Source organism: Pteronotus mesoamericanus, unplaced genomic scaffold (genome assembly GCF_021234165.1).
Source record: "Pteronotus mesoamericanus isolate MK-2021 breed Mesoamerican mustached bat unplaced genomic scaffold, CSHL_Meso_final contig_73, whole genome shotgun sequence".
Taxonomy (NCBI): domain Eukaryota; kingdom Metazoa; phylum Chordata; class Mammalia; order Chiroptera; family Mormoopidae; genus Pteronotus; species Pteronotus mesoamericanus.
Window position 1 is genome coordinate 21,919,694 of NW_026555245.1, and position 288,358 is coordinate 22,208,051.

General features: G+C 37.3%; 4 protein-coding genes across 17 annotated transcripts; 2 read left to right on the forward strand and 2 right to left on the reverse strand.

Annotated features, from left to right (window-relative positions):
• The first annotated feature begins 1,567 nt into the window (after positions 1 to 1,567).
• On the forward strand, positions 1,568 to 13,479 carry MLANA (melan-A). Its single transcript, XM_054583279.1, has 4 exons — positions 1,568 to 1,800; positions 5,833 to 5,929; positions 12,069 to 12,182; positions 13,411 to 13,479. The coding sequence occupies exons 1-4, from the start codon at positions 1,724 to 1,726 to the stop codon at positions 13,477 to 13,479; spliced, it is 357 nt and encodes a 118-aa protein (XP_054439254.1). The 5' UTR covers positions 1,568 to 1,723.
• A 6,712-nt stretch (positions 13,480 to 20,191) lies between these two features.
• BRD10 (bromodomain containing 10) lies at positions 20,192 to 130,217 on the reverse strand. Of its 5 annotated transcripts, XM_054583107.1 has the most exons (8): positions 129,405 to 130,216; positions 106,958 to 107,158; positions 79,387 to 80,804; positions 65,649 to 65,728; positions 57,044 to 57,133; positions 37,575 to 37,690; positions 25,663 to 25,850; positions 20,192 to 24,545 (listed from the first exon to the last, which is right to left on the reverse strand). In XM_054583107.1, the coding sequence occupies exons 1-8, from the start codon at positions 129,965 to 129,967 to the stop codon at positions 20,920 to 20,922; spliced, it is 6,282 nt and encodes a 2,093-aa protein (XP_054439082.1). In that variant the 5' UTR covers positions 129,968 to 130,216; the 3' UTR covers positions 20,192 to 20,919. The 5 variants fall into 5 exon arrangements, with proteins under 5 accessions (XP_054439082.1, XP_054439084.1, XP_054439083.1 ...); XM_054583109.1 differs by lacking the exon at positions 106,958 to 107,158 and having other exon boundaries at positions 129,405 to 130,217; XM_054583108.1 differs by lacking the exon at positions 57,044 to 57,133.
• A 3,044-nt stretch (positions 130,218 to 133,261) lies between these two features.
• On the reverse strand, positions 133,262 to 137,840 carry RANBP6 (RAN binding protein 6). 5 transcript variants are annotated; one of them, XR_008529951.1, is made up of 3 exons: positions 137,684 to 137,840; positions 136,436 to 136,568; positions 135,825 to 135,865 (listed from the first exon to the last, which is right to left on the reverse strand). XR_008529951.1 is itself a non-coding variant. In XM_054583115.1 (2 exons), exons 1-2 carry the CDS (start codon positions 137,817 to 137,819, stop codon positions 134,502 to 134,504), a joined length of 2,262 nt encoding a protein of 753 aa, XP_054439090.1. In that variant the 5' UTR covers positions 137,820 to 137,840; the 3' UTR covers positions 133,262 to 134,501. The 5 variants fall into 5 exon arrangements, 4 of the variants coding, with proteins under 4 accessions (XP_054439090.1, XP_054439089.1, XP_054439088.1 ...); XM_054583115.1 differs by having other exon boundaries at positions 133,262 to 136,568; positions 137,625 to 137,840; XM_054583114.1 differs by having other exon boundaries at positions 133,262 to 135,865; positions 136,436 to 137,840.
• Positions 137,841 to 224,380: 86,540 nt separating this feature from the next.
• On the forward strand, positions 224,381 to 279,361 carry IL33 (interleukin 33). Of its 6 annotated transcripts, none has more exons than XM_054583118.1 (8): positions 224,381 to 224,428; positions 266,504 to 266,611; positions 272,347 to 272,472; positions 273,209 to 273,391; positions 274,645 to 274,752; positions 275,534 to 275,578; positions 276,437 to 276,534; positions 277,950 to 279,361. In XM_054583118.1, the coding sequence occupies exons 2-8, from the start codon at positions 266,527 to 266,529 to the stop codon at positions 278,151 to 278,153; spliced, it is 849 nt and encodes a 282-aa protein (XP_054439093.1). In that variant the 5' UTR covers positions 224,381 to 224,428; positions 266,504 to 266,526; the 3' UTR covers positions 278,154 to 279,361. The 6 variants fall into 6 exon arrangements, with proteins under 6 accessions (XP_054439093.1, XP_054439097.1, XP_054439096.1 ...); XM_054583117.1 differs by lacking the exon at positions 224,381 to 224,428 and adding an exon at positions 264,772 to 264,954; XM_054583119.1 differs by lacking the exon at positions 224,381 to 224,428 and adding an exon at positions 264,772 to 264,954 and having other exon boundaries at positions 273,209 to 273,334.
• Positions 279,362 to 288,358: the final 8,997 nt, after the last annotated feature.

Genomic DNA, 288,358 nt, shown 5'->3' on the forward strand with positions numbered 1-288,358 from the left:
TTCTTAGGATGAAACCCTGGGTTTGGGGAAAACAGAGGCCATTGTGAGCTGCAGTTTTTGAGGGGAGGAATGAAGCTGGTTTCATTCATGCCAGTTAAGCAATTGCACATGACCCTATCAGAAATCCAAACTTGTGACTAACATGGGACTCAAGACCAGGAGAAAAGAAAAGAAAGAAAGATTAAGAGAGTAGAAGCAATCTTCACACACAAGGCCAGCTGCTGGCGTGGGCGGAAGACAATCCCATCCAGAAAGGTAAGAGCATTCATTGCCTTCTCAGGCATAGTTGCGGTCCCATTGTGTCAGAGCAAGGTTTGGGAGACTCTGGTGGACTCCTCCACCCTCCTCCATTGCCTCCCTGATGCTGGGCCACTAGCAGAATTTCTCCTCAATGCTTGTAATTCTCCAACTTCTGTAGGTTCACAAAGTCTCCTAGATGCTCTCTCTAGACTGCAAAGCAGTGGAGCAGAGAACCGGGAGAAGCCCACTTGTGAGCAGCATCATTCTGTCACTTGAAGGGCTGCTGCCCCTGGTTCAGGTGCAGGAGGAGGCATTTGCTGACCCTACACCATTTGCCAAGGCTCTGAACTGGAGTCACAGCTTTAGAAAAAACAATCTAACACAGTTTTGTGTGTGTGATTTTGAACATAGGGTTCACCTTGCATTATTCACCTGAGTTGATCAGTGCATTCAACTGTAATGTCTTTTTTTACCACTGGGAAGGGCAAATTACATATGAAATGCCCCAACAGAAAGGATTCCTGTAGTGAATTCCCTACTCTGTTCTCCCACTTCTCTCCTGCTGTTTTAAACAGGACTCATTAGTATAATTCTATGGGGATCAGACCTTTGAAATTCATGAGAATAAGAGGGAAGAAAAATAGCTAATAGCAAGGAGAGAAGATAAATCACTGTTCTCTTTAATGGGCACACTTTAATCATGACCACTGTAGTTCATGAGCTTTTTGTCTGTCTATTTGGATTATAGTTTAAATTTTTGTATTATAATTATATATATATAAAATGCACACCCAAACATTATATATATATTTTTTAATCCCAGACATGAGACATGAACAAGGGAGAAGAAAAAATTGATTTCAGTGGGAGGATCAACAAATTGCTATAAAAGTCAAGTTGTGGATTTCTTAGCTTATTTTGGTGGGGTGGAAGTGGACTAGACCTGTATGGGGTGGTTTCCTTCACTGGAAAGTGGGCTGGGAGGACGCTGTGCTTGGCCACATACACTTTGTTATCATAGCCTTCTGTTTGTCCAAGAATTGATATCAAATAATACCTTTGGAAAGAAATAACTCCTTTTATTAACCACAGCCCTGGGCCAAGGAAAGCACTAATAAAATTGCTTTTTGTTTGCTTGTTTCTTTACAGTTTATGTGATAGACTCCAACTGAGGGCAAAAGAAGAACATTTTCCGCCAAATAACTCAAGTTCAAAGCATTTGCTTTTGTTTTTAGTTTCTTCTTTGAACTTAATTCTCAATTGGTGGAAAAGGGTTAGAAAACTGAGCAATTTCCATTCAGTATCAATGAAAGAAGCAGGTATACAATCTCTCACAAAGAGAGAACGGAGGCCCCAGCCATCATGCATGGTCACCCGGTGGCACTGTCTTTGTGGGTCTTCATGAGATGACGAGTGAGGATGCTCTGGGTCATTAAATGAAGCCCATGTGTCTCTGCTCTTAGGTGGCCTGTGATCCCACAAGATGCCAAGTGAAGAGGCTCACTACGTCTATGGGTACCCAAAGAGAGGGCGCGGCCACTCCTATATCACAGCTCAAGGGTAAGTTCAAAACTTTTGCTACCCCAGCCTCTGAATTCCACCCACACATTGGCTCTCCATAGACCTCCCCAGTGTTTGTTTCTACAGGGAGTTAAAACTGGCAATGAGGTGAGGAGACTGTGGTCCCGCTGGGGCTCACACACGCTTCTCTGAGGCTGAAGAAGCAAGGTGATAGGAATGGTCGTAAGTTGGATCTGGCCATTTTTGTCTGCAGTCTTGGCTATTAGGCCTTTGCTGTAGGTTCCCAGGCTGAAAGCCATATGTCTGAGAGCAAGTTGCCTCTTTCTTCAAGCCATGTCCTGTCTACTCCTCTCAGGCTCCTGAAGGTGGTCTGCAGACACAACAAAGGTGAGTTGACAAAGAGCAAGCGAAGATGAAGGGCAGGTGTGATTCCGCTTGTGACTGACCCCAAGGCGAAGATGGTAGTCAGAGCCTTTGCATCATAACTTTATCCCATGGAAAGGTGTTTGTTATTATGAATCAATTAAAAATAAGTATTTATATGATTAAGCATTTCTAAGGCTAAACTGTATAACCCTCCTGAGACGCTCGTCTTTCCTTTGAAAAAAAATCTTAGGATGTAGCAGGAGATTTAGGCATGAAAATAATTTCAGCAAGAGTTAAGTGCTGCAATGGGAACACAGGCTGTAGGGACACAGTTCTGCATGTAAGGGTGTGGTGGGCCGGGGCTGGGGGCGGGGAGGGGGAGCTCCACCCTCTCAGTGGGGACTCCAACAGGACAAACAAGGAACTGGGTTTTTATTCGGACTGTCTCTTAAGTGGTCTGTTGACAACTTCCTGCAAAGCTACTCTCCTCTCCCTTGGGGAAGGACTGTTGACAACTCTTTACTAACGTGAAATAGCAGGGAGGGACAAGCAAGTTTTAGAGCCCAGCCACAGCACTGAGGGAGCATTCAGGCTGGCAGCATTTTCTCAAAGAGCCTGTGGGATTTTCCAATGTTCCTGTGTGATCAGTTGAGGGTGGAAGTAGGCAGATGTTCTGAAAAAAATGTCCCAAGAGCAAAAGTACACTCTTTGAGAGGTACACTGCACCTGGTCTTAAGTAAGATAATTGTTTCAGCTTCTGCATGATGACTCAACAGATTCTATTGCTGTGAAACCACAGTAGAGACAGGTTCTCTCAGTTGAGAGAGAGTAATTCACCCATGGAGCTTGAAGAAATGCATTTCCCTAGGTGCTGCCACCCAAGAAGCTCATCCGATGAGACTGGGGGTGGGGGCCCAGCATCTGCACTTTAACACACATCTCAGGTGACTCCACTGTAGGAGGTACTTGGGTAACACTCTGAGGCCCCAGGCCAGCTGAGTAATGGGTTCTTCTGGTGTGTCTGGCATATGCTGGTGTTTTCTCTTCTCAGTCGGAGCCCCTGGGCATGGGAGTGCAATGTGACTGTGTGTACAGAGCTGGAACAGAGCTCTGTCTGTGTCATGATGGCCAAGGGGATAACTGCAGACCTGGTGGGTTAATCAGAGCACAGGCATGCTGGGAATTGAATCAGCTGCCTTTAGTCACGAGAGCCCACCAAACGCTCCATGTGACCATTTCATTTCAGGAAAGAGCAACAAGGCAGGAAAAGCACTGAGCCAGTCTCTGTGAAAGCTGGTTCTGCCACTTAATCTGTTGTGCAACCTTAGACACTTTACCAGCCTAAAGTCTTGGGATGTCAGCTGTGAAATGAACTTCATACCTACCTCAGAGGATTGTCATAAGGATGGAATAAAAGCCTATATGTGTGGGGCTTGGTACAAATTGGGGCTCAATGAATGGTAGAGTAGCCCCTAAGGTAGTGGTGATGCTGAAGAATCACGATAGGTGTCAGCTTCATGATCTATAAGGTGGGTGGAGTGGCCTGCATAATTAGGTTAGGGTTTTACCCAGCACTGTCATCCCATGCTTCTCTCTATCCCATTGGGAGATGGACCCTTGGTCCTCAGGGGTCTTGAGATGAGGGGGGTTCGGTAGGTGGTATTGGGCCAAAGTCTCTCCAGGAGAAGCCTCGGTTAGACCTTGTTTTGCCTGCAGCTGCTCAATCTCTTATAAATCACCCAGCTCTGCAGAGCTGTTCTTTAGCAAGTCACAGATAAAAGATTGCACTCTCCATTTTGTTGATGTTATTCATGCTGTGAAGTGGAAAATCAGGCAGATGTCAGCTAGTTGACAATGTTATGCAGGGAAAGCAGAGCCCCACGGCCTGGAAATAAGGTAAGTAAGGCTTCCCATGGGCCACTGGAAACAGGGCCCGAAAGGCTGGCTTGGACTCCTGCTTTGCATTCTGCTGCTGACGAGCAGGCCATTCTCAGGGGTGCTGCCACTTTGCTCCAGGTGCAGCTAGTTCTTTCAGTAATCCTTGTCTGGCCAGCTGAGAGGTACTTAGGAAATATATGAAATATCTACAGAGTGCCTGACTCCAAATGTCATCTGGCCTCTCTGACGTGGCAGCCAGACCGGCTGGAGAGGTCAGGCCTCTTATCTCAGCCACCCTAGGGCTCCCTTCTGAGATGCCTCTTCCGGGTCACCCAGGTAAGACCAGAGTAAGCAAACACTAACCCACCTGATCCGGTCCTTGGTGACCTGCACTACATTCCTGGAGTAAGTGGAGGCTAGACAGCGGCTTGCCTCCCTGAGCATAAACATAGGACATGTGTCCTAGCTGGGCTGGGCTCTGGCATCCCTACGAGATAGTTACAGTGTCGGAGATCTCTAAATGCTGCAAGTCCTACTTCCGTTCCTTCAGTCAGAATGTACCGGCTCTAAACCCTCGGTGGCCCATTTCCAAGCTCTCTCCTCTTTATTATCTGTTTCCATTCCCAACCCAAACTTGCCCTGTGGTAAATCTCTCATCCCTTTATTCTTACTAGAGTGTTAATGACTCACAAGAGGTTCAAGTTACATTTTGCCACATATCTGCACATTTCTAAATAGTTATTTTAAGAAGACATTAAATTGTTCATTTATTTTTCAGAGAGACTGGTATTATGGGGGAGAGGATGTGAATTTGTAATAAGCCATAATTCATTTCTTCATTTTTTTTATTCGTTTGTTTGGCCATCCATACAACTGTCTATCCATTCATCCATCCACTCATCTTCAATAAATATTTCTTGAAACACCCACATGCCTGACCCTTTCTAGGCATGGAGGATACAAATTTTAAAAAAACAACAACCCCTCCCCCAAAGGAAATTCCTCTAGGAGCTCTTTTTCCATTTCTAGAAGAAACAGATAAGCACAGTGCTGGTTACCACCACAAAGATACCTATGAGAGAAGGCAGGATGTGTTGTCATCCTACTGAGAGGAATGATGCTGTGTCAAGGAATGTGAGTATATTAGGGTAGGAATGGAGAGAGGAGATGGGCAAGGAGTGAGGTGGGCAGGAGGGAATTCAGAGGTGAGGACACAAACACAATCAAGGGAGAGTCCAGTTCAAATCCTAGCTCTGACTTATGCTCCCTTTGTATGACTATCAGCAAGACACTTAATCTCTGCATTTATTTTATCACCTTTGAAATAAGGATAAGTGGTGCCTACCTTACAGGGTTGTTGTGAGAATTAAATAAGCTAATGTATCTAGAATGTTAAGCATGGCACCTGGCTTATAGCAGATGTTAAGTTAATGCTAGTTTCCATTTTCTTTTCGTGGACTGATAGTTGGGGAAAATGATTTTAATCAGCCCCAGTGAAAAGATAATTCAGCCTCAATAAACATATTGTCTGCATCAGGGTCAGTTGCTACTGCACCTCTTGCACCAGGACTTGGGTGTTTGGGCCCATGCCAGTTAGCACAGCTCCTCCTGCCACATACCTGAAGGGGTCCCAGCAGAGGTGCTGTCCCTGGATACAAGTTCTGGAGGTCTGATGGGTGACCGGTGTGCCATGCGGTGGGAAATTACTTGGGGGCTGGGTGATGCTGTTCTGGGCTGGCAAAGTCCCTGTGAAGAGAGAAGACTGTTTGATTACAATGTGGAACATGGCTTCTGTACCAAGGTGAATTTGTCTGTCTCTTGGGCCAGGTTCGCAGGGATTGGCATCCTAACAGTGATCCTGGGAATTTTGCTGCTCCTCGGCTGCTGGTATTGTAGAAGACGAAGTGGATACAGGAGCCTGAAGGTTGGTAAAGTTCCCACTGCTGGGATCCTTCCAGACCCAGGACCCGCTTCCCCTTCTTTCTCTGTGTTTCTGGGCAGTGGGGTAACATTCCCATGGCTGCCTCCAGCTCTGACTCCTGGTTCTGATGAATCTTTCTTTATATTGTATTTCTTGCAACTCTTCCTTGGCCTCTGCCCAGGCATCAGCCCCAACTGGGAACTTGGCTACTCTTTGGTTCCACTCAGAGCAAACTTGAGTGTAGCTGAGCACTGATTGTCTGTGAGGCACAGGGGCAGGGCTCACGGTCATCTTCTACAGTCAACAGCAGCATAAGGGACACTCCAGGTCCCACCAACCCTTCTGGGGATTCTCACTGCTTCTGTCACTTCACTTAGTGGCCGTTCCTCTCACCTTCCCTCTTCACCCCTTTCCTCTCAGGTTGCCTAGGAATTCTTCTAACTCTGCAATACCAAGCAACCCAGTATACTTAGGGCCCATGTAGCATCAGTACAAGAGGTAACCATTCACTCCTCAGCAACACAAAGAACCGCCAGGTTTTTAACAGGCTCCATCTTCCTTTGATGGCCAAGGGGTTTTAATAGGATTATTTTCTTTACCATATAATCAGGAAGCTTACAGAGTCCAGTCTAGGGGCAGCAGGGTCTTTCACAAATGGGAGTCTCATTTGAGTCTCTAAACTCTAAAATCTACAGGTTTCAGAATCCTCACTTTAAAGCCAGGTTACACTGTAGCATCTAAGCATCTGAAGGCATTCTCCATAGTGAGCAATGGAATAAAAGGAGAGTTGCATTTCCCTCTCTCCCTCTCCCTTCTCCCTCTTTCTCTCTCCTCTCCCCTCTTTCTTGTTACTAAGTATCTGAAAGCTTCCGAGGTTGATACGTAAGTGAAAGAATTTATCCGTACAAAAGATGTTGGGAAGTCCCCTTCCTCATTCAGAAGCACTTCATTCCGAGGAGAAGGCTGTGTGACTGAGGGCAGGATCAGGGTGCAGGGGAGGCCATAACTTGGCAGACCGAGGAGGAGAAGGGGAGGGTGACAGCTGTAGCTTCAAATCCTTCTCCTCCTTACCAGGAGGCTTGGGCATTCTCGTGTGTCCCTTTCCTAATACCCATCTTGCCACTGTTTCAAATACAAATCATCAAGCCAGGATGAGTTTGGGGGCTGACATACCCATTGAGCAGCAGCCCTCCAGGGTGCTGACATTTCGTGGGGAGAAGTAGTTGCTGAGTCTGAGTAAGATTCCAAATCAAGTACTGCAGGAAAGCCCTGGGTTAGGAGGTTAAGGATGGCACTCCTGCTCATATGACACTTCTCTGTGGCCATCCCCAACATGTTTGGGGGAGCAGTGGTGAGGGAGCCTTTGCTCTCTGACGCAGAACTCCTTTTGTACCTCTAGCATAGGGTTATGACATTGCCTTGTAATTGGCTATTTAATTTTTGCCTCTTCCAACTCTTCTCTTTCTTCCATTTATGAACAGGAATAGAGAAAATTTCTTACTCCTCTCTGTACCTCCAGTGTCCAGCACAGTGCCTGGCACATAGCAGTCACCCAATTGTAAGGCATCATACAATTTTGTTATTATTGTCTGCCATTGATCTGCTTGGTGAGCTTAGATTTTAATTCCTCTAAGCCTCAATTGCTCTGTTCTGTACCTAGATACATGCTATCAGTTTTTATTTTTTATGTATTTCCTTTTTATATATTTTATTGATTATGCTATAACAGTTGTCCCATTTTTTCTCCCCTTTATTCCCCTCCACCCTGCACCCCCCCACCCACCAGCACCCACCCCCCCACCCCGACTTAGTTCATGTCCATGGGTCTTAAATATGTTCTTTGGCTTCCCCATTTCCTATGCTATTCTTAACCTCCCCCTGCCTATTTTGTACCTACTATTTATGCTGTTTATTCCCTGTACCTTTTCCCCCATTCTTCCCCCTCCCTCTTGCCTCTGTTTTACTGTTCATAGTTTTTGACCTTCTTTTTCTTAGATAAGTTCCTTTATCATTTCATATAATAAGGGCTTAGTGATGATGAGCTCCTTTAACTTGACTTTATCTGGGCAGCACTTTGTCTGCCCTTCCATCCTAAATGATAACTTTACTAGATAGAGTAATCTTGGATGTAGGTCCTTGTTTTTCATGACTTTGAAAACTTGCCAGCCCCTTCTTGCCTGCAACGTTTCTTTTGAGAAATCAGCTGATAGTCTCATGGGAACTCCTTTGTAGGTAACTGTCTCATTTTCTCTTGCTGCTTTTAAGATTCTCTCCTTATTGTTAATCTTGGGTAATATAACTATGATGTGCCTTGGTGGTGCTTCCTTGGGTCTAACTTCTTTGGGACTGTCCGAGCTTCTGGGATCTCCTGGAAGTCTATTTCCTTGGCCAGATTGGAGAAGTTTTCTTTCATTATTTTTTCAAATAAGTTTTCAATTTCTTGCTCTTCCTCTTCTCCTTCTGGCACTCCTATGATTCAGATGTTGGATCGTTTAAAGTTGTCTCAGAGGTTCCTGAGCTTCTCCTCATTTTTCTGAATTCTTGTCTCTTCATTCTGTTCTGGGTGAATGTTTACCTCTTCCTTCTAGAAGCTCCCAATAGTTGGTTTGAGTCCCGGGTTCCTTCTCTTTACTGTTGGTTCCCTGTATATTTTTCATTATTTCACTTCGCATAGCCTTCACTTTTTCCTCCATTTTGCGACCATACTCAACCAATTCAGTGAGCATCCAGAGTACCAGTGTTTTGAACTTTGCATCTGATAGGTTGGCTATCTTAGTTCTATTTTTGGAGCTTTGACTTGTTCTTTCATTTGGGCCATATTTCTTTGTCTCAGTGCTCCTGTTATGTTGGAAAGGGAGAAGCCTTAGGTATTTGCCAGGGCGGGTGATCCAGGTCTCTTCATTGTGATGCTGTATGTGGGGAAGGGGTCTGAGAAGGAACGATGCTACTTGCTCGCCTCTCCACCAGCTTTCAGTCACTTCCCCACTACCCACAAGAAAATTAGGCCCTTCTAGTGCTGATTCCCAGGTGAGTGGGTTTGTTTACATTCTGGGACCCTGTGAGTCTCTCAGATGGACTCTCCTGTGAGGCTCGGAGTTTCTCCTACTGCCACAACCCCCACAAGTTTTTACCTCCAGAGGTTTTGAGGCTTTCTTTTCCTGCACTAGAACCCTGGATTGCATGGTCTTGCTCCCTTGCTGTTCCTCTTGGTTTATCCACACACAAATGTCAGACTGTCAGGTCCACCAGCTGCCACCTTGCCACATTGCCTCTCTGCCCCAGCTGCCTGTCTCTGCCCCTCCTACCCGTCTGGATGAATGTTTCTTCTTTAGCTCCTGGGTTGTTGGACTTCCATACAGTTCGATTTTCTGGCAGTTCTGGTTATTTTTTTGTTTTTTAAATTTATATATAGTTTTTATTCATTCTGTTTTTACATTTAAAAAATCACAATGGTTTAGCTTTTCAGGAGTAGAAGTTCTACAAACTCATTATGTTGGTACCCTTCTCCTAACTGTCCACAATTGTTAGCTAGATGATACTGAGCAAAAGGACATTTTTTCTTTCCTTTTCTGCTTCAACACTGTCATCTTGAACTCATTTAGGAGTCATAGAGTCAACATTGTGGGCTCAGACTCTGTGAACATTTTGCTTAGTAAGGTTCAAGTTCAACTCACTGTGCCTCCAGTACTCTAGGTCTAGATCAGTGATTTTCAGTTTCTGGAATTTTTATGTGTATATACTCCCTGATTTCTTACTGTCTAAAAATGCTGTCATTTATTTTTTTTAATTAATATTAAAATCTTGTTGTGAAACTTTCATATCTCCTGAAATGCCAGGTTTGGAATTAGCAGTCTAAGAAATGTAGGTAAAACTATGTAAAATAGTGCATTAAGTACTGCATTTAATTACATAATTATCTCCCTCTCTTCGGTGATTCTATTTTCATTTTAAAACAGAAGTACATAAATGACAATAGATACAAGCTCAGGGTATCTCAGTTATGTCGCCTTTAACAACCCCCATTGAGCTTTAAAATACCTCCTTTTTCATTTTTCCCCGAACACTGAATGGTAGCAGGGTTGGTTGGAATTAAGATCTCCTAAAATTTCTCCCTTGGCTAACAATTCCCCTTATACCTGGAAAACATCTTTTGAAAAGATAGACTGCTTTTTGCAGCAATGTTTTCTCAGGAAAATGATTTGTAAGGCACTTGCAGTTGGTTTTTGTATTTACGAATTTTACTCTCACTTGGAAGTTAGAACACAATACTTTTAACTCTTGGAGAACATTTTGAGGCCCCTGCTGACAGTTCAGCTTACGCTCATGTCCCGATTTGTTCTGTTTCTCGGTGCAGGCCAGGGGTTCCTGCATACCTGGTCTCCTAGGTATGCAGATTCTAGGACCAGCTCTGGTGGTGAGAACCAGGAACCTGCATTTTAACGTGTACACTATGGCAGGGGAGAGAGTTAAATAACAAAGAAAAAGGAATAAAAGTGATTGATGACTAAAGGGAGACAACTCATTAAATACCTTTTATGAGGTGTATCTCTGGGAGTTGGGGAGGGGAGCAGAACCTCCCAATGTCCTCATGTCAAGATTAGGATCCTTTTGCATATATCCTTCTAGGAGGTGGACCAGAGTTCAGGAAAACTACTTCTTTACAGTCTGCAGACTGTGTAGGTATCAGCCCAATCCATGTCTGGTCTCATCTAACTGATGTTCCAAATACGTCTCCTCCCTTGGAAACCTGCCTTGATGCCCTTCTCATGCAACCTAATAGATAGGCCCCAATGATCAGCCACGGGCCACAGGCAAGGCTGGAGAGCCGCTGATCACCTGCACGTCAGCTGGATTTGGTTTACAGTTATGTTTGGGCCTGTATTTTTAAAAATTGAGTTAGATGCTAACATTTAAAACAATACAAAATAAAAATCTTGATTTCTAATTGCTTCTTGGCCTTTTGACTAAGATCAAGTGTAAAATCTTGATTTCTAGTTTCTTTTAAAAAAAAAATCAGTTCTGGGAAAAACTGGCAGTTATGCAGCCCCTTTAGATGGGATATACATTCCATTCTTCCCTCTGGCTGGCTCTCACCTGACCCCCTTGATCCCTTTGCATTACCTGCCTGGTCCCCCTAAGTATTTGAGTATAGCTGAGTTGCCCCAGGTACAGAAAAGAAGGTGTGTTGTCTGTACAGCAGTGGATCTCGGTGTGGTTCTGGACCAGCAATACCACCTGGGAATTTGTCAGGAATGCAAATCTATAGGCCTCACCCTGGAAGCACTGTCATAAGTTCTGGGTATGGGCCCAGCAATGTGTTTAACAGGCCCCCCCAGATGATGCTAATGCATGCTCAAGTTTGAGAACCACTGTAGTGGAGAATTTAACAATAATAATAGCAACTAAAAGTCTTTTTTTTTATTATGAAATGCCAGCAATTTTAAACAATGTCAGTCAGTGATGAACTACTCCGCCTCACCAGGGTGAACCGCTCCTGCAGTCTCCACTTTGGTTTATGTCTGTCTTGTACAAACTGTTGTTATTCCGTTCTAAGAATGAGGAGCATCACCCTCTAATCCTATGCAAAGCACTAAGCTTTTACCTACCCTCCCCCCAATAACTCAGGGTACATAACTTAGCCTTAGACTGACTTGTCATTATTGTTGCAACTTGACTCAGGGCTGCTACTATAGAATTTCTATCACAGTATATGCATTAATAGTGTTTGAGATATTTTGCTATCCTTATGGGAAAGACAGAGTATTGAATCCCTGGTGCGACATTGTCATGTGCCTGTCCCCACTGTGCTATCAGCTCCTGACTCACTAGCTCTTATCTACTCCACTTGCAATCATTCTGAGGTTCATTTTTTCATTTCACTCTTTTCCTCCTTCTCTTTAAAAATATTGACTAATGGGTGTCAGGCACTGCACTAGGCGTTTTACCTTTAGTTAATTCTTCCAACAACTCTGAGGTAGGTGATTTTTTTTTTCATATCACAGATACAAAAAACAGAATTCAGAGGGGACACAGAGTATATGACACAACCGATTTAAAACCCATTCTAAAAACGTCACCTTCTCATTTCTTTAATTGAATCAATTATTTCTTACCCACTGACTTTCACTAATTCGTATTTCAGGACAAAAGCTTTTACGTTGGTACTCAAAGCACCTTAACAGGAAGGTGTCCTTGCGAGGGACTTGCTCCTCAGAACAGCAAACTGCCTTTTCAGGGGAACAATGATGAACCTACGGTAGGTTGATATCCTGTGAGGACAATGTGAATGTATTTAATGCTACTGAACCGTACACCTAAAAATGGTTAAAATGGCAAATTTTATGTTATGTCTATTTTACCATAATAAAAAATAATAAAGGTAAAAAACAAGGGAAGCACAGAGATTGTGTGTTCTCATATCCAGATTTTCCAGGGTCAATAACGAGAGCTTTACAGGTAGGATCCAAAGGAAGAACTTGGTTCTGGATACAATATCCATTTTCTTATGTTTTTAGTATATTTATCTATGTCCTGAACAAAGATATATCAAAGGGAGAAAACAAAAGACCTATTAATTGTATAGAGCTGTGCTGTCAAATAGGACAGCCACTAGCCACATGTGGCTATTGAGCACTTAAAACATAGTTTGAATTGAGATGTGTACTACCTACCAGATCTCAAAGACTTTGTATGAGGAAAAGAAGATAAAGAATTCATTAATGATTTTTATATTGGTTACATGTTGAGATGATAATATTTTAATATGTGGGGTTAAATGAAATGTGTTATTAAGATTAATGTTACCTGCTTTTTATTTTTATTTTTGATTCTGACTACTAGAAATCTTACAACCACATATATGGTGCACTCTGTTTCTATTGGACAGTGCAGGCATAAACACAATATACGATAATGTTGAAAGCACTGACTCTGGGCTAAATTACTGATTGTTCTTAGCTCCACAACCGACTAGTTGTGTGACTTTGGGCAAGTGACTTAACCTCCCTGTGCCTTAGTCTCCCAACCTGCAACATAAAAATACTCTTAGAATTATTGTGAATGAAGGCCTGACATATTCATGCTTTGTTGATAGCAGCAATGGCCTTTAGACATAACTACCAGGACTTCTCTGTATGGTAAAAATGCAGCGCATTTAATGTCTGTAAATAGGGTCCAACAATTCATTAGTTAGGGCTTGGGACTTCTACTGACAAGGATATTCCAGGTATATATAAGTTTTTGAGATTTGGGGAAGCCCCTTAGCCTTATTTTTTTCTGTACTCCTGCCCCCAATAATGTTTCAACAAACACACTTGTGAAATTAAACAAATATTACCTTGTTGGGTGGAAATCAGATGTGGGCATTTAAAAGTTTCAGTCCAGAGCAAAAGTATAAATATCACGGTACCTATTTTGCCTTACTGGATCCCTAAAAACATATGCACTGCTGCCAAGCCCATACTCCCCCTTTTTCATCCCTGCAGGTTCCCAATGCTCCACCTGCCTATGAGAAACTCGCCATACAGCAGTCACCACCACCTTATTCTCCGTGAGAGCCAGCGCAGACCCTGAGAGCTGCTGAAATGATTTCCTTCACACTTTGGATTAAATTGGACATGGACATTTAATGTTTTGCTTCAGAATGCTATAGAAACGTTGTATACCATCTCTAATAATAAGCTTAGTGTTAAATTCTTAGTAGGGCAACTAGCAATGCTAATTGAAATGATGAAAAATATTAAAATAGAAAAACTTTGTCAATAAATGTTATAATGCATGATACTGTCTGCACCAGTAGTAATGCTAATACACCTATTCTCTTATTTCTGGAGAGACAGAATTTAAGTGTGTGTTCTGGGACCATTCAATTTCTCTTTAGTTGAAATTTGGCTAATAACTAACAAACCACTCTTCTGTTTTTTGAAGAAGCAACCTCTTGACCAAAATGAACTCTACCAGAATTGTTACAGGTAAGTTTATGCTATGGAGTCCTCACAAAGGGTATCTTTAAAGGTTTAAGACCAAGAGCTGGCTGACCTAGCAAATCATACAGATTGATCTGATCACAGAAGTGTCAGCACTGTCTCTTTATGTTCCATGTTACTAAAAAACACATGGCACAGCTCTAATTACATTTCATTTCAGGGGTGGTCTCAGAATTAAAACAAGTAAAAGCTATTGTAGTTAAGTTTGGCTGATGTCTTGCCTTAAATGTGCCAATGGCAATTTAGTTCCTTTGGGTTCCCAAATGCCTCTCAAAAGAGCATATAGAAGAAATCATAAAGAATCAGAGATTCTGGAAGAGTTATTATTTGCTGGCAACATTACAAATTTTTGTTGTTGACATTTACATATCATGTATACTATTATTTATCTAAGATTTTTCTTTCAGTCAGCTCACTTAAAAAATTTGGCTTAAATGTGTATCACCACCATAAATGGAAAATCAGTATCGTTTTCTAAAAGTAGAGGATAACTATAAACCTAATGATATTATTTTTATTAAAACCTAGGGAGATACTGATGGTTGCAGAAGGCTGTCAACCTGAGACCTGCTCTCTTTATTAAAGAGAGAGATTAGCAAGAATCAGAGAAAAGCTTTTAAGATAATTAAAAGGTGGGCAAGAGAAAGAAATGACTTTCTCGCTATGTGACTCAAGTGTTATCTCATGCTGAATCAGTAAACCACCTAAAATAATCTTGTGTCATTGGAAACAGGAGGGTAGCCTAACTGCATCGTTTTCTACAAAAGCAAGATTGCACTGAAAACACTGAATAAAGAAACTTATTTACACACATTGAAAAAAAAGTCACCACAATGCTAAACTACCCCTCTGCCCTTCCTGATTTTGTCATCTTAACACTTAATATAAGCCCCATCCATCCCTTCCCTTTTCAAACAAATAAATGAATTCTAAACCAAGTAAACTCCATCAGGCATTTGACCAGCTCCTTTCCTCATTGAAAGGCTTAGTTTGAGCCTTAATTATTCACATTTGTAGAATAACCTGTGGCTTGAATCCCGGGTCCCTCCAAGATCCCCAGACCATCCATCATCCACAGAACATTCTCTTTCCCCGTCGAAATCTCTGCACAGAGTCCTTCAAGGCAGTGTCTGTCCCAGGTGACCGGCAACGTGGGTTGAGCTGAATCTGCCAGGAGGAGACTAGAAGAGTGAGTTTTTGCTTTGAGGAATATAAGGTGCCAGATTCAGCCAAAAGAAGGACCTGTTCTCTACACAGAGGCAACCACACTTTTGGAAATGACTCTCTGGATTGGAGAATAATTTTGGGACAACCTTGGAAACCAGGAGCTGAAGACTGAAGGATCAAGTGGTGGAAGGAGCCTGGGTCACTGAGACACCACTGAAGGAGTCTCTCTCACCTAGGAATGCTTGGATAGAATGAGGACAAACTGGCCCCACAGAATGTCCATAAATTGTTAAGACATTGACAAATCTGATACTGAACTCCAGGGCTGTTAATACCTTTTTTGAGGCCGTTCAGTGCTCTGGCCCTGTCCGGGTGGACTGAACAAATAGGGGCCACCAGGGTGCCTCCAGGGCAGATGCCTGTGACCTTTGCAAGCAGGATCAGGCTTCCCTCCTGCCTAAGGAAACTTGAGCTTGGAAGAATGAGCTTCCCCAGGGCCCTGGGCACTAGAGTCCTCCCCTGCAGGGTGCCCACTGAAACACCCGACATGCTCAAGGGCAAAGTGATAATGGCATGGCATTGCCTTGACCTCCTAGGCTTTCTGCAGGATCACGTCAGAACTAGAGTGGTCAGAGCTCATGGCCTGGAGTGCTCTGCTGCAATCATTGTTTTCTACTTGTCCAAATGCACTCGATAAATATTACTTTCCATTTGTGCAGTGAGCTGTTTTATAGAACCTGGTCTTCCTCCTCCTTCCAACCACCAGCTGTCAGGTGTTGTCTGATGCTTGATCCAAGGCCCAAGTCTCTATGGGTTTCCCTAGGGGGTTCTGATATGGACTCTCTGATTGTAAAGAGAGTGAAGAGCAGTCAAACTTGAGGGAAAAAGAACTAGCCAAAAGATTTTCTACCTGGGTTAATGTCAGTGAGTTTAGACTGATCATACAAATCAAAAGCCCCCAAGTCATCCCCAATGAAGACCAGTTTTCTGAAGTTATAAACACGGAGTTTGGTAGCACTTATAAATCTGGACAGATCCATTCATCATTTGAGATTACCACAGAATTTTTCTGAGGACAGAAACCAGTGAGCTCCCTGAATCTTCATTTGATGGCTTAAGGATAGACACAGTCATTACAAAATGCATTAAAATCCCTCAATCTCAAGTGACTGATAACAGAACATTATTAAAGTGTCAGAAGAATATAGAATACAGAGGGAAATTCATGGATGGTTTGGATAAAAGCACTCATTTTGAAGAAAGCCTAAAACTGCTGTCCCAAGAAGCTGTAAGATGAAAGAAAAAGTGTAGGAAATAAACAGAAAAAAAGGTGCTTGACAACTTGAACACAAAGAGGCTTTAAATGATAAAGTGAACCATTAACATCTCTGAAACAGTACTGATGACTAGTCTGCCTGCTTGCTTTCTTTTTTAAAAGATTTTTATTTATTTCTAGAGAGGGGGGAGGGAGAAAGAGAGGGAGAGAGACATCATTGTGTGGTTGCCTCTCACACGCCCCCTACTGGGGACCTGGCCTGCAACCCAGGCATGTGCCCTAGCTGGGAATCGAACCAGCAACCCTTTGATTCACAGGCTAGCACTCAATCCACTGAGCCACACCAGCCAGGGCTGCTTGCTTTTTTAAAAAAAACATTACATAGATGATAGTTACCTGAAATCAGACAAAGAGAAAATTTAAAAAAATGAGAACTCTGTCAATGAGAAGTCGATTTGAATATACTGATCCTGTTAAGTGTTTCTTTAAAAAGGCTTGAAGGAGAAAATCAAAGACCATTTAAAAAGTTAAGTGAAGAGATCTATATGAACAAATCACAGTTCAAATGAATACTCTCCAAACTCAACAAACATCTTTGCAACCTGAAAATAGTTTGAAAGTGAAATTCAAAAACCAACCAAAACTTCAAATACTGCTTGCTGTATTGGACTTCATCAAGAACTTGTAATGCAAATTTGCAGAAAACTCAATTGAAGAGAGAATTCACTGCTTAGAAACCTAGAAGAAAATTTCCAAAGTGTATGACAATATTAGCCACATGCATCAGAAGTATGACTCCTACAAGACGGCCTTGAGAAAAAGCTGGATAGAAGCTCTTCTTTTTTGGTAAGCTGGATTGTTTACCATGAGAAAAAAGCTCAAGAAAGTTGGATATCAGCCTGGCTGAAAGCTCAGAGCCAAGAAAATAATCACAACAGACAAAAACTGGCTGAAGAAGTTTAAATTCCAGCTTTTCCCAAGTGGCCCCCACTGTTCCACATGCTGCCCTGTGCGGAGGCCAGGGAGTATCAGGTCACTCACTAAATCATGAGGTCCCCAGAAGAGGAGGGGTTAAGCTGTGAGGACTCAGGCATTTGAGTCACCTGCAGATTTGATTTAGGTTTACAGCAGCCAATTCCTAAATATCCACAGAAAGATGTTTTCTTATTTAAAAATAATATTTATATAGATCTTCTTTCAGTTTAACTGTTTTTACTTATTTGGTGCTACATTTGCTCAAATTGAAGTTTGATAGAATCATAATTCCTAAATAGTGTTTTGAGGATTTAGATGGTTTTAATAAAACTTTAGATGATTAGATGTTCTATAATTAGATCCATGGAAGTATTGTATTTAGATTGAACTAAATGGTCCACTATTACTTTAGCCATAATTGAATTTTTATATGATCAGGAACAGACATATAAATCAATAAAGACCATTGATATAGGCTATAAACTATTAGAAGAAATCTATAAAAGCAACTTAGTACTGACAAATTTTAGTTAAAAAACAAAAAACAAGAGTTCCACCAAAACCCAAACTGAACCACCACCACACCCTCCCTCAGCTAAACCTATTAGCATTTTTATTAGTTTAGCAATGAATTCTTAGATTTAGGGGTATGTTAACACTTTGTTCATGACATTCTTTGCTGTTTAAATGTTTGTAAATTTTACACATTCAAAAACAAAAGCTTTCCTTTGAAACAATCCTTTCCTCTATTCCTCTCAATCTGAATATACGCACACCTCAGAGATACTGCAGGTTTGGTTCTAGACCACTGCAATAAAGAGGAGCTACCTTTTTGCTGGTGCAAGGTCTTGCCTTCAATTTATATTAGAAAAAAAAAAAAACCCAAACAAACCAAAACTCTGTGAAGCACAATAAAATAAGGTTATGCTTGATACAGTTTCATTTTCTCACCTTTACTGCTATCATTATTATTGCCAGGTTAACAGGTATTCACACTATCTGCTACCCCACTTAAAAACTTCCTAAATTTGCCCCCCTGACTCTAGTCAGGTGAATGATAACAGCTACTATTATGTGGCAGGCAGCATTGGGTCGATTGTTTCACATAAGTTATCTCATCTAATCCTCACAGCAATCCTGCAAGGTAATTTAATTATCTTCACTTTACATGCATTATCTTTGCTCATAAGCTTCAGTAGCTCCCCAATTACTTTCAGAACATTTACCAGTCCTCTATCACCCAACCAACCCTATTTTTCTAAGCATTGGTCCTCTTAACCCATAATCTACTTATAAACTCAATCGCTGTTCCCTATTTGCGTTTTTTTTAAAAAAATAATTGAGATATAATTGGCATATACCATTATATTAGTTTTAGGTATATGTGAATTCAATGTACTGTAAAATGACCACCACAAAAAGTTAACATTCATTGCCACAGTAACAATTTTTTCTTGTGATGAGATTTAAGATCTACTCTCTTAGCACCTTTAAAATATACAATATTGTTAAATCCTATTTAAGTCCTGAGTGGGAGGAGGGGAAAGCTTCACTCTAAAAGGTTCAGCAGATCACACAGAGCTTTGAAGGTTGTAATAGAATTTTGGATTTAGGAGTTAGAAAAGAATTAGTGGTTAATAATTTAGGTCCATCACTGAGATTAAAACTGGACAGGTAATTCAGTTCGTTTCTGGAGGTGGCTTAGAGAATTCTTTTCAGACAAAAAAGAAACAGTTTTGAGTTGTTTTGTTTTAGAAGTACATAAAAACATTCACTTACTGAGCAACAGCTACATACAACGTAATGCAGTTCAACATCACCCACCTTCCCCTGAAATCCATGGTCTTTCTAAACTGACAAAGTGTAGAAAACAGACATGATTGGTAAAGGTACTATCTTACAGCATAAATATAGGTTTTTGAGAGCCTGTAGCAACTTTCCATGAATATCTTAACTGTCCTCTCCACTTTGATAACTAATAAATTTCAATGTATTTTCTAAGTAGTCTTTAGGCCTATTTATTCTTCCCTACCATTTTCAACCCTGGACTCTAACTCCATGTGATGAGGTTTAACAATATTATTATAAATGGAATGCGAATGAGTATATGGTGTCTCAAATAAGATAATGGATATAAAGATTCAATAAGTATAAAATCTATCTTTTATTTAAAATGAGGCATATTCTGAAATATCACAATGTCAAACCCTGAGTATAAGCTGACCCATAAAAATTGCTTTATAATGGAATTTAAGTAACTGCTCTGTAATTGATAAAAAAAAAAAAGAGTACTTATAATTGAAGGTGTCCACATTCATTATTCTAAACTAAAAAAATTGATGTTTTTTAAGTATCATATTGGAAAATCAGTCACTATGAACCAACACCTCAGTATAAAAATAAACATGTCAGGGGAAACTAGGTAAAGGGTACAAGGGACCTCTCTCATTGCAACTTCCTCTGAATCTAAAATTATTCAAAAACAAGAGTTTTAAAAACTGTATCTGGGATGTATAAACAGCTTATATGTTGGCCTGAAAAATTACTTATTTTGGTTAATGTAGACTGTGGTGGTGGACTTAGAGAAAAAAGATGAAAATAATGAAATCTAGAATAAAATTTTGTAATGGAAGTAATGTAAATCCATGGAAAAAAGAATTTAAATCATTATGTTCAAATATTGGCTCTACCACCCACTGGATGGGTGACCTTGGACGTATCACTTAACCTCTCAAGAGTACTGTGAAAATCAAATGAGATGTGAAGTATAGTTTGTAAACTGTAAAGTCTTGTACAAATGTTAGCTATTATTAATTCAAATTTCCCAGCCTTAATTCCTTCTTGTAAAGGACTATCTTCATTTTATATCATACATCCTTTCAAGCGAACAAGGGCACACTTTAAAAATGGTATTCAAACAAACAAATACAGCAACTCAGTTTATTACATGCAGATTCTTCTGCATTGTTGCTAACAGTTCACTGGTCCAAAATTACTAAAATACTTAAAAAACTATACATTATGTAAACAAAACATAAATAAGACAGCATAGTTCTTTGTACATATAGTTTAGTACAGGTTATTAGGGATTTGGGAATATGTACAATTTTACACCATGGACTGCATTTTCACAATGCATAAATATATATATATATATTTTACAGGAACAAAAATAAGATTTCACTAATGACACAGAATACCATATTGTAGATACACACTGCAAAGTCCAAATTCAAGAAGAAACATGTTAATGCAAGTGTGCAAAAGGCTAGCTTACTCCAAACTAGTCAAATTTGACTTTGTTCAATTTGTTATACAGACAGGAAAAAACCTGTCTACTTTAAACAAGTAACTTCTGAAAACATGTAACAGGTGAAATGGAACAGATTTTTCCCTCCCCAAGAAAACAAAGCCTTGTTGCAAGCTAATGAAAAGATACATTAAAACACACACACACACACACACATACACACACACACACACACACAAATATGTATAGTATTTTTTCAACAGTATAATCAACAGTTAAAATTTATATGGGAGTCAAAACAATGCCCCATTACTTAAAAACTGGCTCGTTTAGTCTAAATTCAAGATGCAGCTGTGTCAGGCTTCTCTAAGCCAGATGACTGAAAAGCTGGGAAGACAGAGGCAGGGTTTCGACTGGCAGATACAATCTGAGACAGAGATGAAGAGAGTGAAGAAACTTTAGATGCTGGAGTACTTATGGTATTCAAAATGGCTCCTTCAGGGCTAACCAACAATTTTTTGACTGAGGTGTCCAAATGGAATACTGAAGTGCTACTTGGCAGTGGAGGATTACTAGAGCAAATGGCAGAAACCAAAGATGTCTTAGCTAAAAGAGTACCTGGAGGAGACTTAATTACTGAAGTCAGTGACACTGTTGGCACAGGAGGTGGAACAGAACCTTTAGCAGTTGTGTTTATGATTTGTGATGTTGTATGTACTGGGGGCAGAGAACTTGCATTCCCAAGAGAGTTTACAATTTTTGTAGAGGTTATTAGGGATTGTTTTACAGGTTGCCCACTTAAAGAATTATTTGATGCTAGTGTGATCTTCTGGGCAGGATTATCTACTGGGGTAGGCTGAATGCCTTGGCCAGTGTTAAGAACTAAAGGAGGTCCATATTTTGGGTTAGTGGATATAAGGAGAACATGGCTGCCAGCTCCGAGACCTTGTGGTGGAACAATAAACCGAGTTCCATTAATCATGATCCGAGTACCAGGCGCCAAAGGTGTACTGGTATTGATGACTATTTTTTGCTGAATACAAGGTTCACTGAACTGACCTCCTACCACACTAGTCACATTTGACAGTGCTGTGGAAGTGTGAATACTAGAACCACCTGGAGTAGAACTGTAACTGGAGGTTGATTTTACTAAAGCAGGGGACATTGGCTGGTTTGGCAGGGAAGCAAAACTGGAAATATTAATTATTTTACCCGGACTTGGTACAAGGGATGGCAATTCAGTTTGAGGTTTATTTGTGTTTATATTTGTTGGCACTGTAGCTGAAATCCCTGGTGACTGAAACTGGACAGAAGTCCGAGACTGTCTTTTAGAAAGAGATGCAGAACGTGTGGCTCCTGGTACCGTTGCCACTTGTGGAACTGTGTTGATTATTTTAGGGGATATAGTCACAGGTGTAGGCAAGGCAACATTAACAGGAATTTGCAAAGCTGATGTCAAACATTTAGGAGACACTGTTGGTTGTGTAGTTGAAATCAGAACAGATGATGCAAGATGTCCTGTTTTCACAGTTGATATAGCCACAGTGTTTCCGAGATTTGATGTGCAAAGTCTATTTGACAAAATAGGCATAATTCTTGAAGAGGTATCATTTCCACTGACTAAAATAGGAGGTCGTGTCCCAACTGAAGCAGAGGTTGAGGTCACTGAAAGAGAACCTAAAGATACATTTGTTCCTGTTACTGAAAACATGTTTACTGCTCTTGCTGCAGAAACCACTGATTCATTAACAGGAGTAATATTTTGACTCACAAAATTTGAGCTTACTGGAATTGAATTACCACTTGTTGACAATGGCAAAACAAAGCCCTTGGTATTTTCTTCTCCTCCTTTTGGGGTTACATTCTGCAGTATGTTAATTGATGGTATAGCTGACACACTGCCCGAAGTATTTACAATTGCTTGACCTATGTTTAGCCCAATTTTCACATCTCTTATCTGAGACACAGTTGGTGATGAATTTATTTTTATTGGTGCTCCCACTGTAGATGGAATAAGTACTATCTGGGGCTGCTCTGGAGTCTTAACATATGTTTTGCTCAAGGGGGGAGGAAGAGTTTGTTTTAATGGTTCTGCCACGATAGTTGAAGTCCCACTGGAAATTGGAGCATTAATAAAAAGTAATTTCTGTGCAGGAACACCTGTAGGTGTTGGTGCAGGTGTCACATTAATTGCAGTTCCACTGCCAGAAGAAAGAACAGATGGAGCTGATACCAGCATAACTTTCTGAACTGCAGTTCCACTGATTACATCTCCATTTGTTGCTGCTGTTGCTTCTGATCTTGTAACAGGGAAAGTTTTCGTGATATAATCTACTTGTTGTTTAGTTGAAGTATGAATAACATTTGCATTGGTTTGTCCAAAATTTCCTGTTGATAAGCCAATTACGCTTACCGAACTATTTGCTGTTGATGGCAGCAGAGTACTAGAGGAAATAGAAGGCTTTAAAGGAGAAGAGGGCATGTGTGAAGTCTTATCTACCATGTGGCCCAAATTACCACAAGGTTGGCCTAATGGAAGTTTGAGATTTTTCCCCGAGGATGAATTAAAGCCAGCTGGAATGGAAACAGAAGTTGGTGTTTGGCCAAAAGGTGGGAGATTAGATGTAGTAGTCATTCCAGCTACTGGTGGAAAAGCAGAGGATGATGGAGTTGTTGATTTTGGCACCAGAAATGCCTGAAGCTGAGGAGCGAATGTGAAAACTGAACTTGAAGATAAACTGTTGGGTGAATTTTGATCTGTATTTGTCTGTACCTTTACAACTCCAGTGTTCCCACCTCGTGTCCTAACAAGAATTGACTGTGAATCCCTTATACACACAGTTTTCAGTTCTTGCTTTGCTTCAGAAGAATCAGCAGTTTGTTGTGCAAAACAGTTGAGGGAGCTACCAGGATTTGCAGATCCACTTAGTGTTGTTGGTGATAATAGAGGCTGAACTGTTGAAGAAATGGTGGGTGAAGCAATGGGCTGGGGGAATGTGGTTGCTGAGATTGCATTCTTGACTTTTCCCGCCTCACTCTGGCTATTCTTAACTGGTGGTGTCAATAGATTACTTATGGAGGTTACAGGTGACAAAGGCTGTGGTCTATCACTACTTGGATTTGACAAAGGTGTAACTGTCTTGTTGAAAAGTGTGTTAGGTATATGGGTAGAAGAAACAGTTCCTGTTGACTTCACAAGAACTGGTGCTGAAGAAGAGTTTACATTTGCTGTCTGCTGGAAAGAGAAACATTGTTCTGTACCTTTTTGTTGAAGTGGTGGTATTTCTTTTGCACCTGCTCTCCCTTCCTTGTGCTGAATCACAAAATTCTTAGGTAAAATGAGAACCTGCTGCATGATTTTTTCTCCTGTTTTAGGATCTAGCATGGGTTGCATCTGAATTTTTACAGAGCTGTTATGAAGATCTATGGGCAACCACTGGCCACAGGGCATTTTGTATACCATCTGTACAGGACCTTTTTTACTGGTGTGGCAGGTCAATGCTGGCTTTATGGGGCTTGCTTCTGGAGGAGATATAACTGGCTTTTCCACAGAATAAGCGTTTCTACCTGTTGAGGGGGGCAGTTGATTTGTTAAGGTCACTTTGTTCCCAATATTCTTTGCAAGCAAGGCCTGAATTGGTTTGGTCCCTTTCTGTAGAGTAGACACTGATGTTGAATCCACTGAGGTGAACGACTCTGGAAACAGTGGCTCTGTATGGTTTGATTCATCCAAACAGTCAATCTGCATAGCATCTTCTGCATTCTCAACTGTTGTCTCATTTGTGCTTAACTTTGCTTTCTTCCTTGGAGAAAGCTCTTTTGTGCTATCATCCAGATGACTTGTTTGTTTAAACTGTCGCTTAAGTGTTTTAGGCAGTGTCTTCAGTACATCTTTAGAAGGCAATTCCTTTTTCAACAACTTACTTCTGGCCATAGGAAAATCTACTTCTGACAATTTCATATCAGCTGAAAATAATAAAATAAGCAGTTTTGTTAATATAAACACCAAGTGAATAGTAATAAGACTAATATTAAAAAGAAAGTCAATCCTTGAGCTGACAATTTATTAAGAAATCTATAGGGTGATTCTAAAGTCTCAGCCCTACTGATGGAATTAAGGTAAGGTGACCTTTGACATGGTAATATTTATATCAAAAACATTCCCATGAACAATCTATTATTAATGAGAATATTATATTTGGTCAACTTCTGCTAATTCTGCTGACCACACAAGTGCAAAAGGAAAAATTTTACATCTTTTAAAGAGTTCAAGCCAGCAATTAGGGCTCAAAATTTAGATTTGGGGGGAAAAATGAGTTTCATTCTCTTCTTCATGGGGAATGTTGATATCAAAGAGAGATGGTTCTTCATTATAATCTATTTTTTAGAGATTCTAAAGGATGAAGACTGTCCAGCTTTTACTGGTTTTTAATTGTTCCAATAGTAAAAATTTATATTCATATCTGGTCAAACTGGGTTGATAATGTTACTTTTTCAATTTACCAAAAACAACAGGTTTCAAAAAAAAAAAGAGATTAGTTCATTTCTAAACACAAATTTTCATTCTAACCCTCTCTTATAACTAAAGAAAGTTATTTAACTAAGACTTACAAAATAATATGATCTGATGCATTGAATAAATTACAGATAGTTTAATATATCCTCCTTATTAGAATGATGTGTCCACTCAGGTCTCATTAGGCTGTCAACCTTGGTCATTTCTCATAAAAAATCTTCATAGTATTAGGGACTCGCCAAGTTCTATTTAAAGCAAACATCAGTGCTTGAAAAACAGTAATAATAAGAGGATGAACCCATTTCAAAGGAATTGCAGATCAAGGATGTGTGGTCTGTAATCAGCAACGGCATATCTATAGTTTGGAGTTAGGCACTGGCTGCAGAAACTCCCAAAAATGTAATAATGACTTCAAAGTTCCTTTTATAAAGATATAGTACACTTTTAAAACATCAGATTTCCCCAATCAATATACTTCATTAATCAGGCTATTTTTATCTCCATAAAACATACTGAAACTTCTCTGTACTTTTAGTATTGACTTTAAAAAAAACTTTTAATGCTTACCTGAATCAAAGTGATCTTTTTCCAGGATATCTGGAGGTTCTGCTGAGTCTATGGACTTACTGATGTCTACTTTAGGAGATTCTTTTTCAGGATCTCCTTCACCTTCTTCAGTCGTCCATAGTTCTCTCGTAAATTTATCATGATCAGGCTGTCTTCTGAAATCATCATAGTCTTTCTTTAGGCGGCTCCTGAAATACAATGCCCGACATAATAAAAAAATACTTATGTATTAAACTCTTGGAAGCTAAACTTTTAACATTTTAAACTATGTATTAAAATATTTTCAATTAAGTCACAAAAAACTATGTTTTAATTTTAAGTGTGTCTAAGATTTAGTTCACTCTTGCCAATGATTATTGTTCAAGAAAAGAAAACCCAGGGAGCAGGCATTAGAAATTGAAAAGATTATATTTGCAATTTCAGAATAAATTGTTTGAACATACCACCTATTTGTCTTCCTAAATGCTGCTGTTAGACCCAGAAAATGAGGGAAAGTATTTTTTCTAAGTATATTGATAAAAATAGATTTTAGATAGTCTTAAAATTACTGATTACAATATACTTAAAAAGGTCATTTAAAAAATTTAATCAAGAAATTCTAGGACTTCCAGCCAAGATGGAGGCCTAGGTAGATATGCTTTGCTTCCTTGCACAACCAAAAGAAGGATTAACCACCAATTTAAAAACAAAAAACATCCAGAACTGCCAGGAAATTGAACTGTATGGAAGTCCAACAACCAAGGAGTTAAAGAAGAAACATTCATCCAGACTGGTAGGAGGGGTGGAGATGGGGAGCCGAGGCGGGGAGGATGTGTGGCAAGGTGGCAGCTGGTGGGCCAGGTGGTCCCACATTTGTGTGTGGATAAAATGGGAGGAACAACTGGGGAGTGAAACAGACTGTGAAACCCAGGTTTCCAGCGTGAGGAAATAAAGCCTCAAAATCTCTGGCTGTAAAACCCTGTGGGGGTTGCAGGGATGGGAGAAACTCCCAGTCCCACAAGAGAGTCTGTTGGAGGGGCCCATGAGGTCCTAGATTGTACACAAAACCAACCACCCAGGAATTAGAACCAGAAGGGCCCAATTTGCTTGTGGGTAGTGGCTGAATATACTTTAAAAAAAATTACTCTCAGGTTAAATGATAGATTTTTTGTTAATCTCTGTAGCTATACTGTTTTTTCCAGGATTTATTTTAAGTATTTTATTGATTATACTATTACAGTTGTCCCATTTATTTTCCTCCCCTTTATTCACCTCCGCCCTGCACCCTCCTTCCAACATTCCTTCCCCCTTAGTTCATGTCCATGTGTTGTACATATAAGTTCTTTGGCTTCTCCATTTCCTATACTATTCTTAACCTCCCCCTGCCTATTTTGTAACTACCATTTATGCTTCTTATTCCCTGTACTTTCCCCCCCATTCTCTCCCCTCCCAAGCCCCTCTGATAACCCTCCATGTGATCTCTGTTTCTGTGGTTCTGTTCCTGTTCTAGTTGTTTTTAGTTTGTTTTTGTTTTTTAGGTTCAGTTGTTGATAGCTTTGAGTGTATCTCCTTATCTTTAATCTTGGGTAATGTAATTGTGATGTACCTTGGTGTGTGCTTCCTTGGGTCCAAGTTCCTTGGGACTCTCTGAACTTCCTGGACTCCCTGGAAGTCTATTTCCTTTGCCAGATTGGGGAAGTTGTCCTTCATTATTTTTTCAAATAAGTTTTCAATTTCTTGCTCTTCCTTTTCTCCTTCTGGCACCCCTCAATTCGGACGTTGAATCATTTAAAGTCTCAGAGGTTCCTAAGCATCTCCTCATTTTTTTTGAATTCTTGTTTCTTCATTCTGTTCTGGTTGAATGTTTCGTTCTTCTTCTGTTCCAAATCATTGATTTGAATCCTAGTTTCCTTCCCTTCACTGTTGGTTCCCTGTATATTTTTATTTCACTTTGCACAGCGTTCATTTTTACCTCTATTTTGTGACCATACACAACCATTTCTGTGAGCATCCTGAGAAAGAGTGTTTTGAACTCTGCATCTAGTTGGCTGTCTCCTCATTGCTTAGTTCTGTTTTTGGAGTTTTGATCTGTTCTTTCATTTGGGCCATATTTCTTTGTCTTGGCGCACCTGTTATCTTGTAAGGGGTGGAGCCTTAGGTATTCGCTAGGGTGGGACAACCTTCTTCACTGCGTTGTTGCGCTGTATGTGGGGGAGGAGTCAGAGAGGGAACAATGTCGCTTGCTTGGCTCATCTGTCTTTCAGTCACTTACCCAGCTACCCACAAGCAAAATGGGCCCTTCTGTTGCCAATTTCCAGGTTTCTGGGTTTGCGTACATTCTAGGACCCTATGGGTCTCTGAGAATATATCTACACTTTTGGGTCTCACTAGAAACAATTCTTTATTAATCATAGGGAAATAAAGCAGAAAGGTGATCTTCCAGAGATCCTTTTCAAATAAAAACAGAATAGTTGTGTTTCTCTGAAACTATGTAGAACTTGAAATATTTCCAAATGATTACATGGTATTTTAGAGATCTTTAACTATTCCTTTTGACTGAACTTTTCTATTCTACCCTTAATTTTTAACCTTTATTTTTTGTTTTTAAAAGTAATCTGTACATTCTCCAATTTATTTTTGCTACAAATTCTTATTTTTGCATATTGAAGTTTAAGTCTCATTTCTGTCACTTAACAGTTCACAGACTTTGGGCAAGTATCTTAAACTTTCTTAGCGAAAGTTTACTTCTTTGTACAATAGGGATAATAACAGTACTTACCTCATAATATGTATGGCACATAAATATCCAATAAATATTACTTATTTATTGCTCTCAATTTATTATTATTTATTTACTCTCAATTTATTTTTTAAATTAATACTTAAGGGTTTTATAGAGCAGATATAGGTTGTAAGATATTAGAATGGGTTACCAAAAGATAACTGCAAAATTAATTTTCTTTTAGAAATGTCTACCTGAGACTCATAATTTCCTTCCTTCTCAGTCTCAACTACTGACTTGGCTTCCTATTTCACGGAAAATGGAAGCATTGGACAGTAACTTTCACATGTTCAAAACTCATCGGCAACTTAAGACCTTCATTTGTACTCATATTTTCCGTCATCTTATCTAAGCTAACTCCTCCAGTTAAGTATACTCTCTCAACTCTTCAAGAATATCATTCTTTCAAATGTCCCTTCCTTTGCCTGAGTCCATTTTTGCCCCTGTATTAGATAATTCCCACCAGTACACAACCATGTTATTTCTCTCATTAAATAAATAAAAAATAAAGCATCACCTCTCTTCACTCCAACTTGTCCTTCTCCAAGTACTGTCCTATATATGTGTTCCACTTTATAGCAAAATTCCAATTCCTCTCCCCTAATTCTCTTGAACAGAATTCTAACTTTTACCCACTTCCCTACCAACATAGCTCATCAAGGTCATCAATGATCTCCTCTTGCCAAAATTCAATAATAAATCCTCAGTCCTCATATTCTTCAATCTATCATCATCAGTTCTCATTGACATCTTCTTTACCAGGTTTCCAAGATAGCACTCTCTCTTGGTTTTCCTTCTTTCTTACTGAGCAATCCCCTTCTTGGTCTCTTCTGCTGAGTGCTACTCATTTTCACCATCTCTAAATGTTGGAATGCCACAGGGTTCAGTATCTCTTCTTCTTATCTATGTTCATATACTAGGTGATTTCTACCAGTCCCATGCTTAAATATAATCTATATCCCAACAACTCCCAAACTTAAATCTGGCTTACTGGGAACTCATGTTAAACTACCTACTCAATAACTCCAATTAGATGTCTAAAAAGCATACCAAACTTAAAATGTTGAAATTCAAACTCTGAACCCCTTTCTTCCTGCTTCAAACTTGTTACTCCTTCAGTTTTCCCTGTCTTAGCTAATGGCAATTCTACTATTCCAGTTTAGACCAAAAATACTGGACATCATCTTTTTACTCATTTTCCCCCGAGACTCCATATTCAATCCCACCTTCAAGATATATCCAGAATCCAACTACTCCTTGCCATCTGCATTGCTACTATCCTGGTCCAAGCCACTATTATTTTTTTACCCAGATTAATGCTATCGTGTAACTAATTTCTCTGCCTTCATCTTTGTCCCTTTACACACTAATCTCAACACAGCAAGCACAGTAAATTTAAACGTAAGTTTCAAAGCACATGCCCTGCCTCTGCTTAAAATCTCCAATGGCTTCTCAACTCAGAGTAAAAACGAAGTCCTTAAAGACCTACATGATCTGGCTACCTTTCTCTATACTTCTCTGACTCTTACCCACTTTCCTCCTCACTTGTTCCAGTTACACTTGCTCCTTTGCATTTCTTCTAAATGTCAAACATGCTTCCAATCTTAGGGCTTTTCATCTTTTTTTCTACTAGGCTCTCTCCCTCATTTCTTTAAGATCTCTCTTCAAACCTTCACCTTATCAGGGAATTTCCCTGACATTCTGGTAAAAAAGCAATCATTATTCCGTCCAAACTAGGCATTTCCTATTTTCCTTACTCTGATTTTTCTTCATAGCACTTATCACTATCTGACATTTGAGTTTGTCCTTTTCTTTCATTAGAATATAAGCCACAGATGAAGCTAAAAGTCAGTAACAAAGGGAAGACTAGAAGATTTATAAATTTGTGAAAATTAAACAACACACTACTAAACAACCAACAGGTCCAAGAAGAAATCATAAGGGAAATTGGAAAATACAGATGAAAAACAATAAAAATGTAGCATATCAAAACTATGGGACACAATGAAAGCAGTGCTAAGGGGAAAATGTAAAGCTATAACCTCATATTAAAAAACAAGAAAGATATCAAAATCAACCACCTAACTTTATAACTTATGAAGCTAGAAAAAGAAGAAACTAAACCCAAAGCTAGCAAGATAGAAATAATAAAGATTAAGTAAATGAAGTAGAAAAAAAAAAAGAGCAAAGTCAATGAGACCAAAAGTTGGTTCTTTGAAAGATCAACAAAAGTGACAAAACTTTAGCTACATGGACTAAGAAAAAAAAGAGAAGATTCAAATTACTAACATCAGAAATGAAAGTGGGGCCATTAGTGCCGATTCTAAAAGGATTATTAAGAGTATTACGAACAATTGTATGACAATAAATTGGATAACATAGCTGAAATGACAAATTCTTAGAAACATAAAATGTACCAAAACTAAGTCATGACGAAATAGAAATTCCAAATAGATCTATAATTAATAAGGAAATCATATCAATAAACCAGAGAATATCTTCACAAAGAAAAGCCCTGGACCTGACAGCTTCACTGGTGAATTTTACCAAACATGTAAGAACTAACACCAATCCTTTTCAAACTTTTCTGAAAAATTCAAAAAGAGGAAATATTTCTTAACTCATTCTTTGGCATTATCCTGATGCCAAATCCAATAAAGACACAACAAGGAAACAAAACCACAGACTATTATCTCTTATAAACATTGATGCAAAAATTATCAACAAAATATAGGCAAATCAGGTTAAGTAGCATATTAAAAGAATTATATACCATGACCAAATGGAATTTATTTCTGAAATGCAAGGATGGTTCAACATACAAAAACTGATCAATGTAATACATCACATTAACAGAATGAAGGAAAACAAAAACGTGTGATCATCTCAATTGTGGGAGAAATAGTTTTTGACAAAAATTAACATCCTTTCATAATAAAAACAAATCTCCAAACAAGAAATAGAAATAGAAGAAAACTACCTCAACATGAAAAAAGCCATACATGAAAAACCCACAGCCAACATCATACTCAATGGTAAGACTGAAAGTTTTTTCTCTAAGCACAGGAACAAGGTAAGGATGCTACTTTTTGCTACTTTTATTGAACATAGTACTAGACTATGTTCATAGGTCTAGCTACAGCAACTGGGCAAGAAAAAGAAACAAAAAGGCATCCCAATTGGAAAGGAAGAAGTAAAATTACTTCTATTCAGAGATTACATATTTAAAAAATCCGGAGTCCACAAAAAAATTGTTAGAACAAATTCTGCAAAGTAGCAAGATACTAAGTCAACACACAAGAATCAGCTGAGTTTTTATAGATAAACAATGGTCAATGTGAAAAGGAAACTAATAAAACAATTCTATTTATAATAACATCAAAAATAATAAAATACTTAGGAATTAATCAAGAATGTGAAAGACTAGTACAATGAAAAGTAAAAAACAAAAACAAAAACAAACCCACTAGAGAAAGAAATTAAAGACATAAATACATGGAAACACATCTCATGTTCATGAACTGGAAGACAATGTATTTAAAAAAAAATTTCAGTTACAATTTACATTCAATATTATTTTGTATTTGTTCCAGGTGTACAGCCTAATGGTTAGATAATTACATAGTTTACAAAGTAGTCCCCCTGATATTTCAAGTACCCAAGTGGTACCATACATAGTGATTACAATATTATTGACTATATTCCCTATGCTATGCTTTACATCCCCATGATTATTTTGTGATTACCAATTTGTACTTCTTAGACCCTTCTCCTTTAGCCCGCAATCCCTCGCAATACCTTCCCCTCTGGCAACGAATCAGTTTGATCTGTGTATCCGTAAGTCTAGTTTTGTGTGTTTATGTTGTTCTCTAGATTCTACATATAAGTGAAATCATGTATCTGTCCTCTGACTTATTTCATTTAGCATAACACCTTCTAGGTCCATCTATGCTGTCACAAAAGGTAAGATTTCATCCTTATTTTTTCTTTTTTTTATGGTCATGTAATAGTTCATTCCATAAAGGCACCATTGCTTTTTTATCCACTTTTCTATTAATGGACACCTGGGTTGCTTTCATGCCTTTGCTATTGTAAATAACACTGCAATGAACATAGGGTGGGTATAGTCTTTCAAATTAGTGTTTTGGGTTTCTTCAGATATATGAGGTCTGTCCAGGAAAAGTCACTGTTAATACAAATGAGAACAGTTTGTGCAACACTGATGTAACCTGGCAGCCAAGGAGAGTGGACTTGAATGTGCATGTCTGAACAATGACAACTTCATTGTACTAGTCAGTGGGGGCGGTAGATGCCATTGAGTGAGATGCACTGTGTGGCTGTCATATTCAAAATGACTGAGTGAGTAGAGCAACGAATCTCCATCAAATTTTGTGTGAACCTTGAACATTCCTCCATGGGATCCATCTGGATGATTCAGAAGGCCAGATATTCAGAAGGCAACTGGTGATTGGCAGCTTCATCACAACAACACACCCACTTGTGCATCATGTCTCGAACAGAGCATTTTACCAAAACATCAAATCACCCAGGTGACTCAGTCCCCCCACAGCCCAGGTTTGGCACTCTGTGACTTGAAAGGGAAGAGATCTCAGACCACCAATCAATGAGATTCAGGAAACTATGACACAGCAGCTGACTGCTATTGTGAGAGCTATGTGAGGTCTCAGGCGTCACTGTCCTATGTACAATGTTTCTTGCATCATATATCTTTTTCAATAAGTGTCTCTATTTTTCATATTTTGGACAGATATACTGAGATGTAATAAATCACTGGGTCATAAGGCAGTAGTATTTTTAATTTTTTAAGTTACCTCTATATTGTTTTACACAGTGGCTGCACCATTCTGCATTTCCACCAATTGTGCCTGAGGGTTTCCTTTTCTCCACATTCTCATCAATACAGTTGTTTGTTGATTTATTGATGATAGCCATTCTGACAAGTGTGGGGTGATGTCTGTGTGTTTTTAATTTGCATTTCTTTGATAATTACTGACATTGGACATCTTTTCATGTCTATTGGCCATCTGTATGTCCTCTTTGGAGAAATGTCTACTGAGGTCCTTTGCCCATTTTTAAATTTGATTGTGTTCTTTGTGTGTGTGTGTTGAGTTCTTTATAAATTCTGGATATTAACCCCTATTGGATATATCATTGGCGAGTATCTTCTTCCATTCAGCAGGATGTCTTTTCTGTTGATGGTTTCCTTCACTGTGCAAACATTTTTAGTTTGAAGTAGTCCCATTTGTTTATTTTTTTCTTTTGTTTCCGTTACACAGGAAAAAATATTGCTAAGAGAAACACCAGATACTTTATTGACTATGTTTTCTTCCAGGAGTTTTGATTTCAAGTTTTACATTTAAGTCTTTAATCCTCTTTTAGTTTATGCTTACATATGGTGTAAGAGATGGTCTCGTTTCATTTTTTTGTTTTTGCATGTGTCTGTCCAATTTTTCCAACACCATTTATTTAATAGACTGTGTTTACGCATTATGTTCTTGCCTCCTTTGTCAAGTATTAATTGACCATTATTCTCTCTGTATTATTCCATTGATCTATGTCTTGTTTTTATGACAGTACCATGCTGTTTTGATTACTATAGCTTTGTAATATAGTTTGATATCAGGTAGTATGGTAACATTCAACTTTGTTCTTCTTTCTCAAGATAGCTGTGGCAACTTATGGTTCCATATAAATTTTTGGATTACTTGTTCTAGTTGTGAAATACAGCATAAGTATTTTGACAGAAATTGCAATGAATCTACAGATTGTTCTGAATAGCATGGACATTTTAATGTTAATTCTCTCTATCCACAAGCACAGTATATGGTTCCATTTATTTGTATCTCTTTAATTTTTTTCATTGTCTTATAACGTTCTGAGTATAGATCTTTCACTTTCTTGGTTAAAGATTTGCCTAGGTTTTTTTTTTTTTTGATGCAATTGTAAATGGGATTTTCTTAGTTCCCCTTTCTAATAGCTAAGTAATAATGTATAAAAATGCAATCAGCGCTAGCCAGTGTGGCTCACTGGACTGAGTGCCAGCTTGCGAACAAAAGGATTGCTGGTTTGATTCCCAGTCAGAGCATATGCCTGCCTTGCAGGCCAGGTCCCCAGTTGGGGGTGTGCGAGCAGCAACCATGCATTGATGTTTCTCTCCCTCTCTTTCTCCTGCCCTACCCCTCTCTCTAAAAATAAACAAAATCTAAAAAAAATGCAACCAATTTGTGAATAGTTATTTTCTATCTTACTACTTTACTGAATTCATATATCAGTTCTATTAGTTTTTAATGAAATCTTTAAGTTCTCTCTATATAGTATCATGCCATCTGTAAATAACGATAGTTTTACTTCTTCCTTTCCAATTTGGATGACTCTACTTCTTCCTCTTGTTTGACTGCTGTGGCTAGGACTTCTAGCACTATGCTGAATAAGAGTGGTGAAAGTAGACGTCCCTGTCTTGTTCCTGATTTTAAAGGAAACAATTAAAAATTTTCCCCATTGAGTATGACATTGGCTGTGGGTTTGTCATATACGGCCTGTATAATGTTGAAGTATATTCTCTCTATTCCCACCTTGCTGAAAGAGTTTATCATAAATGTGTGCTGGATCCTGTAAAATGCTTTTTCAGCTTCTGTTGATATGATCAGAAGGTTTTTATCCTTCATTTTGTTTATGTGGTATATCACCTTAATTGATATGCGAATATTGAACCAAACGTGTATCCATGGAATAAATCTCATCTGATTGTGGTGTATGATCTTTTTAATGTATTGCTGAATTTGGATTGTTAATATTTTGTTGAGAATTTTTTTATTTATGTTCATCAGGAATATTGGCCTATATTTTCTTTGTAGTAGGAAGACAATATTAAAGATGTCAATACTACTCAAATTAATCTACAGATTCAATGCAATCCCTATCAAAATCTCAATGGTATTTGCTGCAGAAACAGAAAAACCCATCTTAAAACTCATATGGAATCTCAAGGGACACCAAGTAGCCAAAACAATTTTGGGGAGGAAAAAAACCCAAAGTGGAGTACTCATACTTCTGGATTTCAAAAGTAAGTTACAGTATAAAAGTATAGTAATCAAAACAGTGTGGTACTGGCATAAAGACAGACATACAGGTCCAAAGAATAGAACAGAATCTAGAAATAAACCTTTTGTTACATGGTCACATAGTTTTTTTTACAAAGGTGCCAAGACCATTCAATGAGGAAAGAACAATTTTTCAACAACTGGTGCTAAGAAAAGTGGATATCCATATACAAAAGAATAGAGCTAGACCCTTTCCTAATACCCTGTATAAAAGTTAACTCCAAATGGATCCATGGCCTAAATGTAAGAGCTAAAACTATAAACCTCTTAGAAAATATAGGGCAAAAGCTTCATGGCACTGGATTTGGCAATGATTTCTTGGATATAACAACTCTAAAAACACAGGCAACAAAATAAATAATAGACAAACTGGACTTCATAAAAATTAAAAAATTTTGTGGATTAAAGGCTCTACCAACAAAGTAAAATGGTAGCCCAACCATGGGAAAAATATTTATAAGTCTTATATCCAGTAAAGGATTAATAACCAGAATATATATAGAATTCCTAAAACTCAGCAATAAAAAATCAAACAAGCTGACCCAAAAACTGGCAAAAAACTTAAACATTTCTCCAAAGATATACAAATGGCCAATAAGTACATGAAAAGATATTCAATATCACTAATCATTAGAAAAATGCAAATTAAAACTACAACATACCACCCACCTCATACTAAGATAGCTATTAAAAAACCCCTAAAAAATAACAAATATTGGTGAGCAAGTGAAGAAACAGAAACCCTTCTATGCACTGTTGGTGGTAATGCACAGTCATGGCGGAAAACAATATGATGGGTCCCAAAAAATTAAAAGTAGAATTACGATATGATCTGGCAATCCCACTTCTGGGTACATATACAAAGAATTGAAAGCAGGGTTCTAAGATATTTGTATACCCATGTTCATAGCAGCATTATTTTAATAGCTACAAACATGAAAGCTACCTGCCCTGGCCAGTGTGGCCCAGTTGGTTGGGTGTTCTCCGCGACCGAAAGGTCACAGGATGGATTCCTGGTCAGGGAACATGTCTAGGCTGCAGGTTTGTCCCTGGTTGGGCACTTAAGAAAGGCAAGCAAATGATGTTTTTCTCCCTCTTTCTCCCTCCCTTCCTCTCTCTCTAATAATGCAATGAAAAAATGTCCTTGGATGAAAAAAACAGAAAACAAAAACAAAGAGGGGAAAAAAAAACAAACATGAAAGCTACCTAAGTGTCCACTAAGGAAAATGTGGTAAGTGCATACAATGGAATATTAGCCTTAGAAAGGAAGAAAATTCTGATATACGCTGCAACATGGAAGAAGCTTGACAGCATTATTCTAAATGAAATAAGCCAGCCACAAAAAGACAAATGTTGTTATTATATAATTAGTCAAAATTATAGAGACCAAATATAGAATGGTGGTTACCAGTTGCTCAGGGGCAGGAAAAATGTAGAGTTATCATTTAATAGGTACAGAGTTTCAGTTTCAGTTCTGGAGATGGATGAGTAATAGTAACGAAACATTATAAATGTATTTAATACCACTGAACTGCACACTTAAAACTGATTAAGATGGTAAGTTTTTTGCATTTTATCACAATAAAGAGAAAGAATGTCGCTCTGGCTGGTGTGTCTCAGTGGACTGAATGCCAGGCTGTGAACCAGAAGGTCGCTGGTTCAATTCCCAGCCAGGGCACATGCCCAGGTTGTGGGCCAGATTCCCCAGTTTGGGGTGTGAGAGGTAACTGATCGATATCTCTCACACACATGGATGTTTTTCTCCCTTTCTTTCTCCCTCCCTTCCCCTCTCTAAAAATAGTAAATAAAATCTTTAAAAAGAAAAAGAATGTAAGCCACAGAGTAAGGATTTTGTTTTATCAACAGTATTTTTTCAGGGCTTAGGAAGTCCCTTGAACACAGAACACATTAAAAAATATCTGTTAAATTATAAATCAATAGAAAACTACTATATAATCCCATTACATCTTCCCATAAATCCTACATTAAGAGCCCTAAAATCCGTAAAACAAATTTGGAAGTTGAATTACCTGTTTCTTTGAAAAGCTTTCATTAACTTTGGTTCCCATGGCAGCAATTCATTTAAAAGGCGTATCAATGTACTATGCAATTCTTTTACAGCTTGCCTCCGATGATACCATTTGCCCTAAAAACACAATTTTAAAAGTAAATCCCTTAGATTTAATCTAAAAGCGAATGTCAAGTCTTATTTTCTGAGTAAAAACCAAAACACCAATAACCATAAAACAAATATCTCTTCTTAAGAAGGTTGCAGAAAGGGGGAAGTATCCTGTAATAACTCTCATTTGATATATTAGTCATCATTTTCAATACTGCAATGCTGGACTGAGTTAATAATTACTGATAACCCCTCCACTTGCTAAACATTATTCAAAGTACTTCATTCATATATGGGGGATGGATGGGAAGAAGGAAGGAGGGATGGAGTGAGCATGACAGTGCACATGCACTCTAGCTGTTATGAAACCCTTCTGAGGTATGTGCATTTTAGTCTCACTTAACAAATAATGCAACTAAGGCTCAAAGAGATTAAATGATTTGTTTAAGGTCACATGACTTGAACCTATACCTGCCTGATACTGCAGTTCAAGTTCTTAAAATTACACCACTATTTCTGAAGAACTATCACATAAATTCAATCTGACATAGGTTGTAAAAACCTCTAATAAAAGATATGAATACCACAGGAACAGTAAGTTTACAGAAGTTATATCTCTAGGTAGCCTATCCCCTGTCACATTCTCCACAATGTTAATGTATATCTAGCAACATCACCACCATGATTATCATTTACTGTTATATAATGTGTTGTATTTCCCTTTTTTGGTAATAGTTTTAAGATGTAATTCATATATCATATAGCCCACTTGTTTTATTTTTTTAATAACAAAAGACATACAGCAACTGTTAAGTGAGTAAATTTGTATATATGTAGAACATTTGAGGCAGAAAAATTACCACACCCTAGAGCACAATGTATCCTAATCTGTGCATAAATTTCCCAATTGTATATATATCTAAAATCTTCAAGATTTCAACCATGGAAATTTTAGTCATACATAAACCTAAGTGATTAACTGTACAATTCCTACACTCAGTAAACTGTGTTTTAAACCAACAGAATGTTTATGCACATAAAAATAAACAACTACATTTCTACCTGAGGGTGTTTTTTTTTAATCTTGGAAGAGGAATTGTTTATTAAAAGTGTATGAAGACGTGGGATTTTATGTGCATGTTATCACATGAATATAGAAACTAGGCTCACTAATTCCTGTGTCTTCATAGTGGCATGAAAAATCATACAGCATTGTGAAATGTCAAAGAAAGGTAATTTTATTTTATATAATATACTAGTATAGATGGACACATCTTTCCTCTTGTCAAATACTTTCTAAAAGAACCCAATTTAACAATGAATCATACCTCAAAGTTTATTTTTTCCAAAGGAATGTTATGAATAAGTATGAAGTACTTATGAAACACTTATTCTAATCCATGAAAACAATACTACTGAATGACAAACAATAAAACTGAACAAGAAATAACTTTCATCTACAGAAAACTAACTGAGGAAGATGAAAAGGCAGGTGACAATTACCCTAAATCTTTGTTGGAATGAGATAGGGTCTTATTTCAATAAAAAATAGAAAATAAAAAAAGGAAAAAATAGAAAATAGGAAGGTGGAGATTTTTCCTTTTAACAGGGCATGCCAACAATGTTATTTTTCTACTTCTCAACTACTACTACTTGACTCAAAAAGAAAATTGTGAGAATAGAAGTAAACTTTTCCTAAGCTAAAGAGAGTAGAAAGAGGAAAGAAATGAGAAAAGAAGATGGAAAGAATATCCTCTTTTCAGTATAATTAATTGGAGAAGTGTTAAAAGACCAAGAAGCCCCAAGCATACTAAATTCCTTTTAACTGGGGGTCATATGGGGAAAAATGGCAGATGCAGAATTAACTTGAGCAGTATGGCTGCTATCTGGATTAGTATGGTAATGATGGGATGTGGAATGCAGAAGTACTACCAGTACTATGGGAAATTAGCACTAGGTAGATGAGGCACAAGAAAAGGGAACGGCATATATGGATGTAATTACTTCAAGACATTTGTCAGGTGTGTTTGTGCCTCTACTAAATTATAATATAAAAATAATTTTTAAAAGATTAGGAAGATTTTATCATTTGGTTTTATTTTGGTTATTAAACTTTAATCCAATGCCCAGAAAATAAACTACTGAACTAGCTGACTATACATAAGGAAAGGGTCTTAAATATTAATCAGCGAATAGATTTCTAACCTCCATGTAGTTCTGTCTTACCCACTAAAGTGTTTGGGAATGTCTATAGCCTTCTAAATTTATATACATATTTTTGCCTTCTTCCCTTCTTCATATTGTAATATTCCCAACTTAGGACAGTGATGGTATGGTATTTCATTTACATTTGAAACTGCATATTTAATCTTCCCATATTTGGGAAACAAAAAGTCTATTATTTACATAACACAAACTACAGAAAGTAAATACTGATAAAATGTTTTGATTAGAAGATACATATAAAGAATACAATCACCTTGACAAATGGCATTCGTATAACCCTGCCTTGGGGTATGGGTGTCCACAGTTTTTAGGTTGATCAAAAGGGGTATAGGTTTAAAAAAGTTCAGAATGACTGCTCTGGGACTGGTATTTGAGGAGGGATGCTTTAACTACTCGACAGTAAAAGAGAAACTCATATTGCTTGTTTCATTTATCATTTTCTTTGGTTAAGACAACCCAAATAGAATTTAAATAATATGTCCCTTTCTAAGTGATGGTCTGAGAGTGTCACAGAATATAATGAACTAATGTAAAGAGAACTTTTATGTTACTTAGATGATAACAATTGACTGTAACTTGGGTCTAATATAGAAATCTATTTAAAAATCAAACAAATATTTCTTGAATTTTAAGTCAGGTCATTAAATGAACACTGGCAACAGTTTTTCTGACTGATCAACTTGATTTACATATGCAGATAATGAAAAAACTAAGAACAATTATGTTTCTTCTAGAATAAAATTATTGAAACGAAAAGGGAACTCAGGACATAATTTTATGGAAGGAAACTGGCTAAAGTAATATAAAGGGAAGTACTTGTAGATAGATGTAGACTTTAGAATAGAATTCTAGGTCTTCTGAATGCTAAAATCCTTTCTCTTCCACAATACAATGCTGCCTGTCTTGGCCTATACATAGGCAATTCTTAAAAAAGAAAGAGACTGTGTCGTGTAAGGACCTATATTTACATGTAGGTATCTCTGTAATGCAAAAATTAAGAGATCAAATTTATTTTGTTTAATTACAATAGTAGTTAAAACTACAGTGATCTAAAGTTTAAAAGTGAATTAATAAATAAGAAAAACACCAAGTTCTCCTATTTTCAAACATGTAAGAGAGAATATGGATGTAATAAAAATTAAAACACTCAGAATCTTTATCTGCACTGATCAATATAGAATCAAAGATAAAGATGGTAGGTAGAAGGATTAGAAAAAGGGCATTTGTGGAACAGTGCTATAACTGTTTCTCTAATAAAAATTATATTTAATAAGCTTTATGTATATAAATTTGGCCCTGAGTTTTCTTTATAAACAGGTATATGAGTATGAGGATAAATGAACAGCTCTCAATATTAGAATTCTACTTCAGGGATAAAATATATTTTCTAAGATAATCCCAATGTGTTATATGAACTTAATAACTCAAACATTTACTGAAAATCACTTTAAAAAAAGAGATTAGTATTTTTCTTTTATGAATTTATTATAAAGTTTCACATAAAATAGAGTATGAATTTCACACATACACCATGGAACCAAAGGCATACAATATGGATTAAATGTGAAGGCTTACCTTTCAATACTTTCTCATCCAATGTCCACAGCAGCTGTAGATTGCCAGCTCCCTTTCCATAAAATTCCCCAAGTTTCAAACAGTGGAGGTTTTATAACCTGATAAGGATAACTACAAAAAGGAGCTGGTCTATGGTCATAAGTCAAATCCTTTATTATAGTACGCAGTTTTATAAGTTTTTGAATGTGATACATTAATTATCTAAGAAACCATATGGGAAAAGGAAATTTTAAAAACTTACAAAACTACACAATACTGTAAAATGAAAAGCTGAGTCTGTGTGTGTGAAATGAGTGGGGAGAGAAACTTACCTTACAACTAAAGAACAACTCCATTCTGCTGTAGTAATCTGGGATGGGTATGACAACACCAGCATAATGCTGGCTGGGGTATTGCAAAGAGAGGGAGTTGGCAATCTACGGGTGTTGGGGACATTGGACACCTAAAAGGAAGAAAGAGGACAACAAATTCCAGATTTATCATATTTCTCACCACTGTGACATATTTTGCACATTTTAATAAATTTGGATGGTTTGAATGTTAAAATTAGGTGAAAGTAACTTCCTTAAACAAACAATCTTGTTAATTATATAGGTTTTCTTATAACATTATATCTGAGCAAAATAGGAATTAACAATTATATGAAAGAAAAATTATACAAAATTTTTTAAAGAAGGCATTATTGTGCAGATGAAAAACAATTTTATTAAAAAGAACAGTACAAAAACAATAATAAAAATATCAATGCTATTTTTTATATATGCTTTTACTTATAAATACGTTGTTAGAGCATAGAAATGTGGGTCATATTTTTTGTTACAGGCTTGGTTCTTGTTCTAGATATAAATACCATGGTGTAAAAGAGATTATATAATGCTTTTCAAATAAAATGCAAACAACTTTTAGAAAAGCCAGATGGATCCATACATACACATGTCTCCTTTAAAATCTGTAACAGGACTTCTGGTCAAAATGGAGGTGTAGGTAGGCATGCTTTACCTCCTTGCACATCCATAAGAAGGATCACAACTAACCTAAAAACAAAAAAACACTAAGAACTGCCATAACATCGAACTGTATGTATGCAAGTCTGACAACCAAGGACTTAAAGACGCCATATTCATCCAGATGTGTAGGAGGGGTGGAGCCCGGGAGCCAGGGTGGAGAAGATGTGCTGTGGTGGAGGTGAGGTGGTGGTGGTGCAGTGGTCGGCAGAATGGGTGGCCCCACATACACGTACAGTGGATAAAATCAGGAGGGATACCTTTGGAATCAGTGTTCCCAGACCCAGGCCAGACCAGGTGGCCCAGGGTTCCAAGGCCAGAAAAATAAAGCCTCATAATTTCTACCTATAAAACTTAGTGGAGTTTGGGGTGGTACAAGAAACTGCTGGTCTTTTGGGACAGTCTGTTTAAAGGGCCCACAGGGTCCTGGAACAAATGCACTCACTCTGCAAACCACCAGCAGGAGAGCAGCTACAAGGGCGCCACTCACATACAGGAGAGGGGTGAAGTGACTAGAAATAGGGCAAGTGCCGAGCAAGCCTCAGTGGCACTGTTCCCTCTCCAACCCCTCCCCCACATGCAGAACCACAAAGCAGTAAAGAGGGTTGCCTGGACCTGCCAAATATCTAAGGTTCTACCCCACACACCTTAATAGGTGTGCTAAGATGAAGTAAAAGCAGCTCTACTAATGTTTGCGTGCGTGAACACACACACACACACAGAGAGAGAGAGAGAGAGAGAGAGCGCGCGCGCGCGCACGCGGGGAGGCTGCCAAATTGAGGAGACAAAGAAATATGCCCCAGATGAAAGAACAGATCAAAGCTTCAGAAAAAGGACTAGGCAAAATGGAGATAGCCAACCTAGCAGATGGAGAGTTCAAAACACTGGCGATAAGGATGCTCAGAGAACTCACTGAATATGGCAACAGATTAAGGGAAGAAATGAAGGCTAAACTAAATGAAATGAAGAAAAATCCACAGGGAACCAACAGTGAAAGGAATGAAGCTGGGGTTCAAATCAATGATTTGGAACACAAGGAAGAAACAAACAATCAACCAGAACAGAATGAAGAAATAAGAACTCAAAATAAGAGGAGAGAATAATGACAACTCTGCGACAGCTCCAAAAGTGCTAACATCCTAATCATAGGGATGCCAGAAGGAGAAGGGGAAAATCAAGAAATTGAAAACTTATTTGAAAAAATAATAAAAACACCTTAATTTGGCATAGGAAATAGACATACAAATCCAGGAAGCACAGACAGTCCCAAACAAGTTGGACCCAAAGAGGACCACCCTAAGACACATCATAATTAAAATGCCGAAGGTTAAAGATAAAGAGAGAATCTTAAAAGCAGCAACAGAAAAGCAGAGAGTTATCTGCAAAGGAACTCCCATAAGACTATTAGCTGATTTCTCAAAAGAAACTTTGCAGGCAACAAGGGGCTGAACGAAGTATTCAAAGTCCTGAAAATCAAGGATCTACAACCAATATTACTCTATCCAGCAAAGTTACCATTTAGAATGGAAGGGGAGTAAAGTGCTTCCCAGACAAGATAAAGCTAAATGAGTTCATAATCACCAAGCCCTTATTGTTAAATGTATTATGAAATGTAAAAAGGACTTATCGAAAAAAAAGAAGATGATCAAAACTATGAACAGTAAAATAACAACAAACTCACAACTATTAACAGCTGAATCTAAAAAACAAAAACAAACCAAGAAAACAGCTAGAAGAGGAACAGAATCATAGATACGGCAATCGTTTGGAGAATTATAGGGCGGGGGTAGGGAAGGGGAAAGATACAGAAATTAAGAATAATAATTGGTAGGTACAAAATAGACAGGGGGATGTTAAGAAAAGCACAGGAAATGAGAAGTCAAAGAACTTATATGCATGATCCATGGACATGAACTAAGGGAGATTGCTGAAGGGAGGGGAGTGGAGAGGGATAAAGGGAAGAAATTGGGACAACTATAATAGTATAATCAATAAAATATACTTAACAAAATTAGTAACAGAACCACATCAAAATTACAAAATATAGAACCATCACTCAGAACGGTCAGAAATAGAGTTGAAAGGAACTCTGACAACTATGGAATTTAGAAATATCCATCCAGACTGGTAGAAGGGGCGCAAAACCAGAACGGGCGGGTCCCACACCCACTTATGGTAGATAAAAATTCAGGAGGGGTATCTCAGGAGCAAGGAGACCCAGTTTCACACCAGGTCCCCCAGCCCAGGGTTCCAGTGCCAGGGAGGTGAATCCCGACAACTTCTGGCTGCAAAAACCAAAGGGGACTGAGTTAATGGAAGAAACTTTTGGAACGCCAAGCAGTTCCGATTAAAGAACCCACACACGGACTCACCTACTCAGACTTATTCCCTCTGAGTTCCAGCACCAGGGTAGCAGTTTAAAAGGCACCAGTGGCATACTGAGAGAAAATAAAGTGCCTGGCATCAAGGCAAGCAGAGGCCATTGTTTCTTTTCTAAACATTACCCCCATAGAACGACAGAGCTGGCAAGTTGGTGCCATATCTGATACTTCATGAAGCTGGCTGACACTGTCTGATCCACCTTGGAGATCCCCAGAGACTCCACCCCACCCAACTTATGGGCCTACCCAAGCTACCTTTCCATATGAATGGCTGGTCTTGGCTCATACTGCACAATGTCCTAAGTCTTCTCAAACGAGCAACAGTTGACCTCAGTGAGCCCCTGGCCTGGTACTAGCAGCAGCCAGCCTAGATTCATAGCTTGGGTTTTCCTGGGAATCTCCAAGCCCAGCACGAGTAGCAGCTATCTTAGACTGCTTTATAGCTCAGGCAGGGTGGCCCTGGGCAAAGCAGAGGTGGGGGCTGACCTTGGCCTGCACCACCTGGGAAACCACAGGGCCAGTGCACCCACTGGACAGCTACAGACCATGTTGGAGAACCACTACCCTGCACCTGCACAGCTGATCCTCCACGGAGGGCACTGTGGTCAGTGGTCACAGCCAATCCTTGCAGCTGACTGGCCTGGGTAAATCCCTCCCATTGATCTGCCAACAGCAACCAAGGCTCAAATACAAGAGGAGGGTGTACTTAGCCCACTTAGCACAAGGGTGCACCTCGAGTATCCAGCTTGGGTGATAGGGGAGGCCATGCCACTGGAACCTATAGGATACCTACTACATTAGACCACACTACCAAGACAGAGTCAAAGCAGCTCTACCTAACACATAGAAACAAACACAGGGAGGCTGCCAAACCAAGGAGAGAAAGAACATGGTCCAAAAGAAAGAAGTGATCAAAACTCTAGAAAAAGAGCTAAATGTAATGGAAATAAGGAATCTATAAGACACAGAGTTTAAAACACTGGTTTTAAGAATGCTCAAGGACCTCATTAGCATAAAAAAGACCAAGTTGGAATGAAGGATTCACTAATTGAAATAAATAGCAATTTACAGGGAATCAATAGTAGAGTAGATGAAGATGAGAATAAAATAAATGATTTGGAACATAAGGAAGCAAAACACAATCAATCAGAACAAGAAGAAGAAAAAAGAATCTAAAAAAGTGAGGACTGTGTAAGCAGCCTGAGGAACTGTTTTAAGCATTCTAATCCTCATGTCATATGGGGTGCCAGGAGGAGAAGAGAAAGAGCAAGAAATTGGAAATAATATTTCAAAAACTGAAATAAGAGTTCCCTAATTTGGAGAAGGAAATAGACATACAAGACCAGGAAGCACAGACAATCCTAAAGAAGATGGATACAAAGAGACCCACTATAAGACATCATCATAATTAAAATGCCAAAGTTTAAAGATAAAGACAGAATTTTAAAAGCAGTAAGAGAAAAAAAGTTAGTTACCTACAGGATAGTTCCCATAAAGCTGTTAGCTGATTTCTCTAAAGAAATTTGCAGCCTAGAAGGAATTGGCAAGAAATATTCAAAGTCCTGAAAAGTGGGGACCTACAGCCAAGATTGCCCTACCCAGCAAAACTATCATTTAGAATCAAAGGGCAGATAAGAGCTTCCCAGACAAGAAAAAGCTAAAGAAGTTCATCATCACTAAACCATTATTATATGAAATGTTTAAGGAGCTTATTTAAGAAAAAGATGAAGATCAAGACTATAAGCAATAAAATGGCAGTAAATACATATTTATCAACAACTGAATCTTAAAAACAACTGAGGAAACAAGAACAGAGACAGAATCATGGATACAGAGAGCATTTTGAGGGTTGCCAGATGGGATGGGGTGTGAGGGAATGGAGGAAGAGGTGAGGAGATTAAGAAATACAAATAGGCAGTAACAGAATAGCCATGGGGATGTGATGTATAGTATAGGAAATGGAGTAGCCAAAGGACTTATATGCACGACCCATGGATATGAACAATGGGGTAGGGATTCTCTGAGGGAGTAGGGGGTGCTGGGTGGAGGAGAGCAAAGGGGGAAAAATTAGGTCAACTGTAATAGCATAATCAATAAAATATAATTAAAAAGTAAAATGAAATTACTAACAATATCCAAAGGAAGTTTGTAAATAACTTAAATTCGTGTGTAATAACACAGCACAAATAAAATTAACTGTAATTAACTATTTTAATAAAATAATTGTCTGCATTCTCCTAGTCCAAGTAATGTTAATTTAAAAGGTAATAAATATTTACTTTTTTCTTATTGCTTGTATAAAGAAACTACCACCAGATTCATATATTCCTGCATATTCACAATTTTGGGGGTAAACATCATATTCATCTCAGTAAAGTCCCCTGAAAAAGTACTAGTTTGACAGGTGAATGAAATGTCTGCATATTAATATGGAAAAAGTTAAAAAAGTATTTTAACACTGCCAGAGGTTCAAATATGAACTACCATTTGCTAGTATTTTCTCTTGAGATATTCTCACACATATTCACTTAAGAATAATTTAGTAGAAAAGGAAAGCATTTGTACTTTATTTTGAAGGCACCCCACACTGAACAGTATATACAAAATTTCCATTGTGTTTCTAAATTAGCATTCAACTAGAAAGCATGAAGACAAACAACTATAGCAACAATAATACTGCAAGCTCTAGTGTCACTTGCCTTTGTAGAGGAAAAAAATGGGTGCCATATCACATTTTTAGTGAGGCAGTTACTATTACTGGTGAAGAAAATCTAAGAATATCTATGTACTGCATTTTGCCATGTATAATGCACACCTATGTTTTGGGCCCAAACTTTCAGGAAAAAAGTCTTTTGTCTTAATTTTTAAAGGCAATTATTTACTTATTTATATTTAGATTTTTTTGGGGGGGTATTATAAAGGTATTGTACAACTTATTTTTGAACATGTTATGGTACAAGAAATTTGTATAATAAAACCAATTATCATATTCCAGGGTATTATTTTGCATACAGGTATCGTTACTGCTTTCTAGAGTTACACTTTTAGTGCATAAGCATAAATTAAAAAATTAAAACCATTTCTATAGACACAGAATTAGTACTACCCATGTATAATGTGCATCTTTATTTTTCCCGAAACAATTTGGGCAAAAAAGTGTGCATTTATACAAGGCAAAATATGGTAATCGATGGTATTTAACCATTTTCATTTACAAGGAAGTATCCTGGACTGGAAATTAACCACTGGCTGAATATCCGAATTAGAACATTTTCAGTAAACTTGTGGTCAAAGAAGTTGGTAAAATTTTATCAAAACTATACTTGATATCAGAAAGGTGGATTCTGCAATTCACTGGGCATTCTGAATCACTAAGTAATGCTACATTTGGTATCATAAGAGCATAATAAGTCCCAAGTAAGTGAAATTAAGAACGGTAACTATCTTAAACGCAGGAACATTATCCTACTTGTTTTTACTTTCTCAGGCTCTATCATAACACCTAGCACAGTGTAGGCCCACAGTAAGTAGTCTAACTACATAAATACATGTGTTAGCTAGCTGAGATTTTCTCCTTAGAGGCAAAATATTTTTAAAAATTGACAGAAATGTTCCTAAGATACATGTATTCCAGATTTTCTGAACAAAGAATGAATATAACCTAGTTTCTTGATGACTTGGGCCATCATTATGAACAAGTTACTGTATCCTATTTTAATACAGTGACTCTCAGGCACTGTTCAGATTTCTAGGGCTATAGCCTATATTACTATATTAAATGATTTTTGACAATACATTTGGACTCATGCTTTTATAGGGTTTTTTTCCCAACTGTCTATCCGTGATCTGTGATCAATTTGCCTCAAACTGCTCTTGTTCTAATTAAAAGCATGTACTACTTCTAAGAATCATATCTTAACCAAAAGAAACTGGTTCTATGTAAGTAAGGCCTATTCCTATTTTAAAGTATGAAAATATCCACATGTGGACTCTGCCCTCTATCTAGGCTCCTTTATATTCTCCGCCTGATTCTGAGTTAATTTTCTTTCAATATATAATGTATCACTTTTTTTTCTTTTTCTACAGAGTCTGGTAGAATGGTAGGAAACTTTTATTATTGTTCAGTCCCCTCAGTTTTCTTATATTATTTCCCCCCATTCACAAAAGACACTAAACTATATTTTATCTTTAAATTTTAGGGTCTTTCAAAAGACTGGTATGAAGCTCATAGTTTTGGCCTTAAGTACCTTGAGGATTGAAATGCAAGTTTTCAGAACTCTTGTTAGTGGAAGGTGGTAAAATAACTATAATGCAGTAAATAGAAGATAATACAAATTGAGGCTTTGAAAATTTTTTATATTTAAAATGTTATTCATATTTGAATAAGTGTGTGATATGTAATTCAAAAAGGTTTAAGGCAAATTATAAAAGCCACACTAGGAAGTCCTAACTGTAGAAGGATCTGTCACCTAATTTAACTCTCGCTTGAAGCTCACTCCATGCTGGGAATATACAGCATTAATTCTTTGCCTAATGTAAAAACACCAAACAATGCTTCTCCCCTTTAACTGAATCTTGCTTTGGAAGAAAAGAGTTTTAAAATACTGTTTTTATGAAAGTTTCCTTGATGGGATTCAAAATATGCCAAATTGCAGTAAGTAGAAATAGTGAACACTATTAATAAGAGTTAAAATCCAGTCCTTAGTTGAGAAGAGTAGTTATTAAATGTGAGAGGAACAGTCCAAAGCAAGACTTACTACAGATAAATGAAAACGCAGTCTCAGACAATTCAGTGACTATAATCAATTGAAGATTTGTCTTACCAGTCATGTATTGTTCTGGTTCACATTCCCTGTCATCTAGTTTCATTGTCTCACTATTCTTTTGAACACATCAGTTACCATTTGATTGATTCTTCAAAAAGCCCATGTTACCTGCACTTCTACCCTACTCCCCCAAAACATGTAAGCATGTAAGTGAGCAAGTGTCTAGAGTGCATGGTGACTTCTGAATAAACACAATTTGAAAATAAAAGATTAAATATTTTATTTAAAAAAACAGAGCTAGTCCAACCCCCATTAAAATAATTTACCATCCTAGTTGGGGACAGAATTTTAAGCTCTTTAAGTGAATTCCTTGAGATTAAGAACTTTATTTCAATCTCTAGATCTCTACCAAGTTCCTGGTAGTATGCATAGCATACACAAGACATTGAGAAAATATTTTCCGAATGAATAAGACTAAATTTGTAACTAAAACAGGTAAATAAACTTATTTTATTGTTGTGAGGGTTTTCAAAAGGTCATTTTAACTTTTTTAAAGGCTTTAAGTATAACTATTTAAAACAAAGTGATCCCTCCCCATAGCTGAAAGTTTTCAGCTTTGTTAACCATTAATTAGTTTACCAGAAGACCTAAAATAAGAAAACAATACACATAATGATGCAATTGCCAAAATTTAAATAATACTAATTTTAAGGACAATTTAGAGATTCATGTAACCCTATCTACAACTAAAGCCATTAAATAAAGTTAATCAGGGTGTATTCAGGACTCTGAATATACCTAAAGTTTCTTACACACTCTAGTGAAATAGATTTTGTACTCTACACATCCAACTATAAAATAATTTTGATTTATTACTTCACTCTGAGCAAATAAAATGTGGAATGGAAAGAAGAGGGAGAAGTCTCATAATCCTTCACTATAATAGAGTAAAATTTATTTGTTACAGGTGTTAGGAAATAAAATAAATGTACAATAACTTCTTTGCCCTATATCAAACTTTTACCATATGCAATTACGTCTTTTGGGTCCATATAAATTCATATATTAAGTGAAATTTTATGCATAATTTGACGTATTTTTCCATTTATCCGTGTACCTCATTCTTTACTATATCTCCACTTTTAAAAAATATATTACATTATCTTTCTAAAGATGAATACAGAAAATACTTATACAACCATGATTTTTGTACTTCTTCTTTTCCTAAGGAAGGTAAAAGGTAAATAGTGAACAAACTTAAGGGAGGCCATAAATCAGAATGGATTGAAGACAACTGAGATGGATCTGAAGCTAAGGTCAAGAATAGTTTTTAACTATCTGATGGAATCATAAAGGGTAAAGGTTAATACTGACATTCACAAGTTTCATCAAAAATGGGCATGAATTAGGAGTATATGATACAATATTCTCAATTATGGGATCTGATTTTTGATTTCTACATAATTTTCAAAATATTAATACAAAAAATTGGCAGCAGTAGACAAAATTAGAGACTACAGCCCTTACCAAACACATGCTTAAACCAGGGTTTTGCAATGGCCACAAAACAAACATTTGAGGCCAGATAATTCATTGTTACAAAGGGCTTTCATGTGCACTGTAGGATCATTATAATGCAGTATATTTTTAGCAGCATCACTGGCCTCTATCCATTAAGTGCCAGTATCACCTCTTCAACTATGACAACAACAACAAAAAAATCTCGAGGGGTACGGAGTAGGGGTGCAAAATCATCTCTGATTGATAACCACTGGCTTATAAAGAATTTCGAGATCAAAACAATGAGGTGTCACCATCTCTGATCTCAGCTTCTGATTTCTCTAATGTTTGGTCTAGCTAATGTACAGACTTTGGTTAGGTAGGAGCATTATTATTGTATTATGAATTTAAATTATCTGAAGAACATAAAAATTTTATTCATTACTTGAAACTCCTTTCCAATTCTTTTTAACATACTTCTTTACATATTATAACTATTACACGCATATTATTTTGTATGTTCTTAAAAATAAAACATTTCAGCCCTGACCAGTGTGGCTCAGTTGGTTGGAAGTAATCCTGCAAAGCCAAGAGGTTACTGGTTCAATTCCCAGTCAGAACATATGTTTAGGTTGCGATTTCGTCCTGGGTTGGGGCACATGCGAGAGGCAACCAATCGATGTTTCTCTCCCTCTCTTGCTCCCTCCCGTCCCCTCTAAATAAATAAATAAATGAATAAATAAAGCAAGCAAACCAGCATTTCACAAATATTTCCATGTAGTAACAATGATCTACAAATATTTTATTTCACTAGCTATATGATATACCACTATGTTAATATTACTGTTTGGTTAGTCTTCTCCCTACTGATGGGCATACAAGCTTGCTTTTTCCAAATTTCCACTATAAGAGGTAGTCTGCAGACCACATCATTGTGTCAATTACTTTTTTGGGGAAAGGGGGTGGGAATGAAATGGGGATAATAAGTGTTAAATCCCAAACAGGATTACAGGATTAAAGAGCACAGACAGTTTTATAGCTTTTCTTTCTTTTTTTAATTCATGTAGATTCTTTTCTTTTTTTAACTGATATTATAGGGAGAAGAGGAGAGAGAGAAAAACACCGATTTGTTGTTCCACACATTTATGCATTCATTGGCTGCTTCTTGTATATGCCATGACTAGGGATCAAACTCATAACCTTGGAACACTGGGAGAATGCTCCAACCAACTAAGCTACTCAGCCAGGGCCCTGTAGCTTGTCTTACATACTGATAACGTTATTGAGAAATATTTGAAGTCTATCTTAAATCCTGCTCAGTGCTGAAGTGCTTAATTGCTAAAAGATCCATTAGAAAGGATATAGTCTTGTATTTTAATTTTAGTTTATCTATTTGACAAGACTGTCATTTGTCATAATATAATTCAAACAAGATTTCTTTTCTTATAAATATCATTTTTTTTGCCAAATGTTCACTTTTCCTCATATCCAATCTCTATACAGATCTCTCATTATTAAAAAAGATAAAAACCTCTTTGAAAATATAAACTGTGATATAAAACATACGGAAATAAAGCCAATAGGAGAAAAAAAGGGTCACCTAAAAACACTCAGAAATATAACCATTTCTCTATGAGCCTAGCGAAATCTTCCAATTTTGATTATTTAGAAAAGCAATAATGTCTAGTAAATTTCAAATACAATAGGATCAGACAAATTTGCTAATACTTTTGTTCGCTCCCTCTGGAAAACTAATACATTTCCTAGATAGAAAAGAAAATTTTCCAAATAATTAAGCAAAATGCAATTCATATCTCTTGACTAAAATCAGAGAAATAATAATAAAATGTTATAATTTCTTCTTTAGTTCACTGAAGAATCCTATAATGTAAATACTAATAAGAAAGAGAAAATTAAAGGACTTTGTCAAACTACAAACCTCTACCACAGTGAGTTGTTTCCACTTTAAATAAATCTCAGGTAGATAATTATGTATAGCACTGTATGGTCTATAGAATACTGAGCCTTTTTTGAAAAAGCCCCTAAATGAAGTAATGGGATCAAGTGAACTAGAGCAAACTCAAGAAATTTAAAGCATTTTTCTCTCCTCACTTTATTAACCATAAATAAAACTAGTTAACTAGTTGTCTTGCAAGAATGAGTAGATCTATCTAGATTTTAAAAGACTGTACATCTTCCAATACAATGAATAACCTCAATGACAAAGCTTCTAAGTGGATAAGAGCTTTAAATTTTTTTCCTTCAAATTTATTTATTTATTTAATAATTTTAGAGGGGAAAGGGGAGGGATTGGGAGGGATTGGGGGGAGGGAGGGAGGGAGGGAAGGGGGAAAGAGAGAGAGTGAAACATCAACTTGTTGTTCTACTTATTTATGCATTCACTGACCAGGTATCTTATATGTGCCCTGACCAGGTATCCAACCCACAACCTTGGCATAGCAGGATCATGCTCTAACCAACTGAGCTACTTGGCCAGGGAAGAAAGTATTCTTTAATAGAATGTTGAGCTAGGTGAGGAAATGGGTTAATTCTTCGTAGTTGCTTTGGTAGGAAAAACTATCTGGAAATGGCCTGCAGAGAAGCTCCCTAAAGCAGCCAGGTGTTTACAGGAATCCAAATCCTCTCTCACAGATACAATTTCTATGTTTAGTAGAAAGACAGATGACAGTCAATGATAATAAAGTTGTTGACTATTAGTTTCGGCAGTGATATCCTTTTATGAAGATCAATATTAATACTTCATTTGTCTGGCAATAGCGAAGGAAGCCCAAAGGCAAGGAATCAGTCAAAATGGTTATAACTATCACCATGTTCGTGCATTTAATTATTAAGAAAGTCCCTCGGGTCCTTACCATGAACCCACTTCCAAGAAATATCGTTACTTGTTTTGTAATCAACAATATACATCAGGCATGTAACATGGACACACACAAGAAATGACAGGCTGACAATGAAATAAAAGACAGAATAAAAGCAAAAATGCAAACAAACAAAACTTTCATAATATATAGCATAAAGGCCTTTTGGTGAATGTTTAGAATTACTGATATTAACAGATTTTTAGGGTTTCAGTACACTTATGGAAACTCGTAATGACCGGTAAATCATCAAGAAACAGTTAAATTGTGTTCAAAATTGTACAAGGAGGCAGGGAAGTTTTTCATTAAATGATGAATTTCAGTTATATAGGAAATTCAGTTATGTGGAACACCTTATTAGAAATGATGCCAGACAAACTGATATTCAGTATTAACATAAACATTCAATAGTTGATTCTTACAACTAATATCTCAGTATTAGCTTTTGTAAAAAAAAAAAAAAAAAAAAAGAAGAATGATACTGAGATGCAAACTTTTACTGTCTATTTCTCATTTCAGTGGTTGGGATAAGCTGTTTAGGAAAACCTTTTAGGCAGTTTAAATTAAAGGGAAATAGCCCATCTCAAAAAGGTTATCCCCACTAAGTACAGTTACAAGAATTTCTATTTCTTGAAGGGCAGAAATCATTTTTAAATTTTTAAAAAAATCCTCATCCGAGGACATGCTTATTGATTTTAGAGAGAGGGGAATTAAAGGAGAGAGAGAAAGAGAAACATCAATGTGAGTAAGAAACATCCATCGGTTGCCTCCTGTATGTGCCCTGAATAGGGACCAAATCCTCAACCCAGCCATGCGCCCTGACCAGGAATCAGATCCATGACCTTCTGGTACAGGATGACGCTCCAACCAACTGAGCCACACCAGCCACGGCCAAAATTCATATTTAAAAACTGATATGCAAATACCAGGAGTCACAGACAAGTTAAAAATGTAGAGACATAAAATCTAATCAATCAAACCCTACATATTACTTAAATCTTTCTGATAAACATGTCCCCAAGGAACAGAGTGTTCAGTGTTTATAATTTATGCTTTTTTCACTCTTCTACTTGTTCCTGTGAAGGAAAGCAATATACTTATACCTCACAATACCACACAGAAGTGAAGTGAATGGCTTTACAGAAAAAAACTAGGATGGCCCTGGCAGTTTAGCTCAGTTGGTTGAAGCATCGTCCCATACACCAAAAGGCTTCGATTCCATCTCCAATCAGGGCATATACCTAGACTGTGGTTTTGATCCACGGTCGGGACATGTACAGGAGGCAACTGATTGATGTTTCTCTCTCACACTGATGATTTCCTCTCTCTCAAATCAATAAAAAACATATCATCTGGTGAGGATTAAAAAAAAAAGAAAAACTCCAGAATGTGTGCAGAAGTCTTTTTCTCTTACAATACATGGCATAAATAAGTACATAAATCAATATGCTTAAAACTACCCATTAAAAACAAAACCCTAACTTATAGGAATAAATTAAGGTGCATACATTCTGTTTAACTGCAGCATAAAAACCAATTAGCAAATTAATTTATCAAAATTCTGTTTAGAGTCATGAAGTATCGACAATGCACTAAAAAATAAACAGCTTCTGCAAAAACAACAACAAAAAAACACACAAAAAACCCCCCAGAACAACTATAAATAATGCCTTGATTAAAAGACTATTCCTTCCTATTACAGAACATTAGTCCTTTATGAGCATATAACATCAAATAACTTTTTTAAAACTTTGGTTGAGGAGGAAATAGTCTAATATAAATGTTTTCTGTGAAATATATCACAGAGGTACATTTTGAAACTCTTGGAATTCCACATCAAGGGAATGCCCATATACCAAAAGTGTATGTGTGTGTATACATGAATCTAATAAATGTCTAACTCATTTTTAAGGAAATATTTCTATAATATGACATTTTCTGCACTGATTATGTCAAGCATGTTTTCTTGTTAACTATGGCTATCATTACGAACATTACTCATTCTGTTAGATTACAGCAATATTCAAAGGGGTATCATCTAAGAGACTTCTGAAATGCTTACAGCTCTTTTACTCCTGTATTAAAATAACCTTGGAAGGTTGTAATTTTGTTATACCTCAGTCTCCTGCCTTCAGAGGGCTACCAATGTTTTTTCTAAACGCATATGTAATGAGTACTACAAATCTTCTAATATAAAGCTTGCTGTGTCACCAACCTTATTTTATACATAATTCTACATTAACAGGTTCTGAACAAAGACCTAAAAATGGTTTCATGACATTCCTTAAGGACAAAACAAAGGGCCTTTTAAAAAAAGTGATGATTGATTTTTTCAATGCTTAAAGCCTTCCCAATTTATTAACTGGTGTGCGATTGTTTTTCAAATTTGTGATATAACCAAGCTATGAATGCCAGTTAAATGGGTATTACTGATTTAATAAATAACATAACTGTTTTACCATCTATTGAGCAAATAAATATAATACATGCCCCTGTACTCTATTCTCTCAAGAACAATAAAAATAAAGGTAAAGATTAATTGTGAATTTAGAAAATATAGAGGAAGTTAAAAAAAGATCTTTAGTTGACAAAAGTTCTTAAAAAAGACATTATTTTTAGGCATGTATCAAAGACATCTGGGGCAAGATTAAACAACTTACATGTTATTAATGTCACAGCTAATTTAAAGTTTATGTTACTAAGCAATAAACTTCCATTGAAAGCACATAATGATTAAGAATATTTGCAAGGTAGGCATTACCCCAAAAACTACCAGTCAGAAAACAACCAACTAGTATATTGGGAAATATCTAAAATTATACCTGACATAAACCAGGCAAACAAAATTAATTTACTTGCTCTGGTATAATTTTTATGTATTAAAAATGAAAACTAGACCACACAGAAGAAATAAAAGAAACAATGTTTCTATTGTTCATTGCAAATTTTTATGTCATTCAGGAGAACAAGATAAAAAAGGCTTTAGAAAAAAGCAGGAATAAATTTTTATGCTGACAATAATAGATAGAACTTTTGGATCAACACCTACCGATTTTTTTCTACTGTTTTCCAGATCTTTGAGTTCATTCTCGATTTTTGTGATTAAGTCCCTGAGTTCATCAAGATTAGTGCAAATAAGCTAAAATAAAACACAAAAACACAGCTTGATAACACATAATATAAAACACCCAAAATGTGGTAACAGAAGTTGTTTTAACACACACTGAATTCACAATTATTTGTAATAGCTAAAACCAAAGAAAGTTCTGCAGTTTATACTGGAAAAGATATTAATTTGTTATGATGTATGAACTTCAGGCTTAGTATAAAAATAACTAAAATTTCAACATTGGTGGTTTCATCCCACATTCCTATCTCTCAGTTTGCTTTATAATACAGGTACTTTCTTAACATTCTTAACTTTCAGCCCAGAATGACAAAGATCTGGAAACTCACCCTAGATTTCACATGTTACTGAATCACCTTTTATGAAATACTTCATCAGGCAGTCTTAGAGTAGAATAAATGCACCCCTGGAAACCTGTCATACCTTTTCTTTGGTTTGCTAACTATACAATTAAACAAGCTATTATTATTGCTGTTGGGATTGCTAATTAAGGACTTAAACTATACATGATATATTCAAAGATCTAAATGAAACTCTTAATATGATCTTGGTAGTCTTTAGTAAGACCATCTCCACACATTTCCTTTCAATAATTGTGTGGCTTATTTTATTTCACCTTAGTAATGTTGGAAAATGGTCAAAATAATTGGTTTTAGTTATTAATAATCAGACTAGTTTGGCTTTGTTTCTAAAGTTGTAAACAGTGAAGTGTCAACAACAACAACAACAACAAAATATCAGTAACTACATTTTAGTTTTTGTAAAAGTATACTGAGTTTTTACAATTAGTTTAATATAATTAACTTTTTTCCTAAAATAATTTAAGCTCATATTTTAAAACAAAACACATTTAAAACAAAACTCCAACCACACACAGAGGAAAAGTTTTAGATCAATGAAAATCTTGTTGTAATGTTTATACTGTGATGATTTTTTAAAATATACTATACTTACAAAGCTATTAATTCACCATTAATTTTTATTAGCCCATGTTTGTTACATTCATTAATTTCTGTGTAAGGTATTGTTTTTCTAGAAGGCATACTTTTAAAAGAAAACAAAAATGACAAAAGGAAAAGTAGGTTTTAACTAGGTCATTCCTAGTGACTGAGTGACAAAAATGGGAGATGAGGAGCCCTTTAAACTTCCTTTATTATTAGGCTGAACTGTATGAAATTGCTTACATGCCTTTGATCTACAAAAATGGCAATATACTTCAACATACTAAGACTAAGGAAAATTCATCACAGGTATTATAAACAGTAATAAGTATTAACCATTATCAGAAATATTAGAAATATCTATGTACGTTCAAACTCACAGAATTGACAAAGCACATAGGATTATGTATTTAAGTAACTCAATTCCAAAGAAGAAAAAAGAACACAATGTATTAGCAGGACAGTGCAACTAATATTTATTACAAACTACATATTCCCATTTGCCAAATCTAGAGTTATGGAAGAAAACCGGACAGTCAAGGAGTGGAGTGGCTGACTATGTAAGCACCTCTAGAATCAAATAATATCTTCAATTTTATAGTATCTATAAAGCCTCAGAACAATGTTGGCCCTATACCAGGTTTTCAGTAAGTATTCAGTGGAAACTAAACTTTCCACTGTATAATCAGCTATGACTACCATGTCAAATTTGCCCCAGAACTTGCAGATGGTTACACCCCTTTTCACTGAATTGGTGTACTAGTTAATACCACAGCAAAGATTTCTCATTTGCACATATGGCAAAGCTAAGAAGAATTTTCACTTGCCTCCTGGCTGTCTCATTATACAAAGAACAAGGGTTTATTTTGCATGTAGTTTTTAGAAACTTACAGTAACGATGAAAACATATCCCTACAACTAAACACACCCTAAAAAAAGTAAAGATCTTTTACTTAACAATTAGTCATGAGGTCAACTAAAATTTATATTCCATTTAAAGGAATAAATTACAGTTCTGATGTCAAAGATGAACGGTTTCCACAATCTAAGAGCTACATAAAATAACTTTCAAGTGGCCTACCCAGTTATTTAGTTGTACTAGATCAGTGCTTCTCAAAATTTATTTTAATGTGCATAACAATCACTTGTGTATTTTGTTAAAATGTAGCTTTTGATTTAATAGGTCTGAGGTGGGGCCTAGGATTCTGAATTTCTAGAGTTCCCAGGTATGCCCTGCAAATCATACTTTTGAGCAGTAAGGTACCAAGTGATTATGAATTACAAATATGCATGGTTACTGAAACCTCTGGTACTAAGGAGCTAATGAGTATGGAAATTCGGAAAGATAAATTGCCAAACAGGAGATAGAATACTGAATTACATGCACAATAAGACAAATGGTTCTTAAAATAACTGACATGGCTTTTAAACATAAATTTTGTTGAATCGGAGAATCAAAATATTTTTAGCAATATTTATTCATCTTAAAATGGCTTAATATCTACACTATTTAAACTCTTTATATATTAATATGTACCTCTCTCTACATAACCTAGTAATACATACCTAACATACTTAAAATAGAGTTAAGCTATTAGAAAAATATTTTATAGGAACATAATTTCACTTTTGTTACTATTATTGAAAGAAAATATAGTTTGGTTTATTCCAACTCTGTCATGTATACCGTCTATTTCCTCTCTTTTACAAAGTAAAGGCATCTATGTGACATTTAAATTCAACTCAACTTCAAATGGTGCTTTTAAAAATAGAATCAATCCAGTAAGTAAAGTTCTCCTTAATAAGGAGAACAGGTGCATTTTTTGAACGAAGAAAAACACCTTATTAAAACCTTCTTCTCATTACCTTGAATTTGAAAAACATATTTGAGGCTCAGGGCCTCAGGGGTGAAAAGGAAAGCTCCACAGCAGCTCAGATTACAACTGCATCCCCTTGCCAACACTCATGAGAGGGGGTTTTCAGTCTCACTACAGAGGTTACAAGAAGAGTTTTATCCCATAAGAAGAACCTCTTTAAAACAGTCACAATCTCTCCTCAAGTTAACCTTTCATTTGACACAACCCATGAGAGAGCCACAAGCTGTAAGGAATCAAAAATATGTAATTTGGCCCAAACCTTGGCCTAGACTAAAAAGGTATATTTCCAATTCATATACATGCTAATTAAAACTAACAGAGTTATTAACCTAAGATGACACACTGGTAGGGAAAAACACAGAATTTAGGATTCATTCTTCTCCTACTATGTCATGTTCTTTAAGGGTCTTTCTAAACAAAACTAACGGAAAATGTATTATAGTTTTAGGATTCGATTTATATCTAACCTTTCATTTCTATTAAATGGTCAATATTAAAAGGTCCTCTCTCCAACGCAAGAAGCATAAATGTGTGTATTTAGTGGGGGAGAAGTCCTGTAGAGATCAAAAGAACTCCATAAGCGTATCTCAGAAAAATTATAAAATAATTCATTCCTTACTTAGTACTTCAAGCTAGAAATTATGCCCTTTGAGTATAAACTCAATAGGTTTGAGAGATATGTACTTTGTTCCAAAAAGGATATTAAGGTAGCATAAAGTAAAACAATATAGCAAATTACATTAAAAAGCAAAGGTATACAATGCAGAAAAGTCAAAAGTAATAGATCCAATGAAATGCATCATGTTTACTCTCATTCTACAGAAAAACAATTCTGTAATTTATTATGAAAACTGTAAGCAGAACACTAAGTGCAGGGTGCAAATTCAAAATTTATATTGTATTTAAACTGAAGTTATATTAACATCAGTTAAAATAAGAACAGGAAAATTCCTTGTCACTTCTTATGATCGCCATACCAGCAATAATGAGTACTTCAAAACTTGTAAATAAGGATGTGTGTGACATGAAAATAAGTTTGGTTAACAAGTTAAAACATTTTTTATTGCTACATGATTAAAAATAGATGATTCTCTCAATGCACTATGCATTTAAAAATTAAAAGAATTTTTAATTTTCAAACACTTAAGAGGCAGCAATTCAAAATATTAATGTAGTCAAAAGGTCCTTAACATAGTGAAGTAGTTACACTAATTTTAATTTTGGCTCCAATTTGTTACATTGAGGGTAGTACTTATTTCATATTCCTAAGTTTCTTTATTGGTTAAATGGAGAGACACAGTTTTGGTTTTTTTTTAAAGAGATATATTAAATGATTAGTGAGTTTATGCTTACATTTGAAAGTAATACTCAATGTAAGTCTTAGTGGCTGAATTCTGGATTTCCTCTGCAAAACAGCCTTATGATAAATGACACATATGGAACAGGAGCAAGTATGCATTACATAAAAAATTCTCATTACCAATGAAAAGCAGAGTCATGGTAACTAAGGCTCTTAAGTTATTTTATTTATTTTTAAAGATTTTATTTATTTTCAGAGAGAGAGGAAGGGAGGGAGAAAGAAAGGGAGGGACATTGATGTGTGAGAAAAACATCAGGTGGGTTGCCTCTCGCACGCCCGCAACTGGCGACCTGGCCCTGCAACCTAGGCATGTTCCCCGACAGGGAATCTAAATGGTGACCTTTCAGTTCGCAGGCCTGAGCTCAATCCACTGAGCCACACCAGACAGGGCTCTTAAGTTATTTTAAAAACCCATCTTATTGATACTTGTCCCACTAAGTTTTTAAAATACTTTCTATGACTTTGTTTTAATTATGTACAAAGAGAATTCATATATTAGATTTCTCTCTCAAATATTAAAGAAATTAAAAGGCTTTTGGTAAAAATTTTATTAATGAAATTGACATCATTTCTCAAATTAGTCTTTCTTATATTACAAAACTGATGAAGAAAAACAGAATTTAGTCAATTTGACAAAGTCTTAACTGTTGAATGTGATATAAAAACTTAAATCAATATGCTAAATACTAAAAATAAATATATTTCCCAATTTTTTGCAAATATTTCTGATTACAAATATTTGACAAGTGCCCCTATAGACCAACTGTATATCTCAGCATATCACTAAGTATAAGTTTTTTCCTCTGGTTAAATATAATGATGCAAATAATATTGTTTATTTTTTACTTTTCAAATTCTTATAGGCTTAATCATGAGATTTCATGATTTATGAAACTTGACCAAATGTAAGATTTATTTCAAGTCCTTAAGTAGCTGGAAAAAGTGGTAAGGATCAAATAGCACATACTCTTAAATCAATTCTCAACTGATTTTTCTATAATGGTATTTTTTATTTGAAGAATCTGGCATGCTCATTTGAAAAATAAATAACACAATTAGATAAAATAGTAAACTCAATCATTTAATCCTCACAACAATCCTTTGATAGCTACTACTGTTACCCACTGTCACATGAGGAATTGAAAACATAAAGAGATTCAGTAACTTACCTAAGTTTACAGAGTTAGTGGTCAAGTTGGCATTCAAACCAAAAAGCCTGGATTCAGAATCCATATACTTAACCACTATGCAGATTAGTGGTCCCTGGCTACACCCACTGAATCAAGGACAGAACCCAGGCATTTTCATTTTCAATAAAGGAGTCACATTATTTTTATACTATCTCAAGTTTGAGAACCACTGACATTACTTAGGAAAAAGTGGCACAGATATGGTTAGCCCCTCTACCGTATATAGAAAAAAATCCAATCTACCATTTGAATAACCTACAGTGTATACTTTAAGTAGGGATGGGATGATTATTGTCTTAAACTGAGGTACAGATATTAGGTATGTATATAAATAAACCTGGACTCTTCTGGAAGCAAACAGGCAATCAAGTTTAATTTCTAGCTTAGCTGAGGTAAAAAATAGGATTCACTGAAATGAATAAGGATTTAAAAAAAAAAATCACAATTTAATCCCTGGATGTTTCCGTCTAAGCATATTTACTATCATTTTAAAGATGACCAGTCCTTTGGCAAATAGGTCAGGTTTTGTAAAAGGGATCTATTATCTACCTACCAACAGTTTCATTATTTTAAGCAATAAGACATTTTTAGAATAAGTATGATGAAGTAAATCTTCCAGCTGAACATTTCTATAAAGTATTTTAATACTAGAAATGTGATACTTAAAACATGTAAAAAATATTTATAAAAATAAATAATTTGCAGAATCTGAGGTGCTAAATTTCATAATGCTAGAGTTTTTGCAAAAGGAAATACTTCTTTAGTATACAGGGTCCTGCAGAAGTAACACCTGCTTGAGTGTGGTTGGTATGGTACGGGAATGTCTTGCACGAGATGGACAGCAATTTGAACATTTCACCTAAAATGCCATATGGTGTGCTTGTCTGTGATATTGTTATGTTACAGAATTATATGCTTTTGATTACATGCTTATCATTTTGTAGTAAAAAAAAGGGGTGTTATTTGTGCCAGGCCCTGTATAATAATCAGTCTTCTTACATGTGGGGAATTTCTGAAAAATTAAACAAACTTTACATAAAATTATATTGAAAAGCAAATCTCTAAGTTTTGCATGTAACAGCAAAGTTTACAGGTGACTAATACTATCTACTATTCTTTGCTTATTTGAAGCAAACGACCTATTTCCTGGGACACAGGCGTCAATTTTCTTTATGACTAATATCATGGTATTCAAATTGTAAATGAGGTATAAGAACCACTGTTGTCATAGTCTATTTCCCAACTTTAGACACACACACACACACACACACACACACACACACACACACACACACGCCACACACACCCCCCCCCCGCCCTCTACAACCCCCCCACTGATTGTAAATTAGGTATAAAAACCACTGTTTTCATAGTCTACTTCCCAACTTTAGAAACACACGCACGCACGCACGCACGCGCGCGCGCACCCTGCCCCCCAAGAACCAGGAAAAGGTCTTTCTTTCATTTCTCTCTTCCCCCCCTCCCTTCACTTATTTATTTAAACAGCATAATCTAGTAAAACATGTCCTTTTGACCTTAAGTTTCTGAGGGTGGCAAGCAAGTGGTTAGTAACTGACTAAAGCATCACTTAAGGCAGTGTTTTTCAAACTTTTTCCCTTATAACCATGGTCAGAAATACATTTTACATTGCATGCCAGTGAGACACACACACGATTGAAAAGTTTCATGAAACAATATTATTACTATCTTGGACATACTCAGAATTTTTTTTCTGCTTTAACTTTGTTAGCTTATAAAAGGCAGGCTGGTCATGCAATCTCCTAAACTGATTTCATGTTTCTCTAATGAATACCACTTGCTTATTTTAAAACACTGTCTATGTCAGTTTTTACGTATAAAAGTCCATCCACTAAGATATGAATGGAGACAAATACCAACATCAGGCCAGATCTGTTCTTAGATATATAGTCCCAGGACAAATACTTTGAGGGATTGAGCAAAAATAAGGAAGTAAATAAATAAATAAATAAATGATCAGGATAAACAGCAAAGGCTATCATGACATCAGTGGAAGAATGATGATATACTATCATACAATAGCATTAAATAACATGTACAAGCAATGGTAGAAAAGTCTCTAAAGCAAATACACATTTTTTCTGAATATGCTGGTACCAAGGTTATTTTATATTAAAAACGTCATCCTGAGAATGTCATTAAAAATACTCTATTTTAAAATACTAAGAGAAAAACATGTTTAGTATCTTTCACTGTTCATTTAAAAACATTAAACTTTTACAAATTATTAACTTTCAAAGAAACATTTCCGAAAGTAGGATTTTTACTGAAAAATAGATGTCTACATTTTTTGATATATGTAACTGTTAAACTCACATTACATACTATCAACATTTTCATAGTTATTGCTTCTTTATTTTCTTCTTTAACTTGAATTGACTTACAGAAACTCATTTTAACATCACTTTTATTTTTAGCAATGAAGTATTAGGTTATAAAACTTTGGAAATGGACTGGACACACTAATACAAAGAAAGTTTTTAAAGAAACAGTTATTTCTTGAAGAAAACATATCTTTTATAAAAGAGAAAATGAAATATTATTTAATTAGGGTGAGATTTTGCTTATTCTACCATCAGCTTCAAACAAAAACTTCACATAATACGAAATCGTGTAATTACTTTTTCCAGAAGTGTTTAAAGACAACTGAAGTAACCTTTAATTAATATCCTCTCTAAAGTTTATATTTAGCAAAGAGTTAAAAGACTTATTTTTCAATTTAACAATTCTACCATTTCTACAGTGCCAAAATAAATAAAAACGGATTACCTAGGCAATATTTTCATATACATATATAATTTGTTCTTGGAAGACTTGTATTCACACATTTACTTTTATATATATTTCTATTAAAACAACTTCTACAAAACAGTATAGTATATAAAAACAGATTTTTTACTATCAGAGACATAAACAGAGGAAGGTAAAAATATTTTGAAATACTAGCAGATCAACTCTTCAGTACTAGCTATGTCTGCATTTGGAGGGAAAAAGCCACAGTTGGAAACATTTCATTGAAAGTATTTGTGTGCTACAGAGAAATTTAGCCAGCTTCTTGACAAACAATACACTGACACAAAAATTAAACTAAAAATGTTGAGAGAAAACGGAAACTCTTACCTGAAATTCTGGTACAGTAGATGACTTTGTGACAGTTTTCCTCTTCTTTGTGATTGCTTTTTTAGATATGGATTTTTTTCCTTTCAAGATTAAAAGAGAAAAGCTTCATAATGCTGTTAATAGCCCTTCATTAACAAAAAAATTACACAGAACCTTGAAAGTTAAATTATAACAGATGGATTCTAGTGAGCCAAATAAAAATGATGAATCAAAACAAGCCCTAGTAAAAGCAAACATTAAACTGTAACTACCTGTAACAGACATATTAACAAATGCTGTTTTCCTTAAATAAGGAAAACTTACAATGTCCAATATGTTGCACAGTATCAGAGTCCATTGCAGTATGATTAGGCAAAAAAGTCGCATTACTACAACTCAGGTAAAATCTAATTCACAACTTAAAATGAGGTTACGTAAGGAAAAACACCTTACCTTTAACAGTAACTTTCGTAGTCAGGAACCTGCATAGAATTATACTCTGAAGACTACCATCTATTTAGCCAATCCAATGTAAAAATCCTCTCAATACCTCAGGAAATAATGTCTTTCTATCCCTTTATTTCTATACTCACCTAATCTTTCCTGAAGGGCTGCCTTTGACAGTATTAAGTAACCAGTTTTAACTGGTTAAACAAAGTAAACATTTCCCTTTAAAGTGCACCTAATTATTTGTGCAATCAAAAAGTACTGGGAAAAATAAATCTATATTCTTAAAGAAATCAAATTCATAGCATAAACTGAAGTATATCTACTCTGACAAAATATTTAACCTGACAAAAGAGAAATACACATACATATAACCTCTACTTTTAGTAAGGATCGTGTTATTTTTTTTCCCTCACTTGAGATTAGCAAAATCAACTAATAAGTTAATTATTCAACAAACATGATATATGGCACCATACAATTTATGAGAGTAACAAAGAATTATAAAATGGAAACCCTGGAAACAGGAAACCCTGTTTAACCCTCAAGCTTATAATCTTTGTAAGGAGGTAAAAAATTAACTGGAAATATTTAAAAGTTAATTTTAGTTCACAATCATTTGTAGGCTAAAATGAACTTAAAAGTTACTATTTTTTCAAAAGGGAAAATGAGTAAGTACTTTATGTACATACACCTACATACACCTGGATTGCTCTTTTTTAAACATTTTCCTATACAAACATCTTGCATAAAAAGCCTTTTTTTAAAATTAAATTTATTGGGATGATACTTGTTAACAGGATCATACAGGTTTCAAGCGTCTATTTCTGACACATAATATGTATGCTGCACTTTGTACCCACCAAAGTCAAATCATCTTCTGTAACCATATAACTGGCCCCCTTTACTGCCTCCTCACCCCCTTCCCTCTGGTAACCACCATACTGTTGTCTGTATCTATGAGTTTCAATTTTATATCTTACATAAGTGTGAAATCATGGTTCTTAGCTTTTTCTGACATATTTCGCTTATCCTAATATTCTCATTCATGTTGTTGCAAATGACACTGTTTCATTTTTTATGGCTGAGTAGTATTCCATAGTATGTATGTACCACATCTTCTTTATTCAGTCTTCTATCAAGACACTTTGGTTGTTTCCACGTCTTGGCCAAAGCAAATAATGCTGCAATGAACATAGGGGTGCATATATCTTTGTGGATAAATGTTTCAGAGTTTTCTGGGTAGTCTCTCTCCTAGAAGAGAGACTGCTGGGTCATATGGTAACTCTATTCTTATTTTTTTGAGGAACCACCATACTGTTTTCCATAGCAGCTGTATCAAATTACATTTTCATCAGCAGTGAAAGAGGATTCCTTTTTCTCCACCACCTCTTCAACACTTACTACTTATCTTGTTGGTAACAGCCATACTAACAGGTGTGAGACAGTAGCTCAATGTAGCTTTGATTTGCACTTCCCTAATAGCTGGTGAAGCTGAACATCTTTTCACATATACGAGATCTGTCCAGAAAAAGTCAAGCCGTTTTTAATATAACGAGATGGTTTGTGCAACATCAGTGTAACCTGGCAGCCAAGGAGAGTGGACTGGAATGAGCAGGTGTGAACAATGGCAACTTTGCTGTACTAGTTAGTGGGGGCGGTAGACGCCATTAAGTGAACATGTGAAGTGTGTGTCCATGGTATTCAAAATGACAGAGTACAGCAACAAATCTGCATTAAATCTGGCATTAAGCTTGAACATTTCTCTGTGGAAACTATTCAGATAATTCAGAAGACTGCAGCTATGGGCAACTAGAGATTGGCAGCTTCATCAAAGCAACATGCCTGCTCATGCATCGTATCTCGTGCAGAGTTTTTGGCCAAAACTAAAATCACCTTTGAAAGGGAAGAGATTTCATACTGTTGATGAGATTCAGGAAAATATGACAGGGTAACTGATGATGATTGGGAGAACTGCGTGAAGTTCCAAGGTACCTACTTTGAAGGGGACTGAGGCATCAATGTCCTCCGTACAATGTTTCTTGTATCTTCTTCAGTAAATGTCTCCATTTTTCATATTACATAGCTGGATACCTTCTGGACAGGCCTCATATGTTGGCTGTTTATATGTCTTTTTGGGAGAGATGTCTATACAGGTCCCCTGCCCACTTCTTAATTGGACTGTCTGGTTTTAAGTTGTGAGTTCTTTATGTATTTTGAATGTTAACCCCTTGTCAGAGATGCTGCTTGCAAATATCTCCTATTTGCTTAGCTGCCTTTTTGTTCTATCAGTTTCTTTTGCTGTGTAGAATCCTTTTAGTTTGATATAGTCCCACTTATTCTTCCCTTTACTTCCCTTGCCTTTGGGGTCACATTCATAGAATTTTCTGTAAGATCAAGATTCATGATTTATTACTATGTTTTCTTTTATGCATATTATTGTTTCAGATCTTACATTGATGTCTTTGATCTATTTTGAGTTAATTTTTGTACATGGAGACAACTGCAGTCTAGTTTTATTCTTTTGCATGTGACTTTCCAATTTTCCCAGCACCATTTATTGAAGAGGATTTCTTTTCTCCATGGTGTGTTTTGGCTCCTTTGTCAAAAAGTATTTGCCCATATACATGTGGTTTTATTTCTGGGCTTTCATTTCTCTTCCATTGGTCTGTGTGCCTGTTTTTCTGCCAGTACCATGCTGCTTGGGTTATCATAGCTCGAGTGTAATTGGAAGTCAGGCAGTGTGATACCTCTGGCTTTGTTCTTTTTTTCTCAGGACCGCTTTGGCTATTCATGCTCTTTTTGGTTCGACACAAATCTTATGATTTTTTTGTTCTATATCTTTAAAAAGTGACATTGGGATTTTGATGGGGATTGTATAATATCTGTATATGGCTTTGAGTAATACGGCCATTTTAACTACGTTGATTCTTCTAATCCATGAACACAGAATATCTTTCCATTCTGCCTTTTAAAATCTCTTTTAGTAATAATACTTTGTAGCTTTTAGCATATAGGTCCTTCACATACTTTTGTTTATGCCTAGGTATTTTATTCTTTTGGTTCCAATTGCTAAAGAAATTCTTTTATTTTCCTTTCTTTCTCAAGTTTCATTGCTAGTATAAAGGAAAACAGTGGATTTTTGCACACTGATTTTGTATCCTGCTACTTCACCATATTTATTTATTGTTTCTAATAGTTTTTTTGTAGAGTCTGTATGGTTTTCTATATATAGCATGATGTCATCTGCAAAAAGTGATGCTTCTACTTCTTCCTTCCCAATTTGGATGGTTTTTAGTTCTTTCTCTTGCCTGGTTGTTCTGGCTAGGACTTCCATAACTATGTTGAGTAAGAGTGGTGAGAGTGGCCTCCTTGTTTTGATTTTACAGGAAAAGATTTCAATTTTTCACCAATAAGTATGATATTGGCTGAGGGTCTGTCATATATTGTCTTTATTATGTTGAGGTACTCTCCTTCTATACCCATTTTATTGAGTGTTTTAATCATAAATGGATGTTGTATCTTATCAAATGCTTTATGTGCATCTATTGAAAAGATCATATGACTTTTATCCTTTGTTTTGTTAATGTGGTATATTGCATTGATCAATTTGTGTATGCTGAACCATCTTTGTGCCCCTGGAATGAATCCCACTTGATCATGATGTATTTTTTTTAAGTGTATTATTGTATTCGATTTTCTAGTATTTTAAGATTTTTGCATCTGTATTCATCAAAGGTATTGATCTGTATCTTTCTTTTTTTGTGTTTGCCAGGTTTTCATATCCGTGTTATGTTGGCCTCATAACATGTGTTAGGAAGTATTGCCTCTTCTTCAATATTTTGGAAGAGTTTGAGGAAGATAGGTATCAAATCTTTGAATGCTTGGTAAAATTCACTAGTAAAGACATCTGGTCCTGGACTTTTATTTTTTGGGAGGTTTGTGCTGGTTGTTTCAATTACCTCAAGGATAACAGTCAATTTGATTGCAACGTTTTATTCAACTTAAAGGCACAAGGCACAATTCCAGTTTACAAAATACTTGTATTTTCTTTTGCATTCCTCTTTAATCATATCACAGAACTGTAATATAGGTAACTTCTAACTCAATAAAATGCATATACTATGCTTGAACTGCAAATTTTGAGTCATTGAGGCTCACATGGATTTTATTGTCTTGTTTTAATAACTATGACCATGCTTTCACTTGATATTTGCTTTTAAATTAAAATAAGCAAACACTTTTTTATTTGCTTCTGTGCCTACACAGTAGCTACACCAGAACTAACTCCTAACAAAAATAGGTAAGTAGATGGGGTGTTTAAACAAGCAACATTCAGGTAAAAGTAATTAAATTCTTAGTATCTCCACAATGTAGCTAGTAATTAGTAACTGATTTCTAAACAGTGCAATCAATAGGCACCTCTTGAAGGGACTCACTGATTGCAATGCCAGGGTACCTTTCCTCCATATACCACATTTACTATTATTTAAAATTCATAAGGAAAGATTTAATAACCTTACTTATCTAAAGCTGATAAGGCCATAAAACAGGAATTTGAAGGAAATGAAATCCTTCCTTAACTCCTCCTTTCCCCCAACCCCAACTCCAGCACTACTCTAATTAGCTTTTAAAATCACTTTATTTTGTATTTATTTATCAGCATAACAGACATCACCCTTGAATTCTCAATGAATTTCATATTGTTGGCACACAAGCACTTAACTCAGGTCCTGAATTCTCAGTTAATTCTAGCAGTCACTCTATTTGAATGAACTAAGAAGCCGAGGTAGTAAGTAAATTACGTCAGAGAAAGACAAATACCATTTGATTTAACTTATATGTGGAATCTAAAGAAAAACAAAATAGAAACAGACTCATAGATACAGAGAACAGAGTAAGAGTTGGGAGGGGGGCAAGAATTAGAGGACTGGGTCAAAAAGGTAAAGGAATTAAGAAGCACAAATTGCTAGTTACAGGATAGTCACAGAGATGTAAATTACAGCATAGGGAATATAGTCAATAATAGCAGAGTAACTATGTATGGGGCTAAGTGGGTACTTGAAATATTGGGGGAACCACTCTGCAAAGTACATGACTGTCTAACCACTATGCTGTACACCTGAAATGACAGAATAATATTAAATGTAAAGTGTAATTGAAAAAAAAAAAAAAAAGCTGAGGTGGTTACTGAGCATTTTCTTTCATATGTCATTAGGATACTTAAATGTTATTAAGTAACTGGAGGCAGTGCTGTATAATGCTTTTATTAAACTTGAGCTTTGGAACTAAACTACCTGGGTTTGAATACCAGCTATAACCACCTACTAGCTCCAAGACCTTGAACAAATTGCTTTATTTCCTTGTGCAGTTTCTTCATCTATAATACAGGAATAATGATATTACCTACTTTGCGAGAATTAAATGAGTTAAAACATGTAAAGAGCTTACACTACTGGTAGGCACAATAGGTGATCAATAAATGTTAGTTATTATCCACTGAGCCACACCAGCTAATGCTATTATCTACCATAGCTAAGCAATGATGTTAAGACTTTAAACAAAATATTTATCTTAACCCTTTTCAAATTCTTTTAATGATGTATGCCTTTTAGTTCTCATTCATGCCCTCTTTCTACTACTGCTTTGTACATGTATCAATTACTGTAACACTTATCAAACAGTATTATTGTGATCCATTTACATTTCTCTTCCTTACTAGATTGTGAATTACTGATAACAGAAACCCCATTATTCACTTTGTATTTACAGCATTTAGCATATAGTTAAGTAATGAGAAATAATCTTTAAATACAAGAATCCTACTTTTCATCAGAAATTTCACCAGTTTGGGGACAGGAAAAGGGAGCAGGTTTACTATTCTTAAGGTCCATTGGAAGACCATTTTATAACAAGGAAAACACTGACAATAATTTTAAATAATTTACACAATTCCCCAAAGAGTTTCACAACATGACCTAGGGCTAGTACTAAGAAAACTAACATTTATTGAGAGCCTACGATATAAGGTGATTTATATAAATTACCTCGTTAATTCTCAAAATAACCCTCCAAGGTAGGCAATTCCCCATTTTAATGTGGGATAATTGAAGATAAAAAAGGTTACTTACTCAAGTGTTATGCTGTAAGCAAGCACCACAGGCAGGGATCCCATTGCCAAAGTCCAAGTTTCATTATACAATTCTAACCTCTCAAAAACCATAGTTACCATTTATTGATTCCTACAACCAGCCAAGCACCATGTTAGGTACTATGCTTTGCTATTCAAATTAATCTTTGTAATGACACAGCAAGGTAGGTATTACCTCTTTAAAAAAAAAAATAGATAAAGAAACTAGCTATAAACAGGTAAATAAATCAACGGAGGATCTGTAGCTAACATGCACTGGCGCATGTATTTGCACTAGATTTGCCTCATTTCAAAGCTGTGCTCTTTTCAGTGGTAAAATATTGCATTCTTTCAAACTTTCTGCAGAGATGTAATATGCTGCTGACTGATTTTAGAGCATTCTTTATTAGAGTTAGAAATTGCACATATTCATTATTCTTTGTTTATATCCTCATAAAAACTATTTGAATACAAAATTTCCTGCATTCTTCAATAAAAATTAGCTCTTCCTTTTTATTAAATACTTACTTTTAAAATGGAGCATGGTATACTGCAAAAACACACAGCCTTTATTTGGTAATCTATTTGTGTTTCAGGGAAAGTTACATACTGCCTCCCAGTGGGCTTCCACTGCCCTAAGTCACCTGGTCCCATAAAATGGAATGCAATTCTCCTATCTAGGATTGTGCTTAAGTCAGAAACATTTTAAAACATACAAAGAATTTCAAGTTAATTCTTGAGCTTAAAACATAGAATGGGCAAAAAGTTGAGTCTCTACTTGTAACAGGAAAATAGGTAAGAAAATCTAAGTATGGCCTTGTAATTTATGTTACAAGTGCAGCCCAATGAAGCTTTTTAAAACTATGCTTAGAACAGCTCAAGAAAAAAAAAAAAAAAAAAAAAGAAGCCCAAATTAAGAGGGAAAAATATAACTAAAAATGTATTTTATGTTATAATTTAGGTACAAAACTCTATACTCTTCTAGAATGTAGAGATACACCTCTTACTAGAAAAATGAAGGTGATTATCACCCCCAATCCAACTCTTCCTACAGTCTTTTATTAATCATCTTTACCCTTTCTCCTTGAACTGGCTGCCCTGTCTTTAAAGACTCCTTGGCCCCTTGGACTATTCAGGGACTTCCACTTCAAACACCCTCCTAGATTTGGCCTTCCCATGTTTAAGAATTATCCCAACACACTACTCTTTTCAGTGTTTTCATTTTAGAAATCATAGCGAATAAGTAATAAGAAATTAATCACTGTTAAAAGTAAAAACCCAACACCATTTGTAGTATTAAATAGTAAACCTGAGAAGTGCTTAGAATGTGAAGTCACAGCTAGAGTCTAAACTTCGCTTTTATTTACTAAATGTGCATGTCTTAAACTAATATTTATATTATATAGAAATTTCTGGAATGTTCTAGCTCTAAGTAAGCAATTTGGTTTTAACAAAACAGCTGATTTCCTATTCTCTTGAGCAAATTTCTTATCTTACTGGCAATTTTTAAACCCTATCTCATAATTCGGTAACTGCTGAACACCTATTTCTTTTTTCCTCTACTTTAGAAACTGAATCAGTTGTCAAATTCTGCTACTTACTGCAATATCTCTAAGTGCTATTTTTTCTGTCTCTGTGATAGAAAAGTCATACAATCATTCCTTATCTGGATTTAGAATTTACTCTTTCTGAAGTTACCTTCTACTCCTTCATCTAAATCCTGCCAGTTTCCTTTTATAGCTATTTAATGATGTCCTAATTACCTTGTAAGATCCTTTCTCCTAATCCTGCCATTTATTAGCTGGGTGACCAGGGACACATTATTAAACTTCTCTGTGTTTCATTTTTTAAGTCTATAAAATCTATTCAATGCGAAAAAATAACAGAATCTACTTTATGGGGTTTTTATGAAGATTAAATGAGACAATATGTATAATGGCTTAAATAATGCCTGGCATACAGTGTGCATTGGATGAGTACTTGCTTTTGTAGGGGTAGGATAAGGTGGGAGAGAAGAAGGTAATAGAGTTAAAGGACACGGAATATATAGTTTATCCTTTTACTATTTTATACCTTGGTATCTTGAGTTGGTCCTCTAAAAGTTTTATTGAAAAAGACATGCAGAGTTAAATTCTAGAGTGCCATCAACAGAGAACTACTATACAATCTTTTTTACAAATATGGGCCTAGATATAAGCAAATACTGCAGGTTTACTTTCTCAGTCATTCCCTGTAAACCAGCTCATAGCTTTTTACACATTTGATAGATTATTTCATGCTTATTTCCTTTTACTGGGCTCCTGATTAAATTATTTAAAATAGTACCACCTGCCTACAAAGAGCTCACCCAAAAGTGGCATATTCTCATCATTCAAACAACTTCTAAAACCTCAGCTTTTCAACTTTTCCTTAAGTGTTTCTCTGTGTTAATATTTTCAGTGACAACTGACTTAATTTTACTGCCATGCTTTTGCTCACATGAATCATTTTTCATCTTTCCAGTCCCCATTATTTTCAAAGCCCTTCTTCCTCACAGAAAGCTTCCCAAATTATTAGCACACATTGATCTACCCTCTATTCGACATCTTACTGTATGGTCTTTATTGTATACTTAACAATTATTAAAATGAGGTTATTTACCATTTTGAATCTTAGTTTCTTCACTTGTAAGAGAATAACACCACTTGTCTTATTTCTTTTAATCAGTTTAGAGAAGCTCCCACAAAATGGCCTGGTTAAATAATGACCACATGAGAAAGACAGAAACCCTCCAAATCAAACTGACTATAATGAATAACTTAAAACATCATATGCTTTTTGTAATAATTAATGTATCTTTAACAATCTGTCTGTTTCTCTAGGCTTTATAAAAAGTTCTCTAATTTTTTAAATTTCTAATTAATTTCACAAAACTCTACCTGCTCTATATCATTTATTAATAGTATATTATTGAAAAGAACCAAGATGTCCAATAAAGAGGTTGGTTAAATAACTACAGACTATACGTAACAGAATCCTATGTAGTTATTTAAAATGATACTGTGGAAATCTTACTTATTGCACAAAGATGTTCACAGTATACTATTATGGGGGGGGAAGCAGATTAAATTTTAAGTATAGTATGATCCTGTTAAAAATATAAATACTTTGAAAAGAATATGAAAGATACATATTATGGGGTTAATCTTACTTATATCTGAGTGGACCATACTGTGTGTGTGCACTTATTTATTCAATAGATTCCTACACACTGTACTAAGTGCTAGGAATTCAAAACCAGAAATAATGCTCTGTCCTCAAGAATGTTATAGAATACTGAGAAACAAAACATAAACAAACAAACAAAAAAGCTAATCTTTGTACAGTCAAAGCTTGGGGTTTTTTGGTCATTTTTATGACATCATAATTTTCAAAACTATACCCAAAATGTTAAGTATTCCTATCATACAACTTCCTCTGGTTGCAGGGAAACAGATCCAAACCAACCCTAGGGGAAAGAATTTACTTTGTGTCTTTCCCTGCTAAAGTTACATATTTAATGTTTACATGGAAATAGTACAGGAGGAATAAATAACAGCCTTTTCTTAAAAAAAACAAAACAGAACACTAAATTTTCATACAATTTCTAGTTAATTACAACAAGATCAAGAGGTCATAAACAAAGGATCAATGATAAAGGATAAATGATCCTAAGGCTGGCCATAAATTTAACCTCCAGTGGCAAATACAGTTTACAACTTTAAGTGACAAAACACTGCTCTTTGTAATAAAGTAACAAATATAGTGCATTATAACCTAAACTAATGGTCTCAAATTTACTAATCAATGGTCTTTCCAAGGTTTATATTAAGCAAACTTTTGACTATTACAGGGAACTGCCTTTCCAGAAAACCAACTTAGCCCTAAAATCAACTCTATGATGACATGATTGGTATTAAAAACAAGTTTAACCTCCATATTTTTGTAACTGGTGTATAAATAGTTTCTAATCTTCCTAATCTATGTAAAGGAATGCTTGCCTTCTCAAAAGCACTTTTACTGACAACTTCCTATCTGACAGATTTACTGCTATGGAAATTATTAAACTTAATTTTAATCAAGTCTAAAAAAATGAATGTTATAGAATAGAGGGGAGACAATAACCAAAATAGCCTAGAAATAAATGTAACTGCTATGAATAAATGTTATAAATAAGTATTATAAAGGAGAAGTATCTGGCACTCTAAGTATTCACACTGAGGAAAATGCCAATGTTTTTCTATTTTACAATGTTTCCAAGAGTAAGAAACACGCTTAAATAACTAAAAATGAATTCAAAACTTAAAAAAGCAGGAAGAAAACTCCAATTCTGAAAAATAGATATAAATACTTAAAAGTCACAAAACTGCCTCTTAGTGCATTAAAATTATCAAATTATTTTCAACCAATCCGCCTTTGTACCTTCTACTAAAAATCATCTCCTGTCACAATAAGAAGACTTAATAAATTTGGAGATGCAACCCAAAATTTCAACCACTCTGTCTTTGTGCCTTCTATTAAAAATCATCTTCCATCACAGTAAGAGGGCTTCCTAAATTTGGAGACGCAACCAAAAATTAAAACATAAAAGGAACCAAATTAACCACATGTAGAATTTAGTACACCCTAAATTACGGTTCATAAATCAGTCATGACTGACAGAGCTTATCTCAAAGCACATTCTACACAATACTATTATTTGGGAGGAAAAAGGGCTGTGTTCAAATAAACTTGAAAAATACTAAGTTAAAGAAAACTAAACAGTTTTTTTCTTCAAGACTTTCCAAAGTCCTTAATATACAGGCAGAGAATCAATTATGTATCCACAATTCCAAAGTCCAAAAGATTCTGAAAACTAAAGTTTTCATATGGTAGCAAAAGCTGATCTGAACTGTTATGAGGTTCTCATTTGGTCTATTAATACATTTTTTTCCCCCTGTAGAATTCATGTATTTGATTACAGGGGCTGCCCCAAGCTCCATGGAGGATATTATTTAATAAAAAGTATATACATCATTAACATCCTTCTAAAATCTGAAGATTTCTTAATTCCAAAACATATATGGTACAAGTTTCATAAAATGCATTGTGGACCTGTATTGATGAACAATGTGAACCTATAACCTATAAGAGGGACAGCTCCCAAACTTGTGACAACAGAACTCACTCTTAAAAGAGAGAAAGAAAATACATACTGAATTATAGTATATCCAAAACCGACTATAAAAGGCCACACCATGTCTCATACCTAATAAAGAAGGTTAGGACAAAATGATGTAAAACAAATGTTTTGTTGTTGTTATAACATTTTATGTAACACTGTAATGACAGTAAGAAATTCAGTATCTGACGAATAAAGAGAATTGGGCTATGGCTTACCCAGTGCTAACAACGGACAGAAAAACTATTTGCCAGGTCCAAGTATTTTTGTCACTGAAGACTGACTTTCTAAAATTTGCTCTGAAGATAAAAATGAGAAAGTGTATAGGCAAGTGCATTATTTTTCTTCTTTCATGCCTCTAAGCCTTTCCTCCTCAACTAAAAAGGCACAACAGAGAGGGTACACAAGTATAAGCTGAATTTGCTTCTGATTTTTTTCATTCACTTGTCTAGAACTGGACATGAAACTATCATAAATTTTCTCTCTGATCTACATTCTGTACTTATATTTCAAAAATGTAGCAACACTTTATTTGCTTACAAATGAATTTATTTGCTTATAAATTCATTTTAATCCAATCCTTAGCAATTTATATTTTTATTCTCCTACATCAATAATGATTTTACTTTATAAACCACTTTAATTCATACTTTACTTTGAACACATGAACAGTAGGTCATAACTACTTAATAAAAGGTTTTAGGAAATAACGGTATTAATAAAGTAATACTACATATTTTGGAATTGGACAATTTTTCAAATTTATAAACACTATTTAATATTTCAGAGACTAACATTTCAGAGAACATGCCAAGTAGATCAAATTAAATTTATAAAAAGCCTAATGGACTGCCTGTAAATTTAAAAGTTTTATTTCTGAAAATTAAAATACTGTAGCTTTTTATTGCTTGGATCAATGTGGACCACTTTACAGTTTTCAGTTCAACAAATTAAGCCTGTTCTTGATAGTAAATTTTATACTACTTCTTTATCAATGATACATTACATATACGTTTAAAAATACATTTAATTGTATTTAATGATTTAAATAAGGTGTAACAGCTACTACTGCAGATAAATTAAATTCACTCCCTCATTTGCTAACTAATTATCAAATTACTGCCAAATATAAATTATCTTTGTTACTGAGGGAAGGCATAAAAACTGAAATCCACAAGAATGGTGATAAACCACAACTTATTTTAGTACACTATTCAAGTCTTTCTCAATCAGGAACTTTTTATTAGGGTTAATTACCTGTTTTTAAATGAGACATTTAAACTGATTAAAAGGCAAAGGATAAGAAAAGCAAAAGCACTGGAGTAATTAAGAAACAGAGCAACCAACCACTGTACTTACTTTATAAGTATTTTTTTGTTTTACTGTTTATATAGGCTTGTGACAAATATATTGTTTAAATTCAGTGTAAGACAAACTTACAAATCCTTTTATAAAATTATGATTCATGTCTTTATTAGTTGATATAGCCCTTTCTTTATATTTCATAACATTTTCCTGGATATGCAAATACATACTGAAACAGGGTGCTGAAAATATATATGATGTGGGAAAAAACTGAGACCTAGAAAGATAACCTAACTTGCCTTGGTTTAAGAAGCTAGTTGCTATGAATTTTATTCCTAGGAATGCTCTCTCCTGATATGTGTTTTTTCCCCATTGCACCACACTGCCTTTACCCAGGGGAAAAATCACTTTTCATCAGTGATGGAAAGCATCACTTTGGAGAAACTGGTCCAAAGAAATGTAAACACATAGTGTCCAAAGACTTTCAGCTGAGAATTAAATTCAAATGTATTGTACTAGTATTTTTTTGTTGTTGTTGTTAGTAATAAAACCTCTTCTGCCCTGGGTTTTGATCATGGGGAATAATATAAAATTTGACTTTTACACATACATGTGTGCATCTATATGCATTTCAGTCTGTTAATGATGACTAAAGGAAAAAACTTAAATGTAATTCTCACCCATTTATTTTAGCTTACCGGATTTGTGCTTCTTGTGTTTTGCTTTCTTTTTGATGATCAATAACTTATTCTGGATCTCAGGTTTGTAAGACTTGAATGCAAGAGAATGAAGACCTTCACGCTTCCTCTGTAAGCTTTCACTCAAAACATCTTTTAATTTCTTTTTTTTCTTTTTCTTCTTTTTTGCTCTCATTTTAGTTAGCTTGAGTTTCTTGTGGCTCTGTAGTGACTGCTCTAATAGAATATCCCTTACAACTTTGTGGCAGTTAATTTCTGGATGATCACTATGACTTCCATTTACATGTATCTGGCAAGACTTCAGAGCATTTTCTTTTAATGGACTGGGGTCAGGCTTTACTCTGGAAGCTTCACCGTATCTTTCATGATTTTCTATAAACCTTATTTCACCTGGACTGAGAGGCTCTCCAAAGCCAGTAACTTCCCCTGGACTCCCTGGTTTCTCTAAATTTTCTTTACAACAATCAGTTCTCTTAATTTCGCAGGGCCTATGAATTCTAATTTCACAGCTGGATTTCACTTCCATTTCAACAGAGATGTCATGATTATCCAAGTTCATTTTAGCAGGGCAGCAAGTTGGATCAAAATTAATTTCTTGTTCTTTCTTGAAGGCAGAGGGCAGGCCTTCTCTATTACACTTATGTTCTCCATTACTTGTACTAAAATAGTCACACTTCAATTTCTCCAGTTTAATCCGAGGTACTCTTTGTATTTTAATGGGTGGAATTGGAAATTCTGGGGCCTGAAAGGGTCTTTGCTTGTAAATCCGTACATCTGCACCACAGAACTGTGGAAAATGTACATAAGCATTCTCCAAATAATCATAACCAAGAATAACTTCCCTGCATTCATGAATAGGCTGTCCAAGTACAGCATCTTGAACTTCTTTTTGTGTTTCATACACAAAGTCACAAAGGCCCTTAAGTAACCACACCTTTTGTTGGAAAGGTAGTTCGTGAAAAGGTTTTTCTTCCAATGGATTAACTTCTCCAAGAACTTTAAAAAACTGAGGACACAATCCAAGTTTCTCAGCACAGCTATTGGGATTTTCAGTCTGCCCTACAGCAGTGTACCACTGCTGTACTTTCTGTCTCAGTGCTGCCTCCCAGGTCCTATAAGGCAAAGTAGGTCTTCGATGTAAGGTAGGTCTGCGATGAGGAGGACTTAATAGAGAAGTCATTATTTTAGATAAAAAAGCATTACACTGAGGCATCAGAAGACAACGTTCCAATTCATAGAAGACTATTTCTGGCAAATTTAGAATTTGCTGGGCTAAGCAAAGGAAATGTCCAATAGCCGGAATTTCCCACATGGTCTCCATACAAGTTGGAGCTGCTTGAGCTAGAAGTTTTCTTTCCCATTCTTCCATTTCCTTTTGACTAGCTTCTTCAGCTTCCTTTCTCTCCTGCTCCCGAAGCCTAAAGAAAATTTAAAAAAATGGACTATTATTGCTTAAAGTAGAGAATGCCATTAAATAATAAATTTAAGTATATCATGTTTATCTTCAGTCAACTGGGCAACTGCCCATCCAGTGTTCAGGATCAGTACAAAGTGTCCCATTAGATGTGCCATTTTTTTTTTTCAGATGAAGTTATACACACTTAACTTGACCATGGGTTTTATTGATACATCAATAACAATATTGCCACTCAAAGTGAAATTGTTATAAGGAGCATCAACCCCAAAATAAATGAAAACAAACTTTAAAGCATGTTTACTAAACAAAAGCAGTTTAGTGTTCTCTAGAAGTAATGTGACATCATATAGGAGCTGTAAATATGTTTATGTCCTTTGAACTCATAATTCCATTCCTAGAAAGTTATACTTAAAAAAAAATTCAATACAAGCAAGAAATTATGTGTTGTCAGTGTTAACAAAACTATAAAGAAGTTGTATTACACAACTGGAAAATAAGCTGGCTATGTTATATATAGCCTTAAAATTAAAATTGAGTACCATGTATAAACACAAAAATATCAGAACACAACATAGTAGTTAACAGACAACAGCAATAATAAAAATATGCATACAGTGAACAAAGACATTACAGCATATAAAAAATGTCTCTTAGGTTGATTCTGGGTGTTTTCCTCACTTAAAAATCTTCACTGACACTGCTACAAAATCTTAATTAAAAAAATTTAAATTAGATGAAAAGATAGACATTAATCTTTTTGATCTTGGACAATGTGTTCTTAGATATAACACCAAAAGCACAAGCAATAGAAGAAAAACATAAAGTGGACGTCATCAAAACTGAAAGCCTTTTTTACTGTGAAAAAACAACCCACAGGAGAAAATTTTTGCAAATCACTTACTAATATGAGACTTGTATGTAGAAAATACAAGGAACACTTCCAACTCAGTAATAAAAAGATTAAAAAATGGGCAAAGGGCCTCAATACACATTTCTCCAAAGAGGATATACAAATGAACAATAAGCACATGAAAAGACGCTCAGCACTGTTATCCATTAGAGAAATGTGTATCAAAACCATACTAAGATACCAATTTAAATGCACTAAGATGACTATTATAAGGCCGATAACAAGTATTGGTAAAAAAGTAGATAAATAGGAGAACTTCATACACTGTAAAGGGTACAGCTTTTTTGGAAAACAGTGTTAAATTTCCTCAGAAGTTTAAACAGAGTTATTATGTGATCCAGCAATTCTACTCCTAGGTTTACAATCCCAAAGAAATGAAAATTCATGTCCACACAAAAATCAGTATGTAAATGTTCATAGTAGCATTATTGATAATAGCCAAAGAGTTGAAACATTTCAAATGTTCTATCAACTCTTGAATGAATAAATAAAATGTCCCATATCCATAAAATGGACTATTATTTGGCAATAAAGCAAGTGAAGCGCTGACAGATGCTACAACATGGATTAACCTTGATACCATGATACTAACTGAAAGAAGCCATCAATGAAAGTCCACATATTATGTAATTCCATTTACATGAAATGTTCAGACATACATAGAGACAGAAAGTAGAATGGTAGTTTCCTAAGATTGTGGAGGTCAGGGAAAATGCAGAGACAGACAGTTCCCATCTTTCTTTTTGGGGTGATGAAATGTTCTAAAATTGACTATGGTGATGGTTGCACAACTCTGTGACTATACTAAGAGCAACTGATTTTTACATTTTAAATAGGTGAATTGTATAGTGTATGAATTTTATTTCAAGAAAGCTGTATAAAAAAGAAATCAAAGCATATAAAATTTGGGGGGAAATTATAGACCATATGAGGAAAAATATAATTTACCTTATTCTTGATTTTTCAAGAATGAGAATGTTTCCTCTAGAAATGACGTATAAAAACACTGAAATGTGACTATTCTTGAGTTTTAAATGAAAACCAAAGTATAATCTCTGACACTGGTTATTATTCTGTACTATCATATTGTAATTTGTTAAAACAAATACACAGTAAAAACACTATTTTAGAAATATCTGGATGTTCTCTTCTGTTGAACAAGCCTATTTTTATATATTTGGCTGAGAGGTCATAGTATAACTACCTTGCTATTACAGATACAACAGATTATCTGATCAAGTAGTTCTAGTTCATTAAAAAAGTTAATCTGTCATTTGTGATTTGGCATTTATGTATATTGATTACACCTGAACACCCAAACAATGCTACGTATTCTTTAAAATTTTTCACTTTTTAAAATGTGATTATAATTTTGAATAGCTTTAACTTTTTACTGAGTGGAGGTTGTGGTGGGCTGGCAGAATCTATCTTCCCCAACACAAAGCTGGGACTCCAAAAGCCTATATAATTAGTAGAAGGGTGGCCTAGAAACATCAGTCCCTTCCCTTGTCCCTAACTAGGGGACTACAGGGAAAACTATCTTTACAAATAAAAGTGGTGAATGGAAACAAAAAATCTCTCCTAAGAATTTATAACTCTAAGTCAAATCTCATGTGAATATTCTGCCCACATTCATATTTCCAGTGTGCTCAGGAAAACATCAAAGAAATGAGTTTAATGTGGTTTCATTCACGGAACTGTTATCAGCTCCTTGAACAGGAAAAAAAAAAAAAAATTAAGTCTCTTAAGGGAATGCACCTATACCTAGATCTTCAAAAACTCCCACTGATACTGTCACAAGAAACGAGTTCACAGTCAAAGATAACAAAACATAAAAGTAAGTAAGGTGCTATGGAGGAACAGGAAAAAAAATGTATGACCCACAAAAACTTTACAGGACATTAAAATAAATTAAAAACATGGGTAAAGTGAAGATTATAAAACATGACAAGGCAGTTTTGAAAGAGAACTAAAAATCAAAACTATAAAAGTTAAAAGAAAAGAATTTATAACAAATTTCTCAACAGCAATAATGAAAGCCAGCAGACAGTGAGATGTCTTTAATAAACTTAAACAGTAACTATCAATGTAAGTTTTCATTGAGAGCAAAATTATATTTCAAAAATGAAGACAAACAAAAACTCGTAATTATGATAAACAGAACTCCACCTACAGGAAATTCTAAAGGACATATTCATACATCAGATGGAAGGACAGTGATCCTTTACTGAAGATCAGAGATAAGAGCAAGAAAGTGGTAATAGGTTAGTAACAGGTTAATCTATACAGACATGGCATAAAATAATGATACTCATAAAAAGTTTTAAGACAACAGAATTTTAGTTTTAATATTACTATTTTAAAAATTGTATTGTTTATGCTATTATAGTTGCCTCATTTTTTCCCATTGCCTCCTTCCACCGAGCCCCCCACCACTGTCCATGTTTATGGGTCATGCATATATGTTTCTTGGCTAATCCCTTCACCTCCTTGCAAGAGTCCCCACCTCTCCCGTCCATTCATATAGCTGTCAGTGTGTTCCGTGTTTCTATGCCTCCAACTCTGTTTTGCTTGTTAGTTTATTTTGTTCATTAGATTCCACATATAAGTAAGATCATATGGTAGTTGTCTTTGAATGACTGGCTTATTTCGCTTAGCACAGTATTCAAATCCATCCACAATGTTACAAGAGGTAAGAGTTCCTTTTTTTTTTTTTACTGCTGTGTAGTATTCTGTTGTGTAAATGTATCACAGCTTTTTTATCCACTCATCTACTTACGAGCATTTAGACTGTTTCCAGATCTTGGTTATTATAAATAACACTGCTATGAACATGGGTGTGCAGATATTCTTTGGAATTGGTGTTCCAGGATTCTCAGGATATATTTCCAGAAGTGGAATCACTGGGTCAAAAGGAGCTCCATTTATATCTTTTTAAGGGCATTCTATACTGTTTTCCACAGTGGCTACACCAGTCTGCATTCCCACCAATAGTGCATAAGGATTCCCTTTTCTCCTTCTCCCCACCAGCACTTGTTTTTTGTTGACTTACTGATAGCTATTCTGGCAGGTGTGAGGTGATATTCCATTGTGCTTTTAATTTGTATCTCTCTGATAAGTAGTGATACTGAACATTTTTGCACATGTCTACGGGCCATCTGTATGTCCTCCTTGGAGTAGTGTCAATTCTGGCCAGTTTGCCCATTTTTCAATTGGACTGTTTGTCTTCCTGGTGTTGAGCCATGTAAGTTCTTTATATATTTTGGAAATTAAATCCTTTGTAAGATGTATCACTAGCAAATATGCTTTTCCACACAGTGGGTTCTCTTTTCATCTTAATGACAGTTTCTTTAGCTATGCAGAAGCTTTTTAATTTGATGTAGTCCCATTTATTTTTTCCTATCTTTCCCCTACCCTAGGTGATACATTAGCAAAAATAATGTTATGCGAGATATCTGAAATTTTACTATGTTTTCCTCCAGGATGATTTCAAGACTTACATTTAAGTTTTTTTATTCATTTTGAGTTTATTCTTGTGTATGGGGTAAGCTAGTGGTCTAGTTTCACTTTTTTGCATGTACCAGTCCAGTTTCCCCAACACCATTTATTGGAAACTGACTGTTTTTACTCCACTATACGCTCTTGCGTCCTTTGTCAAATATTAATTGACTACAAAGACATGGGTTTATTTCAGGGCACTCTGTCCTGATCCACTGATCTATATGCCTGTTCTTATGCCAGTACCAAGCTGCTTCAATTAGTGACCTTATAGTATAGTTTGTTATCAGGTATTGTGATACCTCCAACTATGCTCTTTTTTCTTAAGATTGCTGAGGCTATTTGGAGTCTTTTTGGTTCCAGATAAATTTTTGAAATATTTGTTTTAGATCTGTGAAATACGCTATTGGCATTTTAATAGGAATTGCACTGAATCTATAGACTGCTCTCAGTAATATGGACATTTTAATAATGTTAATTCTTCCAAAGCATGAACACAGTATATGAGTTCCGTCTGGAAAAAGTCCAGCCATTGAGAGTAAAACAAGAATGGTTTACATGACACTGATGTAACATGGCAGCCAAGGAAAAGTGGACTGGAATGCACATGCATGAACAAATGACAACTTCACTATACTAGTCAGTGGGGGCAGTAGACACTGTTGAGTGAGCACGTATACTGTGTGGCCATGGCATTCAAATTGACTGAGCAAGTAGAACTATGAATCTGCATCAAATTTTGCATTGAGCTTGAATATTTAAGTGTGGCACAAACACTTCAAAGATGGTTGAGAACCAGCTGAAAGTGATCCATGTTCTGGAAGGCCTGTGACAGGCAGAACACCTGAGATTGTTGAACATGCATGGGTTGCAATCAACAAGGACTGGTGACTGACAGTGTGAGACATAGAAACTGATCTGGGGATTCCAAAAACTACTTTGTCCAAGCTTTTGATGCAGGATCTTAGCATTAGACATATGGCAAAATTTGTTCCACAGCTTCTGGTACTAGAGAAGGAACATCGTGCTGCAGATGGTAATGACTTAATCCAAACTGCAACCAATGAACCAGACTTCCTCAAGAAGGTCATAACGGGAGATGAATTGTGGGTCCACGACTATGATCCAGAAATGAAGGCCCTGTATCCCAGTGGAATTTGCCTGGTTCCCCATGCCAGAGGAAGCCATGACAAAGTTGCAGTAAGGTAAGATCAAGACCATGTTAACTGTGTTTTTTGATTGGGAAGGTGTTCTCCATCACAAGTGCACCCCCAGACAAAACAATTAATGAAGAGTACTACCTCAGTGTTCTTCATCAGCTGAGAAATGAAAGAGAACAAAAACGGCCACAGCTATGTGCAACTGGTGATTGGCAGCTTCATCACAACACACTCGCTCACGTATTACTTCTCGTGCACAGCTTTTTGGCAAAACATTATATCACTCAGGTGACTCAGCACCCCTACAGCTCAGATGTGGCACCCTGTGACTTTTGGGTTTTCCCAAAACTAAAATCACCACTGAAAGAGAAGAGATTTCAGACCATTGATGAGATTCAGGAAAATACAACAGGGCAGCTGATGGTGATTCCAACAAAGGATTTCACAGTATTTTGAATAGTCTCCCAGCAAGAGACACTGGGAGAACTGTGTGAGGTCACAAGGTGCCTACTCTGAAATGAACTGAGGCATCACTGTTCTATGTACAATGTTTCTTCTATCTTATATCTTCAATAAAAGTCTGTATTTTTCATAGTACATGGATGGGTACTTTCTGGACAGACCTTGTATGCTTTCGCTTATTTGATTTTTGAGTACTGTACTAACCTTGCATGCCCTGGGTAAATCACCTTTATCAATGGTGTATGGTACTTTTAATGCACTGCTGGATGCAGTTTCCTGTATTTTGTTGAGGATTTCATGTTCAGTAAGATATTGGCCTATATCTTCCTTTCTTTGTTTGGCTTCGGTACTTTTTGTTTGGTACTTTTAATGCATTGCTGGATGCAGTTTCCTGTATTTTGTTGAGGATTTCATGCTCAATAGATATTGGCCTATAACCTCCTTTCTTTGTTTGGCTTTGGATTACAGTATTCGTGTAATACTGGCCTCATAAAAATAAAACTTGGAAGTCTTATCTCTTCAATTTTTTGGAATAGGTTGAGAAGGATAAGTGTTATTTCTCTGAATGATTCATAAAATTCACATGTGAAGCCATTTGGTTTAGGACTTTTGTTTTCTGGGAGCATTTTTTATTGCTTTAATTTCATTAGTTGTTATCAGTCTATTCAGGTGTTCTGCTTCTTCCTGATTGAGTTTTGGAAGGTTGTATGTTTCTAGAAATTTATCCATTTCACCTAGGTTGTCCAATTTCTTGGCATATAGTTCTTCATAGTATTTTCTCACAATCCTTTCTATGTCTGTGATATCAGTTGTTACTTATCCTCTTTCATTTCTGATATTTATTTGGGTCCTCTTTCTTTTTTTCTTGATGAGTCTGGTTAAGGGTTTGTCAATTTTATCTTTTCAATGAAGAAACTCCTGGATTCATTGATCTTTTTAGTTGTTTTTTTAGTCTCTAGGCAATTTATTTTCACTTTGCTCTTGATTGTTTCCTTCCTTCTATTCTTTGTTGTTTTTCTAGTTATTTTAGGTGTAAGGTTAGATTGTTTGATATTTTTCTTGTTTCCTGAGGTAGGCCTGCAAGGCTATGAACTTCCTTCTCAGGACTGCTATCACTGTGTCCCATAGATCTGAGGTTGCTGTGTGTTCATTTTCATTTTTTCACAGGTAATTTATTTTCTTCCTTACTTTCATTGATAACATTCATTATGTAATAACATACTATTTAGCCTCCATGTATTTGAATGTCTTTGAGTTTTTATTGAGGTTGATTTTTAGTTTCATGCCATCGTGATATGAGAAAATGCTTGATATGATTTTAATCTTCTTGAATTTGTTAGGACTTTACTGTATGTCTAATATGTGGTCTGCCTTTGAGAATGATCCATGTACACTTGAGAAAAATGTGTATTCTGCTAGTCTGGAATGAAATATTCTGTAAATTCCAATTAAATACATTTGATTGCGTGTGTCATTTAAGGTCGCTGTTCTCTTGTTGATTTTTTGTCTGGGAGATGTATCCAATGGTGATACCGGGGTGTTAAAATCCCGTACTAAGACTGTATTGCTGTCAATCTCTTCCTTAATGTCCACCAAGATTTTTAAATTATATTTTGGTGCTCCTATACTGGGTGCACACATGTTTACAAGGGTTATATCCTCTTGCTGGATTGATCCCTTTAGCATTACTAGTGACATTCTTTGTCTCTCGTTATGGCTTTTGATTTGAAATCTATTTTGTTAGATATAAATCTTGCTACCCCAGCTTTTTTGTTTGTTTGTTTCCATTTGGATGGAACAGTTTCCATCCCTTCACTTTCAGTCCATGTAAATCTTTTGTTCTGAGTTGGGTCTCTTGTAGATAGCATATGTATGTATGGGTCATGTTTTCTTATCCATTCAGCTACCCTATGTCTTTTGATTGGAGCATTTAATCCATTTACATTTAAGGTTATTATTGACAGGTAATTATTCACTGCCATTTTTTTCTTTATTCCTATGCTCCTCTATTTCTTCTTCTTAAAGCAGTCCCTTTAACATTTCTTGCAATGCTGGTTTGGTGGTAATGAACTCCTTTAGCCTCCCCTCCAATTTTTTTTTTCCTGGAAGCTCTTCATTTCATTTTCAATTTTAAGTGACAGCCTTGCTGGATAGAGTAGTCTTGGTTGCAGGTACTTGCTTTTCATTACTTTGAACACTTTATGTCAATCCTTTCTGGTCTGAAGTGGTTTGTGTTGAGAAATCAGCTGACAGCCTTATGCAACTTCCCTTGTAGGTAGCTGTTTCTCTTTTGGGGCCTTTAAGATTCTTTGTCTTGTATCTTTAATTTTAATTATGATATATCTTGATGTGGGTTTCTTTGGTTCTGTATTGATTGGGACTCTCTGTGGTTCCTGAACTTGTGTGATTTTTTCCCCCTTCACCAGGTAAAGAAGTTTTGTCATTATTTCTTCAAACAGATTTTCTATCCCTTACTCATTTTCTTCTCCTTCTGGGAGGCCTAGGATGTAGATATTGGTACATTTAATGTTGTCCCAAAGTTTTTTCAACTATCCTTGTTTTTTTTTTTAACTATTTCTTCTTTTTGTTGCCCTGATTGGGTATTTTTTTCTATATTGTCTTCCAAATCACTGATTCGACCTCTGCTTTATGTAGCCTACTGTTAATTCCTCTAGTGTATTCTTCACTTCAGATATTGCATTCTTAATTTCCGACTGGTTCTTATTCATAGTTTCTATGTCCTTTTTCATGCTGATGTAACTCCCACCAAGTTTCTTCAGTTCCCACAATGTTCCTTGTATTTCTCACTAAGTTCCTTGAGCATTCTTATAACTATTATTTTGAACTTTATGTCTAATAAATTGCTTCCCTCCATTTCACTTGGCTCCTTCTCTGGAGAGTCCCCCTTTCTTTCGTTTGGGTGTGGTTTCATTGTCTCCTTGTGTTTGTTCCATGTATTATATCTGCTTTGAGTCCCAGTCCTTGTGGGGTAGTCTTATGTGGCAGAAGTTCTGTGGGACCCAGTGGGGCAGTCTTCTTGATCTACTGAGTTGGATGACCTAAGAATGTCCCTTAGGAAGGTTTATGTGGGCTCTGCTGATGTAATTGGTTCTTGTTGCTATTGGCCCATTTGTGGGTGGGATCTCCCCTCTGGCTGGCTGACTGAGAGGTTTAACCCCAACTAAATCTTGAAAGCTGCTGTACAGCTGCTGACAGAACAACACAAAAAAAACAAAAACAAACAATAAACCCCAACTATAGCATAAACAACAAGGAAGAATAAGAAAGGAAAAAAGAAAAAAAAGAATATGAGAAGACAAAAGTAAGTAAAGAAGATTATGAGAGGAAGGAAGAGAAATAACAGTAAGGAATAGAAAGAGAAAATAGGAAAAAAAAGAAAAAATAAGGAAAGAAGAAGAAAAATGGAGTGAGTAAAATAAAAGATATAAAAGAAACAACAGGAAAAAAATTAGAAAAGCAAATAATAAAAAAGCTATGCAATAGGAAAAGTAATGAAAAAAAACACAACAAAAAACCAAAAAATATAACCTAAGTGGAATTCATCTCAGCAGAATTTAACGCCTGCCTGATGGGATTTCCCTTTGGATACTGCTTCAATGTTGCCTGAACCTCGTGTAAGCCAATGTCAGATGCTGTCCACCTCTGGCCCTCAGTAGCATGTTGGAAGCCACAGGTGATCTATAGTTTTTGGCTGCCTCCACCTGGCTGAGCTGCACATGGGAAGGGCCAGGCTGAACTCCAAGGCTGTCTTTTACCAGCACAGGGCATGAGATATGTCAGTAAATGTCCCAAGGCAAGATCCACCTCTACCTGCCTCTGCTTGCCCTTAAGCAGTCAGTCTTAGTCACCACAATGGCTGTTTTTGAGAGGGCTTCTGGCAGGATCAGGAGGATGGGACCTCTGGATCTCCCAGGAAAAGGAGGTGCTGTTTGGACTTCACGGAAGTTGGTGAGTGTGATCCTCCACCCTACAGCTACAGATCTGGGTCCTTTCTGGATTATTTCCCTGAACTCAGCTGCAGGGTGGAGCCCTTAGTAGGCAAACAGGTGGGGCCACCAGAGCTCAAAGTTTGGGTCTTCCAGAAATCAGGAGGGTGTTTCTATTAGTTCTCCCTTGAGGAGAAAGTGAGAGTCCTTTTCCTGGGAAAGTGTAGAAAATGGCCATGTCCCAAAGCCAGCCTCTGACTCTCCCTGACTGTGCCCATATTGCTGTCTCCTCAGCAGGGGTTAAGATGCAGGGTAGGGTGAGTGGGATTCCAGAGGGTGAAGCAAGTGGTACCCCAGAGGGTGGGGTAATTGCTTTTCCCCAGGCTGATTCCCTTGGGAGGGGCTTACACTTCTCAAGAAAAATGTCTGCTGTGATATCAGGGGATAACCTTGTTACAGGGATCCTGGCAGCCACTCCCCCACTTCTCTTCTCAATGCCTCCAACTGCAGACTCTCCTCAGGTACCTCCAGTCTGCAACCCTGCCCCTCATCAGAGCCCAGGAGGAATGCCTGCAAATGAAAAACTTATGCTTGGACCCTTACAAACAGTGGCTTTGCCTCCAGTGGGCTCCAAGAAAAGGTAAGATTAAAATATGTTACAATAGCAAATAAGCTGAGCAAAACATGATTCAAATTAAGTGTTCAAGGTTGTTGTATTAATCAGGAAGAAGGTAAAAATACTAATTTTAGGCTTTTACAAGTTAATTATACATGTTAAAATTAAGTAGGGGAGCTACTAAAACAACAGACTTGATAACAGTCAAACAAGTAGAGACAGAAACATAAAAGAAAACATAATAATCAAAAGTGGTGGGAAGCAGCCAAAGTCATATTTTGAGAGAAATTTATAGATTAACAAACTGTATTTAGTTAATAGGAACAGTTGGAAATCAAATACATGTGCTTACTAAAATAAAACTGGAAAAAGAACAACAAATCAAACCCCCAAAGTTGAAAGATGAAAATAAAGAGCATAAAGAAAAGAACTCATGGACATGGCCAACAGTGCAGTAACTGCAGGGGTGGGGGATGATGGAAATGGAAGACAGTACAGGAGGGAATAGATGGTGATGGAAAAAAATAAGATAAAAGAAAATTAAAAAAGAAAATAAAGAGCACAAATCAATGAGCTGGAAAACAAACATGTTATAGAAAACTAATCAAATTCAAAAGTTAGTTCTTTAAGAACACTAATAAAAATGAAAGTCCTTTGGCAGTACTAATCTAGAAAACACACACACACAAACATACTCAATACCAGAAATGAAAATGGGCATATCCTATAGATATAAATGATGTAAGGATATTATGACCAACTTTATGCCAAGAGACAACTTAAATGAACAAACAAGATTATGAAAAATAAAATTAAAAACTGACATAAAAAGAATAAAAATAAAATTAATTCTATGTCTATTAAAGAAACAATATAATTTAAAATCTTTACCCCATAGAAAAACTGGCGTCTTAAAGTTTTCACTACAAGAATTCACCTCAGACTTCTGGCCAAGATAGAGGTTTAGGTATATATGCTTCATTTCCTTGCACAACCAAAAGAGGGATAACATGAATTTAAAAACAAAAAACAGCCCTGGCTTCTGTGGCTTAGTGGATTGAGTGCCAGCCTGTGAACCAATGGATTGCTGGTTCAATTCCCAGGCAGGGCACATGTGTGAAGAAGTGAATGCTATACAAAGTGAAATAAAGAAAAATATACAGGGAACCAACAGTGAAGGGAAGGAAATCAGGACTCAAATCAACAGTTCGGAGCGGAAGGAAGAAATAAACATTCAACCAGAACAGAATGAAGACACAAGAATTCAAAACCATCAGGAGAAGCTTAGGAATCTCTGGGACAACTTCAAATGTTCCAACATCCATATTGTAGGGGTGACAGAAGAAGAGGAAGAGCAAGAAACTGAAAACTTATTTGAAAAAATAATGAAGGAGAACTTCCCCAATCTGGAGAAGGAAATAGACATGCAAATCCAGGAACTCAGAGAGTCCCAAAGAAGTTGGATCCAAGGAAGCACACACCAAAGCACATCATAATTACATTAGCCAAGATTAAAAGATAAGGAGAGAATCTTAAAATCAGCAAGAAAAAAGGAGACAGTTACTTACAAAGGAGTTCCCAAAAGACTATCTAGCAGCTGATTTCTCCAAAGAAACCTTAAAGGCAAGAAAGGACTGGAAAGAAGTGTTCAAAGTGATGAAAAGCATGGACCTACATCTAAGATTACTCTCTCCAGCAAAGCTATCATTTAAAATGGAAGGGCAGATAAAGCACTTTCCAGATAAGGTCAAGTTAAAGGAGCTCATCATCACCAAGCCCTCAGTATATGAAATGTTAAAGGGATTTACCAAAGAAAAAGATCAGAATTATGAACATTAAAATGACAACAACCTCAATATCAACAACTGAACCTAAAAACAGAAACAAACACAAACTAAGCAAACAACTGGAACAGAGTCATAGAAATGGAGATCACATGGAGGGTTATCCGCTGGGGGCAAGGGGAGGATGGAGGGAAAAAGTAGAGGGAATATAACTGGTAGGCACAAAATAGACAGGGGGAGGTTGACAATAGTATAGGAAATGGAGAAGCCAGTGAACTCATGTGTACAACCCATGGACATGAAGTAAGGGAGATGAATATTGTAGGGAGGGGTGTGTAAGGCTGAGGGGGATAAAGGGTAGGAAAAAAATGGGACAACTGTAATAGCATAATCAGTAAAAGATACTTAAAAAATTCACTGCAACAATTTCAGTTAACTATTAGAAAAAATATTTTTAAAAAATGTTAAAGAAATAAAAGGAAATTAAAATAATAAGTAATAAATTATCAGAAAACTTCAGTGAACTACATTTTGATTTGGATTTGTCATTGGCAGATTTGAAAAAGAAATGAAAAGAATTTCCAGAAATAAAAAATATAAACAAAATAAATCATGCAATGGATAGGTTAAATGGATTATTATAATGGGAAAAGAAGGTAGAGGTGAAGAAATTTCAAATAATTCAGTGCTAAGAGGAAAAGAGATAGAATATAAGGAAGAGATATAACAACAGAAAGAGACGAAATTAAAATCCAACAACCAAGTAACTGGCGCTCCGGAAAATAAGAATACATAAGAATGGTTGAAGGGGGATGAGTATACTGATTATTTGATGAGATAACATATGAGAATTTCCCAAAATTGATAAAGAACATGAATCCTCTATTCAGGAAGCTCAAGAAAAAAATTAAGAAATCCATAATTAGGAACATCACAATAAAACAATAAAATATCAAAGATAAAAAGAAAATCTTATAAGCAGTCAGAAAGGGAAAAAATTACATATACAGAAATAACATAAAGGTTAACAAATTTTTCAATAACAAAATGAACAAGAAGCAATAACTACCATTCATGGATGAGGAAAATTATTTTAAGTTAGATAAAATTTAATTCTAACTGATTCTAACTAAAATAAAAATTTCTAAAGTGTCTTCTGTTTCCACCCAAGAAGAAGTAACAAGGAATCAGATTTACTCTCCCAAAGCAACAAACAAAAAATAACCTGGGGGAAAAAAAAGATAAAATATTAATTTCCAAGAACCAAAATACCAAGTAAAAAGGACTGTGACCTCTGAGAGAAACAGACAAGAGTGCAGTTTATTGCCTTGAGAGAGCTTCCAGGCCATGTCATAGGGAGGGAAATGCAGGAGAGCTCAGCAGACTTCCTGAGTTGAAATATCAAGGCAGGTAGGGTCTGCAGAACACAGAACCAAACACTAGAGAGCTGCATAAAGTGAGAACACTGAAGATGTACTGATAGTACCTCTTGAATATTCCAGCTGATTAGTACCTGCTATTGGAAAAAACAACCCAAAGTTATGTGGGAGAAAAACAACCAAAAGATTAGAAAACAGAGTGTCTACTCCAACCAGTTATACTGGGAAAAATCATAATGCATAGGAAACTGGGTAAAATACTCAGTCAGGAAGGAAGGTCATGCCTTGATAGCAGAGAATAATTAGACCTAGACTGAGCAGGGCATTGCTCTGCACCCAAGCAACAAATCATAAAAGATTTAAAATGATCAAACTGTCTGCAAGTAACAATTACATTTCAGAAGAAAGCTCAAGAAGATTTATAGAAATATAAAAATACCTGGCACTCATCAAGATAAAAAAATGTTTGACATCCAAACCAGAACTACCAGGCATACAGTAAAGCTGAAACTCATGAGTCATAATGAGGAGAAAAATCAATCAACCAAAACTGACCCAGAAATCAAACAAATGCTAGATTAGCAAATAAGGCCACTGAAGTGGTCACTGAAACTACAATCTATATGGTCAAAAAGTTAAGTAGAGACATGGAAGATATAAAATAGACCCAAATCAATCCTTACCTGAGGATATGTTTATTGATTTTTAGAGAGGAAAGGGGAGATATGGAGGGAGAGAGGAAGAGAGAGAGAGAGAAAGAAAAACAAACACCAGTGTGAGAAACACTGACTGGTTGCCCCCCTGTATGCGCCCTGATGTATGTGACCAACTGGGAATCAAACCCACAACCTAGGTATGTGCCCTGACTGGGAAATGAACTTGCAACCTTTTGATGCACTGGACGACACTCCAACCAAGCCAACTGGCCAGGGCCCAAATCAATTTTTTCAGATATGAAAACTGCAATGTCTGAAGTGAAAATATACTGCATGGGACTAATTACAAATTAGACGTGGCAGATAAAAGATTAGTGAACTTGAAGACAAAATAGAAACTGTCCAAAATTCTATAGTATATACTTCAGTCAGGAAGAAAAAATGATCTCAGAAAGAAGTTCTAAGATACAGGAAGGACTGGAGAACAAGTTAATTGTTAATCATGTGGGTAAATAAACATTACAAAAAGACAGTAATAATAGTGCCTAGTTTAGGGGTAAAAATAAGACAGAGCTAAATTATTCATCAACAATAATATGTAAGATAGAAGAGGTAAAAATTAAGAACAAAAATTGTTCATGTAAGTTCTAAATTTCACTGTAAGAGAATTGACTCTTCATCTTTTACTGATGAATGTCAATAGATAATGCCAAGATGACAAACCAAGAAATAGCAATATAAGCATGTATTGTGGAATTATAAGCATGTATTAGAAATGTGGAAATAATGACTAGAAGGAATTGCTAAAAGTTAAAGGTGAATGTTTCTCAGTCACGGACTTGAAGATGAGTTAAAGTAAGGCTACCATCTTTCATTAGAAGCCTTTAAGGGTACAAAATAGTTAAAGCATGCATACATCCTTTAAGAGTTTACAAAACATTCACAGGAGTTTTAATCCAAAATAATCCATTAATTCAGGAACCAATACAATGCATGTAAATTAGTAACATGAAAAAGGAAAGCAACATATTTATTTATATTTTCTAGAATTATAGCATACTATATTTTAGAAAAATCAACCATTCATATTAAATGTTTAGTCAAGCTTCTTACTTAGTTATCAACAAAAGAATGTTGTCTGGTTAATCAAAGCAGAAAAAGAATTTCTTTAAAGATTAGTGTAGAAAGCTTACTTATTTATATGAAGACGTAAATCCCAACCACACTATAGAAGCTTTTCCAGGAAAAACTAGACTGCCACCACTACTTGGCAACTCTGATACTAGAAACCTAGAGCAATCAAAAGTTCCCGACACTACTTGTGCCAAAAGATAAACTTCTCTTGCCCTCACTGGTGTGACCCAGTGGGTTGAGCATGGGCCTGAGAACCAAAGGAGTGCCAGTTCAATTCCCAGTCAGGACACATGCCTGGGTTGCAGGCTAGGTCTCCAGCAAGGGGCGCATGAGAGTACCACACACTGGTGTTTCTCTCCCTCTCTTCCCCTCTCTCTAAAAATAAATAAATAAAATCTTTAAAAAAATAAAAAAGATAAACTCCCCTGCCAAAGAATGCTACTTCATGTTGCTCCTGTGCAATTTCAAGTGTGAGATATAGGACTGGCCACATGCCTCTGCCTTAAGCTGTAAGTGGATATAAGAATATAAATTTTCTGTCATCAACTTTGGGAAGTCAGGACTTTTAATATGGGAAATTACCAAAATGTAGGGACAGTGCGCAACAATGCTGGGTCACAATTGATGAATGTTTACTTCATCGAGTCACTGTTATTTAATGTTATAGAGACTCTGAATATAAATCAATCCTAAGTCATAACTTTATTTCACAGAGCATTTTTGTTTTAACTCATGATTTCCAAATCAATAAAATACCGATAAGTTTATACAAATATATGGAACAAGAGTATTAAAAACACATATACTTTTTGTTAATACAAGCAGATCTGCAAAAAAGAATAGTGAACAGATCCAATACATTTAATACTGCTAAAGTACACTTCAATCAAAACTGCTACTTAATAATGTCATATTCCAGAATAACAGTAATTTTCTTTTAAAGATTTTGTTTTTAGAGAGAAGGGAAGGGAGGGAGAGAGGGAGAGAAACATCGACCAGTTGCTTCCTGTTGTCTCTCGTATGCCCCAGGAATATGCCCTGATCAGAATCAAACTAACAACCTTTAAGTTTACAGGCCATTGCTCAAATCACTGAGGCATACCAGCCAGGGCAGATTAACAGAAATTTTTTTCATGAGTGCTAACTTTCAATTATAACCAATTACCTACTTTTTAAAAACTATCTAAAATGTATTATATACTCTTGTGCTTATTAATTAACAAGGTATATAAAATATAACTTAATCATTCCTTAATAGCTCAAAATCACCATTATAAAAAGAATGTAGTGTTGTCACAAGAAGCTTAAAGATTATAATCCATCTAAGATGGAAGCATGGGTAGATATACTTTGCCTCCTTGCACAACCAAGAAAGGACAACAACAAATTTAAAAACAAAAAACAACCAGAACTGCCAGAAAAATCAAACAGTATGGAAGTCAAACAACCAAGGAGAAACATTCATCTAGACTGGTAAGAGGGACGGGGATGGGAGGCCAGGGAGGAGAGGATGTGAACAGCAAAGCAGTGGCCGGAGGACTGGGCAGGCAAGGCACTGGCTGGCGGACCCACATCTGCATGAGGAAAAACTGGGAGAACAACAGGGGAGTGAGACAGATCATGCAACCTGGGGTTCCAGGAAGAAAGGAAACAAAGCCCCAAAACCTCTGGCTGTAAAACCTATGCGGGCTGTGGCGGCAGGAGAAACTCCCAGCCTCACAGGAGTGTTCTTTGGAGAGAACTGCAGAGGCCTATAACATACACAAACCTACTCACCTGGGAATTAGCACCAGAGGTGCCCAATTTGCTTGTGGGTACGTGGGGCAAGTGAATGAAAGCTGGCTAAGAGCCGAGAAAGCAGCACTGTTCCCTGTCTGAACCCTTCCCCACATAAAGCGCCACAACACAGTAATGTGGGTTGCCTGGCTCTGACAAATACCTAAGGCTCCACTCATCACAACATAACAGGTGCTCCAAGACAAAAAAATATGCCCCAAATGAAAGAACAGATCAAAACTCCAAAACAGCACTGGGCAACGAGGAGATAGACAATCTATCACATGCCAAGTTCAAAACACTGGTAATCTGGATGCTCACAGAATTGGTTGAGTGTGGTCACAAAATAGAAGTAGTAGTGAAGGCTATGCAAAGTAAAATAAAGGACACTATACAGGGAACCAGGAGTGACGGGAAAGAAACCAGGACTCAAGTCAACAGTTTGGAGCAGAAGGAGGAAATAAACATTCAACCAGAACAGAATGAAGACACAAGAATTCAAAAAATCAGGAGAGGCTTAGGAACCTCTGGGACAACTTTAAGTGTTCCAACATCCAAATTGTACAGGTGACAGAAGAAGAGGAAGAGCAAGAAACTGAAAACTTATTTGAAAAAATAATGAAGGAGAATTTCCCCAATCTGGAGAAGGAAATAGACTTCCAGGAAGTCCAGGAAGTTCAGAGAGTCCCAAAGAACTTGGACCCAAGGAAACACACACCAAAGAACATGACAATTACATTACCCAAGATTGAAAGATAAGGAGAGAATCTTAAAAGCAGCAAGAGAAAAGGAGACAGTAAAGGAGCCCCCATAAGATTATCAGCTGATTTCTCCAAAGAAACCTTACAGGCAAGAAAGGGATGGAAAGAAACATTCAAAGTGATGAAAAGCAAGGACCAACAACCAAGACGACTCTATCCAGCAAAGCTATCATTTAGAAAGGAAGGACAAATAAAGTGCTTTCCAGATAAGTTCAAGTTAAAGGAGTTCATCATCACCAAGCCCTCAGTATATGAAAAGTTAAAGGGACTTACCAAAGAAAAAGATCAGAATTATGAACAGTAAAATGACAACAAACTCACAACTATCAACAATTGAACCTAAAAACAGAAACAAAAACAAAGCAAACAACTAGAACAGGAACAGAGTCACAGAAACGGAGATCACATGGATGGTTATCAGGAGGGCAGGAAAGGGTGGAGAATGGGGGAAAAGGTACAGGGAATAAGAAGTATAAATGGCAAGTACAAGAGACAGGGGAAGGTTAAGAACAGTATAGGAAATAGAGAAGCCAAGGAACTTATGTGTATGACCCATGAGCTTGAACTAGGCCGGGGGGAAGGTGGGAGAAGCTAGTGGGAGGGGCAGTACAGGGCTGAGGGGAACAAAGGGGAGAAAAAAAATGGGACAACTGTATGGACATAATCAATATAATATATTTAAAAAAATAAAACTGTATACCAACTATACTTAAATTGAAGAATAAATTCATCAAAACCTTAAGAAGACTATTTCAGCAACTTAAATTAACCAGCCCTTACACTCAATTTCCCAGAACTCTGACTTCTAGTGATGCTTGCTCCTAATTTAAGAGTATCTCTCTATGCCAGTCAGCCTCAAGAATGCCCACTGTCCTACCAGCATTTACCTGAACATGGCAAAACTACCAAGTCATACTCGATATTTACTCCTCTTTGTTCAACATACACCATCTGCTATTTCCTTTGCATTGGTTTCCAATGCTGTCCAAATAAATAAAAATAGTAATAGAGGAGTGCCAGGATTTGCGATTTTTTTCAATTTGATACTTTAAAAAAACCTTCATTTTTATGGTATATGTTGTACAAAAAAGGGAAACTACCTACTGTATAAAAATTAAAATAAAGGGTGGGGATTCCCTAGCTTTAACTGGAACAGTTCGCAGATCGGAGACCTAATTGTTAGACTTAAAAGATTTTTTAAAAAATACTTTACTTTTAGGTTTGCATCTGCCCAGGTGATCAGCTAAAACTGATCAAATGCCCATCACATAACTAAAGTGCTATCATATTAAAATATGTATTAGAATCTTCAGCTTGCTGCCAACTTGAATTTCTGATATAAAAGCTGTTTTAACATACTTAACTTTATCTTCTCACATCTTATGCCAAAGGTTTTAATTTTTTATAAATGCCTATGACCATTGAATTTTAGTAGACTAGCAGAGGAATGGAAAAGCCACAAGACAGACAGAAGACAGGCAGAAAACAACATGAGTCACAAGGAAGCAAGGCAAAGAAAAAGGTTGTTTAGATTGCAAGGAAGATGGAACGGTGAGCCAGGGGAAAGTGATGAGGCTCATTTATCTGGGAGTCTTGGAGATCCTTCTAGACAAAAGGGATATATATTTTTTTAAAAAAGCCTATGCCCACAACTAAAGCACAATTACAGTAATCAAATGATCTTTGCAACCTTCCCCACCCTTCAATATGACCTTTCTTTATGATGATTTCAAAGTCCCTTTCTAGGCCTAATTTTACACTATCAATAATCTCTGCTAGTTTCTGACTAACTCTTAGAAGGGTATTAGATCGACATAATTGATAGACTGATAGAATTTTAGGTATCATGGTAGATGGTAAGGAAACTGTACAGAGGGAAGGCGGCTTTATTTAGCAGTCCCATGTATCAGACCACATGTTGCTGCCCAGATGTCACATTTTCCTTCTAAGGACTCAAAATAAATCTTGGGATGGACTCAAAGGACATTTCAAAAACTGCCTTAGTTATGCATTAGTTATACCTAGTTAGTTATGTGTCACACTGCAAATTTTAATACTTCTTATATTTTCAATTATAAAAGAAAAGCATCCTTATTTTAGAAAATTTAGAAAATACAGGTTAAAAGTCCCACCATTCTTGGTACATTCTACATGTGTTTTACGTGAAGTCTAAATTTGGATGCACATAAACTTAACATTATTTCTTGACACTGAAGAGGGAAAAAGAAGGCCACAATAGCTAGGATAACAAAAAACAAGGGACAAAAAGATAAGAGGCTAGAGAGACAAGGTGAGGCCAAAAAATAAAAGCAGGGTCTTATAAATTATATTCAGCCATTAAAGTTTTTGTGTGTGCAGTTGAACAAGGTTTGAACTGTGTAGGCCCACCTACATGCAAATGTTTTTCAATACAAATATTGGAAAATTTTCTGGAGTATGTGTGTGTGTCTCTCTCTCTTGTTGTTCAATTACAGTTATCCCAATCCTCCACCATTGCTCTCTCCTTCCCTGCCCACCCCCTGGTCCCACAGTCAATCCCCACCCTGTTGTCCATATCCCTAGGTCATTTATATCTGTTCCTTGACTAAACCCTTTCCCTTCTTTCCCTCTTATACTCCTCCCCCCTCCTCTGAGGTCGCTGTCAGTCTGTTCCTTGTTTCCATGCCTCTGGTTCTATTTTTTTTTGTTTGTTTGTTTATTTTGTTCGTTATGTTCCTCTTACAGGTGAGATCATACAGTATTTGTCTTGGAGATTTCTTACCACCATAAAGCAATCATATCAATTACACTAAACTACTATAAAAAACCATATTGCTGCTTCTTCATTATCAATGTATGAACTGTAATATCTGTAAATAAATATGGATTTTTTTTCACATTATCACATTAACCCTTGTCTAGTGTTAGGAATACGTATAACATCTACAGTGTTTTGTATCATGTAAGACAGTATTGATATACTTACTGATAGTTCATCTTGTAAACAGACTACGTAAACTTACAATATCGATAAATACAGTAGAGTACTTAAAATGTTTTTTCCTTATGGTTTTCTTTTCTCTAGCTTACTGTATATTATAGGAATACAGTATATATTACATATAGCATATAAAATGTGTTAATTGATTGTTCAACTTATTGATAAGGTGTCTGGTCAACAGTAGACTATTTGTAGTTAAGTTTTGGGGGAATCAAAAGTTACATGTAAATTTTTAACTCTGTGTGGTGTTGGCACCTCCACGTTGTTCAATGGTCAATTGTACTTGCATTGTTTTGGGGAGACAATAGTAGGTAATGGGATAGGTAAGTGGCGTGATCAGATTTGCATTTGGAAAAGTTCATCATATCTTTAATGAAAAAAACAGACTGGAATGAGGCAAGCAAAGCCACTTAGACCAATTAAGAGAAAACAGCAGTTTCAGTGAGAGATGAAGGAACTGGATGGAGGCTGAGAAGGGAGAGAGAAGTGGGCAGATTCAAGAGAGACTTAGGAAATAAAGTGAAGATTTGGGGATGGATTCGATTTATATGTGAGGGAAAAGAATGTGTCCTGAATGAATCCCAAGTTCCTAACTTGCATGATCCAGGAGACAATGGTGCTACTTGTCAAGACAGGGAGCATTACAGTAAGACCAAATTTCAGGAGGAAAGATCATGTTTTCACAGTTAATTTTAGATGTAATCAATTTGAAGATATCTATACCGAATATCTTGTTGCATCCAGATTTATACTCTACCTGTCACTATATAATTTGTCTGTATCAACAGACAATCTCATTCAGTAGCTTCTCTTGGGTTCAGTTAAGAGAGCCCTGGTAACTGATCAGAGGGGTAGAGTATTTATTCCACTGACTCACTCTCTGTGAGGCTCCTTGAGCTCTGTTCTTCAAAAGAAGGTATGTCTCAATACAGTTCTTCTTTGTAACTCCGTCCTTGGTACCATAAACTCTAAGCAAAATAATCAACACACACATACATAAACTCAATCCCACACCAAAGGCACATTACAATCAAATTGCTGAAAACTAGTAATAAATATGAAATCTTAAAAGCAGTCAGAGAAGTAAAATACCTTATGTATAAAGAAACAAAGATAGAACAGCAGGTTTGCCTTCAAAAACTATGTATGGTAAAAAATAAATTTAAAAAATGCCATACTAAAGTGCTGATAGGGAAAAAAATAAAACCAAAAATAAACCCTCCAAAAACCTGCCGAAACAAAATCACTCTCCTTCAAAATGTACAGCAAAATAAAGGCTCAGAATTCATCACTGACAGACTAATATTATGAGAAATGTTAAAGGAAGTTCTTTAGGCAGTAGGAAAATGACAGCAGTTAGCATCATAGGAGGGATAAATGTAAGGATCAATATGAAATACTTTTTTCTTAAGTTTCTTGAAAAGAAAACTATTTACAGTACACCCAACAGCAGTGTATTGGGGTTTATAACACATGTAGGAGTAAAATGTATGACAAAAGCAAAACAAAGGATGGGAAGAGGTAAATAGAAGATGATTACATCTGAAGTTAACTATGATAACTTAGGCACATTTTATAAGACCCCAGAGAGGCCACTAAAAATAATTTTCACACAATGATATATAGAGCTAAGAAGCCAACAGTGAATATAAAATGCAATATTAAAAATGTATGAAATATCAGAAATTAAAAAGGGACACTCATAATAAGAAGTCAATCCGTCAAAAAAACCGTAAGAATCATTAATATGTATGCAATCCAATACCCAAGTTTCCAACTATATGAAGTAAAATCTTTCAAACTCTGAGGAGAAAGAGAGTAGTATTTTGATTTTCACTATACTACATTTAATTGTATTTCTGTATATTAGCAACCACTATATTGAGTTTAAAAAGTAATTTATGATTACATCCAAAACATGAAACATGTTGGGATACAGTTAACCAAGTATGTGGAAAATGTGTACAACACTGAAAACTACAAAATGCTGCTGAGAGAAATTAAACAATTATCCAAAAACTGATTGATAACTTCCATGTAACCTCACTCAAAATTCCCTTAGGCTTTTGTTTTTCTGAAAGAATTAACAATATGATTCTAAAGTCACACAAAAATACAAAGATCTTATTATTGCCTAACAATTTTGGGGAAAAAAGGAAACCAAAACAGAAAACAGAACACATAGCTGGAAGATTCATTTACCAAATTTCAAGGCTTTCTTTATAAAGCTATAGTAATCAAGTCAATATAGTATTGGCCTATACATGAATGGAACAGAAGAGGAAATCCAGAAAGATGCACAAATATATGGTCAACTGATTTTCAACAAAGATGCAAAAGTAATACAGTGATTATAGTTTTTTTCAACAAATGATAGCAGAACAACTATTTATCCATATGGAAGAAAAATAAACTTTTACCCTTACCTCAAACCACACACAAAAATTAATTGCAAATGGATCATAGACCTAACCATAAAAAAAAAATTTAGAAATTTCTGGGAAAAAAAGAAAATTTTTATAACCTTGGTTGGGTAAGCTAAGATTTCTTAGGTCACCAAAAGCACAGAATATTTTTAAAAAAAATTGAATTCAAAGTTAATATTTTCTTTTCCTCAAAAAACACTGAAGCCCTGACTGGTGTGACTCACTGGGTTGGGTGTCATCCTGCAAACTGGAAGGTCCCTGGTTTGATTACTGGTCAGGGCACATGCCTGGATTGCAGGTCAGGTCCCTGGTTGGGAGTGTGTGACATCCTACTGATAGGTGTTTCTCTCACATATCAGTGTTTATCTCCCTCTCTTTCTCCCTCATTTCCCCCTCTTTAAAAATAAATAAATTTTTTTAAAAAGAAATAAAATCTTTAAAAAAAACAACACTGAAAATAAAAAGGTAGGCCACAGACTCCACGAAAGATATATGCAATGCATTTATATCTGGCAAAGTATATAAAAGAATAGTTTAAATTAACAACGGAATACTATGCAGCAGTTAAAAAAAAAAAAAAAGCCTTACATTCTGCAATGACATGGATGGACCTGCAGAAAATTATGCTAAGTGAATTAAGATAGTAAAAAATAAATACCATACAATCTCACTTATATGTGGAATCTAAATGCAAAAAACCAATGAACAAAACAGTAACAGAAGCTTAGATACATAAAACAAACTGACAGCTGTAAAGGAGGGGTAAGGGTATGGGATGAAAGATGGTAAAGGGGTTAACCAAAGAACATTTATGCACAACCCATAGACATGGAAAACACTACGGGGATTGGTTTGGGGTAGGGAGAGGATGGGCCTGGGTGGAGAAAAAGCAGGAACTGTAAGAGCATAAATAATAAAAAATTCAATAATAAAATGCATGGGAATAATAAAATCAGGACAGTGGTTTTTTTGTGGGGGGCAAGGGGAACAGAGGAAAAATACAGAGAAGCTTGATTATATCTATGCTTAATTTCTTTAAAAATTACTAGGTAGTGGGTACATTGGCTTTTATTATAATTTTATTTACTCTTTACTCCATGGGTAAAATACACAGAATTGAAAGAAAAAGTAAACGATACCCAAAGAGAGAGCTTAGTTCATATTATTAAATTTAATGATCATAGTTACTAAGACATTTAAAGAAGGACTTTCCCCCTTATCTTATTCCCCTGTGGACACATATATGTAAAACTGGAGGGAAAAAAAGGATTCAGTCATCTTTCTAGTTGTTCTTATTTGGGTGTTTTAATGTTTCCATCATAAGTTCAAACTTATTAAAAACTAAAGTTCACTGATCTTTCCCTACACCATGGACTCAAGCACTATGTTCTTTGCTGGTTCTATCACTTTACAAATTAGAAGGATAGCATATGGTTTAACAGCGTAAAGCCATAGAGCCAAATTGTCTATGTGCAAACCTTGACCAGAGCTCAAAAAACTGCCTGACCTAAGTTAGGTAAGTTACTTCATCTCTCTGTGCCTCAGAATAAATGTTGAGCACATATAAAGTACTTAGGGCTAAACCTGGCAAAAATAGCCATGCTCAATAAATGTTAACTACTCTTCTTTAAAACTAGTTCTTGTTGCTACTATCACTATTATTACAACTATGTCCTGATTCATCTATGTTTCTTCCTTATTCCCCCATATCAAAGAAGGTACTAAGTCCTATTGGTTGATCCTAACAATCTGACCTCTATTTCTGGACACCAATAGTGGAGGTCTAGATTACTATAGCCTTCCTCCTATAAGCCCTCCTTTTCTTCAATTTCTCACCATTCCAATCTATTATACACTATTAGGTTCCCAACTATTCACCACTATAAAAAGTGGGCTGGTGGAAAGTCTCAAGATTTAGTGTTAATCTTACAAACATAAAAGCAAGTAACATTTATTACTATGAAAGGAGCAACAATATATTATAAATTGCCTTTGAGTAGTATCAGCAGTTCCCTATTATATTAGCAAACACTCCTAACATAGTTAGAGATTTGATTTAGAATAAAAATCACCTGTCTTTCTGAGTACTCACCTGTTTAGGCCCTAGCCTCTTGTTATAAGTAAAATGTTCGTAAGTGCCTTCAGTCTCTGTTCCCATACCCTAGCAGGTGACACTAATTGAGCACAAAATTCTTTTCCTGATTAACTCAGAGTAAGCACGGTTATCAAGGAAATTAATACCAATGGAAGTATTGGCACAGGTGAACCTGTAAGTCATTTTGAACTACATAATCTCTGGAGCTCCTCCTAATTTTAAAGGTCTATGAGTCTGTTCTAAAGCTATACAAATCTATGTAAAATTCCGGTAATTTAAAATTAATAATTATTTTGAAGGAAAATCTAGAAATCTAGAAAACACTCTGAAATCTCTTATAAAAATGTTTTTGGTATTGCTTCAAAATAATTTGGTTTAAAATTTAAAACTGTATTTTAAAATAAATCTGTGATATTTCATTATAAATTCATACTTTGATAACAGTGCATTTTGGAACACTACTAAAATAGGCCCAGAAATGTGACGTGGGCACACAAAAGTTACACAGCTACTCTTTAAAAGTAGTTCCTGGAAATTTGAACACATAAACTTAATTTTTTTAACATTTACCTTTTTTCTTCTTTTGCTCTCAGCTGTTCTTCCTGTCTCAAAACTTGAACCATTATAGATTCAAAAACTCCACTTGTCAAGCCTGCCAAACTTCGTGGTGTTGACCGACGCCTTGTTGAAGTACATGTAGTTCCCTTCTCATCCTCCAATCCATAATAGCCTCTAGATGTAACTGCTATCGTTGTCTTTTCTCTCAAGTGCCTTGGAGAAGAATAAGTCAATTCACAATGTCAAATCTTCTGGGTAAGCAATACACCCCCTTAACCAGCATCTTAAGAAGAATTCCTTTTACTAACTTCATAACGAGTATTTAAACTTTCCTTAGCTATGCTCCAGATTTTTATCCTCCCTACATAATTTCTAATTTTCCTTACTCATCTCATAAAATCAGTGAGTGATAGTTCCTTCTCTACATTTAAAAAGAAAAAATAAAACTGAAACATTAAAATTAAGAATTAAAGTATTATCTTTTTAATGAAAAAAGTTTACTGTTAGCAAAATTAGATGTAGCTTATCTTTACATCTCTGCATGTATTTCACACTACGTGTCACTGGTGTGGGAAAATGTACAATAATACAAAAAGACTTTGGGAGAGAATATTTATGATATATAAATACTTTGAAGAAATTATAAACAAATGAAGCATTAAAATATATAATTTTAAGTTGTATTACAGTATATAATTGTAAATTTGGAAATCTTCACTAAACTCTAAGAAGAATCTAAGAATCTAGATTTCCTCTTCAACCTCACCACAAATGTTTCCCTACTTTACAATATTTTATTAATACTAATCTCATTTTTAAAGATACTGATGAAAAAGTTTCTCAGCAACTTACTTACTTATCCATAAATCCCCTTAATAAATTTGAAACAACTGGTTAAAACCATTCACATTGGAAAAGGAAACATTACATTAAACAAAGTTTTAAGTCTAAACTGAGAAATGACTTCTGAATTTGTCTCTATATGTGTTTACTGTAAAAAGGCATCAGGGACAATATCTGTTTCTCTACCTTTGCAAAGTATGCCAGAGTCTCTGAAGGTTTTTTGTGTATGTTGTTGTTTCTACAATAGTAAAATCAAGTCAATATTCAAAGTAAGCACTCAATAAGCTGGATAAGAATTTTTATATAAATTCAAAACTGACCCTGTAGTCTATTTTACTGCTTTCCTATAAGGCTTTCTTTAACATAAAATAGACTAAAAGTTCACCATAACATAAACCTTTATGGAATGAAATACAATCAAAATCTGTCCATCTTGGACTATGTTCACAGTGGCTTACTCTGTAAGTTAGAATAACTTCATAACAATCTTACTCTCAAGGCCATCTAGGTCCCACAAATGGTATGACTGCAAGGCTCTTCTGAACTATGCCACTATTATGTGTTTTCTCTGTTATAAGGAGACAATATTTTAACTAATTCAGCTTTAGGTAGAGAATGAACTTTTAAACTGACTTTCCAAAATTACTGGTTTCAGTAATTCTGAAGAATTCGAGCTAATCTAGCTATACTTTGCAGGCTATTATTCTTTTATGCACAATAGCATTACATCTGCATGATGGCTAATTGGGCTAAGAGTAAGGACTGTGGGCCCAAGGTAAATAAGATGACTGGCAATAACAGATTCTGAATGGATATACTTGGGTTCATTTTAGTATAGAATTTTTATTGGTGAACTGTGACTGTAATTTTAATCACTTCCTCATCAATACTAATAGAAGAGAATATTAATAAACAGTATTACACTGAAAAATGATGACTTTCTTAGAGGTCTGTGTATGCAGAGCATTGGAGATTAGGAGAATTGAGGGAAATAAAGTCACGTGGGTAAATTGTTATGTAAAAAAATCAGAAACCCAATTTTACCCTTAATTTCATTCAGTCTTGTAAGTAGAGAAGATGAAATTATAAACTACTTTTTTAACAGTATTTTCTCAGAACAAAGACTGAAATTCATATCCCTTATTACTTATCAGAGATAAAAACTTTGATGCTTTGATACTTATTCATAATTAAAAAAAGAAAACTATGTTTCACATCAACAAGTAAGGATTAAAAGACTGATATTACTCAGTGTTGGAGTGGGTCTAAGGAAATAAAAATTTTCATACAACATTAGTGGTTGTGTATAACTGGTACAGCCTTTTTACAAGTAAATTTAGTGATCATCATTCAGATTTAACTTGCACATATCCTTTTACCCATAATGCTTCTAGGAATTTACCCTACAGCTGTATCTCCACAACTGTACGCAATAAAAAAATACACACAGTACTGTTTCCTATTAAAAAAGAATGTTCTTTGATACATGAAAAATTAACCAAGGTAATGTACCCACCACATGAAAGAGCATCCATCCATTATAAGAAATTATATAAACCTGGCCCCTGGCTGGTATGGCTCAGTGAATTGAGCACCAGCCTGCAAACCAAAGGGTTGCCTGTTTGATTCCCAGGGTATGTGCCTGGGTTGTAGGCAAGGTCTGCCTTAGAGGCAACCACAAATTGATGTTTTTCTCCCTCTTCTCCTTCCTCTCTCTAAAAATAAATAAATAAAATCTTAAAAAAGACGAAATGAGGTAAATCTGAATGTGCTCACTATAAAATATTTCCATGTTACTCTGCTGAAATGTAAAAAAGTTTCTAAACAAAATATATTTTTAATCCAAAAGGAATTATTGGGTTGGCCAAAAAGTCCATTTAGTTTTCTCTGTAAAATAAAATATTTTATTTTCACCAAAAGATTGTCATTTTCACCAATAACTGTTGATTTGGATATTTTGGGTTATGTCAGCTATCTCCCATTATTGGCTTCTAATGGGTAGAGGCTAGAGGTGCTGCTAAACATCTTCAAAAGCCTAAGACAGCCCCACAGCAAAGAATTATTTGGCCAAAATGTCAATAGTACCAAGAAACTTCACAAACCACTTCTGACACATTCCATCAGTCATAGCACCTTCTCCATACACTGCACAAATCTTTTTTTGTGTTTCAGTTGTGTTTTTACGTTTTCTGAAATAATAAAACTTAACATGCTGAAAATCTTACATATCTTCATCTTCAATATTAAAATGGCTGCACAAAAATTCACTGATTTTGATTTTTTTAAAAAATGCACACTGATATGACAGCTGCCATATATAATCTAACAAAATTGTTTCAAATGAAGTTAAAGACAACACTACTAGAGCCATTGTACAAAAAAAACTAAATGAACTTTTTTGCCAACTCATAGAAGCATGTATGTAAACATACATATGGCACTGAGTAGTGTGTATTTGTGTACATGTATGAGTTCATATTCTCACCTAGACTATTGTAATCTCTTCATGACAGGTCTCCTGGTTTCTGCTCTAATTTCTCTACAGTCTATTCTGCATGCAGCAATCCAGGTAATCCTTTTAAAAGGCAATCAGAATCATGTCATCCCCCTGTTCTTTCTCTTTCAAAGCCTTCCAGTTATACTAAAAATATAATCCAAAATTCTGATAGCCTACAAGATCTAGTGTGATATGACCCTCCATTACCATTCCAGAGCTCATTTTTTTACCATTCTGCCCTTAGGTCTTTGTGTTCTGGCCACAAAAGTATCCTTGTTATTCCGTCACACCAACATCTGCTTTGCACCTGAATCTTCCTCCTGGAAGGCCTTCTCCCCCAGATATTTGCATGGCTAGGCACCATCACTTCATTCAAATGTCTGTTCAAATGCCAGCATATCTGAGAGGGCTTCCCTGAGCACCATAGCTAGTATAGGATCCCCATCACTCTCTATTTTACCCCGATTTCTTTTTCTTCACATTACTTATCACAACACTGCATTACATAATTATCTATTTGGTAATCAAATCTCTCCACCAGAATGAAAGTTTCAGGAGCGTATAAGGACTGTTTAATTAATGGCTGTACCTTCAGAGTCACGAGACAGAGACAGAGAGAGAGAGAGAGAGCAAGAGAGAGAGAGAGAGAGAGAGACAGAGACAGAGACAGATAGATATTTGGAAGGATCAAGCCAAGTTGTTTATCATTTTAAATTTACACACATAATTAGAGCTGAGGAATTCTGATCATCTATTTTGTCCATAGTAAAAAGAAAAGTCCTGATTAAAGATTTGTAACCCAATACTTGTATTTCATTTATTAGGGAATAAAGTGTAATAAAATAAAAGTAAGTCTCACCTTCAAATAGAATGTCAGATAATTAATCAATGGTCAAATAATATACTAAAATAACTCTCCCTTTTTAAAAGTCAAGGCTTCCCTGACCCTCAACACCACCCCCCCCCGCCCCACCGCCTATTAGGAAAATTATTTCATGAAGTCAGCCTGGTAATAGTTTGAAAATAACAGACAGTGAATTACAAGCAAAAGCTAAGCAATAATTATGGCTGATTCACTGAGTTTTAAAATTTCTTTTTCCCACAAAACATGAAAGGTCTTTTCTATGTTGTTAATACATTCCTAATCTCAGAATTTTGAGGCTCAATTCTGTTTAAAATTATTAAAATAAGCATTAAGAAGGAAGTGAACTGATACTAAGCTTTACTTATGGTTAATAGATGGACCCTAGTAAAAACAGATATATAGAAAAGTTTCCAGTATTACATGATTTTTTTGTTATCAAAACAATGTGTCACTCGGAAAAATTGTACCTCTACAATTAAAACTTGGAAACAGAATTATCTAATCTATTTAAAAATATGCTAAAGAGTGTGTTACTTTTTTAATCCATTACTTAAAAATATTAAAGTGAAACTATAGTTCTCAGGGTACTGACAAGAGAAAATACTAAAAATGAGGTGCTGTTTAATGAAGACACCGTTTACGAATATGTAGGCAAAATCAAGGGAGACTATGAAGAAATGGTGAAGTACTCCTGGGCTAGTCAAGGAGCTACCATCACTCTAGATGCAAAAAGGAAAGAAGAGGCAACAGTTACTGGAACTAAAAGAGCTGTAATTGTAGAAGAGGGCCACACAGTGGTGGAGCACTTAATTGACAACCTGCATCCTAGCAAAGAGAAAGCTGTTAGAATAAATATCCCTTCTTCCGGTCCTTCTCTCAGTGCCTCACACTGACTCGAATCAGAAGCCAGAGAATAAGGCAAACCAGTTGATAACAGTCCTTAGAAATCAGCCTCTTGAGACACAATGCACAAGGGTGGAGAATGGACTTGAAGAGGCAAATGAAGATTATGCAGCCCAAAAGAACCTTAGTATTAGTTTCCAGAGCAGCTCATTGAAATTAGGGGTAATAGAACTTTTACTGGTAGACTTCGGCAAGAACTTTTGCATGTTTGGTAGATAAGCTTCATGATGCAGTGAGTCCCACCTGCAATGCCCTTCTTCCATCCGGATTTATGTATCTTTATAAGCTCTGAACTACAAATTAAGACCAAGTACCAAAATAAATGTAACTTAAAACAAGCCTTTCAAATAGCCCTACAGCCAAGCATTAAACCAAGATTTTCAAAACTAATGAAATATCATAATGCACTCGCCAAAACTAACTTTTCGCAGTATTAATGTTTTAAAATTACTTAAAATATGCTTAATCTCATATTTTAAGTATTGAGTTTAACATTTTATAATGTTTTACCAGATATAAAACATAATAGTATATAAATAATATATATGATTTATAAATAAGTATACATACATTGGGAGTACATATTAAAAATATTTCTGGTTAGAAGTCAGATCATAAAAGTTTGGAGACCACTGTCATCATCTCCAACTATATATTGGATACCCAAAAGAGTTTTTAGTAAAGTCTTCAAACTTAACGAAAAAAGTATTTATCACAGACTAGTAATTTCTTATGTGATCCTATTTACCTTCTATTCTCCCAGTTGTTTCTCTATTGGTCTTGTATTTTTAACTTATCTTCATCCAGACCTCCAGTTCCCTGTTTGATTCCTTCATTTGCTCTAACATAATTCATCCTGTTTAAGCTATTCACATAAATAACAATTTGGGACTCATCATATATGCATGACTAATCTCTTCTCTTATCTCCCTTAATCAATTATCTTTCTGGCTCAGGTACCCAACCCCTCTCTCTCATGCATCTCGGCCAAAAAAGCTCCTTCACTACTATACTTCCACTACTAAGAACTGCAGGAAAAGTTCAAACTTGAACTCTGCTGTCTACCTGTAATCTACACTGGACTCAACACTGTCTAAGATGACTTCTTTGAAGGAAGTCAACTCACTCATCTGTTCACCATAACAAAAATATCAAATGCCATCATATTTTTTATTTTAAATTTTATTTTTTAATGATAGCATTTAGTATTATATTAGTTTCTGGTGTATAGCATAGGGGTTTGATATTTATATAACTTACAAAGTTATCCCCCCAGTAAGTCTAGTTCCCACCTGCAAATGCAATCATTTAAAAACTTTAGGAGAAATCAAGATGGTGGATGAGTGAATGGAAGTCACATTGACCCCCCCCCCAGGACTAATCTGGAATTACAGCTAAATTGTGGAGAAAACACCAGGAACAAACACCTGAACAATAGCGAGAGAGGAGCCTTGTGACCTTGGACAGAAAGAAGGATCAGCTTCACCACAACCTAACTGGTGAGTGTGGTAGAGACTTGAGAAGGTGGGCGGGGCACCCAGGGGTGGAAGCACCAGAAGGATATTGTAACAGTCAGTTGGACCCCCTGAGAATAGTGGGTCCTAAACCATAAGCAGGGATCTCCACCTTACAACAAAGCCTGAAAAGTACACAGATAACCAGTTGCAAAAAGCAGCAGGGTTGCTCTCTGCCAGAGGCAAGTGGCTGGAGATGCAAAGAGCCTTTCAAAGGGCCAACACAAAATTTTTATTTACAGCCACTTACCCTGGGCTCCAGCAAAGGAGGGGGCAGAGTGGGTTAGAGATGCCTGAGGAGAGACTGGTGAAGGAGGCTCTGGGGAGAGAACGGAGGGAATAGCTGGTGTGATCCTGGTGCTGACTCAACCCCCACACAGCAGCAGCCATCTGGCTCAGGCAGACCACTCCCCTGAACGACAACAGCGTGAGAGGACACAATAACCCTGCCCCCAGGAGGGACTCAGCCCTGGCACAGTGGTGCTAAAGCCTGACAGCTGAGTACAGAGTGGCAGCCACAGATAGTAGATCTCTGGCTAAAGGGGATGCAGAGTAGTCAAGAGACACTTGAGGAGAGACTGGAGAGAGAGGCTTTGGGGAGAGAATGGAGAGAGTAGCTGGCAGGATCCCAGGGCTGACTCATCCCCTATATGGCAGTAGCATGAGAGGACCCAATAACCTCACCCCCAGGAGGGACTCTGCCCCACCTTGAGCTGTCTAAGGTGCCCTGCTGAGTGCAGAGTGATTAGATTAACTGAAGGAGACAGGCACAGACAGTAGATTCCTGGAAGTCTCGAACAGATTGCCTAAGGTCAGACACGGATGACATCTGACATCATCAGAGGCAGATCCAGAAGGAGAAAACAGCCATCTCCTACCATATAAGTTCACACCACAAAGTCAGGAAATCAAGACAGATCAACTTAAGAAGCAGAAGCAAAAAAGAAGAGTCTCACAAATAATGGGAAGACAAAGAAATACCCCCACTTCAAAGGGAAATACCCCCACTCAAAGAAATTCCTCAAAAGGAATCCCCACAAATAGAACTAAATGAAAAAGAGGCAAGTAAACTATCAGATACTGAGTTCTAAACAATGGCTCTAAGGAAGCTCAATGAGCTCAGTGAGCTCAGAGAGAAGTACCAAAAACTACAGGGAAACTAAGAGGAACTTATTGCAAACTATATCAGCATGAAAAAGGACATAGAAACTATCAATAAGAGGCAAGAGCAAATGAAGAATACAATTTCTGAATTGAAGAACGCAGAAGGAATCAAAAGCGGGCTAGATGAAGCTGAGTTGGAGGATAAGGTAGAAAACAGCTCCCAGAAAGTGGAAGAAAGTGAAAAAAGACTTAAAAAGAATGAAGAGTAGTTCAGGGAAATGCAGGACAACCTGAAATGCAATATCCATATAATAGGGATACCAGAAGGAGAAGAGGATGCAGAAGGGACAGAGAACCTGTTTGAAAAAGTCATGATGGAAAACTTCCCTAATTGGAAAGAAAGAGTCGCACAAGTCCAGGAAGCACAGAGGGTACCATTCAAGAGGAGTCCAGTGAGGCCCACTCCAAGACACATCATCATTAAAATGACAAATACGAAAGACAAACAGAGAATCCTAAAGGTTGCAAGGGAGAAAGAAGTAGTAACATACAAGGGAGCCCTGGTACGGCTAGCATCTGACTTCTCAACAGAAACACTTAAAGCCAGAAGGGAATGGCAAGAAAATTTCCAAGTCAGGAAAAGCAAAGGCCTGCAACCAAGACTGCTCTACCCAGCAAGGCTCTCAATTAAAATTGAAAGCAAAATAAGGAGTTTCCCAGACACAAGAAGGCTAAAAGACTACACTTCCACCAAACCAACATTGCAAGATATGCTAAGAGTACTGCTTTAAGAAGATGTAGAAGAAGAGTCTATGAATACGCAGTTCTTTCACAGTCACCAATACTTTATATTAGCAATATTTTTAAAATTTATTAAGCTGATTGTGGCAATGATGTGTTATTTTAATTGTTCCTTTATTAATGGTTGAAACTAAACCTGTTTTTGTATATTTCTTGCCTATTTCTATTATTTTTTTAAAAAAAGCTTTAACTGACTTTTTGGTATTGCTCATCCATTCTCTGATTAAATGTTTGTAGAATTTTTTCCCTAAAAAACCCTCAAACAACTATTAACCCTTTTTTAGATGTGTTGCTAATACTTTCCTGTTCTATTACTTGTCCTTTCACTTTTTTTATATGTACATTACTGTATAGTCTTATATATTTAATACAGTCATATTTTCAATATTTTATTTATAGCTTCTGGGTATGAATATTTTACTTCAGGGTAAGAAAAATATTATTTTGTATTTTCTCCTAAAACTCCTTAGATTTTACATATGGATTTTTAACTCACCTGATTATTTTTTGTATATTTTGTGAAATAGGGCTCTATATTTGTTTTATTTCAAGTAATAGCGGTCCACGCACCTTATTTGTTGAATAAGCCTTATTTTCCCCATTGATATGAAATATCAATTTAATCATATATTACACTGTTAGATATATGCATTTATTTCTAGAATGCTCATTTTATTTCATTGATCTACTTAATTATATCTGTGCTGGTGTCATGTTGTTTTAATTGCTGAGACTTATAATGGACTTTTAAATATTTTTTTAATTTTTAAAATTTTATAATAGATTTTGACATTTAAAAAAACCCATAAATAAAATCAATCTGCATTTACAAAAAAGGAAGAAGGAACTCCCACCTTTTGCGACAACATGGATGGAACTGGAGAATACTATGCTAAGTGAAATAAGCCAGTCAGTGAAAGACAAATACAATATGATCTCACCTATAATTGGAATCTATTCAACAAAATAAACTAACGAAGAAAATAAACCACAGGCATGGAAACATGGAACAGACTGAAAGTGACCAGAGAGGATGGGGAAGGACAACAATGGTGGAAATAAGGAGAAGGAACTAAACAAAGAACATGTATGAATGCCCCATGGACATGGACAACAGAGTGGGAATTGGCTGTGGGAGCAGGGGGCGGGATGGAATGAGTGAAGGAGGACAAAGGGAAAAAAACTGAGACACTGTAATAGAATAAACATGATTTAAAAATTAATAAAAAATAATAAAAAGAAAAAGATCAAAACTATGAACAATAAAATGTCAGTAAGTACATATCTATCAAAAATTGAATCTAAAAAACAATAAGCAAATAAAAAGAGACAGAATTATGGATACAGAAAGGATTTTGATGGTTGCCAGATGGGAGGGGGCTATTGGGGAATGGGTGATTTGGTGAGGGGATTAAGAAATACAAATAGGTAGTCACAGACTAGCCATGAAAATGTAAATTACAGTACAGGAAATAGAGTAGCCAAAGAGCTTATATACAGGACCCATGGACATAAACAATGGTGGGGGGACTGCCTGAGGGAGTGGAGGGTGCTGGGTGGAGGGACAAAGGGGAAAGTCAGGACAACTGTAATTGCATTATCTATAAATATAATTTAAAAAATGAAGCAAAACAGAACAAAATAACTGAGCAAGCAGAGCAACAAATCTGCATTAAAAAGAGAAATTTTATGTAACAAATAATTACAAAACACAAGAACAGATAAAAGGTATTTCAGGTACTGCCCATGTATAATGCGCACCCTTACTTTTCCCTGAAAAATTTGGGCAAAGAAGTGAGCATTATACGTGGCAAAATACAGGTAATCTGTCTGTAACAAATACAGACTCCGGTCTATAAAAACCAAGCTGCCAAATTAAGCATAGCCAACTGATATTGTCAATACGTGCTTGCAATTTCTTAATTATATTTGTCATATTCATTTCTAAAAATTACTGGCAAAGTTTTTGAAAATAACTTAGTAGATGGAAATTTAAATTGGTCATATTCTGTATATGACAATTTCTTTTCCTGAGAAGTGGGAGAAAACTGTAATTATTCAATTAAAGAAATAAAAGAACTAAGCCCAATCCAAATTATTTAGATATTTAGCATATTATGTAAATTATCAGGCAATTATTTAGATATTTGGCATATTATGTAAATTATCAGGCAAAAGAAAGCACTGTCTCTTCTTTCCAGCATTACTCTGGATTTCTGCTTACTATAAAACAACTTTTTCCAGATCTATTTCGATATAGTCCTTTACCAAATTAAGGGATGAAAAAAGGGCAAACTGACATTAGTTTTTTCCTCTATTTCATTTTATATATCTCCTTTGTAATTCTCTAACTTAAAAGCTTTTAATATAGTAACTGACTAAAATGGACTATCAAATTCTTTATCAGTATAGCATATTTGGCCTTGTATGATCCAGCCCTCCCAGTCATACCTGTCACTACTTTTCTACACATAACTTCACTCTAGCCAAATTACACTACTCGCTATTCCCTAGCTATATACAGTGACTTTTTTGCCTTTGTACTTTTGAACATGCTATTCTTGTTGCCTGGAATGACCTCTACCATCAGCTTAGTTTAAAATCCTCTCTTTCCATATTCATCTCTGAATCACTCTACAGTGCCTATCAAACAATAAGCATTGTAAATATATGTTAATGAGATGAATTATACTTGTCTTACTACATTAACTGTATACTACCTCCCATGATGCTTTTAAATACTATGTTCACACCTTAAGGGAAGAATGGTATCTTCTTCATTAAACTCAACAAATATCTACTGAGTTTCTCTGCACTTGGAGAAATACAAAAATGCATAACTCAATCTTAAAATTTAGTGAGGCAAAGAGACATGCAAACAGATAATTTCAGTGTATGGCATTCAAAAACTTTACTATGTCTCACCTGACCCCAAAAAGTGGGTTCTGTAAGGACAAAGGAATATATCTAACCCATGCTGAAAAGAGGGAGGAAAATATATAAATATATAAAGAGGGAGGAAAAGAGGGAAAAGAGGACAAAGGAATATATCTAACCCATGCTGAAAAGAGGGAGGAAAAGAGGGAAAAGAGATATGCAAAGTTTTCGTGAGGAGATGACAAGTCTGCTGAGTTTTTTATAAAAGAGGAAAGTTGACTGATATACCTGAATATTTCATTTGATCTTTTTTCATATGCTCATTTATTTCATTGATTTAAGAATTACCAAAAAACTATGTATGTCCAAGGCCCTGAGATACAGTGGTTGATAAGACCTGCCCTCTCCCCTCATAGGGACCCATAACATGGATAGGGAGAGAGACGCACCCCAACATAATTTTTTTAAAGTACTATAAGCAAATTCAAAACAAATAATCATGGACTACATGGAAAAAAGCAATCAATTCTGCATCAGGCTTCATAAAGGAGATGTCATCTGAGCTGAGCCTTAAGTAACATTAGAATTTCACTAGATACACAAAAAAGAAAGATTTCTAAGTAGATGGAGAAGGCACGCAAAATGTTTTGAAACTGTTCTGAATTTGATAAAACTAATGATCAATGATTGCAAATAGAATTTTAGAGAAAGACAATGTCTAATTCAACACAAGTGTCACTGGCAAAACCAGAATTAAACTCACTTTACTCACAAAGGTATGACATCTTCAGTACAATGAATCACACATTAAGTCTTTCAGAGTGTTAAGTACCAAGAGAGCTAATTCCAAGTCATTTTCCCTCTAACTTAATGCAGAGCAAAACCACTATTTAACGATCAGAGTTAAGCTTCTTTAAACACCTAATAGTATAAATATGTGCATAATACAAGAATGTTTATCTTCAGGTACTATTAAGATTCTCTGTTGTTATGTCTGTTAAAGATTTAATTTTTTTTCATCTAGTTAATTGCAATTTTCTCTACTTTAAACCAAATATCATCATAACTTACTGGACACTTGTTCATTAATATATGGTTCTTAAATTTTTGGGGGTCTGTACCCAACTACTAACCTAATACAGTTCTGTACTCTCTCCCTAGAAAAACTATAATGCACACATACATACACACTTTTGCATACTGTATTAGGGGTGATGGGAGGCTATTTTAGAACGCTGGTTAAAAACTTTAAAAGAGAATCATAAAATTAAAATACCAACCAAGGGGAGAGGGAAGGGGAATAATGGGGGAAATAAGGGGAAGGTTCAAGTCAAGGAACATGTATAAAGGACTCACGGACAAGGACAACACGGGGGCGGGGAGGGGAATGAATGTGGAAGGTAGGGTGGGCAAGGCAGGGGAGAGCAATGGGGGGGAAATAGGGACAACTGTAAATGAACAACAACAAAAAGTTAAAATAGCAATCAAAAGGCTATGAGGTCAATTAATACAATACTTTACCTGAGACAGTGAAGAGTAACGCTATGAGATCTAACCTTGGATCTCTCTTCATTGCTCCCCCAAATCAAACGAGAAACACAACAAATAGTATTATCCACAGATGATATATAATGTAAGATCATACAAACAAGTTTAAATAGATACAAGTGGATGGGAATAGGACCTGGGATGTCTTTTTAACTTTAGGTTTTAAAAAATTTTGATTTTTTTAAATAAATTAGACCTATGTAACAGATTACTCATAGAATTAATGTTTTAATATGATTCCAAATTAAAATCTATTTTCTCAGGTTATAAATAAAGTATTTTGCTGTGGAAATTAATTTCATGTTTTAAACTCCACTGGAGGAAAAGCTGAGAATAAAATGGCTTGTCATATAAAGTTCAATAAATGAGTTTTAAATATTTACATTTTTAACCTTTTTTGTTTAAATGTTATTTCCTTTATAAAATAAACAAAACATTATAAAATTACCACTTATCTCTCATTTGAACAAATTCAGCAAAATTACACTGTGCCAACATGCACCTTAATATTTCAAAACTAATTTAAAACATAAAATCAGAAATGGATGGATGGACACATTACCTGAGAAAGTAGTTTTAACCTAACCTCCCTACCCCATGACCTCCAAAAAAAGGTGATCCTGCTTTTGACAAAACTCCTAGAACCAACTATATGAAATGCAGAGGACAAAACATGGAATGCTATCTGCAAAATCCAAGATTGTAGACTTTAGACAAACAACCTTGTTTCTTCTACAAAATTAAGAAAGAAGGGGGAGGGGTGTGGATAAAGGGAGACAAAGGAGAAGGGAAGACAAGAAAATCTGTAAGTTAAAAGACAAATGAACCAATCACACTGTGTGAACTTATTTGGATCATGATTCAAACAAAGGAAATAATTTTTTTAAATTATAATTTTTGAAAAACCTGAAAATGTGAGCAGTGAAAGGGTATTGGCAATGAAGAGTTTTTCTTTTGTTTGATATGGCATCGTAGCTACATTTTAAACAAGAGTCCTCATCTCTAAGATTTAACAATCTGAAGCACTAATAAAATAATCTGCTGTCTATGATTTGTTCAAAGTAATACAGAAGGGAGGTATATAGGAAATATGAATGGCGCAGAACCAGCTTCATAAATAAATGTTGTTTGGCACTAGGTAATAGGCACATGAGGGTTTGAATAGTCTGTTTTGCTTTTTTATGTGTTAGAAATTCTCTGATAAAAAGTTTAAAAACACTGTAAAAACGAATCTAAAAATAGAGATTGCTTTGTGTTAACACTCTATGACAAATGTAAGACTTTCAATGTCTATTCTTTTTCAGAGGAATAATTCAAACACCTAGTATCATGTCTCCTTACCCTCCCCTCCACACTATCTCTCATTTTTTACCAGTTGCTTCTTCACGGTATATTCCATGGGAAGACATATATATGAATCTGCTTCTCATTTCTTTCTCCTCTCTTCCCTTCATTCCAACTATAACAAATACAAGCTAATAAGGGTTGACAAGTGCAAAAGCAATGCTAAAAAAATACTTCAATGAAAGGAAAACACTAAATTGTTAGGTAAAATAAAACATGAAACAATGTTACTATATCCTGAAGTATCAGTCCTCAAAGTTTATTGTACATAAAAATCAATTCAGAAGCGTATTAAAAATGTAGATTCCTAAATCCCCACTCTGAGATTCTGAATTAACAGATTTAAATATGATATTCTGGGGCCAAGGACCTGCTTTTAAATGCTATTTGACTGCTGGCAACCTGGGAAACACCCTTTGAGAGATGTGACCCTCCAAAATCTTTCAAAATGACCTTAGAGAACTTATATAGAATATAAAACCATTCACCACTTACTGCTTACTTTCAGATCAACATTTATAGAAGTCAAACAACAACAAACCAAGCAGAAAAAGTCCCTCACAGATTTTATATTCTAGTGAGAAAGGAGAAAAAGATACATGTAATTAGATCATGATATATGTTAGGATGCAATAAATGAAGGAAATCAAAGGAAGTTAAAAGGGATAGATAATGTCTAGGTAGAAGGATATCACTTCAATAGAATGCTTGGGAAAAGCTTATAGATAAGGTAGCAATATATAAATAAGTGAGGGAGCCAGGATATGAGCTTATCTATAGGAATGGAGTGAAATTTACACCTTTTTTTAATCCTCAAGCACAAGTATTCAAGAAAAATATAAAATCACGTCTTCAATTTTGTTTACTGGTTATATTCTAATACATCTTCCAATTTTGGTAATTCAGATTTTAAAAATTCAGCTTATGGATTAACATGGAAATAATCTACATTTATATTTCTAAAGAAAAACATTTCTAGTTTTTCAGGTGGTCTGTTTCTCTGTTTCAGTGCAAATGAAGTAGATTCTGTTCTTACTTTTAAAACAAAGATAAGAAAAGTCCCTGAATTCACCAGGAATTTGTGTTTTTTGCAGAATTTTGGAGTCCCTTACTCTATGTGTTAGGCAATCCACCACCAAAATTAAAAAGTAGTTTAAAAACGTAAAATATGAGATGCCATAGGGACAATAATCCCAATATTCTACCTGCAGGCAAATTTTGTGGGAGATTTTCTTTCTGATATCAATCTCAAAAAACTGAGAATATATACATACCATTACCATGAAAGTCAATGTACTAGGGTAGTATAAATTGCAAAACTTAAATAAACTTGTTCACATTTAAAGCTTTTGCAAACCCAAATATAGTTATTATACATTGAGATGTTATCATTTTTAAGAAAACTTAAGTATAGCAAATGAGATGTATTTTAGAGAGGGACTATCCTTTGGAAGGCGAAGATCTGCAAAACACTTCATAGGCTAAATAATAAATCAAACACTTTCCGCATTACATCTTGGCAGTGTTTTTTCACGAATTTTAATTTAGAAGGTTAAAACCCTCACAGAACAGCAGTCTTAGTAAAGTACTTACAAATATGGTAAAAGGTTTAGTCAAGCAATTTTACCTTACACTGGCTTATTGCTATCTGTATTCTCTCTTTTTTTAATCTTGCAGTGGGATGCCTACAAGGAAATGAACAAGTCTGACATACATTTAAAGAACTATAAAAGCTATCAAAAGTTATTTTTCTCCAAAGGTACTTTCAGAGAGCTGTACTCAAATGCTTTAAATACAAGTTTTGTGTGAGTTCTTAGCACTAGCTGTTTCAAGTCCTTAAAGCTGCACCTACAAAATCTGTTGACTTTATATTTTGAATGACATTAAAATAAAATTGTAGAAAAAAATTATAAAGAGTGGAGGGGAAATTAAGTCACCCACAGTTCCAGTACCCAGTTAAAACATTTAACAAAAGTATACTGTCTTACAACTTTGGTGATACATACTTTAACCGTGTTTTTTTACCTCTATATACAGTTTATTCAAATTTATAAATACTAATTTGCCTTAAAATCTTTTCAAACCATAATATGTTCACTGTAGAAAATACAGAACATAGAGAAAAGTTAAAAGAAAATGAAAAATACCCAGGATCTTTCTACTTACTTAGTAATAATCACTATTAACATGTTCATTTTCCTATTTTTTTCAGTATATATACTTAATATACTGGCTTTTAGGCATGATTATTTCTGGAACATTCACAGGTCCCAGGTAGAAGAAGATATACAAAGAACTAGGTGATAGGTAATACTACCACTGGGGTTTATTAGTCTTTCCCAATTAAAAAAGAAAAAAGAACCACGTCGAGTAACTTAATATTTATTTTAAAGATTCATATTACTATGCAAGTTCCTTGAAAATGAAAACTGCTATTATTTGTTCCAGGCACCTCTAATTTTATGGAGACAGCCTACAGATGATTTGAAAGCTGAAATATAACCGTAAAGAGAACCCAATCTTCTCTCCAAAAACATGATTCCCTACCCCCTCCGCTCTCATTTTTCTTAGAAATAAAAATAAACACAAGGACACAAATACAGCACGAAACAGACTATAAGGCAGAACACATTAGAATCTATTAGTACATTTTTATTGTATTACACCTGTATCATTCTCAAATTAGTATTTTCAAATGGAACAAAACCTCCTAAAATAATAAAGCCTGTAAGTTTAGTATAAAATAATACCTTTTCAGAATAAATTCTTTTCAACTTCAGTAACTGCCTCTTCTTAATAACCATTTCAGCTTTTAATACATTAAACACACTTTATTCTTTTTTTAAAAAAGATTTTATTTACTTATTTTTAGAGAGAGGGGAAGGGAGGGAGAAAGAGAGGGAGAGAAACATCAATATATGATTGCCTCTTGCGCACCACCTACTGTGGACATGGCCCTCAACCCAGGCATGTGCCCTGATGGGGAATCCAAGCAGTGACCCTTTGGTTCGTAGGCAGGCACTCTATCCACTGAGCCACACTAGCTAGGGCCATTATGTGCAGTTCAATCACATTCCTTTTTAAAAAGATTTTTCTTTATTTATTTTTTAGAGAGGTGGAAGGGAGGGAGAAAGAGAAGGGAGAGAAACATTGATTGACTGCCTCTCCTACATGCCCCAGGTGGGTGGGGGAGACGAACCACAACCTCCAGGCATATGCCCTGACCAGAAATTGAATCTGAATCAGAGACCTTTTGTTTTGTGGGAGGACACGCACCCAACTGAGCCACAACCAGTCAGGGTTATTTTGTATTCTCCTAAACTTTCATCTTTGCAATGAAGGCACTCAATCCTCACACAAAGTTTTGCCTTTAGTCCCCTTGTATTTGTCTAGACTCTGTCCTGGGCAATCTCCTTCATTCTCATTTCTTCAACCATCACTCTTCTGCAGGTCAATCCTAATTAAACATCTCTAATCTAGCCATACTCACTCTGCTGAGCTCCATATGCATCCCATTGATTCTCAGCTGAGTACCTTCAAATAAATGCCTCCTCTCATGTTCCCTCAGCATCACCATCACCTGGGATAGAATCCATTTTGGATGTCATTCTTTCCTTAACATCCTATGTCCAATAGCTGGCCATTTTACCTGCTGAAGATATATCTTTTGTATCCTCATCCACTTTTTTTTTCCTGCTTATTATCTTTTAATAATATTGACTCAATAGCATTTAATTTCCTTTCTGCATTCTCTTTCCTTCCATTTCAGCTTTCAAACCTCAAAATACTAGTAAAATCATGCTACCCCCTTAAGGTAAACCTGTGATAGATCTACACTGCCTACATTCTAAATTCCTTAGGAAGCAATCAAGAATCTTCAAAATTAGTTTCAACCTACCTTTCTAGACTCATCTGTCACTATAGCCCCACATCGTCCTACACTCTAATCACTGGGTATAAACAATTCCTTGGAATATTCTGTACTTTTCTGACTCCATTTGCTTAATTAATTGTTTCTGTTTACCTACCACCTTGATGTAAGGAATAATGTCATGTTTACCATTGTATATACAGAGCTTTACATATCACAGTTCAATTGTTTAATATTCTACCCACCCTCCAAAACTTTAACCTCTACAATAAAACCTAATAAAGCATTTTCCAATCCAAGATCCCCCATCTCCCCTTGTAGTTATAACTCCTCTGCATTCCCCTAGTACTCTAAAGCCTTTTCAGCCATGTGCATTTTAACAGCAAATTAGTTTAATTCAGAAATGAAAAATAACTTTAACAAATATATATTATATTCAAACTTATTCTCACCAAAACATTATTCTAAATGGCCAAAATTAAAATTTTAGATTCTTGATAGGGTTACTGGTGATGCCTCCTCTATAACTATAACCTTTAAAACCAGATTAAAGCCACCTCCTGAATATTCAGCAATATTCTTAAAGCTTTCAAAAGTGTTTTCAAATATAAAAGCTTTCAAAAACATAATCATTTAAAATTTGCCAAAAGCAAAAATTCCTATTAATATTTGACAGTTTCTAAAGCTTTGTGCAGAACTTCCTGTTAAGTATTCTCTATTCCTTTCCAGTTCTGTTTTTCTCCCTATTTCTAATATTAATTGATATTTCTTTCAGTTGCTTCAAATAAATGAGACTGCTTCTACAATATAACTTTCTTGAGACTAGATATGTTGTCTTAGTCCTTATATATCAATACATATAACATATTGTTATATGTTAATATATATTAACATGATTGTACTTATAAACTATACACATAGTGCTATTAAAAATACCACAAAAAGTAAACAAAAAATAAAACTTTTTTAAATGATAAAATAAAATTAGAACCTACCTAAAAGGTATTATTTTCTTTCCTCACCCTAATCAAGCATCCTGCGTATCTCCTGGCATGCAGACACTACTCTGGAGATTGTACTGTAACCATAAAGAAGTACCTATAGCTCCCAGAAACACTATACTGTTTCATGCATTGCATTCACTGCAGTTCAGCATTCTGGAATGCCCATTTCAAACGCTCCAAAAAACCCCAATAGTATTATTCAACTTCAAGAATCAGTTCAAGTGTAAACTTCTCTGTACCTTGTAACTACTGCAGTCTTTCTCCCTTCTCCTTCCTCCTCTCAATTGCCATCTCCAGCCTTCTCCCCTCCCCTTCAAATTTAGGACTCCTTCCTCTTAAGTGCCTCTTGTACATTGTTTGTATGTCTATTATAGAACCATTACCTTTTTTTAAGTATGTTTCCATAATCAACTATAAATCACTAAGGGAAGAGAACTTATCTTTTTATCTTAAGGACTTGAATGCCTAGCTCTGTCAGATACTCTCATAAACAATCAACTAATCTAGCCTAATACTCACATAGCACAAGTGAAGAAATTGAAATTCAAGTAATACAATGAGTCCAAAGTACTAATGCCACTGGGCTCTCTATAATGATAATATTGCATCCTTTTTACCTAACGTACCTTGCTTTTTGCTCACTAAAAGGTTCCCTAGTATATGGAGCAGATATAAAGTTCTCCTTACTGTAATTATGAAAATGAGTTAACTCAATATATCAGAAGATAAAAGAAACTTAAATGATATGAAAATCATATTTATATGGACAGTCTATAGACTATTTTTCTGGAACATTTATGTATCCTAACTGCATACTGAAAAGTTGCAACCTATGCTTTTTCTGAGATTTTAGGCTAGTATATAAAAAGAAATGATTTCCTAGTATCAAGATGTACGGTCTAGCAAATCTATTATTTACAAAATGTTTACATACATCAAACACAAAAAAGTGAGGGACTCAAAACTTCATCTGTTCAAGACCATCATATTACTTTTTGCTCCTAAAATGCAATCATTTTATCTGTACCTGGCTGGTATGGCTCAGTTGGTTGGGTACCGTCCCTCAGAGAGAAAGGCTGCCAGTTCAATACCCAGTCAGGGTACATGCCTGGGTTGCAGGTTCAGTCCCCAGTTGGGGTGTGAAACGAAGGCAGCCAACTGATGTTTCCCTCTCATATCACTGTTTCTCTCTCTGTCTTTCACCTTCCCTCCCCCTCTCTCTAAAATAAAAAACAAAACAAAATTTAAACAAAATAATTTTATTTCTGTTGGACTAATAGTATCAGAAATATGTTTATAAACAACAGAATGTTAAAAGTTTCATTTCTAAGTATTGATGCTACTAAATCATATTGGAATGAACATTAACCACGGGGATTGTAAGCATTTAGAAATTTACCTTAATGTGAAAGAGAATAGTCTCCCTGCTCAAAAAAATTATTTATTACACATACAGTGCTTTTGGAAATATCCACAGTTCATTCTAAACCTACATGCTACTCTTAGCCATTCTCCTGACTTGTTCTAAACCCTGTTTCTATCTGTAAAACGGATGTTTGGATTAAATGAAATCTACGGTTCCTTCCAGATCTAAAATCCTGAGACATCAATTTGGAGTATATTTTACTACTTAAAAATAATAACACATGCCCTGGCTGATGTGGCTCAGTGGACTGAGTGCCAGCCTGAGAGTTAAAGATTCCCAGTGAGGGCACACACCTGGGTTGTGGGAAAAGTCCGCAGCAGGGGGCCCCACAAGAGGCAACCACACATTGATGTTTCTCTCCTTCTCTCCCTCCCCACCTTCCTCTCTCTAAAAATAAATAAAATCTTTAACAATAACAACAACAACAACAAGTGTATGGCTTGTTTTTTATGCTGGTCATAACTACTGTACAAAGCACTGTGGAGTCAAGGATAACAAATACACTACCCAAGTATACTAAATGAAATATTAAAAGAAATTTACAAAGCAAATTTGTAAATAATTATTCTGTTAACAAATGCTTTATGAAAGGATTCAAGAGTTTCCTTAGTTTAAATAGAGCTTCCCTAATCAATCAAGCACTGTGTTAAATACTGTCTGCAATGAAAGAAATTATTGTGGTGAAAACAACACATAGAAGCCAGTGACAGACTAGATTTTTTTTAGAATTACAAATACATATCAAGGGCCAAAAAATTTAACTTTTGAGGAGCTATTCCATAAAAACACCAGTACAATGCCTAGTTTCAGATATGAGGAAAATGTTCATTTTATTCAACTACTACTATAATGGTTAACACTTGCATTGGGACCTGCACCAATGACTTTACATTTAACTCATTTAATCCTACAGCAACCCCATGAGTTAGGTACTATTTTTGTCCCCATTTTACAGATGAAGGAACTAAAGCCAAACGGGTAAAGTGAGTTGTTTAAGTTCACTTCAGCTAGTAAAGAGTCAAACTATTATTCAACTACTATTTCAAACAACAGTCAATTATTCCTCTATTTCGAAAAAACTGCCACTTGAAATACTAACTTGGCTTGTATAAATTATGTGATTTTTATAAATTAATACGTTTATTTTAGTAGCTTCCATTATTTCTTCTTCTAAAGAAAAATAACTGTGGACATATGGGTAGAGTACACCAATAGCACAGTGCAACCTGAATTTCCTATAATTTCTGGTAGAATAAACACAAATATCTAAACGTATTAACAATTTTGCGTTGATGCACCTACTATTACTCCAAAAATTCAGTTTCCTCAGATGAAACTGAAAAAAAAATCGGGAATACACCAAAGTAATCACTAACCATTCAATAACTCCGTAAGTCTCCGATAGCCGACATGGGTAGAAAAACGATACTATTATTTTTTAATGGTTTGAAACAACCACCTTTTTACATGAGCTAAAATTATTTTCCTAACGATATTTCATGCTAAAACTGTCTAAAAATGCAGGTTCAACTTCCATCCTACTAAAAGTTTTCCTTTGCCTGCCCCTAGAATTCTTCCTACGGGCGTCATTTCACTTTACATCTACAAACTTTACCTGCCTTTTGGCTACGGCCCGGCTTCCTTCTCAACTTCTTTAAATCTGGGTGCTGGGTTTGCTCACCCACATCCACCACACCCCTGCCGACCCCCGCCCGGCGCTGCCGCTCCTCCCAGGGTTCTCCTGCACCGACTCAGCACCTATCAGCGACGCCCCCCGGCCCCAGGCCCAACCCATCCTCGGACACGTGCTAGGGTGTGTTTGTGTCAGTCCGTCAGTCCCACCTGGGACGGGGCTCACTCACCGGGAGAGAAGCGCCAACTTCTGCTCCAGCATCATCTCCAGCTTCTGGCCCTGTCTGGAGATCCAATGGTCCACCCCATGCAGGCGGTAACACGTCTCCAGCATCGATCTGAAGTCCGCTACGAACTCGGTGATGCCCCCGTACTGGCCGCTACTGAACTTCTCCTCCATCTTCAGCAAACACATGCCCTGTCCGAGCTGCTGCGGGAGGGCGCGACTGGCCCGGCCCCCGCTGCGCGGCCCTTCGGCCGCCTCCTCCTCCCCGGTGGCAACGCCCCCCAAGGGCTGCAGGAAGGGGGCGGTGAGGCCCCGGTGCTTTTCCTGCAGGAACTCGCCTAGGATGCGGTAGCCCTGCTGCAGCTCGTAGTTTAGTTCTTGCTCCTTACAGCCACTGCCCCCGACCACCATCGCCGCCTCCTCCTCCCGGTCGTCCGCGTCTTCCAGAGAGGAGGCACTCCTCCCTCGGGCCTGCCCTGAGGCCGGGGCCACCACTGCCACCTCCTCCTCCTCGTCCTCTTCCTCGGCCGGCGGCGGCGGCCGCTCCTCCTCCCCGGCCGGCTCCATCTCCCCCAGCGTCTTGGGCACGCTCACGCCCCCGGCAGGCCCAGGTTGGGCGATGTGGGGCGGCCGCTCGAGGCGCCGGGGGACGCGTGAGCGCGGGCCCCTTCCTCAGGGCTTAGCCGCACCGCGCAGCCCCAGCCGCATCGGGCCTCGCTCTCCTCAGCAGCCGGCTCGACTCAGTGCGCGCGGGGGTCTCGAGCTCGCCGCCAGCGGGGCGGGGTTACATGGCGCGCGGGGGATGGGGGAGAGAAGAGGAGAGCTTAGGTGCCCTCCTCTCCCCTCCCCCCGGCGGCGACGCGCGCGGCCCTCGCTTGCCTCACCCCTCCGCGCCCCGCCCGTTCTTCACCCGCCAGGCCAGGCCTGGCCGCCGCGGCCTCGGCGCCCCACCCCCTCCCGGGCCGGCTAGGGGACTGGGAGGGGGCGAGGCGGAAGGTGGGGGATTCTTCTCTCGCCTCCCCGGAGGGGGCCACAGCGCTGAGCCGCAGAAGCTCGGTATCCTCCTCCTCAGCTCCCTCACACCCCCTCCCGCCCCTCTCTACCTGCGGGGCACTCGGGCAAGGAGGAGGCGGCGCGCGGACCCGGCCCGGCGACAACTGTCAGTTAGAAGCCCAGTTGGGCGGCTGGGGGGGGAGGGGGAGGAGGCAAGGGGAGGGGCAGAGAAAGAAGAGGGAGGGCACTCAGGTCCCCACTCCCCCCCGACTAGGGAGAGGTGTGGAAAGAGGCAAAGAAAAAAGCACCGTCGCCATCCACGGTGCGCATGCGTAGTAGAACAACTCCGCCCTCTTCGCTCTCGCCCCGCTACGCGACAGCAAGTACTTCGGCTTGGCCATAGGTCCTGAGGCCTGGTAGGTTGCGCGAACCAATGATGTCATCAGCTTGTAGACAACTGGAAGGGCAGAGTGAAGAGAGAAGCAGGGCGCTTGCGCAGCTTAGCTTGCCACCTTTGTAGGGAGAGGCCTACAGGATTTTGAAAGCAAGTGTCGAAGGACGCTATTTCCTTTGCGAGAGACCTTTACTAGCCCTTAAAACTAAAATTAACCCAGAAAGAGTCTGCTAGATAATTTTCGTTAGTAGCAAATGCAAAAAAGGCACAATGTAAATCCTACCCTATAATTTACTTTTTCTTTGCACACAGCCTCCCCCTTATGATTACTGGGTTTTTAATACAAGACTAGTACTTTGAAAAGTGTAGAAAGGCGATTCAGGAACTCGACTAACTGAAATATATGTCCACATGCAGGAGAAAAGGACATGATTTATAGAACTCGGATTTCTGAAACTCCTGTCTCCAGTTCTTAACATCGATTGGAAACTAACCATGTTTTTCGATAAAATGAAAAAAACATCTCCACATTCTTGAGATTTGCTAAGAATAAAAGACTATATTCTTGGAACTAAAAGCAGTTTTCAAATATTTCAAGTTAAGCTGTACAGCATTAGCTATTAAATAGTCGTTAGCGATGGCCTTACAATCTCACGTTTTTACTGTTTTAGAAGTCTAAAAAGTGGACCCATCATTCCCATTTATGTATTGCTTAAAAGCAAGTAGGCAGAAAGGACCTAATGGTTCCATAAAGCAGACATTACCATTTTCTCATGTTCTATTTGAAAGATGCACATAATACTTTCTATTTAGAAAGAAAGCAAGCATTTTTAAAAGTAAAAGCTATGTAACTAAGTGGTCAGGATATTCTGACTCTTGAGACTGTTTTTCATTAAAGATATTTGCAATTTATTAGGCACTTATAGCATTATCTCCTCAGAGCCTATAGGTGAAGTTCATCTCACAGGAAAAAAAGCAGGGAACTACTTCAGCAACTGGCAAATAAAATGTCTGACTGGCCAACTCTCATTTCCTTTGACAGAGCCCATTAATATGGACCCACCCTACAACAACAAATAACCCCCTTCCTCTTTAACCAGCAACTGTATTTAGCAACTCTCAGATATTAGCCTGCATTTGCTGAACCTTGTATACTTTATATTCATTATCTTCCTTGATTCTGAAACAATTCTATCTGCTCGGTATTATTCCTATTTTACAGATAAAGTAACTGATGCTTAGGTTAACAAAGTAGTTTACCAAATTTCAAATCTAGGTCTGTCATACTTCAAAATTCTCCAGGAGCTCAATTCCTGGCTATCTGGCAGACTTTCCAATTCTGCATGCACAAGAATATAGGGAATTGCAAGAAATGTTGAGTAAGAGCTTCTTAATTAAGGAATATTAAGATAAAGAAGTATGACTGAGTTGAAGGAACCTCATGTAGGTCGTGAAGAGACCAAGATGACTGTGACAAGGTCCTTGAACCTATATTAAATATATAATTTATATATATTTAATAGACATTAAGGACTGACATTCCAATTAATATAATTAACCCTAGATTTCTAGAACTGTTTTCTTATAATGCATATATAATGCTAAATGAGTGGTCTCAAAGCTGTTTTTTCATATTTAAAAATATATAATTTATATATTTAATATATAAAATATATTTGTATATATATTCTCGTATACTTTATTATACATTTATGTATTTCTTATATTTTGATATATAAGAATATATAAATATAAATATATATATAAGGAATATGTTGGTTGGAGGTAAATTAAAAAATATAAACGAGTTTCAAGAAAAATGGTCATTTAATCCCACTACTCAAACTTTTATGAATACTTTGTGATGAGATTCTTCTATTTATTTTATACTTTTCTATTTATCTTAAATAAACTTTTTTTTTAAAAAAATGCCCTTCACACATTAGTACCTCCGTGAACTCTGGAGTGGAAAAGAAAGTACACATTTCACATCATTTCCTAGAAATCCAAAGTGTTCTTCATCAAATATAGTACAGTAGGTACCACATAGAAACTTTCAGTAAATACGGATTTCCATCATAAAAATGATATTTTGTGGATTTACTTCTTAGTTTTACATTCCATGGTTATTCACCACCTAACTTTCTAAAAACTCATTGGTTTACCGGCATGTTTACCTTGAAAAATTTTTTTTACTTTGTCCACAATTTTTATCTTAAATAAACTTAAAATTGTGACTATACTGTACTTAAAGTCCTTTTCTTTTTCCTCCATTAATAATAAATAATTGTACAGAATGGATAGGGATTGCATATCTAAAATCTCACCTCCATGTCTCTGACCACAATGGCCTGCTTATCTGAACTGGAAGGGAACGAATTGGATATGTTAATATAAAAAGCATTCCAAACCATAAAAAAGAACACAGTAGACATGCAAACAACAGGAGTAACAGCTACCATTTATTAAGTGCTTACTGGGTCTTAAATACTTGCTAAATACTTTACACACACATTACTCACAATAGGTCCAGGAAATCATGACAGATGTATTTTTAAATTTTGGATCAATGATTTGCTGAGTAAGCTTTTTTCTACCCTGCAAAAGCTTGACATTAAGGACTGACATTCCAATTAATATAATTAACCCTAGATTTCTAGAACTGTTTTCTTATAATGCATATATAATGCTAAATGAGTGGTCTCAAAGCTGTTTTTTCATGTTTAAAAATAAAATTAATTTTGCTTCCCTTTCATTTTCACAATAGAATACTCTTTAGTGCTACTATAGAGTCCATTAAGAACTTCAAAATGGAGATGTCCTTAAGCCCCATTTTAAATCAGGGCTTTTGTCCTCACTGAGCCACTTCGCAGGAGAAAAAGAGCATACAGACACAAGACAATATTCTGCTCAAACACATAACACTGACTGACTGCCACAAATACTGATTACTTTCTGTCACACTGTGTTATATACAGTATGTCATTACATAGTACCAATGTTAGATGTACCAGAGCACCCTTTTCAATAACCATAGTTCTTAGTCCTGGATAACTTAACAAGTAACTTGGAGACCAGTCTAAAAACATTCTAAAGTTTTCATAACTCTCAGTTGCACACTGTGAGAAGTAGAACATGGATATGTCTCGCCCAGTTCTGAGGGAGGCATCATGAAAAAGTTCATATAAATTATACAAAAAACTCCCCACATCCACTGCAGTGTCTGAAACTCTCCCAACTGCAGTATCCTCCCTTTACCATGAAAACCAGGAATATTATCAAGGAGGAATAAACCTGCCACTATATCCTTCACCCATAATTCCAAATATATTTGTCCTGTAAGTTCTATCCTAACCTCGTGAGTTCTTAGCATCTTGTGATAAGCATGACATCTTGGCACCAAGCATATTGCTTGCCTAGTGTCAGTAACTCAGACATAGCAACAATTTACATACTTCGCACCAACAATGGGAAAGACAACAAACATTCTAAGACAATGGAAACACAGGTTACCACCAAGATCTCTGTTTACAGGATAAAACATGCAAGGTGAACAGAGGACATAACACTGACTAATCCTGGGTAAACACATGGAAGAAATGCAAACTGCTTAGCAGGGAGAGAACAGTTCTCTCAATTATAATGGAATCCATTCACAACATGTATTTGGAGTTACTTTTAAGGTAGATGATATTCAAGTGATATTAAAGTGCTTCAAGCAAGATTCAGCAACTCCTGTAAGGCTTCCTGATGCTCATCATCAAGCTGGGATGTGCATTCCAACCACAATTCTTCAGAAGTCTGTACCTGACGCACAACATTGGCTAAGCGTTTGGCACAAGGATCTTCATAGTTAAGAGTCTCATTAATTTTTCCTTCTGCAATTATACTGATTATTTTGGGAAGATTGGAATTATTTGGACCGAGCACAACTGGATGGTTACTTTCAATTAAGTCACAGAGAAAACTCAAAGTCTGAATAGCTTCCTCTTTATCCTCCTGCAGTGGAAGCCATGACAACCAGTATGGAAGAACTTCATCTACATTTACACAGCTAGGCTTAAACCTCAAAATCTTGCCTACTGCTGAGATACAGTTCTCTGTAGCAATGACATTTTTTTTGGTTTTGGAACTTGCACACTTAATAACTTTTACCAACAGTGGAACAGCTTCTGAACATAAAGAATGATAATCATCTCCACCAAACTGTGCCATAACACCCAGGCCATAAGCAGCAGCTTGCCTGACTTCAGGGTTGTTATCTCGCATATTTAGTAGCATTGGCCACCGAAAGTACTCCACATATTTAAATGAGGTTGGGCTACAGTGCTCTATAATATCATCAAATATACACAGTCCCCACTGTCTGTCTGGCCATGGCCTACTAGAACAAATTAGATTCACAATTAATGGAAGCAGCTGTTCAAACCATGGTAAAATCTTTTCTTTGTACGTACTAAATAATGAGTGCAAAATATCTGATACTTTGGTCAGAATGTAAACATCGCATTCATCTTCATCTTGCAAGGACATTTCAACCTGTTGATCATAGTTTTCATCCTGTCTTTTAACCTGTCTCAGTTCTTGGTTTTTAAAGTGCCCTTCAAGTTTTGCTTTCAATATTTCTCCCAGTTCTTCCAAGTGTTCATCATTAAGGCAGCCATCTCCCATTACTTCAATAGACTTTGCAAAAGAACTCATTATTTCTGAAAGTACATCTGTATCAGGTTCAGTCCCAATAGCCTTGATTAAGGGATCACATATGAATTGCCACATCTGTGCAAGATACTCTGGGCCACGAATTCGTGCACATTCCAGGAGAGAAGGCATGGATTCAGCTGCTGCCACTCTCACATTGTCATGGAAATAGAATTTCAGTAAAGGAACCATCAGCCTTACAATTTGTTCTGTATAGTCCATAAGTCCTTCCCTTAATTCCTTAGCATAGTAAACCAACATCTGGCAAGCAGTTGCTTTAGCTTCAAGTCCTGAAGTTTTAATTCCAAAACTTTGCTGGTCTCCAAGGTTTACAAATTGCCAGCCATCATCATCACTCATATTCTCCACATCTTGGGTGTCTAAGAGAGCAACATCAGGTTTAGCTGAAGCAGTCTTAATAAGAGGCTCAATAACCAGTGGAAGGTACTGTTGAAAATCATTTCCAAGAATTTTACACATTCTAGCCCATGTTGAAACCATATAAGAGGTCTGAGGGTCATCATCTTCCATACTATTTAAATCTGATTGTGTCTTCAACAACAGCTGCATCACATTTGATGCATCTTGCATAAACTTTTCTTTCCCAACAGCAAGACCAACATGGCTAATGCATTCAATAGTTTTTCCTTTCAGAAGCTTGAGTTCCTTTTGAACAGCAAGTTCAACAATGTGCTTTAGTGATGGCATAAATATATCATAATATGGAACAAATTTTTCTTCTATTGTATCTGCAACTGAGGCTATGGTTGTCACAAGTTGTTCCAAGGCCAACTTAGTTCCATTCCGAATCAACTCTTGAAGTTTAATCACCAAGATGGAATGTAGATTTCTCACCATACTATCCAAATATAGAACTAGCAATGATTTGGGGCAGTCTTCAATAAAAATAACAAGTGCAGAAGCTGCATGTGATTGTACACGCTGATTACCTTGATTTTCCATGGTACGCAACAGAGCCACAATCACCGTTTCATGGAATTTCTTTTGGAAGTTAGGTGCAAAATCTGTAGCCATCTGTCCAAGTGTAGTACAGGCAGCAGCCCTCACCCTTGGATGAGGATCCTGAAGAAAAAGCAAAACAGAGTTAACTGTTTCATCTAGAATGGGTTCCATTTGCTGATGGCATCCTTCTCCAATGGCAGATAAGGCCATTAGTCCAGCATGTCGATATTTCCAGTCAGGGCTCTGAAGCATCTGCATGATATGCTCCTTAGTGATTGGCAAAACAAGTTTTCCACCAAGCCCACAAGCCAGTCTGTCTAGTGCACTCTCAGCAGCAACTGCATTGCTGTCAAAATCATCTTCTTCCATTTCATCTGCATTTACCCAGTCCTCATCATCTTGTAGATCAACCATCATTCCTAGTATGTGAGGAATTGCCTGTGCTATAATATTCGTATGTTTTTTCAACATTGGGGTTGCAGTTTCAGACAGGGTTACTATTACTTCAAGGGCCAGTTGGCGTTGCAGATTACTAAGTCTAGAATCTCCACATAACTTTAGACTCAACTGTAGAGTCTCTTCTAAATAAGGACCCAAGTACTTAGGTACAGTATCTGCAATCTCAACAAGGGATTCTAGCACTGAATCGTCATCCTGATAGCATGAGTCATTCACAGCCTGTAAGATTCCAGGAAGCAAGTCTGCAAAGTCTTTGAAAAGAGAAATGTTATTCTCATTGGCAAGTACAAAAGCAGCTGCAGCTCTAGCGGATAATGTCCTGATTGCTGGATGTTCTTGATCTTGAATACACTGGTCCAACAACCGTTTGATGATATCCAAATCATGCTGCTCTTGGTTCCCAAAAATCCCAGGAAAGTGCCAGAAAACGTGAAGTGCAACTTCCCACAGAACCACATTTTTAGAGTAGATTGAATCAATAAGAAATTTCAGACCTTCTGGCCAGTGGTTAGTGCCATCCTCATCTATCAAATTCCTGGCCAGCACCGCAAAAATATCACAAAGTTTTTTCCTCATACTAGCATGTGTTTCTAACTTAACAGCCAGTATCAGTTCAATCTTGACGTCCCTCTGAACATCAGAAGGCAGATTTGGATAGACTTCCTCAAACCCAGAGGACAAAAGCCGTCGTAGCAATGCGGCAGCCATTTGTCTCACCTCATAACCTGCTCTTCTATTTCTGACGGCATCTAAGAGGAATGTAGTCTTACACAGACCTGGGATATTTTCATAGATTTCCTCTGCCTGCCTCCGCACCATACAGCTTGGATTGATAAGGTTCTTCAGAAGCTGGTAAAACTCTTGCTTTCCCGACACGGTCGCCGGTAACCCCGCCGTCCCGGCCGCCGCCATCGCGCTCTGTCAAAACTACCGCGACTGAGAAGGAAGGTGGGGGACCTGCGGCTCCAAGCAGTGACGCAAGCGAGGCGCCAGCGGGGATGGGCGGGGCCGCTGTTTCCTCTGCTGCTGGGGTAACTTGGCTGCGCATTGGGAAGTGGGGAGCCGAGTGGCGGGGATACGTGGGAACCAGTTGGGGGCTAGGGACATCCTTTATCTGTTTTCCAATCAGGTAAAAATGAACCTGCAGAGGGAGAAAAAGGAAAGAAAATTATGATATTGATTGTATTAGAATGAGACTATGGGTGATTCCCTCCCCCCTTTATTTCTAAACTCTTTCTATAGTTACAATTTAATTTTAAAAAGATAAGTACACCTTGAAAACCGGCTGAGAGAAGCCGATCACAAAAGGTCACATATTGTATGATTACATTTAATATATATATATATTTTAAATTCTCACCCGAGGATGTTAGTTGATTTTAAAGAGAAAGGAAGGGGGAAACATCAACGGGTTGACTCGGAATCGTGCCCTAATGGGAGATTGAACCCACAACCTGTGTCCCGCAAACTGTATGAGCCCTGACTTGGATCGAACCCACAGCATTTTGGTGTACCAGACCACGCTCCAACCAACTGAGCCATAGGGCGGGTGCTGACTTCACCTACAATATATGAAAGATCTTGAATAGGCAAATCTATAGAGAGGCTGAGGGAAGGGGAGAATGGAATCATATATGTCAAATATGGGGTTTCTTTTTGGGTGATGAAGATATGAAGACGAAAATTGATTGTGGTGATGGTTATAGACCTCTGTGATTATAATGAAAACCATTGAATTGTACAATGTAGATTGGTGAATAGTATGGTATGTGAATAATACCTCAATAAAGTTGTTTATCAAGTAAGTGGAATAAAAGATAAGGACAATTATAACCACCCCACTACCATACCTAATGCAGTAAAGCAGTGGTGCTCAAACTCTGGTATGTGTCAGAATTAACTGGCCTATGGATTATAATAAAGAGTGATAAAGACAACTAAGTATGGTGTGGAAAGTGACCTGGGCTAGTCATCAGAAGACTTGAAGCCTGTTCTTATCTCTGAATTAATTTTGTATTCTTTGTCATGTCACTCAAGGTTTTCCTTGTCTGTTGTTTAAACTGTAAAATGCTTTAATTTTTTTTCCTTTTAGTAGGAAACTGCGGAGATTATTCCAAAAAACACATGCCTCTAAGGCTAAATATTTCTTTAATTTAGGCAGGTATATCACTCAAAAACAATCATTCCTCTAACAATGATCGGATCTTACTTTCGTATTATTACTTTGCCACTCTGTCATTTTGACGCTTAGTTTGCAAGGTTGACAGGATAAGTATAATACTATTTAATTTTAGATGAGAAATGGAAACTCAGGGAGGTTAAAGGATTTGCCTAGATGGCACAGCTAAGTATCAAATTCACCTCTCCTGAAAGCAACACTAATGCTCGTTCTCCATACCACTTGCCCATGATTATTCTTGGTTTTGTGCCATGATCAGAGGCCTTCACCTATTGCAAAGTCTGTCTCAAACTTCTCCAAGTGGGTTTGTCACAGGTGGGCACAAATAACCAGGTTCTTTGTGATTGTGGACAAAAAATTGAACTGAGCACACAGAGTTTATAGCAGAAAGCAAGAAAAAGCAGATTTATTAAGCCACACAGAATATGGGAGCAGGCCAACTCTGAGCAGGGCGGAGCAGAGAAGAGCCTAACAGCAGCAGCAGCAGCAGCAAACTCAGGGGCTAGAGGGCTTTTATTCCTTAGGATGGATCTCCCATGATTTCCTTGATTGGCTACTGAGAAGGGGTCCCACAATGCTAACTTATTATAATGTTATTATAATGAAGCAGGGTTCAGGTAGCACCTTCTGCACAGGTGCATTCCTGATTCACTAGGATTCAATGCTTTTCCAGATGCAGAAACTACCAGTCTTAGAACAGGGTCTCCACCCTTTATCTATGTTCTTTATCTTAGCCCTGGGGCACCTCTGGAGTTTCCTCCTTCCTGACTATTTCCTGCCTCAGGTTTAGTTTTAATTTTGTAAAATGCTACTGTATATACTCACACAGATAGAAAATCACAAAGTAGTCAGTCTCATAAATTGCACTGTAATAAATAATACTATGCTCCTTTAGGAGTGAACCATGTTCTGTAAACGGTGTTTCTCATTCTGTTGACTGAAAACTAGCTGCATCAGAATCACTTGCGATAACTTCTTTTTAAATATAGTTATTAGATCACAAGCTCTGAACTACTGAATGAGTTTGAACCAATACTCTGGGTTTTCACAACAATACCAAAATTTGAGAACCATTGATGAAACCAGTTATGTTCTGATCCCAAGATCTTAACTACAGTTTGGCATCTAGCTCCAGACTAACTGGTTTTCTTCTTGTTCCTTGAAAAAATCTACCTGCAGGGACTTGCATTTGCTGTTTCAGGAAATGTCAATAAGTATATGTAAGGGGAAAAGCTTCTCTTAACACTATATCTATTAGCATATTAAAGACATTAAAAACTACAGTGAGATGCTAACACAGACCCACCACAATGTTTAACATTTAAAAGAATGAAAGTATCAAGTGTTGGTGGAGATGTGGAACAACAGGAAACTCAGTTATATTTTTGTTGGTAGTAGAGGTAAATTGGTATAAACACTTTGGAAAAATTGTTTGGGTTAAGATTACTCAATAACTCATTTGTTCCTTCAGCAAACATTATTGAAGATATGGTATACCTTGATGTTGCGTGCTGGGGGTAAAGATGAAATGCATGAGGATGTTCATGAGATAGTCAATGTAGTGATCACTGTGGTGATGTCTGTCACGAAACCACATGGGGTTGTAAAGACAGTTAGTCTGCTTTGGATGTGGGGAAAATCAGGTAAGTCTTCCCAGAGGAGGTGATATCAGGGATGATATTTGAAGGGTCAATATTCATTAATGATTTGAAGAAAGAGAAGAAGGTTGTTCTAAATAGAGGAAACATTTTTGCTCAAATTCAGAAAAGTCTTAGAGCCTAGTGTGATGAGAGTTCTGTCAGTATTTTAGAACTGCTAGAGCACTGGGTGTGGGACGTGAGGAGTCCTGAGGATGACACAGGAGGCAGGAAAGAGGAAGACAAATCATTAAATAGAGTCCAGACCATGAAGGGTCTTGAGTTATATTCCATGTTAAGAAATTTGAATCTATTTTGTAAAGGTAATGAGCTTTATAAGAGTTTTAATTAAGGGCTATGAAATAATTTTTAGAAAGATTACTTTGATAATAGTGTGAAGACTGGAGGTGGTTAGGAGGACAATAACCTAGTTTAGTTAAGCCAGAGATCTAAATTATAGCAGTGGTGGAGGGAAAGAAAAGAGGGCAAGGACTGGGGAGGTTTTTAGACATCATGTCAATAGCACTCAGAGGGGAAGGAGAAACGTGTGAAATCTCCCCAAGTTTTCAGACAGCATCTGGTTGGAGGTGCTGGAATTTACCAATTTATTTATTACGAATTTATTTACCTATATATGAATAAAGAACAGTGTTAATGTAGACCAAGTGACTGCTAACTCTTTCTGGAGCAAAAAGAAGCTTCCCTAAGAAGGTGAGTCCCAGAATCCATATTTTGTTCTCTAGTTGCTCCCACATGCTATACTGACAGTTATCATTCCGACAGTAGTAGCTAAACTGAATCCATTTTAGGAAAATTATTTATGATATTTTATTTTAGAAAAACATACACTGTTTTAAAATCTTAAGCTACTTCCTCTTAGGTTGCATAATTCTGTTATAGTTACTTTTTGCATTGTTATTTCCTTCCTTTTTTCCACCCTAAGGAGCCCACATAATGCCCAAGATTTCAAGACCGGACTTGCAGATTTGGTTAAACAACTTTGTTACATTTTGTAATTAAAATTGGCTTTTAAAATTGTTTGAACTATAGAGAAGCCATTTAAGAATGTTTTCATAAGGTGGCTCAATACCAGACAATGCAAGTGTTTATTAGCAACTTATTAAGTGGGGAAAGAACAAAGTAAGTTGCAAATTTCTTCCAAGATCTGAGAGGTTTAGAGTCAAATGAAGGGGATAGAATTAAATTGGACATGCTTGACACTTTTACAAGAATAATTCAGAATAAATAAAAATACAAAAAAATCATGAAGGGTCCCACTTGCCTAAAATGGGACAATTTGAATACTAAAAAGCATAATGCCTGCCATGGATTAAAATACATCAAAGATATAAACAAAGTGATGAGTTTATAATAGTAACAAAAGCTCCTAATTCATTGATCATCTTTGGAGATCACTAGGTCACCAAATCTGAAAACTGATAAAGAGAAATAGTCAAGGTTTTCCTTTCATTCCTGTACAAACTGTATTTCAGGTAAACCAAATAGCTGATGAAGGTGCATCCTTCTTTATAGAATTCTACCTAATAAGTGCACAAAGAATGCTAGAATCAGAAAATTGCTGTGTCATAACCTAAAATGAAATAATCTAGGTGACACTAAGCAATGAAAGCTAAAGTCATTAAGTGATACTGGTTGGAAATTTAATAATAGAGGGATTAAGCTGAAACCACCTGAAATTATAGATTAATGTTAATGTTATTAAAAGTAGGATAAACCAGAGGTGTCATTTACCTGTCATCTTTCAGCTCCACATCCATACCTCCTATAATTTGTTCTCTGATGCTGAGATTAGGCTCTGGAAACAAAGTTTCTCTTTTCATAGCTGGATGCCTGGTAGTTTTCATCAATAGAAGCCACTAGAGATTGGAGAATAGAAAAGGCACAGAAAAGGGATTAATCCTTTCTGTTTTTCCTTTTCTTGTCTAGATTGCCTCAGCAGTGGCCCTTCTTTCTGGTTGCAGCAGTTTCCTCTCTCTTACAATACTCAAAAAGCCCATTCTCTTCCGTCTTTGCAGAGACACCAACAGTAACTCCTGTCTCAGAGGTTTCACCCACAGCTCTGGGAGGTCCCTTCTCTGAATTTACAGATTATCAGTTCCATTTTCTTCCTTTAGCTCTAGGGATGACAACAGCTCCTTCAATTATATCTTTATATTATCTCAGTGCTATTTATTTATTCTTTCAGGTCTTTCACAACTGTCTAACAAATCCCTTAAATTTTCTCCTGAAGTACTTAGTGTGGCTTGTTTCCCCAAATGGATCTTTTCTCATCTACCAGGCATTAAGTGATACATTCATAGTAAGTATACAGCACCTAAGAAGTCTTTTTGTCAGGTTTATTGAGGTATAATTTACATGCAATAAAATTCACCAATTATAAGTGTATAATTAGATGAGTGTTGACAGTCCAGCAACCATGACCACAATCATATGGAACATTTTCATTTTTCCCCACAATTCTTTTGGGTCCCTCGGAAAACAATCTCCTTTCCCCATTCTTGGCAACCACTGATCTTATTTCTGTTGCTATAGCTTTGTCTCTTCTAAAATTTCATGTAAATGGAATTATTTGGCATGTTCCTTTTTGTGTCTGGCTGCTTTCACTTAGCACAATGCATCTGACATTCATCCACTCTTGTTATTTGTTCCTTTTAATTCCATCACCTGAGTATAGGATATTATTCCATCATATAAATACACCACAATTTGTTCATGCATTCACCAACTGATAAATTCTATTAGATGTGATTTTAAGAAAAAAGACAAAGCAGGAATATTAAACTGTCCAATAAAGATAAAACACTTTAAAAAGTGTCTCTTGTATAATACTACTACTAATAATAATATTAGGGTTACAAAATTAAATATATCTGATTAATTAGAAATAATGTTCTGAACAGTTTCTTGGGCAATAGACAAAATATAAATTATGAAAAAACCTGTCCAATTGGGTGATATATTTGGTAAGATCATCTTAGACAAAGCTAAAACATATTTATCTGTACCTTTAGCTGGTGTGAGAAGTAACCCTGACTTTCTAGGTAAGTTGAGGAAATTGTATCACCAGGAAGAAGCAATAACAACAATGAGATGTGCAGAAATGTGAGAGACCATTAGTTTCAATATGAGCTGGTTGTTCTCTATTTCACCACCCCACCCCTTACCTACTCTGCCCTTTCCTATAGCCCAGGAATCTGATATCTATAGACTGCATCCCTCAGATGTCCTTGCTCTCTGACTTCTGGTTGAAATGGCCAAAGAGAGGTTTCCACAAGATATTGGGAAGAGGGCCTAGGGCATTCAGTCCCTATCTTTCCACACTGTTCTGTCCTCACATTTTTGCAATTCTGGTATTTACTGCATTCTACAGTTACAGTTCTTATAAGGGGGAGGGAGAGGCTTTCTTCCATGCTCTAAACTCTTTCTAGGCTCATTCTCTCTCATATCCCCTTTAGGACTAAAGATGATAAAAGTGTATAATTGTTTCTAGTCCCTGTGCTTTGCTATGTCCTCTTAACCTTGCCTGAATCTTTGTAAATAATCCTTTTAGAGAGAATCAAGATGGTGGAGGAATGAGTGGAAGTCACTCTGACTTCCTCCCAGGACCCCCTGGAATTACAACTAAATTGTGGAGAAATCACCTGGAACAAACAACTGAACAATAGTGAGAGAGGAGCTTTGTGACCTTGGAGACAGAAGAATAAGCTTTAGACCAACCTAACTGGTAAGGAATACAGTAGACTCAAGAAGGTGGGCAGGGTGCCCATGGGCAGCAGCACCAGAAGTATATAGAAAGGGCCAGTTGGATCCCTCTGAGAAGGGTCTAAACCAAAAGTGGGGATCTCCAGCCTACAGCACCAGAGCCCAAGAAGTACAGAAAACAGCCAGCTGCGAAAAGTGGCAGGGTTGCTCTCTGCCAGAGACAGGTGGCTGGCAATGCAAAAAACTGTTTAAAGGGCCAATGCATAAATTTTTATTTGTAGCCACTTACCCTGGTCTCTGGCAAAGGTGGGGGCAGAGTGGGCTAGAGACGCCTGAGGAGACTCTGGGAAAGGAGGCTTTAGGGAGAGAACTGAGAGAGTAGCCGGCCAATCTTGGTGCTGTCTTATCCCCCATGCAGCAGTATCCATCTTTTTCAGGCAGAGACCACGCCCCCTGAGTGGCAGCACCATCAGAGGACCCAATAGCCCTGCCACCAGGTGGGATTCTGCCCGCCCTGTGATGTTTAAGCTGCCTGCTGAGTGCAGAGTGGTAGCCACAGATAGTATATCTCTGGCTAAAGGGGGTGCAGAGTGGTCTAGACACACTTGAGGAGAGACTGGGGATGGAGGCTTTGGGAAGAGAATGGAGAGAGTAGCCAGCAGGATCCCAGTGCTGACTCCTCCCCATATAGCAGCATGAGAGGACCCAATAACCCCGCCCCCAGGAGGGACTCTGCCTCACCCTGAGCTTTCTAAGGCATCCTGCTGAGTGCAGAGTGAATAGATTAACAGCTGAAGGAGACAACCACAAACAGTAGATTCCTGGAAATCTTGAACAGACTGCCTAAGGTCAGACAGGGATGACATCTGACATCATCAGAGGCAGATCCAGAAAGTATAAACAGCAGTCTTCTACCATAGAAGTTCACACCACAAAGTCAGAAGATTAAGACAGATCAACTTAAGAAGCAGAAGCAAAAAAAGAAGAGTCTCACAAATAATGGGAAGACAAAGAAACACCCCCCCAGTTGAAGGGAAAGGAGGAATCCCCACAAATAGAACTAAACGAAAAAGAGGCAAGTAAACTATCAGATATTGAGTTCCAAATAACAGTTCTAAGGAAGCTCAATGAGCTCAGTGAGCTCTGAGAGAATTCCCAAAAACTACAGGGAAACTACGAGGAACTTAGTGCAAACAATATCACCATGAAAAAGGACATAGAAACTATCAATAAGAGACAAGAGGAAATGAGGAATACAATTTCTGAATTTAAGAACACAGTAGAAGGAATCAAAAGCAGACTAGATGAAGCTGAGGATCTAATCAGTGAGTTGGAGGATAAGGTAGAAAACAGCTCCCAGAAAGTGGAAGAAAGTGAAAAAAGACTCAAAAAGAATGAAGAGTCATTCAGGGAAATGCAGGACAACGTGAAACATAATAATATCCATGTAATAGGGATACCAGAAGGAGAAGAACAGGAGCAAGGGATAGAGTACCTGTTTGAAAAAGTCATGATGGAAAACTTCTCCAATTTGAGGAGAGAAAAGGTCTCATGGATCCAGGAGGCACAGAGGGCCCCACTCAAGAGGGACCCAAGGAGGTCCCCTCCAAGACACATCATCATTAAAATGGCAAATATAGAAGACAAAGAGAGAATCCTAAAGGCAGCAGGGGAGAAAGAGATAGTAACATGTAAGGGGAGCCCTGATACTGGTAGCAGCTGACTTCTCAACAGAAACACTGCAAGCCAGAAGGGAGTGGCAAGATATATTCCAAGTAATGAAAAGCAAAGGCCTACAACCAAGACTGCTCTACCCAGCAAGGCTCTCAATTAAAATGGAAGGTGAAATAAGGAGTTTCCCAGACAGAAGAAGGCTAATAGAATATACTGCCACCAAACCAGCACTGCAAAATATGCGAAAGGGACTGCTTTAAGATGAAGAAAAAGAGCCTATGAAAACCCAGTTCTTTTCACAGTTACCAATACTTGCTATTACCACTATTTTTAATACTTATTAATCTGATTGTGACAATGATGTATTATTTTGATTGTTCCTTTATTATTTGTTGAAACTAAACCTGTTTTTGTATATTTCTTGCCTATTTCTATTATTTTTAAGAAGCTTTAAATGACTTTTTTGGTATTCTTTATCCTTTCTTTGATTAAATGTTTGTAGAATTTTTTCCCTAAAAAAATACAAAACAAACCATTAACCGTTTTTCAGATGTGTTGTAAATACTTTCCTATTCTATTCCTTGTCCTTTAACTTTTTTTACATGAATATTACTGTATAGTCTTAAATGTTTAATATAGTCATATTGTCAATATTTTACTGTATAGCTTCTGGGTTTGAATATGTTACTTCAGGGTAAGAAAAATATTATTTTGTATTTTCTCCTAAAACTCATTAGGTTTTACATATTGATTTTTAACTGACCTGAATATTTTTTGTATAATATGTGAAATAGGGCTCTATATTTGTTTTATTTCAAGTAATAGTGGTCCATGCACCTTATTTGTTGAATAAGCCTTATTTTCCCCATTGATTTGAAATATCAACTTAATCATATATTACATTGTTAGATATATATGTTTGTCTCTGTAATGTTCATTATATTTCATTGATCTACTTGATTATTTCTGTGCTTGTTTCATGTTGGTTTAATTACTGAGACTTTATAATTGTTTTAAATTTTTTAAATACTTAATAATTAACTTTGACATTAAAAAATAAATAAAATCAATCTGCATTTAAGAACGAAAGAAAGAGAGAGAGAGGGAGAGATGGAACTCCTACCTTTTGCAATAACGTGGATGGAACTGGAGAATATTATGCTAAGTGAAATAAGCCAGTCAGTGAAAGACAAATACCATATGATCTCACCTATAAGTGGAATCTATTCAACAAAATAAACTAACGAACAAAATAAACCACAGGCAAGGAAACATGGAGCAGACTGAAAGTGACCAGAGGGGACAGGAAAGGAAGACAATGGTGGAAAGAAGGGGAAGGGACTAAACAAAGAACATGTATGAATGACCCATGGACATGGACAACAGAGTGGGAATTGACTGTGGGAGCAGGGGTTGGGGGTGAGATGGGTGGAGAAGGCAAAGGGAAAAATTGAGACCACTGTGATAGAATAAATGTGACTTAAAAATTTAAAAAATAATAATCCTTTTAGTATACTTCTAGTTAAATTTATTGTGTAATATTGGCTAATATGATCATATAGGTTTCAAGTGTAGATTTCTATGATACATTTCCTGTATATTGTGTTGTGTGCCTACCATCTAAAGTCAAATCACCTTCCGTTACCATATATTTGACTCCCTTTACCCTTTCCTGCCTCCTAACCTCCATCCCTATGGTAACCACCATATTGTTGTCTGTGTTTATAAGCTTCAGTTTTATATCCCACATATGAGTGAAATCATATGGTTCTTAGTTTTTTCTGACTGATTTATTTTGCTTAGCATGATATTCTCAGATACCATGTTTTCACAAATGGCACTATTTCATCTTATGGCTGAGTAGTACGTAGTAGTAATATATATGGTCCACATCTTTTTTCAAACGTATTTTATTGATTATGCTGTTACAGTTGTCTCATTTTTTCTCCCCTTCATCCCCCTCCACCCCAGACCCCTATTCACTCCAGCATTACCCCCTCTTTTTCTCTAATCACACATCAATACACGTAAACAGGTGCACGCAACATATACAGTTGACCCTTGAACAACACAACATGAAGGCTAGGGGTTCTGAGCCCCCACCCTCATCCCTAGTCAGAAATCTGTGTATACCTTTTTACTTCACCAGGACTCATTCCATGATGCCACCCCACCTTCACATCCCCATCCCATGCCCCTCCTCTCAGGTACCAAAACCCCAGGATGCTCAAGTCCCTTATATAAAATGGCATAGAATAATGCATACCGTTGACCCTCTGCATCTACCAGAGTCCCAGCCGCAGATCAAAAATACTCTTTTCCATCCAGGGTTGGTTGAATCTGCAGATGCTAAACCCAGGGAAATGGAAGGCAGACTATACATATATATTTTAAAAATCCACATATAAGTGGATCACACAATTCAGACCCATGTTGTTAAAGGGTCAACTGTATACACACACCCCTGTCTAAAGAAGAAGAGGAAAAATTCTTAGGCAGTGCTTTGATTCCATTGTGAATGGAGTTTGTACCTGAGTGATGTTAGAATTTGGCTCTGAAACTTGAAAAAACGCCTGGGATCTTCTTGCCTTCCTAAAAGAGATGATGTGGAGTCTGACTGTATCTCTGTTCATTGTTCTGAAGAGTATCCCTATAGAAAGGTTGCTTCATTTAGACCACAGCCTCTCACACTTTAATCTCTACACAAATCACTCAAATAGATGTTCATAATACAATCCCAGCTTTGTGTTTCTCCTTAGCATGTATCATCTTGAAACATACTACATATATAACTTATTTATCATGGTTATTGTTTGTGTCCTCTAGTAGAATATAAACTTCACAAAGGCAGTGATTTTTGTGTTTGTATCTCTGGTTCCTCGCTCATAATAGGCACTCAATACATATTTGTGGAATAAGTGTATGAATACTTAATTCATCAATTTAACTTGCATTTTAAAGTATATTATGCACTTGCTAGATAGATATCAAGCAATATGAAAGGTGTTTGTGGAATAAAAAGAGAAAATAACACTGAGCAAAAAGAAAAAAACACTAGGCCCTCCCTTCTGGGGTTGACAGGCTAATGGGGGCGGCAGACATATATAAATAAATGTAATAAAGGCAGAATAATCAAAAGCATGGTAGAGATCCAGCCAAGTACAGGAAAAGCCCAAGAAATCAAGTTTCTATTCTAACCTGGGGCAGTATAAGAAGACTAAATGGAGGAGGTTGTACTTGAAGGATGGTAGAACTTTTACCTATGGGGAAGGGGAAGAAATTCCAGTAAAAGGAACTACTGGAGCAGAAGTCTGGAGAAACAAAAATGTTATTAATTTTATTCAGCAGATAATAATTTTTCTGCTGTAACTGAAGCATGGGAATAAGGTTGTGTGAGTAGTAAGTTAGAAAAGGTTAACTAGAGCCTGGCAGTATGGAAACATGAAATCATAGTCTTTCATATTATGGTCCTTAGTTGAAGCCAAATATAAGAAATACATTTGTCCACATCCCTATTGGATTATGTGTATTTGCAAGGCACCTCAGGCAGTCCTGGCAGAGAGCTGGAGTTAAGAACTACTAACTGAAAATACAATTTGGGAGGCGGTTGCCAAGTGAGATGAATAGGAGGCAGAGGCTGGAGGCAAAGAATTGAGGTAGACAATTTGCAAAACCCAAGGTAAAGAAGACCCTGGGAAGAGAAGAGAAATACAGTTCAAATTAGGGAGGAGAGGTTGATACAATTCTTATCCACTACATGTTGAGGACATCTCAGTATCACAGGCTAAAAACAATCCTTCTTGCTTTCCTACTTCCATGTATTTCTATTTCTTCTGCTGGGACCATGTAATGCAGCTTCAAAAGGGACTTGGGAGGTAGGATTACAGTAATTAAGGAAACGCAATATAGAATCAAAGGACTTACCTTGCTTCATGAACCTGGGTAAGTCTTCAAACTCTCTAAGCCTCAGTTTTCTCATCTGAAAAATGGGGAGAAAAGAAAATACATATATTGAGAGGCTTGAACATGACTTAAGACATTTTGTTGTGGAATAAAAAGAGAAAATAACACTGAGCAAAAAGAAAAAAACACTAGGCCCTCCCTTCTGGGGTTGACAGGCTAATGGGGGCGGCAGACATATATAAATAAATGTAATTTATTTTATTATTAGGAGGGCCTAGGGAGGGCCTGGCTGTGACAGTCAAGATAGATTATGTTATGTTACAGTAATGGATAATTCTCAAATATCTGTGGTTTAAATTGAGATTTATTTTTCAGTCATGTTACATGTTCACTGAGAGTCAGCAGGGAAACTCTGCCCATTGTAGTTACTCAGGCACCCAGGCTGACAGGGTAGCTACCATCTTGAATATTATCCATCCTTATGTCAAAGGGCAAGAGAATTCTGGGCAGTCTCATCCTGACAAGTGAATGCTTGACCCAGAAGAGATACACATCACTCCCTCTGACAATTCATTGTCCTGCACTTATCATATGGCTCCATTTACTACAAGGGGCTGGAAAGTACAATCCTGTCATATGCCCAGGAAACAGGGGAGTCTGAAATATTTGGCAAGTCTTTATCATTGCTAAAATCTGCAATGTCAATTGTCTTCTTTCTCACATCCCCAGCATCCTCATAGAGCCCAATTTCAGAGGGCTTTAGTCCAATAGCCACCACTCTCCTGACTGGCAACAGCGTCCTCAGAGTGCTGTGTGTGTAGTGGTACCTGGAGCTACTTCTTTGGCCCTCTGAGGAACTTAACTTGGCATTCAGGGTAGAATTTACCCAGCAGAGCTGTATAATAGCATTAACTGTCCACTTTGCCTCACTTTGTGGGCCCCATAAAAGCACACAGGATAACCCCTGATGCTCAAGATCACCCTTTCAAGAGTACTGTGAAATCTGGCCTGTCTTCTTGGCAGCAGTATCCAAATTTCAACTGTTTAAAGGATCTGGATACAAACCCCAATATTTTTCACTGTTTAGATTGTATTTATTGCATAGAAATTCCTTTTCTGTCTCCAATAACCTCTCCTTCTTATAATATATATTATGATATATTATGTATATAAATATTCATAGACATTAAGCCAAAACCAATATGTAATTTCTGAGGGAATATCTTCAAACTCAATTATAATAAAGATCCTTAATTACAAGAATAATAGAGAAGAGTTACTTTTGAAGGAAACATAATTTCATGTTCCTAGTCTTCTATTATGGCTTCTTAACTGGAGCCCCTGGACACATGAGTGCAACACTATTTTCATATAGTTGGTCTCTTTTATAATTCCATGTATTGTATTTTATGCATTTAAAAACAGTCTGAAAAGGCATCCAAAGCTTCACCAGACGGCTAGAGTTACTTGGCACGTTAACACCAGTTAAGAAATATTTTTCATATTACCACAGGATGGTGCTATTGCTTTAAGAGTAAGAAAGAGTAAGTCAAGCTTCTCAAAATAGAATACAAATTACCTTAGAGAAGCTTGAGGAACAAAGGGGTGATATGCCTACAGATAGTTACAGTAGTCTTAGTTTTAACAGAAATTTTCAGTTTGTAGTAGATAAAATTTCCAGCAAGTCCATTATTATCTATAAAATGTGTTTGGTAATGGGTTTTACTATTTTAAAGTAGTATATAACACAAAAATGTAACATTTTGAGGTCCTGTTAGTGATTCTCTAAACACTTATTCTACACAATATTATAGATTTTCTTCAACACACAGATAACTCACTGTAGTTTCATTTTTCTTGCTCACGTTGTCAGGGTTTTTATTTTCCTTGTTAGCTCCATTTTGGATTTATGTATATAGATATCATACTTTATATGCACTGAATTCCAACTAGATTCAATCATTTATTAGATGCACATGGCAAGCTTAAAAGTAGAAATTATAACTCCTAAAGAGGAACCAAAAATCATGTGATGGAAATTTGCACAAAGAACCCAAGGAAGAAACATGAAACAGAACTAGTTATGTTAGCAAAAACAGAATACACAGGTATGCTCAGGTTTTTTAAAATTGAAGTTACACCTCTTCACTTTTATGAAAGACCTATATTAGTATATGTTTTCACTAACCAAAAGAAATCTGAAGAGGATTTTTGATTTTATGAAAAAAGGCAAAAAGCGAAAATAACGTTCAACATTTGCTTTGCAGTGTATAGAGGCAGCAGGATCCTAAGCAGGAAGGGTGGCACCACCAAGCTCCTTCTCTGGACTCAGCCTCCCAGCATCATGCTGCTACAGCTTGGAACTGTGTCTGTGAGCATCTGTGTTTTATCTCAATTTATTTCATGCATTCCTGCCTTTACTATATGTTAGTATGCTTTTAGGTTTTATGTGTTATTTGGTACAATTTGGAAGGTTATTTTCTGGATCTGGGGATGCTAAAAATATTTCCATATAAATTAATGATGATTGCTTCTTTGCTTTATATCATTTTGGCTTACAAAAGGCTTCAGAGGAATACTTTACTTTTGGATGGTGGGAGACACCTGTACTTGAAACGAATTGCTTCAAAAGAATCTGAGGGGACAGGTGGTGGTAGGAAGTGGACAGTGGTATAGAAGAAATAAGATGGCCATGTGATAACTGGTAACGCAAAGTGATAGGTAAATGGGGCTTCCTATACAATCTCTTTTTTTGTATGTTTGAAATTTTTCATAAAAAAAGAAAATTAACACATTCATAAAATAACAAACTGCTGAAGGGCCACATGAATGAATTTTTGGTGATCAGAGTCAGGTTTGTGAGAATACATACCAAGTCACAGGATTAATAAAAGGGAAGGATGAATGCTGATGTGGAAAATTTTGTAAGGAATAGAAAATGAACAAACTGGAAGACTGTGATACTGACTTTGTATGATTCAATCCTCAGTTAGATTAAACTGTTTTGGTGAGAAGATTTTACAACATTTTTCTATCAGATCTAAAATTCAATTTTTATAAAACTTTGACTCTAACCTTTTATTTAGGATACAGGGAATTAGTGAGAGGGTCAGCAAAGAAGTAAGTTAGGAAACACTAGAGACTTTCTTTTCAGCATTTTTTTTTAAAATTAGGCAAAAGGGGCTGAAAGAAAGCTGGTCGTTCCAATTAACTTTTAAAATCCTTCATGGCTTTAAAATAAGAAGATTTCATTAGTTATGATCCACATGAAGATATTTGTTCTGAAAAACCTGTTTTATCTCCACTTACAAAATAAAATCTTCCCAGGTTGTTAAAAATGTGCGTTTATGGGATTTAGTATTTTTAAAGGTTAAATTAAAAAGCCTTTTTAAAATACATTAATACTTCCATTTCTGCTCTAACCACAAGAGAAAAAAATACCTTTCTTAGCACCCAAAAAGCCCCTCATATTTTACATTTTTGCAGGATAACATAAAAAAGACATTTCTAGTTTTAGTTTTACAAGAGCAAATTGAACTCAGAATTTACTTCTGCCAATATAAGACAGTATACAAGAGTAGCATTCCATCCTCCTGAATAAAAGAAACAATTTATTAATAATAATGCACTGCATTTTTCTTTAAACCAAAAATAGCCAATAACCTAATTATTAATACGATCAGTTTCGTGTGTGTGTGTGTGTGTGTGTGTGTGTGTGTGTGTGTGGTGGGGGTACCATTTTGGATTACCTCCAATTTAAGATACCTCATTGGTAAACTGATTTTTTTTCCTGCCCACACCCTATTGACCATTAAGGTTCAGCTCTGAGGTTGGAGTCTGGAAGAAGGATATGACTTAGAAGATGTGGGAAGTCTAAATGTTGCCCCTTCTGGCCTATTTTAGTCAAGGTTTCACAGAGAAACAAAATAGATAGGATATATATCCAAAAACAGGATTAGTTTACATGATTATGGAGGCTGAAGGTCCCATAAGTTAGTGACCAGGAAATACAGGGGTGTAATTTAGTTCATGTCAAAGCCAATGGTGTAAGCGCCAGCCCTGAAGGACCAAGAACCAGGAGCACCAACGTCTCTGAGTCCAAGGGCAGAATAAAATGAATGTCACTTCAACAAAAAAGAGTGAATTTGCCCATCTTCCTCCACCTTTTTTGTCCTGTTCATCCTAGTAATGTATTGGATGATGCCCTCCCACATCTGCAACCCATGAGGGTGATTTTCTTTACTCAGTTTACCAAGTCAAATGCTAATCTCTTCCAGGAAACACTTTCACCAACATACCCAGAAACAATGTTTTACCAGCTATCTGGGCATTCTTTAGCCCAGTCAAGTTGACATGTACAATAACCATCATATGGCCCTAGGGAATTCTGATGGGGAAAGAAGGGAGGCAGGTCAAGGAGAGAGAAAAGGTGAGGATCAAATGGCCTAGCCTCCCCTTTCTGAGCTTTGGACAGGATGGGACCATCCCTGGCAGAAAGCTTTGCCTCATACCACATTTGGGGCTCTGAAGAGAGCTCTCGCACCAACCTGGGGATGGCCACAGCCAAGATCTCTGTGGCACAGCCTGACTGCACAGAGGCTGGGTCTGAGTTTAGCCTTTCTGAACCGTCTTTAGTTTCCAGATGTCATAGAGGTCAGAGATGAACTGGGGGAAGGTAAGCATTTCAAGGAATCTTCAGTATCAGTTGGGAGCCAGGGTAAGGCTGAGCCATCTAGGGAGCTCCACCAGGTTCTGACCAAGGTGAGAGATACCACTATACGCTGCAGCAAGAGAAGGCACAGGGATAGGACCAGTCACACTTCAGGACTCACTGGGGAGCATTTTGGAACCCTCATTCAGTGGCAGAGACAGTGATCCAGAAGTCACTATAAGGATTTGAGAAATTTATCTCACCTCTGCCATCATTGGAACACCTGGCTACAGCCCTTGTTCTACTTCCTAACAGTGGGGTATATGAAGATTAATTATTCACACACACAAAAAGAAATTATGTGATTTCTATAGTATAGTATAAATACTTTTGAATCCTTATTTATACAACTATAAATAAATACAAACATTTTTATATGCATTTTTTTATATCAGGACTATGTATAATAGGAAAAGTAATAAAAATTTCCTTTAGTAGTCTTTTCAGTGTTGAAGTTTATGATTTATACTATAGCTACTTCACAAAAAGAGTTGAGATAATGTACAATAAAATAATGATAGCTAATATTTACTGAATGATTCCTCTTTCTGCCAGGCACTCTTTTAAATGTTCTAAAGAAAATCATTGAATCTACAAAGTACTGAGTGATTTTAGATTATATCCATTTGACAGATGAGAGAAATGAGGCTCAGAGATGGAGAGCAATTGGCCCAAGTTTTCCCAGCTAGGGTAAGGAAGAGCTGCGTTACAAACCTACTTAATCTCCAGAGCCTGTATTTTTCTCACTTTGCTACTAAAATTAAAACAAACACTTCAGGAAGAAAGATAATTATATCTAAAGGTGGCTAACATAGTTTTCATTAAATTTAGTTTATTCTACCTCTAGGCCAATTGAAACAGATCTTTGTTTATCAGGTGACCAGGAACTGAACATTTATAAAATGATCGATAATGTTTATAAGAATTTTGTAAAAGAGCCCAAGATAAAAAGTAGCTTCTAAATAAGATAAAAGTAGCTTGGACTTTTTGCAGTGTGTCAGGTATTATGTCAAACGCTCCACATGAATTATCTTCTTTAATGTTCTTAACACTTTGTATTTGGGACTTTATTATCTTTATTTTATAGATAGGGGCACTGAGGCTTAGGGAAAGCTTCTTAACCCTGTACTTAGTAAAAGGGCAGGGATTCAATCCTACATGCTTAACTATTACATGATAGATGCTGCCTCCTGCAACTGCAGAACATCATGATGTAATTTACATGTTTACTGCCAGGACTCAGATGCTGACATACACACATAGATTTCATTAGATTGACATCCATTCAAAACGGTCAATGCCCATGCTGTCACTTCTTATAGATTTCTAATATTATTTCCATCAACTTCTGGTGAAAGGATAATAGATATTGAAGATAAGGTAGTAAACAAGACAGACATATTCTGGATCTAAGTTTTTTGTCAGATATATGTGTTGTACATATATTCTCCCATTTCTGTAGATTGTTTTTTCTTAATCGTGTCTCTTGAAGAGTAAAATAATTTAATTTTGGTTAAATCAAGTGTATCAATTTTTTCTTTTATGGTTTGTGTTTTTTGTCTACTATATTCTACTATATAAGAAATCCAAAGAAAAAAACAGTGGTCTTCTACCATAGAAGTTCACACCACAAAGTCAGGAAATCAAGACAGATCAACTTAAGAAGCAGAAGCAAAAAAAGAAGAGTCTCACAAATAATGGGAAGACAAAGAAACACCCCCCCAGTTGAAGGGAAAGGAGGAATCCCCACAAATAGAACTAAACGAAAAAGAGGCAAGTAAACTATCAGATATTGAGTTCCAAATAACAGTTCTAAGGAAGCTCAATGAGCTCAGTGAGCTCTGAGAGAATTCCCAAAAACTACAGGGAAACTACGAGGAACTTAGTGCAAACAATATCACCATGAAAAAGGACATAGAAACTATCAATAAGAGACAAGAGGAAATGAGGAATACAATTTCTGAATTTAAGAACACAGTAGAAGGAATCAAAAGCAGACTAGATGAAGCTGAGGATCTAATCAGTGAGTTGGAGGATAAGGTAGAAAACAGCTCCCAGAAAGTGGAAGAAAGTGAAAAAAGACTCAAAAAGAATGAAGAGTCATTCAGGGAAATGCAGGACAACGTGAAACATAATAATATCCATGTAATAGGGATACCAGAAGGAGAAGAACAGGAGCAAGGGATAGAGTACCTGTTTGAAAAAGTCATGATGGAAAACTTCTCCAATTTGAGGAGAGAAAAGGTCTCATGGATCCAGGAGGCACAGAGGGCCCCACTCAAGAGGGACCCAAGGAGGTCCCCTCCAAGACACATCATCATTAAAATGGCAAATATAGAAGACAAAGAGAGAATCCTAAAGGCAGCAGGGGAGAAAGAGATAGTAACATGTAAGGGGAGCCCTGATACTGGTAGCAGCTGACTTCTCAACAGAAACACTGCAAGCCAGAAGGGAGTGGCAAGATATATTCCAAGTAATGAAAAGCAAAGGCCTACAACCAAGACTGCTCTACCCAGCAAGGCTCTCAATTAAAATGGAAGGTGAAATAAGGAGTTTCCCAGACAGAAGAAGGCTAATAGAATATACTGCCACCAAACCAGCACTGCAAAATATGCGAAAGGGACTGCTTTAAGATGAAGAAAAAGAGCCTATGAAAACCCAGTTCTTTTCACAGTTACCAATACTTGCTATTACCACTATTTTTAATACTTATTAATCTGATTGTGACAATGATGTATTATTTTGATTGTTCCTTTATTATTTGTTGAAACTAAACCTGTTTTTGTATATTTCTTGCCTATTTCTATTATTTTTAAGAAGCTTTAAATGACTTTTTTGGTATTCTTTATCCTTTCTTTGATTAAATGTTTGTAGAATTTTTTCCCTAAAAAAATACAAAACAAACCATTAACCGTTTTTCAGATGTGTTGTAAATACTTTCCTATTCTATTCCTTGTCCTTTAACTTTTTTTACATGAATATTACTGTATAGTCTTAAATGTTTAATATAGTCATATTGTCAATATTTTACTGTATAGCTTCTGGGTTTGAATATGTTACTTCAGGGTAAGAAAAATATTATTTTGTATTTTCTCCTAAAACTCATTAGGTTTTACATATTGATTTTTAACTGACCTGAATATTTTTTGTATAATATGTGAAATAGGGCTCTATATTTGTTTTATTTCAAGTAATAGTGGTCCATGCACCTTATTTGTTGAATAAGCCTTATTTTCCCCATTGATTTGAAATATCAACTTAATCATATATTACATTGTTAGATATATATGTTTGTCTCTGTAATGTTCATTATATTTCATTGATCTACTTGATTATTTCTGTGCTTGTTTCATGTTGGTTTAATTACTGAGACTTTATAATTGTTTTAAATTTTTTAAATACTTAATAATTAACTTTGACATTAAAAAATAAATAAAATCAATCTGCATTTAAGAACGAAAGAAAGAGAGAGAGAGGGAGAGATGGAACTCCTACCTTTTGCAATAACGTGGATGGAACTGGAGAATATTATGCTAAGTGAAATAAGCCAGTCAGTGAAAGACAAATACCATATGATCTCACCTATAAGTGGAATCTATTCAACAAAATAAACTAACAAACAAAATAAACCACAGGCATGGAAATATGGAGCAGACCAAAAGCGACAGGGGGGATGGGGAAGGAGGACAATGGTGGAAAGGAGAAGGGACTAAACAAAGAACGTGTATGAATGACCCATGGACATGGACAACAGAGTGGGAATTAACTGTGAGAGCAGGGGGTGGGGTGGGATGGGTGGAGGAGGGCAAAAAGGGAAAGACTGAGACAACTGTAATAGAATAAACATGACTTAAAAATAAAAAATTAAAAAAGAAGAAATCCTTTTCTATCCCAAAGACTGCAGATTTTCTCCTATGTTATCTTTTAGGAGTTTTATTGCTGCTTGTATTTTATAATTTGTGGGAATAATTTATTACCTAGTCTTTTTGTAAATGCTAACAGTATTTAACTTGCTATTTAGTTGTTCTGTTTTGATGTGGGAATTCAAAAAGTATGTCACTACTACTGCTGTATTTCCAAAATGCCCCTACAGCATTTTATGTCTTGAAAAAATGTTATATCCCTTTAGTAATTATCATTGTTTTTATTTGTTTAACTTTCTGTACCTTCCACTACTTAATCCCAAATTTTCACAGAGCTGCATATCTATTGTCAGCATTGACAAACAGATTGATTAATCAGTTCTGAGGAGGCTATGGGAAATTCATCACCCTTTGTGAGCTTCTTAGGTGTTAGACACCACTAGCTCCCCTACCCTACCACCACCAACATCCTAAACATATCAAGGTTTCCCTTTGAACTGTGTTTGTATTGATAATACATAAATCCTCCACTCAACCAGGAATGAAATCTGACTCAGAAAGAAACAATGAGGAAGAATAAAAGCTTTCTTCTTCACAAGGGTGCTCTGTATTGGCTGATATTCAACAATTATATTCTCTCTTTGTATATGAGAATATGAGACATATGGAGGGGGACACAGATGGTAGAGAAATACAGAAACAGACAGTAATGTAGAGAAAACTGTAAAAGTAAAAGCCATGAGTTAATGAAATTACAAGTACATTGTAATAACAGGGTGAATGACCTGTGTTATATCCTGATAAAGATCTATTTCACTACAAAACCTTCTGAGATTATTTAGACTCTTGTTTCTTATTGTCCTAATCTGTTTTTATGATCAATCACTTAAGATCATGAGTAGTCCTTGCAACTTGAAAGTCCTACTAGTATAATTATTTTTCAAATGTTTTCTCATTCCCATGTTCTTTGCCCTGCTTTGAATAAGCTTTCATTCTTACACACATAGATGACTAGAATAGTAGTCATTTACAGCTTCCCAGCTTTCCTCTTCCTTTACCCAATCTTTCTGAAACACATGTCACTGTCTCTGTCTTCATGAATAATGTGTATGAGCATTGGCATGTCATAAGACAGTGCATCATGAGTTGGCTTTAGAATGGTTTCACTCTGTGCATATGACCTGGAGATAGAGATTTAGAGGAGCCTTATCATACTCTCTAAGGAGGGAAGTGCAGCCCATAAAGGTCAGAGGTAATTTCATTCAGTCTTTTGGCTTCCTTCATTAAGTATATGCTGAAGATTCCTGTTTCATTGTCTCCATTTTCTCCTGATCTTAGACATATATAGCCAAGTGTTTGCTCCACATCTCCACTGTGAGGATTTACAGGAGCTGAATCTCAGTTTGTCCAAAGTAAAGCTCATCCACTTTTTCTTCCTGTGAGAGTGATTTTATTTCTCCCTCTAAAGAATGACATCACCAGTTGTTCAAGTCAAAAAGCTTGACATCCTCCTTGACCTTTCCTATACTCTCTCATTCTTCATATTCAAAAAATCACCAAGTTCTCTTAAGTCTACTTCTTTAGTGTTTTTTTAAAAATCTAAGCCCTTCTCTCTATCCCACTGAATTACCTTTGTCTGATCCATCTCTTTCAGGTAAGTAACTTGCAGTTCTTCCCCGCCTGCTCTGATATCCTCCAAAATCCATTCTTCACTTTGTATTTTTCCATGGGTGGCTATTCAAATAAGTTAAAATAAATTATGATATACCTAACAATGTAATACTGAGTAGCTTTTAGAAAGAATGAGGCATATTTGTATGTGCTGAATAGAAAACTTTCTAGAAAGTTTCATTTAATAAAAAATGCAAAGTGCTGTTCCTGAGTTATATAACTTTTATACTTAACCAGTGATATAACCTGTTTCTATGACTTTTGTGAGCCTCTTCGACCAGTTGAGTGAATTCAAGAAGGGGGTGTTGAGAACATATGCTTTATAGACAGTTGCTTAGAAGTCCAGTGGCAGCCTGGGCTTAAGGCTGGACTCTGCCTGACATGGGGGTGGGGTGAATGTGCAGTCTCCTGGGAATGAGCCATCAACCTGCGGTGTCTGGTGCTGCCACCTGCCGGATAGTGTGAGAACTGAGTTGAATTCTTGGACCAGCATCTAATGGAAAGAGTATTTTTCAGTAAGTACTTTGTAATATCTTTTTAACCTGCTTAATCTCTGAAATATCTGTAATTTTATCCTTTTTCATGCTTCATTTTATTTGCTTAAGATCTATTGTTTTTTAATAAAATTGTCACTTAAGAATGATATATTTTTAGCTTTCTAAATCAATTTTTAAATTGAGATAAAAGTTCTGTTTAAAATAAAGAATTCAATGATATTAATATATTTACAGAATTATATCACTATTCTCATATTCCAATTTTAGGACATTTTTTATCACCTCCTAAAAGAAAAGTTATATATATTGGCAGTTACCCTGCAGTCTAGTCCATCCACTTTCTGGGTACCAGACATTTTAATACTTGACTTATAGATTGGCTTTACTGTACATTTCATGCAAATGATATAATACTATGTGTGCTCTTTGTGAAGCCTGGTGATGTCCATGAGGTTCATTGGTTTTGCACCATGAATCAACACTTTATTTCTCTTATCGCCAAAGAATATTCTGTTGCATGAATATCCTACTTTTTGTGTATCCAAGTCACTTGATATACTTTTTAGTTGTTTCTACGCTGCTGTGCATATGTGCACATTAGTTTTGTGTTGATGGTTATATTCACTTCTCTTGGATATGCAGACACATAGGAGTGAAATTGCTGTGTAACCATCCTCATCATTTTGAGGAAACCTGAGATTGTTTTCCCACTTTTTTTTACCATCTGCCATGTGTGAGGGTTCTGACTTCCTCACATCCTTGCTATCATTTGTCTGTCTTCATAGCCAACCTAGTGGTGTGCTCAGCTCTCTGCTTTAGTTTTTTTTATCCTCATCTAAGAACACTTTTTCATTGCTTTTAGAGAGAGAGATAAAAGGAGGGAGAGGAAGGAAAAGAGAAACATTTTTGTGAGAGAGAAGCATTGATTGTTGGCCTCCTGTATGCATACCCACATGAGGTATCCTATGTACCCAGACCAGGTATTGTATGCACCAGGACTGGGACTGAAACACAATCTAGTATGTGCCCTGACTGGGAACTGAACCTGCAATTTTTTGGTTATGGGATGATGCTCCGACCAACTGACCCACACTGGCCAGGCATACTTTAGTTTTGCTTTGTATTTTCCTGTTGACTAATGTCTAGCATCTTTCATGTGCTTATTGATCATTTGTATTTCTCCTTTGGAGAAATGTCTACATGTATTCCTTGACAATTATTTAAATGTATTATTTGCCTCTATAATGTTGTCTTTTATTTTCATTCTTGTCATATGAGCTTTTCCAAATATATTGGGTTGGCCAAAAAATTCATTTGGTTTTTCTGTAAGATGGATCTAGTAGCACTTAGTTGTTTTTAACTTCATTTGAAACAAGTTTGTTAGATTGTATTGAGAAAGCTGTCATATCAGCATGCATTTAAAAAAACTTACCAAAATTGGTGAATTTTTGTGTAGCCATTTTAATACTGAAGATGGAAGAAAATACACAACACTTTTGGCATATTATACTTCAGTATTTCAAAAGAGGTGAAAATGCAACTGAAACACAAAAGATTTGTGCAGCACATGCAGAAGATGCTGTAACTGATTGAATGTGTCAAAAGTGGTTTGTGAAGTTTTGTGCTGGAGATTTCTCAGTGGATGATACTCCATGGTTGGGTAGACCAGTTGAAGTGATAGAGCTCAAATCAAGACATTAACTAAGAACAATCAATGTTATACCACATGGGAAATAGCCAACATACTTAAAATATCCAAATCAATAAAGTTATTGGTGAAAATGAAAAATGTGTCTCTTATTTTACAGACTTTTTGGCCAACCCAATATTTAGAATACAAGTATCTTGTCAGGTATATCATTAGCAAGCCCAAGTTGCAGGCCTGGTTGAAATAGTGTTGTTTTTACTGTAGCTTATATAATTGGGATTTTTTTTTCCTATAGATTTTAAGAATGTATTTTTTGTTTAAACAGATTTTTTTAAATAATTGTTTGCTCTATGTTTCTTGGGTATGATGTTATCCCATATTGCTCTAAAAATATCGAGGAAGTATTTTGTTTTGTTTTGTTTTTTCCCACTCTCCTACAGTTGCTTTTGGTGCTATCATTATCAGATCTTTCAGTGATTCTTCGTGGGGCCATAGTCTTAAATTCTGGGCACTTGGTTATTGATTTGGGAGGCCATGCTGGATTCTTGATAGATTCTTCAGGAACCATGCACTCTTCTTTGCCAACAGAGATGCCAGGCCCCAGTCACTGGTCTATGTCTATATCCATTGTGTTTACCTCATCCTGGAAGGGTATGTCTCTTCATCTCTGGAATAAGAGGTAACTAGACCAGGTTCTTTGACACTGATGACTTCCAAATCAAGCATTGTTCAGGTTAAGCCAAGTGGAAATGTCATCGTTAACTGTTGTTACTCTCTCACATCGATCTTTCTCTTCCTCTCTTTCTCCCTCTCTTCCCTCTTTCTCTAAAAGAAATAAATAAAATCTTAAAAAAAAAACCGAAAACCCAGGCTGAATCATTTTCTTTTAATACTTCACTTTGAAATGTTCTGATTGTTTTGATCTACAAATTTTTGTGAAATCTCCATATTTTTTATTATACAGTTCAAATCCTGATCATGTCCCTCTGGAAAAAAAGGTCTCTCCCAAACCTTATAATGAAGTGGCAAGTCCTTAGATATATTTACTTTCCTTGAGGGAACAATATCTCTTAATAAATGGATATATATTTTCAATAAATGAAGGTTTAATTTTTATGTGGAAAGATAACTGATAAACTGAATGTGATATCAGTCAGAGGTAACTTTTAAAAATATAATTTTAGTTTTTAGATCACTTATTTTGAAACAAAGGAAGTTTCTGAAAAAGAAAAGTGGAAAACACTAAAATATAAGGAAAGATATGTATTGGTTATTAAGCTACTGTCCCTCAGCTTCAAACCCAACCTTTACTGTTCACCTTTAAAATGATGCTGGGGCCAGGATTCTGCAAATCCCATTACTTTTTTTGCCAACTGGGGCCCTGCTAAGCCCTGTCAATAGGTGATATTGAACAGAGCCTGGAAGACTGGAAGAAGCAGAAGGGCCTGATTCCTTCTTATCTGTTTCCCATTCCTCACCCATCACGCTAGCAAAGATCTTCACTTTGAGAAAAGTGCCATCCATTAGTCACAGTTCATTCTAATTTGCAATTTTCCCAACACTCCTAGAATCAGCTCCATTGCACCTCTCCAGAGACTCCAGCCCCAGCTAGCTTGTATCCCTTCCTCGGAGGTCTTACTCCAGCTCTGTGGTGCCTCTTCCAAACACCTCTAGCCCTACTAACTGCAGAGCAGCACCTCCTCAGAAATCTGAGTCCAGCCCTTCAGGTTTCTTTTTCAAGCTTGTAAAATTTAATTTCCAAACTCTTATCTTTATTTCCCCAGCTCTAGCAGTACTAGCTGCTTTCTACCACAATACCTTCAGTGTTCCCTGTTTGCCTTGTCAGTTCTCCAATAATTGTTAACAATTCATATATTAAATATGTGACAGGATGTCATTTAAGTCATAATCAGTAAACTTCCCAGACAATTTGTGTATTTATTTATTATCCATTTGCCTCTCTGCTTGCTATTGATCTTTGTATTTATCTAGTTAGTACATTTTTTATCAAGAGTTTTACATGTTTTTTGGAGACCACTTGACAGTCTGACTTGGTAGAAACAATTCTCTTCTTAGTGTGGTCTAAAATACACCTCTGGCCCCAGTATATCTCCCTCATGAGCCTGTTACCTACTAAAATTTCTACCATCAGGGGAATCATCCTTTGAGGATGAGTTTTGCATCTCTGAAGATCCTTTTGAAGAGTGTAGAGTATGATCCTATTTCTAGAACTTAACATAGATTAGTAGATCTTATTGAACACAGAGAACTGTAAGTCTCCATAACTGGCATATGAGCCCTTGTCCTCCATATCCGCCTATACCATTAGGACAGGTGACATGTGCACATTATACCCTCAATGAGTGTGTGGAAATGCATGGGGCAGTTAAGGTGGAGAAGACTTGGCGTGGGACAAGACTTGAGTGCGTTGTTCTCACAGCCAGGAGGCAGACTGAGAGTAATGGCTGAAAGGGGGAACAGAACAGAAAACTAGCAGGAAAAAAGTATTGAGGGTAACTTTATTTACTTCATAAGTCTTGGTTCAGCCCCTGGGGCAGAGCTTATGCTAAAGAGAAATTAAATTGGTATAGTAATCTCCTCTGGGAATTGTGATAAGAAATTATTGCTAATACCATAATATTGACCCTGCTCTTCCTCTACTGTATTACATCTGTATTAGTGCAAAATTAGTCATAAGATCAGGTTTACTGAGAATCATTGATTTAGGTGAACTCAAGATATGAAACAAGTCATAGATTAAGGAATTACATTTCCTCTGCAATCCTTTTTCTCCCCAGAGAAACAGGTGAGATAAGTTTTCTTTACACAGCTGTGGGAATTGGCAACTGACAGAAACTTACTCACTTGGCCCTGGTTATCTCTACCTCTACTTCACTCTCATTTATAAGGTTTCTTGCACTGACACCCCTTTCTTCACCTTCTCTAAAAATTGTCAGAAAACTGTTTAGCTATATTAATATCTATGTCAATATCTACATTTATTTTTTTCTCAGACCTGTCTTTATGGAGGGCTTCCTTGTATGCTGAACAGCATGATAGAAGTATTAGAAAACAGAATGAAAAGGTGGTTCAAAGAGAATGACATCAGCATCCTACTGGAATAAGACATCACTTGTTTTTGTTCCTTTCCACCAAAACAATAATAATTTGTCAGTTATCCACAGACTAAAGTGACTTTGTGGGAGCTGTGGGACCCAGCACAACATACCAAGAGACCCAGGAGAAATCTCACCAACTCATGAGTTGGGTACTAAGCATACAAACCCGAGTCCTAGCTGTGGACTCTGCAGTGGCCTGTAAACCAGCTGTAGCCCTGCCTCTTGGCTGCAGTCTGGAAACACCTGGAAAACAACTTCTTAACAATTACTCCCAGATGAAATAGCATTGGTGGAAGTCCAGGTTCTCAAGGAGAAGTTCTAACACACTGCTGGAGCAAAAACAAGTAAGAGTTTAGACACACTGGAGCGGGTAAGATGCACAGCATGACTGTTGCCACATCTCCCCTGCCCCAAGTGGCACAGCTCAGGGCCAGGAAAGATCTTCCTCAGCCTGTGATTCATGCTATGGTGGAAAGAGAGAGCACTATACACACTTAATTGTGAAAGTCATATAATATTAAATAATTTCAAATGAAATTTAGCAGTCCTCATCCCATCTCTCTTCATCCTGATTCCTGCTCTTTAAAGGCATCCACTTTCAATTGTTCTAATGCAATTTTTAGGGTTTATTTCCACGTAGAATAAACGTTTGTCTTCTTGACATGTAAAATTCTTGTATTATTCATAGACTTCCTTTTATGGTACTGGATTGAATAGTGTCTCCCAAAATTCGCGTCCACTTGGAATCTCAGAATGAGACTTCATTTGAAATTAGGGCCTTTGCAAATATAATTAATGATCTTGAGATGAAAGCACCCTGAATTTAAGGTGGTCCCTACCTCCAGTGATTGGTGTCCTTATAAGAGAGGATACATAGAGACACATAGAGAAGAAGGCCATGTGAAAATGGAGGTAGAGATTGGAGTTATGCTACCACAGGCCAAGGAATTCCTGGGATCAACAGAAGGCAGAAAGAGGCAAGAAAGTATTCTTTGTTAGAGGCTTCTGAGGGAGCGTGGCCCTGCTGACACCTTGATTTTAGACTTATTGCCTCCAGAATTGTGAGAAAATAAATTACTGTCATTTTAAGCCATCCAGTTTGTGGAAATTTGATACAGCAACTCTTTGAAACTAATACGTTGAGTGAGGGGTTGGCTTCTGCACCCTCGGCATCTCAGCCCATTTCCTTCATTTCCACTCCTACTTTTCTAATTCCAGGAATTTTATTAAGATTTTTGGTTAGATCAATATTTACATTACTATCTCCAGATACATATTGTTTCCTGCTAATCCAAGTATAATATGGTATCATTTCCTTTGTTGATAGTGTCCTTTCCATAATTAATCATTCACTTTTTAAATTTTCTTTATTTCCTATGTGCCTATTACAATATTACAATTCTTCTACACTCTACAATAAACTCTCAACAAATTTTCCCACACTGCCACACATACTGTTATCACCCCAGATCTTGCTTTGTCATCATCCGAGGTATTCCTACTGTCTCTCTGCTGTGTTGGAGTCCCGCTTCTTGGATCCTGTGTCTTCTCTTTTTTTGGTTAAACTCTCATTTGGTGAAGCACATTCTCCATGGCTTCCTTAGAAAGGATATTCGGAGGTAAATTTATTGATACCATGCACATCTAAAAAAATGTCTTGATTCCACCCTTATGCTTCATTGTTAGTATGGCTAGGATGAAAACAGTTTTCCCACAGAATTTGTAAGACATTTCCCAATGCATTCTATGTCTAGTGACACTGTTGGGAAGTTTCAATGCCTTTTTAAATTTATGTTCCATTGTGTGTGACCTTTATGCCCTTCTTCCAAAGCATTTAGAATTCTCTACTTGAGAAAAGAAATGTTATTTTTCTGTATCTTTGTGTAAGTTTCTTATCTTTTATTTTTGTTGAATGCCAGGAGGAAGCCGTTCCAGTCTGGAAACTCCCATTTCCTCACTTCTGGGAAATATTCTTATTCTTTTTTTTTTCTTGTTTATCTCAATTTATTTGTTTATATATTTTTTATTTTTCAAATACATTTGTCCCCACCTTTCCGCCACGACTTTCCCCTCCCCTCCTCCCCCACCTCCCTACCTCATTCCTTCCCTGCTTTGGCTTTGTCCATGGGTTCTTTATACACGTTCCTTGTCTTGACTGTTCCCTTCCCTTTCCCCAGCCCCTCCTTCACTCTTGACTCTGTTGGTCCTTTTTTTCTTTCAATGTTGCTGGTTATATTTTCCTTGCTTGTTGGTTTTGTTAGTTACGGTCCACTTATAGGTGAGATCATATGGTATTTGTCTTTCGTCCCCTAGCTCATTTTGCTTAGCATAATACTCTCTAGTTCCATCCATACTGTTGTGAAGGGTAGTAGCTCGCTCTTTCTTTCTTTCTTTCTTTCTTTCTTTCTTTCTTTCTTTCTTTCTTTCTTTCTTTCTTTCTTTCTTTCTTTCTTTCTGCTGCATAGTATTCCATTGTGTAAATGTACCATAGTTTTTTGATCCACTCATTTACTGATGGACATTTACGTTGCTTCCAACACTTGGCTATTGTAAATTGTGCTGCTATAAACATTGGGGTGCATATATTCTTTTGAATCGGTGTTTTGGGATTCATAGGGTATAATCCCAGCAGTGGAATCACTGGGTCAAGAGGGAGTTCCATTTTTAGCTTTTTGAGGAAGTTCCAAACTGTTTCCCACAGTGGCTGCACCAGTCTGCATTCCCACCAACAGTGTACTAGGGTTCCCTTTTCTCCACAGCCTCGCCACCACTTGTTGTTTGTTGATCTGCTTATGCTGGCCATTCTGAGTGGTGTGAAGTGATATCTCATTGTAGTTTTAATCTGCATTTCTCTGATGGCTAGTGATGCTGAGCATCCTTTCATATGTCTTTGGGCCCTCTGTATCTCTTCCTTGGAGAAGTGTCTGCCCAAGTTCTTTGCCCATTTTCTAATAGGATTGTTTGTCTTCTTGCAGTGGAATCATGTGAGTTCTTTATATATCTTGGAGATCAAACCCCTGTCTGAGGTATCATTGGCAAATATATTTTCCCATATGGTTAGTTCCCTTTTCATTTTGCTGATGTTTGCTTTAGCCATGCAGAAGCTTCTTATTTTGATGAGGTCCCACTTGTTTATTCTTTTCTTTATGTTCCTTGCTTTAGGGAACATATCGGTGAAAATGTTGCTGCGTGGGATATCTGAGAGTTTCCTGCCTATATTCTCCTCTAGTACTTTTATGGTGTGGTGACTTATATTTAAGTCTTTTATCCATCTTGAGTTTATTTTTGTGTATGGTGTCAGTTTGTGGTCGAATTTCAATTTTTTGCATGTAGCTGTCCAGCTCTCCCAACACCATTTGTTGAAGAGGCTATTTTTATTCTAATTTATGCTTCTGTCCCCTTTGTAAAATATTAATTGACCATAGAGACATGGGCTTATTTCTGGGCTTTTTATTCTGTTCCACTGATGTCTGTGTTGTAATTTTGATGCAGTTGTGTGAGGAGGCCAGCCATTTCTGCCTACATTGCCATCTTGCCTGGAAGTCCTCCTTCACCTTTTCACTCAGCCATCTAACCCCCATCCTTTCTGACAGCTGTCAATATGTTCTCTGTCTCTCACTCTTTTTGAAAATAGGCTTGCTTCATTAGAAACATTATTATATTGGAAACCACTATTTTTATTTTTAAAATTTTATCTTTCAATTACAGTTGACCATCAACATTATTTTGTATTAGTTTCAGGTGCATGATTTTACATTTTAAAATACCTCATTATGTTTTAGCAGATGTAGTATCTAGGACAGACCAAAAACTTCAATTAAATTTAATTTTTTTTCTGGTCTGCACTACTGTGGGATAACTCATTGTCATGACTGTATATAACTGTCTTGAAATCTTTGTAAGTTACAATACTTAAAACATCTGCCCAAGGAGAGATTATTAGGCTGGCCTTGAAGTGGAGGAAAAAACACTGCTGTCAGAGAAACAATTCTTTTTAGTGTTTATAGGTAAAGCTTGAAACCTTCAATTGTTTTGTTATATTTTGCAAATAACATTACAAAATGCCAATGAATCTCTCTAGAGATAAACATAATGCTGCTATTTCTCAAGGAAAATTGTTTTGTATTATGGATTTTTGGGAAACATTTTGAAACATCTTTTAAATAATTCATTACAGACTCTTTTGTTGAAGGAGCCCAAGCTAAACATCTGGCTGTCACGTAGTTTGAACCATAGAAATTTTAATCTCTACATGCAAAAGTTTCTGTCAATATTAATACTACTGATTCAAAAATAGATACAAATGACTGCTACTATTGCTATGTGCTATTTGTTGAGCCCTAGTAAACACGAGGTAATAGTCTAATTTTGAAAGATAATTACTGTTATATTCAAATCACAGAAAAAGAAACTGATAAATAAAGAAGCTAGTGACTTGGTCAAAGTCATAGAACTATTCCAATTGATTTTTATATTTATTTTACTTTATAGTTTATCAGTTAATTGGGATTTTTCTCTGTAGAGTTAGGTAGGTTGAGGTGGGCCCATGATGGAATCAGAGTTGGTATATTTCATAAGCTATGTGCCTGTTTTAGTCATTTGGCAAAGCAGGGATATGAATTATATCCCTGATACATGTATCATGTTCATTAATCAAACTATAAGAAACTGTTTGGAAAATAGCCCTAAGGTAATGAAAACTGCCACAAAGATCTTTCTTTGGAAGTTATAATTCCAAAGACATATTTACACATTTATTATATTCCTTGGAAAACCACAGGAAGTAGCAGATTGACAAATTTACATGGAGTTTCTGAGCTCACTTGGAGGGCATGAGGCCAACAAAGTTGGGACTCCGTATATTATTATCAATAGTTGTAGTTGCAGTTGCCTTAAAAAAATACTTTATTTAAAAAAAACATCTAGAGGTCAACAAAGTAGGGACTCATTATTATCAATAGCGGTATTTATGGTTGCTTTTTAAAAACTTTATTTTAAAAACAGTTTTAGATTTACAGAAAAATGTTATTATTTTAACCTACATATAATCCTTGTGCTAATGGCACAGGAGAGACCATAATTATCATCCTAGAGTCAACCACTCAATCTTGTCCCCTTTTCACCAATATCCCAAATCTCTAAGGACACTGGCCAAATCACTTTGGATTTTTTTGAAAATTCCACTCATCCGGAGTCCAGTACTCCCAAACCAGATCCAGGAAGGAGGGACAGGGAGGATAGCAGCCAAAGGGGACAGTGATTGTGTAACAGAAAGTTTGGAAGAAACCAGCAAAGGGAGTGAAGTCAAAGCCAGCAGCCCAAGTTGTCAGATTAACATGGGCTGGAGAAGAGGAAAACAAGAGAACAGCAAGAAGAGGTCACCACAGAGCTAACAGGGCTGGTGTGAGGCTCAAGCACACAAGGGCTCAGCCTGATATTCTTCGAGATGCCAGGTGCCAGCCACCACATGCCTTTCACACGTGATTTTGTTGCTATGAAGTAGCTGGGGGCTCAGATGCTCCACAGACAGACTGCCTTGCATACTAGTGCCCTCAGCCCTCTCATCCCCACATCTCCTAGAAGACTGTCTGCCAGATCTGTAGGCTGAACCTTGGACTCACCTGGGGATTTTTGAACTTTACCAATGTCCAGACCCATGATTGTGAACCACCACTCTCAAAGACCAGGTTTTTTCTTATGTTCCCACAGTGAAGCCAGAGAGAAGGGAAAGAAACAGAAACCATGGAAAGCACTTGCAGGGGAGGAGGCGGGGGGGGGGCAGCTTTCTGCCCCCAGGGCCATTCCTGACACATCTATCAACTCCCATGATGGCGGGGTCGGGGGGCGGTGCATACAGACCATGGCCCCATGAGCCAGCAGAAAAGGGGTAGAATGGCAAGTCAGTTCTAGGAAGGGATCAATGTCAAAGAGGCTTAGAATCTGAGAGTGTGGGCCTGAGTTAAACTTTACCTGTTAAGTAGAAGGACTGGCAGATAAATAACAGGGCATATCCAAGTAAACAAATGAAATGAAGTTCTGACTGAGGGCAGGCACAGTGCTGCCAGAAAAAAGGCAAAAGGGTCAGGCAGCAGCTCTGTGGGCTCCACTGTAGTTGCTGGCCAGGTAGATTCTTTTCTGGCCTGGGATTCAGTTTTTGCTGTTCCAGGCCCCCACCACGCCGCTCTTGTGCCCTGATCTGCCTGCTAAGAATACTTCTGTCCATGCAGTGTCTATCTCTGTACCAAAGCTCTATCAGATAGGTAACAAAAAACCATGGAACCCCAAACAGGGAAACTGAGGAGGGTTAACACAAGAATCAGTTACAAAAGTTTGAGAAGGGAAAAGGGAAACCAAGGATGGTGCTGCCAGAAACATCAAGGAGAAGGAACAGGACTGGACTCAGAAAGCATAGCTCTAGGAAGGGATGGTTAGATGGCAGCTGAGGGGTCAGCATAGGAAATCTGCAACATTCAGAGACTTGGTGAAGAGGGAGCCCAGGAAAACAAGCACTGACCTCATTCTATTCCTCTGTGTCCCAGGAGTGGCTGATCCTTCAGTGAGGGTCCTTGGACAAGAAGACAGATGTATGGAATAGATCTGCAGTGCCCTCATACCCAGCTGAGCCACAGAGCCATGTATGTCCCACTCACCCTCAGCCCTTGTGTAACATGAGACAGAAATAGATATTTGCTGTAATAATCTAAAGTTGTTCATTATCCAATATCACTTGGTAAAATCTCACTAGATCCCACCGCAAGCCTGAGGGCAAGGTTGCTGAGTGTGGCAGCCTATAAAGTCAGCCTCTGTGGTGTGAGATCAGGATTTGGGGGAGTGAAGAGTGGGCCTGAAAGGGCATTCAGAGGTACCCAGCCCAAAGTCCAGAGGATCCTGTCTCTAGGCACCTGCCTTGGGTAGACATCTTGATTAAAACCTGAGAGTAGCCTGAAGCAGAGTTGGCAGCATGGTTCCAGGGTCACTGGTTGTCTAACCAGACTGACACCACCTCCTAGATAAAATTCTCAATCGCTCCTCATTCTTCCTTGTATCTTCTGTGCTCAGCACTTGTCCATGGAGACGTAATAAAGATATAGGTATTGAATGTGTGTAGAGCTGCTTATTTCTGTCACACAAGTTTCAGAGGATCATATTATACAAAGACCTGACTAATCTCATAAAAAATAACTGGAAAGGTTTATGCCCCATTGTCAAAATGTTTGTTGAGCAGGGTATATGACGGCTTGAACAATGTTTTACTGTACATGTTCTGTCTTGAGTCTGCTGCCCTTATTCTCCTTCAATTACATAGAAACCAAGATTGTTGAAAGGTTGGTCTTTTATGTATTAAACAATAGAACCCAAAGTCTTGGGAGTAGTCAGGATAGAAAAAAAAAAAAAAAATCTAAAATTTAACCTTTCCCTGGCCAGGAAGCTCAGCTGGTTAGAACATCCTCCCCATATGCCAAGGTAGTGGGTTCGATCCCCAGTCAGGGCACATACAAGAATCAACCAGTGAATGCATAAATAGAACAACACCTTTCTAAAATCAATCAATAAATAAAAAGTTTAACCCTGAAACTCTGCATTGGGTATCATGAATTCTCTTTAATTTTCCCTTGAATTAAAGGTGTTTTTGGGTAATCTGGCCCTGCGGAGATGCTGAAAGATTGGCAAAATGCAGAGACTTGTCAAAAAACGTTTTAGTAAATAAGAGTTGTACTTGGGATCTCCTGTGGTCATTATAGTTAAGCATTTCTAGCTCACATCAAATCATTTTGCACTTCAAAGCATAACAGTCTCAGATATATCCAAGTGGCTTCCCTGAGAAACTTTAACCATAAAGCCTTTGAATTTGTATTGTAGTTGTACTTGAAGTACAAATATTTATTTTAATAACTATTTTCTGAGTATACATGAATGAATAGATGATTTTCTGAAGTCTTTTAACAAGACTTTTTGCTTCCATGCCCTGTTGCTTACTTTGAGCAATATGACAAACTAGATACCTAGCATGTACTATCTCTCTTAATTCTACAATAACGCTGTGAGGTAGATATTATTCATCCTTACTTTATAACTTTATGAGATAGATATTATTTATTCTCATTATACTGATTTATAACTAATGTTTGAGATGTTGAATGACTTGCCCAAATCAGTTTTCATAATATATCCAGAATTTAACTACTTGAGTGAGCATTATGGTGTATTCAGCCCACTGTCACTATGAACAACTTCCTTTCCCATCTGCTGTCCTAGTCTGCTTGCACTGGTCTCAGCATTCCAGAACTTTCCACTTCATGTGCTGTGAAAGAGACATAGATATATGGACATACAGTCCTCTCAGGCTCTTTGGGAGCCAGAATCCCCAGGTCAGTCAGGATTTAAGTTGTCTCTTCTGCTTACTCCAAGCAGCTGTGTAAATGTTATTTTTTTTACGTGTGCTAAGTGAAAAAGTTTGGCTGGAACTGCTTTAAGCAATCATGTAGATAATTTAATTTCTCAGGTGTCTTACTGTTAAGCAAGACAAGAGGGTACACAAATGAGAAGTTAAAAACTAAAATGATGTTTTAAAAGTCTGACAGCTAAATCTTCTTATGTATGAAATGGAATAAATATTTAATTACATAATTGCAAAAATTCAACAAAGCTATAATAATTAAAATAATGTGGTATTGGCACAAAAATAGACAAATAGATCAGATTCGTTTTTTCTATTTTTTGTAGCAAATTTCATGTTTACAATATATTATTTTAACAATGTCACCACGCTGTTCATGAGATTCCCAGAACTTATTTATTTTACAACTGAAAGTTTATACCCTTTGGCAAACATCCCTTCCTCCCCATTTCCTCATCCCCACATCCCGGTGAGATCATGCAGCATTTGCCTTTCTGTGTCTGGCTTATTTCACTTAGCATAATGTCCTTTAAGAAATGTTGCATATGGCAGGATTTCTTCTTTTTTAATGGATGAATAATATCTGTGTGTATGTGTCTCTGATGTATGGCTTCCTTTGCAGAAAGTTTTAATTTTATTTTATTTTTCAGAATTGTTCTAGTTTGATATAGTGTTAAATACTGATTTTGGCTTTTTGTGAATTTTTAATGTAATTGTATAATTTTAATTTTTCTGTTTCAGTCCTTCTGATTAACTGAAACCAAAAAAATTTTAAAGTTATTACCAAAAATTTAGAAAACTAAATGTGAAAGTAATCCAAATAATGAAACTTTCAAGGGGTAGTTTTGCCAGTTTTTAGCCTTTATATTTCTAAGTTTATCAAAGCTTAAACACTTCATTAAGATTTTTGAGACACTTAAGTCTGTACTTTACTAATTCAGTACATTCACAAGTCAGTACTTTACCTTATTTTTTTAAACAACATGGTATCTGCCACAATACAAGGTTGGGGAGAAGCTAGCTTTGTTTCATGTCTTTGTAAGTCTCTAAATTGCTCCTTGTATTTCTCCCTTAATCAGGATGAAGGTTTTAGCTAGACTGAGGCTGGCTTTTTGGAGATGTGAAGATCTAGGGCAGGGTGGAAAAGTAAAGAACTATAAAGAGGTTTCCTAAAACATGAGACCCATACACGTTCCTTCTCATAAAAACATGGTGAGAGAACTTCATTTCTACTTTGCCTCTGGATTGAGTCACAGGTTCGGCCCAGCTCATACACTGAGTATGCTGGAGGACAGTGGTAGAATCACAGATGAGACTTGTGGATGTAGTCACAGGATGACCCTTCTAGCTGCCCCCACCTTAAAAAGAGGTCTAGTAGTTCAGAATGCTTTTCCTAAGCTAGGAGCCCATGTTAGGCCAACATTCTGAAAGCACAAAAGCTTATTTTAAGAACCTCTCATAGGACTTCTGGTCAAGATGGAGGTGTAGGTAGACATACTTTGCCTCCTAGAGCAACCACAAGAAGAATTAAAACTAACCTCAAAACAAACAAACAAACCAAAAAACCCACCCAGAGCTGCCAGAAGATCGAACTGTATGGAAGCCTGACAACCAAAGATTTAAAGAAGCCATGTTCATCCAGATGGGTACAAAGGGCGGAGAGGATGCAGTGTGGCACCAGAGAAGCAGTGGTGGTGGCAGAACAGGCAGTCCCACATTCACATGTGGTGGATAAAAACCAGGAGGGACACACTGGGAATGAGCAATCCCAGCCCCGGGCCAGACTGCACAGCTCAGGGTTCCAGCACTGGGGAAATAAAGCCTCATAACTTCAGGCTGTAAAAACCAGTGGGTGTTGGGGTGGCAGAAGAAACTGGTGGTTTCTCAGGAGAGTTTGTTTAAAGGGACTGCATGGACCTAGAATGTATGCAAACCCACATACCTTGGGAACCACCACCTGGGAAAGAGGTAGAAGGGTGCCAGGTACATGTGGGAAGTGGGTGAAATAACTAGAAATAGGGTGAGTTCTGGGAAAGCTTCCAGAAGCCAGGTATGGCATTGCTCCCTCTCTCAACCCTCAAAACCACAGACCCACAAAACCACAAAGCAGTGAAGCAGGTTGCCCCATCTTGGCAAATACCTCCACCCCATACAATTTAATAGGTGTGATAAGACAGGGAGTCAAAGCAGCTATACCTAATACACAGAAACAAACACAAGGATGTTGCCAAATTGAGGAGACAAATATACCTCAAAGGGAAGAACAGATCAAAACTCCAGGAAAAGAATTAAACAAATTGGAGATAGCCAACCTATCAGATGCAGAGTTCAAAACACTCATAATAAGGATGCTCAGATAGCTTACTGAATGTTGCACATGCATAAGGGAAGAAATGAAGGCTACATTAAGTGAAATAAAGAAAAATCCACAGGGAACCAACAGTGAAGGAAATGAAGCTGGAATTCAAATAAATTATTTGGAAAATAAGGAAGAAATAAACAGAACGAAGAAACAAGAATTCAAAAAAAAAAAAAAATGAGAGAATAAGAAGACTCTGGGACATCTCCAAAGATGCCAATGTCTGAATCAGAGGGCTGCCAGAAGAAGAAGAGCAAGAAACTGAAAACCTATCTGAAAAAAAATAATGCATCTAATAGATGAGAATGTTATAAGAAGAGAAAATCAGAGAGTTGCCTACAAAGGAGTTCCCATAATACTGTCAGCTGATTTCTCAAAAGAAACTGCAGACATGAAGAGACTGGAAAGAAGCATTCAAAGTAGTGAAAAGCAAAGACCTACAACCAAGATTACTCCATCTAGCACAGCTATCACTTAGAATGGAAGGGCAGATAAAGTACTTCCCAGACAAGATAAAGCTAAAGGAGTTCATCATCACCAAGCCATTATTACGTGAAATGTTAAAGGGACTTGTTTAAGAAAAAGAAGAAGATCAAAACTGTGAACATTAAAAGGACAACAGATTCACAAGAAAAAGAAGATCAAAACTGTGAACATTAAAAGGACAACAGATTTACAACTATCAATAACTGAATCTTAAAATTAAAAACCAAAACAAAACAAACTAAGCAAACAACAGAACAGGAATAGAACCATAGGTATGGGGATCATTTGGAGGATTATCAGCTGGGAGGGGGAAGGGGGAGAAAGGGGGAAGTGGCATAGGGATCAAGAAGCATAATAGGTAGGAAAAAAATATACAGAGGGATGTTTAGAATAGAATAGGAAAGGGACAAGTCAAAAACTTACATGTATAACCCATGGACATGAACTAAGGCGGGGACTGCAGGAGGGAAGGGAGGTACAGGGTGGAGGGGGCAAAGAGAAAGAAAATTGGGACAACTGCAATACCATAATCAATAAAAAATCCTTTTTAAAAACACTGTGTATATCTTGCTTAGCAGTGAATACCACTTCGGTCCTTTTTGTTAGAATGTGTTAGGTTGTGGGTAACTGAAACCCGACTGCAGAAGTGTAATCAAATAGTTTATTTTTTCTCATCTAACAATAAGTCCAGAGGTAATAAGCCAACATGTAAGGCTTCTTCAGTCTCTGTTCTGCCTTCCTTTGCATGTAGTCTTCATCCTCATAGTCTTGAGATGGCTGCTGCATACCCAGGCATCACATACCCATTCCAGATAGGAAAAAAGAGGAAAAACAAGAGGCAAAAGACAAATTCCATCCAAGTTGGCTTCTTTTACAATGCTTTCCAAGAGATTCCACCTGGTAACTTCTGCTTGCTTTTAACTGGTCGGGATTGGTTCAAATTGCCACTCCTTGCTGGAAGGGTCATGGGGAGGTCTTTTACCTCGGCATGTTACCGCCCCAAAAGAAATCAGGAGTTTGTTAATTAGAGAAAAGGAGAAGAATGTGTTTCAGGTAGGCAAATAGCTTGTCCGCCACAAATCTTTTTCCTGGGAATAGCAAATGCTTCAGATGTTCTTACCTGATGGTTTTTAAGCACGTGCTCTAGCCCGCCTACTTGGTTCCTCAAGTGGCAGCTTACTCACCTCTTGCACAAGTTATGATAGCGATCTGGACAAAAGGTCTGTGTGTTCTACTGGATGCTCTGCAAGTGGTCCATTTATTCTCACTCTTAAAAAAAGTTTGTAAAACAACTTATTTCAGCCTAACTAAGCAGTGGAGAAGTGATGGGACCCATGGCTCTTTTTTAACATAATTAAATGATTGCTATCCATTGAGTACATCTCAGATGTCAGGTATCAAGTGTTTAAACTACACTATTGCAACCTCTTAACATCGCACTATACGCAGTACGGGCATGCGTGGAGAGATGCTTGAGGTCACACATCTGGTGAGTGAGAGCCACCGCTGGAACCCAGGCCGAACAGTTCCAGTGCGCACCGGTGACCGCAGGCTATCCCGCTTCCAAGGTCACTGCTCACTGGGAGACTGCCGTTCCTGTTCTGAAAGCCAGGCTCGCAACAGAAGGTGGCCATCAGGGCATGGAGTGGCCCCTTCTGAGGAAGGACAAGGATGTGAAAACAAAGTGTGGAAGTGAACAGCATTTTTCTAATGTCTGTCAGGCTGCACCATCAGTGGTTGAACAGCAAAGTTATTTCCACAACAGCTCATCCATTGCTTGCCCCCCAAATATAACAGAGGCAAACAAGTGATGAAGTGTCCAAGTGAACTGTTTGTCCTTCACTAGGCCACTCGTGCCTTTTACCTGACACTTGTGCGTGCCACTTTCCCACCTTTGGGTCCTTACCTGTGTGACACCCTCCACCTGGAGCACTCCCTGCCATCCTTGCTGTGCTGGCTCCTGGTTGTTCATCTTTCAGCATCTTCTCCAAAAGGTCTTCTACACATTTCCATGAAATGAGCTGTATCATTTCCTTTCTTAGCACTCAGGGGTTTTTTTTTCCCTAAACTCTTAGAGTATAGAGTAATTACAGTTAGTAATTATCCTATTGACCTGAGGTATTTTTTGTCTGCCTCATTAGAGCAAGTTCCTTGAGAGCAGGGACCAGATCTCGACATAGTGAATTGCCAGTGCTGAGCCAGGGTCCTACCTGTAATATGAGCTCAACAAAGAAATAGGCATTGAATCAATAAAGGGATGATCCTTGACCTCACAGAGGGACACTGACACAGAGACCAGTATTTTCAATGCCTTCTGTGAATTCTGTTCAAGCCACGTACAAAATACTGGGCCTTGAAACAGCACCTCTGGACAGACTTTGTGTAGGATGCTCCCCTCCCTTCTTTCTTTTCTTAAGATTTTTATTTATTTACTTTTAGAGAGAGGGGAAGAGAGAGAGAAAGGAAGAGGGAGAAACACCAATGTACGAGAGAGGGAGAAACATCAATGTACCCGAGATGGATCGGTTGTTTCTCATACACCCCCAACTGGGGACCTGGCCAACAACCCCGGCATGTGCCCTGACCAGGAATTGAACCAGCAACCTTTCAGTTTGTAGGTTGGTGCTTAATCCACTAAGCCACACCAGCCAGGGCTCCACTCCTTTTTTTCTGTTTTTGTTTTTTTTAGTTTTTATTCACGGCACTCCTTCTTTTGTGTGTGTGGTAAAATATACACTACATGTACCACTCTAACCTTTTTAAATTCTACAGTTCAGTGGCATCCAGTACCTTCACAATGTGGTGCAGAATGTGCCCTTGACCCAGATTTGAAGATGAGAGGCTTGAGGTAGATGCGTACACATGACTTGTGACTCAGCCATCCCCTCTGCCTGCCCACTGCCCTGGGACAGGCCACACGACATGAGGAACCATCCTTGCCTTGCATGCGTGTGATGGAGGTAATGGGGCCAGTCTGGAAACTCCATGAATACTCTAGATGCATATAGAGGCCATTTCTTCCAGTGACAAAATTGGTGCCTTTTATGCAAATAAAGAATATAGCTGTCACTGTTGGGTGCAAGAAGTCATTTGGAACAAGTAGTTTGGAAGCTGAGATGTTAACACTTTCAGAGGCTCCCAGGGCTTCAGAACAGACATCTTGGCTTAGACGTTGGGCAGGTTCAGAGATGTTTCCTAGGGCAGTGTTTTTCAGGACTTGCAACAGTGTCCAACCTTTTGGCATCTCTGGACCACAGTGGAAAAAGAGTTGTCTTGTGCCACACATTAAATACACTGCAACATGTAATCACACACACACACAAAATCTCATAATGTTTTAAGTGAATTTATGATTTTGTTTTGGGCAGCATTCACAGCCATCCTGGGCTGCATGTGGCCCCTGGGCTGCAGGTGGGACACCCCTGCATATGTCTAGATCATTGGGAAGGTGTGTTAACACAGTGTATCTGGGGTGGGGCCAGAGAATTTCCATTTTTTGAAGTTCCAGGTACTGCCTCTCAGCTTTCTTTGTTCACATTTCAGGGAAATTTCCAGAACTCTAAGCGTTTAAGGGATGATGAGGGTGGGAAAGATACTGATCTTAGGCAAGCTTATATTTTTTATGCAAATCTTACTATTTTGAGAGAAAAATCCCTCATTTAGGGCTTTGATTGAGACTCCTTTCTGCTGGAGGAAACTGTTGGAGCTGGCGCCACTTGTGCTTTGGCCTCGCTTTCTGATCTGCTAGACTCACTCCTGCCAGCACTGCACTGCGTCAAGGAATTTTTTTTGTTTGTTTGTTTGGTTTTTTTAGATTAAATATCAGTTTTATTACAAATAAAGTTCATTTGAGACTGTGGTTTTTGATCTCTAACCGAAGGGCTTGCTCTCCATTTCTACCCTCAATGCTTCACCGGTCTAAGCCTGGAGACACCCACCCAAGGGAAAGTCTCAGTCTGTAGAGCAGATACTCCAATCCAGACTGGCTGCCCCGTGCTGACCCCAGGCGAAGAGGGAAGATAAAAAGGCAGGTTTCCCCAATGCTGATGCAGTAACATGGATGAATGGATGTCATCCTCAGTCACCTCTATGGAGAACAGTAAGAGGTGGGGCTAGAGGCAGGAGTGCTACATTAGCTGAGGTCACTCCACAAAGAAAACAGAAACCCAGAAAACAGGAGTTGGTGCCTGTGGGGAACTGCCCTGCCTGGTTTCAGGAGCTGTAACCCTGCTGACAGGCTGGAGGGCCCCAAGGCCGGAAATAATCAGGAGGCCTCGGAGAAATAGGCTTTTGAGAAGACTTGGCCTGTCCCCCCTGGCAGGGGCATAGCTCCTGCCTCTCTGCTTTGCCTTGTGATGGTCCTTGTCAATGATGGGTAAGACCCCTCAGGGGAGGGGGAACCTAAACCAGGCATTGATCAATTATAGGCAGCAGACAAGAAACTGGGGGACACAGAGAAAGAGCAAAAAGGCCCCTGCACCTCTTGGCTTGGGCTTGGACTTGGCCGGAGTCCCCACTGCAGCTGAAAAGCAGTCTCTTTATCTCTTGGTGGTTCCCTCCCCAGACCAGGCTCAGGCTTTAAGCAGTGCAGGAATCAGCTCTAAATCAGGGCTGGTGGTGGCCGGGGAAATCAGGCCTAAAAGTAAATTCTTTAAAGTGTGTTTTGTTCTTCCCTCAGATCTCTGGCCAGCTCATGCTGCTTGAAACATTTACATTATTTATACCTCCTACCCTTTATCATTCAGGCGCTTGCCCCTTTCTTCATTCTCTTTTGTTTATACTGGTCTCCTCTCGGACCCATGTAAATCAGTGTATTCCTGTAACTTGTTTTCTTAAAAGCATATATTCTCTGTGAAACTTAACTTACTAATGTAATGAGATTGTGTATGCTTTCCTGTTACCTAGCCCCACTGATAAGATTTTCAATAAAAGCCTTGTAACAAAGGGCAGCAGGGCCTTCTCCACTAAGAGAGAAGTGCCCCTGTCTGCTCTCCCGGCAAACAGAGAAGTGTTTGCGACGATTTGTGTTTATTCCCCTCATCCATGACAACCCCAGGATGGGCTCTGCGGGATTCGGAGCCCTGCTCCCATTGCAGCTGGCCCTTGCCAGTTTCCCTCAGGTTCAGGGAGCACTGTGCTCTCTGTGGAGCACCCCCACGCCCCTGGGCAGTGCAGCAGGTGCCCAGACTTCATACTTTTACCCGTTGTGCATCTGGAGCTTTTCCCACATGTCCACGCCTTTCATACACACAACTCCGTGGGGATGGCACTACACCCCTGATATTAGAGTTAGAATCCCGGCTGCCAGGTCACCTGTGCCAAAGTTTGTTTGGAAGTGTAGTTAATTTGGGGCAGGAGGAGGTCTCTGGTGCTTAGAAGTAGCAAGGGTTAGTGGGCACAATTTCCATACAAGCAGTGCTGATAGGTTTCGGTTTAATTGTCTTTACAGGGTAATCTGGGAAATTACCTCTTTCCTCTCTATCACAGTTCCTACAGGAAACATTTGTACAAATTTGTACAAACAAGATTATTTCATTTTCTTTCTTTTTTCTGTGCTGTTTATGCTACTTCATTCCTTTACTTGTTTATTTGTTTATTTGTTTATTTTCCCCGCCCCTCCCCTCAGCACTCTTCCCCCCTCCTTAGTTCATGTCCATGAGTCGTACATATAAGCTCTTTGGCTTCTCCATTTCCTATCCTATTCTTAACCTCCCCCTGCCTATATTGTACCTACTATTTATGATTCTTATTCCCTGTACCTTTCCCTCCATTCTCTCCCCTCTCCCTCTCCTCTGATCTTTATTTCTATGATTCTGTTCCTGTTCTAGTTGTTTACTTAGTTTTCTTTTGTTTTTGTTTTTGGTTTTTAGGTTCAGTTGTTGATAGTTGTGAGTTTGCTGTCATTTTACTGTTCATAGTTTTTGATCTTCTTTTTCTCAGATAAGTCCCTTTAACATTTCATATAATAAGGGCTTGGTGATGATGAACTCCTTTAACTTAATCTTATCTGGCAAGCAGTTTATCTGTCCTTCCATCTAAATGATAGCTTTGCTGGATAGAGTAATCTCATTTGTAGGTCCTTGCCTTTCATGACTTTGAAAACTTCTTGCCAGCCCCTTCTTGTCTGCAAGGTTTCTTTGGAGAAGTCAGCTGATAGTCTTATGGGAACTCCTTTGTAGGTGTCTCCTTTTCTCTTGCTGATTTTAAGATTCTCTCCTTATCTTTAATCTTGGGTAATGTTAATTATGATGTGACTTGGTGTGTGCTTCCTTGGGTCCAATTTCTTTGGGACTCTCTGAGCTTCCTGGATCTCCTGGAAGTCTATTTCCTTCGGCAGATTGGGGAAATTCTCCTTCATTATTTTTTCAAATAAGTTTTCAATTTCTTGTTCTTCCTCTTCTCCTTCTGGCACCCCTATGATTCAGATGTTGGAACATCTAAAGTTGTCCCAGAGGTTCCTAAGCCTCTCCTCATTTTTTTGAATTCTTGTTTCTTCATTGTGTTCTGGTTGAATGTTTATCTCTTCCTTCTGCTCCCAATTGTTGATTTGAGTCCTAGTTTCCTTCACATAACTGTTGGTTCCCTGTATATTTTTCTTTATTTCACTTTGCATAGCCTTCACTTTTTCCTCTATTTTGCGACCATACTCAACCAATGCAGTGAGCATCCAGATTACCAGTTTTTTGAACTGTGCATCTGATAGGTTGGTTATCTATTCATCACTTAGTTCTATTTTTGGAGTGTTGATCTGTTCTTTCATTTGGGCCGTATTTCTTTGTCTCAGTGCACCTGTTATGTTGGGAGGGACAGAGCCTTAGGTATTCACTAGGGCGGGGCAAACCAGGTCACTGTGTTGTGACTCTGTGTGGGAGAAGGGTCAGAGAGGAAACAATGCCACTTGCTTGGCTCCCAGCCAGCTTTCAACCACTTCCCCTGCTACTCACAAGCAAATTGGGCCCTTCTTTTGCTGATTTCTGCGTGGGTGGGTTTGTGTATGTTCTAGGGCCCTGTGGGTCTCTCCAATGAATGCTCCTGTGAGGCTGGGATCTTCTCCTGCCACGAAAACCCCCAAAGGTTTTTACCTCCTGTCGTTCTGAGGCTTTCTTTTCCCACACTGGAACCCTGGATTGTGTGGTCTGTCTCGCTCTGCAGTTATTCCTCTAATTTATCTACACACAAATGGGGGACTGCTGGTCTGCCAGCTGCCGCCTCACCCACCTGGTCCTCCAGCTGCCACCTTGCTGCATGTCCTCTCTGTCCTGGCTCCCTATATTCACCCCTCCTACCAGATGAATGTTTCTTCTTTAACTCCTTGGTTGTCAGACCTCCACAGAGTTTGATTTTCTGGTAGTTGTGGTTATTTTTTGTTTTTAAATTTGTTGTTGTCTTTCTTTTGGTTGCACAAGGAGGCAAAGTATATCTACCTATGCCTCCATCTTGGCCAGAAGTCCTGAGATTATTTTATTTTCATCCTACAACAAGTTATAGATCATTCTATGGCTCTCATTCTCTTACAACTTCTGAAATGCAAGTTGGAGATTGCCTGTAATTTTTCTGAATTCAGTAGAATTGATGGAAGTTTAAAAAAAATCTAAGTAATTTTAAAAAATTTTTAAATTTAATTTTTAATTAATATTTTTATTGTTCAAGTACAGTTCTCTCCATTTTCCCGCTACTACTTTCCCATGCTCCACCCATTCCCACCTCCCACCCTCAATCCTTCCCCACTTTGGATTTGTCCTTGGGTCCTTTATACATGTTCCTTGATCCTTCCCCTTCTCTTCCCCCATCACCCCCTCGCTCGTCCCCTCTGATTACTGTCAGTTTGTTTATTTCAGTGTTGCTGGTTATATTTTGCTTGCTTGTTTGTTTTGTTGATTAGGTTCCACTTATAGGTAGATCATATGATACTTGTCTTTCACTGCCTGGCTTATTTCACTTAGCATAATGTTCTCCAGTTCTGTCCATGTTGTTGCAAAGGATAGTAGCTCTTTCTTTCTTTCTGTGTAGTATTCCATTGTGTAAATGTGCTTTTTGATCCACAAACATTTTAAAGGCCTAATATTGTTGGGAAATAAGCAAAGACACTGAAAATAGTCCTTTCTAGTTGAGCTACTAACTCAATGTGAATTCATCAAGCCCCATGAGCCACCTTTCATGTTGCAGGGCCTTTGCACAGGTTGTTTGTTCTTCCTATCCCTCTCTTTATTGCCCCCTGTAATATGTATGCACCCTTCAATTTTCAGCTCTTAAGTAATTTCCTTCAGGAAGCCCTCCTTGACTTCACAGTCCATATCATGTATCTTTGCTACTGGCTCTTTCTTGGACAACAAAAGCTTGAAACTAAAAACAAACCTCAAGGAAAAAACTCAAAAACATTCAAACTCATGGAGACTGAATAGCATGCTATTAAACAATGAATGGGTCAATAATGAGATCAAAGAAGAAATCAAAAAGTTTCTGGAAACAAATGAAAATGAACACACAACAGTCTAAAACCTATGGGACACAGCAAAGGTAGTCCTGAGAGGGAAGTTCATAGCAATACAGACCTACTTAAAAAAGATAGGAACATTTCAAATAAACGACCTAACCCTCCAGCTTGAAGAACTGGAGAAACAACAACAAACAAAGCCCAGAGTGAGTAGTAGAAAGGAAATAATCAAGATCAAAGAAGAACTGAATAACATAAAGATTAAAGAAAAATTCAAGGGATCAACCAATCCCAGAGCTGGTTCTTTGAAAAGATAAACAAAATTAATAAGCCTTTAAGCAGACTCATCAAGAAAAAGAGGGAGAGGACCTAAATAAATAATATCAGAAATGAAAGAGGAGAAATTACAACTGATGCCACAAATACAAAGGGCTGTAAGAAATTAATCTGAACAATTGTATGCCAAGAAATTTGAAAACCTGGATGAAATGAATAAATTTCTAGAAAAATATAACCTTCCAACAGTGAATGAGAATAAGAAGAAAGCCTGAACAGACTGATAATAGCTGGTGAAACTGAAGCAGTAATCAAAAAATTCCAAGCACACAAACCCTGGATCGACGGTTTCACAGGAGAATTTTACAGAACATTTAAGGAAGAGCTAACCCCTGTCCTTCTCAGACTATTCCAAAAAATCCAAGAAGAGGAAAGACCCCCAAACTCTTTTTATGAGGCCAGTGTCATCCTAATCCCAAAACCAGATGAAGACACAACAAAGAAAGAAAACTACAGGCCAATATTGCTGATGAATATAGATACTAAAATCCTTAGCAAAATATTGGCAAACAGCATCCAGCAATACGTTAAAAAGATCATCCACCATGATCAAGTGGGATTCAGCCCAGGGATGCAAGGATGGTTCAGTGTCCACAACTCAATAAATGGAATACAAAAGTAAAGACAAAAACCACATGATCATATCAATAGATACAGAAAAGGCATTTGGTAAGGTACAACATCCATTTATGTTAAAAACATTCAGCAAAGCGGGAATAAAGGAGACATACCTCAACATAATGGAGGTCAAATATGAAAAACCTACAGTCAACATCATACTTAACAAGAAAAAACTAAATGCTTTCCTAGTGAGATCAGGAACAAAACAAGGATGTCCACTTTCACCACTTCTATTCAACATAGTATTGGAAGTTCTAGCCACAGTGGTCAGACAAGAAAAAGAAATAAAAGGCATCCAAATTGGAAAGGAAGAAGGGAAATTATCATTATTTGCAGATGACATGATAGTGTACATGGAAAACGCCATAGGCTCCACCAAAAAACTACTCGACCTAATAAATGAATCTGGCAGAACAATGGGATACAAAGTCAATATTCAGAAATTGCAGGCATTTTTGTACACCAACAATGAAATATCAGAATCAGAAATTAGAAAAAAAATCCCCTTTGCTATAGCAAGAAGAAAAATAAAGTACCAAGGAATAAACTTAACCAAGAAGGTAAAAGACCTGTACGCAGAAAACTATACAATACTGAAAAAAAGAAATTAAGGAAGACACAAATAAATGGAAGCATATACCGTGTTCATGGATAAGTAATTTTTTAATGGGCCTACAGGACTTTCTGGGTGTCTAGACCTCTCTCTTGTAGAGGTTAGGGTTTTCAGAACTGATGGAAGAGAAATTTTAGTGTGCTTTGGACCTGATAGTTGCATTGTGTTTTAACGTCACTAGTAAAAATGCACAGAGTTAAAGTGTGACATTTTAAATTTTCTACAAAAACACTTCTGAAGATCATTTGAAAAAAGCAAAAAGACTTGGTGAGACTCAGAAGATTTAAGTGCTTTAAATAACAGCCACTCTCCCAGAATAAGTTTGGAATTCAATGGCACCAGGAGTGACGCCGATCATCCTAAAAAAAATGCAGACTTTCCCCCACCGGTGCTGCCACTGGGAACTTGATCCAAAAGTATTGCTCATTGCAGCAGGAGCAGCCAAAGTAGAATTAGATGCAAATAAATTCTTTCTTAAAAGACTGGCATAAAGAATGGAAAAAAAAGATAACTGGCTTGTGTTCAACATATTTTATCCAACATGAAATACACAGGAATATTAAAGTTTCCCAAAGTAGAAGAACTAAATGTTTTTACTGGTTAAAAGAGGCTGCTTCAGATGCATTCCAAAAGACAATGAGGAAATTACTTTCCGTGGAAGAGACAGGTAGGCTGTTAAACAAATTTGCAAATAGCTAAAGAGTGAGAGTAGTGTGTGTTGCGAGCCATATTGGGAGGGGTAAGGGAGGGGTGTGGAGGGTTAGCGCTATTCCTGTATTTAGTAAAAAAGGGAGCTTTTTGTCTAGGACAGTGTCCGCCATCAGAGAAGTGCTGTCAATCTGAAGTCTAATGCCAGTGAGCAAGAGGCAGTTCTGGGAGGGGAGGCTCAAAGGTGTCACAGTTGCATTTCAGAATGCAGCCCGTGGTTTTTATATGCATGAAAATGAGAAGAGTTTCTAAAAGAACTATGTGCCATACAACAATATTTCAGATATTTTTAAATGAAATTCAGTCATGTTGCACATTAGTTCTCTTTAAAATAGTGTCCAAACTGAGTTTTTAAAAGACAAAAGGACCTAATGTAAATTAAAACTAACACAGTGAAGCAGAAAAAGTAGCAGAAAGTAACACAGTCTTGAGTTGAAATTCTAGGTCTGCTGCTGACTAAGTGTGACTTAGGCTGAGTAACTAACTCTCTGAAGCTACTACCTTGTCTAAAATGGAGAAAATGCCATTTATGTTATAGGCTGTGAGAGTGGTAAGTGAAATAATACATGAAAAATATCGACAGCATTCTTCTTTTTGGAGAAACTGAACAGGTGTGGGAAATACCACCATCCCTGTTCCAAAGACATGGATAAGATGGTAAAACAGGCCTCTTTCCCCCAGTACAAACAAACATGGGTTTTCAAGAAAGGAAAGAATGGACAGTGAGGAGCAGAAATGGGGTGTTTTCAGAACTTGGAAAGCCCTGTTCCAGTATGAGAACAGAAAATCAGTATCTATTAAACCCAGGGGCACGAAAGGAAACCAGCTTTCCCTCCGAGGCCATGGTCACTCACAAGAGGCTTCATTACATGTGAATGCAGAAGCCAAATTCATACCAGTTACATCTTGGAATCCTATTCAATAAAATTAACATAACAAACCTTTGAGTTTCATGACAACATATAGGGCCCCAGTAAGAACAATTTAAAAATTTTACCAAAGGAAGCAATATGTGTCTACACTAAACAAAGCTTTAAACAAAACACTCTGAGAAGAAAATGTCAGTAAGTTAGTAACACATATTGAAAAAACAACTTGGATTTTTTAAAAAAGATTTTATTTATTTATTTTTAGAGAGAGGGGAAGGGAGGGAGAAAGAAAGAGAGAAACATTGCTTTGTGACAGAAACATCAATCAGTTGCCTCTTGCATTCCATTGACGGGGGACCTGGCCTGCAACCCAGGAATGTGCTCTGATCAGGAATCAAACTGGTAAGCTTTTGGTCTACAGGGCAACACCCAACCCATTGGGCCACACCAGTCAGTGAATAAAGAACTTGGGTTTTTAAAAAAGTTTTAACTAGAGACCTCCAGCCAAGATGAAGGCATAGGTAGACATACTTTGCCTTCACCTCCTCACACAACCATAAGAATGATCACAACTAACCTCAAAACAAAAAGCAGCAAGAACTGCCAAAAAATTGAACTGTATGGAAGTCCAACAACCAAGGATTTAAAGAAGAAATGTTGAACCAGAGAGTGTAAAGGGTGGAGCTGGGGAGCCGGGACATGGCTGGAACAAGGCAGCAGTGGTGGAAGCCAGCAGAATGGTGGCCCCACATTCATTGTGGCAGATAAAAACCTGGAGGGACACCAGAGGAGTGAGCAATCCCAGCCCCAGGCCTGACTGTGCAGCTCAGGGTTCCAGCGTAGAAGAAATAAAACCTCATAATTTCTGGCTGTAAAAATCAGTGGGGGTCTGGGCTCCAGAAGCAATTTCTTGTCTCCTAGGAGAGCCCATTTAAAGGACCAGCATGGCCCTAAAACCTATGCAACCCACCCACTTTGGGATTCAGTACCAGGGCAGCAGCAAGAAGGGTGTCAGTCACACACTGAAAGTAGAGGAAGTGACTGGAAATGGAGCAAGAGCAGAGCAAGTGACATGGCCCACTCCGATGCCTCCCCCAGATACAGCACTACAAAGTGGCAAAGTGGGTTGTCCCACCTTGACAAATACCTAAGGCTCTGCCCTTACAACATAGCAGGTACACCAAGACTGGGAGTCAAAGCAGCTCTACCTAATACACAGAATCAAACACAGGAAGGCTGCCAAATTGAGGAGACAAAGAAATATGCCTCAAATGAAAGAACAGATCAAAACCCCAGAAAAAGAGGTAAATGAATTGGATATAGCCAACCTATCAGATGCAGAGTTCAAAACACTAGTAATAAGGATGCTCAGAGAACTTGATGAATATGGCACATGCATAAGGGAAGAAATGAAGGCTATACTACGTGAAATAAAGAAAAATCCACAGGGAACTAAGAGTGAAAGGAAGGAAGCTGGGGTTCAAATCAATGATTTGGAACATGAGGAAGAAATAAACAGTCAACCAGTACACAGAATTAAGAAACTATAATTCAAAAAAATGAGGAGAGAATAAGAAAACTCTGGAGACATCTCCAAACATGCCAACATCCAAATCATAGGGATGCCAGAAGGAGAAGAGGAAGAGCAAGATATTGAAAGCTTATTTGAAAAAAATAATGAAAGAAAACTTCCCCCATCTGGCCAAGGAAATAGACTTCCAGGAGATCCCAGAAGTTCAGACAGTCCCAAAGAAGTTAGACCCAAGGAAGCACACACCAAGGCACATCATAGTTACATTACCCAAGATTAAAGATAAGTTGAGAACCTTAAAAGCAGCAAGAGAAAAGGAGACAGTTACCTACAAAGGAGTTCTCATAAGACTAACAGTTGATTTCTCAAAAGAAACCTTGCAGGCAAGAAAGGGCTGGCAAGATGTTTTCACAGTCATTAAAAGCAAGGACCTACATCCAAGATTACTCTATCCAGCAAAGCTATCATTTAGAATGGAAGGGCAGATAAAGTGCTTCCCGGACAATGTAAAGCTAAAGGAATTCATTATCACCAGCCATTATTACATGAAATGTTAAAGGGACTTATTTAAGAAAAAGAAGAAGATCAAAGCTATGAACATTAAAGGACAACAAACTCACAACTATCAACAATTGAATCTGAAAAACAAAAGCAAAAACAAACTAAGTGAACAACATAACAGGAATAGAATCACAGGCATGGGGATCATTTAGAGGTTTATCGGCTGGGAGGGAGAATGGGGAAAAGGTTCAGGGATTAAGAAGCATAAATGATAGGTACAAAATAGACAGGGGGTGTTAGGAATAGTACAGGAAATGGAGAAGCCAAACAACTTATATACACAACCCGTAGACATCAACTAAGGGAGAGGATTACTGGAGGGAATGGTGGTACTGGGTGGAGAGAGACAAGGGGGGAAAATTGGGCAGCTGTAGTAGCATAATCAATAAAATATAGTTTAAAAAATGTATTTCCCTATGACCAAAAACATAAAACCTCTCATACCAGACTTAACAAGGTGAATCATGGGTCCTGACATAACTTGGTACTAACAACTCAAGCTTCATTTGATCATCCTCTTAGAACTAAGTCTGACAAACTGATCATCAGTAAAGAAATAACTTCAGTGGAGTAAAACATATTGAATTTGTTTAATATGTTTTAACAAATTTGCATGATCATGAATGAATTTGTTTGCATTCATTCATGATCATGCAAAACTTCTTACTTGTGCACCTTTGAAAGATGCTAGAGAACCAACTGATTACTCTGAAAACTGGTCAAGAGCAAGACTTGAGCATTTATCCTGATTTTATAATATGGGCTCTACTACTGGATGACTAAAGAGCAGGTAAGGAAAATGTTCTCTTGATATAATGTGCCAAAAAATAAATGAAAAAGGAATGACAGAATAGGAGGACAGTATTTTGCATATGTAACAAATTAAGGATATAAGCAATGGCTGCTAACAACTAAAGCAGTCATGTGCCTCTTGGTGCACAGTGCCATCGGTGAAACAGTCTTCACTCTAAAAAAAATCAAACTTGATTTTGATTATCCTTTAGATCCAGCTTCCAATTATGAAAATATAAAGGGTAAAGATGCATGTTTGGGTGATAAAGCTATAAATAAAAGCGAGGAAGTGATTGCTGTAAAGGTTAGAATGATGGTTATTCTTAGTGGGGTCTGGGGCTTGTGTATGAGAGGTCCTGATGGAGAGCTCTTGGGATGGCTGGCAAGGTTCTATCTCCTTTCATAGATGTCTGACTTATAGGAATGCATTAAATGGTACAATTGTTTTTTGTGTATGTGTGAGTTTACCAATAAACACATTTTTTGGCAGATTGAGTTTTGCAGTGATATGTACCCTAGGAGACCAAGGCCAAGAATCTGTTCTAGATGGGCAGGGGCAGAGAGAGTAGGCACAGAGTAGGCAGAAACAAAATGTTTCAAGGCTTCTTCCAGAAAAATTGCGGCTCTCTAGCTCAGGCTCTGACACTGAAAGAGAATAGAAGAATTCTGGGAACCCTTGGGCTAGAGGAAAATCAGTGCAGATGGTGAACTGACTTTTCAAGGTGTTAAGTACTGTTAATCTAATAAGGTTTTAGAGTCCATCAATAATCACCTTCATGCTGTGAAAACACTTTGACAGTTTCTCAAAAAGCTAAATGTAGATTTCTAGCAATTCTAATCCTAAAGAATTGAAAGCAGACACTCAAACAAATACATGTATACATTGTTCATAGCATCACTATTCACAGAAGCCAAAAGGTGGAGACAGCCCAAATGTCTATCAGCTCATGAATGGATAAACAAATTGTTGTGTTAACATACAATGGCATGTTAGTCAGCTATAAAAAAGAAGTACTGTGGGAGGGGGCAAGGGGAAAGAGGTGGGGGGAAGGCAGAGACAAATGTATTTAAAAAGTAAATAAATTAATTAAAAAAAAAAAGAAGAAGTACTGATACATGCTTCAATGCAGAAGAACCTTGAAAACATGTTATGTGAAAGCGGTCAGACACAAAGGGCCACATATTGTATGATTTCTTTGATATGAAATGCTCAGAATAGATAAATCCATAGGGAAAAAAGATTGATGGTTGACAAGGGCTAGGGAAGTAACTACTAAGTGGGTAGCAGCTTTTCTTTGGGATGATAGATGTGGTGGTTCCACAACAATCTGAATGTACTTGAATACCACTGACATGTACACTTAAAAATAGTTAAGATGGGAAATTCCATGTCATATGTATTTTGCCACAACTTTGAAAAATTTCCTAAATTTTCTAATTTAATGTTATGTGAAATTCACCTTAATGATAAAAAATAATCACATTAATTCATTCACCTGATATGCAGTGAGTGCTTCTCCTGTGCAAGCAACTGTGCATGTGGAAGAGAAAGGGCCCCGCCTACAACAGTCTAGTCTGGGTAAGACAGGTGGAGTGCGCCTGAATTCCAGTATACAAACGTGGGAGTGCAGGAAATAAAATTTATTTTATTTTCCTCTCATTCAGCCTAATTTTTATTTGAAGGTTTTATTTCACTAGAGTGGCAGAAATATGATTTCAGAGAATTTGGAGTTCCTACCTCTTTTTTCCAGAGCTGTACCTATATTTCTGGGGCTCACAGAGTACAAATAAGAGGGGCTGGAGTGGGCCCAGTCTGATTTTCAATCTCTGCATCCTAGATAACTTCAGAGGCATCCAGAAGTCCAGCTGGATTCTGGACCAGAAACACAGCTTCAGTTTATCTTTACGGAGTACTTAATATGTGCCAGGAGTTATTTAAGCACCTGGGAACACTATTTAATTTAAAAAACCACCCTTCAAGGTGGTCCTCTCTTTACCTTTATTTTACAGACAAGGAAGTCAAAAGACATAGAAGTTACATGATTTGCACAAGGTTCACACAGGTTGGTAAATGGCAGAACTGGTACTGAAACCCCGTAAATCTGGCTGCAGAGTTTACAGGATTAGCAAATACACCACCCAATCCTCATGCTTCTGTGGCCCTCCTCAGGAGCTCAAGGCCACCAGCTCTACAACTCTGCTCCACTCCTTTATCTTTGTTTCCTTCCTGTCCCCGAAGAATCTTCTTCTAGTCTCTAAAGGGAGGTTTGTCCCTGCTGTTGTTGTGCTGTTTTCTGTAAACATTTTGGTTTGTTTTCAGACTTTAAGTTTTTAGGAACAAAATCATACACTAGATTCCTTAAAGGGTGTATGGGGAGTTGGGGGCAGGGTAAAAAGAGAAGGGAAGAAGAAATGGGGAAATAACAGGCTAAAAAAAGAAGCTAAATAAAATTTTAAAAATATTTGGCCAGTGTCTTCTGGTTAAAGTTAGTGGATTGACCATCATGGTTACTGTTTTCCTATTTGAGTGCCCCTAATTTTTTCAAGGTGCCCTCAAGGATATTTTTGTGTGTCCTCAGCCAACTAGTAACAATGCTTTGTTCTCCTCCCAGGAGTCACTGATTGTATGTTTTTTGGTAAGTGTGACTCAGTGTAACTTTATCACTGTTGTTAGTGTGATTTTAGTGACTCTTTTTATTATAGTAATGAGTATAGTAATAGCCAGGAAAAGGGCACTGTTTTGTAATACCTGGGAAGCTGGTGTGATAAAAAGATTACAAAATAGACTCTATTTTCTTTCCCTGTACTTACACTCTTTGTAATGTGACTTTGCAGTCACTCTCATAAAGAAGTAGAATTTAGCCCTGGCTGGTGTGGCTCAGTGGATTGAGTGTTGGCCTGCAAACCAAAGAGTCACTGATTCGATTCCCAGTCAGGGCACATGCCTGGGTTTTAGACTATGTCCCCAGTAAGGGGTGTGTGAGAGGCAATCACATATTGATGTTTCCCTCCTTTTCTTTTCCCCCCACTTCCCCTCTGTAAAAATAAATAAATAAAATCTTAAAAAAAAAAAGTAGAATTTGTTTCTCTACCCCTTGGCTCTGGGCTGGCCCATGACTTGTCTAAACATCAGAAGTGTCTGTAGTGCTTCCAAGCCTAGGCCTCAAAGCTTTATTGGAGCTAGTTCTCTTACTGGAGCTAGCCTAGTGGAAGATGAGACACATAGAGAAGGGCCATTCTTCCCAGCCAAAGTCACCCAAGATAAGCCAAAGGCCAGCCAACCACTCAGTAGGGGATTCCCAGCTATGACAGAAGCACTGCCACGACCAGCAGAACCACCCTTCCAACCCATAGACTTGAAATAAATAATTGTTTGAGCCACTGAGCTTGGGGTTGTTTGCTATACAGCATTATTGTGGCAATATGTAAGTGGTCCAACTGGATACTCAGTATTTTATAAGGTTCCTAGCTTGGTACCTTATTTGTTCTTAAAGCTCACCTATATAAGACCTTGCTTTAAATCTAAATTAAATTTAAATTTAAAACAGAGTTGAGAGATTAGAGCACTCTGCCATTGGCCAGGAGTACAGAAACCAGTGCCCTGGGATTCCCTTTGTTTTGGGGGTTTGGGAGCAACTTAATCATTTGAAATATTGCAAAACATTGTAAGCCTTTCCTTAAAGCCTCCGAATTTTAATAATTAATTCACCTCTGGTCTATTCTCTTAGCCTGAGACAAGTGGGGTTGCTTGTCTCTAGCAGAAACACCAAAGTGGATGCTGGAATCACAGGCCCTAGTTTGAAAATCGCTTTATAATAATCTAGTGTTGTCTTTCTTTTTCCTACTAGATTGGGTACTCTTTCAGAGACAAGACCATTCTTCTGTGTCTGCAGCACCCAGAACAATGCCTGGCATAAAGAACATATTCAGTGAACACTAAAAGGATTAATGAATCAACAAATTGGGAGTGTCAAGACATTCAGATCCATATAAGGAAATGTATAGAGAGGGGAGAGTGTGGGTGTCAGAGATGATGGATATCAGTAGTATATAGCATATACTCTCTGCCATAACATAGAAAGAAAACTTGAGGTCCATTGTCATTCTCTGTTGATGTCACACATACTGCTAAGGGTTTCTTAAATAACTGAGATTTACTCGTCATACTTCTCAACTTCACAAACTATAATTTTTTGTTGTTGCCCTTAGGTTTGGAGGACTGACAAATGGTTGCAAGCATCTCTTTTACCATTCAAGTAGGAATGGAATAATATCATAATAAAGGTCACTATGGCCCAAAAGGGTACAGTTGGCCACCTTACACTCATAAGTGTATCTTACATTGTCTTTTTTTTCCTCATTTTGCGCTAGACCAATGAGAGCATCATCTTAGATTTGTACCAGTCCATAGGTTGGGAGCTTCTGGTTTAAAGGCAGCAACAACAAATCTTAAGGCTTTAATGGACTGCATTAATAAATCATGAAGGAAATGTGGCCTGTCTAGAATTAACCCCCTCTAAAACTATATTGCCTCAACAATAAGGGCAGTGAACTTCCTATTGAAGTCTAGCTATTACAGTGTACCTTTAGTACTTTGACAAATGCTTTGTCAGGCTTGGGTGTGCCTCAAAATTAACCCTTAGGATGGTGTGAAATTTGAAACAATGTTATACAATAAACTAGGACTTTTGAGCACAGAGAAAACTTGGGTGTATTTGCAAGTAAAGGAAATAATGGTTATAAAGGGTGTAACTTCTGAACTATGTGCCCAGTGTACAAGCCATGACAAACTAAAATTAAGCCAATGAATACTATCCCAGAGTCTGGAACTGAAGGTGAGAAATTCCAAGTAGGTTTTTGGCTAAGGAAGTATCAAAAACTTCTAACAGAAGGAGTTCTTCAAAATATAAGTCTTCTCAGAGAACAAAGAACTATTTGTCCCTTACCCTCATCAAATCTCTTCTCCCACCTCCACTTCCTAAGTAGAGAAACTAAGAAACAATTTGTCAGGGTTCTTAGATTAAGTGTTCATACATCAGAAAATTATTTAAATCAGATAAAACTCGTAAAGAACCTACAAACTCCAAAAGGCTGTAGTACGTTGAGATGATTTTAGGTGATTCCAAGTATAGATGTTTTTATTTTAACAATTAATGTTGATTAGTTTATTTTCATGCATTTTAGCAAAAAATACTTCCATTATGAATTTATGAATGTTTAGAGAAATACCTCATATATTTGAGTAAGAAAAACTGTGTTTAAAGAACAATATTACATAAATAATATCACTAGAAAATAAAGAAAAGATGAAAGTGAGTCACAAAGGAGGCTTGGTCACTGCCAAGTTTTGGATCAAAAGCAACTAAAATGTTAATGCTCTTTAATCTCATTAGTGATGCAAATTTGAGGTATAATGACTTATGATATGTATAATAAACCCAACAGTGAAATCCACTAAAGCACTGGGGCTTTAAGAAGCTGGTGTAACAAATGTATTTGGAAAAATAAATTAATTAATTAAAAAAAAGCGCTGGTGTGGATGGTTCAGAAAGAGAATAACAATAGCTAATATTTGTTGATTGCTTAGGTTCTGTCAGGCATCATTTTAAATGATTTATAAGTATTAATTAATTTAACTGTTTTACAAACATTAACTCATTTGATTACTTATGAGATATGTGTGTGTTATGTGCTGTTGATTCAGCTTCCACTCCTGGTGGCTATATGAACAAGAAATGTTCACAACGTTGTGTTATCAACAGCCCTGCTCAGCTCATGTAGACTCGGGCCTATGGCTTCTTTTATGGTGTCAACCCAACTAATATTCGGTCGTCTTCGTATTTTTCCCAGCGGTATTGTCCCTTCCAGAGAATCCTTTGTTCTCCTGATATCCCCAAATTAGAACAACTTCAGTTTTGTCATTTTTACCTCCAATGATGTTTCAGGCTTAATTTGTGCTAGTACCCGCTTGCTCATCTTTCTGATTGGTGGTCCAGGGTATCTGTAGAGCTCTCCTCTAACATCATATTTCAAATGAGTCCATTTTTCCCCCTATAAGATAAGTAATTATTATTATGCTCATTTTCTAGATAGATCCACTGAGGCATGGAGAGATTAGTAACTTGCCCAATTATCTGCCACAAATAAATCACAGAGAATCTGCTTTTCCTTGAACAATTTTCGTACCCTAGTCTGCTTATTTTCTATTTAAACTGAATTTCGGTTTCTGGACACTACAGCTTATTAATTGTTAACTGCCCAGTGTTAACACACTGCCTGGTATTTGGTTTAAAAAAATGAAATAAATGAAGAAATAGGTGCAATAATGGTAGTCATTTAGATGAGCCTACAAATTTTCTTTACATTTGGTGATTTTTCAGTTAAAATCAAAGGATCTAGGCAACTGATTCAAAGAACTGAATGAAGTCACTAGTCAAAAGTTTCCCTCCTCACATAGGTTGGGCTGGGATCACAGCTAGGACCTGGCAAACCTTCAACTCAGCTCTGCTTAGAGAACACAAAATAAGCTGAGGGTTTGAGTGGCCCTGGAGGCATTAAAAAGGCCACTTTACCCATTGATGCCCTGTGACCCTTTCAATTTGACTACACCATTGCTGCCATGGTTCTCTTGCCGTATAATCCCCCTTCATTAAGAATGCTCCCAAGATCCAGAAGAACTTTTTTCAAATGATCAATTCTTCCACCAGGTGGAGGTGTCTGGTTACCCCAATGCTGCCAAGTAGGCTTGAGAGAAGGTGTGGAAAGGGAAGTAGGAATAATGGCACCTGACATCTGTCTTATGCACGGCGGTTGTAGCCATGACTCCAGGGACCAAGGATCTCAGGTTGTGGCCCTTTGGCATAAAGTGAATGGGATATTTCCCGCTTTCTAAGTTGTCTGTTTTCCTTGGTGGTTAGCCCATTGGTACCTGATTCAGGAGCAAATATGAACTTTTAATCCTTTTAACAAGCGAGTTTAAGCCTTTTGTGCTGAGAAAGCCTTCATTCCACCTCCACCATTCATTTCTCCACCCTGCCTAAATTGTGCCTAAATTATGTAACTTCTAGCAGGCAGATCATTTCCTGCTCTCATAATATGGGACTGTACATGGCAATTGTTAAATCAATATGTCATTCAGGAACAAATTTGAACTTTCATTTGTTTTGCAGATAAAGACAAGTCTTTTCATATTGAGCTCAAGAATGTTGGCTATGTTAAGGCCATGCTAACCTATGGCCTTAGAAGAAAATAAACTTTCATAATTCATCATATTGATTTCTATCCCCACCCCTTCCTAGTAATTACTCATTCATGGGCAGGGATAGAGAAAGAACAAATACAGGTCCAGAATCTTCTCGTGACTTTTCTAGTTTCTCTAATTTTATTTTTCTCACTCACTCATTTATTCATTTAACAGATATGAACCACTTTCTATCCACTATATTTAGCTGGGTCAGCTGGGTCTGATTCTAAGCTGCACATTGGTTCAGTGGGCTTTTGGCGCATGTTTTTTCTCACAATGATGGCAGAAGTGCAAAAGAGCAAGCCCAGTTGCAAATACATTTCTAGTCTCTGCTGTGTCCAATGGAATTTTAAAAATATAAACTCATATAAACAGAGTACAGATTGGTGATTTCAGGTGACAGTGGTAGGGGTTGGAGGTAGGAAAATGGATAAAGTAATCAATGGATAAAATTTCCAGCTATAAAATTAATAAATAAGTTCTGGAGATGGAAATGTACAGTATATTGACCATAGTTAGCAATACTATATTGTGTATTTGAAAGTTGCTAAAAATGTCTTAAAAATGTTTTTACTATAAAATATGTAATGATGTGAGATGATGGATGAAATAAACTTACTATGGTAATCATTTTACAATATATACATCTATCAAATCAGCAAACTGTATACCTTAAATTTATACAATGTTAAATTAACTATGTCAATAAACTGGATTTTTTTAAAAAAATTGTTTATATGTATATACCAGAGCAAATAGGCAAGAAAAAGAAGTAAAAAGCACCCAAAATGTAATCTTTCAGGCCTGACAATAGGCAATTACAAAGGTTTTTACCAGGGAAGCCTCATGGCAAAAAGCTGCTTTCCATACCAGATTTGGTGCACAGTGAGTGCACTGCAGTTTCCAAAGGGAGTTGCAGTCAAGAACTCAATCTCCCCTGTCCAGCCATGCTCTTACATACGTCTGCATTCCTATCCCCGCATGTCCATTTGGAGGTCTCCCCAGGGGACCTGGAAGACATTTTTCCCGCTCTGACACAGTACTCAGTATTTTTCTACTTGTAGCCCTCCCCCTTCTTTCTTTCTTTTGGTGATACAGTCCATAACACTGCAGGAGCTTTTTGTTCAGGAATTCCTCAACAGTGAGTCAACCTTACCTGCACCACTCTGTTAGGTAGCAGCCAGAAATGAACAGCCAGAGTGGAAATAAAGGCAGAGTGCCAGCCATTATAATCTAACAAAGAACTTAACACAGGAGGCTAGAAGCAAAGGAAGACTTATTTCATCCATTGGCCCAGCAGTCCTGAGCCTGGTTCAACAAGATTGCCAGGCATTCCAAACAACACAAGCAAAGATAGTACAGGAAGAGGGAAGAACCTTTGAGACTGGGCTTCTGTAACAACCTTATTAAGATTGCCGTGTGTCCTGAACATCCTTACACCTAGAAAGCAGGGGGGAAGTCCTTGAAATTCTATGTACTGTTTCTACTATCTGGGAAAGAACCACTACACATACCTATGTTTGGGTAGTCATGTCCACCTGGGGGAAGCTGGCACCACTTTTACCCACCAATCAATATGTAACTCCCTCACTCTCATCCCTCCAATTATGTAAGTCCTCACAACAAATGACATGATGCTTTTTGCCACTGTTGACTCTTGCCACCCTTGCTTTTGCCCCTCGAGCTCTTGCCTTTCACCCCACCTTACCTAGGCCTGTTCTATTCCATGAGAACTTAGCACTAAGAAACTTTGCTTGCACACTAATGAGCTTGCTGATCTGTCATTCTTTACTGCATCAGCAAGAAGAATGAAGTTTCTCCTACAACAATTCCATGGTGGAAAATGAAGTGGAGGGAGTTGACACTTTCTCTGGTTTTAGACTTCCTTCTCATGTTGCAGCAAGTGATTAAAGCTTTGACTGTTGTTTCATTTTGGCTAATTTTTAATCAGCTGCTCCAGCAGATGACAGCTCAGTTCAGTTGAGTTCCTGATGAGAGAAGCATGTGGATTCCAGAGATATTTAAAAGATAGAATTGGTAGGTTTGTCTATTGATTTGATTCAGGGTGGGAGGGGTAGAGGACAGTTAATGAAGATAAGAAACCAAAGAAATGCCTAGTTTTCTTATTTGTGCAAGTTAGTGGATAATTGGATATTTCCATTCACTAGAACACAAAACAAGGAACAGGAACAGAACAACATGGAGATGTTCCTTTTGGGGTCTGTGGGTCATCCAACTCAGATGTTCAGTAAAATAGTTGGATATGTGAAAAGATACTTAGGGGAGCGGTCTGGATTGTGATATAGACTCAAGAGTCATTGATTTGTAAAAGGTAATTGTAGATATGGACACAGATATAAAGGCTGTGGGAGAATACATAGATTGAGAAGAAAAGATGGCCTGGGACTAAGTCCCACCATAGTCTCTTCTTACAGAAGAGCCTATTGGGGTTCTCTAGATAGTTCTCTCTTTTTTTTTTTTTTTTTGTATTTTTTATGACTCTATCAAAACCCTTCTTAGACTTCCTGAATAAAATAGAAATAGAAGGTTATAATTGAGAACAAACATTTAGAATCAACCCCACCATCCCTCTTTTCTGGCCTTGACATTCCCCAACACCCACCCCCACAAGCTGGAGGATCATGGACTCAACTAAGCACCTTACTCAGGGAGAGGACATCATTTCTCGGAAACTCTGCAGAGTAATTTCTTGAATCTTTTAATTTTTCTTCTATTTTTTATTGGTAAGCTGAACTGGGGAGAAGGCTAAATTCTCTAGTATCCGGAAACATGGCGTGAGGGGTGTTCCATCTAACTTCAACTGATAGGGGAACTCAAGAGATAAAGATTTTAGCTTTAGTTGATAGGCTTAAGTGATTAATGCCTGTAGAAAGCCCTTGTCCCAAGAACTAGAATGCATTACCTACATGACTCCAAACTTAGTGCTCCAGTGGGTCTTCAAGTGATGGAGACAGTATCTGAGTTGTTGATCAACAGATAAAGAAGTACTAGGAAAACCACCCCGGGACTACAACTCTTATCTGATTAACTTTTTTTTTCCAAACCCCTTACCTACCCTTTCTTCTCCTTATAAAAAGGTTGGCTTGAGATGAAATGTTAAGATGGTTTTTGAGGAGAATAAAATGGCAGAGGAGTGAGTGGAAGTCACAGGGACCTCTTCCCAGGACGAATCTGGAATTACAACTAAATTGTGGAGAAATCACCTGGAACAAACAACTGAACAATAGCAAGAGAGGAGCCTTGTAACCTCGGAGACAGAAGAATTGGCTTTAGCTCAATCTAACTGGTAAGGAGTGCAGTACAGACCTGAGAAGGCGGGCGGGTTGCCCACAGGCGGCAGCACCAGAAGAATATTGAAATGGCCAGTTGGATACCCTTGAGAAGAGTGGGATCTAAACCAAAAGCATGGATCTCTAGCCCACAGCACCAGAGCCCAAAAAGTACACAGAAAAAAGCCAGCTGCAAAAAGCAGCAGGGTTGCTCTCTGCCAGAGAAAGGCAGCTGGAGATGCCAGGAACTGTTTAAAGGGCCAACACATAAATTTCTATTTGCAGCCACTTACCCTGATCTCTGGCAAAGTGGGGGCAGAGTGGGCTAGAGACACCTGAGGAGAGACTGGGGAAGAAGGCTCTGGGGAGAAAACAGAGAGTAGCCTGCGGGATCTCAGTGCTGACTCATCTCCCAGGTGGCAGCAGCCATTTTTCTCAGGAAGAGACCACTCCCCCAAGTGGCATTAGCTACAAAGGACCCAATAGCCCTGTCCCGAGATGGGATTCCACCTTACCCTGTGCTGCCTAAGCTACCTGTTGAGTGCAGAGTGGCAGCCACAGACAGTAGATCCCTAGCTAAAGAGAGCGCAGAGAGGTCTGGTGACACTTGAGGAGACTGAGGATGGAGGTTTTGGGTAGAGAATGGAGAGAGTAGCTGGCGGGACCCCAGTGCGGACTCCTCCCCCATAGGGCAGCAGCGTGAAAGGACCCAATAACCCCGCCCCTAGAAGAGACTCCACCCCACCCTGAGCTGTCTAAGGTGCCCTGCTGAGTGCAGAGAGACTAGATTAATAGCTGAAGGAGACAGCCACAAACAGTAGATTATTGGAAATCTTGAACAGACTGCCTAAGGTCAGACAGGGATGATATCTGACATTATCAGAAGCAGATCCAGAAAGTAAAATCAGCAGTCTCCAACCACGGAAGTTCACACTACAAAGTCAGGATATCAAGACGGATCTTGACAGAAGCAAAAGAGAAGACCTCACAAATAATGGGAAGAAAAAGAAACACCCCCCCAGTTGAAGGGAAAGGAGGAATCCCCACAAATAGAACTAAACGAAAAAGAGGCAAGTAAACTATCAGATATTGAGTTCCAAATAACAGTTCTAAGGAAGCTCAATGAGCTCAGTGAGCTCTGAGAGAATTCCCAAAAACTACAGGGAAACTACGAGGAACTTACTGCAAACAATATCAGCATGAAAAAGGACATAGAAACTATCAACAAGAGACAAGAGGAAATGAGGAATACAATTTCTGAATTAAAGAACACAGTAGAAGGAATCAGAAGCAGGCTAGATAAAGCGAAGGACCGAATCAGCAAGCTAGAGGACAAGGTAGAAAAAAACTCTCCCCCCAAAAAAGCAAGAAAATGAAAAAAGACTCAAAAAGAATGAAGAGGCACTTAGGGAAATGCAGGACAACCTGAAACGTAATAATATCCGTATAATAGGGATACCATAAGGAGAAGAAGAGGAGCAAAGGATAGAGAACCTGTTTGAAAAAGTAATGATGGAAAACTTCCCTAATTGGAGGAGAGAAAAAGTCACACAAGTCCAGGAATTACAGAGGGTCCATTTCAAGAGGAACCCAGTGAAGCCCACTCCAAGACACATGATCATTTAAAAGGCAAATATCAAAGCCGAAGAGAGAATCCTAAAGCAAGCAAGAGAGAAAGAGGTAGTAATATATAAGGGAGCCCCAATAGGGCTAGCATCTGACTTCTCAACAGAAACACTACAAGCCAGAAGGGAATGGCAAGAAATATTCCAAGGAATGAAAAGCAAAGACCTGCAACCAAGACTGCTCTACCCAGCAAGGTTCTCAATTAAAATGGACTGTGAAATAAGGAGTTTCCGAGACAAAAGAAGGCTAAAAGAACACACCTCCACCAAACCAGCACTGCAAAATATGCTAAAGGGACTGCTTTAAGATGAAGAAAAAGTTTCTATGAATACCCAGTTCCTTTCAGAGTTGCCAATACTTGATATTACCAATATTTTTAATACTTATGAATCTGATTGTGACAATGATGTTATTTTAATTGTTCCTTTACTATTTGTTGAAACTAAACCTATTTTAGTATATTTCTTGCCTATTTCTATTATTTTTTAAAAGAAAGCTTTAAATGACTTTTTGGTATTCTTTATCCATGTATTGATTAAAGGTTTGTAGAAACTTTTTCCCTAAAAAGAAACAAAACAAGAAACAAAAACGTAATAACCATGTTTTAGATGTGTTGCAAATACTTTTCTATTTCTTGTCCTGTATCTTTTCTTTTTTTTTTTTTTTGGCTTAAGAAAAAGACTTTATTGGCTTACATAAATGCAAAATTATTTTTAATAATTATAAAAAACATGATTTTTTATTATTACTTTATTATTACATTATTCAGAGTCTATATTTTCCAGAGTCTAGTGGAATTCAAAACATCAAAATTGTACTCTGCAACTTGCTATATTATTAGTATTATCAGTGACTGAGAAATTCATTTTTTTACAAGTAGTGTCCCTAAGGTAATTTCAAAGATAATTCATCTACATAATAGATTTCAAAAGGATCACAGCTATCCTGCATCTGTAGTTCATTATCAGAACTAAATGGAATATCTGGCAACAATATTGCTAACTTTAATTACAGTTCAAATTTAAAGGTAATTCTACTTAACATAGTATAGTTGTTTGGGTCATAAATTAGTCAATTTCCTAATTGGCTCACTTCAATACTCAAGACTGTGAAACAAGTACAGTATAACATCTGTTATACTTCTGTTGTGTTTTTATTTCACATAGTAATAATTACACCTTGGGTAAACCTCATTGGCTATGATACTGCTACTGCACAAAGCTCTATAGTGTTTTATACCTTTGGAAATGCTCCTATTTAAAAACAGGTTATATTTGATATGCATAACAACTTGTGAAAGTCAATAGGACTGGCATAGCATTCTCATTTTTCAGGTGGAGAAACAGACTCAGCTATACTTTGATGAGCAATTTAACTTATAAAAATCATACAACCAGTAAATAGAACAGATAGGTCTGGAAGATAGGCCTCCAGACTTCCAGTTCAGTCTCCCATTTCACCAAGAGTAAAATACTAGTTAAGAGAGCAGACTCTGGCTGAGACTTTTGGCAAGTTAACCTCACCATAGGACAATTTGTATGTAAAATGGGAATAGTAAATAGCACCTATTTCATTGGACAGTACATCATTGATGATAAAGGATTGCTAATACCTGCAGGGCACCTAGAACAGTGCTTGGCAAATAACAGGACCTGTGTAAATATTAGTAATTCTACCATATCAACTCCAGTTGAGATGGAAGTCTCATACACCTTAACACCCAATTAAGTACACAATGTAGGGCACATCTCAGAGGTTTTGGCTTATTTCTTTGTCCTTCCGACCAAGTAAACACGCAAGAACTGTATAAAGAACACTTGCCTGAGACTGGTGGTCACCAAGACCTTCCTTCAGTTACTAAAGAAGCTGAAATCAAGAGCACTGAATCACTAAAAAAGGACATACCAATCAATATGTAACAATTTAAAATAATCAGTATCAGCCCAAATCCACTGATTAATACATGGGAGTCACATAACATTCTTACCACAAACTGTATTAGGTCAAAGCCCCAGGGAAACCTTGCTGCAACATTGCAAATAGTTTGAAGAAGTGCTTCAGTACTGCTGAGCTCATCCAGCCATCTCTATCCGCACCCAAGTTTGTGTGGATCTTTCGCACACCACGGATGGGCGGAACTTAATGCTCAATTACTACGGGTTGCTGAGAGCTGACTTTGGTAAATCATCTGTTATCAGGAGGCTCCCACAATTCTAGTTACACCAACTCAGGCCAATGTGAGTCCACACTCCGTGTTCCTGGCAAACTTCCAGCTCCCATTTCCCATCGGGGCCTTGTCCAGTTCTTATGAAAAGGATCCACCTGAGCCGAGCGGACGCTCTCGTCACTGCCGCGTCGGTGCTACAAAATCAGGACAATTCCCCAGACTAGCGCTGCGGATGCTACAAAGTCCCGGGGTGTATCTTTTCTTATATGTATATGACCATATAGTTAAATAATATAGGCATATTCTCAATATTTACTTTACAACTTCTGGGGTTGAATATTTTACTTCAGGTCATGAAAAATATTAGTTCTATTTTCTTCTAAAACTCCTTAGAGTCTACATAGTGATTTTAACTCACCTGAATATTTCTTGTATAATGTGTGAAATAGTGCTCTATATTTGTTTTATTTCAAGTAATAGTGGTCCATGCACCTTATTTGTTGAATAAGCCTTATTTTACCCATTGATTTGAAATATCAACTTAATCATACATTTATTAATAAGATATATACGTTTGTCTCTAGAATGTTCATTATATTTCATTGATCTACTTATTTCTTGGGAAATGCTAGGCCTGGTTTCAGGAGCTGTAACCCTGCCAACAGGCTAGAGGGCCCTAAGGCTGGAAATAATCAGGAGACCTTGGAGAAACAGGCTCCTGAAGTGACTTGACCTGTTCCCCCAGGCAGGGGAGTAGCCCCTGCCCCTCTGCTTTGCCTTATGATGGTCCTTGCCAAGGACGGGTAAGACCTCTCAAGGGAGGGGCAACCTAAGACCAGTGTTGGCCTATAAAGGCAGCAGATAAGAAATTGGGGGACACGGAAAAGGGGCAAAGAGGCCCCCGCATCTTTTGGCTTGGCTTGGACACGGCCGGAGTCCTCATTGCAGCTGAGAAGCAGTCTTCTTATCTCTTGGTGATTCCCTTCCCCCGCCTGGCTAACAGTGCAGGAAAAACAGCCCTAAATCAGATCTGGCGGTTGCCAGGGTAATCAGGCCTAAAAGTAAATTCTTTAGAGTGTGCTCTGTTTCTCCCTCATATCTCTGGCCAGCTCATGCTGCGAAGGACCTTCACATTATATACACCCCTTACCCTTTATCATTAAGGCGCTTGCCCTTGTCTTCATTCTCTTTTGTTTAGTCTCTTCTCGGACCCAAGTAAATCAATAAATTCCTGTCACTTGTTTTCTTAAAAGTATCTATTCTCTGTGAAACTTAACATGCTAATGTAATGAGTGTACATATGCATTCCTGTTACCTAGCCCACTGATAAGTTTTTCAATAAAAGCCTTGGAATAAAGGGCGACGGCACCTTCCCTACTAGGGGGATGTGCCAGTCTTCTCCAGTAGGCTCTGTCTGCTCTTCCGGCAAACAGAGAAGTGTTTGCAATGTTTTTTGTTTATTCTTCCTCATCCGTGACAACCCTGGGACAGGCCCTGTGAGTTTCAGAGCCCTGCTCCCACCTCAGCTGGCCCCAGCCGGTTTCCCTCAGGTTTCAGGGAGCACTGCGCTCTCTGCAGTGCTTCCCCCGTGGTGGAGCACCCCTATAGCCACTGTGCAGTGCGACAATTTCTGTGCTGGTGTCATGTTGGTTTAATTGTTGAGACTTTACAATGGTTTTAAATATTTAAAAATATTTTATAATTAACCTTAACATTAAAAAAATAAATAAATAAAATCAATCTACATTTAAAAAAGAAAGAAAGAGAGAGAGATGGAACTCCTATCTTTTGCGACAACATGGATGGAACTGGAGAATATTAAGCTAAGTGAAATAAGGCAGTTGATGAAAAACAATTACCATATGATCTCACCTACAAGTGGACTCTATACAACAAAATAAACTAATGAACAAAAATAAACCGCAGGCACGGAAACATGGAGCAGACTGAAAGTGACCAGAGAGGAGGGGGAAAGAGGACAATAGTGGAAAGAAGGGGAAGGGACTAGACAAAGATCATGTATGAATGACTCATGGACATGGACAACAGTGTGGGAATTGACTGTGGGATGGGGGTGGGGGTGGGATGTGTGGAGGAAGGTAAAGGGGAAAAAATTGAGACAACTGTAATAGAATAAACATGATGTATAAATAAAAAATAAAAAGAAAAAATAAAAATAAATACGTAAAGCAAAAAAAAAAAAAGAATGATGGACTTTGATGGTACATAACCCACCACCTTCTCAGATCACCAGTATCTGAAACAAAAATTTCCATAAAGGTTCAATCCCTGTCTCTACTAATTGCTTCTGGTAATGACAGGCAGCATGAATGCTGGTTTTTCTGGTTTCACAACCAGAAATATTTATCAGATTAAAGCAATCTGATAAAGTTAGGGATTTCCTGATTATTTAGTTCTGTTTATATATTGACATTCATTTGTTTTGTCTAAAATGCTTTTTTGAAACAAAAATCTGGCAAGGAGTCTGAGTAGACTCTCTGAACTGTCTTCCATGTTCTGTGCCCCCAGGAGGTAGCACAGATCCCAAATCCCAAAATTCTAAGATAATAACACAAGATTTGAAATCAGGCAGACTTGGGCTCCAATATGTGTTCCATTAACCAGATATGTGACCTCTCATCAACCACTTAACAACTCTCTACCTGTTTATTGAGAACTTCTTTAGGGTTCTGATATCAATTAAATGATAATGTGTATAAAGCCCCAAGTACATAGTAAGTGCACAATAAATGGCAGCCATGATGATATTAGAATATTATTTAACAATACAAAGAAATGAAGTACTGACACATGCTATAACATGGGTGAACCTTGAAAATATTATGTTAAGTGAAAGAAACAAGACATTGTTAGTGGAAAGGGAATGGAACCAAATGTAGTTCCTGTTGACTGTCACTAAGAAAACAAATACTCAAGAGGCAAGTGCTCATGTAAAGGAAAGTGGTTTTATTCAGGTGCTGGCAACATGGAAGATGGGGGACTAGGGTCTCAGAGCCCATCTGCACATCTCAATGGAGGCAGAGGGGTTTTTTTTTTCTTTTCTTTTTTTTTCTTTTTTTTGTTTTTTAAATTTTTCACATACATTTGTCTCCATTTATCCGCCACCACTTTTCCCTGCCCCACCCTCAGTCCTTCTCCACCTTGGCTTTCTCCATGTGTCTTTTGCACCTGTTCCTTGATCTGACTCATCCCCTTCCTCTCCCTGCTACTCCCCTCCCTTCCTCCCTCCCATCCCCATTGGTTTCTTCTTTCTTTCAATGTTGCTATTCATATTTTCCTTGCCTGCTTGCTTTGTTGATTAGGTTCCACTTATAGGTGAGATCATAATGGTATTTGTCTTTTACTGCCTGGCTTATTTCACTTAGCATAATGCTCTCCAGTTCCATCCATGCTGTATCATAGGGTAGTAGCTCTTTCTTCTTTCTGTTGCGTAGTATTCCATTGTGTAAATATACCATAGTTTTTTTATCCACTAATTTCCTGATAGGCACTTATGTTGCTTCCAGCACTTGGCTATTGTAAATTGTGCTGCTATAAACATTGGGGTGGATATGTTCTTTTGAATTGGTGTTTGGGGATTCATAGGGTATAGTCCCAACAGTGGAATTATTGGGTCAAGAGGGAGTTCCATTTTTAGGTTTTGGAGGAAATTCCAAACTGTTTTCCACAGTGGCTGCACCAGTCTACATTCCCACCAACAGTATACTAGGGTTCCCGTTTCTCCACAACCTTGCCAGCACCTGTTGTGTGTTGATTTCTTTATGATGGCCATTCTGACTGGTGTGAAGTGGGATCTCACTGTGGTTTTAAGCTGCACTTGTCTGATGGCTAGTGATGATGAGTCTCCTTTTATATGTATCTGGGCTCTGTATGTCCTTGTTGGAGAAGTGTCTGTTCAGGTCCTTAGCCCATTTTTTAATAGGATTATTTGTCTTCTTGCAGTGGAGTTATGTGACTTCTTTATATATTTTGGAGATCAAACCCCTGTCTGAGGTATCATTGGAAAATATATTTTCCCATACAATTAGTTCCCTTTTCATTTTGCTGATGTTTTCTTTAGCCATGCAGAAGCTTCTTATTTTGATGACGTCCCATTTGTTTATTTTTTCCTTTATGTCCCTTGCTCTAGAGGACATATCAATGAAAATATTGCTGTGTGGGATATCTGAGAGCTTCCTGCCCACGTTCTCCTCTTATATTTATATTTAATAAATATAAATATATTTATTAAAATTGTAGTGTCGTGACTTATATTTAAGTCTTTTATCCATCTTGAGTTTATTTTTGTGTATGATATAGGTTGGTGGTCGAATTTCAATTTTTTGCATGTAGCTGGCCAGAGTTCCCAACACCATTTGTTGAAGAGACTATTTTACTCCATTTTATGCATCTGCCCCCTTTGTCAAATATTAATTGACCATAGAAACATGGGTTTATTTCTGGGCTCTCTATTCTGTTCCATTGATCTATGTGTCTGTTCTTAAGCCAGTACCAGACTGTTTTGATTACAGTGGCCTTGTAATATAGCGTGATGTCTGGTATTGTGATCCCTCCTACTTTGTTTTTCTTTCTCAAAATTGCTGTGGCTATTCAGGGTCATTCATGGTTCCATATAAATTTTTGAAATGTTTGTTCTATGTCTGTGAAATACACATTGGTATTTTAATAGGGATTGCATTGAATCTATAAATTGCTTCGGGAAATCTGAACATTTTGATGATGTTAATTCTTCCAATCCATAACCATGGTATATGTTTCCATTTATTTGTGTCTTTCTTAATTTCTTTCTTCAGCATTGAATAGTTTTCTGCATACAGGTCTTTTACCTCCTTGATTAAGTTTATCCCTAGGTACTTTATTTTTCTTCTTGATATAGCAAATGGGATTTTTTTCCTGATTCCTGCTTCTGCTATTTCATTTTTGGTATACAAAAATGCCTTCAATTTCTGAATATTGACTTTGTACCTTGCTGCTTTGCCAAATTCACTTATTAGGTTGAGTAGTTTTTTGGAGGAGTCTATGGGGTTTCCATGTACACTATCATGCCATTTACAAACAATGATAGATTTACTTCCTCTTTCCAATTTGGATGCCTTTTATTTCTTCTTTTTGTCTCAATACTGTGGCTAGGACTCCAATACTATGTTGAATAGAAGGGGTGAAAGTGGACATCCTTGTCTTGTTCCTGATCTTAGTGGGAAAGCTCTTAGTTTTTGTCCATTGAATATGAGGTTGGCTGTAGGTTTTTCATATATGGCCTTTATTATGTTGAGGTATGCCCCCTTTATTCCCATTTTGCTGAGTGTTTATTTCATAAATGGATGCTGTACCTTATCAAATGCTTTTTCGCATCTATTGATATGATCATGTGGTTTTTGTCTTTACTTTTGTTTTCCATTTATTGAGTTGTGAATACTGAACCATCCTCGCATCTCTGTGCAAGGATGAATCCCACTTGATCATGGTGAATGATCTTTTTAATGTATTGCTGGACGCAGGTAGCCACTATTTTGCTGAAGATTTTAGTGTCTATATTCATCAGCTATATTGACCTGTAGTTTTCTTTCTTTGTTGTGTCTTTATCTGGTTTTGGGATTAGGATGACGCTAGTCTCATAAAAAGAGTTTGGGAGTCTTCCCTCTTCTTGGGTTTTTTGGAATAGTCTGAGAAGGACAAGAGTTAGTTCTTCCTTAAATGTTCTGTAAAATTCTCCTGTGAAACCATCCAGTCCAGGGCTTTTTTGTGCTGGGAGGGTTTTTTTTTTGTTGTTTTTTTGTTTTTTGTTTTTTGTTTTTACTTCTGCTTCAATTTCCCCAGGTGTTATCAGTCTGTTCAGGCTTTCTGCTTCCTCTTCATCTAGTGTGGGAAGGTTTTATTTTTCTAGAAGTTTGTCCATTTCATCAAAGTTTTCAAATTCTTAGCATATAATTGCTCATGGTAATTTCTTACAATCCTTTGTATTTCTGTAGTATCAGTTGTTATTTCTCCTCTATCATTTCTGATATTATTTATTTGGGTCCTCTCCCTTTTTTTCTTGATGAGTCTGCTTAAAGGCCTGTCTATTTTGTTTATCTTTTCAAAGAACCAGCTCCTGGATTGGTTGATCCTTTGAATTGTTCTTTTCGTCTCTATGTCATTCAATTCTGCTCTGATCTTGATTATTTCCTTTCTTCTACTCACTCTGGGCTTTGTTTGTTGTTGTTTCTCCAGTTCTTCAAGCTGGAGGGTTAGGTCGTTTATTTGAAATGTTTCTATCTTTTAAGGTAGGTCTGTATTGCTATGAACTTCCCTCTCAGGACTACCTTTGCTGTGTCCCATAGGTTTTAGACTGTTGTGTGTTCATTTTCATTTGTTTCCAGAAACTTTTTGATTTCTTCTTTGATCTCATTATTGACCCATTCATTGTTTAATAGCATGCTATTCAGTCTCCATGAGTTTGAATGTTTTTGAGTTTTTTCCTTGACGTTGGTTTCCAGTTTCAAGCCCTTGTGGCCTAAGAAAATTCTTGTTATGGTTTCAATTTTACTGAAGTTGTTGAGGCTCTTTTTGTGTCCTATCATGTGGTCTATCTTTGAAAATGTTCCGTGTGCATTTGAAAAGAATGTGTATTTTGCTTCTTTGGGATGAAAGGTTCTATGTATGTCAGTTAAGTCCATTTGATGTAATGCGTCATTCAGTTTCACAATATCCTTCTTGATGTTTTGTTTGGAGGGTCTACCCACTTTTACAATGAGATGTCAAAATTTCCTACTATCAGTGAGTCGCTGTCTATATCTTTCTTGAAGTCCTCTGAGATTTTCCTTATATTTTGGGGTGCTCCTATTTTGGGTGCATATAGGTTTACAATGTTTATGTCTTTTTCATGGATTCTTTCTTTAAGTACTGTAAAGTGTCCTTTTGCATCTCTTTTTATGGCCTTTGTTTTGAAATCTATTTTGTCTGACATAAGTACTGCTACCCCCTGCTTTTTTTTTTCCTGTCCATTTGCTTGGAATTTTTTTTTCCATTCCTTTACTTTCAATCTGTGTAGGTCTTTGTTCTGAGGTGGAGCTCTTGTAGGCAGCATGCATGTGGGTCATGTTTTCTTATCCATTCAGATATCCTATGTCTTTTGATTGAGGCATTTAATCCACTTATATTTAAAGTTATTATTGACAGGTACTTATCCATTTTTCCCTTTGTACCTGTGATCCTCTTTCTCACTCTTTTTCTTCAACTTCTAAAGCAGTCCCTTTAGCATATCTTGTAGTGCTGGTTTGGTAGAGGTGTATTCTTTTAGCTCTCTTTTGTCTGAGAAACTCCTCACTTCTCCTTCCATTTTAATTGAGAGCCTTTCTGGGTAGAGTAGTCCTAGCTGCAGGCCCTTGCTTTTCATGACTCGGAATATTTCTTGCCATTCCTTTCTGGCTTGTAGCATTTCTGTTGAAGATTCAGCTGCTAGCTGTATTGGAGCTCCCTTTTATGTTACTCCCTGTTTCTCCCTTGCTGCCTTTAGGATTCTCTCTTTGGCTTTGATATTTGCCTTTTAAATGATGATGTGTCTTGGAGTGGGCCTCACTGGGTTCCTCTTGAATGGGACCCTCTGTGCTTCCTGGACTTGTGTGACCTATTATCTCCTCCAATTAGGGAAGTTTTCCATCATGACTTTTTCAAAGAGATTCTCTATCCCTTCCTCATCCTCTTCTCCTTCTGGTATCCCTATTATCTGAATATTATTACGTTTCAGGTTGTCCTGCATTTCCCTGAATGCCTCTTCATTGCTTTTGAGGGTGGTTTTTTTTTTTTCCATTTTCTTACTCTTTCTGGGAGCTCATTTCTACCTTGTCCTCTAGCTGACTGATTCGACCTTCTGCTTCTTCTAGCCTGCTTTTGATTCCTTCTACTGTGTCTTCAATTCGAAATTGTATTCTTCATTTCCTCTTGTCTTTTACTGATAGTTTCTATGTTTTTTTCATGCTGATATAGTTCGCAATAAGTTCCTCATAGTTTCCCTGTAGTTTTTTGGTAATTGTCTTTGAGCTTACTGATCTCGCTCAGCTTCCTTAGAACCATTGTTTGGAACTCAGTATCTGATAGTTTACTTGCTTCTATTTCATTTAGTTCTCTTTCTGGGGTTTCTCTTTTTCCCTTCGATTGGGTGGTGTTTTTTTCTTCCCATTATTTGTGAGACTAGTTTTTCCCTTCTGCTTCTTAAATTAATCTGTCTTGACTTCCTGACTTTGTGGTGTGAACTTCTATGGTTGGAGACTGCTGTTTTTACTTTCTGGATCTGCCTCTGATGATGTCAGATGTCATCCCTGTCTGACCTTAGACAGTCTTTAAGAGACTTCCAGAAATCTACTGTCTATGTCTGTCTCCTCCCGTTATTAATCTAGTCACTCTGCCCTCAGCAGTAAAGGTGGAGCAGAGTTCCTCCTATGGGTGGGGCCATCGTGTCCCTTCATGCAGCTGCCACTCAGGAGAGTAGTCCGCCTGAGTAATATGGCTGCTGCCATATGGGGAGGAGTCAGCACCAGGATCCCCCCAGTGACCCCCTCAGTTCTCTTCCCAATGTCTCTGAAGCCTGACTGTCCTCAAGTGTCTCTAGACCAGTCTGCATCCCCCTCACCCAGGGATCCACGATCTGCAACTGCCACCCTGTACTCAGCACTCGGACTTGCCCTACACCAGGCCGAGCCACCTGGGGGTGGGGCAATTTTGTCCCTTCATGCTGCTTTTCCAGGGGGGTTGTCTGCCTCAGCAAGATGGCTGCTGCCATATGGGGGAGGAGTCATCACCAGGATCCCCCCAGCTACTCCCTCAGTTCTCTCCCCAAGGCCTCTGTCACCAGACTTTCATCAAGTGTCTCTAGACCACTCTGTGTCCCCTTTAGCCAGGGACCTGCTATCTGTGACTGCTGCTCTGTACTCAGCACCCAGGCCTGTGCATCACCAGGCTGGGACCAAGCCTACTGGGAGCATGGCTATTGTGTCCTTTCATGCTGCTGCCGCTCAGGGGAGTGGTCTGCCTGAGCAAGATGGCAGCTGCAGAATGGGGCATGAGTTAGCACCCTGACCCCACCATCCACTTTTTCAGTTCTTTCCTCCAAGCCTCCTTCTCCAGTCTTTCCTCAGGCGGCTCTAGCCCACTCTGTCCCTGCCTCCACTAGAGCCCAGGGAAAGTGGCTGTGACTACAAATTTTTGCGTTGGCCCTTTAAATGGCTCTTTGCATTTCCAGCCACCTGTCTCTGGCAGAGAGTACCCTGCTGCTTTTTGCAGCTGGCTGTTATCTGTGTCCTTTTTGGGCTCTGGTGCTGTAGGATGGAGATTCCTGTTTATGGTTTAGACCCTCAGGGGGATCCAACTGGCCATTTCAATATCCCTCTGGGGCTGCTGCCCGTAGGTGCCTATTCCACCTTCTTAAGCCTCTACTGCACTCCATACCAGTTAGGTTGTGCTGAAGCCAATTCCTCTGTTGGTCCAAGGTTTTAAGGCTCTTCTCTTACTATTGTTCAGTTGTTTTCCAGGTGATTTCTCCACAATTTAGTTGTAATTCTAGATTGGTACTGGGAGGAGGTAGTGTGACTTCCACTCACTCCTCTGCTATCTTGAAGTCCCAGTTATTTTATTTCTCATTGTATTTTTTCCATTGCCATTTGTCCCCCTTATACTTCCTTCCCCTGAGACAGAGGTTTTTATAGGAGGGATAGGTGGACAGAACAAAGAGATCAGGAGAGAAGGTTGTAAAGTTCTCTACGTGCAGACTGTCACAGTCCAATAAGGCAAGTGATGATCAGTATGCATCGTCCTGGTTTAGTTGTCTGGTCTGGTGTCATCCTGGCTCCATCGATGAAAGTCAAAAACTTTCCCAGAGTTGAGATGCCTGAAGGTCAGAGTCTTTATCTTTTGAGGTTAGTCCTAGGATTCTTGTAAAAACATGCTGTTTAACTACAAGCTACATATTAATCAGAGTGAGCATTTACAGAAACAATGTCAAAAGAATGTGAGGTGGGCTAGAATTCCCCACTGTTACAATTTTCTGCCCTTACAGGGACCTGGCCTCAAGTGGGTCTGCCTAAGGCCGGCTGGTAGTGTGCTGGTTATTGACTGTGCAGGAAAGATTTCACAATATGAGTCTGGGTGATTTGTGACAGTATGTTTAGTAAAGCTGAGTACAGTGAAACAAGGAAGGGCTTCAGATATTGGAAGCAACATGAGAGCCTAAGCTGGGCTGCCTCGGCTCTCTGGAAATGTTATAGGAAAGAAATCGGCTTTGGCAGGGCTCTTTAGTTTACTAAGAAGTCAGAGAAAAGGTGGCCTTGGAGACAGGGTCAGATGGTTGGCCTAGGACAAACTTCTGCTGCCATTGCTCTCTGGTTGTGAGCCTTGTGGGGTCCCTTAGGGTTAAGGAGATATATGCATGTTGGGGAAGAAAAGAAGGAAGGAAAAGGTGCTGGTATGCTCCTGGGAGGGAGACCACTCGCTGGAACCTGCAGTCTAAAAGCTTTTAAAAGGAGAGTTTAGGGGAGGTCCTAGGGAAGGATCTCAATAGAATGTTCATTGTTTTTATGCTGATGTGCCCAGGTGAATTTTACTCTCTTAATTTCATCTGTCCTTGGGTGTGGTTGTCAAATGGCAGTAATTGGATTTCTGCTTTCTGTCTTCCTGAGAAGGATGATTTAGGCTATTTACCCTCTGGTTGGGGAGAACTGTAAACCATTTACTGTTAAGTGTACTTGGTTACAGAAAATAGGATTTTGCAATTTATTAAATGACTGCAAACTGCTTGTTTAACTATCTGTCTTGATTTCCCTCTTCTGCCTGTCCTGGCTTACTACCCTGTCTCAACACAAAAGACCTAGTGCGAGTGATATTTTGCATGAGTCCACCTGTATGTAAGGTCCAGATTAGAAAACTCCATAGTGACAAAAAGTAAATTAGTGATTGCTAGGGTCTGAAATAGGATTAGAAAAGGAATGGGTAGTGACTGCTAATGGATACAGGGTTTCATTTGAGGTCATAAAAATGTTCTAAAATTGTATAGTGATAGTCCCACAACTCTGTAAATATATTATAAACCATTGATTTGTACACATTTAAGTTGGTGAAATATATATATTAACATATATATATATGAATTATACAATAGCAGACATTCAGATATCTGATTTCTTAAGTTACTGCTACGGCTGTATCTCCTTTTGGATTACTTTTGGTCTAGATTCTGTGGTAATGACTTCTCAACATCACTCATCATCACGTTCAAAGAACAGTGAGTGCTAAATTTATTTTTTGGCTATCTTTTCAACCCTCAAATTGTCAAGCTTATTCTTCAAGCTCTCCAGAAGAAATAGTATTTCTATGATAATCCTTAGTAATCATCAATATAAAGATTAAAATATTTTCTTTGAAGTCTTCTGCTGTGCTTACATATTTTCATTGTTAACATTCACCATGACATACTAAATCATAGCAAATGTGAAATTTCTATACAGATAAGTACAATATAATTGATTCCATCTTCCAAGTAAGATTATAAAAATATCCACAGTAGGATTCACAGTCAATTTTTCTCTTCCAGATACATATCTAATTCCCATGCTTACTTAGGACCATCATTTTCTGAGTACGAGCCTATATTTATGATTTGAATTAAGTTGTCATGAAATGTGGCCTTTAAATTGTTTTCTTGTATCATGTTTCTCTATTAAGCTGCATACTTTCTGGAAATTCCATTTATCACTTTCTGTCAGCAACTACTTAATTTACCTCCATACTTTACTTCTTATATCCATTTCTATTCCATTCTAGTTCTTTGGATACACTTGAGAAAAGCAAAAATCTCTGGAATGTGTGCTCATGCATCCAGACCATGCTAGTTATGGATATTTCACCGGGAAGGGTCTTAAACTACTGTTTTACACCAGAAGTCCTAACCACTATATTTTTAAAGGCATAATGGAGCTAGAGGAGATGTAGAGAAAGTCAACTAAAATGATCATCAAGATGATTATACTGAGAGAGAGAGAGGCTTTCTCATTTAAAAACAAAAATCCTGAGAAGAGAAATAACCAATGCTTATAAAGTACTTAGAAGCGCATTCCATCAGACTAGTCTACCCATTCCCAATTTCAGTTATATATCATCATCCTGATTGATCCTTCTTCTGTGCTAAATATTTGATTACAGTGTTTCTGGCTTACAGTCTTTCTCTTCACCATTCATCTTGTCATCATTACTGATGATTGTAATATTTATGAAGGTAATTGAAGCAATATCCAGGTCATAACTCCTTGACTTTTTCACTGCCAGTGAACTTGTCTTCCAATCTACTGAGTTATTCACTCTCATGATCAGGTTTAAAATCAATTATTGTACCATTAACAAAATCTCTATTTCAGACATACTGCCTTCTGATCACCACCACCTTTCTTTCCAGTTTATCCTTAGTCCAACAGGTCTTTGACTTAAGACACCTTCAGCTCACTGATCTTTCTGCCTTTGCACTAGTACTTCAATCATGTTCTCCCTTTCCTCTCATCTAGTTGGTATCCTATTATCAGTCATAGTCATTATTTTTTTAATTTCATTGCATTTTTTGCATTAGCATTTAATCCTCTTGTACTCTCCTCCCCATCATTTCTTTGCATACATCCTCAACTCCTTTGTTCCTATCTCTCCCCATCATTGTCATCCAACATATTCCATTGTGTGTGTGTGTATAAAACATCTTTTCACCCAGTCATTGCTTCCATATTTGGGCTATTACCAGTAATGCTACAATGAACATAAGCATGTGTATGCCTTTCCAAATTAGTGTTTTTATTTTCTCTAGATAAATACCCAGGAGGTTTATATGGAAGCCCTATTTTTAATTTTTTAAGAAATCTCCATATTGTTTTTCATAGTGGCTGCATTATTTTACAATCCCACCAACAGTGTATTAAAACTTCCTTCTTTCCACATCCTTGTTAGCACTTGTTATTTGTTTATTTATTGATGATAGTGATTCTGACAGGTGTGGGTGAGGTGATATGTCATGTGGCTTTAATTTTAATTTCCCCAATAATTAGTAATATTGAGCATCACTAATGTACTTTAAATATAAAGATGTAATTTAAATACAAAGATATAAACAAGTGAAATGTAAATGGATAAAAATATATCATAAACTGTAAGAATAATAATACTGAAGTAGATTTCTTAATATTAAATAAAGCAGACTTCAGACAAAGATACTATGAAAAAAGTGGAACATTTCAAAATAATAAATGGAAGACAAAACAATATGAATGTATCTGTACCTAATAATAGGCTTTAAATACATATGTCAAAATTGACAGAATTAGAGAAATAGACAATTTTACATGTGTGGTAATAGATTTACATCCTTTGCTCAGCAATTGATAGAACAACTAGACGAAAATTTTGGGAAGAAATAAAATATCTGAAGAGCACTATAAACTACCTTAAGCTAATTGATATTTATGGAACACTACATTCAGGTGAAAAGTGATTATGACTTGGATTAGGTGAGAGCATTCAAGTGGTAACAAATGATCAAATTCTAGATACATTTTAAAGACTGACTTGGGGAAGTCATCTAATATGTCAAAACATTGGTTATATATCAGTGAAATGAAGATGGATAGTATCAATCCCATTGAGTATTGTGGAATTAAATGAGATAGTAGATGTAAGGTCCTTAGCAAAGAGTAAGCAATCAGTATATTTATAATTAGTCTTACTATAACAATCTTGGGAAATAATTATTCAGAAAATGCTTATTGAGCCCTCCTATATGCCAGGACCTCAGCTGGCCACAGAGGATACATATTTGAAATTGATGAGGTTCATCAAGGAACTCACACCTTATAAATGCAATGGGAGCCAAACATTGCACTTCAGTGAAGCACCAACAGAAGCAGGAATGCCGGTCAGTGATAATAATGGGACATAAAAGCCACCACATTCAGTCAGAGAGAAAGACAAGTACCATATTATTTCACTTATATGTGGAATCTAATAAATAAAACAGACAAAAGAAAATAGAAACACGCATAAATACAGAAAACAGACTCACAGCTGACAGAAGTAGGGGTGTTGGGGGGTTGGGTGAAAAAGATGAAGGGATTAAGCACAAAAAAAAAACCTTCATAGACACAGACAACAGTATGTGAATGTGAAGTGGGGGAAGGGAGAAAAGGGTAAAGGGGGGATAAATGGTGACAGAAAGAGACTTGACTTTAGATGGTGGACATACAATACAATATACACATGACATATGTATTATAGAATTGTACACTTGAAACTATATAATTTTATTAACCAATGTCATCCCAATAAGTTCAATACATATTTTTAAAAGAAATGAAAAAAAAAAAGCCACCACATTCACTTGTCAATATGTGTTTCAGAAGGACACATCTGTGATTCTCAGCATTTCACCACTCCTACAATTTTATTTTTGAATTCCTGTGCAGTGTCAGATCACCCAATGATAGCTTTAAGTCAAGCAAAAACTGGCAGAAAAAATGTGATATCTGATACAGGATTTTAGGGTTGCACTTAGATTTACCTATCCTAAATAAACTCAGGGCTTTTATTGTTTTTGACTAAAGGAAAACTGACCTTTAAACAGTCCTGGTTTCTGTGGAATTAGAGGAGAATAGGAACTCTAAAAGCCAGAAACTCAAGGCGGAGCATTTACTGTAGATAGTTGAGTAGCATATTATTTAAGTCATCCCACATTCTGGTCAATAAATATTTTGACAATGGGGAAAAGAGCCTTTTCAAAGTAATTTTCCAAAGGTATTAACTCAAGAGGGTCTTGTATGCATTGGAAGAGAAATTGTATAATATAATCCCGTAAAACTAGTGGGTAAGAAGTGTTTCTGTGTGCACTGGGTCAACACCTACATCTTTATTACACATCCCCATGAGCAAATGCTGGGCCCAGAGAATACAAAGAAAAATGAGGCAGTATAAGAGGTTTCCTCCAGGAGGTGAGACTTTTCCAGTCTAAGTTCTTTGATTGGAGCATTTAATTCATGTAATAAAATTATTTCTATACATTTTATATTTTCTCTTTGTTTTGCCTTTCTTAGGTTTTATTCTCTCTCCTTTCTTGACTTCTATTTTATAGACTATTCTCTTCATTTTATTTTTCTCTTCCAATAGTCTAGAAATTAGTTACTAGCCTAATCTTTATTATTTTGAAAATTCTCCTGGAAAATGTAATATGTATGCTTAATGTGTCAGAGCCTAAAGTTCAGTAACATTCATATCCTTTTCCTGACCAGCACATGGTCTTTGGGAATTCTCATTCCTATCATCAACTCTCTGGATATATGGGCTATTGTGGGGAACCGCCCTGCCTGGTATCGGGGACTGTAGCCCCGCGCGAGCAAGGTCTGACCTAGAAGTCTCAACTGGAATATTGGGAATGCTGGCCGGCAGGCATGAACCGATGTGGGCACAGGCGGCCCCCCCGGGAAATCAGGCCTGAAGAAAAATAATGTATTATTTCCTTTGAAGCCTGTCCTGCTAAGAATGTCTTCTAGGTAATCAAGTTAACGTACACTGGATGTTAGGTTTCCAAGTACCAGGTTGTCCTGATCACCTGGTGTCATGCTGTCTAACAGACCCTTATTTAAAGAGACCCCTATGTTCTTGCAATTGTTACTTCCAAACAATATTTATTCTTCTTTGATCAACACTATGTGACATTGATGGATGAGCTGTACATGCATGCTGTGTGCTCCCTTACCTGCTGAACTCAATAAAAGCTTAAGGAAAAAGGAGATCAGGGCCCTTCTCCTCTGAGGGATTGGCCAGCCTTTTCTCCCCATGCAGATCATGTGTTGGTAGATTTATTTCATCCACGGCACCAGGGGATTTTGTGGGTCAAATTCCCCGCAACAGGCTATTTTTGTCATGTATTTATTTTCAGTTTATTTTCCTTAGTATTACAACATATTATTATCATTATTTATAGTTAATATCTGTTTAGCATTACCTTCATATTTATCATACTTATTGCTCTTCAATTCCACTTGAATCTAAGACTAATCATTTGAGGACAAATTCCTGTTCGAAATATATCCTTTACAATGTCATGTTTTAAATCAATCCTTCAGTTTTAGTTTTTTTTTCTTTGTTAGGAACAAAATAACATCACCACATGTATCTGTGGGTCAGCAAAATTTCAAACATATACCCGTGATCTACCCTGAAAAGGGGCAGTTGGTAGGACAAATTTGGTGTATGAGAAGGAACAAGAGAAGAAAAATAACTATATAAAAGTCATAAAACTGGAAGTGACCATATCTCAGTGTTCACTCATTTTGGGGGCCTAGTTATTAATAACATTCTTCATTTTCAAAATTTTTACGGATTGGATTATAAATTCTATAGCCACTTAATTAAGCTCAAATAACTTGTATTCTTCCTGGCTCTAGAGCCATCCTTTCATTTGTATTTAACTCAAATATTTCTTTGCAGAAGAGACTTTTGCTTCTGATGATGTGGAGCAGTTTGCAGTACTCCAACGTTTTTACTTGAGAATAAGCAGAAAGGGCAAATAAAATGCCAAAAATAAAAAATAAAAAATAAAAATAAAGGTAGGAGAAAGCTGCAAAACCATTTAGGATGAGGAGCGAAGATTCCAAGGAAAGCTGAATTCCAAGGAGAGCTGAAGTTAACAGCTGTTTTCCTCCAGAAGCATTTGCTGACTTTGTGTGTGTACAGCAGGAAGCAAGAATCTAAATTCTATCTTGGAAGAAGGCTGTTGTTAGGAGACAGAGAAATAAGGAAAGCCTTTGGTTGTGGGAGTGGAGAGACAAAACTGGAGGCTTGAAGGGCCATGAATTTAGTGGAAAGAGAGGGCTGGAGACCTGAGCCTGACATACAAAGAGTTTTTGCCTCAAAACATTTGCCAAATTATGAAGTTGGTTGAGGCAAAGGCAAATAAAATAAAATAAAATAAAATCACAAAGCCTCTTAATGGAGGGTTGAAATTTGGGAAGTTTTTGTTTTGTTTTGTTTTGTTTTCCAGTCTTACTGTACTGAGGAGATAGTAGTTATAGTGTATGGCTGCTAAGGGAAATTTTCATAATTTTAAAAATTTATTAACCCAAAAGATGCAAGAAAGGGAAGAAAATGAAGCATAAACCAAGGGGACAAAATAGAGGGGGAAAAGCAAGATTGCAGAAATAAATCCAAATATCTAATTACTATAAATACAAATAGACTATTCCAGTTCAAAGACAAATGATAGTCAAACTGTTTTTTTCCCTAAAAAAAAAAAAAAAATTCCAAACATATTACTGCTCATAAAAGACACTTCTGAAATAAAGAAAGAGGGATATTTTAAATAATGAGTTCAGCAAATGTAATAAAGTCACACTATTCACCCTTTGTAATCTCAGTGTTTGTAAGAATTCCCAGAGTAGGCTGACATTCCTTTGGTTGTTACTCATCACCTTTCCCTCCCATTTACCTCACAGTTCAATTCCCTATCCACACTGGTAATCTTGGATTCCTGCTTGCTTGACTTCTATCTTCACTGCTCTGTCCCCAGACAAGACACAGCCCTCTTCCTTCGTTCCTCACAAACACAACACTATAGTTCATAGCAGATAATTGCTCAGGGTTGGATGACAGAACATTACTACACAGAACAGGGAACAGCTTTAAACTGATTAACAGACTTCAGTGTTCCTCAGTTCCTCAGTTCTTTTTCCCCAGGGAACTATTCATAGTTTCCCAACTCCTGTCCAGCTGCCTGTTGCTATCTGCTCTTCACTTTCCCCTGGATTCCAGGACCCTACGGCTCTATTTCTCAGTATTCCACAAGTAAAACTAAAAGATTCCTGTTATTTAATTTTACAGAACATTTTTTTTCTGCCCCTTTGTTTCAAGTTCACCCTTCTAAATGTGTGGGTTGGATGATTGTGGGGGATTGCAAAGCCTGCGTGTATTTAACAAACAGCCCCATCACAATATCCTTCTAAGCACAACCACAGTCTTTCTTCTGATATATGATCTTACGATGCAGAAACAGTCCAAGTTTTTAAAAAAACATCCCTTCACCACTTTGTTTCCTGTTATAGTTATATTACAGATGCCAAAAGAGAGGGAGAGAGGGCATGTAGGAACAAAACTTCTCATGAGGTAAAAAGAGCTGGGATCTACAGTTCAGGACTTGCTTTGGTAACAAAAAGCAGTATCTTCCATGAGATTTTTGGGATAAAATGAAAGACAGAAAGACAATGGGGAGCAAAGAGTCAGGTCAGTTATATTAAGATGCATGGAGTATCTGAGAACTTTTATTTGCAAATGAGCTGCGTATTTCTAATTTGCAGTTGAGGCTGACTCTATATAAAAGGAGTTTGAAAAAATGAACTGACCTCTTAACGAAGGTTGTAAATGAAGAAGCCATTGCCAAAAGTGAAAATATAAATGGCACTGAAGGTGAAGTTGTGAAGGTTAACTCTGAAAGGAGCAAAGTTGAAATGGGGAAAGAGGAAGGCTGTGTATTGGAGATAGGGTGAGGATTGCATGTGAGATTATTTTGATGTGAGCTGAAAGAAAAAAAAACCCCACAGAACATAAAATCCATAATTGCTGAGGTAATTTTAACATGAAGGTGGGGAGAAAGCCAGGCTTCTTAGATGCTGACAGAATTGTTCAATCTATTGACTCATTTCCCGCAATTTGAAAGCTAAAATCTCACCCACTCAGATCTCCCCTCTGCAGAAGTTTGGCTCTCATCCAAATGTTGGGTAATAAAGACGATCTGCAAGCTCTCTGAACACAGATCTGCAGCTTTTCAGGAGAGAAATCAAAACAAGATCACAAGGTAAGAATGAAACCACTATTCTGCTAGATTTTTGTAAAATAAGATCTTGGGAATTATGAAGAACTGTTTTTTATTTGTATGAAATATATTAGACTGATTTGCTATTATTATAACCAATCACAGTATAAGCTGATGATGATAGTTGCTACTAACTCATAATTCCATTTTAATTTCTTTTGGGTGGTTTGGAAAATAAACTAGTTGCTAAAATAGAGTCTAATAGCCTTTATGGTAAGTGTTCCCCTCCCTCATTACAAAATTTCACAAAGGAAGTTGATAATTCTATTTCATACTCCTAAAGCTTATCCAATACAAACTTACAATTGTTTAGGTGCTATTCTCTCAAAACCATCTGCTAAAACATAAAGAATTGAGATCCTAAATGGGTAAATATAAAAGTTCATTTGTTTTGCTACTTTTCCTAAAGATTTTCCTTTAAAGTTCCTATTGCTCTCTTTATTTCTTGCTGTCACATTGCATTTTTTTCCCCTTGCCATTTTCTCTTATCTTTCCATGCATGAATATATGACTCCAGACTATTTTATTAAAGAAAGTGGCACAAAATTCAAAAGTACTGTGGTGGCACACGAAGACTGGCAGAAGGTCTTTGGAGACTTGAGCGTGGAACATCTAGGACAATAGGACCAGACGAATCTTCCCGACCCCCTCCTCAGCACTGTTTCAGCTTGAATCATCCTTCCCTGTATGCCACCATGGATGCTGTTCCCAACATCCCAGTTTATTGCTTCTTTGTCTTCCAAACACTTGATGTTTCTCTTTTAATTTCATCTCTGAAAAGACACAGCTCTGTGTTCAGAAAAATTCATAATTCTCAAAGCAAAATTGGAGGAGCTTGAACTTAATCACATATCTTGGTAGTACACTTTAAATAGTTAAGAACTCTGCACAGGTGTATCTCTCTCTGTAGCTCAAATTTTAAATTTTGTGTGTTCTTTTTTGAAATATTCCTGGATTTTCTACTAATCCTTGACTGGTAGTTTAATAATTCATTTTCTCAGCAATGCATAGACCACTTATTTCTCTCTTTCCCATCATTAATTCACAATGTTTATAGCCAGAATGTATCAATTTCCCCTTCCCATTTATACCCAGGGAAGAATTCTGAGGAAAACTTTCACTTAGGTGTTGAAATAGGGTTGAAAGTAAGGGAAGAAATTGAGAAATGGGAGCTGCCCCTCCTGGCCAGGGTCTATAGATGGTTAAAGAAGCAGAGCTTGCAACTAACTTCAGGGAATGTGCCTGAGCTTCAGTGGTAAGAAGTTCTGTTCCATGGATTAAATAAATCATTTTAAGAAAATACTGCAGGGGTGGGGGGATGTAGCTGAAAGGCTGGTGGGGGTTGGATAGGAGAGTGGAATTTGCAAGCAGCATTGGAGGAAGAAAAAAAATATACATCAGGGGATTTTTATGGCAGTAAATCTGATAGCATTTGGTCTTTTTTGAAGATAAAAGTATGACTATGTCAATATCAATGTATCTCTCATTCAACAAGTTGAAATTTTGGTACACACAGTGGGAACTGAGAATGTTAGTCATTATTCTCCTTTTTTATATCAGTTTGAAGCAAGAACATTTAGAAACATTAAGACCAAAAATAATCTCCTTGAACAACAGAAAGAAATTTTAATTCTGTCAAAAACTGAAAGGATGCTTGGTTCAAGGACTTTAGGAAATCGTGGAACATATAACCTCTTTTTGATTTCCCTCTGGGTTCTCTGGTGCTGAAATCTACATGCAAGAGGAACCTTTAAAGGGAAACAGCCTTGGAGGACAGGCAAAGTTCACTGGTGGTTGGGGTGGTGGTGGTAATGGGGAGTAAGGACATTGAGGCACTTCCTCTGCGTAGCAGACTCCTGGCAAGATTCACATACTGGCCTTGTTATTTTTGATAGATCATGCCAGATCTGTGAAGGTTTTTGTTTTGTTTTTGTTGTAAGTGAAGAGTGCAATTTAGCATAACAATAAAAGCACAGATTTTTAGAGTCAGACAGGCCTCATATCCAATATCTCATCATTGTCTAGCTAGATTATTTTGGATTTTACTTAACTTTCCTGAGCCTGAAGTTTTTTCTTTGTTGCCAAATGTAAACAAACAAAACAACAACAAGCCACCCAAAAAGGCCCACACCAAGACACATCTTATTGAAATGGCAAAGCTTAAAGGTGAGAAGAGATTCTTAAAAGCCAGAAGAGAAAAGCCATTAGTTACCTACAATGTAGCTCCCATTAGACTGTCGTCTGATTTTCAACAGAAACATTTCAGGCCCAAGGGAGTGGCATGAAATATTCAAAGTGATAAAAAGCAAGGACCTGCAACCAAGGGTACTTACTCAGCTAGTCTATCATTTAAAATTAAAGGAAAAATAAAGAGCTTCCCACACAAGAAATAGCTAAAGGAGTTTGTACCACCAAACCAGTATGGCAACAAATGTTAAAGTCCTTGCTTGTAGAATAAGATGAAGATGAAGAAGAAAAACAGAGAAAAATAGTTTAAAAATAAAACGGCAATAATCAATAATCACTTTAAATATATATGGCTTAAATGTTCTAATCAAACACATAGAGTAGATGAGAGAATATGAAAACAAGACACACACACACACACACACAGAGTCTGTTAGAGACCCACCTCAGAACAAAAGATAAGCACTGAATAAAAGTAAAGGGATGGAAAAATATTTCATGCAAATGGAAAGAAAAAAAATTGGGGTAGCAATAGTTATATTTGACAAAATAGACTTTAAATCCAAGGCTATAGTAAGAGACAGAGAAGGACACTGCATAATAATAAAGGGAACACTCCAACAAAGTGTATAACCCTAGTAAGTATTCATGCACCCAACATAAGAGCACCTAAATACAAGATCTGTCCAGAAAAATTCCAAGCATTGTTAATATAACGAGAATGGTTTGCATGACATCAATGTAATTTGGTAGTCAAAGAGACTGGATTGGAATGCACAGGCATGAACAATGACAACTCCACTGTATTGGTCAGTGGGCACAGTAGATACTGTTGAGTGAGCAGGTGTACTGTGTGGCCATGGCATTCAAAATAACTGAATGAGTAGAGCAACAAATCAGCCTTAAATTTTGTGTTAAGCTTGAGCATTCCTCTGCAGAAACTATTCAGATGATTTGAAAGGCCACAACTATGGGCAACTGGTGACTGGCAGCTTCATCATGACAATGTGCTTGTTAATGCATCACATCTCATGTGGAGTTTTTTTGTGAAATATCAAATCACCCAGGTGACTCATCCCCACTACCACCCAGATTTGGCACGCTGCAACTCCTGGATTTTACAAAACTAAAATCACCTTTGAAGGGGAAGAGATTTCAGACCATCAATGAGATTCAGGACAATACTACAGAGCAGCAAATGGCAACTGGGAGAAATCTGTGAGGTCCCAAGGTGGTGCCTACCTTGAAGGGAAAGGAGGCATCATTGTCCTACATACAGTGTTTCTTGTATCTTCTTAAATACATGTCTCTATTTTTCGTATCGCATGGCTGTATACTTTCTGGAAAGCCCTAGTATGTGAAGCAAATATTGATGGACATAAAGGAAGAGACTGACTGAAATAGAGTCATAGGAGAGGATTTTAACTCTCGATTGACTTCAATGGAATAACTTCCAGGCAGGAAATCAACAAGCAGACAGCAACCTTAAATGACACACTAGATCAAATGGATTTAGTTGACATCTTCAGAGCACTGTACCCCAGAGAAGTGAACATACATACTTTTCAAGTGCACATGGAACATTTTCTAGGATAGAGCACATGTTAGGACACAAAATAAGTCTCAATACATTTAAGAAGATTGAAATCATATCAAGCATCTTCCTCTACCATAATGGTATGGAACTAGAAACAAATCACAAGAAGAAAACTGAAAATACACTAAGACATGGAAGCTAAATAACATTATTAAACACTGAATGGGTTAACGAGATCAAGGAAGAAATCAAAAGATACCTTGAAAGAAATGAAAATGAGAAGACAGCCCAAAACCTGTGGGACACAGGAAAAGCAGACCTAAGAGGGAAATTCATAGTATTACAGGTCTATCTCAAGAAACAAGAAAAAGCTCAAATAAACAATCTAACTTTACACTTAAAGGAACTTGAAAAAGAATGTGAAACAAAACCAAAAGTGGTAGAAGGAAAGAAATATAAAGATTAGAGCAGAAATAAAAGAAAGAGTCTAAAAAAAATACAAAAGATCAATGAGTCCAAGACCTGATTCTTTGAAAAGATAAACAAGATTGACAAACCTTTAACCAGACTATTTAGAAAAAAAGGAGGGGGCACAAATAAATGAAATCAAACATGAAACAGGAGAAATAATAACTGTCACCAAAGAAATACAAAGAATTGTAAGAAAATATTATGAAGAACTATATGCCAACAAACTGGACAACCTGGATGAAATGGATAAATTCCTAGAGACATACATCTTCTAAAACTAAATCAGGAAGAATAATGGAATCTGAAGATAGATTACATCTAGTGAAATTGAAGCAGCTATCAAAAAACTACCAACAAACACATGCCCTGGACCAATGGCTTCCCAGGTGAATTTTATCAAACATTTTGAAAAGAACTAACATATCTCCTTCTCAAACCATTTTTAAAAATTCAAGAGGAGGGAAGACTCCCAAGCTTATTTTATGACACCAGCATTATCCAATACTCATAACCAGATAAAAATACTACAAAAAAAGAAAAAGAAAATTATAGGTCAATATTCCTGCTGAACATAGATACTAACATCCTCACAAAACATCAGCAAAATGAATACAGCAATACATGCAAAGGACCATACACCATGATCAAATGGGATTTACTCTAGGGATGCAAGGTTGTACAACATTCACAAATAAATAAATGTGATGCACCACATAAACAAAATGAAGGATAAAAACCACATGACCATATATTGCATGCAGAAAAAGGATTTGATAATATCCAGCACCCATTTATGATTAATAAAACTCTCAGCAGAGAGGGAATAAAAGAAATATACCTAAATATAATAAAAGTCATTATGACAAACCCAGTGCTACCATCACACTCTATGGGAAAAAACTACAAGCATTCCCCTTAAGATCAGGAACAAGACAGGGATGTCCACTTTCACCTTCCTCATTCAACATAGCACTAAAATTCTAGCCACAGCAGTCAGACAAGAAGAAACAAAAGTCATCCAAATAGGTAAGGAAGAAGTAAAACTGTCATTATTAGCAGATGACATAATGCTTACATAGGGGACCATAAGGTTCCTCCAAGAAACCAGTAGAACTGATAAATAAATTCAGTAAAATAGCAGAGTGCAAAATTAATATCCAGAAATCAGTTGCATTTTTATATGCTAATAATGTACTATCAGAAATGAAAATTAAGAAAACAATCCCATTTGCAAGTACTTCACAAAGAACAAAATACCTAGGAATAAGTTTAATCTAAGATGTACAAAGAACCTGTACTCATAAAATTATAAGACCCTGAAGAAAGAAACTTAAGAAGATACAAATAGATGGATGCACATACTGTTTTCATAGATAGGAAGAACGAACAATATTAAAATGTTTATACTACCCAGAGCAATATATAGATTCAATGCAATTCCTACCAATGACGTATTTCACAGACCTAGAACAAATATTTCAAAAATGTATATGGAACCACAAAAGACCCTGAATAGCAATAGCAGTCTTAAGAAAGAATAAAGTTGGAGGCATCTTAATACTTGATGTCAAACTACATTATAAGGTCATAATAATCAAAGCAGCATAGTACTAGCATAAAAAGACACATAGATCAATGGAACAGAATAGAGAACCCAGAAATAAGCCCATGCCTTCATAGTCAATTAATATTCAACAGAGTAAGCAACATATACAAGGGCTAAAGATAGTTTATTCAATAAATGGTGTTGGGAGAATTGGACAGATAGTGCAGAAAAATGCAATTAGACTACATTCTTATGCCACATGCAAGAATAAATTAAAAATGGATTGAAGACTTAAATGTTAGACTTGAAACTATAAAAATCTTAGAAGAAATCATAGGCAGTAAAACCTTGGACATTGCTCATAGTAATATTTTTTTCTGATATATCTCCTCAGGTAAGGGAATGAAAGAAAAATAAAGAGGACTACATAAAACTAAAAAGTTTTTGTACAGCAAAGTAAAACATCAGCAAAATAAAAAGACAGCCCACTAAATGGGAAAACATATTTGCTAATATATTTAATAAGGGGTTAATACCCAAAATTTATAAAGCATTTATAAAAGTCAACACCAAAAAATCCAATTAAAAAATGGGCCAAGGGCCTGAATAGACACTTCTTCCCAAAAAGAACATACAGATGTCTAATAGACATATGAAAAGATACTCAACCTCACTAATCATCAGGGAAATGCAAATTAAAGCCACAATGAGATACCATCTCACACCTGTCAGAATGGCTATCATTGATAAATCAATAAACATTTATTGCTGGTGAGGATGTAGAGAAAGGAGAACCCTTTTGCACCATTGGTGGGAATGCAGACTGGTGCAGCCACTGTGGAAGCACTATGGAGAAACCTCAAAAAATTAAATCTGGAACTGCCTTATGACCTAGCAATTCCACTTCTGGGAATATATATAAAGAAACTCAAAACACTAATGTGAAAAATATAAGAACACTTAAGTTCATTGCAGCATTGTTCACAATTGCCAAGATATGGAAGCAGTCCAAGTGTCCATCAATAGATGAGTGGATAAAACAACTACAGTACATTTACACAGTGGAATACTACCCAACTGTAAAAAAGAAGAAAATTTTACCCCTTTTAACAGCATGGATGGACCTGGAGAACATTATGCTAAGTGAAATAAGCCAGTCAGAGAAAGATGAAACAACATGATTTCACTCATATGTTTGATTTAATGAAAAAACTGAACTATGAAACAAAGTAGAAACAGACTCATAGATTCATAGAGAGCAGGCTGATATCTTTGGGGGGCAGTGTTGCGGGGTAGAAGGATTGAGCAAGAAAGAAAAAGAACTGATGGACATGGACAACAGTGTGGTGACTGTGGGCAGAAGAGGGGTGGGTGACATTGGAAGAGGGTGTAAGGGGGATAAAATGTAATGGGGAAAAATACAATAAAAATGGTTAAATTAAAAATAAATAAATAAAAGTTTAAATGAAGAAAGATGAATTCCAAAGACTTCACTTAGTATATCTCTAATCCTTTTTGTGAAACTATTTTCCATTCAAAGTTTCCACCATTCTCAAACATAAAAATATTAGTGAGATAATATTAAAACATGACACCTATTTTCTTTAGGGTTACCTTCATTGCCATATGAGGGAAACTGTACCTTGCTGGCCCGTTTTCATGAGTAACTTTCATTTGCCATTTCCATTGGTATTGCCAGAACCAAGAGGAGTCCACCCACAAAATTGGCTGGGTGCTTCACTTTTAATTAGTACACTAGTCTACATCTAACGTCTAATTCCCCTTCATTTTCAATACCTTATAAATTGGATGATTGTCATAATTTCCCTAGCAATACTAGTGCATCTGAGACGTTATGCAATTATAAGAACATTTTACTCATTACTGCTGTTGGATTTCCTAGCAAAGATTCAGTATTTTTTTTAAGGAATTTGACAGAATGCTAGTGTTTTGCATGTGTGCTGTGTTCAAATCTAAACCACTCTAACTTCTTAGCTTACTGGCTCTATCAATGGCATTTGTTTAAGAAATTCTATTTTAAATGTTCTATTTTCTTTCTAAAGAGGAGATTATATGCCTTTTCCCACTTATATAAGAATGCCCACGCTGGCTTGTGTGACTCAGCGGACTGAACACTAGTCTTCAAACAGATATGTGGCGGGTTCAATTCCCAGTCAGGGCACATGCCTGGATTTCGAGCCAGGTCCTCAGTTGGAGGCATGTGAGAGGCAATCGATGGGTGTTTCCTCTCTTTCTCCTCCCCTTCCCCTCTCTCTAAAAATAATTAATTAATTAATTAATTAATTAAAAGGTTTCCTTGGAGCTCCAAAATTTTAATTAAAAAAAAGACAATGCCCAAACTTGAAGAGAATTTTTTTTTATTGATTGATTTTAGAGAGAGAGAGAGAGGAAGAGAGAAACGTTGTTCGTTGTTCCACTTGTTTATCCATCCATCGGTTGATTCCTTTATGTGCCCTGACACCTACAGAAAATTTTTATAAGAATTTACTTGAGCCAGACAGACAAAAATGCAGAGAAGCAAGATGTCAAATGCTCTGAAGAATGAGTTTTGCAATTTCCTTTATTCCTTTGGAATTAAGGAGGGAACATAAGGAATACTACATAAAGGTGGAAGAAAACAGGGGGGATTGAATTATAGGATAGTTAAAAAGATTATGGGTTCTTTGTTGGTAGTTAGCCCTGAGAGGGGCATTACTTCTGGCATTTCTTTTTTTTTCTTTTTTCTTTTCTTTTTTTAAATTAATTAATTTATTTTTTCAAATACATTTGTCTCTGCCTTCCCCCCACCACTTTCCCTTGCCCCTATCTCCCTCCCTCCCTCAACTCTTCTCCTTTGGTATTGTCCATGAGTCCTTGCTTATATGATCCTTGACTTTCCCCTTCCCTTCCTTTTCCCCCGCCCCGCCCCCTCCTTCCCTCTTGTCTCTGTTGGTTTCTTTTCCTTTCAGTGTTGCTGGTCTTATTTTCCTTGCATCTTTGTATTGTTGGTTCGGTTCCACTTATACGTGAGATCATATGGTATTTGTCTTTTGCTCCCTGGCTTATTTCGCTTAGCATAATGCTCTCCAGTTCCATCCATGCTGTCGCGAAGTTTAGTAGTTCTTTTTTTCTTTCTGCTGCGTAGTATTCCATTGTGTATATGTACCATTACTTTTTGATCCAATCATCTACTGATGGGCATTTAGGTTGCTTCCAACACTTTGGCTATTGTCAATTGTGCTGCTATGAACATTGGGGTGCATAGGTTCTTTTGAATTGGCGTTTTGGGATTCTTAGAGTATAGTCCCAGCAGGGGAATCACTGGATCAAAAGGCAGTTCCATTTTCAGCGTTTTGAGGAAATTCCACACTGCTTTCCACAGTGGTTGCACCAGTCTGCATTCCCACCAACAGTGGACTAGGGTTCCCTTTTGTCCACAGCCTCGCCAGCACCTGTTGTTTGTTGATCTGTTTATGATGGCCATTCTGACCGGTGTGAGGTGGTACCTGATGGTGGTTTTGATCTGCATTTGTCTGATGGCTAGTGGTGCTGAGCATCCTTTCAAATATCTCTGGGACCTTTGTATCTCCTCCTTGGAAAAGTGTCTGCCCAGGTCCTTTGCCCATTTTTTGATTGGATCGTTTGTCATCTTGGAGTGGAGTCCAGTGAGTTCTTTATATATCTTGGAGCTCAAACCTCTATCTGATGTATCATTAGCGAATATATTTTCCCATACAGTTGGCTCCCTTTTCATTTTGCTGATGTTTTCTTTTGCCATGCAGAAGCTTCTTATTTTGATGAGGTCCCACTTGTCTATTCTTTCCTTTATGTCCCTTGCTTTAGGAGACATATCAGTGAAAAAAATTGCTGCGTGGGATATCTGAGAGTTTTCTGCCAATATTCTCCTCTAGGACTTTTATGGTGTTGCGACTTATATTTAAGTCTTTTATCCATCTTGAGTTTATTTTTGTGCATGGTGTCAGCTGATGATCCAATTTCAATTTTTTGCATGTAGCCATCCAGCTCTCCCAACACCATTTGTTGAAGAGGCTCTTATGGCTCCATTTTATGCTTCTGCCCCCTTTGTCAAATATTAGATGCCCATGTAGACCTGGGCTTATTTCTGGGCTTTCTATTCTGTTCCACTGGTCTATGGGTCTGTTCTTGTGCCAGTACCAGTTTCTTGTGAGTATAGTGGCTTTGTAGTATAGTTTGATGTCCAGTATTGTGATCCCTCCTACTTTGTTTTTCCTTCTCAAAATTGCTGCAGCTATTCAGGGTCATTTATGGTTCCATCTAAATTTTTGAAATATCTGTTCTATTTCTGCGAAATATGTCATTGGTATCTGAATAGGGATTGCATTGAATCTATAAATTGCTTTGGGTAGTATGGACATTTTGATGATATTAATTCTTCCAATCCATGAGCACGGTATATGCTTCCATTTATCTGTGTCTTCCTTAATTTCTTTCTTCAATGTTGTATAGTTTTCTGCATACAGGTCTTTTACCTCTTTGGTTAAATTTATTTCTAGGTACTTTATTTTTCTTGTTGCTATATTGAATGGTATTTTTTTTCTGATTTCTTCAAATTGTATTTCATTGCTGGCATACAAAAATGCCTTTGATTTCTGAATATTGACTTTGTATCCTGCTGTTGTGCCAAATTCACTTATTAGGTTGAGGAGTTTTTTGGTAGAGTCTACAGGGTTTTCTATGTACACTATCATGTCATCTGCAAACAATGATAGCTTTACTTCCTCCTTTCCTATTTGATTGCCTTTTATTTCTTTTTCTTGTCTGACTGCTCTGGCTAGGACTTCCAATACAATGTTGAAAAGGAGAGGTGAAAGTGGACATCCTTGTCGCGTTCCTGATCTTAGTGGGAAAGCTTTCAGTTTTTGCCCGTTGAGTGATGTTGGCTGTAGTTTTTTCATATATGGCCTTTATTATGTTGAGGAATGCCCCATTTATTCCCATTTTTCTGAGTGTTTTGATCATAAATGGGTGCTGTACCTTATCGAATGCTTTTTCTGCATCTATCGAGATGATCATGTGGTTTTTGTCTTTTCTTTTATTTATGTGATGTATCACGTTTACTGATTTGCGTATATTGAACCATCCCTGCATGCCTGGGATGAATCCCACTTGATTGTGGTGGATAATCTTTTTAATGTATTGCTGGATGCGGTTTGCCAATATTTTGTTGAGGATTTTAGCATCTATGTTCATCAGCGAAATTGGCCTGCAGTTTTCTTTCTTTGTAGTTTTCTAATCCCTGATTTTGGGATTAGGGTGATGCTGGCCTCATAAAAAGAGTCTGGGAGTCTTCCTTCCTCTTGGATTTTTTGGAATAGTCTGAGAAGGACAGGGGTTAGCTCTTCCTTAAATGTCTTGTAAAATTCTCCTGGGAAACCGTCCGGCCCTGGGCTTTTGTGTGCCAGGAGTTTCTTGATGACTACTTCAATTTCCCCAGCAGTTATCGGTCTGTTCAAGCTTTCTGTTTCTTCCTCCTTCAGTGTTGGAAGATTATACTTTTCTAGAAATTTGTCCATTTCATCAAGGTTTTCAAATTTCTTGGCATATAATTGTTCATAGTAGTTTAGTTTCTGACAATCCTTTGTATTTCTGTGGTATCAGTTGTTATTTCTCCTCTTTCATTTCTGTAATTATTTATTTGGGTCCTCTCCATTTTTTTCTTGATGAGCCTGCTTAAAGGCTTGTCGATTTTGTTTATCTTTTCAAAGAACCAGTTCTGGCTTGGTTGATCATTGAATTGTTCTTTTCGTCTCTATGTCATTCAGTTCTGCTCTAATCTTGACTATTTCCTTCCTTCTACTTGCTCTGGGATTTATTTGTTGTTGTTTCTCCAGTTCTTCAAGTTGTAGTGTTAGGTCTTTTATTTGAAATGTTTCTATCTTTTTTGGTAAGCCTGTATTGCTATGAACTTCCCTCTCAGGACCGCCTTTGCTGTGTCCCATAGGTTTTGGACTGTTGTCTGTTCATCTTCATTTGTTTCCAGAAATTTTTTGATTTCTTCTCTTATCTCATTATTGACCCATTCATTGTTTAATAGTCTACTGTTCAGTCTCCATGAGTTTGCAGGTTTTTGAAGTTTCTCTTTGAGGTTGATTTCCAGTTTCAAGCCCTTGTGGTCTGAAAAAAAGTTTGGTATTATTTTAATTTTCCCGAATTTGCTGAGGTTTGCTTTGTGTCCTATCCTGTGGTCTATCTTTGAAAAATATCCATGAGCATTTGAAAAGAATGTGTATTTTTCTTCTTTGGGATGTAAGGTTCTATATATGACAGTTAAGTCTCTTTGATTCAGTGTATCATTAAGTGCCACAATATGTTTATTAATGTTTGTTTGGAAGAGCTGTTCATTTTTGACAGTGGGGTGTTGAAATCCCCTACTATCAGTGTGTTGCTGCCTATATCTTTTTTGAAGTTGCCCAACAATTTCCTTATATACTTGGGGGCTCCTATATTAGGAGCATATAAGTTTACAATGTTGATGTCTTCTTGATAGAATCTTCCTTTAAGTATTATAAAGGGCCCCTCTGGGTCTCTTTTTATGGCCTTTGTTTTGAAATATACTTTGTCTGATATAAGTATGGCAACCCCGGCCTTTTTCTCTTGCCCATTTGCTTGGAATATTTTTTTCCATCTCTTTACTTTCAATCTGTGTAGGTCTCTTGCTCTGAGGTGGGTCTCTTGTAGGCAGCATATGTGTGGGTCATATTTTCTTATCCATTCAGCTACCCTGTGTCTTTTGATTGGGGCATTTAGTCCATTCACATTGAGAGATATTACTGATAGAAACTTACTCAGCTTTTCTCTTTGTACCTGTGTTCGTCTCTCTCTCATTCTTTTCCTTCATCTGCTTAAACCAGTCCCCTTAGTATATCTTGGAGTGCTGGTTTGGTAGAGATGTATTCTTTTAGCCTTCTCTTGTCTGGGAAACTCCGTATTTCCCCTTCTATTTTAATTGAGAGCCTTGCTGGGTAGAGCAGCCTTGGCTGTAGGCCATTACTTTTCATGACTTGGAATATTTGTTGCCATTCCCTTCTGGCTTGTAATGTTTCTGTTGAGAGGTCAGCTCCTAGGCATATTGGGGCCCCCTTGTATGTTACCTTCTCCTTCTCCCTTGCTGCCTTGAGGATTCTCTCTTTGTCTTTGACATTTGCCATTTTAATGATGATGTGTCTTGGAGTGGACCTCCTTGGGTCCCTCTTGAATGGGGTCCTCTGTGCCTCCTGAATCCATGAGACCCTTTCTCTCCTCAAATTAGGGAAATTTTCTATCATTACTTTTTCAAGGAGGTTCTGTATCCCTTGTTCCTCTTCTTCTCCTTCTGGTATCCTTATTATATGGATATTATTGCGTTTCAGGTTGTCCTGCATTTCCCTAAATGCTTCTTCATTCTTTTTGAGTCTTTTTTCCATTTCTTGTTCTTTCTGGGAGCTTTTTTCTACCTTATCCTCCACCTCACTGATTCGATCCTTGGCTTCATCCAGCCTGCTTTGGATTCCTTCTACTGTGTTCTTCAATTCAGAAATGGTATACTTCATATCCTCTTGTGTCTTCTTGATAGTTTCTATGTCCTTTTCCAGGTCGATATAGTTTGCTGGAAGATCCTGATAGTTTCTCTGCAGTTTCTCATAGTTATCTTTGAGCTGGCTGAGCTCATTGAGCTTCCTTAGAGCCATTGTTTTGAATTCAGTATCTGATATTTCCCTTGCCTCTATTTCATTTAGTTCTCTCTGTGGGGATTCCCTTTTTCCACTCATTTGGGGGGAACTTCTTTTTCTTCCCATTTTTGTGAGAGTCTATTATGTAATTTATTTATTTATTTTTGCTTCTGCTCAATTGATCCATCTAGATTTCCTGACTTTGCGGATTAAACTTCTATGGTAGTAGGCCGGTCTTATTTAATTATTTATTTATTAGAATTTTTATTATTTTTTTTTCCTTTACTTTTCTTTCTGGACCTGCCTCTGATGATGTCAGTTGTTGACCCTCTATGACCTTGGGTCGTTTGTCTGCAGGAGACTACTGTCTGTTTATGACTTTGGGCAGCTATGTGACCCCTTCATCCAGGGATCTACTATTTCTGTGGATCGCTCTGTACTCTCACGCTGGCTCCTCAATCGAACTCCCTGGCCTGGCAGGATCCCCTGCCCGCCTGGCCACGCACGTGCTTGCTCCAGCCCAGGGGCACTAATTCGCGACCTCGCACACTTGTCTGGCCCTCCACCAAGCAGGCACCTCAGCACTGGTCAGTTTAGGGTCTTCTATTTTGTGCTTTCCCCTCTTTTGGCTCTTTGGCGGCATCCCCTGCCCATGCAAAATGGAGACTGCAGAAATGGGAGGAAGTCAGCTCCAGGACTCTCTGGTTAATCCTGTCTCCATTTTCTCCTCCAGGGTCTCTGGGCAGCTCTGTGACTCCTTCTGCCTGGGATCTACTATTTCTACAGACTGCTCTGCACTCATGGGCCTATGCGGGCCAGTTTAGGCCTGTCCTTGCCGATCTGTGCACTCCCTCACAGGCCCCGTGGGCGCCAACCTGCGGGAGCCCTGGCCAGCCCTCGCGGGTCTGCACACGCACTCGCCAACCCTCACTGCCCACTTGGCGCGTGTGTGCGCGCACCTGCACTGGGTGATTTTGGGCTGTCTATTGTGTGCTTTTCAGCTTTTGGCTCTTTGAGGGCATGGCCTGCCCATGCACAATGGAGACTATGGAAGCGAGAAGGAGTTGGGACTCCCCAGTTCCTCCTCCTGTTCTTTCCCCAATGCCTCCGTTTCCAGTCTCTCCTCGGGGGTCTCTGGGCAGTTCTGTGACCCCTTCGGCCAGGGATCCACTATTTCTGCGGACTGTGTTGTATTCACAGGCTGTCTGGCTCCCCTGCGCCCTGCTTCTGCCTTTTTGGGGGTGTGCCCTGCCTGCCCAAAATGGAGACTATGGAATGGGGAGGGAGTGGGGACTCCCCGGACTCCTCCTCCCGTTCTTTCCCCAACGCCTCCGTCTCCAGTCTCTCCTTAAGGCTCTCAATGCAGCTGTGTGACCCCTTTGGCCAGGGATCCTCTATTTCTTCCAGACAGTCTGTACTTAACCTCCCAACTCACACGTGCACAAACTATGTGTGTGGAGCTCAGGAAAGGCAGGTTAATTGATTCCCTTATGCTTGAGCAAGGTGGTAGCTGCAGAGTTGGGGGTGCGTTATCACCGGGGCTCTGACGGCCGCTGTCTCAGTTCTCTTCACAAAGTTTTCCTCACCACTCTTTTTCTAGGCACCAGCTCACTCTGCTACCGCCTCTACCCAGAGATCAAGGAGGGTGGCTGCCACTGCAATTTTTGCGTTGGCCCTTCAAATATCTCTTTGCATCCCCAGCTGCCTGTCTCTGGCAGAGAGTGCCCCTAAGCTTTTCGGGGTTGCTTTATGTTTTATCTGTGTGTTTTCTTGGTTTTAGCTGCTGTAGTCTAGAAGTCCCTGTTTATTATTCAGACCCCATTCTTCTCAGGGGGAGCTAACTAGCAGTTTCAATGTCCCTCTGGTGCTGGTGCCTGTGGGCACCCAGCCCATCCTCTCAAACCTCCACCTCACTTCTCACCCGTTGGGATGTGTGAGAGTCGAATCCACTATCTGTCCGCGGCTCCAAGGCTCCTCTCCCTCTATCATGCCACTGTTTTCCAGGTGCTTTCTCCACTATTTAGTCACAATTCCAGTTTGGTCTTAGGAGGAGGTCAGCGTAACTCCCATTCACTCCTCTGCCATCTTTCTTTATTATATTTCTGACATTTCAAAGGTGTGTTAATTTAGATGCACAAGCACAATGGATAGGGCTGGCTTAAAACCTTGTGCTAAAGAAGTTATAGGCCTGGGTTCAGATTACTCACCCTGACTAGCCCAGTTAGGAATTTATCCTCACAGGATCACATCATCCTGTGAGATTACTTTTGGTTAGCTTTATTATAGCTCCTCTTTTTTTTTGTCCACATCCCTGTGTTCTTTTACTTAGGGGCTTATTACACCCAAACATGAATTTTCCTCTAACCTGAATTTATTAGTTCTAAAGTTTTGCCTCATGAGGTTTTCTTTTTTCCATTATCTTTTATACACACACACACACACACACATACATATATATACACACATATACATATATACACACATATATACATATATATTATGTATTACTTGTCCATACTCTTTAACAATCCTGTTTAAACAATACTTTATAAGTAGTCAACATGACTACTTCATATCAGTAAAATAGTAGAGTAGTAAAATTCCTTGAGTAATATTTCTTTCTAATATTTTTTTAAAAAGTTTCAGCCACAAACATTGGTATGGACATCCATTCTAGTATAATTTGGTGACTATCTTCAGCTTTTTTAAAAAAACATTTACTATCACTTGTATAAGATCCATATTACCTGAATGTATATGTAGCATTACTTAATCATAGAGGCTGCATATTTTTCTTTACTGACTTACTCAAAAGCCATATGGTTTGTAAAACCATAATAGTAATTGTCATTATGTGGTGGTCATTTAATGTAAAGTGGATGTCATTAACTTAAAGGAGGATAAGCTGTTCTACTATGAAATATGAGAGGGTTCCATGTTAAGGACAGGATATGTAATGCTTATAGTCAGCTGTCCAATTATTATTTATTATGTAAAGTGGAAGGATTTCTCCTTAGTACTTTGAAGTCCATGACATTAGACTTAGCATTTAGAAGTATTAAAGTCATTTACATTGTGATGTGCCAGGTGTGGGGGAGGGGGTGGCAGGGACAGAGAAGGAGTATTGCTTATAAATTTTTATATCTCTTAATTCATTATAGTATAAAAATGAGATAGAAGTCCATTTTTAGCAGCATCTAATTTTTTTTTTCTGGTTATTTGTAGCAAGTGCTCCTAAAAGGCCACCTAGATTTAGACTCATTGGCTCACTCTACTATCCACGCAGAACTGTGCAGTGACTAGCATAACCTCCAACGTTGTGGTTCACTGCTAGTTCCAGATAACTTTTATATCTATTATTTGCAAGGGCTCTTGTTGGCAAAGGAAGAGATACCAGTTACATTTGTTTGTTCTGCATTGTTAGGTCATATCTGTTCAGAGGAGGAAAATGATTAAATCTTATTTTGGAGAAAAAGAAGACATAGAAAACTGCTTGATGCAGTTTTTTTCACTTTAATAGTTCTTACCTCAAACCCAACTACCATATTACAGAGACTGTGCTTACTTAGAATCCCATGTAGAAATGATTAAATCAACAATTTGGGTAACAAACAGCTGGAACAGCCCATGAAGTAGGCAAGATGAGAGTCAAAGGTTTGTCACACTGTTGTGGGAGGCTCAGTTCTTGCCCTTGCAGTAAAAGATTAAAAGTCAGAAAGACTATCATTGTATTTTATTGTGTATAATGTGCATTTCTTTGCCCAAATTTTTGAGGGAAAAATCTGTTCTTGTGTTTTGTAATTATTTGTTACATAAAATTTATTGTATCATAATATGTTCAAAAATAAATTGCTACAAATTCCTTTATAATACAAAAAACAAGCATCTAAATATAAATAAATTTTAAAAAGACTTAAAAAATTAAAACAGATTTTTTTCCCTGAAAGTTTGGGCCAAAAATGTGGGTGCACATTATACATGGCAAAATACAGGTAGTATGTAAGCAAAGTTTATTAATGATATGTTCTCATGGAAGAGAACAGGCCTAGCTGAGGTGGGCGAGAAAGGCATAGGCACTCAGTCTCTTTGTCCTAAGGACTTACATAACTGGTGGGGTGGAGTGGGGTGAGGGAACAACATATTGATTTGATGGGAAAAATGGTGCATACTCCTCCAAGGGAGGGCATGACCTTCTAAGCATAAATATGGGTGGAGGTCTGTTAACTCAGATTTTTATCTTGCTGTAAACCATCTCCTGTTAGCCAGATACCTGGTTGGAGACAGTTAATTGAAGTTATTTATGAGCTTTTTCTGCAAGTACTATGTCCCCTCCTATCCCTCTTCCTTATCCTAAACTTCTACCTAACAATACCATGATGGACAAGTTTCCACACCTCTGAGCTGTATTTTCTGTTCATTCACAGGGCAGCTCTGTTCCAATTTTTATGGGAATTAAGTATCCATGATGTGGATTGTGGGTTAGTTTATTCATATCAATGGCCAGGAATTCTCACATTGTGAGTGAAAAACTTCCATACTGTTAATTTTTAAATGTCTTCTAAAAATCAAATTCAATACCATGTAATGGAAGATGTAGCATATAACTGGGCGGTGATCCTATTTTTGGTTGTGAAAAAAATCTCATGATCTATCCAGGGATAATGTTCAAAATGTTCAATAGCTGGTATGACATAAACATAGATAAATGAGGGAAGAACCAGTCACATTGAACATGTGTTCATTTCCTATCTGACCATTTTCCTTCCAGTCAGCTCCATTCATTCTTTTTTTAAATTTTTTTATTTTTCAATTACAGTTGCATACAATATTATATTAGCTTCAGGTGTGCAACATTTATATAACTTATAAAGTGATGACCCTGATAAACTTAGTACTCATCTGACACCATACATAGTTATTAAAATATTATTGACTATATTCCTTATGCTGTATTTTACAACCCCACAATTATTCCGTAACTACCAATTTGTATTTCCTTTTTAAAGATTTTATTTATTTGTTTGTTTATTTACTTATTTATTTGAGAGAGAAGCGAAAGGAGGGAGAAAGAGAGAGAGAGAAACTTGTGAGCGAGAAACATAGATTGGCTGCCTCCTGCACATCCCTAACTGGGGACCTGGCCTGCAACACAGGCATGTGCCCTGACCAGGAATCAAACCAGCGACCTTTCATTCCACAGGTCAGTGCTCAATCCACTGAGCCATACCAGTCAGGGCTGTATTTCTTAATCCCTTAACCTTTTTCACCTGTCCTCCCAACCCTCCTCCTTTCTGACAATGGTCAAAATGTTCTCTATCTATGAGTCTGTTTTTGTTCTGCTTGTTTGTTTGAGTATTTTGTTTTTTAGAATTTACATATAAGTGAAATCATATGGCATTTGTCTTTGTCTGACTTATTTCACTCAGAACAATACCCTCTAGGTCTGTTCATGTTGTTGGAGATGGCAAGATTTCATTCATTTTTTTAATGGCTGAGTCATATTTTGTTCTATATATGCACCATTTCTTTATCCATCTATTGGTGGATGCTTAGATTGCTTCCATATCTTGGCTATTATAAATAGTGTTGAAATGATCATATGGATGCATATGTCTTTCTGATTTAGTGTTTTGGGTTTTTTTCAGATAAATATTCAGAAGTGGAATTGCTGGGTCCTTCTTTCTCTCTAGTTATAGCTTTTGTTTTAAAGTCTATTTGGTACAAATATTGCTACTCCAGCTTTTTTTTAATTTCATAAAATAACATTTCAATCTCTTCACTTTCAATCTATGGGCATCTTTTGATCTGAAGTCTCAGGCAGACAACATATGTAAGGATCTTGTTTTCTTTTTTCTTAATTTAATTTATTTTTATTTTTTTAATATATAAATCATGTTTATTCTATTACAGTTGTCTCAATTTTTTCCCCTTTACCCCCTCCACTCATCCCACCCCCACTCCCCACTCCCACAGTCAATTCCCACTCTGTTGTCCATGTCCATGGGTCATTCATACATGTGCTTTGTCTAGCCCCTTCCCCTTCTTTCCACCATTGTCTTCTTTCCCCATCTCCTCTGGTCACTTTCAGCCTGCTCTGTGTTTCCATGCCTGTGGTTTATTTTGTTCATTAGTTTATTTTGTTGAATAGATTCCATTTATAGGTGAGATCATATGATATTTGTCTTTCATCAACTGGCTTATTTTACTTAGCTTAATATTCTCCAGTTCCATCCATGTTGTCACAAAAGGTAGGAGTTCCATCTCTCTGCCTCCCTCCCTCCCTTTCTTTCTTTCTTTCTCTTTCTTTCTTTCTTTCTCTCTCTCTTTCTTTCTTAAATGCAGATTGATTTTATTTATTTTTTAATGTCAAAGTTAATTATTAAGTATTTAAAAAATTTAAAACAATTATAAAGTCTCAGCAATTAAACCAACATGACACCAGCACAGAAATAATCAAGTAGATCAATGAAATATAATGAGCATTCTAGTGACAAATGCATATATCTGTCTAATAATGTAATATATGATTAAGTTGATATTTCAAATCAATGGGTAAAATAAGGCTTTTTCAACAATTAAGATGCATGGACCACTATTACTTGAAATAAAACAAATATAGAGCCTTATTTCACACATTATACAAGAAATATTCAGGTGAGTTAAAAATCAATATGTAGAATCTAAAGAGATTTAGGAGAAAATACAAACTAATATTTTTCTTACCCTGAAGTAAAATATTCAAACCCAGAAGCTATAAAGTAAAATATGACTATATTAAACATTTAAGACTGTTCAGTAATATTCATGTAACAAAAGTTAAAGGACAAGTAATAGAATAGGAAAGTATTTGCAACATATCTATAAAAGGGTTAATAGTGTTGCTTGTTTTTTTAGGGAAAAAAATTCTACAAACATTTAGTCAAAAAATGCATAAGAGATACCAAAAAGTCATTTAAAGCTTTTTAAAAATAATAGAAATAGGCAAGAAATATACACAAACAGGTTTAGTTTCAACAAATAATAAAGGAGCAATTAAAATAACACATCATTGTCACAATAAGATTAATAAGTATTAAAAATATTGGTAATAGCAAGTATTGGTGACTGTGAAAGGAACTGCATATTCATAGACTCTTTTTCTTCATCTTCTTAAAGCAGTCCCTTTAGCATATTTTGCAATGTTGGTTTGGTGGAGCTGTATTCTTTCAGCCTTCTTTTGTGCAGGAAACTCTTTTATTTCATTTCCCATTTTAATTGAGAGTCTTGCTGGGTAGAGCAGTCTTGGTTGCAGGCCTTTGCTTTTCATGACTTCGAATATTTCTTGCCATTCCCTTCTGGCTTGTAGTGTGTCTGTGGAGAAGTCAGCTGCTTGCTATACTGGGGCTCCCTTTCATGTTACTACCTCTTTTTCCCTTGCTGCCTTTAGGATTCTGTTTGTCTTTGATGTTTACCATTTTAATGATGATGTGTCTTGGAGTAGGCCTCATTGGATTCTGGAATGAGACCCTTTGTGCTTCCTGGACTTGTGTGACTTTTTCTCTCCTCCAATTAGGGAAGTTTTCCATTATGACTTTTTCAAACAGATTCTCTATCCTGTGCGCCTCTCTTCTCCTTCTGGTATTGCTATTACATGGATATTATTATGTTTCAGGTTGTCCTGCACTTCCGCAATGTCTCTTCATTCTTTTTGAGTCTTTTTTCATTTCCTTGCTCTTTCTGGGAGCTTTTTTTTTTTTTACCTTGTCCTCCAACTCACTGATTCCATCCTCAGCTTCATCTAGCCTGCTTTTGATTCCTTCTACTGCGTTCTTCAATTCAGAAATTGTCTTCTTCATTTCCTCTTATTTCTTTTTGATAGTTTCTATGTTCTTTTTCATGCTGATATAGTTTGCAGTAAGTGCCTCATAGTTCCCCTGTAGTTTTTGATAATTTTCTCTGAGCTCTCTGAGCTCACTGAGCTTCATTAGAACTATTGTTTTGAACTCAATATCTGATAGCTTACTGGCCTCTATTTCATCTAGTTCTCTTTCTGGGGATTCCTCCTTTCCCTTCGACCGGGGAGGGGTGGGGGGTGTTATTTTGTTGTCTCCTCATTATTTGTAAGACTTCTTTTTTGCTTCTGCTCCTTAAGTTGATCTGTCTTGACTTCTTGACTTTGTGGTGTGACCTTCTATGGTGGGAGACTCCTGTTTTTTCTTTCTGGATCTGCCTCTGATGATGTCAGATGTTGACCCTGTCTGACCTTAGGCAGCCTGTTTGAGACTTCCAGGAATCTACTGTCTGTGGCTGTCTCCTTCAGCTGTTAATCCAGTCACTCTGCACTCAGCAGGCTGGCTTAGAGGCACCATTGGGTGGAGCAAAAGTCCCTCCTGGGGGCGGGGGTCTTTGGGTCCTCTCATGCTGTTGCCACTCAGAGGAGTAGCCTGCCTGAGCCCGATGGCTGTGGCTGTATTGGGAGAAGTAAGCGCCAGGATCCCACCAGCTATTCTCTCTCTAAAGCCTCCATCTCCAGTCTCTCCTCAAGTGTTTCTAGACCACTCTGTGCCCCCTTTAGCCAGAGATCTACTATCTGTGGCTGCCACTCTGTACTCAGCCGTCAGGTTTTAGCACCACCGGGCCTAGGTAGAGCTCCATGGGGTGGGGCTATTGTGTCCTCTCATGCTGTTGGCGCTCAGGTAGTGGTCTGCATAAGCAATATGGCTGTCTCCATCTGGGGGATGAGTCAGCTCCAGTATCCAGCTGGCTACTCTCTCAGTTCTCTCCCCAAAGCCTCCTTCCCCAGTATCTCCTCAGGCATCTCCAGCCCACTCTGCTCCTGCCTTTGCTGGAGAGCAGGGTAAATGGCTGCAAAGAAAAATGTATGAGTTGTCCCTTAAAATGGCTCTTTGTGTCTGTAGCTGCCCATCTCTGTCGGAGAGCAACCCTGCTACCTTTCGCAGCTGGTTGTTATCTATACTTTTTGGGTTCTGGTGCTGTAGGCTGGAGGTCCATGCTTATAGTATAGACACCGCTCTTCTCAGGGGAATCCAACTGGCCATTTCAATATGGTGTTGCCACCCGTGGGCACCCTCTCCACCTTCTCAAGTCTCTACCATACTCCTTACCAGTTAGATTGTGCTAAAGCTGATTCTTCTGTCTGTCCGAGGTTAAAAGTCTCCTCTCTTACTATTGTTCAGTTGTTCATTCCAGATGATTTCTCCACAATTTAGTTGTAATTCCACGTTGGTCCTGGGAGGAGGTCAGTGTGACTTCTACTCACTCCTCCACCACTTTGATTCTTCTCCTCTTTAAAAATTTTTTAAAAATCCTTATGCAAAGACAATTTTTTATTCCTTTGTAGAGAGAAACATCAATACAAAAGAGAAGCATTGATTGGCTGCCTCTGGTATACACCCAGACGGGGGATCATATGCACCCAGAAGGGAGGATCAAACTGGCAACCTAAGTGTCTGCTCTGATTGGGAATTGAACCCACTATATTTTGGCTATGGGATGATACTCCAACTGTGCCACACTGTCCAGGGCTAGTTAAACCTTGATTGCTGTTGTCACATCAATGGGAGGGAATGACCCCTTGGTCTGATCAGCTGTAGGGAGTGGCTACTACTACAGCAAGGAACTGCTGTACAGGGACCAGTGAGTCTGCCCTTTGAGTGTGTCACTTGTGAGGTTGTTGGCTGGTAGTCCAGTATTTTCTGAAGCTATCCACCTGGTGTATTAGCTCTGGATCCTCCTAGGATGTGCAGGGCAAATCAGCTGCCGCCTGTGCCCTATGAGAGGCCACTCAGCATGAGCTACAAAGTGATTTCAAATGGCTGTTACTTGTGCTGGGCTTGAAGGTGCCCAGGAGAGGCCCAGCTGTGAACTGAGTCCAGCTGCTAGGCCTAGGGCCACTTAGCAAGAAGTAAGGGGCACACAAAGGCCAGATGCTGCTTATTTGGGGTTTGTAAAGCTTGGAAAGATTTTAAGAAAATGCAGCATAATCCAAGGCAGGCCATTTGTATGAAAAAGCCACTGGAAGTGATTTGGGTGATCCCGCAGGTCAGATATGGAGGGGGTCTTAGGGAATTACCAAGGCAGGCAAATAGTGCTAGTCAGGTTGATGGAGACTGAGATATAGTGCCCACCTGCATGAGAAATGCTCAGAAAGGAACACTGGCCTCTGTCAGAACTTCTTTTTGGAAGAAAATCATCCTTTCAGCCCTTTCCCCAAAGCTAGACAATTCAGTTCCTCCTATATATCCCTGGTGCTTTTTGAGCTGCTGCCCCAGGACTGGAGGTCAGAGTGAGTGAATCTGAGTAAATCTGTGTGCCAGACCTTTAGAGGAACTGCCTGGGCCTCTAGAAGCCCTCCATATCACTAAGCTATAATACCCACTTGTGTTCACAGCCAGAAGTTACAGGGATTTCTCTTCCTGGCACTGGAACCCTGTCCTGAGGGGGTTGGGGTAAGGCTGGAACCCCCTCATTCCTCAGGGGAAACCTCTGCAGCTGACTTACCCTTACTATTCCACATCCCCACCCCTACTACCATCCTTGATGTGGCTTCTGTGTATCTTTAGTGAGAGTATTTCTGTTCAGCTAGATTTCCAGTGGTTCTGAATACTGGTTGTTCTGTAGTTCAGTTGAAATTTTCATGTGGTCATTGGAGGATGTGAGTACCACATTTACCTACTCCAACATCTTGAATAAGAATATCAATTCATTCTTAAACACAGTTGTTGATGCTTCTTTAATTGTTTTAACCATGAAATAGAGTGTTTATTTAATTCTGTCAATGAGTCTCCTTGACAATCACACTTGAGATTGTGGAATCCATATAGTTTGGAATCCATATATTTTGGAATCCATGTAGTCTCTCTTTCCTTTATATTAAAATAAATTTTATTAACATGTAAGTGTAACACACACATAGAAAATTGCACAAATCATGACTGTGAAACTTAATGGATTGTTACAAAGTGAACAAACCTATGCAACTGTATAAAGAAACAGAAGAGTAAAGAATTCCAGAAGCCTCTTCATGCTCCTCTCTACCTCAAGAATAGCCATTATTATGCATTTTAATGTCATATATTCAGTTTGCCTGTGTGGTTTCTGAACTATTTATCAATTAATTCATACAGTATAAAAACCCTTTTGTGTCTGGCCTCTTTCACTTAATATTATGTTGTGGGTTGCTCTGTGTTGTTGCATATAGATGAAGCTTGTTTCCTCTAAATAAATGTGCCTCAATTTATTTATTATAATGTAGATGGATATTTGCATTGTTTCTAGCTTAGAAGTATATGACCAAGACTTCTGTAAACATTCCCTTACATGTCTTTTGGTGACATTTTTATGACTTTTTATTGAGTATATACCTTCAAATAGAATTGCTGGGCCAAAGGTAGCTTTAGTGGATACAACCACATTATTTTCCAAAGTGGTTGTATCAATTTACATTCTCATCAGCCATCTATACAAATTCCTGTTGTCCTGAATCCTTGCTAATACCTGCTTTTTTCTGTTTTCCTCATTTTAATCATTCTGACAGGTGTGCATTATGTAGGCATTGTGGTTCTTTTCAACTATAATTAATCTATTTTCCTTACCCTTTCCTAGAAATATGGTATGTCAGACTGGGACAACTAGTATTTTCCCCCAGGCTTGAATTAGCTAGCAAATACACTTTATTAATTTTTTTCCGTAGGATTATATTTTTGGAGCTGAGGCACTCTTCTGGTTACAAGGCAACATGAATTAGAGAAGAAAGCAAGCCATCATATTGTATTTAAGTTTCAAAATAATAGTCAGGAATCACTTTTCAAAAAATTTTAAACAGCCCTGGCTGGTGTTGTTCAGTTGATTGAACACCAGCCTGCAAACTGAACAGTCACAGGTTCCATTCCTGGTCAGGACACATGCCTGGATTGTGGGCCAGGTCTACAGTTGGGAGCGTTAAGCAACCAATCCACATTTCTCTTACTCTCTTTCTCCCTCTCTTCTCCTTTCTCTAAAAGTAAATAAATACAATTTTAAAAATAAAAAATAAAAATATTATACTATAATAGAAAAAAAGGCAGAGACAAATGTATTTAAAAAGTAAATAAATTAAAAAAAATAAATAAATTTAAAAAAAAAGAAAAAAAAGGATTAGCCTCTTAACTCATGGCCACAAATTGAGTTTTTATACAATTTGAATACAACGTACTTTAAGAAAATTTAGTCAAGTTATTGTTGAATCATTAAGAGCTAATAATAATCCACCCTCATTAATTTTCTTAATTAAAACACTGATCAAATAACATATTTAACGAAGCATCTGTTTTGTGAGATATATCACAGGCATTTGATAAACGTGATCATCTAGAGGTTATATGTGTGACATCAAAGTACTAAATGCTGATTGGTTGACTTTTTCTAAAGCACAAAGATTATTTATTTATTTATTTATTTATTTATTTATTTTTGGTTGTTGTTGTTTTTTTATTCAATTGCAGTTGTTCCTATTTTCCCCCATTGCTCTCCTCTGCCCTGCCCATCCCTCCTCTCCCACATTCAATACTCTCCCACTAAATACCCCAGCCCATTGTCCTTGTCCATGGGTACATGTTCCTTGACTTGATCCTTTCTGTTCTTTCCCCGTTATCCTCCTCTCCCCTCCTCTCTGTTCACTGTCAGTTTGTTCTTTATTTTCATGCTCCTGGTTCTATTTTGCTTGCTTGTTTGTTTTGTTGATTAGGTTCCACTTATAGGTGAGATTGTATGGTATTTGTCTTTCTCTGACTGGCTTATTTCATTTAACATAATGCTCTCCAGTTCCATCCCTGTTGTCTTGGAGGGCAGGAGCTCCTTCTTTCTTTCTGCTGTGTAGTATTCCATTGTGTAAGTGTACCAGTTTTTTGATAACCACATTCACTGATGGGTACTTAGGGTGTTTCCAGCACTTGGCTATTGTATTAAGCACAAAGATAATTCTTATCTTCTGGCTGGGTGTCAGAAGCTTTAAAATAGAAAGTTGAAGCAAAGCAAAGTGCTCTTTCAAAACACCTTAGATCTTCATAGTATAGCAAGCAGTTTACAAACTTAAAGCAGTTGATTCCCATTCTTAAGGAGAAAACTTTTTTTAATGTTTTTATTTTAAAGTTGGTACATTTATCTTCTACCTCTGTTAGTACTTTGGGTTCCCTTTTCTTGGTCCTAGATTTTAGAGACTGAGTCCATATTTCCCCATTTCCATAAACATCTGGCTCATTCTTCTAGAAATTCCCCTTGTTATTTCTTAGTTTTCCAAAGCTGCCTTCAAATGAAATCTGCTAGTTCCCGGGAACAATTACACAAGTATCTAGTGGCATCCCTATGGACTGGGAATGAAAATTAGATAAACTTTCACTGGCTTTAACATATATTGTGAAATCTGGAATAAATTTCTTCATGTCAGTGTTTTATGTGGTTGAAAAATATACCCAAATCAGCCTTCTTCTTTACAAATGAGCTAATATAAAGTTATGTATATCACTCTACCTTGAAGATTCAAGATCTAAAGATCTGTCTAAAATCTCTTGTTTCTCTTAAAAAACAAACAACAAATTACCTGATAGAACTTAAGGTAGGTATTTGTTAGGATTTGAAATTGTGTGAATATTAAACCATTTCAGACTTTGGAATCTGTACACTATTCCCAGACTCAAAGCTGACATTAATGGGCAAGTTCTGATCCTCAGTTAAGCAGTCTGTTTTGATCTACTGTATTGTTGCCAATTGCAGATTCCTTCACATTTGTTGGCCTATATTTGCTGATAAGTAGGAAAGATCCAGAAATAATTCTTACATACATACCCATACCTACCTACAAATATACATCTACACACATAGATGCAATAACCACCTTTTCATGAATAAATGGAGATGATACATTTTGGTATATCAGCATTGTCTACCCTTGCAAGTTGTCTTTTTTTGTGCATCTAGCTATAAACATTTTAGAAACAGCCATGTGTAAAGCAGTGAACGGAGTTAAAACATTAGATTTTAACTCCAGTTTTGCTGACTTATGACCCATGACTCAGATGTACATCGCATGTGTTCTGGCTTGGCACCCACTTTTTCCTTGTTTATTTCTCAGCAAAGCTTTTATCCACGGTGAGATTTTGCCTCGGCCTTTTGTTCCACTGCCACCTTTTACTGTGGCAGAATGCTGTGCCAGAACTATTTGCTATGAGTCAGTTTTAATCACATCTGCTAAAACCTTTCTCTACCTTCATGGTATCTGACACGACAGAAGGAAACAAGTCAAGGCTACACTCCTTACCCCATCCAAAAGAGTAAGCAATTTCACTGATTCCTAGAGATGGGACATTGCACTATGTAAGTATGTATTTAAACAGATATTAAATTCTATATATGGGACATAAGGACAATACCAAAAAGTTCCCCGATAAACTGAAACTGTTCCCTGTACTTTCTTCACATTTTGTTTCTCTTCACTATTGTTGTGTAATATTTTAAAGATAGGCAGCAAGATATGAATAAAAAAAGCAGTCATATCTACCACTCTGGGATTTGGGAGACCTGGGTTCTGTTCCTGGCTCCACCCTGTACCCACTCACTGTGTGATTTGAGTAAGACCTGCTCTGAGTGTTACTGCCTTCATCTGTAAAATAAGGAGTTTTAAGCCAGCTATGCAGTTTTTAATGGTACTCAGTGGACTACAGAGGTACTTTACTGGTTTTGGAAATACCTGATATTAATTTCACAGGTTCTGGGGCTCCTGTAAGACTTAAATATCCATCCATATGTCCAATCAAAATTTCCTTTTTGCTTATCCAAATAATTTCATTGTCCTCAGTGATTGATACTACAATCTTCTCTCTCTTTTTAAAATAGTCTGCCATTTCATACTTAATATATCAAGATGTAGATTTCTTTCTTTCTTTTTCTAACCTGCTTAAAATTTACTGGGTTTCTCAGATCAGAGGACTGGGGTCTTCAATAATTCTGGAAAGTTCTCAGCCTTTATATCTTCAAGTATTTTTTTCTTAATTCTATCATGTCCTTCTAAAATTCCAAATAGATACACATTAGACTGTCTTATTCTGTCCTTCATGCCTCTCATTCCCTTTTACATATTTTCCATCTATATGTGTCTCTGGATTGTATTCCAAACAATACCTTCAGATACATTTTCTAGCTCACTGACTCTTCATTTATGTGTAATCTGCTGTTTAATCTATCCATGGATCTTTAATTTCAATAAAATATTTTTCATTTCTAGATAGTCTATTTGAATCTTTTAAAAATCCATTTATCTTTGTTTATGTTTTCAATATTTTTAGAACTCTAACCAAACATATTAAAATCGGTTAATTTATATGTTATTTCTGATTGTTCTAATACATGAAGTCTTTTCAAATTAGCTTCTGCTATCTGTTTCTTCTGTGGGCTCTCACCATGGTGCTTGGTATTCTTGTCTGATTTGTAAATTGTGACTGAAGACTACTTACTCATTTGGCAGGGAAATTTTACTTTGTACATACTTTGTGGCTTGGCCTGCAGCTGAGTTCCTTAGGTAAGATTTGTGTTTGCTCTTCCCATTTGTCTTGTACCTCTACCCACCTGAAATCGAGGAATAGTTTTCTTTCCATCTAGTGCCAGAGTTGAGACAAACAACCTTCCTAGCTGTCCCCTTCTGCAGGTGGGTTTATTTATCTCAATCACCCTTCTTTAATGAGTTTGTCCCTTTGGGCATGCGCGTTCATGCAGCAGTTTCCTATTAGAATCCCGATCTTAGTCATATCCTGGGATTTACCTCCTGGCCCCTGCGCTTCATCTACTTACCTGCCCTGTCTCTAGCATTTAGCAGACAACTTTAGGGAAAAGCCAAATTTGCTTGCCTCCCAGTATTTTAGACACCGTGCATTCTTAATTTTCACCCTAGTTCAACATTAAGTTTGGAAAGATGTTTTTAAAATATTTTTTCAGCATTTTAGTTATTTTTGTCAAGAGGGTTGGTCATGGTAACTAACCTACTATTATGAATGAAACAGAAGTTTCTAATTAACTTTATAGTGAGCAAATGTTAAACATGTAAATATTAAACTATATTAATAAATTAAGAATTTTTTCTATCTCTTGGGGTTTTATGTAATACTTGTTTTTCAGAAAAGGATTCTACCTCTTTAAAAGTTTTAAAAATTTCCTCTACCAACAAGAATGTATAATGATTTCTCCTTATAACGCTGCTAAATCTACTCACTAGCCAGACACCACCACTGATGGCACATGAACTGGGCCTCGTCTCACTTTTCCTAAGAGCATCATATAATCCAAGTGTCATGGACCCATGCCATATTTTCAAAAGTCTCATTTTGTTTTCTTAGTAGCAAAATCTTTCTGGCCTCCAAAAGTTTAAGCAGAAGCCCACTATGCATAAGGGATTTCTTCTCTAGGTGTGGGGTGTAAGAAGGAAAATCTGAAACCCAACAGGTTTGGATTTCTTTACCCCTTTTCAGGAGCACGTCATGAATTTTAAAAATGTTTGCTTGAGATTTTAGCTATGGGAACTTGGGCTTGGGCAAATTACTTGAACTCTACGTGCCTCTGTTTCCTCATCTATAAAATAAGGAAAATAAGAGGGCTCCCTACAAGGTTGCTATGACAACTGAATGAGTTAAATATAGAGAGCACTTACTACAGTGCTTGGCACAGAGTCAATACTGTATATGGGTTAGTTTTTTAAAAACACAGAACTTTTAACTCTGCACATTCCTATTGGTTTTTTTTTCATACTTCTCTGATTTTTAATTTTACAAAATTCATAATTTATATATGGTCCAGTCTTAAAAAGAATTTTAAAAAGTCACACTGGCTGGTGTGGCTCACTTGGTTGGAGTGCCATCCTATAAAGCAAAAGGTCACCTGTTCAATTTCCAGTCAGGGCACAGGTCTGGGTTGCTGGTTCAGTCCCAGGGGAACTTATTGATGTTTACCTCCACTCTCTCTCCTTCCCTTCCCCCTCTCTAAAATCAATAAGCATGTTCTTGGGTGAGGATTTTTTAATAAATGTACAACTAGCAACAACTGAACCTAAAAAATAAACTAAGCAAACAAGGAGAACAGGAACAGAATCATAGATATGAAGATCATTTGGAGGGTTATCAGCTGGGAGAGAGAAGGAGGAGAATGGGGGAAAATGTGCAGGGATTAAGAAGTATAAACTAGTAGGTACAAAAATAGACAAGGGGATATTAAGAAAAGTATAGGAAGTGGAGAAGCCAAAGAAATTATATGCATGATCCATGGACATGAACTAAGGGAGGAGATTGCTGGAGGGCATGGGGGTACCCAGTGGAGGGGGGGAAAGGGGAAAAATCGGGACAACTGTAATAGCAAAATCAATAAAATATATTTAAAAGAAGAAAAAAATGATCTCAACTTTAAATTTTAGAGTTAAACTAAAACAAAAGACCTATGTGTTCCATGTTGTTTCTTTCCCACACATTGTTTTCATCCCATACATATAGCTTCCTGAATACACACCCACACACACACATCTATAGACTTTCATTTTCACTGTAATTTTTCCTAAGGTGAAATGTAGCCAAGTCCTTGGCTTACCTGGATTTCAGATCCTCCTCCACCAAAAAGCATGACTCCAGGTTACTTAATTCTACCTTTACTCACCTGTTGTAAGATTAGTGAAATGAGAGGAGGAGACCACAGGACTGAGGCAGAGCTCGTACAATTCTCCAAGGGTGGCATTTTCGGGTGGGCAAGTGGCTGGTGTGGCTCCTTGTATACCTCTGGGCCTGGGGAGAGGAGTAGGAAAGGGCTGAACTGGGAGCCTGTACAGAAGCACAGGAAAGAGAGTCAAAGGAATAGGAGGACTCTGGCTTTCATGCTGCCTCTTCATTTTTGGGATAAGGAGACTGAGACCTGCAGAGAGCCTCAGTCTAAGCTTAGGAATGGAGGGCTAGTCATTGCATCTCTGCTTCTTTGAAATCACTAAAGACTTGGCCCAACACACAGTTGTGTCTCCAAAGTATGCGAGGCATGAGGAGAGGCACTGGAGGAGGGAGAATAAAACAACACATTGAAATAAATAATTCAAAATGTTTAGTTACACTAAAACTACAGGCCCATAGGCCAAACAGCTTCTTTAAATGTTTTAGAAAAAACATTGACTCAAGAATGAGAACACCTGGGTTCCATTAGGCTGTTTACCTTTAAAGCTATCATTTTTTTGTAGGTCAAAATGAAATAATGACAATTACACAGTCCAGCTCCATTATTCTGTAGATCTTCGGGATTTGGACAGGGTCTCCACATCTGCCTGGATAAAGCCTTTTCTGGGTTGCAGGGTTTGGGAAAGAACTGATCTAAATTACATTCCTTTTACTGAGTGCCTGCTATGAATAATCGCTTGAGGAACAAAAATGATGAAGATACAACCCTTGTTCCCAAGTTGCTAGCAGTCCAGCAGAGAAGACAGAGAACCAAACACAGCTGGATACGATAAGCCACTACAAGAGGAAGCAATAAATTCTGCTTGGTTTTTGGTGGTTAAGGGGACAAAATCATTTGAACTGGGCTCTAAGTGTTGACTAGGAGCTTTTCAAGCAAAGGATAAGATGCATCTATAGCAAGGGGAGCAGCTTGAAAAAAGTTATGGAGATGTGAAAGTAAGCAGTCCAGTGGGTCTAAAATGTACAGAACATGGAAGGTGTGAAGCTAGAAAGGTTAAAGGGGCAGGTAGTACCATTGTATATACAAACGACTGGATAAGACTGCTTCCAGGAAAACTGTGGAAAAGCATAGAAGTGATTTACAAATGCTGTTTTTCGCCTTGAAGATGTAAAAGGAATTTTCTCTAAAAATTGATACACTCTCTCCCCTCCCCTCACAAGCAGTTTAGCTTATGTCATAGACTGATTTGCCAGATTTCTGTTTTCAGTGTTTCCTCTTCCTAGGAAACACTGTTCTGTCCTGGGTCCAGGTAAGTGACACATAGGGACTTTCAGAGTGGTGAAGAGTAGGGGGGCAGGAAGTGATTCAGTTTGGGTAAGGAGGGTGCTATCTCACTGTTGCCCAAATTTCAACCTCCCCTCCTTCCATATCACTTACTCTGATCTCCCCAAAGAAAGAAGTGAAACTGCTACCCAAGGGAGCAGATCAGTGTGAGCCCCCTCCCCTCTCACCATTTCCTTTCTGCTTCCCTGAAAAATCTCCCCCAATGAAGTCATGTAGTGTTGCCAAGCTTAGTCATACACCCCATTTCCTTTCCCTCCTACCAGCCAGAACCAGTTCCCATACCCTCATAGATCCTCTGCCCCTGCAAGAGCACGCAATTTCAACAAGGTGGTGAATGAAATTTAAGGCCCAGGAATTTGATTCCATCTCGTTCTTCCAATGGCTCCCATGGAGTAAGGGAAAGAACCAGATGGTCTTGACTTCAGATGCAAAATTTGCTACTTATTAGCTATGTGGTCTTTTGCAAGACACTTAATTTCACCTCAAAAGTGGAGGCAATCATACTCAAATACCAGGGTCATGGTAACAATTAGAGATAATGTATATGAAACAAATGACCTGCAGAAGAGGCCCAAGACACTGTAAGTGTTATCACCACTATCATCATCACCAACACCATTATTTAGAACTTGAGTTAATGTAGACTCCTTGATGGTTTCATTTCTTCCCTCTTATTATTCTCCATCTATTCCTCACATGGCAGCCAGAGCACTCTTTTAAAAACCTCCCATATTACTTAAAACCCTCCTTTGGCTTCCTATTCCACTTTAAATAAAATCTAAGCTCCTTGTCCTGGCCTCCAGGATGCAGCCTCCCCCACCTCCCCTTTCATCTCCACTTTCATTCCATTATATTCTCCCCATTGCCCACTCCGCTTCAGCCACACTGGTCCTCTTAGTTCCCTAACATTACAAGTTCTGTCAGGACCTTTTCCCCTGAGGTTTTCTCTGCCCAGAAGCCACCCTCTTTCCCCTCTCTTCCATATGTTCTTCACACCCTTTTGCTCCAGTTTAAATGCCACCCTCTGTGATCACACTACCTTATAGTACCTCTTTATGTTACCTTATTTATTGGTCTAATTCTTATTTATCACAGTTCATAAATGATTTATTTGTATGATTATTTGCTCAATAGCTATATCTATCTCCCTCAAAGAGAATAAACTCTAGGAGGGCAGGAAACAAATGTAACTCCAGCATCTGGCCCAGCATGAGACAAGTGTTTGATTTATTATAGTTGTTACTGTAAGACAGCACTCTGTGCTGTGGTACAGACAAATCCAAATCCAGCATCATTTGTGATTTCAGGATCTCAGGGAGGTTAGGATTTCGTTACAATGATTACTAGTCATGTTTCTTTTCAAAGCACTTAACTACTTACTGGGGCAGCAATTTTCAACCTTTTTCACCTCATGGCACACATAAGCTAATTACTAAAATACTGCACCACGCCAGAAAACATACTTTTTGCTGATCTGACAAAAAAAAATAGCTATGATTTTGATTCATTCACACTGGAAGGCTATTGCTCTGTTGGCTCTTGTCATTTTTGTATTTGACAATCTAAGGGAAAATAGGTGAGTACCTCTGGCTCAATAGTCAGGTATTGAATGTTTTAGAAATTTTTGTGGCACACTGGTTGAAAATCACTGTAATAGGGCATCAAAGGTTGAACTTTCAATTTTCTATATTATCCAAATTTTCCATGAGAAGATATGTTTCTAATAAAAATATCCTGTAAACTCTATATTTTAACAAGACTCCTCACAGGAAACCAATGTGATTAATTAAATGAATTTGTTTTAAAACTAAAATTCACAATAAGGAAAAAAAAGACCAACAACCAACTTAACATTCTTATGGGCATCAGTATTTTAAAAAAGGGAAATTGCTAATCAAAGGGCATTATCTGACATATAAGAGGTTAGCGATTCTATAAATGATTTTCCAGTTGGTCAAATGTGTAATATGACAGTGAAATGAAAATTTTCATGCAGTGTCCCATGGGTTAATGCTGATGGAATACCTGGTCTCTGGCAAATAATGAGCCCTCAATATTTGTTGAATATAAGTTCCTGGAAGCATTTTCCAGCCAAAAAGGCAACCACACAAATTGCAACTTTGGAAAGGACTACAGCCCATACATTTTTCTTGTTGCTCAGAGGTGCATTACCAATTACTGAATATCTATTTAAAATACTAACACTTGCCCTGGCTGGTGTGGCTCAGTGCATTGACTGCTGGCCTGCAAACCAAAGGGTTGCAGGTTTGATTCCCAGTCAGGGCACATAGCTGGGTTGCGGGCCAGGTCCCCAGTAGGGGGTGTGCAAGAGGCAACCACACATAGATGTTTCTCTCCCCCTCTTTCTCCCTCCCTTCCCCTCTGTCTAAAAATAAATAAATAAAATCTTTTATAAAAAATTAAAAATGCTAACTCTTGGTAGATTAAAACCTTCTTTCAGATTTTTTAAAAAATAATTTAAATGTACAGCATTTCCTCTGGAATGTTCCCCCTTCCACACACATGCACACTTCTTACATTCTCCTTCCTTTTTTTCTTAAAAAGGTATTTCTTCTTATTATCTAAAATGTGGCTTCCCCCTGGTGACACTACTATTCTCAAACCCTCACTTTCCTTGTGAGCCCAGCTCACAGGGTCAAAAGAGAAAGTGACACATTTCTCATTTTCCATTATCCTTGTTAACCCCAGCCCTGGACCCAATGACATACTAATTTCTTGACATTCTGGTCACCTGAGACCCTGATGTTCTTTTCTATTTCATCGTGCTTCTGCTGTCATCAGCCTTCATCACCTGCATGCCTGTTTTGATGGTTCTTTGAAACTTTTCCACAGCTCACCCACAAAAGCTCATCCTAACTACCATTATCTTCAGAATATCTCTACCTCCACAATAGGGAACATTGGAATATCCTTTCTACAAATAACCCCACCCCTTCCCATCTTTCTACTTCTCTTGCTCTCATTTTTTAAAATCCTTTTAAAAATAATTTTCAAAATTGTTGTAAAATAAAGATTAATATTTATCATTTTAACCACTTTTAAGTGTACAGTACAGTGACATGAAGTACTTTCATATTGTTGACAACCATCTCTAAAATTTTTTTCATCTAACTAAACTGAAACTCAATATCCATAAATAGTAGCTCCGCATTTCTTAATTTTTTAAATCTCATCCAAAGGCTTTTTTAAAATTGATTTTTAGAGAGAGAGAAAGGTGGAAAGGGGGAGAGAGAGAGAGAGAAACATTGATGTGAGAGAGAAATATCAATAGGTTGCCTTCCATATGCTCTGCAACCTAGGTATATGCCCTGACCTGGAATCAAACTTGCAACATTTTGGTACACAGATTGATGCTCCACCCAACAGGGCCACTTGGCCAGGGCCCTTAGTTAATTTTTAATATATTCTCCAAGAAGTTATTTCAGGCTTTTCCCACTTATTCTCAAAAAGTCAAACTCATGCCTATTTCTCTTAACCTCTATAACTTTTCTCACAGTCTATTTTATGAAGATGATTCAGGCCATTTACAAGACCCTCAAGTTCATGTTCATGCATCTTAAAATTTCACATTTCTCTCATTCTCTCCATTTTCCTCCTTTCTTACAAAAAGAAGTATGCCTCCTCCCTTTCTTTTCTTTTTTTTTTTTAATTTTGTAAGATTTTATTTATTTATTTTTAGAGAGAGGAGAAAGAGGGGAAAAAACACCCAATGTGAGAAACACCAATCGGTTGCCTCTCCTACACACCCCTAACCCACAACCCATGCATGGGCCCTGACTGGAAGTCGAACCAGCAACCCTTTGCTTTCTGGGAGGATGCCCAACCAATTGAGCCATACATCAAGGCTGCCTCCTCATTTTCAAAGCTGACCCTTCCACTAGAGTTATCTCCCCTCTCTCTTTGTCTCCTTTACAACTTTTTTATATCAGTTTTCTCCTTTACATGGTTCCCTTCTCTCTGCATTAAAGCATTCACTAGAGTCCCACATTACAATAAAAAATCTCAAAAATCTCTATTAATATTACAATAATAATAAAAACATGTATTAAGTTCCTACTATGTCCCAGCTACTGGGCTAAGTGCTTAAAATATACTTTCTCATATAATTTTCACAAACCCAATGAGTTCAGACTATGAGGGAAATCATTATTATAAATAAACTGAGGCTTTAGAAACTAATTTGCCCAAGATCACCTAGCTAGTAAGCAGCATCTTCTCTTCTACAGGTACTCTGTTGAGATACCATTTACTCTTTGTTTCCCTTTCATTACTATACCTCTTGAAAAAGTCTTACTTCCTTCTTCTTCACTGTGCAGTCCACTGCAGTTTCTTGGAGAGCCCATCATATTAAAAGGACTCTCTCTGGAGGATTAGAAATCTCCAGCTGGGTCTCTGTAGTGTTCACCACCAAATGTTCCCTTTTTGAGAAGATCTTCTTCCTCCTCTTCTTCTTCTTCTTCTCCTTCTTCTCCTTCTCCTTCTCCTTCTCCTTCTCCTTCTTCTTCTTCTTCTTCTTCTTCTTCTTCTTCTTCTTCTTCTTCTTCTCCTCCTCCTCCTCCTCCTCCTCCTCCTCCTCCTCCTCCTCCTCCTCCTCCTCCTCCTCCTCCTCCTCCTCCTCCTTCTTCTTCTTCTTCTTCTTCTTCTTCTTCTTCTTCTTCTTCTTCTTCTTCCTCCTCCTCCTCCTCCTCCTCCTCCTCCTCCTCCTCCTCCTCCTCCTCTTCTTCTTCTTCTTTTTTCTGGTCTTCTTTGCTAACACTTTTCTTGCTCCTTAAATATAAGATTCCTTACAGTTCCATCTAGACAAAGCTTCCTCTTCCTGCCCCACTCTCAGTTGAGACAATCTTATTTATTCCCACAGTATCAACTCTTACACTTTCACAAATGAAGACCAAATCAACACAGCTAATTTTGTCCTCCCCAACCATAACTCAGTTCCAGCTCCCTGCTGAAATTTCTATATAATTGTGCTTCAAGAATCTCAAACATTACCTGCCTCACATCACACTCATTAACTGTCCCTATTTCCTACCTAGAACCACTGTCTCCACTTTAACTTCCCTTCACTTCTCATCTTCCCCAGTCTAGAGCTGATACACCCACATCGAAAAAGAGCTGTGGCGGGTCTGTGGCAGATGCAACTCTGAACTGGGAGTGAAAGTTAGGTTCTAACTTTGTCTAGCCACTAGGGACTCTGTGACTTAGTGGATCTGGAACAGACATCTCTGGGGCCCTTTCTCATGCTAATTTCCAGTGAGACAGGCTAATAACCCAGGATAAGTGGAATAGGAAAACAGAGGCAGATAGTTAAATGGCCAAGCCATTTACAGCCATCTAGTAAATCCCAAAATTCTATCTTCACTCACCAAGAACACAGAGTAAATGATTTACACTTCTCCTCCTCAAACAGAGGATAAATAGCTTAAAACACCCTATTCAGGGAGATGGATAACAAAAACCCAATTAGTGCCATTGGTGCCAACTACACCTAAGGACAGATGGAGTTAAGGGAATAAATCTTATTTCAGCTCATCAGCATAAAACTGATGAATATTCTATTAAGATCCTCCCCTAAGACATCCTCTAAACTTCCAGCCTTTAAAATCTTCAAGATGAAGGACCCATGGTGCACTGTCCCTCTAAGGAACACAACTGTGCTTTTTCCTTTTCCATTTTCTTTCTCCACAGGCATACAACTCCTAAACTGTAACAGACCCCATGAGATTTGCAACCAGGGGAGCAATGGGCAGTGACAGCTTGTCCTGGACTAACCCCCTGAACCTGTTTCCAAGGCCCCTTTCCTCTGACTTTGCTGGGAGCTGACAGCAGTCCCACCTTGGCTCCCTTATGTCACTATGAGTTTTATTTCTCAGTGAACCAAAACAACCCCGCCTAGGCTCCCTCCTGTTTCTTCTGTCCTAAGCCCTTTCTTGTTTCACTGTCCTCAGCTTTAATAAACTCACCCTCAAAATGACCTGGATTTGTGTTGTGAAGTCTTTTCTGTATGAAGTCAAGAACTTACACACTACCAGCCAGCCAGAGGCAGACCTGCTTCTGCCTTGTCCTTTTCTGGTAAGACTGGGGCTATATGAAATGCCTGCAGTACTCATTACCTGCTTTCTCTCCTTACCAGTCTCACTCACTTGCTCTAGATTTGTCCTTTCTACTTTTTGCCAGGCTATTTTAATTGGCCTCCTAACTAGCCTTCTTTCCTCTTTCTTTTCTTTTCTTCCTTCACACAGCCATAGAATTACATTCACAGTACACATTCTTTATGATATTTCACTTGCTTTACAAACTTTCAAAAGATTCCTGCTAGCTATAGGATAAAATTCAAACTTCTTACTTTTGTACTCACAACCCTCTGCACGGCGGTCCCTATATAAATTGGGTTACATATGTGGTTGGTATGAACACTTCGGGGAAAAAAAATCTCTTACTTATTCCTTATACTAAAAGTAATTGTGAATAAAATATTTAGGTATTAAATAATAAACCTTAAAAGTCTTCTAAGATAGCATAATAAACTTATTTGTAATCTTGGAGGAGGTGAGTTCTTTGGAACCAGGACACAAAACCCAGAAGTTCTACAAGAAAACATTGATTAAATTTAAGCACATAATATTTGAAAACTTACATATGAAAAGGAAATGCCATTAACAAATTCTAAAGATAAGTGGTAGTGGGGAAAATTTCTCAAAACACATCACAGGCTGGAGTTTTATTTCTTAATTTACAAAGAGTTTGTATAAATCAATAATTTATAGAAATTGACAACAAACATGATTTTAAAAAGATGCTCAATCTCACTAAATAATAAAAAGAATAAAATTTGAAGCTGAGATAATTCTGCTAAGGCAATAGAGAAAAAGGCATGAACCTGGATTGTTGAAAAAGTTATAAAGTGACACAAATTACTAGAAGTCAATTGGGTAATATCTATTAAAATAGAAGATGCACATACCTTTTGATCTACCAATTCCATTGCTAGGAATTTATGCTACCAACAAACTTACAAAGATTTACCAAGAATCACAACACACACACACACACACACACGCAGCTGTCAGTTGCAAGGTTGGTGATATTAGAAAAAGAAAAGGAAGAAAAACCTGGAAATGGCTGAAGTGTTAATCAATAAAAGATTAGTTATGTATATTTATATGATTGAATAGTATTAATATAATAATGCTTCCTGTAAAAGAATATTTCCAACATGTTAAGTGTTCATGATGTAGTGTTAATTGAAAAATGAGAAAAGGCAGCTTACAAAATATTTGCGGTGTGATTCCACTTTTGCATAAAAAGTAGATATGCATAGTATTTCTACATTGAAAAACTGTCAGGATCTATAGCAATATGCTTCCCTGTTATTTACACATTTATAAGTGCATGCACATCACTTTTTAAAGATTTTATTTATTTTTAGAGAAAGGGAAGGGAGGAAGAATAAGGAGAGAAACATCAATGTGTGGTTGCCTCTTGCACACCCCCTACTGGGGATCTGGCCTACAACCCAGGCATGTGCCCTGACTGGGAATCAAACTGGCGATGCTTTGGTTTGCAGGCTGGCACTCAATCCACTGAGCTCCACCAGCCAGGGCACATGATTTTTATAAACAGGAAAAAACAAAACAAAACAACTTTAAAAGCTGTCAACTTTGTAGAAAAGAGAAAGGCAGTCAAATAATCTGTGCCTTTATATGCTACATATTAGGCAATAAACACTAACTAGAGTTCATGTCATAAAGGCTTTGATAAAAATTAATAATTAACTAAGAATAACTCACTGAAAGTAGAAGAGCGAAAATAATGCAAAAGCTCTATTTAGAATTTGCCTGTGGGAACAAGATGTGCTCCCACTCATCCTACCTTCTCAACTGGCTCTATTTGTATTGCCTCATTCATCAAGTGCTGTTACCCAATGTTGCTTAATCCAAGTTTGCATGTATAAATAGAGTTGGAATATAACTGCATTGACTACTACCAAGTGTTAGCAGCAGGAAACCTCATCACTTGAAACCAGTCCTTCATGTTTATAACTTAGGTAAGTATCATAAATAGTGTGCAAGAGTATTTGCCATACGTTGTTGGAAAAGCAGCACAAAAGAACCAATGATGTTTATATTGCTATATAGTCTGAAATATTTTTTATTATTATTTTTTAAAATTTTATTTTAATTTATTTTTTCAAATACATTTGTCTCTGCCTACCCCCCACCACTTTCCCTTGCCCCCTCCCTCCTTCCCTCCCTAGCTCTTCCCCTTTGGTTTTGTCCATGAGTCCTTGCTATGTGTTCCTGGACTTTCCCCTTCCCTTCCTTTTCCCTGCCCCACCCTCCCTCCTTCCCTCTTGTCTCTGTTGATTTCTTTTCCTTTCAGTGTTGCTGGTCTTATTTTCCTTGCATCTTTGTATTGTTGGTTAGGTTCCACTTATAGGTGAGATCATATGGTATTTGTCTTTCGCCCCCTGGCTTATTTCGCTTAGCATAATGCTCTCCAGTTCCATCCATGCTGTATCGAAGCTTAGTAGTTCTTTTTTTCTTTCTGCTATGTAGTATTTCATTGTGTATATGTACCATAACTTTTTTTTATTTTAAAGTAGAAGAGTAAATAGTAAACTTTTAATTCTGAAAAAATAGTAAAAGAAGTGATCATATTTTTTAAGGGAGAAGATTTGTAGATTATTTACAGAGAATGCTTTATTTTTTAGAATAGGACTTGGAAATATTTCCTGACTATGCTTTTGACTTATGTGATTCTTAAAAAACAGCCAACTTTGTCTGTGTCAAAGACTCTATCCTAAATGTGGTATTTTGGTTTCTTATCTACATTGTTTAACTATGCAAGTTAAGGAATGGTTGAGAGCAGAGTTCATAGAACTAGTCTGTGAGGGTGTTAATAGAAGGGGTTGGGGAGTTTACAAAATCAGACCCAGAGTGCTGGCCTGTGAACAGAAAGTCTACCAGTTCAATTCCCAATCAGGGTACCTGCCTGGGTTACAGGCCATGTCCCTAGATGGGCGCATTTGAGAGAACTGATCAATGTTTCTCTCTAGAAATTTAAAGAAAAATCTTTAAATAATTCACTGCTTTCCAGCACCACAGGATATTCTACATTCACCTCTGTTTTCTCAGACCATATCTAGTCCCAGTTCTCTTTAGTGAAAAAATTACTTAGAAACTAAGATATGGGCATGCCAATGTTACTGATCCAAATTTAACATCACTGGAATTTCCCCTTGGCCTTTTTAATTTTATATTTGTATCTCCTTTCCCCAACAGTGAAAATCGTATAATATTAGTACATCTATTTATTTGCTGTATCCTGTAGTAGAGCAGTCTCAAAATTCCAATAGCAATATTACCATTAATAACAAAATGACTAAGTAAAGCTTAAGATTTCTTTGCAATTCTTTTTGTCCTGTGACTATATTCTAGCATAGATATATATTTGGAATACTGTGTTCAAGCATTACTGAAATAATTATTTCTCTTGGTGGCTATGTTATCAATTTTATACTGCATTAGCCACAGTTGTTTCTGTCTGTTTTCAAGTTAAGACAATTGAACTAATACTATATTATAACCCAACAGAAGCCTGAAGAGTAAAGCCTGAAATGAAGTATTCAACCACCAAAATTTCCCCAACAAAGATGAACAACTTAGCAGGAAAAGACCTGGTAAAATCTTCCAGGTTGGGAAGTAAGGACTGAAGCATTTCTGATTGTTTTATACACTTTTTTTCTTAACTTGTTCTCAAACCTTTATTATCCAATGTTTATACATGTTACATACCAAAAGTTACTAAGAATGTAAGAGCTGAAATTGAAGGGATGACTCCTAAGTGTTCAATTCAGCAGCATTTGGTTTTAAACAAACCACATACAGCCAACTTCTACTTACTTGATGGATGGCAAGACAGGAATGGCTCAGATAATATAAACCTGCTAATAGTAATAAACATAATTATAGGCTTTTCTATCAGTTCCTTCTTTCCATCTACACCTCCTGCCACCAAATCCCCCCAATTTTTTCCCAGATTAATAAACAAAATGTAAACTGAGACACTTTCATTCAACAAACATTTATTAAGACCTTGGTGTATCAAACTTGTAGTCTTAAATTGTAATTCCTTATAAAGGAGAGAATATAAGTGAAGATATTTGAATAATCCAGGCCCCAAATAAAGAAGTATTCACCAAATGATGCTTAAGTCTATCCAGTTACAAACTCAAAGGGTTTGAAATAAACTGAAGTGTAAAAAGAATTAGGTAGTAGTCATAGCTTCAAGATGAAAGAGCAATATACCTCTTTTATCCTGGTATGATCTATCCTGGACAATAATTATACAAATTTATACTCAGATTTTTCTTACAGGAACAGTTATACAAAAGAGTTAACAGAGCCCTGGTAGACTAGAGCAAACACAGGACAAGGAATGATGGTAGGGACTGCATATCCTTGTCCTTTAGGATCCTCTCTATTTTCCTAAACATCTTTAAGGCTAGAAGAGAAAGCACTGTTAAACTATATCATTTCTGTACTCTTTAAGTTCCAGACCACCCACAGTGTTCTTTGTTTACCAGGGAAAACACTAATTTGGGTGTGACTTCTTAACCAGGAAATCATAGCTAAGTTAGTCTTTTTATCTGAGTCTGAGTCAAAATGCTCCATATAGCATACAATGACTCAGTGAAGTGACTCTGCATCCCCAAATACCCTCTTGATAAAGAATCTGTTGTCTTTGTACCTCAGGATATGTGGGCTCTTCTTTTTTTAAATTCTCATCCAAAGATATGTTTTTATCTTATCTTACTTTATTTTACTTTGGGAGAGAAAAAGAGAGAAACATTGATCTGTTGCCTCCTGTACACACCCGAACTGGGGATTGAATACGCAACCTAGATATGTGCCCTGACAAGGAATCGAACCCTCAATTTTTTGGTGTACAAGATAACGTTCCAACCAACTGAGCCACCCAGCCAGGGTGCAATGTGGGATTTTTAACATTACACAGGCTGGTGTCTACAGGAGTTACTGGCATTGATGCAAAAATTAAAATGTAACTTCTCCTCTAAGGGTGCAGTGGCTTATTTGCACCTTTTAGAAAAACAGTGATAATGATAACCTCCAAGTTGCTATTAGGACTTTGAATTGCATCACATTATTTTTATTGTCTCTTAACAGATCTTCCTTTCCAATAATATTGGCTCAGTTTAATACAAAAAAATTGCCATTATTTAAACACTCTCGGTCAAAAATTCAATGGATAGTTGTGAGGTGTGTGATAGGCATGAATCACTTCTCAAAACTCTAGGTGCACTCTGGCCAGGTAGCTCAATTTATTAGAGCATAAGCCAGATATGCCAAGATTACAGTCTGATCCCTGGTCAGGGCACATACAAGAATCAACCAATGAATGCATAAATAAGTGGAACAACAAATCAATGTCTATCTATCTCTCTTCCTTCCTCTCTCTCTAAAATCAATAAACAAATGCAAAAAAAAAATTTTAAAACTCAAGGTGCAAGAAATGTGATATATTTTTCTAAATAAAATGCTCTGAGCCTCCCCCCAAAAAAACAAGAAAGTTCATTTTAATTCCTTTTCCTCTCTTGAGCTAGCAGGATCTAACACAATCCACAGCTCACAAAGCCACAGCACTCATCATCCAACTGCTACAGGTATTCATACAGTCAGGTCGCTTCATTTGCTAACGGGATACAGGAGGGGTTCATGAGCAGGAGGAAAACTCCTCCTGAAAATCATCCCATTCCAAGTTTCCAGGAAGCTACTCCTCAGGGTCAGCCCATTCTTTTCTGCTACTTCCTCTCCCCGACATCCATCAATTTTTTCCCTTCCCTGACAATTCAGCTTTCTAATGTGTATAGGCAGAAGTCATAATATGGGGACCTTGAGACAGGTCCACCCAACAGAAGTATTTTATTTGACCTGAACACAATTATTGATGTTATTTTTTTAATTGAGGCCACAATTAAAAATTAGGGTATTTTGCATAAAAATCTGAATGTATGGCTTAAAAAAAATCTGAAGATCTAGTAGCACTGGCTCATGTTTGTACATGGCAATGTTTGGGGATAGAATTGAGGAGAGATCACCCTTTAATTTGGGTCTGTCCATGGAAAATCTTCCATTACAGTGAAGGAGCTTGTGGACAGTAGGGAATCACTGAAAATGTTCAATTGGAGAAATTACAAAATATATTTATTTTAGAGAAGTCATCACCATGTTGGTGATGGTGTGAAGAGGGAGGTAGGGGGGAAAAGTAGAAACTAAAACTGGTCAGAAGTCTACCAAATACATTCATCTAGAGGACTGATAATGAGAGCCTGACCTAAGATAATAGAAAGGAAAGAAAGCACTAAATTTCACATACATTGAGAAAATGAAATCATGAGGATTTAATGACAGATTGAATAAATTGAGGGATGGAGAAAGAGGGCAAAATGGATGATTTTCCACTTTCTGATTTAAGAATTGGTTAGACAATGGTAGATAATGGTACTGTCTTTCAAGATAGGGAATTCAAGAATATATTGGGGGTAGGAAAAGGTAAAATTTTTGATTTTGTTTTTAATAAGTATTTTAGAATTTAGAGGAGGTGTAGGTCATCCAGGTAGAGATGTCCAGAATTCAGAAGGCTCTACATAGGTAGAGATACAGATTCTTTAAGTTATGTGAAGTCAAAATGCCCTGTGGAGAAGGAGCAACAGAGACACAGCCCAGGAGAGAGACTAAGGGTAGAGTTAGAGTTTGAGGAGTCATCAGCATATAAAAAGATGATTGAAGTCCTCAGAGCAAGCAAGATTGCTCAGAAAGTGTCACACCAAGAGTGTCCAACCTGTGACCTGAGGGCAGCATGTAGCCCAGGATGGCTAGACACAACATAAAACTGTAAATTTGCTTAAAACATTATGAGATTTTTTTTGTGATTACGGGTCACAATGTATTTAACGTGTGGCCCAAAACAACTCCTCTTCTTCCAGTATAGCGCAGAGATGCCAAAAGGTTGGACACCCCTGATAGAGTGAGAGAAAAAGACAAAGGACAAAATCCTGAGGAACATCAACATTTTAGGAGCAGGTAAAGGAGGAAGAACTAACAGACAGCAAGATGAACTGATCAGAAGGGAATAAGGAGACGGTGACATGACAGTAAGGGAATAAGGGTTCAAAGAAGAATGTGGTCCCCAAAGTCAAATGCCACAGACAGGTAAAAGTTAGTAAGCAGTGAGAAAACACCTTGGTGAAATAAGTGTTTGGGGAAGAAATGAAAGATGAAGTGATTCACTACTGTAGTTCTTGTCAGCCATAGGCTGCCTCTCCAAGTGGCAAAACTATAGGCAGCTTTCCAGTCCCCTTTCCATTTACTCACCAGAAATGCCTGTGGGAATTTCATCATGTTGTTGCTATAACGAAATTAGTTATTTACTTAAAAGCCATAGTAAGACACTGCCCTCAGAGAACAAACATGATGGAGAACTTAGGAAGCAGCAACAGTCCTTACATAAGATTGACCTGGCCCTTGAACCCCAGTGAAGCACTCTCTCCAACAGTCTCCATGGCTGTCAAGAGGCTTCCGTCCTGAGAACACAACCCTCACACCACATTTCCAGCTGTCCTGAATACCAAAGTATACCTTCTTTTAAAAGTCCCAATGTAAAGTATCTTTAATCCTTCAAATGAAGTCACCCAAATGAATTACAGCCAGGGTTTGTCCCACTAGATACTAGCTTGTACATCCATATCTTTAGTCCATCTCTTCTTTTACATACACAAGATTTCCTCAGTATCATGACCTTCACTTCTAACTACCCAAGACCTATATCCCACTCCCCATGGAGTTCACTGTTAATATTGGACATGCCTGTCATGTCCTTGTGGGATGTTATGTCCTTATGGGAAACTGATAAGCGTATAAGAGATGAGCATGCTTACAGTATCATCTCATACCTTTTAGCTCTGAAGAGAGGATGTGATACAGTAAATAAAGTATTGTATTAAATTAGTTGTCAGGAGACCAACTTCAATGCTGGCTCTAGCACAGCTTTACAAATTATCCTTCTAATTCTAAAAACACTATATAAATATGAGATACCATAGTTGATATTTCTGAATTTTAAAGCAATATTAGGGAGTTCCAGGTGAAAGTATAATTAAGTGGCTTTGCCCCATTTAGACAGTTGAAGATACTTAAAGGTAGGTGCCAATCTAAATTAAAGGCAAGATATAGATAATTCAATATACTAGCTTACAGGTATTTATTACACTTAACTTTGAAAAGCATACTAGGAAAGCAAATCTTCTAGAAAATAAGAAAATGTCATCGAATGGATCCTAAAGTCACAAGTAATTATTTTTATTTTCTGAATTACTGTGAATTAATTGAAATTTTGCTATAGTATAAAAATTGCTTGATAACTTATTTACTATAATGTTGAAAGTTGAGATCCTATCACTGAAGTTTTACAACTTTCTTTCTATTTGACTCTGAAAGCCTTGGTATGATTTCCAAGTAGAAAATTTAACTTTTTATTTGAGATTTTAATTTTTCTTTAGTTAATTAAATTCAATTCTAATGAAAATAAAATTATTGAATAATTAATTTTTTTACTTCAACTGATTTGAGTTTGTATTTTGTTAGTCCCTAAAATTGTACTGTAGTGTATTTTCTTAGATGGGGGTAGATAGAAAGAGTAGCTTTGATATTAGACACACTTGAGTCACAACTTCTCACCAGACCTGTAACCTTGGGCAAGTGTCATGACTGTTAGATCATCATCTGTAAAGTGGGGAGGATAATACCTTTCTTGCTGTATTATTGGGAAGGATTAAATGATATAATATGCAAATTATTAGCACAGTGGTTGGTCCACTGTAGGTACTTAGTAAATGACAGGTGTTTTTAAAATTAATAATGTTTATTGGCTACAGCCATGGCTCCAAAATTATTAAAAGTGTATTCTAGATAAACAAAAAAGATTATAGACTTCATATGACCATAAGAGTTGCCTCTCAGTTAGGCAAAGATTGATATATATCAGATATAGATCCATAATCATTTGGCAGCAAAATAGGACCTGATTTCACTTGACAGTTAAAGCCTGACCTGAACCACCATGAGGTCTTTATTCCACTTTATATAAAGTTTCCTATGTTTCACTATAACATTATTAATTTTTTAATTTGGGGTACTGCCCTAGTTGCTGCTGGGAGTGCTAAATATATACCATACATCTTCTACATGACAATTCTAAAATCTAAAAACCTCTGAATCTTGAAACACAACTGGCCCCAAAGTTCCTAATAAAATACTATGGATCTGAAATTGCTTCCTTGATCTGCTACACTCTGGGTTTGTAAAAGGATAAAAATGAATGGAATGAAACAGTATCACAATTTTTTCAATTTGTTTAGAATCCCAAGAGACAGTCCAAGAAGTTTGCCAGATGTACTTTATGAAGCTACGTTCTGGCCTTATCATAGGAAACAGGACCTGTTACTTTAGGGGAAAAACCACCAGAAGGCATTCAATAAAAACAGGTAAGGGGAAACTACATTTCCTGGTAATTCTTCAATATAACAATGAACATCTATTTGTCTTCAGTTCCTATATCTAGATACATATTTTTTTCCCTCACCCAAATTTTCCTTCTGGAAATGAGTGAAGATGATAAACTATTTTAAGCCATTTTTAAAAGGTATATAACAAGTTTTAATATAATGGGGGAAATGGTTACATTATAATGTTAAGTAAAAACAGAGGATATAAAATTATATATATAGGCTACTTTGGAGATAAGCAAGTTTGGTTCCAGACCACCACAATAAAGTGAGTATCACAATCAAATGAGTCATATTCTTTTTCTGGTAGAAGATCTTGCCCTCAATTTGTAATAAATGCAACATCTGTAAAACACAGTAAAACAAAGTGCAATAAGGTGAGGTATATATATATATACACAACATCTTTTAAGTAATTTTTTTTCATTTAAAAGAAGTAAACTAAAATATTGACATGATTGCCTTTGGGGTGTTGAGGCATGGGTGACTAGTTTTCTTCCACCTGGAATCCAATGGGCATGCCCTTCTGGGAGGTAAGTGTGTCAGATGAAGTGTGACCCCTTCAAACTATGGAGCAGCTGAAGCCCCAGGGCCATCCACCACTGTCAGCAAGCAGGTTTGACTGGGACTCCAAAGTGGGGGTTAAGGGGGTGGGAGGGGATCTGGGCAGAATGGGGACTGATAACCCACTCCTAACCCCACCCCTTTCCTGCAGCTAGAAAGTACAGTAAGCCACATCTGCTACTCAGAGACTGTCAGCAACCCCATGAACGGTCTTCAGAGGACGGTAATACACCTGTCCAGCAACATAACAGAACAACTGGTGCTTCAGGTATCCAAGGTGTGGCTGGTCACAGCGTGGTGTGGGATGAGGAAAGAAGTAAGACACAGGACACTGGCAAGTGCTACTCCAGAAAGCAGCCCCAAGTCTATGTCTTCTTGTATATTAGACTCTTCTGTCCATTTTCTATTGATGTGTTCATTTGTGGTATCTAAAATAGGTGCAAGGTAGCTGCTCTAACAAAGCATGCACATTTTACAGTTAACATTCCATCATTATTTTGAAATATTTGCTATGGATTGTAATCCCATATATATTATTCCTGGGAAAAATATATTATCTTTTGCAGGAAAAAAAAACCCCAACACATCATCCCCCTGAATTTCAATATTTTGACAATGAAAGAAAAGGAGATGCTATTATTCTTAAGTAAAATTTCGACTCAGACATTTTAAATAGTTGTTAAAATGTTTTTAAATTGCATCACCTACTTTACTAAATAAAGTCCAAGTTGATGGTGACTATCAGGAAGTGGAGAGATAATTAAGAAACTTTACTAGGGATTGCATGCTGCCATTGCAAACATTGTTCCTGACACAAATGTCTTGAGTTCCCAGAAGCATACTGAAATTTCTTACTAATATTTTTAAATCATTTTACTTTAGAAGTTCACAAACAAATTCAATATTTAACATCTCATTAATATTTTACATACCTTCTTAGCATAATTCTATAATGTAAAGAAAATGTAATAATTTTTTTCTCCAGGACCCATATAGGTAGTTTCTAAATCTACTTCAATTTACCCCAGCATGCCCTTAATATATTTTCATTTTCTATGTGCATTGGGACATTTTTAAAAAGTTGCGAGTACTGCTCTAAGTGTCTCTGTTATTTAGCCAGAGGACAGAATGGCGCTCACACCTGTATTCTCCAGGACTATTGGAAGTCTCAGAGTAACTCTACACCTTAGTGATGGGTATTTATTAATCACATGTCTGCTCAAATACTGTCCCTTCTTGGACATAATCCCTTAGTCTATGGCGAGCCAAGAAGCAGAGGTTCCCTCAGGGAATGCCTGCCACTTTCCCAGCTTCTTTCTTCCCACTGAAACCTCCCATAAACATACTAACATGACCTCCGATGGCCTTCATGCAGTAAATTAGCATCTTTAATCTCATTCAAGTGGCACATTTCAGCCTTTGAGCTAAATTTAACTTGCACTAAAGGCTTTCATCTATCCAACAGTGATGGGCAAAGTACAACTCAAATTAAAACAACAAAACACTTGAGGAGGCATTTTTTTAATTGCTAAGATTGTTTATGAGAACAAGTTTTTGAATTCTTAACAAGATTTTCACTTGTTACAGAGCATTCTTTTTCCCTGAGCACCTACAATGATCAATCAGTTACTTTTGTTTTTGCGGATGGAAGTTATGAGATCTATGTTGAAGATTTTGGAAAAAAACAGGAGAAAGGTAGACTATTTCCTTTTCTCTGTAATAATATAATGATGACTAATAAGTAAACAATCAATTTGCCAAACCATAAAAAATGAATTAACTCAGTCATGGCAAATAGATTTTATGCTGTGCGCTAGCTCCAGTATATTGACAATGGATGCCTGAATATCACTGTGTTGAGGAGGATTCAGAAACTTAGAATTTATCAGGAAAGAATGCTGATATAGGGAAATGGTCTCTGTTGTGGAAAATGGAAGGAGGACCATACATACATATTTGATATCACTAAATTACCTACTAGATCTTTCCAACTTTATCAATACCACTAAAGTAAAAGCTCTGGTAGTCCTGGCTGGTGTGGCTCAGTTGGTTGGAATGTCATCCTGTGAACCAAAAGATCATGGGTTAGATTCCTGGTCAGCACACATGCCTAGGTTGCAGGTTCAGTCCCACATTGGGGCATGTATGAGAAGTAACTGATGTATGTTTCTCTCTCACATCAATGTTTCCCTCCCTCTCTTCCTTCATTCTCCTCTCTCTAAAATCAATAAGTGTGTCCTCAGATGAAAATTTAAAACAAAAAAAAAAGACTATATCAGTGCTATGAACAAATATTTTAAATACTTATGGAGAATTCATCAGAACATATCATACATTTTGAGACCTTTCTCAAAGCCACAAAAGTTTCACTTTTGTTAATATACAATAACAGAGGAGCATATTTTCTGATATTATGTATATGTTGGAATGAAAACGTTTTGATAATAAACAAAGGAATTTATGCTTTCTCTTTCAGATAAGGTGTTATTCCATTACCATGGCTCACAATTACAAGCAACAGGTAATTTGGAGGTCTGGGTAGCTCTAATGCTTGAATTCTTAAATTTGGGTAAAGTCAAATGCAAAAATACTCCATATGGGAAAGTGTTCTTTCCAGCCCAAGCTCATAGTAAAATCTTAGATTCTTAGAGGGTCTACTTTACCCCAAACATTTTGCAGTTTAATAGAATAAATGCTTGGCTATATTTAATAGAGATCCATAATAATAGTGGTTTAAGCTATACAAAACTCTATTTCTATCTTAGGTAGGGCTGGAATGACAGCTCTGTTGAACAGGTTGTCCAGGGACCCACCTCCTCTCTTTGTGGCTCTGCCAACATCTGTGTGTTTCAAGATTACTTGCCACCATGACAATGTCTAATTAGCAGGACAGAAGAAGATGGGTACATAAATTCTCTTTTCCATTAAGGACACAACCTGGAAGTTGTACCTGACACTTCTACTTGTCTTACATTGGTCAGAATTTAGTCACATTTCTACACTTAACTACAAAAAAAGACAGGCTGGAAAATACTCTATTTTAACACAAGAAGAGAAGTTGAATGTTAGGAGACAACTGTGTGTGGCTTTATATGCAGACAGGGAAGCTGATACCCAAAAAGTACTCATTACAGTCACAATTCCAAAATTAGAAAGCATATAAGAAAACTAACTTCTCTTTTTCAAGGGATTTAGGATTATGCCCTACTAGTCCAATGACTCTTCAGTTTTATTTGGGTGCAAATATTTCTAAGAGACATGTTGCTGAATTAAGTAGATATTTTATGACATGTTAGACTTTTTTGGGGGGTGCTAAATTTATTTAAATTAAAATGAGTTACAATATTAACTTTATAATTTACATATTTTTAATTGCAAGATGATGCTGTTGATGGTGAGAAATTAATGGTAAGCCTGAGTCCTACAAAAGACAAAGACTTCTTGCTGCATGCCAACAACCAGGAGTACTCTGTGGAGGTAATAGAAATATGTACTTACCTGTCTTGATTGATACCACTTATTTGTGCAGATCTGGGTATTTGGGGTATATTACAGGACTTTTGTTTGTGCTTTTGTATTGTACATAAAACACAATCAGTTACTACCAATAACTTGCTTCTGGAGTAGGAAAGAGGGGAATGGTATGTATAGCCTTGCTACTGAAATTCTGGTCTCTGCCAGGGGCACTGCATCACCTGGTAGCATATTATTACAGAAATGCAGAATTTCAGGCTCCCTCACAACTGAATTAGAATCAGCATTTTAACAAATCTCCAGGAGATTCATATGCACATTATAGTTGGAGAAGCACTGCTATATGGAATGACTCAAATTCTTCTTATATCAAATTCTTCCTATTTGGCTTTAGAAACTACTATGTTCTTCCAAGAAATTTTTCTTTGTAACATATAGTTTTCTTAGGCAAATACAAAACAAAAACAAAAACAAAAACCTCACTTTATATTCTAAGCATACTAAAGGGAAGGTCATAAACATTTCCATATGCCAAGATTTAGAGATAGCATATCAATCTACATTCTAATCATAGAATTCACCGCATAGTCTTTTTCAGTTAGTAAATGGCAGTGTTATATTTGTCATGATGACAAGTTATAAACATCTTAAGAAACAAAGTAGACAAAGGTGGAGACAAGGCAGAAACCATGGGAGTATAATATAGAAAATAAATTATATAAATACATGAAATTATATAAATACACAAAATGATAAAGCCATGCAAGATATTAACATAAACACTGGATTGTAACTAGCATCTCCCTTAACAAAACAGGGTATGGCGTATATAAATACTCAATAATAAGAGATGACCCATACTGAGCTCTATTAAATACCAAGCACTCAATATTTTACAAGTACTATCTCACTTAATTCTCACAGTAACTCTATGATATAGTTATTGTATCTGTCAGATATTACTGTGTAACAAATCACCACCCCCAACACTTAGTGACTTAAAATAATAATTATTTATATCAACCACATGCCTGTTGGTAAATTAGGGGTTGACTGATCTAGAAAACTGGTTAGAGTAAAAAACTGAGGCTTAAGAAATAAAGCAATGTGCTCAGGACTCAAGGATAATATTCAGCAAAAGAGGGTTACAAATCCAGAACTGTTGCATCTAGATATAGTCATTCTAAGCCATATCTCTCTCAAAGTATACCATCAGTGAATCAAATCAAATATTCCCTCTTCTTCGACCCTCTACTTCTTTCCCATTCCATCTTTTCCCATCACCTATTCAGTAAGCAGCTTTGCTAAAAATACCAAGTTATAAATAATTATTCTCCTTTAGTTTCTAACACAAGGATGTAAAGCTGACTCTGGACTTCCTATTCACATATTGGTTACTCTCTCTCTTGTTTCCTCAGCTACAAAAATGTGAAAATCCAATGCCAGACCAGACCTTCTTTTTACTTCATAAGGAGCCCGGGCCTTCTTCATGCGTTTCATTTGAATGTAAGAGCAATCCTGGAGTGTTTATAGGTGTAAAGGATAACCAGCTTGCTCTAATTCAATTAAAGGACCAAACTGAGCATTCTAGAAAAGAGAATATAAAATTTAAGCTCTCTTAATAAGTTTAAGTATGTGATGGAACTGGGTTGGGTAGCCCAAATAGCTGCCATTGAAGAGATTGTCAGAAAAAAAAAAAAAAGGTTGAGATAATATTTAAGGTAAATAGTGCTTAGCATGTTGTGGAATGTTTTTCTTATTATATTAAATATATTTTTATGTAATCCTCAGTTCTGTTTTTCATTTCCCTCTATATCACTGTATATTCAATACAAATATTGGTATATTAAATAGGGTGCTGATAAAGAGGCCTGCAAATATTCTGAAGACATATAGACCTTCACTTTTTTCTACTTTCAGCCCAGAGAGAACTTAATATTTAGAAATATTACAATTTCAATAACTGGCTATCCCTTCTGTTTGTGACATACTTTGTCCTTCTAACCTAGGCTTCCAGCGATGAGTGACTTTTGATATATTTGTCACCTTGGACACAATTTTTCTAATCTTTTCTTCATATGTGCACCAGTCTTTTTGTTGTCCAGCTTCCCAATGACCCCACTTATTATGAAATATTCATTTGATTTCTGTTCTGCTTTCCTTTCTTTTGACTAACTGTGTTTTTGATATACCTTTGGCATTCCTGAACTTCATTTCCAAATCACCTGACATCTGAATGCTAACACCTTTATTCTGCTTTATCTAACTGCTGTTGTCAAATTTTACATAAATCTATTGATAGCAAAATTTTTTATTAATCATCTTTGTGTTTTACTGATCTAAGGTAGTAAAATAATTTATACTCAACCATAATGATAACATTTTCAACTACTAATGGAATAGTTATTACTTATCTTAAGGCCTTAGTAATTTCTACTACAATTTTTCATAGCTTAACTGACAATAAATGATAAACATAATAACAGAATAATTATGATTATGATTTTTTCTGAAATTGTAGGCTTTTTGGTTTCTAATTTGTTGAGATCTATTGGATATAATTGCTGGTAGAATATAAGATAAAAGAGGCTGAGAATTACTGTATACAGGAAAACAAGTGTAGAATAACATACCTTTGTTTCATTACTTTGTCAATAATTTTACAACAGAGACAAAAATAAAAGCAGAATTTATATCATCCCCTCTGAAAAACACTAAATGTTAATCATGTTCCTCTGTATGATATACTTAAAATGATAATTAAGTAACCAAATATATATATTATATTGTTTATATTCATGAATAAACTGTATTTTTCAAAACTATATAAGGCCATAATGATTTTATTATAAACTGCCTCAATATTCTGAAATTCTTAAGTGAGAGTAAGCATATCTCAACCCACCAGTATTGGTATCTGGAGTAAGTCATTTGATACTTTTGATGATTCAAAACTAAGTAATATTTTCCAGACTTCTGGTCATAGATAAACATGGTACTCACCTCCTCATACAACCACATCAAAATTACAGCTAAACTATAGTTCAACCATCATTCATAACCATCAGAAATGGAGATGAATGGAAGTACTACAACTACAGAATTAAAGAAGAAACTACATCGTGACTGGCAGAGATAGTGGAATGGGCTGGTCCCATACCCACCATGGTAGATAAAAAGATGGATAGATATCTAAGGAATGAAGGGTCCTTGCCCCACACCAAGCCCCCCAGCCCAGGGTTCTAGTGCCAGGAAGATAAGTCCCTGTTAACTTCTGGCTGTAAAAACCAGAGGGTATTGAGACTGTGGAAGACAGAAACTGCCAGATTCCCTGGCAGTTCCTTTTAAAAAGCCCATGCATAGACTTACTCAGACTCACTCCCTCTGGGCTCCAGCACTGGGGCAGCAGCTCAGAAAGCATCAGGGACATTTGGGTAGGAATTAATTTGTCCAGCATCAGGGTGAGAGCTGGAGGGCAGCTTTCTCCCAGACAGAATTGCTGACAGAGGCAACTGTTTCATTTCTGAGCCCTTCCCCCCAGAGCTGCAGAGCCAGCAGGCAAGTGCCATATCTGAGACTCCATCAACCTGGCTCACACTGTCAGCCTACCTTGGTGGTTTCCTGAGGTCCTGCCCCATTCAACTTTCAGGCCACCCAAGCTGTTTCCAGTGACTTTTCCATTTGAATGGCTAGTCTTAGCCCATGCTTCAGATTTTCCTAACTTATCTCAAACAAGCAGCGTCTGGGTTCAACAAGCCTTGCATCTCTTGCTAAGTTGCCCCAGTCCTGGCACTAGCAGCAGCCACCCTTGGTTCACAGATTGGCCTTGCAGGGGTACCTCCAAGCCCAGCACAAGTAGCAGCAATCTGCAGATCATTTTTTAGCTTACGCTGTGTGACCCCAGAGAGGACACAGGCAGTGACTGACCTTGGATGTGCCAATAGTAATCAAGGCTCAACTAAACAGGAAGGAGTACCAGCCCACACAGTGGGTAAACCTTGAGTATCTAGCTTGGGTGATAGGGAACGCTATGCCAGTGAACCCTATAGGATACCTACTACGGTAGGCCAGCCTGCCAAGCTTTGGAGAAATAGCAGCTCTACTTAATACCTAGAAACAAACAGAGAAAGGCTGCCATAATGAGGAGATAAAGGAACATGGCCCAAGTGAAAAAAGAAAACAAAACTCCAGAAAAAGAACTAAACAAAATGGAGATAAGCAAGCCACTAGATGCAGAGTTCAAACCATTGGTTATAAGGATGCTCAGTGAACTTAGTGAGAACTTTAATAGAATAAAAAAGAGCAGGAAACCATGAAAAGAACCAGTCATAAATGAAGGATACACTAATTAAAATAAAAAACAACTTACAGAGAACCAACAATAGAGTGGATGAAGCCAAGAATCAAATCAGCAATTTGGAATGTAAGAAAGTGAAAAACACCCAATCAAAACAGAAAAAAAAATCCAAAAAAAAATGAGGACAGTGTAAGGAGTCTCTGGGACAACTTCAAGCATACCAATATTTGCATCATGAAGGTGATAGAAGGAGAAGAGAGAGGGCAAGAAATTGGAAACCTGTTTGAAAAGAGGACAGAAAACTTCCCTAACTTGGTGAAGTAAATAGATATACAAGTCTATGAAATTCAGAGTTCCAAACAAGATGAACCCAAAGAGGCCCACCCCAAGACACATCATAATTAAAATGCCAAAAGTTAAAGACAAAGTGAGAATCTTCAAGCAGAAAGAGAAAAGAAGTTAGTTACCTACAAGGGAGCTACCATCAGACTGTCAGGTGATTTATCAAAATTTTCAGGCTAGAAGGGATGGGCAAGAAATATTCAAGGGGATGAAGAGCAAGGGCTAAAATGAAGATTATACTCTACCCAGCAAAGCTATCATTTGGAGTCGAAGGACAGATAAAGAACTTCCCAGACAAGAAAAAACTAAAGGAGTATATCACCGCCAAACCAGCATTATATGAAATCTTAAAGGGTCTTCTGTAAGGAGAAGATCAAAAATATGAATAATAAAATGGTAACAAATACATATTTATCAACAATCAAGTAGAACAGAAACACAATCATTTTGATGGTTGCTGAATGGGAAGCAGGTGGGGAAACTGGAAAAAAAAAGTGAAGGGATTAAGAAGTACAAATTGGTAGTTAAGAATAGTCATGGGGAGGTAAAATACAGTATAGGAAATAGAATAGTCAAAGAATACATATGCATAACCCATGGACATGGACGATGGTGTGGGGATTGCCCGAGGGAGTAATCAGAGGCTTGGTAGAGGGGGGCAAGGAGGTAACATTGGGACAACTGTAATAGCATAATAAATGAAATATAATTAAAAATAAAAATTTGGTTAAAAAAAAACTGAGTAAGAGTTTCCCTAGTGAGCATTGTATCTTTTATACCTTTGTACTCTCATTGTCCATCATGGTGACCAACACAGAGTAGATATTCAGTGACTTTAATCCAAAATTAAATAGCCAACATGTACCTGCAATAGAACTTTAACCTGAGACTTCTGACTCCACATTTAAATATCTTTTAACCTAGCTATCTTATTTTTGATGTTTAATTTTTCTCTCATTTTAAAGTACTTTCCCCCACCACTATAGTCATTGTGATTTGATTAAAATATCAAATGTGTGGTGGCCTTTGTTACTTACTTGCATGTGTTTTGATGTCCACAAAACATTACTGGAAGAAGTCTGTCCATTTTATTGTATCAGAAATTACAATTATGTTCAAATTTATTTTCCCTCATTTTATTAATATTATTTGGATTTTTATGTATTTATTGAATATCTTGAAATATAGTCAAGAAAATTTTATTTGAATAAGTAAAGTTACTTGGAACTGGAAAAGAAAACTGAGAGTTGAGATTTGGGGGATTTAGAAAGAAAATTGCCAATTTAATTAGGATGCAACAGCTTAATTAAAGTCTTAAAAGATTGATTCATAACTCTCACATCTGCAGCACAAAACAAGCCAAAAAAATAACACTGTCAATCTTTGTACCTCATACTGAGAATTTCTACAGTAGATGGAGAAATCTTAAGCTGCAGTATCCCAGTGGGAGTTGGGATGGACTTTTCCCAAAATTCTTTCTTCCCTCATACTATCACCTACATAGCCCCAAAATCTCATCATCTAGAAATTAAATACATGCCATGTTTACTAGATTCTGCTAGACCCCATGAAAGCACAGAAGAAATTTAAGCTATGCTTGTTGTCCACATTGAACTTAAAACATGTACAATATGTATGAAAACTCCAATTCTGCAGTACACCATTACACAAAGGTGAGAGAGATCAGTGTGAATTTCTCATAAGGGAAAGAAATAGGACTGAATTCTCTATCCCCATACCCTAGTACCCACCCCTGATCTATTCATATATTAATTTTCAATGTCAACTTCTGGTCAAGATGGAGGTGTAAGTTGATACACTTTGCCTCCTTACACAACCAAAAGAAAGTCAACAACAAATTTAAAACAAAAAATAACCAGAATTGCCAGAAAATCAAAATGTATGGAAGTCTGACAACCAAGGAGCTAAAGAAGAAACATTCATCCAGCCAGCACAAGGGGAAGAGATGGGCGGCCCAGGTGGAGAGAACAAGTGGCAAGGAGGCAGATGGTGGACTGGGCAGTCCCACATTTGCATGCAGGTAAACTGTGAGGGGCAGCTGGGGAGCGAGATATACCACGCAACCCAGGGTTCCAGTGAGGAAAAAAAATAGCCTCAAAACCTCTGGAGGTAAAAACCTGTGGGAGTTGTGGTGGCAGGAAAACTCCTAGCCTCACAGGAGAGTCTATTGGAGAGACCCATGGGGTCCTAGAGTGTACATAAACCCACCCACCTAGAAATCAGCACCACAAGGGCCCAATTTGCTCATGGGCAGTTGGGGAAGGGACTGAAAGCCAGCCAAAATTGGAGCAAGCAGCATTGTTCCCTCTCAGACCCCTCCCCCACATAGAGCATCATAACACAGCAACCTGGGTTGCCCTGCCCTGGTGAATACCTAAGGCTCTGCCCCTCCCAATGTAACAGGCTTGCTAGACAAAGAAATATGGCCCAAATTAAAGAACAGATCAAAGCTCCAAAAATAGAACTAACCAATAAAGACATAGCCAACCTATCAGATGCACAGTTCAAAACACTGGTAATCTGGATGCTCCCTGAATTGGTTGAGTGTGGTCTCAAAATGGAGGAAAAGGTGGAGGCTATGCAAAATGAAATAAAGAAAAATATACAGGGAACCAACATTAAAGGGAAGGAAACTGGGACTCAAATCAATGACTGGGAGCAGAAGGAAGAGATAAACATTCAACTAGAACACAATGAAGAAACAAGAATTCAAAAAAATGAGGAGAGGCTTCAGAACCTCTGGGACAACTCTAAATGTTCCAACATCAAATCATAGGGGTGCCATAAGGAGAAGAGGAAGAGCAAGAAATTGAAAACTTATTTGAAAAAATAATGAAGGAGAACTTCCTCAGTCTGGTCAAGGAAATAGACTTCCAGGAGATCCAGGAAGCTCAGAGAGTCCCAAAGAAGGTGGAGCCAAGGAAGCACACACCAAGTCACATCATAATTACATTACCCAAGATTAAAGATAAGAAGAGAATCTTAAGAGCAGCAAGAGAAAAGGAGAGTTACCTGCAAAGAAGTTCCTATAAGACTATCAGCTGATCTCTTAAAAGAAATCTTTCAGACAAGAAGGGGCTGGCAAGAAGTTTTCAAAGTCATGAAAGACAAGAATCTACACCCAAGATTACTCTATCCAGTAAAGCTATCATTTAGAATGGAAGGGCAGGTAAAGAGCTCCCCAGAGAAGGTCAAGTTAAAGGAGTTCATCATCACCAAGCCCTTATTTTATGAAATGTTAAAAGGAATTATCTAAGAAAAAGATCAAAAACTATGAATAGTAAAATGACAACACAGTCACAACTATCAACTGAACCTAAAAAGCAAAAACAAACTAAGCAAACAACTAGAACAGGAACAGAATCATAGAAATGGAGATCAGAGGTGAGGGGTTGGGGGAGAATGGGAGAAAAGGTACAGAGAATAAGCAGCATAAATAGTATGTACAAAATAGGAAGGGGGAGGTTAAGAATAGTATAGGAAATGGAGAAGCCAAAGAACTTATATGTATGACACATAGTCATGAATTAAGTGGGGGGAGGGGAGGACTGGTAGGGAGAGGAACGGTGCAGGGGGAGAGGAATAAAGGAAAAAAAGTGGGACAACTGTAATAGCATAATCAATAAAATATATTTAAAAAATATTTCAAGGTCATGTTAAATAGGTTCCTTCTGCAGATCTCAGACAAAAGGGAGTAAGTTCAGTTGTTCCAAATCTTAATAGTCAGGGTTGGGGTTAGGGAGCCTAGAAATCTGAGGAATGAATACAAGAGATGAAAGTGAAAGCTATTTGATAGAGATAAAATCAATGAGTTTTTTCCTGTTTTGGTGCCAAGATGATGAAACATTTGTCAAAGTCCAATTACAGTCCCTAGCTCAGATGACACTCCCATAAAGAGAATGCATGAAACACTGCCCAGCATATTACACAGTCTTGGTTTACTACTTACAGTCTGTGCAACTTAAGCAAATTATCTGTACTCTCTCAATCTCTGTTTATCCTCTGAAAAATGAGGAGGTGACCAATGTTATAGTAGCTTACCTAATATCCATTGCCACCAACCCTACTTCCTTACCAATAGATCCTCATTTTGTCCTGGGAATCAATATGCCCAACTAAAAGTACAGTCTTTCCCAGACTCCCATGCAGTCACCATTTGACATTGTTCTGGACAATAAAATACAGGCAAGATAATGGTTTAAGAAAAACTTTTTAAAAGAAGACATACTCAACTGACACACCTTTTTTTAGTCTTTCACCCTCTCCCCTCCTTCCTACCTAGGCCATAGATATGGGGGTGAACATGGAGCAGCCAACTTCTGGCCATGAGGTGATGAGCATGGGGACAAAAGCTTACACATTAAAAAAATGGCAGGAGGAAAAAATGGAAGAACTCTGGTGTAGTGAGCACCATTGGTATTCTGCTGAAATACCCTTTTATTCTGCTCAAATACTGCTTTTATGCTGGATTCTTTGATATTTATATGTGTCTCCCACACCCATACCGCCACTGCTGCCACCATCTTATATGTGCTTTCAATATCCAGCACTTGCAGCTCTTCTAACAATGATTGCTCTTATGTACTGATGTTGCTTTGCCATCTTACATAGAGAGGTGGAAGTTTCTGGGAGTCTGCATTCCTCCCTCAGCCTCAGCTGAGGCTGAGCCCAACTCCCTGTCTCAGGTGAAAAAATTCTGTCCTAAATTTCACTCAAACAGTCCCCTCCAGGGCCCATGCTGAAGCTACCCTCTGCTAGACTTTAGCATAAGATCACATTCTTGTCTTGAGTCCTGTCTATTCTTCCCCTGTCCCACTCCCTTAGCAGTCTTTATTGGGAATGTTTCTTCAGTAAATCATGTGCTCATAAATCCCGAACTCAGGGTCTGCTTCTGAGGAATCTAATGTAAGACATCACATCACATATGACACTGTTTTGCTGCCATACTGGCCCTGCAGTATTAATTGCAGATGTTTTGTTGAGAGAGAAAAAATAAGCCCATATGTGCTGATGTTAGTGTTGGGTTTTCTGTTGAATGTGCCTTAAAGCAAACTTCACCCATAAAAGAGAGGATGGTAACACCTGCTTGTTAGGACACTGATAAGAGCTGCCTTGCACATAGGAAGCACTCAGTGAATGTGGGCTTAGAAAAACAGGCAAACCTCACTGATATTAAATGAGAAAAGTTTCCTTAGGTACATATAGAACATAGAAAGATACAAATCCCTCCATGACTTTAAGAGAAGTTACCTTGTAAGAGAAAAAGTGAGGGAAAAGTCAGAATGGATGAAATCTAACAGGTATTGAAGTAACCCACCAAGTTAACAGGAGTTTATTTGATCATACTTCTTAAGCTATAAATAAGTTATATATAGTCTTTTATATGTACCATATATTAAATTATAAATATAAAAAGATTTAATAGTAAAAACAAAAAAAACCTATATTCCTTCAAAAGATCATTGGGTATATAAAAATAGTCACTAGGATGTAAAGTACATCATAGAGAATATAGTCAATAATATTGTAATAACTATATATGGTGTCAGATGGGTATTAGATTTATTGGGGTGATTACTATGTCTAACCCCTGTATTGTACACCTGAAACTAATATAATATTGTATGTCAATATAATTGAAAAATAAATTTAAAAAATTTATCTGGATAAAAGTACAGATGTTCCAAGATATAGAAATAGGATAACTAAAAAATTATGTAATGATTTATTATTATTCAGTAAGTCAGAAAAACAATAGAAAAATCAGTGAAACAAAAAACTGGGTATTGGAGAAAGCTCAATAAAATTGATAAGCCTTTAGCCAGACTTATCAAGGAAAAAAGAGATGATACAAATTATCAATATAAATAATAAGAGAGTGGACATCAATATAGATTCTAAAAATATTAAAAGGATAAAAAGAGACTATTATGAACAACACTTTGGCAATTTTAATAAAAATAGACAAATCTGTTGAAAAGTACCAATTATCAAGAATTCATTCAAGAAAAAACAGACAATATGAATAGCCCTATATCCATTTTTTAAATGTAAATTTGTAGTTTAAATTCTTCTTTTAAAAAAATTCTAATCCTTATTGGTGAATTCTTCCAAACATTTAAGGAAAAACTGATATCAATTCTAAACAAACTCTATTAAAACACTGAAGAGGACTGAGTTCTATTGAATTCATTCTATGAGACAAGCATTACATTGTTATCAAAACCAAAAACATTACAAGAAAACTAAAGACCAATATTTTTCATGAACATAGACGCAAGAAATCTAAAACTTTTATCAAATGAAATTCAACAATATAGAAAAAGGATATGTGATATGTATAAAGAAATATATATATATTTAAACAATATAAAAATACATCATGATGAAGTAGGGTTTATCCCAGGAATACAAGGTTGATCTAATATTCAAATATCAATCAGGGTAATTTACTATTTTAATAACATTATTTCAATAGGTGAAGAAAAAGTGGTTAACAAAATTTAACATCTATTGCTGATAGAAATACTCAATAAACAAGGAAGAGAAAGGAACTTTCTCAACCTGATAAAAGGCATAGGCCAAAGCAAACCTAAAGCTAACATCACAATTAATAGTGAAAGTCTAACTAGAAAAAGACTGAATAGATCAAGAACAATAAAAGAATGTCTACTCTCACCACTTCTATCCAGTATTTTACTGGAGGCTCTAGTCATGCCATAAGTCAAGACAAAGAAGTAAATATTCCAGATCGGGAAATAAGAAGTAGAATTGCCTTCGTTTCCAAACAACATGAACATCACAAAGAAGATTCAATGGAATCTACAAAGAAGCTGATAGAATTAATGAATGAGTTCAGCAAGAATGCAGAATGCTGCCAGATGAATGCACAAAAATCAATTTATTTCTATATAATAACAAAAGAATTGGAAATTAAAATTTTTTAAATACCATTTATAGTACAATTAAAAATTTTAAAATATTTAGCAATAAACCTGACAAAACATGCAAGACCTATACACTGAAAGCTCCTAAACACAACTTATAGAAATTAAAGGAGAATCAGATAAATGGAGAGACATAACTTGTTCATGGCTCAGAAGACTCATTATGGTTAAAATGTCCATATTCTCCAAGTTAATATATAGGTTTGATGCAATCCCAATG

What these genes read in the sequence shown, in the direction of transcription:
- MLANA (XM_054583279.1), top strand. Translation starts at nt 1,724, where the DNA reads ATGCCAAGTGAAGAGGCTCACTACGTCTATGGGTACCCAAAGAGAGGG. An exon ending in GTGGATACAGGAGCCTGAAG is followed by an intron (nt 5,930 to 12,068) that starts GTTGGTAAAGTT and finishes TTCGTATTTCAG; the next exon opens with GACAAAAGCTTTTACGTTGG. An exon ending in GGAACAATGATGAACCTACG is followed by an intron (nt 12,183 to 13,410) that starts GTAGGTTGATAT and finishes TCATCCCTGCAG; the next exon opens with GTTCCCAATGCTCCACCTGC.
- BRD10 (XM_054583107.1), bottom strand. Translation starts at nt 129,967, where the DNA reads ATGGAGCCGGCCGGGGAGGAGGAGCGGCCGCCGCCGCCGGCCGAGGAA. An exon ending in CTACTGTACCAGAATTTCAG is followed by an intron (nt 57,134 to 65,648) that starts GTAAGAGTTTCC and finishes GTTTTATTTTAG; the next exon opens with CTTATTTGCACTAATCTTGA. An exon ending in AAAAGATCACTTTGATTCAG is followed by an intron (nt 24,546 to 25,662) that starts GTAAGCATTAAA and finishes TATTATTTTCAG; the next exon opens with CTGATATGAAATTGTCAGAA.
- RANBP6 (XM_054583113.1), bottom strand. Translation starts at nt 137,819, where the DNA reads ATGGCGGCGGCCGGGACGGCGGGGTTACCGGCGACCGTGTCGGGAAAG.
- IL33 (XM_054583118.1), top strand. Translation starts at nt 266,527, where the DNA reads ATGAAGTATTCAACCACCAAAATTTCCCCAACAAAGATGAACAACTTA. An exon ending in AAAATCTTCCAGGTTGGGAA is followed by an intron (nt 266,612 to 272,346) that starts GTAAGGACTGAA and finishes CAATTTGTTTAG; the next exon opens with AATCCCAAGAGACAGTCCAA. An exon ending in CTCACAATTACAAGCAACAG is followed by an intron (nt 275,579 to 276,436) that starts GTAATTTGGAGG and finishes TTTAATTGCAAG; the next exon opens with ATGATGCTGTTGATGGTGAG.